General features: G+C 35.6%; 2 pseudogenes; one reads left to right on the top strand and one right to left on the bottom strand.

Moving 5' to 3' along the window:
- Positions 1–30,026: 30,026 nt before the first annotated feature.
- On the bottom strand, positions 30,027–202,224 carry LOC118892033 (annotated as a pseudogene).
- A 36,482-nt stretch (positions 202,225–238,706) lies between these two features.
- LOC118892034 lies at positions 238,707–245,349 on the top strand (annotated as a pseudogene).
- The last annotated feature ends 43,009 nt before the right edge of the window (positions 245,350–288,358 follow it).

Below are 288,358 nucleotides of genomic sequence, written 5' to 3' on the forward strand. Positions count from 1 at the left end.
CACTGTACTCTACTTGGCAAATCTGTTCCTCACTGGATTATGGTTTAGTCATTCTGAAACATCTCTAGATGTATACCAGGGTAGAACGAATAAGTAAATCAATTTTAAATAAATGATGGGAGCCAGGCTGTTCACTGCCAGAGAAAAAGGTTACAAATAAGCAATGGGGGAAGGCCTATAATAAAACATTTTGTGCTGGATTACAGTCAGAGAAAGGAGTTTAAACAAATATGATATGTACCACAATGTTCATTGCACCTCTATTTACAATAGCCAGGATATGGAAGCAACCTAAGTGTCCATCGACAGATGAATGGATAAAGAAGATGTGGCACATATATACAATGGAATATTACTCAGCCATAAAAAGAAACGAAATTGAGTTATTTGTAGTGAGGTGGATGGACCTAGAGTCTGTCATACAGAGTGAAATAAGTCAGAAAGAGGAAAACAAATACCATATGCTAATACATATATATGGAATCTAAAAAAAAAAAAAAAGGTTCTGAAGAACCCAGAGGCAGGAAAAGAATAAAGAAGCAGATGTAGAGAATGGACTTGAAGACACGGGGAGGGGGAAGGGTAAGCTGTGACAAAGTGAGAGAGTGGCATGGACATATATACACTACCAAATGTAAAATAGATAGCTAGTGGGAAGCAGCGCATAGCACAGGTAGATCAGCTCAGCGCTTTGTGAACACCTAGAGGGATGGGATAAGGAGGGTGGGAGGGAGAAGCAAGAGGGAGGAGATACGGGGATATATGTATATGTATGGCTGATTCACTTTGTTATAAAGCAGAAACTAATACACCATTGTAGAGCAATTATACTCCAATAAATATGTTAAAAAAATGATAAATAAACAGGCAAACACATATTTATATATATGCATGTGCATATATATAAACTCATACAGATGCTGAAATAAATACAGATATGTGTGTATATATGAGCTAATAAACATACTATATTTTTTCTAGCTTGGACAATAGAGAGGGCCTAGAAGTAGGAAACCCCAGTAGCAACAAGCATGTCTAGCACCGAGATCTTAGGTTTTTTTTTTACATCTTTATTGGAGTATAATTGCTTTACAATGTTGTACTAGCTTCTGCTATATAAAAAAGTGAATCAGCTATATGCATAAGTATATCCTCATATCCCTTCCCACTTGCATCTCCCTCCCACCCTCCGTATCCCACCCTTCTAGGTGGTCACAAAGCACCGAGCTGATCTCCCTATGCTATTCACCTGCTTCCCACTAGCTATCTATTTTATATTTGGTAGTGTATATATATCATTGCTACTTTCTCACTTCATCCCAGCTTCCCCTTCCCCTTCCCCATGTCCATAAGTCCATTTTCTACGTCTGTGTCTTTATACCTGTCCTGCCCCTAGGTTCATCACAACCATTTTTTTTTAGATTCCATATATATGTGTTAGCATATGATATTTATTTTTCTCTTTCTGACCTACTTCACTCTGTATGACATACTCTAGGTCCATCCACCTCACTACAAATAACTCAATTTCGTTTCTTTTTATGGCTGAGTAATATTCCATTGTATTTATGAGCCACATCTTCTTTATCCATTCATCTGTCGATGGACACTTAGGTTGCTTACATGTCCTGGCTATTGTAAATAGTGCTGCGATGAACATTGTGGTACATGACTCTTTTTGAATTATGGTTTTCTCAGGGTGTATGCTCAGTAGTGGGATTGCTGGGTCGTATGGTAATTCTACTTTTAGTTTTTAAGGGAACCTCCATACTGTTCTCCATAGTGGCTATATCAATTTACATTCCCACCAACAGTGCAAGAGGGTTCCCTTTTCTCCACACTCTCTCCAGCATTTGTTGTTTGTAGATTTCTGATGATGCCCATTCTAACTGGCATGAGGTGATACCTCATTGTAGTTTTGATTTGCATTTCTATAATAATTAGTGATGTTGAGCAGCTTTTCATGTGCTTCTTGAGCATCTGCATGTCTTCTTTGGAAAAATGTCTACTTAGGTCTGCCCATTTTTGGATTGGACTGTTTGTTTTTTTAATATTGAGCTACATGGGCTGTTTATATATTTTGGAGATTAATCCACTGTACATTGATTCATTTGCAAATATTTTCTCCCATTCTGAGGGTTGTCTTTTCGTCTTGTTTATGGTTTCCTTTGCTGTGCAAAAGCTTTTAAGTTTCATTAGGTCTCATTTGTTTATGTTTGTTTTTATTTCCATTTCTCTAGGAGGTGGGTCAAAAAGGACCTTGCTGTGATTGATGTCATACAGTGTTCTGCCTATGTTTTCCTCTAAGAGTTTTATAGTGTCTGGCCTTACATTTAGGTCTTTAATCTATTTTGAGTTTATTTTTGTGTATGGTGTTAGGGTGTTCTAATTTCATTCTTTTACATGTAGTTTTCCCAACACCACTTATTGAAGAGGCTGTCTATTCTCCATTGTATACTCCTGCCTCCTTTATCAAAGATAAGGTAACCATATGTGCGTGGGTTTATCTCTGGGCTTTCTATCCTGTTCCATTGATCTATATTTCTGTTTTTGTGCCAGTACCATACTGTATACATTACTGTAGCTTTGTAGTACAGTCTGAAGTCCGGAACCCTGATTCCTCCAGCTCTGTTTTTCTTTCTGAAGATTGTTTTGGCTATTGGGGGTCTTTTGTGTTTCCATACAAGTTGTGAAATTTTTTGTTCTAGTTCTGTGAAAAATGCCATTGGTAGTTTGATAGGGATTGCACTGAATCTGTAGATTGCTTTGGGTAGTATAGTTATTTTCACAATGTTAATTCTTCCAATCCAACAACATGGTGTATCTCTCCATCTATTTGTATCATCTTTAATTTCTTTCATCAGTGTCTTATAGTTTTCTGCATACAGTTCTTTTGTCTCTTTAGGTAGGTTTATTCCTAGGTATTTTATTCTTTTTGTTGCAGTGGTAAATGGGAGTGTTTCCTCAATTTCTCTTTCACATTTTTCAACATTAGTGTATAGGAATGCACGAGATTTCTGTGCATTAATTTTGTATCCTGCTACTCCACCAAATTCATTGATTGGCTCTAGTAGTTTTCTGGTACCATCTTTTAGGACTCTTCATGTATAGTATCATGTCATTTGCGAACAGCGACAGCTTTACTTCTTCTTTTCCAATTTGGATTCCTTTTTTATTTCTTTTTCTTCTCTGATTGCTGTGGCTAGGACTTCCAAAACTATATTGAAAAATAGTGGTGAGAGTGAGCAACCTGGTCTTGTTCCTGATCTTAGAGGAAATGGTTTCAGTATCTCACCATGAGAACAATGTTGGCTGTGGGTTTGTCATTTATGGCCTTTATTATGTTGAGTTAGGTTCCCTCTGTGCCTACTTTCTGGAGAGTTTTTATCATAAATGGGTGCTGAATATTGTCAAAAGCTTTTTCGGCATCTATTGAGATTATCACATGGTTTTTACCCTTCAATCTGTTAATATGGTGTATCACATTGATTGATTTGCCTATATTGAAGAATCCTTGCATTCCTAGGATAAACCCCATTGATCATATTGTATGATCCTTTTAATGTGCTGTTGGGTTCTGTTTGCTAGTATTTTGTTGAGGATTTTTGCATCTATGTTCATCAGAGATATTGGCCTGTAGTTTTCTTTCTTTGTGACATCTTTGTCTGGTTTTGGTATCAGGGTGATGGTGGCTTTGTAGAATGAGTTTGGAGTGTTCCTCCCTCTGCTGTATTTTGGAAGAGTTTGAGAAAGATAGGTGTTAGCTCTTCTCTAAATGATAGAATTCGCCTGTGAAGCCATCTGGTCCCAGGCTTTTGTTTGTTGGAAGATTTTTAATCACAGTTTCAATTTCAGTGCTTGTGATTGGTCGGTTTATATTTTCTATATCTTCCTGGTTCAGTCTCGGAAGGTTGTGCTTTTCTAATAAGAATTTGTTCATTTCTTCCAGGTTGTCCATTTTATTGGCGTATATAGTTGCTTGTAGTAATCTCTCATGATCCTTTGTATTTCTGCAGTGTCAGTTGTTACTTCTCCTTTGTTCATTTCTAATTCTGTTGATTTGAGTTTTCTCCTTTTTTCTTGATGAGTGTGGCTAATCGTTTATCAATTTTGTTTATCTTCTCAAAGAATCAGCTTTTAGTTTTATTGATCTTTGCTATTGTTTCCTTCATTTCTTTTTCATTTATTTCTGACCTGATCTTTATGATTTCTTTCCTTCTGCTAACTTTGGTTTTTTGGGGTTTTTTTTCTTTCTCTAATTGCTTTAGGTGTGGGGTTAGGTTGTTTTGTGAGATTTTTTTCTTGTCTCTTAAGGTAGGATTGTATTGTTATAAACTTCCCTCTTAGAACTGCTTTTGATGCATCCCATAGGTTTTGGGTCGTCATGTTTTCATTGTTATTTGTTTCTAGGTATTTTTTGATTTCCTCTTTGATTTCTTCAGTGATCTCTTGGTTATTTAGTAGTGTATTGTTTAGCCTCCATGGGTTTGTATTTTTTACAGTTTTCTTCCTGCAATTGATATCTAGTCTCATAGCGTTGTGGTCGGAAAAAATACTTGATATGATTTCAATTTTCTTAAATTTACCAAGGCTTGATTTGTGACCCAAGATATGGTCTATCCTGGAGAATGTTCCATGAGTACTTGAGAAGAAAGTGTACTCTGTTGTTTTTGGATGGAATGTCCTATAAATATCAATTAAGTCCACCCTGTTTAATGTATCATATAAAGCTTGTGTTTCCTTATTTATTTTCATTTTGGATGATCTGTCCATTGGTGAAAGTGGGGTGTTAAAGTCCCCTACTATTATTGTGTAATTGTTGATTTTCCTTTCTATGGCTGTTTGCATTTGCCTTATGTATTGAGGTGCTCCTATGTTGGGTGCATAAATATTTACAATTGTTTTTATCTTCTTGGATTGATCCCTTGATCATTATGCAGTGTCCTTCTTTGTATCTTGTAATAGTCTCTAGTTTAAAGTCTATTTTATCTGATATGAGAATTGCTACTCCAGCTTTCTTTTGATTTTCATTTGCATGTATTATCTTTTTCCATCCCCTCACTTTCAGTCTGTATGTGTCCCTAGGTCTGAAGTGGGTCTCTTGTAGACAGCATACATATGGGTCTTGTTTTTGTATACATTCAGCCAGTCTATGTCTTTTGGTTGGAGCATTTAATCCATTTATATTTAAGGTAATTATCATTATGTATGTTCCTATTACAGTTTTCTTAATTGTTTTGGGTTTGTTTTTCTCTGTCTTTTCCTTCTCTTTTGTTTCCTGCCTAGATAAGTTCCTTTAGCATTTGTTGTAAAGCTGGTTTGGTGGTGCTGAATTCTCTTAACTTTTGCTTATCTGTAAAGGTTTTAACTTCTCCATCGAGATCCTTGCTGGATAGAGTAATCTTGGTTGTAGGTTTTTCCCTTTCATCTTTAAATATGTGCTGTCACTCCCTTCTGGCTTGCAGAGTTTCTGCTGGAAGATCAGCTGTTAACCTTATGGGGATTCCCTTGCATGTTATTTGTTGCTTTTCCGTTGCTGCTGTTAATATTTTTCTTTGTATTTAATTTTTGACATTTTGATTAATATGTGTTTCGGCGTGTTTTTCTTTGGGTTTATCCTTTATGGTATTCTCTCTGCTTCCTGGACTTGACTGACTATTTCCTTTCCCATGTTAGGGAAGTTTTCAACTATAATCTCTTCAAATATTTTCTCAGACCCTTTCTTTTCCTCTTCTTCTTCTGCGACCCCTATAATTTGAATGTTGGTGCATTTAATGTTGTCTCAGAGGTCTCTGAGACTGTCCTCAATTATTTTCATTCTTTTTTCTTTATTCTGCTCTGTGGTAGTTATTTCCACCACTCTATCTTCCAGGTCACTTATCCATTCTTCTGCCTCAGTTATTCTGCTACTGATTCCTTCTAGAGTATTTTTAATTTCATTTATTGTGTTGTTCATCATTGTTTGTTTGCTCTTTAGTTCTTCTAGATCCTTGGTAAACGTTTCTTGTATTTTCTCCATTCTATTTCCAAGATTTTGGATCATCTTTACTATCATTACTCTGAATTCTTTTTCAGATAGTTTGCCTATTTCATCTTCATTTATGTGGTCTTGTAGGTTTTTACCTTGCTCCTTCGTCTGTAACATATATTTTTGTCGTTTCATTTTTCTTTTTTTTTTTGATGGGTGGTGCTGTATTCCTGTCTTACTGGTTGTTTGGCCTGAGATGTCCAGCCCTGGAGTTTGCAGGCAGTTGGACAGAGCCGGGTCTTGGTGCTGAGATGAGGAACTCCGGGAGACCTCACTCTGATTGATACTCCCCGGGGTCTGAGGTTCTCTGTTAGTCCAGCAATTTTGACTCGGAGCTGCCACCACCAGAGCTCAGGCCCAACCTCCAGCCTGGGTACCAAGACCCCACAAACCTGTTGCTGGTGGTTCTTCCCATCCCCTTAGGTGTCCATGGTTCCCCACCGGTGCCTGGTAAATGCCTTAGTTGTGAGGAGACGTGAATTCCACATTCTCCTAGTACAACATCTTGACTCCGCCCTCTCCAGATCTTAGTTTTAAAATACCATTCGCAATAAAAGGAACCAGGGCTTCCTGATAAACGGCTGATTCTAGGATGGAGGAAGATAAATATAAATCTGGAGCATATTATAGCACCAGATAGCAAGAGATCGTTCAAATAAACAGACATACAAATAAACAACTTAAAAAAGATAAAAAAGAAAAGAGTGAGACATATTCACAAGGAAGCAAGTGCTAACTGGACAGAACTCCCAATGGCCAAGGCTGGCACAATTCAAGGAACAATATAAAGAGCAATTGTGTTGGATTATAGCCTTCCAAATAAAATATATCCATAAGACCATACTGATATAAATAAATAATTACAGTAATAAATTATTGGGGAAGAAAAAATTCTTCTTTACCGAATTCTAATGAGGAAAATTGAAAATCACCAGTAGAACACCACAGTGACCATTGCTGCAGGCAAGATCTGTGGATGAATGCGAATGTGGGAGAAACTTTAAGGAAAAACAGGATATTTGTATACCCTGAACATTTATTCTTAAAAATATTCGTCTATTGTTGTGGATGCTTTAACTTTGCTCACAAATTCTTTGATACCTGTTCCACCAAGAGAACCCACATTCCTGAGTATGGGCTAAAATTAGTCAGTCACTTTTGATAAACAGAAAGGTAAAAACAGTAACTGCAGAGTGCACAAATCTGGGAGACACCACTCTACCCAAGTGTTCAAAGTCAGCATCACCTGTAAATCCAACTGACATCTTACCCCCTGATATGATGTGATGAGAAGGGCAGTTACTTCTATGGTAGTCTTGCTAAACAGCCATAGCCGTACTGCTCATGAGAAAACGTCAGACACACCCAGTCTGTGAAACATTCTATAAAATACTTGCCCAGTACTATTCAAAAGTGTCAAGGCTGTGACAAACAAGGAAACATGAAAAATTATAATGGATTGGAGAAGACTTAGGAGACGTGATGGCTAAATGCAAAGTGGTCTCCTGGATTGGATGCAGGAAAATAAAAAGAATATTAGTGTGAAAAAAACAGTGAAATCAAAATTTTCTTTATTTTCTAACTTGGTAGAATGTGTAAATGATAATTTGTTAGTTTTGATAATTGTTCCACGGTTATGTAAGATGCAGTATAAGCTGTGGGAAAGGCATATAGAACTCTCAACTATTTTTCAACTCTTTTGTAAATCTAAAAGTATTTCAAAATACCTATTTTTTAAAATGAAATCATTGTGTTCTTGCTCCTTTATAGCTCGCTTTATTCTTCATCACTATATTGTTACCATTTTCCATGCTATCAAATATTCTACAAAATGTATTTTTTGAAGCATAGAATTACCTATCATATGGAGTTAACATAGCCTATTAAACAATTCCTGTGTTAAAACATGCGTATTTCCATTCTTTGCTCTTATAAATAGTTTTATAGTGACTGTTTTGTTTTATAATTCAGTTACTATTGCATTTCTACAAAAAATATAGTATAATGCTGTTTTTTAATTTCCTGTTATTTTATGTTCTAAAGACCAAGACCAAGGAGGAAAACAAACAAAATATCAAATATGTACTTAATTTCAGCAAGCTAACAAAAGAACCCACAGTATTAGCAGAGAAAACTTGGATAAAGCAATTAGGTGCCACAATTAAATGAGAAGATTCTAAAAGCAGAGATTTCATAGTCATACAATAAATAAGCACATGTTCTGAGTTCCTCTGGGTAAGGACTTGTTGAAAAGAATAAACACTGAAGAGGGGCACAAGTACGTGAGTGAAAGAATTTCTGTTTCCATTCCATGTGCATGATACTTCAGTGAAACTAAGCCATAATTAAAAGGTAGATCGTAAAGAAACTGATAAATGCAAAGAAAATAATACACAGTAAGCTGAGAATGAACCCCCTGAAGATATCCATGTCTTAATCCCTGGAACCTGTGACTGTTACCTTATATTGCTTTTTTTAAAGGGGGGGGGCATGTTTGCAGATGTGATTAATTTAAGAATATTGAGATAGAGTTTTTCCTGGATTACCTGGGTGGGCTCTAACTGCCATCACATGTATACTTCTTATAAGAGGAGAGCAGAGGGAGATCTGACACACAGAGAGAAGACAAAGTGAAGATGGAGCAGAAAGAGATTTGAAATGCTAGCTTTGAAGACTGGACTGCTACAGCTACAAACTAACATATTCTGTAGGCACCAGAAGCTGGAAGAGGTAAGGAACAGATTCTTCCCTAGAGCTTCTGGAGCGAGCATGGCCCTGCTGACATCTTAATTTCATCACAGTGGTATAATTTCAGACTTTTGCCCAACAGAACTGTAAGAGAATAAATTTCTGTTGTTTTAAGCCAAGTTGTTGTCATTTGTTATAGCAGCTATAGGAAACTAATACAGTATCTTAAAGTAAAAAGGGTTGAAATATATTTTTAAATTATTAATTAGAATGAACACTAAAATCTGCTTTATCAAAAAAATCAATTTTCGGTTCTAAGCATAAGAATTTTTAAAGAACCAATTCGTTGAATAAATAAATCAATAAGTGAAAATGTTAAAAGTAAATGAAGGTAAATAATAAAGATATAATTAAGTAATCATGAATTACTAAAAAATCATTATAACCAATACATTGCTAAATCTGAGCTTCTTAATTGAAAAAGCCAAAAATCTACTAATATATAAAATATACATATATTATTACAGATATATAAACATATAGAAATATTACATCAATAGAGTATATATAGTCAATATATCATAAAAGAAACAAAATGTAAACAAAATAGAATGGCAGGTACAGAGGAATAGATAATAAAACTACAAAAGAGCAATCAAGCAATAAAGTGGCAAGGTAAATTCACTGAGACCATTAAGGAGAAAATTACTTGGATCACATTAAAATTTTCCAGAGACTAGAAAATTTTGTGTTTGTGTTTGTATTAATCAAAACATTTTTTTTGATGTGTGTGTGTAACTGTGTATGGGTGTTTGTATTCATCATTAATAGACATTAAAACCTGTCAGAAATGAGAAAAATAAAAATTCATGCCGATTATACCAGTAATTAGTGAGTCAAAAGCCTAAATGACAAAGGATTAATCTCCAAAATATACAAGCAGCTCATGCAGCTCAATATAAAAAAACAAACAACCCAATCCAAAAATGGGTGGAAGACCTGACTAGACATTTCTCCAAGAAGACACACAGATGGCCAAGGGCAAAAGAAAAGATGCTCGACATTACTAATCATTAGAGAAATGCAAATCAAAACCCCAGTGATGTATCACCTCACACCGGCCAGAATGGCCATCATCAAAAAATCTACAAACAATAAATGCTGGAGAGGGTGTGGAGAAAAGGGAACCCTCTTGCACTGTTGGTGGGAATGTAAATTGATACAGCCACTATGGAGAACAGTATGGAGGTTCCTTAAAAAACTAAAAATAGAACTATCATATGACCCAGTAATTCCACTACTGGGCATATACCCTAAGGAAACCATAATTCAAAAAGATACATGTACCACAATGTTCATTGCAGCACTATTTACAATAGCCAGGACATGGAAGCAACCTAAATGTCCATCGACAGATGAATGGATAAAGAAGATGTAGCACATATATACAGTGAAATATAACTCAGCCATAAAAAGGAATGAAATTGAGTCATTTGTAGTGAGGTGGATGGACCTAGAGTCTGTCATACAGTGTGAGATAAGGCAGAAAGAGAAAAACCAATACTGTATATTAACACATATATATGGAATCTAGAAAAATGGTACTGATGAACCTAGTGGCAGGGCAGGAATAGAGATGCATACGTAGAGAATGGACTTGAGGACACGGCGGGGAAAGGGAGGCTGGGAAGAAGTGAGAGAGTAGCACTGACATATATACACTACTATGTGTAAAACAGATAGCTAGTGGGAAGCAGCTGCATAGCACAGGGAGATCAGCTCGGTGCTTTGTGACCACCTAGAGGGGTAGGATGCGGAGGGTGGGAGGGAGGCTCTAGAGGGAGGGTATATATGTATACATATAGCTGATTCACTTTGTTGTACAGCAGAAACTAACACAACATTTTAAAGTAATTATAATCCAATAAAGATGTAAACAAAAACCCTAAATGTAATGTTGCTAAATAATATTTGGCAGTGTATTAAAATAATAGCAATACTGGACCAAGACATACTCATGAAGAGGACTCAATTATTCGGTATTAGTGTGATAAAATACCCTACGAGATATTATAATAGTCCTTAAGACTTTGACAAAAGTTTGCCAAAAATTAATATTGGTCACTCCTAACAGAATAAGTCACTTGAAAGTCACAGAAGTGAATTCTTTTATAGAGGATGGGTGTAAGAGTCCTTTGAAGGCACAAATAGGAGTGTTAAACAGACCGTTTTTCAGATTTATGGAAAGGAAAAGAAAATGTCAGAATTTGACAGAAACTCTGGAGAAAATGGCATGTTTTCTTTCTAAGTAAATCCAAACGCAAACAGTAGGTTTAGAAACAACCAGGATTGTTTAAACAATAGCAGAAGAAGTTAAATGAGGCTATTAATGGTACCCACCACACACACACACACACACTCACACAACCCCCCACTCAACTTAATCTGGTCAAAAGACAGAATTTCATAGTTAGTTTGACACGCAGAAGCAAACTGCACTTCGGAAAATAAATCATAGTCAGGTTGGAGATAATATTTTTCATTTGACTTTGAATCTTGAAAACCATTACCCTCTGCCATAATGTATCTGTGTTTTAAAAAATATACAAAGTAAATAAATGGATATTTATTCAATGATTGATGGCATTATTTCAATTCTTGTGTCGGTTTCAGTCGTACCTAGTTTTAGAGACTGAAACTAGGAAGTTAAACACTTCAAAAATAAGTGGTAAAGAGTTTTAACATTTGACACTTTATATATTTTATTTCAAAAGTGTCTTTTTCATTAACAGTACACTTGTATTGCCTGGTAGGAAAAAAGAGAACTAAGCAATTAGTTGCAAAATCAGTTTAGATGAAGATTTGGAAAAGCAGCTGGTTGAAATAAAATGTATGCAGAGTAAACACTGTGAAGAATATCCATATTTTTTTCCAGAGAAGGAAATGTCTCATCATGTCTGTTATATTTCATTGCACTACATTATGTGGTTTGAAATGACTCAACTTATATAAAAATAAGACATTTTAGAAAACAAACACAAAGCATAATATTCAAGAAACACATTTTCCTCAAATTGTTCTTACTTGAGAAATAAATGGATAAACACAGATTTTTATCATTCCAATGATCCAACCTGCATGATATATTTTGAAATATATCCACAAATATGAATTTAAAGGATAACATATAGTGAGGGTAATATTAAAAAAAATATTAGATATTGCTAATATATTCTGAGTATTTTTCTTTATAAAGTGACATACTTTAAAGAAATAAATTTTAACTCAACAGAAAAATTATATTTGTTAATTTTTATAATAATGATTAGAAACAATGTGGATAAATTTGTGACCAGCTTGAAAAAACAAGAGAATGAGCTTCAATATTCAGTATGTATGTATGTATGTATGTATTTTTGTTATTTTATTGAAGTATAGTTGATTTATAATATTATACTAATTTCAGGTGTACAGCATAGTGATTCAGTATTTTTACAGATTATACTCCATTAAAAGTTATTACGTGATAGTGACTATAATTCCCTGTGCTACAAAATACATCCTTGTTGCTTATCTCCTTTACACATAGTAGTTTGTATCTCTTAATCCCATACTCCTAATTTGCCCCTCCTCCCTTCCCTCTCCCCATTGGTAACCACTACTTTGTTTTCTATATCTGAGTCTGTTTTCATTTTGCATATATCAATATTCAATTGTGTTACTTTTTAGATTCTACATGTAAGTGATATCATACAGTATTTGTCTTTCTCTGATTTATTTCACTAAACATAATATTCTCTAGGTACATCCATGTTGCTACAAAGGGGAGAATTTCATTCTCTTTATTTTATAGCTGAGTAACATTCCATCATTTATATATATATATATATATATATATATATATATATATATATATATATACCCCACATATTTATCCATTTGTCTGTTGATGGTCACTTGGGTTGCTTTCATATCTTTGTTATCGTAAATAGTACTGCTATGAACATTAAGATGCCTGTATCTTTTTGAATTAGTGTTTTCATTTTTTTCCAGATATATACCCAAGAGTAGAATTGCTGAATCATATGGTAGTTATATTTTCAGTTTTTTAAGGAACTTCCATACTGACTCCACCAATTCACGTGCCTTTTAGTCATATGCGTATCTTCTATTTTTTCTAAATTTTTAATTGTATTTAAAATACATACTGGAAGATCTGAATAGATATTTTTCCAGAGAAGACTTTCAATATGTATTTTAAATACAATTTAAAAGGTAGAAAAAAAGCGTAAGTGCAAACAATGAGAGAGAGGGCATTATAATGTATATAATCAAAAAAGGGTCATTACCTGTATATATAAAGTAGTCCTAAATGTGAATAATGAAAAAAAAAGACAAGTGTTCAATTAAAAATGTGAAAATAATGTAAATAGGTAATTCACAGTAAAGGAACAGAAATAAGCAACATGCATAAGAGGAGGACTGATTATGCCACCTGTAATCAGAAAAATTAAAATTAAAACAAAAAAATGGGATTTTGGTTTTCTCAGATTGGTAATAAAACTAATGTTGGAAAATATTAAATATACATTATTTAGTGGGAAGGCAGAAGTAAACCCACATTACTAGAGGGAGAAAAATTATATATCAAAATTGTGTGGCAATTTAGAACACCTGGTAAAATTTTAAATGTGCCTGTTCTACAATCCAATCACTCTGCATCTAGGAATACACATAGGGAAACTCATAAAAGCCCTAATGTCCAAGTCCCTAATGCCAGAATATCAATGACATGACATAACTATTCTAACAGAGTGAAATTAATAAACAAAATGCAGCAATGCATACAAGGGAAGATATCAAATATGAATGAGAAAGCTTGCCATTTATCAATGAAGCTGAAACTCTAAGACTTATTTAGTAAAAAAACAAAAACAAAAACAGGGTGAAGAATAAAACAACTGATATAACAATTTTAAAGCACAAGGTAAACTATACATGTAATGTATGAATGCAAATGTAGAGTACTGGACTGAAGAGTTCACTGCAAGAACATGATGATGAGAGGGAAATGGAGGTGATGAGAGGGGAGTTCAAATGTATCTGTACTTCATTATTTCTTATATTGAAAACCAATGAAATAAATCCAAATAAATATTAGCAAGTATTAATTCCAGGATGTAAGAACATGCGTCTCATCTTCATTTCTGTGCTTTTCCACATTTTAAAATACTCCCCAAATAACAAATTTTATAAAATTCAAACAATGATACCCAAGAATAAAAAAAAAATTCCTACAAGAGTTGAGCATTGAAATTGTTTTAAAAACCCCTTATGATTTGGTATTAATAGAAAATGAGCCTAATTTAAATCATGTTAAGGTAAATAAAAACTTCAACTTAGAAAAGAATTTTCAAAATACCAGTAAAATAAGCACAATTTAAAATAATGTAAACTTAGCTAAATTGTTTCAAGAGTAATTAAAAACTTGCATAGACTTAAAATGACTAAAGAAGTTGAGAATATTATCTGAAAACACCATTCCCTCAAATGTACCCATTCAGGCCCACCTTAATAATCTCCCTTTCTTAAAGTCTACTGTGCCATGTAATATATCTTAATCATGAGAGTGACATACATCATAACCACAGTAATGGGGAACAAGGTGTGGACACCAGAGGGTGGAAAATCTTGGGAGCCACTTTAGAATTCTTCCTATCACACCTACTAAATTGTACAAGGAAGAGAGTAACCTAGTCACAGGTTTGGCTTAGTACTTGATGTTCTCCATACATTCCTGATACTATTAATTTAAAAATAAGAGGCAAATAATACATTCTTAAAACTCTCTCATTTCAACAGATCTAATTTTTAAAATAAAACAACAGAAATAGTTGCATAAATGTCAGTAATAAAGATCATTCTCATCATCTTTCATTGTCATTTTTTGTAGATTATTTGAGAAGCTCTGGTCAATGCAAATACATGAAAAAGATATAATGATTATCAATATTTGAAGAAAGGAGAAAATACAATTATATGCAATAAGGTAGCTATCTGGAAAAGTGAGAAAATGAGCTAAAAATATTAAAATCAAATAATTTAGAAGCATTGGTATTTACAACCTTCTTATGCAAAATCAATGTTATCTATATACAAACAATGATTAATTTATGAAAATAAGGAGAAAATACCTTATTCATTGATACAACAACACAAAAATGAAAATGAGTAGTTAGGAATAAGCTTTAAAAATGAAGTACCTATGAAAAGCACAAAATTCACCTAAATAATAAAAAGCTAAAGTAGATATAACATTTAATGATATACAACTATTATACCATTCCAAATTTACCTGTAAAACTATAAGATAGTTTTTTCCATAACACGTTTTGGAAAAACCCAAACAAACATTTTGGCCAAGCCAATAAATCAATTAAATTCAAATGCTAATAGTATTAGAGCATTGAGATATTCACAAAGTGAACTTACTGGGTTAATATGGATGCCAAACTCTACAAAACATTTTTTCAAGATGAATAACAAAGATGTACTTTCTCCTGTTTACTAAAATGAATGAGAATATCACTGCAAACAGTAATGTTGTTGGCCAAGGATCAGCATGAAAAACACAGAAAATAAAATTAAGCTAATAAATAAATCTACACTCTTTATCTTAATTTCACCCACACATTCACAAAAACAGTAATACAAACAATGGATTATATATTGAAAGGTAAAATGCAGTACAGTAAGAACATATGTGTGTATATCTGTGTGTGTGTAGTTAAGAACTTAGCTGTATTATATCCTTCAAATTTCAACTAATTGAAGAAGGTTCTAAGAGCTGCAAAATAAAACTAATAATGTACTTTGAGCCAGAAATAATTCTGCTTTTAGGATTTATTATAACAATATCAGATACCTGGAAAACAAACTATGTACAAGTCTTTTCTTAATAGTTGTATTTGAAACATTTCTAAAAATGCAAGCTATTAACATAGAAATTATTACTTACTTATTTTAAACCTGTAAGTTTAGAAATACTACAAACAATAAAAATCAAATTTAGAGGACTAAATCACTAGGAAAATATTAAAAATACATAAATTTTAAAAGCACGTTTTATAAAATAAATATGATTTTAGGTAAAATATATATGTAGCCATATATGTATAGAAAAAGTAATTTGGAGTAATTTTGAAATAAAACTTTTTTCAGATTCTTCTTTGTAATATTTTTGTAGTCTCTAAATTTTTTACAAGAACTTGTTAGTTTAAACATCAACCTAAATACACAATAAGTAGAATAATTTAAAAAAAGAGTGAAGAAATTCTATCATTAATCCAACTAGATTTCACAGTAATTACTACTCTTCACTCTTTAGGAAGTCAAGTACTTAACACAGCCTAGAAAGAAAGCTATGCAATTATCAAACAGTTATTTTTAAAAGCTAAGTAAAACCTTCATTTCCTTCAATTGCAGTCACAACCTCTGTACTTTTCCACTTCTTTTTGAGAAACCCAAGTAATAATTCTAATTATAGTCCTCTGTGTTTTGCTTTTATGTATTTCTTATGGATCTCTATTCTCCATTTGGTCTCTGGTCTTCTTTTTTTTTTGGCCAGGAAACTACATTATAACATCTTCCCAGTGCAAAATAGATATTTAAAATAATATTTCATCTTAATTTCCCTTTGTCCTTCATTTGGAATTTATTCGTACAACTTTAGTTTAAATTTCTCAGTCTCCATCACCCTATGCATTATTGTATCTTCAAAAAAGGTAAAATATGAACACAAGATATTAAAACACAGAGGATATGTTATTTAAAGAATATCAACAAAAAGTTTTAAATAATATTTCCTTCCTTTGATGAAACAAAAAATAAAATTCCAATTTTATATTTTTCCTAAATAACTCACATTGAACAAGATTCACTAGGTCATTATGCAATTGAAATAGTCGCTAGCATTTCTTAAATACCTAAGTTATAAATTGTATAATAAATAAGTAATGCACCAAAGAGAAGAAAATAAATAAAGGTAGAGGACCAAAAATATTTTTGAAGAAGGTTTATTTTGGAGAGCCAAAATTCTTTTTTCCTCAAAATGACAAAAATTCCTGAAACCAAAATTAAACCACTGATTTGAATTCCCAATCTGTCCTATTTAGTTTTTTCTATTTTATTTCATGCTGAAAAAGTACATTACACTTATGTTCTAGCTGTTAACATCACACTCAGAAATGTTTCCATGAAGTTATATTACATTTGTCTATCAGAATTTTTTAGCTCTTTAATATCCATAGGTCTATCCAACCTCTGATGAGTTTTCCAATTTCCTACCAATTATATGATTATTAGTTTCCAAAGAAAAGTTTAGAAGCATAATTTCCCAGTTATTTCATTTCAAGTAGTTTTGAGATCAAAAAGAAACAAAAACTAGTCACTAATATAAATCCTAATTCAGTGGCAACGGAGATTGGTCATGTTGCAGTGTATATTTCAGATACCAATGTAACCACATTCATATAATGCACATGACATACTGCAGCCTTCTGTGGAAACCAGGCAATTTAAGACACATTAGGTCTTCAAATTCACCCCAAAGACATTCTCATTCATATAAGCCCCTCCTAAACTATTTTGCACAGCTGGGAGGATCTTGCACCTTCAGTCTTTTGAGGGAATGAGGTTCCACAACCGACTTAAGATAGGGTCTGTGAAGAGTTAGAAGGGGAAGCTGGGACGAAGTGAGAGACTAGCATTGACATATACACACTACCAAATGTAAAATAGATAGCTAGTGGGAAGCAGCTGCATAGCACAGGGAGCTCAGCTTGGTGCTTTGTGTCTGTCCACCTAGAGGGGTGGGATAGGGAGGGTGGGAGGGAGGCGCAAGAGGGAGGGGATGTGCGGATATATGTATACATATAGCTGATTCACTTTGTTATACAGCAGAAACTAACACAACATTGTAGAGCAATTATACTCCAATAAAGATGTAAAAAAAAATTTAATTCTTCAAGCTAACAAATGGGTTCCAGCTCTAACTATACAACTAACGTGTTTATATTCTTGGACAAGTAATGTATTTTTTCCAATGTCTTGGTTTTCTCATCTGATATATGAGGGAGTTGGACTTAAGTTCTTTTCTACTATAAGACTCTGGTACAGAAAAATAATTCCTCTATTTTAGAAAGTGCAATAGGTGTCAGAGAAAAAGGAAATTTTGGAGATGGTATTAATAGTATAATTTATCTAATTCATTTCTTACATTGACAAAAGGAAGCAAGTCCTAAAGATGCTAAGTATTTAATTTTTAATAGATCACAAGTTCAGTTTGTGCCCAAATTTCTAAGATCCACATAAATGCTATATCCGTAGTTTGATGATATATATAATGTGAGCTTATACTTCTTATATGCCAAATACCTTTCTAAATATGGAGCAGAAGTAGGCAGGTCTGATGCCAGTGAAAGGAGAGAAGAGGGAAGGAATGATTGGGTAGGAAGAGCTTCAGACCCTGGTATTAGTCTTCCAGGGCTGCCATAACAAAATGTCACAGACTGGGGATTTAAATAACAGAAATTAATTTTATCATAGTTCTGGAGGTCGGAAGTCCAAGATCAACGTTTTGGCAGGTTTGGTTTTTCCTGAAGCCTTGCTTCTTGGCCACCTTCTCACTGCATCCTCATCAGACCTTTCCTCTGTGTGTACTCATCCTTGCTGTCTCTTCTTCTTATACAGACACTGGTCATATTGGATTAGGGCTTTACACTTATGACCTCATTTTTAAGGTCATAAGTCATTACCTCCTTAAAGGCTTTCTCGCTCTGAATATAGTCATATTGGAGGTTTGGCCTTCAACATAAATTTGAGAGGGTACACTATTGTATCCATAACAAACCCTAGTGCAGCCATGAGAAAGTATCAGCCAGGCTGACATGGAGCCCCTCAGGAAAATTGCAGGTTACAGGAGCCCCATGTTAGACAGCACTGGCCTGGATCTAATTCCCCTGCAGAGCTCACCCACTAGCCGACATTAGCCTGGAGCAAGTGTGGCTTCAATGGACCCAAACTGTGGCAGATTGAAGCTTGCAGTCAACTCTGCTATCCTGTTGCAGGTTCTCGGTGGTTCTGCCTCATCAGGTCATGGTCTTCCTCTGAGAGAAGTGGACACTATCACCATTATAAGCCACAGGGACAGAGTGATAATGAATGTTGAGATTCACAGGAATCTGTGCAAGTATTTAATTGATTGTGGTATCCCTATTAAGGGCTTTCTACAGCTATATAGGCAGGAAAAGAGTGAAGGTAAATCTAATTCAAGACACCATAGAGGGTATTCACAATCTCTTACCCAGTTCCTAGACCTAAGTCAGTTTTCAAACCTATATCCCCTTGATTGAGGACAACTTCCTCTGAGAAATGACCCTGCAATGTGACGTTGTAATCTTGGAGAAAGATTTTGAGTATACACTGTAAGAAAGACTCTATAGCCATTTTCTAGTTACTATGTGCTGAAGAAGGAAATATGCACAAACCTTCCGAGAGTTTTTGAATACTCGGTCTAAATTTCTGCTAATCTGTGGAAATCCAACAGAATGAGATGAAAACCCAAGCCCTTTCTATATATCAATATATACAAATCTTCCTCTATTTACGATGGGATTATGTCCCAATAAACCCATCGTAAGTTGAAAATATCGCAAGTCAAAGACATTTAATACACCTAACCTACCAAATATCACAGCTAAGCCTAGCCTACTTAAACATGCTCAGAACACTTCCATTAGCCCATGGTTGGACAAATTTATCTAACACAAAGCCTGTTTTATAATAGTGTTGAATATCTCATGTGCTTTATTGAATATTGTACTGAAAGTGAAAAATTGAATGGTCCTATGGGTACAGAATGGTTGAAAGTGTATTGGTTGTCTACCCCCATGATTTTGAGACTGACTGGGAGCTTTGGCTCACTGCCGCTGCCCAGTATCACCAGAGAGTATTGTACTGCATATCCCTAGCCTGAGAAAATTTGAAAATTCAAAATTTGAAGTATGGTTTCTACAGAATTCGTATCATTTTTGCATCATCAAAAAGTAAAAAAATATTGTTAAGGCCAAAAAAATCGTAAGGTGAACCATCCTAAGTCAGTACCTGGTACCAGAATGTATAGAAAGAATTGACTCACCATTCTAGCACTTGCCTCCAATTGTTAATCCCCACATATTTTCCTAACTAGGACACTAAGCACTATTACAGTGGGAAAAGGCAAGAGGAAGCTGGTGGAAATACTCAACAACTCACTCACTGGACAGAACCAAATAAAAGACAATAACATATGTTGGGGGAATTATGGGGACAAATATTACCATCAGTGTCTTGAAGTTGTGATTATAATCATTTGAGTTGTGATTATAACACATTCCCTTTACTCACATGTTTGACTGATGCAGAAAGAAGCCAGATTTATACCGGAGAAACTAGATTGATGCCATTATAGAATACTGATGCCAATGGCAGCTACTGGTCTGTATGTGGTATCCTACTTGAAATCAAGCCAGTTCCTATCGCATGGTAGGCAGCAATTAACCTAGGACTTTTTTCTAGCCTAATGAGTAAAGATAGCCAGGAACAGGGAGAGCAGTGCAGATTTGCACTCTGGTACACAATAGTCTAGAAAGACTTGACTGTCTTGGTTTCACATAGAATAACACCCAGCCCATCACATTAATGAAATTATGCCAACTGTATCTGAAATACAGAAAACAGCAAAAACCGCAGATGCATTAGTCAAATGCATGCAGGTCCAAGGGTGGGAGTTAAACTCCAAAAATGTTGAGAGGCCTGCCAATTCTTTTTTGGGATCCTTTAGTATGATGTGTGTTGAGCTCCCTCCTCTAAGTTGAGAAACAGTTTGCTGCTCCTTGCACAATGCTTGTGGGAAACCTGATTTTCTAAGCAACACATGTCACATCCAAGTGTGCTGCTCAATCCATTAGTGAATAACTCAAAATACTGCCAGTTTTGAATGGTGTCCAGATATAAGAAGTATTTTTAGTAGCACAAGGCTGACACTCACGCTTCTCTGTCATTTGAACCTTTATGACTCAAGAGATCCCATTATTTTTGAGGTATTTTTGTCTGATTGGTATGCTGCAAGGAGCCTCTGGTAAGAGGAACAGGAGAATTCTGATGATTATTCTCTACCTTAAAGGCAGTCTGGGTCCTGTTAGAGACTAAATATCTGATCTTGGGACACCAAGTGTCCATGTAATCCAAACTTCCTTTTGTTAAGCTGGTGTTGTCTGAGCCATTAAATCATAAATTTCTACATATAATAGCATACTCTTCTTAACTGGAATTGGTATGTATTAGTTCTGGCCCAAGCACATATTATTTGCCTTAAAGTTGTCTCAGATTCCCATGGTATATATTTTTCCTGCCTCACCAATTCTCTCTCGACTCACAACTTTCACATAATGGAGAGTAAAATATCACCAAATTAAAGAAGAGGAAAAAGTACAGATCTAGTTTACAGATGATTATGACATGCTGGCCATAGCTGGTAATAGTAATCATTGCACTAAAGCCTCCCTTGGAGACATCCCAAAAGACAATGGTGAAAAAAAACATCTTTCCAACTGGAATAACTTTGGCAACACGCATAATTTTCCATTTTGTGTAAATACTGAAATACCCTGAGTTATAAATTAATTCATAGGCAGTAGCTAATGCATTGGTCAAATGGTCAGAAATTTAGAAAGGATGAAACTGGAAGACTGATGACAAGGAAGCCTGATGGAGAGGTGTATCGATGAGTCTATCAGAAAGGGTACAGAATGTGAAGATTTCTGCATCATACATTAATGCCCTACATGGGACATTCATAGCAAAGAATGATAGAAGACAATGTATAAGAAGATATGTCTCCTGCATGTCAACTTCTATTCCTAGTCAACTTGATATTTACTCAGTGGGTCTATGTACAAAATTTCTGTGATGGAGCCTACGAATAGTTTTAATGTAGTGAACTTTCCTTCACCAAAGCAGATGTAGCTACTAAAACTACTGACTGTCCATTCTGCCAACAGCAAAGCCCAAAGCTAGACCCCAGATAGGACACCATGTCCTGGGTTACCAGTCAGCTTCTTGGTGAAGCTGGATCCCTGCCATCATGAAGAGGGCAACCACGAGTTTTATGAGGAAGTGATTGACAGAAGCCAGCTATACAAACCAATATATGTGAGACCACTAAGAGATGGATCCTGTGGGAGTCAAAATTTGTGTAACCTTCCAACCTAGCTGATAACAGTGGATAAGGGAACTCTGAAGGTTAGTAGAAGAAGGAAAGGTGTGAATATCAGCTCAGATATCATTATCAGATACAGAAATAAGATCTGAAGTACCTATATTTTATAGTGATTGTTTCTTTACTTGCTGTTTATATGATAAGTAATGGTGGATGCTAATATTTACTTACAGGTTCCAGGTTTGTAGGATTGAATCTGTATGACCTGTGGCAATATGACAGTGAAACTTTAAGTTTCTCATGCACTAGGGGTATGTTCCTGCTTACATCTCCTGCATCTTCTCCATAGTACTTTGTGACTATATCCCTTAAAGTATCCTAGATAAACTTGTTCAGGTATCTTACTTGCTCTGTTAAAGTGTACATCATTAACAGCAGAGATTTTCCTACTCAAATTGTTTTCATCTGCAACACTCATAGGTGTTTTGAACATAGTAAATGGTCAACAAATATTAATTGCATTGAAATATTATAGATGACAATATTGCAGATAAATATTTGCTCATGGAAAAATTCTGGCTCAAGGGGGAAGTTATCTTTTCTGAAAAGTGGTACTATATTCTTAAAATTTTTAAATTAATTTCTATCACTTAAAAAATGTCTGATCATATGTTTAGCATTTGATAGCATTTCGCAGTATCCTAATATCTTTATAAAGGTGATAATATGAATTAAAATATAAATCTCATTGCATGTATACAAGGTACATGTATCAAGTCAGTTTCACCTTCAATAAAGTTTTCAGTTTTGGTTACCTTGTCTCTAGATAAACTTAACAGAAATACAAAAAGCTCAGTGAAGGACAATGAAAAGGACTGTAATCATGAGTGATACTACAGGAGGGGACTCCAAATGAAGGGGATATTAAGAAGAGTAGGCTGAATTGCTCTGAGAAGGCAAAAGGGAAAAGGTGATAAAACAGAAGCATATTAAGTAAAGAATAGAATAAAATAGATACACAGAAATTCTTCTCTTTTACCCTTCCTTACAATTCAAGGACAGTGGAGAAAACCCAAGTGCCTAAAAGATGAACATAAAGGTCTTCTTCCTTGTAAATAATTGTCAAGAAATAGTTGCAATGTTTCTGTCTGCTCCATACCTAATTGGGAAAATAAATGAACATCTCTATGCCTCCATTTTCCAATATTTGTATGACAGAATGTTAGACAATAAAAGGACTAAAGAAATCCTAAGTTAGACTAGACTAAAGGAAATTGAGGCCCAGATAGTTTGTTACTCATATGCATCCACAAACCTAATTAGCTGGGGAGCTGTTTCCCGGGTTCTTTTTTTTTTTTAATTAATTAATTTATTTATTTATTTTTGGCTGTGTTGGGTCTTCGTTTCTGTGCGAGGGCTTACTCTAGTTGCAGCAAGCGAGGGCCACTCTTCATCGCGGTGCGCGGGCCTCTCACTATCGCGGCCTCTCTTGTTGCGGAGCATAGGTTCCAGATGCGCAGGCTCAGTAGTTGCGGCTCACGGACCCAGTTGCTCCGCGGCATGTGGGATCTTCCCAGACCAGGGCTCGAACCCGTGTCCCCTGCATTGGCAGGCAGATTCTCAACCACTGCACCACCAGGGAAGCCCTTCCTGGGTTCTTATATCAGAGGTCTTCAAGCACTCCATGGTTACTTCCAGAGTAGTCACTGTGTACCCTGTAGACATCTCACAGCTCATTTACTTGTATACATCAATACACAAAAATACACTATGTGCACTGTGCATTGTATATACAGTGTACATTGTATATTTGATGCACCAGAAATTTATTTTAATGCTTTTTACTATTTATCTCTTTATTTCAAGGTACTTAAGTGAATGTACTATCCAGTTGTCATCAATCCACATGCAAAAATGATTTATATCAACTCACATATGAATTGATAAGTATCCTGAATATTTATAATGTAGAGTATTGGTAGAAAATACGTTAATATCACAAAACCAAATATTATTTTTTTTCTGGAATGAGTTGAACAATTAATTGATGCCATGTAGAACTTAAAATTTTTCATATCTGTTATTTTTGACATTTTCCCTCATATTCTTAGTCCAATATTAAATTTAAATTGTTGCCATCATTAAGCATACATCAGCATCTTGATTTTCCTAAGTCAGTGGTTGGCATAAAAAACTTTCTATTATTTTGAAATGACAAACATCTTTACAGTAAAATCCAAATTGAAGAAATTAAAAGTTGGCCTAAATTCAAATATTATACACAGTTGGTCTCAGAGACAATATTAAGATTCAGTGCCAAAGCTCCTGTCAACGGATCCTCCAAAATGCTTCTTATAGTTTTTTTGCCTTTCAGACTTATCTACTCCCAGTCTACTCTAGGTACGTGTCATGACTCCCCCAAGTGCAGATCAAGTTTTTGCTACATATGTGGGTCTAGGCACTTTCCACATGCTTCTAGAATAGCATATACTTAGCCCTTCATAGCAGTTATAACACTGCATCAAAACTTCTTGTTACCTACTTCCTGTATACCCGCTATGTGAAATTACATTATTTCAGTGATGTCTATTTAAGTCTGTGTAACTAAAACCAAATGAAATGGCTTACACTAAGTAGTTGTCCAATAAACATTTACTACAAACTAGAAAGTTGAGAAATGAATGATGAATTACTGCTGCTTTTCAAAACTATTCTATTATAGTACTTTCAGGCCAACTGAAACTCGGGTTATGCCTCCATATCTTAAAGTCTGTATAGACTATACGGTAGGGTGGATTGTCTTACTGACTTCCACTATCCCTTTCTCCTTTATAGAAGAGCACTACACATTCCTGCTCATTGCCTTACAGTACCTCATGTAAGGCATGTGCTTCTCCACCCACTGATGTTGGGCTTCATCATATGACTTATTTTGGCCAATAGAATGTTAGCAGAAGTGACACTGTGCCAGTTCAATGTAGAAGCCATTAAGAGACATCAGCTACTGCTACCATCTGTCCTGCTCTTTTCCCTCTACCATGGAAATAAATAACTCTTATTTATTGCTCCTTTCAAATAGATTATAAAATGAAGATGATAAAGCAGAGCTGAATCCCACTCCTGGGCATATACCCGGAGAAAACCATAATTCAAAAAGATACATGCACCCCAATGTTCATTGCAGCACTATTTACAATAGCCAAGACATGGAAGCAACCTAAATGTCCATCAACAGAGGAATGGATAAAGAAGATATGGTACATATATACCATGGAATATTACTCAGCCATAAAAAAGAACAAAATAATGCCATTTACAGCAACATGGATGGACCTAGAGATTGTCATACTGAGTGAAGTAAGTCAGACACAGAAAGACAAATATCATATGATATCACTTATGTGTGGAATCTAAAAAAAATGGGTACAAATGAACTTATTTACAAAACAGAAGTAGAGTCACGGATGTAGAAAACAAACTTATGGTTACCAGGAGATAAGGAGGAGAGGGATAAATTGAGAGACTGGGACTGACACATACACACTAATATATATAAAATAGTTAACTAATAAGAATATGCTGTATAGCACTGGGAACTCTACTCAGTACTCTGTAATGGCCTATATGGGAAAAGAATCTTAAAAAAAAAAAGAGTGGCTATATGTATATGTATAACTGATTCACTTTGCTGTACACCTGAAACTAACACAACATTGTAAATCAACTACACCCCAATAAAAATTAAAAAAAAAAAAAAAGCAGAGCTGAGCAAAGCTTCCACAGCTAAAGCCAATAGCTGACAAGATATATTAAAATCAACAAATTACGATCTACAGATAAGTAAATGTCTATTATTTTAAGTCACTGATTTTTCATTACTACATCAAATCTAACTTAAACACAGATTTTGGTGCCTAGACATTTGGGTGTTACTGCAACAAAACTGCCAAAAGATCAACCAATTATATTAAAAAACAAGCCTAAGATTATTACTTTTTCAGTCATTGTTAAAAGTATCTAGATAGAATCAGACTGAGAAAACATTCTCAGATTATTCTTCAAGTGGGTCCAAGGAGGAATTTGGAAAAAAAGACCTCCAAAGACTCAAAGAAAAATTCAGGGAGATCAGTGCACTGGAAAGCAATACAAGAGAGGAGTTGAACTAGGACGCTACTCTCAGGATGAAAAGTGCCTGTTATGTTTGCACAGTAGGATTTCAGAATTGCTATAGGCCAGTGACTGATGTGTACTTCCATTTTTCCCATTTCCAAGTCAGGGGGTTTACTGAGGTTTATTGTCTCTGTTCCATCATTATATGTTCTTTGTGGTTACGTGTCCTCTATGGCCATGATGGACACTCACTGTTTTAGCACATAAGTCTCTGCGTCAAGAGATACTAAACACAGTAGAATATATCATGAAATTCTGGTATTGAGTCGATGCTGTAATGGATGAAAATGTTGAGAGCTCCTTGGAGAGAATGGCAGTCTATTTTGTGTATAAGAAGCAAAGTGAGTATTCGTGACCAAGAGTACAAACTATGTTTGTCATTATTATTTCTCATTATTTACTCTCACTTCCTTAATATTAGATAGCATGTGTGTATATATGTTTATAAATATATATGTGTGTGTGTGTGTGTGTGTGTGTGTGTATATATATGTATCCCTATCTATTGTCCTGTTACTTACTGCTCCTCCTGTGGGAGGAGTTACATCCTCAACTCATTACTCATTGGTCAAGTCATTTAAGGTAACAGAATGTGGGCCAAAGTGACCATATGCCCCATATGAACTGAAACTTTAAAATGCATCTGTTTTTCTACCAGTAATCTTGCTCTGCCACAAGAGAAGCATGTTCCAAGTAGAAACTGCCCTTTAACCTAGGTTCTAGAATGGGAAAATGGGAAAACATGTGAAGTAGAGTGGTCACAGGCTGACAGAGCTCAGTGGAGCTACAGCAGCCAAAGCTGACTGATAGTCACCCAAACACTATGTGAATGAAAAATAAATTCTGCTGTGGTAAGCTCAGCATAAGATTTGTGTGCTCTACTGTTCTTGCAGCAAAATTAACTGATACGCAAGACAATCAAATTCTTGGTTCAACTGATATGCTATCATCTGTGAACTCAAAGAATATTTACTTAGTAGCCCCAGTGTTGTAAGCACAAGTATAACTTTGTGGGTATAAAGATTTTTTTAAGATATTCTTTTGTATTGCTCATAGTAAAATGAATATTGCTGTAGTAGAGAAACATTTACAATAGAATGTGCTAAATGCTATAATTATATTTTGGTTTACATTTGTGTGGAGTCAGAAGATCACCTAAATTCACCTGAGACAGAAATACAGAATTTGGGGAAGGATGTGCAGAGCCAGTAATAACTAACCTGAATCTTGAAAGTAATCAAGGGTTCACTGAAAGGACAAATTGAGGAAATATATTACAGACATAAGGAAACATAAGAATGAGGAGAAAAAGAGATATACACGGTGTTTGTAAATCTGTCATAGAAGCCTGGGTTGTTGGTAGGTACTGTACCAAAAAGTCAGTCAGTGCCAAATTAAAATAGACCTTTCTCATTGCACTAATGAGCTTGTGATTCACCTAGTAGAATGAATGATAGCAGGATGAAAAATGGCTTATAGATCCAGGGAGAAAGAGAAAAGCAGATTGTAAAAGTGCATGCAAGAAACTGAACTAAGACACTGTCATGAGCAATTAGAGAGGCAAGTTTCCCGTTTGCTTTGGAGGAAAAAGACCAGCAGGAATTTAGTTTCACTCTGATGCCCACAGGTTAGAGTCAGCCAAAGAGCAAAGCTGACACAATGTCGTTGCATCCACCCTGTGAGGATAACCGGAGGCACAGCCTACTTCTCTTGCTCATGCTAAGACACAGAATTTAGAAATCTGCACAGCTGAGCCAAGGTCAAGGTTCAGGAAAAAAGAGTAATACTGCAGCCTCTCTTAGCCACACTGTGCCTAAGGGTAACACTGCCCCTCTGTCTACATCCTGTGATCAGGATAAAGAGGAAGTGGCAGATAACTGTCAGGGACCAGGGTGGGTAGAAGGAGGTTAGGAGAAAAAGAACGTTTCTTACTCTGGATATTGACATCATTTTTATTTTTACATTCTTTTATTCACATATCCAGTGACTTTTCTTCATAATCTTTTAAGTCTCCAAGGTTCATTCTAAACTTGTTTGACCCCAACAGACAAGTGAGGAAGATTCATTATGTCTTGTTTTGGAAGTATGGAATTAGCCAGAAGGCTTGTGCAATCTCAGTCATAAGGAAATAAAACACTGTATCTTAAGTTCTTTGCAAACAAGTTTGAGGAAAGGCGATAGGACATCTATAAGAACTGGGGGTAAATATTCTGCCAAAAGTTGTAGTGGTGGGGTGGAAAGTTTATCACATAAGGAGAAAGACCTTTTTAGCAGACAGACATATTCAAAAGTAATGTGTATGTGTGTATATATATATATCTTTTTTATTTTCTATTTCACAGAAAAGTCAAAAGGAAGATAGCATCATGAAACTGTAACAGTCAGAGAACAGTGAAGTAACTGTGTCATCTCAAGAAGAACTCAGAGCAACATTAAAAACAGTCTAGAAGACTTTCTGAGAACAGAAATTCTGTGAGGTCAGCCTTTAAAATGTAACAAGATTTTCCCAGACACTAGGGCTGCTTACAAGAAGCAGCACAAGGGCACGTCCTCATTTCTTCATTTCTTTTTTCTGCCACCATCACGAAGGAAATCTGTTACTGCCATTAATGATAAATACGGATCTGTCGACAGATCCACCTTTTTTTTTCAGTCTAACATTTATTTATTTACCTTTTTTTGCAACTATAAATTACAATCACTAGTATACCTGTAATTCTTTATAGTGTGTTCAACTAAAGAATAAGCAAACACAGCATAGGTCAGTGGATCTGTACACATATCCACGTTTATAATAATGGTAGTAATAACAATACTTACAATGTTAAATTTTTCACAGTAGTACTTTTATTACTGCTTCAACTTTCCAGTAAAAATAAAAGAAATAAATATCACATTCTTTGTTTCCAAAGGACAAATTAATCCTTGTTTCTGTCTGTGGAAATGAAAGAATTCTTTAACTTTTCTAACACTCAGTTCTTTACAGTGACTGGAAAGAGAACTTAGAGAGAAGGACTTAAAATCAGGAAGACAGAAGAGATAGAAGAGGGAAGACTTGAGAATTCTCCAAGCATAAGGTTATCTTAGGAGCAAAACCAACAAAAGAATTAGAACATAATAAAAAGAGCCAAGGAAGTAAGCAAAGCTTTGATGAAGAGACATCTAATTCCCTTTGTGAGAAGGAGGTCTGAGCTCCCCAAAGAGAGTAGTGATAAAGACAGGAGCAGATCGATAAAAGATTTGAGACCTGGGGAATGGCTAGCACTTTGATTTGGGGGATGATTTTAACTCAGAAAGTTTGTGAGATAAATGCAGTATTATCTGCATAAAGCATAGTGTGTGGAAGAAAACAGAGCCCTGTGACAAAGACTGGTATTGAAAGCCTGAAAATTTCTGAGGATAAAACTGCAGGATGTTCATAGATGATCACCAGGAACCTCAGAATAAGAACCAAAGGAAGTATTTAATTTGCACACATGTTACAGAGGAGCAGGGGGTAAACTCTGCATAGCTGACCCAGGTTTGCCTGTATGAACAGAATGTGGAATTCTTAAAAATCAGATTTCATTTTTAGAAATCAAATGAGATTAGGGAAATGACAGAAAATGGATGGAAGGATCTGATAAAAAGATAAACAAGTCTGTTGTAACTAGTTTTCTTTTTTCGAGTACGTGTCTCATTTTCTGCTTCACATCCAGGGCTCTATGACAGTGAATACTTTCTGAACTGAGTCTTTTTTTGGTTTTGTCTGTCAATTACTTTCTATAGCAGTTACGTGTTCTCTTAGCTTCCACAGTAATATTTACGATTCATGTGTCTGGAGGTTAAGGAAGCAAGTGCTGGTCCGCGTGCCATAAATTAATGCTGTCTGTATAAAATTCATTACTCTGCTTTCACATACTGGAAAGGAATAATAATAATAATAAAATTGCTGTCATTGTCTGTGTCCTTTGCCGGCTGAGGCTGATGTGTAACAGCAGGTGCTTTAGAAAGAAATGCTGTTGGCACTCGTAAAGGCTGGCCAGCCACAGCTCCATCACTTTTGCTTAAGGAAACAACATTGTTTCCTTTGATGTTGAACTGTCAGAAGGGATTTTTGCAGAATAGCTCAGACAAACAAAGTGGCCCGACATGAAAACGATTTCAGAACCAGGAGTGACTACAGAATGTGAGAACATCACTGGTCAACGATCACATGAGAAGGGTCTTTTTAATGATCTGTCCTTAAGTAAACTTGCTAATCATAAAAACCTCTGCCTTTAGTCAGTTCCACTTGTTAGAGATATGATTGGATATATTTAAACAGCTGCAAAGCTCTGCATATGTGTAAATCAAAGCACGTCTCTGGACATTACATTGAAATATCCAGGATTAAGTGCAGGGTTTTGTTTAACCAGATGGTCATTTAAAAATGTTACTGTCATTTACAAAGCCATTTCCAGAACATATAGTCATAACTGACATTTCTTTAGGTCCTTACGGATTTCAAAGTGCTTTTACTCAAGTTATTTTATTTGATCCTCAAACAGGCATAAGGAACAATATCACAATTCCAGTGCTCCCTAGGAACAAAGTGAGGCTCAGAGAGGCTGAGTTCTGCCCAAAGTCATATATTCAGTAAGGAGCAGCCCTGTCACAAGAATCCTGACCTCAGCCCAGCCCTAAGACAGTTTTCTATGCTTCAATATGTTATGTGCAAGTGTTCTGAGATATTTCCAAGAGAATCTACGATTATTTGTAGGGGGTGGGGAGAGAAGCTGATATCTGTTGCATCAACAGAACTACCTGTGTCTGCACCCATCCTTACCTCGTTCTTTATGTCTCAGAAGATCTTAAAGCAGCTGCATTCACTCACCATTTCATCCCTAGAACACGGAGAAATCTCCTGTACCCAGAAGTTGAACAAGCAGACTTCCGGTTTCCAGTTCTGCACATAAGAAGCTTGCATGTCACCACTCCGTCCTAACAAGTGAAAAGCTGAACAGACTGAAAAATCAACAACTCTTCTTGGATACTAAAAGAGGGGCAGACACAGAACAAACTGCTGCCCCCAAGACCAGAGAGGCCAACAGGCAAATGCAGGAAGTCATGGCTTCCTTGAGGAGAGACGCCTGAGCAGATGCCACGGGTGGAAGCCAGGGCAGGAGTAGGAAAACCTGACCTGTAATTGAGGAAGTGCTGGAGGCACTGGATGGGCAAGTCTGAGAGTTCAAAGCTTCAAGGAGACTCAGTCATAGGGGCGCCCAAAACGCTGTGAGATGTACCTCCAGGAGCTCGGCCAGGTTCCCAGTGTACATATCTGAGAAAAATTCCCTCATGGTTTCTAACAGGGGAAGGGTAAAGAAGACATTGTAAAATAAGTCAGAGTGCTGTGTTCTTCTTAACAAGGCTGCCTTCAGGGAAAACTAGTTAACCAAAGCCTAACCTGCTGGGGAGTTATCTGAGCCTAACTGACCTGGGGAGGGGAAACACCCAACTCCAGCCCATTCTAGCCATCCTATTCCAACTAAGGGGGGAGAAAAAAACTGGGAAACACTTGTGAAGTTCACAGTCCAGAGGCATATGATTACTAAAAGACTGAATTAATCATTGGCTATATAGAAGGCTTCACCTCCCCAGAAATCTCACCATCAGATTACTAAAGGCCTATTCAAAGCAGTTCCTTTTAACTCAGTACATCATGTCTGGCTATCAAGAAAAAATTACAAAGCATGCTAAAAGGCAAAAATCACAACTTGAAGACAGAAAGCATCAGAACCAGACATGGCAGCAGAGATGTGGGAATGATCAGACTAGGAATTTTAAACAACTATGATTAAATATGCTAAGGGCTGTATTTAAGTCAAATAGACAATATGCAAGAGCAGATGAACAGTGGAAGCAGACAGAAGGAAACCCTAAGAAAGAACCAAAACAAAATGCTAGAGATTAAAAAAAAACAACAACCCTGTAACAGAAATTTAAAATGTCTTTGATGGACTTACTAGTAGACTAGACATGGCTGAGGAAAAAAGCTCTGAGCTTGAGGCTATCTCAATACAAATCTCCCAAACTGAAAAGGAAAGGGAACAAAGACTGAAAAAGAAAAGAAGAGAATATCCAAGGACTAAGGGACAACTACAAAAGGTGTAACATACACATAATGGGAATAACAGAAAGAGAAGAGAGAGAGAAAGGGATAGAAGAAATATTTGAGATAATAATGGCTGAGAATTCCCCCCCAATTAAGGTCAGACACCAAAACCACAGATTCAGGAAGCTCAGCGAACAACAACAGGATGAATGCCAAAAAAACTACACCTAGGCATATCATTTTCAAACTAGAGACAATCAAAGATAAAGAAAAATCCTGACAGAAGCCCTAGGGGAAAAACATTGTACAGAGGAACAAAGATAAGGATTCCATGTGACTTCTCTTCAGAAACCATGCAAGCAAAAAGAGAGTGGGGTGAAATAGCTAACCTGTTGAGAGAAAAAACACAGCCTAAAAGTTGTACAATATATGTTTGCTAAAATAATTTAACCGAACAGGTCTATAAACAATAGGATTTATTTAAAACTAACGCCTCCCCCAAAATAGTGAAATTCTATATATCTCAGGGGACTACTGAATCATTGTTCATTCCTCAGGCCCCAGTCCCACCCCACCTTCCACCCCCCACAACATCCACCAATGACAGTAAAAATTCAAAGAAAACATGTTCAGAGTCAAATCACCAATTTGGGACAGGACTTTGTGTAGTCTGAAAAATTATTGACTCAGTAATCCTTGCTTCCTAAATGCTAAAAACATGTTATGAAAACATATGTAAAGAGAATACAGGGGCTATGGGAAGGAACAATGTCTTTAGCTTTCATTAGATTCACAAATGAGGTCTCTGACCTCAAAAAATGCTTGAGTGTCTTCTCTGTTCATAAATAAAGCAACTATAGAAGGAGCTTCAAGACAGCAGAAGAATAAGACGTGGAGATCACCTTCCTCCCCACAAATACATCAGAAATACATCTACATGTGGAACAACTCCTACAGAACACATACTGAACGCTGGCAGAAGACCTCAGACCTCCCAAAAGGCAAGAAACTCCCCACGTACCTGGGTAGGGCAAAAGAAAAAAGAAATAACAGAGAAAAAAGAATAGGGACGGGACCTGCACCAGTGGGAGGGAGCTGTGAAGGAGGAAAGTTTCCACACACTAGAAGCCCCTTCTCGGGTGGAGACTGCGGGCGGCAGAGGGGGGAAGCTGCAGAGCCACGGAGGAGAGCGCAGCCACAGGGGTGCGGAGTGCAAAGCGGAGAGATTACCGCACAGAGGAGCGGTGCCGACCAGCACTCACCAGCCCGAGAGGCTTGTCTGCTCACCCGCCGGGGCGGGCGGGGGCTGGGAGCTGAGGCTCGGGCTTCGGTCGGATAGCAGGGAGAGGACTGGGGTTTGCTGCGTGAACACAGCCTGAAGGGGGCTAGTGCGCCACAGCTAGCTGGGAGGGAGTCCGGGAAGAAGTCTCGAGCTGCCTAAGAGGCAAGAGACTTTTTCTTGCCTCTTTGTTTCCTGGTGCGGAAGGAGAGGGGATTCAGAGCGCCGCTTAAAGGAGCTCCAGAGATGGGCGTGAGCCGTGGCTATCAGCGCGGACCACAGAGACGGGCATGAGACACTAAGGCTGCTGCTGCCGCCACCAAGAAGCCTGTGTGCAAGCGCAGGTCGCTATCCACACCTCCCCTCCCAGGAGCCTGTGCAGCCCGCCACTGCCAGGGCACCGTGATCCAGGGACAACTTCCCCAGGAGAACGCACATCGCGCCTCAGGCTGCTTCAATGTCACGCCGGCCTCTGCCGCCACAGGCTCGCCCCACAGCCGTACCTCTCCCTCCCCCGGCCTGAGTGAGCCAAAGCCCCCAAATCAACTGCTCCTTTAACCCTGTCCTGTGTGAGCTTAGAACAGACGCCCTCAGGTGACCTACATGCAGAGGCGGGGCCAAATCCAAAGCTGAATCCCAGGAGCTGTGCGAACAAAGAAGAGAAAAGCAAATCTCTCCCAGCAGCCTCAAGAGCAGCGGATTAAATCTCCACAATCAACTTGATGTACCTGCATCTGTGGAATACCTGAATAGACAACGAATCATCCCAAATTGAGGAGGTGGACTTTGGGAGCAAAGATATATATATATTTTTCCCTTTTTCTCTTTTTGTGAGTGTGCATGTGTATGCTTCCGTGTGTGATTTTGTCTATATACCTTTGCTTTTACCATTTGTCCTACGGTTCTGTCTGTCCGTTTTTTGGGGTTTTTTAAAAGTATAGTTTTAGCATGTGTTGTCATTGGTGGATTTGTTTTTTGGTTTGGTTGCTCTCTTCTTTCTTTCTTTTATATTTTTATTTTTAAAATTTTTTTAATAATTATTTTTTATTTTATTTTACTTTATTTTATTTTATCTTTTTTCTTTCTTCCTTTTTTTTCTCCCTTTTATTCTGAGCCATGTGGATGACAGGCTCTTGGTGCTCCAGCCAGACGTCAGGGCTGCGCCTCTGAGGTGGGAGAGCCAAGTTCAGGACACTGGTCCACAAGAGACCTCCCAGCTCCATGTAATATCAAATGGTGAAAATTTCTCAGAGATCTCCATCTCAATGCCAAGACCCAGCTCCACTCAACAACCAGCAAGCTACAGTGCTGGACACCCTATGCCAAACAATTAGCAAGATGGGAACACAACCCCATTCATTAGCAGAGAAATTGCCTAAAATCATAATAAGGCCACAGACACCCAAAACACACGACCAGACGTGGACCTGCCCACCACAAAGACAAGATCCAGCCTCATCCACCAGAACACAGGCACTACTCACCTCCACCAGGAAGCCTATACAACCCACTGAACGAACCTTAGCCACTGAGGACAGACAGCAAAAACAAGAACTACAGACCTGGAGCCTGTGAAAAGGAGACCCCAAACACAGTAAGTTAAGCAAAATGAGAAGACAGAGAAACACACAGCAGTTGAAGGAGAAAGGCAAAAACCGACCAGACCTAACAAATGAAGAGGAAATAGGCAGTCTACCTGAAAAAAAATTCAGAATAATGATAGTAAAGATGATCCAAAATCTTGGAAATAGAATGGAGAAAATACAAGAAACATTTAACAAGGACCTAGAAGAACTAAAGAGCAAATGAACAGTGATGAACAACACAATAAATGAAATTAAAAATTCTCTAGAAGGGACCAATAGCAAAATAACATAGGCAGAAGAACGGATAACTGACCTGGAAGATAAAATAGTGGAAATAACTACTGCAGAGCAGAATAAAGAAAAAAAACCGAAAAGAATTGAGGACAGCCTCAGAGACCTCTGGGACAGCATTAAACGCACCAACATTCGAATTATAGGGGTCCCAGAAGAAGAGAAAAAGAAAGGGACTGAGAAAATATTTGAAGAGATTACAGTTGAAAACTTCCCAAATATGGGAAAGGAAATACTTAAGTCCAGGAAGCACAGAGAGTCCCATACAGGATAAATCCAAGGTGAAACATGCCAAGACACATATTAATCAAACTATCAAAAATTAAATACAAAGAAAATATATTAAAAGCAGCAAGGGAAAAACAAGAAATAACACACAAGGGAATCCCCATAAGGTTAACAGCTGATCTTTCAGCAGAAGCTCTGCAAGCCAGAAGGGAGTGGCAGGACATATTTAAAGTGATGAAGGAGAAAAACCTACAACCAAGATTACTCTACCCAGCAAGGATCTCATTTAGATTTGACAGAGAAATTAAAACCTTTACAGACAAGCAAAAGTTAAGAGAATTCAGCACCACCAAACCAGCTTTACAACAAATGCTAAAGGAACTTTAGGTAGGAAACACAAGAGAAGGAAAACATCTACAATAACAAACCCAAAACAATTAAGAAAATGGTAATAGGAACATACATATGGATAATTACCTTAAATGTAAATGGATTAAATACTCCAACCAAAAGACATAGACTGGCTAAATGGATACAAAAACAAGACCTGTATATATGCTGTCTACAAGAGACCCACTTCAGACCTAGGGACACATTCAGACTGAAAGTGAGGGGATGGAAAAAGATATTCCATGCAAATGGAAATCAAAAGAAAGCTGGAGTAGCAATTCTCATATCAGACAAAATAGACTTGAAAACAAAGATTACTACAACAGACAAAGAAGGATGCTACATAATGATCAAGGGATAATCCAAGAAGAAGATATAACAATTGTAAATATTTATGCACCCAACATAGGAGCACCTCAATACATAAGGCAAATACTAACAGCCATAAAAGGGGAAGTCAACAGTAACACAATCATAGTAGGGGACTTTAACACCCCACTTTCACCAATGGACAGATCATCCAAAACGAAAATAAATAAGGAAACACAAGCTTTAAATGATACATTACACAAGATGGACTTAATTGATATTTATAGGACATTCCATCCAGAAACCACAGAATACACTTTCTTCTCAAGTGCTCATGCAACATTCTCCAGGATAGATCATACCTTGGGTCACAAATCAAGCCTTGATAAATTTAAGAAAATTGAAATCGTATCAAGTATCTTTTCCGACCACAACGCTATGAGACTAGATATCAATTACAGGAAAAAATCTGTAAAAAATACAAACACATGGATGCTAAACAATACACTACTTAATAACCAAGAGATCACTGAAGAAATCAAAGAGGGACTCAAAAAATACCGAGAAACAAATGACAATGGAAACACAATGAACCAAAACCTATGGGATGCAGCAAAGCAGTTCTACGAGGGAAGTTTATAGCAATACAATCCTACCTTAAGAAACAAGAAACATCTCAAATAAACACCCTAACCTTACACCTAAAGCAATTAGAGAAAGAAGAACAAAAAAACCCCAAAGTTAGCAGAAGGAAAGAAATCATAAAGATCAGATCAGAAATAAATGAAAAAGAAATGAAGGAAACAATAGCAAAGATCAATAAAACTAAAAGCTGGTTCTTTCAGAAGATAAACAAAATTGATAAACCATTAGCCAGACTCATCAAGAAGAAAAGGGAAAAGACTCAAATCAACAGAATTAGAAATGAAAAAGGAGAAGTAACAACTGACACTGCAGAGATACAAAGGATCATGAGAGACTACTACAAGCAACTCTATGCCAATAAAATGGACACCCTGCAAGAAATGGACAAATTCGTAGAAATGCACAACATTCTGAGACTGAACCAGGAAGACATACAAAATATAAACAGACCAATCTCAAGCACTGAAATTGAAACTGTGATTAAAAATCTTCCAACAAACAAAAGGCCAGGACCAGATGGCTTCACAGGTGAAATCTATGAAACATTTAGAGAACAGCTTACACCTATCCTTCTCAAACTCTTCCAAAATATAGCAGAGGGAGGAGCACTCCCGAACTCATTCTACGAGGCCACCATCACCCTGATACCAAAACCAGACAAAGATGTCACAAAGAAAGAAAACTACAGGCTAATATCACTGATGAACATAGATGCAAAAATCCTCAACAAAATACTAGCAAACAATCCAACAGCACATTAAAAGGATCATACACCATGATCAAGTGGGGTTTACCCCAGGAATGCAAGGATTCTTCAATACACGCAAATCAATCAATGTGATACACCATATAAACAAATTGAAGGATAAAAACCATATGATTATCTCAATAGATGCAGAGAAAGCTTTCAACAAAATTCAACACCCATTTATGATTAAAACCCTCCAGAAAGGAGGTATAGAGGGAACTTTCTTCAACATAATAAAGGCCATATATGACAAACCCACAGTCAACATCATCCTCAGTGGTGAAAAACTGAAACCATTTCCACTAAGATCCGGAACAAGACAAGGTTGCCCACTCCCACCACTATTATTCAACATAGTTTTGGAAGTTTTAGCCACAGCAATCAGAGAAGAAAAAAAATAAAAGGAATCCAAATCGGAAAAGAAGAAGTAAAGCTGTCACTGTTTGCAGATGACATGACACTATACATAGAGAATCCTAAAGATGCTACCAGAAAACTAGTAGAGCCAATCAATGAATTCGGTAAAGTAGAAGGATACAAAATTAATGCACAGAAATCTCTTGCATTCCTATACACTAATGATGAAAAATCTGAAAGTCAAATTAAGAAAACACTCCCATTTACCACTGCAACAAAAAGAATAAGATATCTAGGAAAAAACCTACCTATGGAGACAAAAGACCTGTATGCAGAAAATTATAAGACACTGATGAAAGAAATTAAAGATGATACAAATAGATGGAGAGATACACCATGTTGTTGGATTGGAAGAATCAACATTGTGAAAATGACTAAACTACCCAAAGCAATCTACAGATTCAATTCAATCCCTATCAAACCACCACTGGCATTTTTCACAGAACTAGAACAAAAAATTTCACAATTTGTATGGAAACACAAAAGACCCCGAATAGCCAAAGCAATCTTGAGAAAGAAAAACAGAGTTGGAGGGATCAGGCTCCCTAATTTCAGACTATACTACAAAGCTACAGTCATCAAAACAGTATGGTACTGGCACAAAAACAGAAATATAGATCAATGGAACAGGATAGAAAGCCCAGAGAGAAACCCACGCACATATGGTCACCTTATCTTTGATAAATGAGGCAAGCATATACAGTGGAGAAAAGACAGCCTCTTCAATAAGTGGTGCTGGGAAAACTGGACAGCTACATGTAGAAGAAAGAAATTAGAATACTCCCTAACACCATACACAAAAAAAAACTCAAAATGGATTAAAGACGTAAATGTAAGGCCAGACACTATTAAACTCTTAGAGGAAAACATAGGCAGGACACTCTATGACATAAATCACAGCAAGATCCTTTTTGACCCACCCCCTAGAGAAATGGAAATAAAAACAAAAATAAACAAATGGGACCTAATGAAACTTCAAAGCTTTTGCACAGCAAAGGAAACCATAAACAAGACCAAAAGACAACCCTCAGAATGGAAGAAAATACTTGCAAATGAAGCAACTGACACAGGATTAACCTCCAATATTTGCAAGCAGCTCATGCAGCTCAATATCAAAAAAACAAACAACCCAATCCAAAAATGGGCAGAAGACCTAAAGAGACATTTCTCCAAAGAAGATATACAGATTGCCAACAAACACATGAAAGAATGTTCAACATCATTAATCATTAGAGAAATGAAAATCAAAACTAAAATGAGGTATCACCTCACACCAGTCAGAATGGCCATCATCAAAGAATGTACAAACAATAAATGCTGGAGAGGGTGTGGAGAAAAGGGAACCCTCTTGCACTGTTGGTGGGAATGTAAATTGATACAGCCACTATGGAGAAGAGTATGGAGGTTCCTTAAAAAACTAAAAATAGAACTACCATACGACCCAGCAATCCCACTACTGGGCATATACCCTGAGAAAACCATAATTCAGAAAGAGTCATGTACCAAAATGTTCATTGCAGCTTTATTTACAATAGCCAGGACATGTAAGCAACCCAAGTGTCCATCAACAGATTAATGGATAAAGAAGGTGTGGCAAATATATACAATGGAATATTACTCAGCCATAAAAAGAAACAAAATTGAGTTACTTGTAGTGCGGTGGATGGACCTAGAATCTGTCATACAAAGTGAAGTCAGAAAGAGAAAAACAAATACCGTTATGGTAACACATATATATGGAATCTAAAAAAAAAAAAAAAAAATAGTCATGAGGAACCTAGGGGCAAGACGGGAAGAAAGACACAGACCTACTAGAGAATGGACTTGAGGATACGGGGAGGGGGAAGGGTAAGCTGGGATAAAGTGAGAGAGTGGCATGGACATATATACACTACGAAACGTAAAATAGATAGCTAGTGGGAAGCAGCCGCATAGCACAGGGAGATCAGCTCGGTGCTTTGTGACCACATGGAGTGGGGGGATAGGGAGGGTGGGAGAGAGGGAGACACAAGAGGGAAGAAACATGGGAACATATGTATAAGTTATTAGCTTTGTTATAAAGTAGAAACTAACACACCATTGTAAAGCGATTATACTCCAATAAAGATGTTAAAAATAAATAAATAAATAAATAAATAAAGCAACTGTGGTTCCTAATATCATGCGGAAATAAAGTTTTAAATCTGGGTGAAACCTGTGTGTCCTCACTTGTATTCCAATTTTGTTTTTGTTACGCAAGTTGGGTAGTGATAAATAACTTTAGTGTTAAGTAACTTTAATGATAACTTTTTTCCCCTTAAAAAATCACAAACAAGTGACAATTTCCATGTCATTATTAGGTCTAGTCACCTAATAATATAGGAATCCTAATAACATCAGGCAAGAATGGATATTTTAAAAAAATATTTATTTATTTATTTGGCTGTGTCGGGTCTTAGTTGTGGCACATGGGATCTTCGTTTTGGCACGTGGGACCTTTTTTTTGTAGCGTGCAGGCTCTTTGTTGTGGCCTGTAGGCTTCTCTCTAGTTGTGGCCCACGAGCTCTAGAGCACGAGGGCTCAGTAGTTGTGGCACGCGGGCTTAGCTGCCCCAAGGCATGTGGGATCTTAGTTCCCCGACCAGGGATTGAACCCGCATCCCCTGAACTGGAAGGCAGATTCTTGACCACTGGACCACCAGGGAAGTCCCAAGAATGGATTATTTAAAATGTTTATATTTATGGTCTCAAACCCCCAAATCCTATGTTTCACACTTTAACCTAGATTAGGTCCCTCTATAGTCCCTTGGTGTTTATGAAGTGTGTGCACATGAGCATGTGAGCATGTGCGTATGCGCGCGCGCGTGTGTATGTGTGTGTGTGTGTGTGTAGGGATAAAGGACCATGCATAATGAATTTGTTAAAATTAGTATTCTCTTAATTATCATTAATGATTTGTCTTAAAATTTCTATTTCACATTACAAAAGACGAGTAGTTTAATACAGTGTGTGAAGCCATCAAATGTATCTTATGCAGTCCACGGTAATTATTTTTCCTGAAAGCCTAAGTTTTCATTAAATCTTATAACCACATAGGGAGTGCAGTTAAATAGAATATTTCTAAGTTTATATAGCACATTGATTCAACATTCCATCACTGCGGAAATATATAAATGTGAAAATGTGACCAAAATGTCAGTACATTCCCAATATAACGAATACATCTGAAAATATCTTATGATTTATAAATAATCACATGGGAGCATAAATGAAATGAATAAACTTCTTTTTTCATCTTTGAACTTGTTTTTGTAGTTCCCTCTTACTGAAATAATCTTTGGCATTCTCTTTCAAAAATTTCCAGTCAAATTCTAAGACCCATTTTAAATGTCATTTCCCCCAGAAAGCATTTTTCAACTGTGTTACACAAAATTCATCCTCCCCCTTAGTTCTTGTGAACACCAGCTAATAGTATGTCAAAACACACAGCAGCCACTAGAGTGATGTGTGTAAGAGGAAAATCTGCATCCTACTTATCTTTCCATATCTTTCACCTAACATATCTCCAGATACTCAGTCAATGCTAAATGAACATTTGTTGAATAAATATAAGGAAGAAAGTGAAAGAATTCTCCCTTTTTTAAGCATGAATTATGTATCATACACCATGCTAGGCATCAAGGATATACAGATGTTGCCCTCATAGCTGGCAGGCTGTTAGCAGGATTCTTATCATGCAGGAGCCCCTGGTTATAACTTTCTATGCCTTAAAAATCTCTGTCTTAAAAGTTTGGAGAAGAGTTGAAAAATATTGTTTATTGAGTTTCTTTTTTTAGGCCAAACACCATATATGTTACTTCCTTAATCCTGTAAGTAACTGTGATTACTACGTACTCTGCCTTCTCTTTTTTGTACCCTACTCTCTCCCTAATCATAAGCAATATGGCCCAATTGCACTATAATACTCTCCATCTTCATCTTCCCTTCCTACTCTTTCATTCAACAGCTACCATCATCAATAACCTTTCTGATCATGGGAGCTCTAATTGCCAAGTATAAACAATATTATTTCACTCTACTTCTTCAACATCTCTATTGCTCATCACCCCTGCTTACCTCTACACTATGTTCATTTTATAAGTCACAATATAACTATTTTTTGTATTATTTAGCTGACATTTTCTGACCACTTCTTACAACCTGGACACCTTGTTACAGGTTACATACATTGTACTAATTTAATCTAACAAAATTTTATTAAGGACATTTGCTTTTATTCTAAAAATTGTCCCTATATTGTATTGAGAGGAAACTGAGGCTCAGAAAAGTTAAGGAATTTTCCCAAACTCAAACAGCTGGTGACCAGAGTAATTGAGATTCCAACTTAAATCTGCTATCTGATCCCAACCCCTCTATGTATATCCTTAATGACTGGATTATATACACACAGACCACTCCTTCTCTTGTCTCTGATTAGAGTCATCCTCTTTTGTGAATTTGTTTGGTGTATCCTCGATTTTGCTATAATAATAATGCTTTATATACTTTCCCCACATTCTCGTCACACTGCCTCTCACACTTACGCTGAATGACTGCTAAAATTTGGGGACACCTCTCCAGCTCACCCTACTCTCCCTGATAACTCCCCATCACCTGAGGATTCAGCTGAAAGGGTGGACATGGCCTCCATCTAAATACACATGGCTCTGTCTTTTTACCAACAGATGGTTTGATAAAGGATGAACAGCTGACCTAGTCCTTGTAAATGAGTTATCGTCCAAGAATTTGTTTCTATAACATAGGTGACTAGGACATAACAGTGAGATACAGCCGAGAGCCATGCTGTGTCAAACAGACAGAGAGTAACCTCAATTCCTGAATTACCAGATCGTAAATCAGGTCATTTAATAGGGTTGGGTGATACATATTCCTTGGCCGCTAAGAGGTAAACCTATGAATTTCTTTTTAGGTTTCATCTGGTTTTTGTCCTCTGCAGGTAACAATCACTATGAGAGAAAGAATTTAGTTGTAAGCATTAAACACTTGGAAGTGAGACGACATAGAGCAGAGTGAGGTTTTCCCAGTCCTGGGGCATAAGTAATAAGCACCAATCAACTAATTAACCTGTCCCCTGAGATTTCTAGGACCACAGAACTTGTGTCACATGAAGTTGATGCTTTAGGGGAATCAAATGCAACTGTAGCTTAATTCATATGAAAAAGAGAAAAAATCTAGTCTAAGATTGGGCAGCTTAAAACAGAAATGAGAATGAGAAATGAATTCATACCCTAATGGAAAAAAAAATATTGTGGGGCTCAAAGTGATGTTTTGCCAGAAAGCAATCATTTCCCATTCTAAACTACTGGGTGTCTTATTGTTTGACCTATATTTATAAGGTCTACTGATTCCCAAGAAGGATCATCCTAGCAAATTAAACATGGACATATGAGAGGACTTTAGGAACTGTAGAAACACATCCACCTGGATTCTTCTAACGTGCATCCTGTGTGAAAGCTTCCTGTAGGTATATCCCTTGGAAAAGCCTAATTAGTGTTGCTATGTGACAGGGGACATGCGGCGATAAGCTAAAGTATATTATGGAAGAGAAGTCCCTGCAGCCCCACTCCCACAGACCACTGTAAGTCACCAGGGCCCTCAGGCTAGAAGAGGCATGGGGAAGGCCACATGTTCGCTAAGCAATGAAGCTTTTCATTTTGGTCATTCTAGAACAGTTACTTGCAAGGCAGCCAAGTTGGAGAGTGATTCATGGGCAGATCTGACCAGGAAAACAAAACAAAACAAAACTGGAATTGATACAGAGTTCATGGAATGTTCAAGAGGGAAATTTTAGGTAAAACAAAACAATGTAAACACACACACACACACAGACTTAAGTTTAGCAGACACAAGCATGTGCTTCATGTTATCCAAATGAAGCAAAGTACCTCATCTCTTTAGGTAACAAAAAAGGCTGAAAGCAATGATAATTCAGTGAGACTTCATAATTACACAGCCCCTCTCTAGCACTTCCTTCAGAGGAGTTTGGAAGCACAGAGACCAGGTCAGCCCTCCTTATAAACAACCCACCAGGCAGTCAGATTTGCTAAACAAGAACATTCTCCCTCGCAGGTTTCAGTTCTCTGATCTGATGCTCTGGCAAGTTGCTGCCCCAGAGAGCTCTTCCTGGCCCTACCAAATTTGACTTCTGTGACTGAGAAAGTCACCTTGTCCCTCTGTCATTCATATTCCCTAAGGATACAAGCATGATCTCCCACAAAGATATTTGTAAAGATTAAATGAGTTAACAGATACACAGTTTTTTGAAGAGTCCTGGGTACATTATAAGCACATGGAAACAAGTTAACTCCTATGGACTCTCTCTTATAAATGAGGAAACAAAGCACGGAGTAGTGAAATAACAGACACACAGTTATACCACTAGTAAATGCTCAGGTTAGAAATTAAATGCAGGCATATCTGATTCCAAAAATTATTTTCTTAATAACTTTTCATAACCATATAATCATATTGTGTTTCTCTGTCCAAAATTGTGTATCTGTAGCTTTGGGGGTGATTATTTTTTTCTCATTTAGCTCAAATTTTGCAGGATAATGAGAAGAAGCACCTGGTCTGTTCTTGAGGGCCAGAGAAGGCATAACAGCTAGAGATAATATCACTTTGCAACTGGGATGCAGCATGTGATGTGGCCACACATAATCTTCCATTGTGGACAGAATGAGTATAGTTGTAGTTGAAATGGTAACAGCTAGATCATATCAGGTGAAGGCCAATTTAAATTTTAGTCATGGGAAAAATACTTTCTAGACAAATAGTAGAATATAGTAAAAAATTTGGAAGTGTCTTCATCTTTTTCTTCCATTTCATTTCTCTATTTAAAAAAAAGGGAGGGTCTTCCCTGGTTGGCGCAGTGGTTGAGAATCTGCCTGCCAATGCAGGGGACACGGGTTCGAGCCCTGGTCTGGGAAGATCCCACATGCCGCGGAGCAACTAGGCCTGTGAGCCACAACTACTGAGCCTGTGCGTCTGGAGCCTGTGCTCTGCAACAAGAGAGGCTGCGACAGTGAGAGGCCTGCGCACCGCGATGAGGAGTGGCCCCCGCTTGCCACAACTAGAGAAAGCCCTCGCACAGAAACGAAGACCCAACACAGCCATAAATAAATAAATAAATAATAAATAAATAAAGAGAGAGCTTTGTTTAAAAAAAAAAAAGGGAGGACGTATAATCCAGTTATATCCATTTCTCACCATACAAATGAGAGAAACATGACACACAAAGACATAAAAATAAAAGTATTCAAAGAAATGAAGATTAGGGTCATTGTTCTGTTGTCCCAAAGAGTAAAATAATCATATTCAAAGTGTCTGAAGCTAACTCTATTCCTTGCTCTTGGAATCTATTGTATTCACTTTATCTTGTCCAATAAATTCTGTGTTTTATTTAATCTAACTCTCTGCCCACCACCCACTCCCCTAATGACCATCTTACGAAAATCCCAAGCTCACCTTGAAGTATCAAACGTATTAGCCTCCTTCTCACCTCCTCAGTCCACTTCTGTATCACACAGGCAACTTCAGCTCAACATGATCAAAGCTGAATCTGCTGCAGTTTGGCTAACAGTTCAAAGAGTAGGTCCTGGAGTCAGACTGCCTAGGAGGCCGCATACGGGCTGTACTATGGTGTGACTTCCAAACTGTGTGACTTCGGTGTTTCTTAGACTCTCTGTGCCTCAGTCTCGTAGCTCTAAAACACACTCCAGCAGTACCTATTTCAGCTCGTTTGTGTGGGGTTTAAACGAGATAATACATAGAACAGTGGCTGGTACATGGTAGGAGCAAAATAAATGTCAGCTATTAGTTATTATCTATCTCCCTCCTGCATCCTCTATTTATATTATAGATCTAGTAACTCAAAGTAGAAACCTAAAAATTATCTATTTGTATTTCCTCATTTTGATTCACTAATCTCTTCATGAATATCTGTTTTAATTGTTACAACTTTATGGTACATTTCATGTATGGAAGAATAAGCTCTCTCATCACTCTTCCTTTTCAAAATTTTATTAGCACCATTAAAGGTTTTCTAAATATCTTATATTAATATTTTTCCTTGGAAATTTTTGTTGAAAGTACATATAATTTATAGCTCAATTTAGGAAGAAATGACATGTTGAAACTATTAAAGATTCTATCAGGAACATGGCATCTGTCTCTCGTTCTTAGTAATTAGATAATTAGTAATTAGATAATATAAATAAGTAAATAAGTAGTCAAATATGTATAGCCTTCATTATATGGGTTTTGTACATTTTATGTAAATTTAATTTAAAATAAACTCATTAAAATTGTACATTTCTATGACTGACTTGTGCCCCTCCCCAAATTCATATGTTGAAGTTCTAACCCCCCAACGTGACTGCCTTTGGAGATAGAGCCTGTAAGGAGGAAATTAAATTTAAATGAATTAGTAAGGGAGGGGTCCTGATCCAACAGTACCATTGCCCTTGTAAGAAGAGACACCTGAGCGCTCAAGCGGTCTCCCCACCTCATTTTCTCTCATTCTCTCACTCCCCATTCGCCTCACACACAAAGAAGAATCATGTGAGCATTGAGTCAGAAGGCAGCTAGCTGCAAGCCAAGAGAAGAGGACTCAGAATGAAACCAACTTTGCCTGCCACTGATCTAGGACTTGCTAGCCTCCAGAGTTGTGAGAAATAAATTTTTACTGTTTAAGCCGATTAGTCTACGGTATTTTGTATGGCAGCCCTAGCGTCATACATATAGTCACTATCCTGCTCGTACATCATTCAGCAGCCCTTCATTTGTTCCCTGCCCCATTCTTTTTACTTCAGCAATCTGAACTTCTCAGTTCTCTGTCCTCACTTCCTTCCAGTGGTGTCTTTTAGGTCTAGAATGCACTTCTCCTTTGTTGGCATTTCATCCAAAAAGTCTCCTAGAGTTTATTATCTTACAAAATATATTTTACTCTTCCACATTATTTTACCATGGTATACTATAATGATATCTTTGTTTCCCTTTCAAATTGTGTTTCATGAGTTTCTTGAAAGGATGGTCTGTGCTTTATTCATCTTCACATTTTTTTTTTTTTTTTTTTTTTTTTTTAATATCAATGGCATGTTACTGAGTTTAGAAATTTTTTTTGTTTATTTATTTATTTATGGCTGTGTTGGGTCTTTCGTTTCTGTGCGAGGGCTTTCTCTAGTTGTGGCAAGCGGGGGCCACTCTTCATCGCGGTGCGCGGGCCTCTCACTATCGCGGCCTCTCCTGTTGTGGAGCACAGGCTCCAGACGCGCAGGCTCAGTAATTGTGGCTCACGGGCCCAGCCGCTCCGCGGCATGTGGGATCTTCCCAGACCAGGGCTCGAACCCGTGTCCCCTGCATTGGCAGGCAGATTCTCAACCACTGCGCCACCAGGGAAGCCCCTTCACATTATTTTTGTATAAAACAATTGCTTATATGGAAGTGGCTGCATTAATTAATTAATTAATACATTAAGGAATACATTTCCTCCACCAAAGGTAACATAGCTGATAAGTTTTAGAATATTTAAAGCAATGTCTGAATGATTTTGAAAAACAGTCCTATATATCAGCCTGTTTCTTAATACTTATCTATCTTCTCTTTACTGGAGTTTAAGGAAACAATTTTATTTTATTTTTAGTTTCAATAATATTTTGTTTAATGCAACATGTCCAACATATCATTTTGACATTGTAATCAATATGAAAAACAATTTATTTTTTTTTACTTAACAGAAATTTCTTTTCACACAGTTCTGAAGGCTGGAAAGTCCAAGATCAAGATTCTGGCAGGACTGGGTTTCTGGTAAGAGTTCTCTTCCTGGTTTGCTAATACCTGCCTTCTCAATATGTCCTCATATGGCAGAGAGAGGGAGAGAGGGAGAGAGAGGCAGGGTGGGGGGAAGAGAGATCTGGTGTCTTTTCCTTTTTTATAAGGATACCAGTTCTATTGGATCAGAGCTCCACCTCTATGACCTCATTTAATCTTTATCACCTCCTTAAATATTGTCACACAGCTGGGTTAGGGTTTTATCACATAAATTTTGGAGGACATAATTTGGTCAGAATGGCCATCATCAAAAAGTCTACAAACAATAAATGCTGGAGAGGGTGTGGAGAAAAGGGAATCCTCCTACACTGTTGGTGGGTATGTAAACTGGTACAACCACTATGGAGAAGAGTATGGAGGTTTCTTAAAAAACTAAAAATAGAACTACCATATGATCCAGAAATCCCATACTGGGCATATATCCAGAGAAAACTGTAATTCAAGAAGATACATAAACCTCGATATTCATTGCAGCACTATTTACAATAACCAAGACATGGAAGCAACCTAAATGTCCATCGACAGATGAATGGATAAAGAAGATGTGGTACATGTACACAATGGAATATTACTCAGCCATAAAAAGGAATGAAATAATGCCATTTGCAGCAACATGGATGGACCTAGAGATTATCATATTAAGTGAAGTATGTCAGACAGAGAAAGACAAACATCATATGATATCACTTAAATGTGGAATCTAAAAAGATGATACAAATGAACTTATTTACAAAACAGAAACTGACTCACTGACTTCAAAAACAAACATATGGTTACCAAAGGGGAAAGGTGAGGAGGAGGGATAAATTAGGAGTTTGGGATTAACATATACACATTACTATATAAAAAATAGATAATCAACAAGGACCTACTGCATAGCACATGGAACTCTACTCAATATTCTGTAATAACCTATATGGGAAAAGAATCTGAAAAAGAATGGATATATGTATATGTATAATATAACTGAATCACTTTGCTGCACACCTGAAACGAACACAACATTGTAAATCAACTATACCCCAATATAAAATAAATTAAAAAAATACTAATCATTAGAAACCTGGAGAAAAACAGCCAAAAAGCATATGAAAAGATGCTCAACATCACCAGTCATTAGAGAAATGCAAAACTGATACACAAATGCAAACAAGAATCAAATAAATGGAGAGTATTCCATGTTCATGTATAGTAAGATTAAATATTGTCAAGATATGAGTTCTTTCCAAATTGACCTATAGATTCAGTGCAATCCCAATAGAAATTCTAGCAAGTTAAATTATGGATATCAACAACCTGATTCTAAAGTTTATTTAAGAAATAAATAATATTACTTCTATATTATCTAATTCTTTAAGAAAATAATATCTATTTAATAATAATTTCCCTGATCCAAAAATCAGACAAATATATTACCAGAAAAGAAAATTCAACAGATCAATATCCTTCATTGCTAAGGAAACAATTTAGAAACACTTCTGGATATCCAGTGACATCAGTTACGTGAGAGAAAGAGTTAGAGTTAAGGTATTAATCCAAATGATCAGGAAACGATGCTATGATGATTTCTCTAGTGCTGACATTAAAAACAACAAAACAACTGTTTATAAGACTAACATACATATAAAAAGGTACATTCATCATAAGGTTCAGTTTCATGAAATATCATAAAGTGTGTTCCCCCATGTAATTAATATATAAAGCAAGAAATAGAAGCTCACTTGTTCTGCCTCCAATCCTGCTCTCTCCTTTTTCCCGAAGTTACCTACTATCCTGACCACTAACAACTTAGTGTGGTTCTGCTTTCTTTCAAACTTACTGTAAATGGAATAGTATACTATGTGTTTTCTTTGCCTGGCTTCTCTTCCGTTGCCCAGTATTGGTTTGGTAAGTCACTTAAGCTTCTTTTGTCAATTTATCGGTGATATACTGTCATCCAATGTATTATTCCATTTTATGAACCTGCTATTATTAATTTATTCACTTGCTTGATAACAGGCATTTGGGTTGTTTCCAGTTTGAGACCATAATGATTAGTGCTATTATCAACATTATTATATGTGTACCTGAATGTATGTGTGAATGAGTGTGCAACCTACATGCATTTATGTTGAGTATATAGCTGGAAGGGTATGTTTCCAAGTATACCTCAAGAAATACGTACAATCTGCTTTAATAAATAATGCCAAACAGTTTTAGAAAATAATTTTTCCAATTTATACTCTCACCAGCTATATCTGGCATTTCCAGTTGTCCCACATCCTCATCAATATTTGGTACTGTCTCTTTAATTTTGGCGTTCCTTTTAGCACTACTTTACTGCTGCTGCTTTCTAGGTATCAATTGGCACCAATCAAAAGAATTTAAATTGCCTTATATGAATAAGACCACAATGGAAAAAGAGAACTAATTCTTTTTCCTTGTATGCTTGAACGTCTGTTTGTCTCTCTGCTTGTTTTATATATCAAAGCAAGTAATCTTTCAAAATCTTCAAAAATTACAATGTAAAGGAAATAAAGGAAACATTATATGTTTGACACCACTTAGTACAGCTGTTGTTGTACTTTGAATACAAGAACTGATTTTGACAGAACAAATTTTTACTCTTAGTTCTGAGAGGAGTTATTTTTTCATGTGATGAATTATAGATTTAGAGTTTCTGACTTACTGCTCTTGAAATATTTTTGGCATTATATTTATATTCCCAGCTTTCCTCATTCTCTCTTGTGGAATAGCTGTAGTGCTTATTTAAAAAGCATGCACTCACACCAACACTTTAATTGGTTTACTTGAATATTAGAGGTCTGTTTTTATGGACAATTGAATTATTTTGAATTAGTAAACATTTACTGCATTTACAAGAGCTCTTCCGCTTACAGAAACAAAACCAACTAATAAATAAAAATTAAAAATCTAAGCTGTTTCTCTTTCATATGTATGTGTATTATATATATATATATGTCTGATGAAAATTTGATGACCTGAACAACAAAAATACAATAACACACATTAAATCTCTGTCACTGTTATATATATATATATATATAATGTGTGTGTATTTTAAGCTAATTGCAATGTTAAGTATAATATAATTTTAACGTGTATTTTGTAACATCACCAAGGAATTCTCCAATTCTCAGTGGACACTGACTCACCATGTCCTACAAATTTAACTCAATTCCGACACTATGTAACTGGAGACACCATCCGATCCCACAGGTTAAGTGAACTGGTTATAAATTGTAGACTCTCACAAGCCCTTGCTCAGGTTCTATTAATTTGCTACAGCAGTTCATAGAACTCAGAGAAACATTTCATTATGGTTTACCAGTTTATTATAAAGTATATTATAAAGGCTACATGTGAAGAGCCAGATGAGAAGGTATATAGAGCAAGGTTTGGAGGGTCCCAAGTGCATAAGCCTCTGTACCCCAGGAACTGGGGTGTACCACCTTTCCAGCATATGTGTGTGTTAATCAACCTGAAATCTCATAAACTCTTGTTATTCAAGAGTTTTTATAGAGCTTAATCTGTAGCCCCACCCCCCTTTCCCAGAAATCCATGCATGGGGCTAATATTTCCAACCCTCCAATCACTTGATCTTTCTGGTGACCAGCCCCAATTCTGAGCTATCTAGGGGCCCCATTTTAAGTCACCTTATTAGCATAAACTCAGAGGTGCTCAAAAAGGGGGTCCTTAGGAGTAAAAAAAGAACACTCCTATCACTCAGGAAATTCTGAGGGTTTTAGGAGCTTTGTGCTAGGCCCTGGGACAAAGGCCATATATATATTTTTTATACCACATAAAATATTTTTATTATTTTATTATATTGCACTCAGCACTCAATGTCAACAGCCAGCCACTTGTATTAATTTCAAAAAACTGAAAGAATTCTGAAGGGACTTCATATTTTCCTAGCAAAATAAGTTTTCTTTCCTAATTTATGTGTTAAATTCACATTTGGACCCCAATGCTCACTAGCTTTCTGGATTTGTCCAATGATTCTTTAATTTGCTTTGATATTCTGCAAATAGTATTCAACTTTCTATTCTTCTCCAATAGGAATCTTTCCCATATAGTTACCTTACATGTGACGTATCCAGTCCTCAATAATCTTTCTTAAAGTCAGCCTCTTTAAGCAATATCAGTGCCCTGGTCTGTCTAATTGGGGCACTTAACATTTTTTAACTGCAAAAAAGTTACAGCATATATGAAAAAAGTGTTTAAAAGCGTATTTGTTAATTTTAAACAGCAGTATAAGATTATAAATGCATGTACTTAACAACCAGGTGACAAACAATTTACGACATATCTTAGAAAGCACTGTGTTTTTCTTATGAGCACCACCTTTCCTCTCACCCATAGAAATAATCACGTCCCTATTTTTATTAATTATCCTATTTTTCTTTATAATTTTTGTCACCTGTGTATATTTACCACACATTGTGTATGTGTGTGTGTGTGTGTGTATGTGTCTGTGTTTGTACAGAAGCATACGAATGGGCAATGGAAGAATTGTTGGAAGCTGGAAAGATAAAAATCCATGTAACACATGTAATATGGTAAAATATTTGATGAAAATAATTTAAAAGACAGATGATATACACATGAATATCTAGCATTGGCAGGAGAGTCTGGAAAGCAGAATTTTAGTGGTATGGTATGCATTGCTTTCACTTGGCTACATCTGACAACATTTTACCAGAAAGGGATGAGCACAGAAAAGACCTGGCTGGTGTGAATGATGAAATGAAAGAGAATAAAGAAGGCCCAGTGATTCAAGGATGTGTACGTTGGGAATAAGTAACTACGAAAAGATACAAATCAGAAAGCCTTTGAACTATAAATGCCATTAGAACTAAGCTTTGAAATAAGGATCAAATCTAGTGCACGTTTTTTACAACCTTGTTCAAAACTCTGTGTGGAGTCACATGGTGTCTAATAAATCCTTTCATTTGAAAGAAAAAAATCCTCAAAGAAAAATGAACTTAGAGTGAGCACCCGCCCTTGTAAATGTATCTTGGTATATATCTTGGGGTGTGTGTGTATATATTTTTGTAAATATATGGTAATTTCTGATTATTTTTCCGATCTCATGAATATAAAGATAAATGTCATTTAAGTTTTGATTTGCATTCCCATGATTGAGGGTGATCATCCTTTCATATATTTATAAGGCATTTATTCTATATTTTTTTGAAATTTCGATTAATCTCTTTTGTACATTTTTGTGTGTTCTATTTCTGAATGATTTTGAGTAATTCCGTTTATATTCAGGTTAGTGTCCTTTGTCAGGTCATATGAGTTACAAACATCTATCATGTGTTGTTTATCATGCGCCAATAATTATGATGTCTAATTATTAATTTAGAACAAAAACTCTAAAATTTTATCTTGTTTCCCCCCTAAGGAATTATCAATTGTCCCAACACAGTTAATTGAAAAGACCATTACTTCCCCAGTGATGCACGACAACCAGTATCATATTGAAGTAGACAGTGTTTGCAAATTGGCTGTAGTAGTACCTCCCATTCCACATGGTTTTCTGTCATGTGACTTTGCCACTCCCCCATCAAGAGGAGAGTCTATTTTCTCTCCCCTTGAATCTTAGCTGATCCTGTGAGCTATTCTAACAACAAAATGAGGTGGGATGTCACACTGTTTAATTCTAAAACTGTACCTTAAGTGATCTGCAGATTCCATCTTCATTTGGGAATAGCCCTTCTTGGAACCCAGCCCCCCAGCTTACTGCAAGGAAACCCAAGTGTCTATGCTGACAGGCTCATATGAAGGCAAACCAGGCTCTCTACTGACTGCCTCAGCTGAGATATTAGCCAACAAGTTGGTACAGTACCAACTCCAGTCCATTTGAGTGAGAATATTTTGGACTTTCCAGATATCCCTGCACCCCCATCCATACCATGTGAACCAGAAGAATGAGATCAGCCTACAGATTGATGAGCAAATAAAGTCAATATTTGTTTAAAATGCTAAATATTGGAGTAGATTTTAATGCAGTAATAAATAACCAGAACAGACTCTAATCAAATTTAAATATTTGTCTCAGTTTCTCTCTGGCCTCTTGATTCTGTGCCATTGTTCAAATTTTCAATCCCTGTTTCAATACCATATTTTAACTTCTTTACCTTCACTAATCTTGATACATTTTTAGACATACTTACACTTCTTCTTCAGGAATGAATATTTTTGATATTTGCTCCTTGATATAAATCTAGTGAGATTATTAAGTTGCTTAAAACAAATGAAATTTTTATAGGGACTGCATGTTAATGCTATATCCACAGATAAATCTGAAGACTGACCTTTCTCCATTTAAGACTTTGTTCATATTTTAAAATAGAATTTTATAATTATTTCCATAAATGCCTTATCAATCTTTTTTACTTAGATTTACTCCTAGACACTATATTATCAATGCTATTTCAAGTGTGTTTTGTGTTTTTATTTTCTAACTGTTGTTGAAGAAGAGACATGCAATTGATTGTTTTTTGGGTTTTGTTTTTTTTTTTTGTATATGTATTCTGAATTTATACTTACTCTCTAAATAACCTAATATTTTATTTCTAGATTTTGGGGATTTTATACTAAAATTATGCCATTAAAATCATTTATTTTCTTTGTCTTAATGAAATGAATAGGACCATCTTCATTGAGATGGTGAGAAGTGGGAACAACGGGCACCCTCCTCTTGTTCTCCATCACGAGAGGAATGCTTTCATAGTTTCACCATAAACTACGATGATGTTTGCTGCAGGCATTTTTGCAGATACTTTTGATACCTTATACTTGACTTTGTTATTAACAAGTCCCATAATTTCCCTCTATAAATATTTCTGCCATGGTTTTGGATTTGAGATAAAACCACACACCATTTCAACTATATTAATAAATACTTAATAAAAATAAATGTGTTTTATAATCAATAAAACAAAATTAAATAAGAATGTCTTCCTTTCAAGATTGTGGATCCAAATATATGCATTTCTGAATTGAATCTAATTACTGAAATTGCAATAAAAATTTAGAAATGTAAATACACACATTGATAAGAGTAATGATAAAATAATATAGGGTGGAGTATCAACTCCAATCCAGAAAGTTTAGTGAATATTTTTTTTATACTAAAAAATATAAATTGGCTAGTGTTATATAATAAAGAGATAAGCCCAAGAATAGGAAGCCACATCCATAAATATGCAAGTGAAATGCATATTCATAGTTTCTCTGAGTTACAGAAAAGAAAGGTGGACTATATGACATTAATTACAGTAAGTAATTGAAGCACTATTTTAATCAATTATTACATTAATTATAGAGTTACTGTATTATTATTGAGGTGAACTAAGCCAGTCTGCCCTTACCTTATCCCTCTACAAATGGAAAGGTCTTGAAGGAGAAGTATCTGTCCCTACGTATTTTTTCCCAGGACAAAACTAGAAAACTTAGCTTCATAAAATTTAAATACCTTGATATGGGCTCAGGATCACTGTATATGAGAAAACTGCAAAAACTGTTATAACTTTAATCCTCCACAATAAAATGGTGGAGAAGGGGCACATGCACGCACACATGCACACATGCACAAATACACCCCCCCAAACCCAATAAAGGCAACACTTTTCCAAAGGGAAATATAGTAAATTGTTCACATGGGGAAAAGTCATAATTACTTGATATAGATTTCCAAAGTCTTCCAAGCCAGGAAACTTGTACTTTATCCACAAATCCATAGTGATTCCCAAGCTAGCTATGCACTAGAATCATTGGGATAACCATAAAATATGCCAATACCTGAATCTACCACTAGGGATTCTGAATCAAATGGTCCCAGAGAGTCCTGGGAATCAATCTTTTGAAATAGTTTTGCAGATGATTTCAAGGTACAGCCAAGATTGAGAATCACTGCATAGTAACTATTCAGAAGACTTTTCTTTTTTCTGAGAACTTTGTTTCATATTTGCTGGTACAGTTGTGCTGTCCAAAGACAAACCACAGATCATTTTATTCAGTTCACTGACCATGCTTCTGAAATTCAAGAAATAAATCTGAGGCTACTTAGATTTGGCAAATGCCTTCCTCTGTTTATTACCACACTGCAGTGGCCTTTCTCAGTGGTAATGAACAACACCATGCAGCTCTCAGCAAACTGAGCGTATAACGTTGTGTGAAATACAGTATTACTGCTGAGTTTAAGGGCCCTGAGATTTACCTAAAGGGCTGACTCAGAAGAGGTCCTGGAGGGGAGCCTGTTTTGAGCACCATGGAAAATTATAAAATTTAGGCATTATTGACTCCTCTCTCTTCATCCATCAACCTCCAAATGGTCATCATGAAGCTACATCACACCTTGCCCTAAATCTTATCGGTGGGGGATGGTGGATCTGAATGGATCAGAGACTTGTAAGCAGCTGGGGTCTGATTCTAAACCTGCAGTTAAGGTAAATTCTGACTCATATGCTCAACTCTTTTAATCAGAGCCTGATATTTTATAAACTCCATTCATTTGTATCTCTCTGCAGCCAGCCTTCTACTTCAGAGAATAATTTGTATGAGCCAAGTAACTTCAAAATGCACATCTTAAAGCTCATGTGCTACTATCTAAACTGATTCAACTAATTATTTATTCATTAGTATAAAGGACAATGTCAAAAACACTCACCAATAACAACAGCCAAAAAAGATAAATCCCAAAGAAAACTAAAAATTTAAAGAAAAAAAGGACATTTAAAAAATTACAATTATAATAAAAATTCCACATTTTGCTTACTGTCCTAGAGAAATATCTGCAGAGAGACACAGAGTCAGATAAAAGCTTTCATTTAACTTTGCTTATAAATGTAAATATATGAAAATAACCTAAATGACCATCAAATTTGAAAGGATTAGATAAATTATAATACAGCAAATTACAAAATACTGTGCAGCAATTAGAAAGAATGAGAAATATATATATGTAGTGGCATGAAAAATATTAAAATAGTTTAAACGTAGGAAAAAAATCCTAAGCAAAACATACAAAAGAAGCCTACTTATGCAAAACAAAAAATATACAGCCATCTCCACAAAGCTGAACTACATCTTTTTGTATGTTTTGATGCTATTTAGTAAAATAATAGTCAAGATATGCTTAACTGAATTACTATAAATAGGTTTCTGAAAATTAAATAGTATATTTACTATATACTTTAATCATTATAAATTAAATATCAAATTACAAATTTGAAACACTCGCTCTAGAAGCCATTGAATAGGTATTGGGCTACTGTGTTTTTTTTTTTTTTAATGTCAATTTAACATCTCCCTGTATGTATATTAACAGTTTTAACCATGATTGTTTTCATCTTTCACACATACATCCATAACGCTTGGCTCATGTTCAACCTCATCAGGTTGTTCCATTAAATTTCTGCATGTTTGCATCCGTCCCCTCACTTGTGTCACGAACACACTGAGAGTATGTCTATATTCCTCTTGGGGACTGGCCCAGTGAAGTGCACAATGTACAATAAATACTTATTGAAGGATTGTATGAAAGTGTTCAGTAAACAAATTTGTGTGTGTGTGTGTGTGAGAGAGAGACCTGCACTGCTTAAATTCTGTACAAAACATTCTGTAATCTTAAATTTAGAAGTTAATTATGGGCATCCTTATCAGTAAGATACATAGAAAAACTAATGTTATTTACATGTCTACCTCAATCTATTGATATATATTTCCAAGCACATTAACACACTAAAATTAATTAAAACTACTATGAGCCCACAGTTGATATATTATTTTATAGAAATAAATATATGTGAATAGATTTTTTTAAACGTCATCTTAGTCGGGTCTCTAGCTGTTATTATTTTCAAGTCAAATAAGCTTCATCTGCCTTTACAATGCCTTTATTTGTTTTAAACACTAAAATGGATCAACTTGGGCCTTAAAGAATCTCCTGGGGTTTTTACTATTTAATTTTATTTATATTTTTAATTCAGCTTTATTGAGATACAACTGACAAAACTGTAAGATATATAAGTGAATTTTCTTGTCTTCTTTTTAATTTTTCTCTAACAATATCATGCAGAGCTTTGTTATCTTTTTTTTTGAGTTTTCATCATATTTAATATGTCACATTTGAATTTGTGGTGTAAATCTTAACACTAAGGTGCAACATTATGCACTGTTTTCTCATCTTGTGAAACCAGGAGAAGCTGGAATGGGCTAACCACAATCCCTCTCCCTGCTCCATTCCCACAGAGAAGGTCCCTTAGCCAAACAAGCCTTTTTGTTGAGGAAACCAGGCCAGTCCCGCTTATACCCAAGTAGCATGTTTCCGGACCCTGTCAGCCAGTGGAATTATTCAAAAAAGTCAATCAACCCTTCCAGGGATACCAGGGGCCACCTCTTCCTCTTGTTACTACTACAACTGCCTCCCAGAGCCCCTGGTTGTTCACTCTGTCCCCAGGTGCAGCTCCCCTGGGTCCCACCATGTGCTGTGTCCTCCTCTCCCAGTCTGTGAGTGTATGTTACTGAAAGGCTGCTGGCAGTCTCATCTGTCTGGTAGCAAGTGTCATGTACCAGCCACCTCTATAACCATGTAACTCCAGGGTAAGAAGCCCTCCCTCACCAGTGGGGTGAATGGGAGGTCATTAAAATAGAATTTCCTTTTTAAAGGCAGGTATTAGCTAATAAATCTTGTCATTATCTATTCTCAGCATCAGACAAGTAAACTAGTTGTGGTGAGTACATTAAAATAATCTAATTAGTATCTGCAAATTAAGGATGTTACTTCTATAAAAGAAAAAAACCCTCAATATAAAGAAGCAGACTCCTAGAAATTAGCAACATGAAAATATCCAATAAAATACTGCGTAGTTGAACAGCAACTGCTGAGGATCTGAAAGACATCTAGAAAATGTCTGAGGACAGAGAACAAAAAACAAAATGGCAAAAAAGAGAGGAACTAGAGAGGGTCAAATCAAGCAGAATCAATATTCCCCATAAGTTTTCAAAAAAAGAAAATCGAGAAAATAAAGAAGTGAAAATATGAAGTGAATAAAAGATCTTTTCTTTACGAAGACAACAAAGTAGAAGTCCATTAGTAGAGAAATGTCTGAAAAACAAATGTGCTACATCTATTCTTTGAAACAGTACACATAAGTTAGAACTATAGCCAAGTATTTGAAGATTTGAAATTATTTCCTTCATGGTTATTAAGAGAGGATAAGATTCAAAATACTGTAAATAAAAAGATCCTAGCTTTGTAAAACTCTGAGAAAAATCTCTATGAATGCATATTAATATTGTATGCATTTGTATATGGTAATACGAGCGTGGAGAAAAATATGGTGATATACACACCAGGACACTAGGTTTGGTTAACAGAAGGGTGAAGAGGGAGAGTTGCAAACTCAATTGACTACCCATACCAGGCAGGAATAAAGGAGAAAACCAAATTGGTTGGAAGAAGATAAAAATAAAATATATGTGTATGTCACTTTTTCTTTATCCATTCATCCATAGGTGGACATTTAGGCTGCTTCCACATCTTGGGTATTGTGAATAAGGCTGCAATGAATATGAGAGTTCAAATATCTCTTCAAGATCTTATTTTAATTCTTTTGGATAAATACCCAGAAGTGAGATTGCTGGATCATATGGTAATTTTATTTTTAATTTTTTAAGGAAGCTCTATACTGCTGTCCATAGCAGCTGTACTGTTTTAAATTATGCTAAATGAAATAAGCCACAAACATGCTAAGTGAAATAAGGACAAATACTGCATGATTCCACTTATATGACGTATTCAGAGTAGTCAACTCATAGAAAGTAGAATCATGGTTGCCAGGGGCTGGGGAAGAGGGAAGTTGTTATTCAGTGGGTAACAAGTTTCAATTATGCATGATGAAAAAGTTCTAGAGATTTGCTGTATAACACTGTGCTTATAGTGAAAAACATTTTCCTGTCCACTTAAATTTTGTTTACAGACTAGATCTCATGTTATGTGTTTTCTACAGCAATAAAATAAACAAATAAAACGTGTTGACTCTTCACAGGCAAGAACTTAACCTTGCCTAAAGGTATTCACACACATGTTTTAAAATTCTGGGATGATCACACAAAACCTCCCAGGAAGGCAATTCAACCAGCATGGCCAGTTTGAGATCCCTTATGGATGTGCTTTTGAAAAGATTTCCCGTCATCAAGATTTCCCGTCATCAGAAATTTTGCTTTTAATAGCTACCATTAATAGGAAACATAAGGAAATCTGATAACCTTTGATCTGCAAATTGCCTGCCACCTGTTCTCAAAATGTGGCTTCTGTTCCATGATATGTTCTAAGTCCCTTTAGTATAGACCTCCTCATTTATCCAAGTTTTTAAGTTCTCACACTGATCTAAACAACTTTTTTTTTGTTTTCTGAAAATCAAAGTCCCTATCTAAGCATGGCTGTGGATAAGGAAGGCATATAGTTTTCCTTTCTTGTCCTTGTTTAATTTGGATATCAAAATTTGTTGACTTATAAAATGAATTGGAAACCATTCCCTCTCTCTCTATTTTCTGGAAGATTTTAATTATCTGTCCTTGAATTAATTTACTGACATATAGATACTTACGATATTCTCATAATCCTTTTTAATACCTGTAGTTGTATGACTTTTGTTGAGGCTCAGGGCAGGCTGCCCCAAAATATGCCTCAATGGCATACTGATTATTTCGAATGAACATTTCTTACAAAATGACCAATGCAAGAAACATGTTGATCCACTTCTCTGTCTCCCTGAAAGCAGGAAATAAATGTCTCCTGTGAAAGGTGCACTCCCTGCATCTGAAGGTAGAAAGACACCCTTTTCACCAGAGATATGAAATTCGGACAAGAAGCCTGTATAAACAAACTTTGTTACTTCCTTAATTTACCACCCCAAGCCCAAATTCTGTTTAGATTCTTTACTAATTAAGCATCTAAGCCTAAGATTTTTATGCCCTGTCAATTCCTCACAAGTGTATTGTTTCTTTGCCCAAAAAGTATAAAAGCTGCCTTCTTTGGCCACTTCTCAGGCCTTATTTCTATGAGACCTCCTTGCACACAAATCAAAAATTTTCCTTTTTTTCCTGTTAGTTTGTACTGTGTCAATTTTATTGTTAGTCCAGCCACAAGAGCTCATGAGCACAAGAGGGGGAAATTTCGCCCTCCCCTACAGCTGGTGAACCAGCCAGGAGACTGGCTGGACCCCACTTTCTGCCCCAAGGCTGCCCAGCTGAGAGATCCTGGGACATCTGACAAACATCAGTAGAAGGTAAGATTTCTTACCATATCAGCCTTCTGGATCTCTGCCTGCAAGGTCTGGTGGAAAGGAAAGTGGTTAAGAGTCCCTTTTCTCCCTCTCTCTCAATTTAAATTAGCAGGAGAAAATATTTGTGGAGCTAGTTTCTGGCCACATAACAACTCTGGTATTTGTTAGATGATCACTCTCGGTTTTTATTCAGGCTTTCCTCTCAAAGATGGTCACTGTCTTTCTTTGTCTCTGTCAGTTGTGCTATTTGTCATAAGGAGGAAGAACCATAGGGCAGAAGAACAGGCAAAGATCCTTCGTAAGCCTACTGTCAATCTGGCCTCACAGACTGGTGAGTCACCAGTTCTCATAGACCTGTGTCTATTTTGACAAACTTCTCTGTGGGTCCACTATGTAAAAACCAGATGAGGTTTTTCCTTCCACCTTGTTCGGTGCCCTAAGAGACTGGTTTTGTGTCCAGTGAGAATATTCGCTCTGCTCAGCACCATCTAGAAGGTGCATTTACTAGGGTGCATCTGGTGGCCAGCTGAATAGCATGGGGGTGAAGTCAAAAACAGCATACTCTTCATCTGGCCATGCCAGCTCCTGGAGGAATTTGTCATGAGGGATCCCAATCCATAAGGGGCCTTTGTCATCTCAGTGTTCACTGCCTTGTTAGTTCTGGAAAAGTCCAATTTCAATAGCACCTGCCCAGTGTCACAGATTAGCAGATTGATAACGGGAGGCACCTCATACTTCCGTGAGACTGGAAACACCATTTTCACTATATCATCCTTACCACCTGTGCAAGGAAGGCCTTTGCTCTCTTACACTCTCCTTGGGAGTGAATTTTTTGATCACGGGGGCTGCATCATCTGTGCCCTCTCCAGGGACACTGCTTGGGTCCATGGTAAGGATTTATTCTGGGCCTACAAAGTTACCTCACGGTCTTTCCGTTAAAAGGCTTATTGGCTTGAGTTGCTATTTGAAATTAATGTAAGATCCTACTCATCATTGGCCAGAGGGTGGGTCCTTTAAATTGGCTGCATTTAAAAGGAATATACCTGAGGGCTCTCATACATATATATATTTATATATATATTATATATATATATATATATATTCTCATATATACTTGAGCAGCTGTCATATTGGTACTTATGAGAGTATCAAATTAAAAGGGAAAAAATAAAGTATAACAGCTAGCCTTAGGGAATCCCTTATTAAGATTCCCTAAGATTAAGATACTGAAAGAACAGTAATTAGACTTAAAACAAAAATCCAACATAAATTCCCCTTCTTAAAAACTGCCCCATATCCTCAGCAATTCCCCAGGCCTTCCTGCAAAAAATCAGAAAATAAATCAGTTGGAAGCCAATATTCAAGGGCTAATAGAAACTGTTGTCTTTGTCTTACAAATCTCTGCAAAACCAGAAGTACAACTCTAGAAGCAAGTCAAAACCCAACTAACTTTACTAGTCCCAAGGCTTCACCTATTACTCTCAAAATGCTTGTAGATATCATAAAAGATCAGACTATTGGAGCAAAATTGTCCTGTACTTAAGAAAAAAATAATAATTATCCTAAGACTTATGATAATAGACAAATGTATTCCAAAACTCCCTGAAGAAAATTTACATTTTCTTTCTCTGTCCCTTCAAGTTATTAATCTTATCACATCTTTGAAATGTAAACAGAGCCCACATTGCTTTGGGACTAAGCCCAGATTAGCTCAATCAGTAGAACCTGAAATTAAAAGAAAAGAAGGGAAATCGGCCTTTTTAAACACAAACTGCTAAAAGGACTCGCTTGCCCAATCAGCCTCCTTAAAATTGCTTATAAAGACCGATTACAGATCTTAAAAGTCTTCTACACAAATAATAAAAGACTTTAGCCATCTGGGCTAGCGAACGTAATTTATTACAACTGTTATTTATAAACTAGTGAGTGTTGTACTGTACCTGATTCATAACTAAAGTTTTAAAATGAAAACTATGAGAGCTCTGTCTGTGTCTGTATGTATGTATAGATGTGATTTTTTTTCTATCTCTAAACGATATTGCCAAAATTAATTTGTAAAGGAGCACCTTTTAACTGACTTAAACAAACAAGCACCTTTTAAGTGTCTTAAGCAAACAAGCACTAAATAAAACTTATCAAAAATATAGTAAAAACTAGCCCAAATATTTTTCAAGTTGAGGTGATCGAGGAAAACTTCAGTAAATAAAGGCTAGTTTTAAGTTTGTTGGTTTAATTAATATACACATGTCTTTAGGGTTATCAGAATTAAGTATAATACTTTTAACTAGGTTTACTAAAAGTCAAATAAGCTCATATTATCTCTATTACACAACTTGTCAGCCAAAGAAAAAAATGATTAAGATAATGATTAATTACTTTAATGTCTCATCTAAACATTATGAGTAATCTAAGTATGATTGCTAAAAACAAATGAATGTAAAAACAAACGATTGTTAAAAACAAATGAATGCATGTAAATGAGATAAGAGTTTTTAGGTGAACTTTTTAACAATAATTATTTTATGACATCTTTACTTGAATAGTTTCCTGAATCTCTTTGTTAATTTACACCCTTGAGTTTCGCTAGGTTAAATTAAATGATGGGAATTCATCAAATGTCTAGATCATTACCAAGTAAGATAAAACACTGAAACATTAATTGCTGAACAACTTTAAGTTTACCGACTTTTGACCTCTTATTACACAGACTAAACTTGTTTCGGTCTATTAGTAAATATACATTGTGTTTTACTGAAAGATTGTACTATGAAGTAGCATATGTTCCTAGAAATTACAAAACGTATTTATAAGTTCACCAAGCTACAAAATGTTAATACAGCTCATAATTGCTTACTTCTTATTTTCACTAAAAAATAATATTTCAAAGGATTAAGAATTCCAGTTAATATATGCAGTTAAAGCTACCAGATATAATAATAGAAATAGAATGTGTTTCAGTGTAAGAAAATGTGTAAGGTATGGAGATGGTTTTGTTAAGGAAAAAGCAAGTGATTTTGTTCTAAAGCTGGTTATTTCTAAACAGAAAACAACGGACAAACTAAAATGGACACAGAGTTCTTAAGGTTTGTGAGAAAAGGAATCTTTAGCAAGGAATTTTATGTGTGGTCATGATTGGATAAGATTGGAATGAATTGAATTAAGTAAATAAGTTTTAATATCAAAAGTAAACTGGTGCAAAATTGGAATTTGGTTTTCTCTCTGTTAAAATGACAGTGCTTTTTTTTTTTTCCCCCCTCATTGGTCTGATCTTGATAATAAGAGATTATGAGGGTTTTTTTCTTTACCTTTAAGTAATCAGCCTAGAAAAACACAAAGACCTTATACCTTGTCAAAATAATAACTTACGTTCTATGTTGTCTTTATCAGGCCTTTGATTACTTAAGTGAACACAGTCCTCTTGATATTAAGGGAGCTTAGTTTTTCTCAGAACTATATAGTCTTCTGTGTTTCTGTTTTATAAATACATTCATTTATATTATTTTTTTAGATCTCACATGACTGAGATATCATATGGCATTTGTCTTTCTATCTGACTTACTTCACTTAGTATGATAATCTCCAGGTCCATTCATGTTGCTGCAAATGGCATTATTTCCTTGTTTTTATGGCTGAGTTTTATACACACACACACACACACGCACATATATACATACACACATACATGCCACATCTATATCCATTCATCTGTCGATGGATACTCAGGTTGCTTCCATGTCTTGGCTATTGTAAATACTGCAAATAGTGTTGCTGTGAACATTGGGGTGCATGTGTCTTTTCAAATTAGAGTTTTCTCTGGATATGTGCACAGAAGTAGGATTGCTGGGTCATTGGTAACTCTATTTTTAGTTTCTTAAGGTAATTCCATACTGTTCTCCATAGTGACTACCAATCTACATTTCCACCAACAGTGTAGGAGGGTTCCCTCTTCTCCACCCTCTGCAGCAGTTGTTATTTGTAGACTTTTTTATGATGGCCATTCTGAATGGTGTGAGGTGATCCCTTATTGTAGTTTTGATTTGCATTTCTCTAATAATTAGTGACTTGAGCATCTGTTCATGTGCCTGTTGTCTATTTAGGTCTTCTGCCCATTTTTTGATTGGGTTGTTTGTTCTTTTGATATTGTATGGCCTGTTTGTATATTTTGGAAATTAAGCCCTTATTGGTCACATCGTTTGCAAACATCTCCCATTCCATAGGTCGTCTCTTCATTTTCTTTATGGTTTCCTTTGCTGTGCAGAAGCTTATAAGTTTGATTAGGTCCCATTTGTTTATTTTTGCTTTTATTTCTTTTGCCTTGGGAGACTGACCTAAGAAAACATTGCTACAATTTATGTCAGAGAATGTTTTGCCTATGTTCTCTTCTAGGAGTTTTATGGTGTCATGTCTTGTATTTAAGTCTTTAGGCCATTTTTGAGTTTATTTTTGTGCATAGTGTGAGGGAATGTTCTAACTTCACTGATTTACATGCAGCTGTCCAGCTTTCCCAACACCACTTGCTGAAGAGACTGGCTTTCCTCCATTGTATGTTCTTGCCTCCTTTGTTGAAAATTAAATGACCGTAGGCATGTGGGTTTATTTCTTGGCTCTCTATTCTGTTCCATTTATCCTAGCCACAGCAGTCAGACAAGAAAAATAAATAAAAGGTATCCAAACTGAAAGGGACGACGTAAAACTGTCATTATATGCAGATGACAGGATACTATATACAGAAAACCCTAAAGAGTCCACACATAAACTACTAGAACTGATAAACAAATTCAGCAAGGTAGCAGGATACAAGATTAACAGAAATCTTTTGCATTTCTTTAGACTAACAATGAAATATCAGAATGAGAAAGTTGAAAAAAATCCCTTTAAAATTGCATCCAAAAAAAAACACTTAGGAATAAACCTGACCAAGGAGGGGAAAGACTTATATGCTGAGAATTATAAAACACTGATAAAGGAAACTGAAGATGATTCAAAGAAATGAATAGATATCCCATGCTCTTGGACTGGAAGAATTAATATTGTTAAAATCATGGGTCCCCAACCCCCAGGCCACGGACCAGAATCGGTCCGTGGCCTGTTAGGAACCGGGCCGCACAGCAGGAGGTGAGTGGCGGGCAGAGAGCAAAGCTTCATCTGTATTTACAGCCGCTCCCCATCGCTTGCATTACTGCCTGAGCTCGGATTAGCAGCGGCATTAGATTCTCATAGGAGCGCGAGCCCTACCGTGCGCTGCGCATGCGAGGGATCTAGGTTGCGTGCTCCTTATGAGAATCTAATGCCTGATGATGTGAGGTGGAGCTGAGGTGGTGATGACAGTGCTGGGGAGCGGCTGCAAATACAGATGATCATCAGCAGAGAGGTTTGACTGCACAGAGACCGTAATAAATCAATTGCTTGCAGACTCATATCAAAACCCTGTCAGTGAGTGGCAAGTGAAAACAAGCTCAGGGCTCCCACTGATTGTGCATTATGGTAAGTTGTATAATTATTTCATTATATACTACAATGTAATAATAATAGAAATAAAGTGCACAGTAAACATAATGCACTTGGATCATCCTGAAACCATCCCCTCCACCCTCCCACAACACCCCCCCATGGAAAAATTGTCTTCCACAAAACCAGGCCCTGGTACCAAAAAGGTTGGGGACCTCTAGTTAAAATGACCATACTACTCAAAGCAGTCTACAGATTTAATGTGATCCCTATCAAATGACCATGAGATTTTTCACAGAACTAGAACAAATAATCCTAAAATTTATATGGAACCATGAAAGACCTAGAATTGCTAAAGCAATCCTGAAGAAAAAGAACACAGCTGGAGGCAAAACCCCCTCAGACTTCTCTCTCTTTTTTTCTGTATGCTCTTATTTGGGGTTGTTTTGTTTTGCTTTTATTCCCTCGTTCCATTTTTTCACTCTACCGTTTGGAAGTTATTCTATGCTAATTCTTTTAAAAATACCCTATCTTCATTATAATGGATAGTTACTTAACAAAGTCCAAAGTTAATTAAGGTATTAATTCTTCATCAGAACATTAACTACCTTAGAATACTTTTCCTTATTAAACCACTTATAAGGCATCAAATAAATTCTGTGTTTTAGTTTCAACCTAATTTTCTGTTTCAAATTAACATTACAATTAATATTATATTAAATGTTTATTAATACTTATCTATAAATACTTCCAGTATTTTTGTTTCTCATTTTATCTTGCATTTCAGATTTTCTGTCTTGGATTTTTGTTTATATGCTTGTTTGTTCTTCTGAGTAATATACACTCTTTGTAATTTTATTTGGTGTAGGACCTTTTGTGGTAACATCTCTGTGCTTATATATACAGAAATGTTTTTATGTCAGCTTGTTTCTTTAAAGAGAGCAGGTTGAAAGTTTCCCTCGATACCTTAATAATGCCTTTCTACTATATTCTTGCAGCTGATAGGTTAGCAAGCAGTCTAATTTTCATTGGTTAGTAGGTGATCTATCCTTCCCTTTGGATTTTCTAAAGATCATGTCTTTCACTTTGGTGTTCTGTTGAATTACTAGTATGAGTGTAAGTTTTTTTCTTTTGTTTTTCTTGCTAATGATTTATAGGACTTGCTGAATTTGAGGTTGCTGCTTTTCAAATATTCCAGACAATTATCACCTACTCTTTGGATTTTCCTATGCCACATTTTCTTGATGATTTAATGCTTCCTAATAAGTATCTACTCTCCATCTCCATCCTTTTTCTTATCCTTCCACTTAAGAAAACTACCTATCTGCGTTAAATTTTGACCAAAAACACTTTTTTCTGTTATGTTTAACATATCCTTTTGTTAGCTAGGTTTGGATACATGTAGCATTAACATGCATTAAGTATCATCCTTGTGGATCTGTGCATATTGTATTTCATGTTTGTGTTTGTGTTTTGTGTGATTTAGTCTGAATTTGATTGACCAGCTGCACTCAAGCCTTGGTTAGGTTCAGGCCTCCTCCACCTGTTTTTATTCTGGAGTCTAGAAAGAAGTGACAATTATTTAGGATATGCTTTTCTTATGTGAAGCTGGATTCTGCACATATCTTTAAAACTTCTTTTGCATCACATCTGCTAACATTTATTAGCCAAGACAAGTCACGTAGACAAGGCGACATTAACGGGGCAAGGAAGGCAGGACACAGGGTTACTAAATGGAAACAATAATCCAATTCATAACACTCATCAGTCCTTCAACTGAATTTTTATTTTAATGTTTATATTTTTCACTGCTAGATACTGTATTTGGTTCTTTTTCATAACAACTTGATCATTCTTCATCGTTTCTTATTCCCTGCTAATATTTTCAAGCTTCTTTTTAATTTCTTCAAAGCTATTAAACAAATTAATGCTTTTATTTTGTATGTCATAATTTCCATATCTGAACTCTGTGTGAATGTTTTTCTGTTTTCTCTTGTTTCTGATCATTCTCAGTAATAATTTTTTTCTTTGTGCTGCTTTTTTCAAAAATGTTTTTTCTGTGAATGATTTCTTCTCCTTGGGAGTTTTAGCTCCATTTAAGGCTGGGATTGAATTTAATTTCCTCTAGAGAAAATATACATTTGATACTGACTCTTGTCAGGAGGATTTTCACAGAATTAGTGTGAATTTGGACTGTAAACCCACAGGAGGGCTCATTTATGATTCCAGTTCTCTGGGGAGAATTTTTCTCTCCATCCTGTCTTTGATCACCTCAAGGCAGACAAATCCTACCATCCCCTTTTGCACGGCAGGGATAATTTCTTGTTCACCTCTACACACGGGACGTAGTCCTTTGTGGCCCCAGCTTTATGCAAAGATAGCCTATTAAACCTTTCATCTCCTTCAGTCCTGAGCTTCATCTCCATCTTCAAACCCTGTGCTGTCATCAAATGGTAGTTCCTGGTCCAGGAACTGCTTTCAGTTTAGCTTTGTTCCCTCTAATTCACTACATTTATGATTTATGCCAAGCTAAGTGAAGTATTGTGTGTGTATGTGTGTGTGTTTATATATTTATATATGTATACTTTTACATATGTATGTAAAAATCTGGCAATTTAGTGGTTTCAGTTGAGAGTACTGTATATTATCCACAATAGAGGTATAGTCTCTCTTCCACAATCTAGCCTTGGCACCGATTTCTCAAATGTTAAACTTGCTTCTTCTCACAAAGATATACTAACTTTCTACCATTAGGAAGTGTGCACATGGGACTGGCTTCACTTAGGAAAGCTATGCCATTGCTTTTAACTTGAGAGTTCTGTATTTGCCCATTTTGTCTGGGAATCGATTCAGTTTTATAATTATCATGTTATGATATAATGATCCTAGCATTCTCACCCAGTCTCTAGGCTTCAATAAGAGTTCAGACTATTTTCTGCCTTTCTGTTGGCATATGAGTGCAGCCACCTCTCTGCATGGAGCACAGAAGAGCGGGAAGGCTGGACTCCATTCAATTCCTATCTGTGCTGCCTACCAGTCAAGCAGTACGCAATCACACATAGTGCTAAATATTGTGTTTTTATTAGCATAAAATTTATAAGTGTTGACCTTTGCCTAGTTTCCTGCCCCTCTCTCTCCCTCTCCCTCTCCTTCTCTCTCTCTCTCTTTCTCGTTCAGGCAAACTGTGAGGAAACTATAATTTAAAAAAAACTTTCTCCAACCCCTTTAAATAAGTGATAAACCAGACTGTGATGCATATCACAGGCAATCTGCTAAGATATTGCAAAGGCAAAAATAAAGTATAGCCTTTTATATAGCCAAGTAGGTACAACCCATTACATACATCTTCTCAAGGTAAATAGTGATTAGTTCTCAAGTAAGAGGACTTGAAAACACCACATTTCATCCATACCGCACACACAGTACATCTTAGATTCACCAGGTAATTGAAACCTAGGACAGGATGATTCAATGACTATATACATTTATACTTAGATTCCATGATGAACCACCTCCATCTGGTATATAAAAACTAAAATGTTTGGATGCAAGGAGGACCAGATTTCACTGTCTGTAACTATGTTTTAAACTAAATATAGCACACCAGTTCCTTTTAACCTGGAATCACTGCTGTTCCCAAAAGAATTCCTCTCAATTTTCATAGATCTTCCAGATTTTTATTTTAGTGAAATAATATTTTTTGTTTTTATTTGGATTATTCACTTAATTAAGAAATATAAAATTTACCATAGAAAACTTAGAAATTACCCATTTATACATAGAAATAAATGAAATTACACTATATAAGATGGTTTAAGTTATTTTTTTCCATCAGCACAGCCCTGTGTTAATTAGAAAAAAATGTACATCAGTTTTTAATTACCCATAAAATACTGCTTGAAAGTAACAAGATTAATCCATACAATTTCCCATGGCATGCACATGTACGTATGTATATATATAAACATGTATGCACATGTATGTATGTAAATATAAATTTTTGCCATTTTAAACAGTATCTGTGTGGCTGTACATTTTTGAGCTCTTTCAATTTTTTTGTTATAATCTAAACTCTAGCTCCTTGTCTACTTTCCCTTTCCCATCTCCTTTCTGTAAACAGTGTGAACAGTTCAATATGTCTCCTTCCAAATCCACCTTCATAGTTATAAAATTATATAAGTTTGGGGCTTATATAATTTTATTATTATATGATTTTTATTACTATATAATTTATCATTATATAATTTTATTATTATTCATTTGTGATTTACCTTGATATAATACTGTATATACATTTCACTGCAACTTACTCTTGTTATTTAAATCATCATGGAAGCCTCTCCCCGTCAGAAAATTCAGAAGAAACTCATTATTTTTAAAAAGGCACATTATTCCATGATACAATACAGCTCATTTTTTTCAGTCATCTCTCTATTGATGCACATTCACTTTGAATGGAGTTTTCTGATTCTCTAGATCATATTGCACTGCACAACTTGTACATATAGAGTTGTAAAGTTGTTCCAGTACTTCCAAAGGATTGAATCCTAGACCTAGGATGTTTTTTCACCAAAGTTGGGCAGGAAGGTGAAGTGAAGATGAGTTCACATATTTTTAATTTTAAAAGATACTAACAAACTGCTAAATCAAATGTAAAAATGGATATGGCCACTGTTCTAGTTAGATTGGTCTGCTATAACAAATTACCATAGACCGGGTGGCTTAAACAGCAAACATATACCTCTCAGTTCTGGAGGCTGGAAAGTCTAAGATCAAGGTGCTGGCAGACCTGGTGCCTGGGGAGAGCCTGCTTCCTGGTTTGCAGGAGGCTGTCTTCTTGTTGTAACCTCACAAGGTAGAGAGTAGACTGAGAAGTAAGTTCTCTTCTCATAAGGACACTAATCCCATCATGAGGGCTCCACTCTTATGACCTAATTAAGTTTCTAAGGGCCCACCTCCTAATACCATCAAACTGAGGATTAGGGTTTTCAACATATGAATTTTGGGTGACACAAACATTCAGTCCACAGCAGCCACCAGTGTTTATGAGAGAAAAAACATTGTTCAAGTTAAGATTTTAACTGTGTGTTGCCAAGCATTTTATTTCCCAGCCCTTTTACAAAATACTATTGTGTCCAGAGGACTACAGATGGGCCTTATCTGAAACGTTGAGAGACAGACTGCAGAGCCTGTTGTACAGAGTGGAATTTCAGGGATATTAAAGCCTTCAGGGACAACCCCTAGCCAACACATATACCTTTCAGAGGCAGGGAGAGAATCAAATGTCTTCTGCCTTAACACAGACCTCAATGGTACAGTCTATATACTTAAGGGCGGGTGGTAGAGGGAAGGAGCCACAGAGAGAAATAGAGAGAGAAAGATTAAAAGTGTATACACTTCCATTTGCAATTCCACTCAGTGGACAGATACCTGTGGGAGCTCTTGAGATAGAAAAAATGATTCCTTTCCTTCATGACTCCTTTCACTCTCATTTCACCAATCTGAACATAGTCATATTGTGTAAAGGTATCTTATTTTTTTTTTATAAAACTAGACTCCAAAATTCAAATACTTTATTTGATATTCAGTGGAGAAAATAATGATCTGTTCCTGCACTCAAGAAACAACAGGCTGGGGTTAGCAGATGCAAACCGCTATATATATAGAATGGATAAACAGCAAGGTCCTACTGTATAGCACAGGGAACTGTATTCAATATCCTGTGATAAACCATAACGGAAAATAATTTGAAAATAATGTATATATTGATAAATATATATAACTGAATCACTTTGCTGTACAGCAGAGGTTAACACAACATTGTAAATCAACTGCACTTCAATTTAAAAAAAGAAAAAAGTATTAACTTAAAAAAAAAGAAATAATAGGCTGGGCTGGACATTATGATGTTATAAGTATTTCTTAAATACGGTATCAAATTAAGGGGTTTTTAAAGCTAATTTGGACTCAAACTGATTATTAACTTTTGGAAAGACTTTAGATAGCTTAGGTGTTTTCACCTTGGGAAATATCTTGATTAAAAAGTTGGCCTTTCATCTAAATACAATCTCTAGAGAAAGTAAAGAAGGGTGTGTGTTATCTGCTGAACATCACAGAAGATTATAACAGAAAGCTTTACAAAACTTAAAATTAAAAAAATCAGGTACATAAACTCTGAAATATAACTCACATTTCTATTTGGTAAGGGTAAGATAGCAATAGGGTGATGTATTTTTTTAAATGTGGAAACTAAATTATGTACATTGGCATAAAGCAATAGAAGTAATAGGTCACTTATACTCTCTCTAAATTGGTGTATTCTTTCTACATGCTAACAAAAGGAAATTATTCTTGTTGATATTTATTTTTCTTCAGCTCTCCAAAATTGTTCTGTGGTCCATATGGTTCACATAAGGTCTTTTCCGTTAACTTTGATTCTTTCAAAAGTGTATCAAAATATAAATCTGCAGTCATTTTTAATACAAAATTTCCAATGTGCCACTTAATGAGTCTAGGATTTCACTGATTCCTTCATTTATTCCTAAATTGATTCATTCATTTAACTTACACATATTCATCCCTTACTATATGTTGGGGCTTCTTCTAGGAGCATGGGACACGTCAGTAAACACAATAGATTATTCCTGCCTTCTGGAGTACAATATAGATAGGTACTAAGTAAATAACTTACATGTTATGATAACTGATGTTAATGCTGTGGTAAAAATAAATTCATATTTCCAAGTAAGGTGACTTGGGAGGGTCAGCCTTGGTGGAAGATGGAAAAGGTACAGGGACCAATTTTAAATAGGGCTAATATAGACTTTTTTGGTGAGACTGATATTTGAGCAAAGACTTGAATGAAGTAAAAGATTTTGCTTGACAGATAACATGGAGGAAAACATTTCAGGGAGAAAGGTAACCGGTGCAAAGATGCCAAATTTGGAGTGCATGTTTGAGAAACAAGGATAATATTGGTTACAGTAATGTGGAAGAACTAATTGTATTACCAATAGTAAGTTATCCAGCTATATACGGCATCAGTACAGTGGCAAAGAGAGCTAAAATTTCAATTCAAAAACATGCACGCTATTTGAATTTTGGGCAAATATAATGAAAGAAAATTTAAAATAGTTAATTTCATGACTAATATCAAAGGATGTGACAGTCTTCAAATATTTGATGATTAGAATATAATATGGTATAGTTTTGAAAATAGGAGTTGAGTTTGAAAATGAATCACTCAAAAGATGTCTATTTTTAGAAGAAAATTCTTTGCAAAGAAAGATCCATATATCAAGACATCATACAGGGATCAATAATTACTCAGATTATCCAATGTCTTGGTCAATACAGAACGCTGTAACACACTTACCACAGACAGCGTGGCTTAAACAACCAACACTTATTTCGAACAGTTCTGGAGGCAGGAAATCCAAGATCAGGGTGCCGGTATGGTTGGGTTACCACTGTGGTGAGAACCCTCAACCGGGTTACAGAGAGCCCACTTCTTACATCCTCACATGGTGGAAAGACTGAGAGAGCTCCCTGGGGTCTCTTTTATAAAGACACTAACCCCACTTATGAGAGTTTCACCCTCATGACTAATCTTCTCCCAAAGGCCCCGCTTCCTAATACCATTACCTTTGAGGATCAGGATTTCAAGATAGGAGTTTTGGTGGGGTACAAAGATTCATTTCAGAACACCATAACTGTGTCCATAAATTGAAGTAATGTCTCTCACTGTGATATGATACCCAGAAAGTCCATCTTAAACGTTTCTTGGTTTCCAGCTGATACTGAAGATGATGTGTATAATTTAAACAGTTAAAAAAAACCCCAACTTCAGTATAGTCGCCATTATTTGAAGAAAAATGTGTTGTCAGGCCTATGATAGCATTGCTATCATGTGTGAAAGCTTTAATGGAACTGCAGAAATATTTAATGAGAAAGTGACAAGAACTTTACACATATTTAAAAGAATATATTTGGCTTAAGAGGATTTGAAATGTGAAATATTAAATGATTTCCAGACACTTTTGATTCTGCCAATTATTGGTATGATGCTACTCATGCATATGCAATGATAATAGATTGACAAATTTTCAAAAGTTCTTAATAAGAAAAAAAGTTTAATAAGGTGGAATTTATATATTCTGTCAAGAGACATTTTTCTAGCTAGAAGCAAAGAATTTCTGTAGAGAAGTGAAAAATTTAAGTTCCACTGATTAAGTTTACAAACACTTATGCCAGTGGTTAGCTAAGATCTATTTTGAATCTAAAGTGATATTTTGAATAGCTTTATTTGCATCAATTATATATAAAATGTATTTATTACTTTTATAATAATTTATTTATTCTTATTATATTAAGAAATTTTTAAAATCTTGAATAATATCTAAAACAAACACAAATAACTTGTTTTTACACTCTAGAATAATCATAAATGTTTGAAAGTTGAAAAATATTTTATAAAAGGAAGAAAAGTGGGAGCCACGAAGAAGCTACAAAAGGAGTTCTTAACAATCCAATAATTCCCATAGTGCATATTCCTAACATTTTTCAAAATAACAGCAAAATGTTAATAATGATTTCTAAAAATTGAAAACAATAAATCATATTTAAATTTATGCTTTTATAAACATGTTGCAGCAAAAAAGTCACAACCTTTATTTAGAGTAACTAATTAAATTAAGCAAGAATCATCTATTCACAAGAAAGACACAGATTTGAAATCAGTATATTTTCAGAGCTCCCAATTTTACATGAACAAGTCAAAGCTCTACATCTACGTCGATTATGACACTAAAAATGTTCTTTGGAATTTTTTCTAACATGTTCTTCCCTGTATTGCTCCTTGTATCTCAGAGGTACTAAATGCAGCTTTGTCTTGACCAAAGACCACACATAGCAATAAAAAAAAAAAAAGTCTCCTTTTATTCTTGGTTTTTTCAAATGAATTTTCACAGCAAGTGGTAAGGGAGTTATTGGCCTGGCCTTGGGGTCTATGCAATTGTTGTCCATACGTCTAACACCTTTGAAGATAAAAATATGGCACAGATGGAAGATAAAAATGCTTTATTAATTACATCTGCACTATAACATTTTATTCTTTGCCTGGAAAGTAATTACATTTTACATTTTAAAATGTTTTGCTCTGACCACCAACATATATGCTATTGACATCATTTGTATTAATTGCAATTATTTTTCATTAGACCATTATTTATAATGGTTTAATGGAAACTGGGTTCCTAATTTTGAAATATCCCTGCCTTTCATAAATAACCCATTTGAATCTATTATATTGGGAAAATATTTTTTAAATCTTAATTATAGATAGTGTTGATGAGTGTATGGGGGAAAAACTGCATTAGATGTACATTCTCATAAAGTATTGGTGATACAATACGTTTGGTGACACCTTAATTTTTTAAAAAGGAAAAAGCAATTCTGTCATCAAAAAAGGGGGGGGGAAGAAAGCCATTAAGCTTATATTCTCCCTTACGCCTTAACTTTTCATTTGTTTGTGGAGAAAGATAATTTATTACAGTGATGTGTAAGACTAAACTAAACTTGCAGTCCATCATTTATTCATTCCTTCAGTGACGATTTATGGATAAACTATGGCATTACAAAACCTTCACCAGAAAGTGTTAGGAAGGATAAGTTGCTCAGAGAATTGAATGTCTAGAGTAGTTTATCATTCATTGTTACTGGCCTGAAATTTGACTTAAAAATTGTATTTTTATTGTTTCTGTAGTTCAGTGGAAGGATTCTAGATTGTCCCCTGCAATCTCCTCTCCAAGTTTTCATTTCTTTTTGTATCCTCTCCCCTTGAGTGTGGGCAGGACCTGTGACTTGCTTCTTATTAACAGAACACAGCAGCGATAAGATGTTAGTCCCATGATTGTGTTACACTATATAAAATGGTATCTTGCTAGTACGCTTACTCTAAAACCTCTTCTTGCTGGACTGATGAAGTCAAGGGCCATGATGGGGAAGTTCAGATGGCAAAAAAATGCTAGTAGCCTCTAGCAATGGAAGGCTGCCATTAGGAGCTGAGTGGCTTTTAGGCAACAGCCAACGAGAAGCCAGGGCCTCAGTCCTATAGAAGCAAGGAACTGAATTCTGCCAAGAACCTGAGTAAGAAGGAAGCAGATTCGTCACTGTTTAAGTCTCCCCACCAGAGCCCTGACCTGGCAAAACCTTGATAGCAGCCTTACATAGGACCAAGGTAAGCCATGCCAAGACTCTTAGATTACAGAAACTGTGAGATAATTACTGTGTTATTTTATGCCACTGAGTTTGTGGTAATTTGTTACACAGCATGAGATAACTAATACATGTAGTTTCTTAGGTTTTTTTTTTTTCTATTCATGTTATTATTGAGCTAATTGATGTTAAATTTTAAAAATGAATCTGTAAAATATTTTACATAATATTTTGAGGACAGAACAATCTCTCCTCTATATGATATTCTATTCTTTCTGATACATTTTTTAGAGCTATGTGTTGACTTTAAAAAGATTATTGAAAATGTTAGTAGTAAATATATTTTCTTGAAATCTAAGAGAGCTGGCTGCACTGACAATTGGAATGAAGTTGATTTAAGTAAGATTTGAGAGATTCTCAAAAGCCTCTAAAATTATATTGATTAATAATTAAAATTTTCTTCAGTTTTATAATTAAGCTTGACATTTAGAAAGGTTTATCATAAGTGGTACCCTTGAGTACATATGAATTTAAATATATGTAACCATTTACATTATGTATGTTCTAGTTTCTTTTGCCTTCTTCTCTCCCCAATAATTTCCAAAATAAGAAATCTGGATTCCTAAATTATAATAAATGTCTTATCTTTATTTAATAATGCTTCATATCTTATTATCATCTAATTTTTAAAGCCAAAATGTTTTATGAATCTAATGCTTTGCTATTTTCATTAATACAAACTTCAATTTAGCAATATTTTATGAATGGATACTAGTATTTATCTGATATACACACGGCCAAATTTCTGAATTGATTAATCAATTTCCAGTAAATGTATACAAACTATTAAATATATAAATATTTAATAATCATATAACTGAGCATACATATAGTAAGATATATTTCCGTAACATTTCTATAGATTTCATAAAATACTTTTAAGTCAGCAAAATATTAAGGCCTTTGTGAGATAAATTTATTTATCGTAATTTTACTTCAACTATGTGGAGCCTCAGGTGAAGTAGGAGAAGGAAAAGAAAAAAAATCTAGTAAGCATCTGTTAGCGGCTAGGTACAGTGCCGTACACTATACACCCTGAATAAACAGAAAAGTGGAGAGAGTTGTCCAAGTCACATGAATAGTAAGTGGTTAATTAATTCTAAGCATCTCAAATGTGTGTTTTTGCCATCCCTTCCTTGAACAGTTCTGACCATCCTGCCTCATGCTATTCACCCCTCTGTGATCTACTGACCCATAGAACCCATCAATACTGTAATTAGCTGGCATGTATAAATTATCTATTACATGTACTAGGGAATGCTGAAAAAGTAGAAAGCCATGAGGCACTCTCATGTTCTTCTAGAAACATATGAGTAATCTGGAGAGAAGAAGACATGCTTAAATAAATTAATGAGGCTTTCAGCTTTTCTCCAAGTCTAGATTTACATTACAGCCTTCTGCCACACCATGGTACAAATCGTTTCTTTCACACTGTACAAAATGTGTTCCATCTTTCTGAACAATTCTGAACAGTATTATGGCTAAGGAGTAAAACTTTAAATATCATTCTAGATCAGCTTTCTCAAGAAGATTAAACCAGAAAGGCATTCAGAACATTTACTTAAAAAATAAATATGTAATCACCAACAAATTCCATTTAATTAATTTTTTTATATTAATAGATGCGGATTATGGGAGTGTGCATGGGGAAGGACTGAATTCTAGAATGTATAATTAAGGTTAGTAGCATGATTTTCAGTCAAGAATACAAAGGAAAGAGAGAGAAATCTGAATTTATTGGGGGGCTAGAAATGCAAAAATAAATTCAGTTAAAAATGTACTGAGTATTTAAATATATTGTTGTTTAGATAATATAAGAGGTATTATGGAACAGGCTAAGTAGCCACCCTAGAGATCTGGGAAAAGTTTAAGAAGTACTTGAGTACTCAGGCTTTAAAGATACATAAGATTTATTCTGGGAAATTAGGTGGGAAGCAGGTGTCTGATAGAGTGTCAATAAGAAAAGGGCACAGAGAAGGGAAAGTACTTCTTGTATATGGGGAACTCTGAGAAATTTCATTATCAGAGTACACATTTCTAGAGGGAATAAGTTATGATGTTGAAGAGACAGAGGGCTTAACCATGGAAAACATATATTTGGTTTGCTTAATTCTATAAAAATATACAGAATCATTGAGAGTATTTAAATAAAGGATTGACAGTCAAATTTGTCTTTCATAATTATTATTCTAAGTGTTGAATGTGAAGCATATTAAACACAGGCAAAACTAGATAATAAGAATATTAGCTACTATTCACATACATTATTTTACTTAATTATCATAAAATCTTTCCTTTTTCTGTTATTATTAACTCCGTTTTACAAATCAAAGAATGTAGGCCATCAAATTTTCCACAGTCATTAGCACAGGCAGGATTCACATCCAGGTATATTCTCTAAAGCCTCTGCTAGCCTCTCCCCATGAAGTCAGGAAACATGTAGGAAATTAATGTAATACCCTGGAGAAATGATAACAACCTGAATGTGGGCAAAAATACTATGGATGGAAACAGAGGGACACAACTGAGAAATACTGAGGCGTTAAAAGGCTAATAGGAATGAGAAGATTCTGGGATGATTCTAGTTAATGGGGGAAATCACTGGGAGATGCTAAGTAATGACATTAATGGAAATGAGAAACAAGGGGAGAGGAGGAGATGGAGTGGGAGTGCTGAGTCATGCTGTGGTCATTTTGAAGCTTATCATAACACCAAGGAGACATATGCAGGAGGCTGCAGAACATGAAAAGCATGCTCCATTATAAAAAACAAATAACAAACCAACAAGCCCCCAAAACATAAACCTTTCAGTGTATCTTTATCTTGTAATTTAATTTTCCCTGAACTTCCTGGCATCAAGCTGGGTCTGTGGAATCTAAAGGTAAAGTTATCTTTACTCCTCACTGTCACTTTAAGAACATTTTTCTGCTATTCCCTTGGGGCACCCAGAGTCCTGTTATCCCACCACAATCCATTCATAGAGACTTTAATATATGGCTCATGACTTCCCCACTACCCAACCTTCCCAGGTCTCCTTCATCCTAGATGATTTCACTTTCCATTCAAATTTAATTATTTAAAAATTGAATAAATTTAAAATTTATTTAAATGTTAATTACTGATAAGCTAAAATCGGTCAGGAATTGTTTTTCTAGAAGTTTGGAATAAAGCAGTCATGAAGATAGAAGGTTAGACTTTGTCCTAAGGGTAACTGGTGGCAATTAAAGGCCTTTGAAGAGAAGTTACTTGAACACTTGATCAGACCTGTGTTTAAATACAATCACTCCTCCTGAGTTGTAGAGGGTAGATGAGAGGAAGCTGTAGGAGGAAAGAAAGAGAGTTCTAGGAAAGGCTGAATGGATTGGTGATCTCTGGATATGGAGAAAATCACCCTGCTGGGAGGAATCATTGAGGAAAGGGGCCCTAGACTATTGTCTTCTTTTTGTTTTGGTATTAATAGAAAACCTACTCATTTTCTCAATTTAGAAAAATTCTCTATTTACTCCTTATCACACAAGATGGTACCAATAGATTGTACCATCTCCTACTTAACAGAGATACATCAAAAATAAACATGATGTAAGTTCTGTAGATTAGCAGCACAAAGAAACACTACTAGTAGCTGTCTAGTCAAGTAAGTTATCCTTGCTTGATAACCTGCACCACCCAAACTCATGCCCTCAGATGAACACTCAATGACTTTAATAAAACAAAGTGGAATTTCGGCAGGGGGAGGGGAGGGGATTTTTCTCTACCCTTCTAAGTTCTTCTGGCTGGTCTAAGAATTAAATTGACGTGAGACAGATTAACAGGAAAAAAAAATCAAACAAAAGTTTAATAACATGTGTACATGGGAGAGATCCATGTATACACGGCTGAAACACTCATCTTAAATACCATCTTCAACAAAAGAGGGTATCGGGGGTAGTGGTATGGAACTTCAAAGGGGAGAAAGGCAATTCACAGACAGATGGAAAAGCAAATGTTTGCTGGGCCTTGCAGAGACAATGGGACACGTAGTGGACTCTGAACTCTAGGCCCTGCCAATTTCCCCCACCACACCAGCCCATATTCTTTTTTTTTTTTTAAAGTTTATTTATTTATTTATGGCTGCGTAGGGTCTTCGTTTCTGTGCAAGGGCTTTCTCCAGTTGCGGCAAGTGGGGGCCACTCTTCATCGCGGTGCGCGGGCCTCTCATTATCGCGGCCTGTCTTGTTGCGGAGCACAAGCTCCAGACGCGCAGGCTCAGTAGTTGTGGCTCACGGGCCTAGTTGCTCCGCAGCATGTGGGATCCTCCCAGACCAGGGCTCGAACCCGTGTCCCCTGCATTGGCAGGCCGACTCTCAACCACTGCGCCACCAGGGAAGCCCTAACCCATATTCTTTACAGATATCTCTGGTGATAGTTCTAGTCCTGCAACAGGCCCTTTATCTGAATTCTTTTAGGTCGTTAAGAGGAAAGTAACAAGAAAAACTTCCTGAGTCTTCTATTTCTTAAAAATAATCAGACCAAATGAATCCTCACGCCAAAGAGACACACACATTTCGGGGTGGCAAATTTTGTTCCCCTACAGCATCGTGGAGAATTCCAGTGCAAGAGAGAAGATAAGAACAAAGGCCCGCAGTATGCAACGTGTAAGAAAACAGTAATAATATTTTTCTTTTTACAAAGCCAAGTAGTTCTAAAAGAGTTATAAACAGTGCCACATAGCAGTTGCAGCTTGCAAATTAAAGAACAGCTTCTAAAGTATGTACATACTTTACAAATGCCTACTGGTTATAAATCAGTGTCTTCAGAAACACCTATGTTCCTGGTGCGTGATCACAGTCAGAAGGATCCTGCTGTATCTGTGCTTATTTATCATCACACACATCCACACGCACAGAGCATTCTATGTGGTACAGAGAAATTGGGATTTTAAATCCTATGACTTGAATTCAAGAATTCTTTCTTCCATTTCCCAAGTTTGAGAATTCAGACAACTTATTGAACTAACTTAATTACTTGGAGAGGGCTAACTTTAACAACAAATAGAAACAAAAAAAATGTGTAACTCAAGCACAGTAGAGCTTTAATTATTACTTATGAGGAGTGAGTGAACATTTACAGGATTAAGCCTCCTCCATGCAGTCATTCAGATAGCCAGGCAGACCAAAGTGCTGCTGTCATTTTCTAAATATGGCTTCCTTGATTTCCTATTCTCTATGCCATCCAGAAGGAAAAAAAAAATCACAGAAAAAGCCTTGTGGGATACTTATGTAAATCAGGACTGTAAATGGCACACATCACCCTCTACAGCTGTATGTAAATTCCACTGATCCAATTTAGTCATGTGGACACAATGAACTTTATAGGAAACTAAGAAAATTAGAAAACCAAACAAAACAAACAATCAAACAAAACTTGAATTTTAGTTAACGGCTACTAGTCTCTGCCACACTACCCAGATTCGTTTTTCTCACATGCAAATTTGGGAAATTAAATCCCCATGGGAATGCTGTAAGCATTAAACTCAGTTAATCTACCTGAGTTTGGTATTTTGTAGGCGCCAAATTGTAGTTATTTTGTTGTTGGTGTGTTCTCAAATATATAAACGAAGAAGCACCATATCTTGAGGGCTGTCCCCAATTTTCTCTCCACTTCTATATCATAGAAGCTGCAAAAACAGGTTTGCAATTGCTACAAACATTTCTTCTGACAAAAATGACACAAATGCCTACAAAATTGTGGTTGTAATTATGCACAATCCTCAGATTGTTTTCTAAGCATATTCTTACTTTTCTTACAATAGAAGTGCTTTGGGGAAAGATACATGAATTGGGGCTTGGTTTAAGTAGTCTCTACACTAGAACATCTTACTTAGAATAACAAGGGAAGAGGAGTTTGTGGATAGAATAAACTCATTCTTCCAAATTTCAGGAGAAATAGGGGTTATGTGTCACATTAATTTTATCTTTATGAGGATCTTAAGTTTTCAGACTCATTCCTTTTGGTCCCAAAGAATCTCATCATCTTGTTGGCTACTTGGATATTTTACACTTACAAAGAAGCATCTCCACATGGATAACTGATAACTAGTCATATGTGATACAGCCCAAGCCAATGAAAATTAGGTTTACTATTCCATGAGTTTGGTAGACTTGACCAAAGTATATCCTCTAAATCATAACAGTTAGGGTTATTGCCTAATAATTACTCTAAAGTATAGTAGCACCAATGTAATCATTTACCTATGTATGAAAAATGATCATTAATAAAGATTTATAATAAAATATGGCAAAAACTTCTCTAAAGATTAAGAAGTATAGGATTCAGCAGCTAAAACAAAATTTCTCTGCAGAATTCATAGAACCTCTAAAAATAAACCTTAATTTTTGAACAAATAGAATTCTGTAATCATTAGGTAATAATACATTTTAGGAAGGAAAACACTAGGGCTATTTTGCTTCCCTTTATTTTATCATCAGATTTATGTTTTATGAGAAAGTAGTATTAAGATCTGAAGCGGACATAAAATTTGGTAAGCCAATTTTGACAGGATAATCCAAGTTTTTATACAGTGAGATATATTGAACACACATTTGAAATTGCTTTGGCTCGTAATTTGTTCAGACAGTTGTATCACTGAACACTTTCAGGTATCTAATATCCAAAATAAAATCAGAGACCATTGAGCAAATAGATTTAAGTCAGAATTTGGTGAAAACCAAGTGAATGCATCGTTTCATTAAAAAATCATAAGTTAGACAAAAATGTATTTTTATAATTTCCTTGGAAATGACACTTCATTTCAAACTGTTGAATGCACTCCCATACCTCAATTCAAACCTTACATACAAATAATAATCATTGTATTCATTAGTTTTGGTCAGCAAAATAGAAAGGAATCTAGATATTCCAGCCAAGCAACTTTTAATACATAGAGTTAGATGCAAATAAAACTGCTGGAAGGGTTGGAAGAATGAGGACAAGGAATGGCTTCTGCTAGATACCTAGGAGTCAGGGTGTAGCATTAAACCCAAGTTACTGCTGGTGATGATCACAGCTCCCTCTAAACTGAAGGAGAGTTTTAGGTAAAACACCCTGAAGCCCCAGAAGATTTTCCTGTCTGCTGAATCCCAACACTACCAAAGTGCAATATTATGGTTACTGCTTTCCTTGCACCTTTCCAAAAAAATTACTTTTGCATAATATGACTCAGAAACTAATACTACCCTGTAGTATTAGATAAGTATACAACCACACTTTTATTCTTTAAAAAATGTTTACTCCATCTGAGAATTTGCCCATAAATGCTAGGCTACACTGATATTTCCTCTTCCGAACAACAGCAAATTTTCCACACATAATATATTTAATAATCAGTTCCCTCCCAAATATTTATAATGCATTCTTTTTGAGATATAAAGTTATTTTTTTAAATTTTATAATTGGATATATTTCTGATCTGTTTTTTCAGGTCCATTATTAAATCTCTTTAAGAGGTGTTTCATCTCCATTTCTCCTGTTTTATTTTTCATGGAGAGACATTTTTAAATATTCATTTGAACTATAATAAATGTGTGCTAATTTTAGTAGCTTCTCAGTTGTTTCTCTTTATTTATATAGAGAAAATTGTGTATATTCTTTTACAATGGCCATATCTCAGTTTAACATCTTATTGTATTTTCTAGAACTTTACATAATTGCTATATTGAATATAAAATTAAAAATACTCAAGGAGCATAATTTACATTAGAAGTACAAATGTTTGGTTTAAAAACACTTAAAATATTTCATTTTACTTCTGTCTATACTAAGGAAAAATAAAATGTGTACTACAATTCAGTAGAAATTGTGTTTATTTTCTTTAATATTTTATAATTTATGGTTAAAAATACATTTTAATTTAAATTATCAAAAAAGTCTCTCAGATAAATTTTTTTTGAGAGACTCAACTCAATAACAAAAAACAAACAACCCAATCGAAAAATGGGCAGAAGACCTCAATAGACCTTTCCCCAAAGAAGATATACAGATGGCCAACAGGCACATGAAAAGATGCTCATGTTGGCTAATTATTAGAGAAATGCAAATCAAAACTACAGTGAAGTACCACCTCACACCAGTCAGAATGGCCATGATTAAAAAGTCTACAAGTAATAAGTGCTGGGCAGGGTGTGGAGAAAACAGTGAACCCTTCTACACTGTTGGTGGGAATGTAAATTGGTGCAGCCACTATGGAGAACAGTATGAAGGTTCCTTAAAAAACTGAAAATACAGTTGCCATATGACCCAGCAATCCCACTCCTGGGCATATACCCAGACAAAACTATAATTTGAGAAGACACATGACCCCAATGTTCATAGCAGCACTATTTACAATAGCCAAGACTCAGAGGCAACCTAAGTGTCTATCCACAGATGAATGGATAGAAAAGATGTGGTATATATATACAACAGAATATTACTCAGCCATAAAAAAGAATGAAATAATGCCATTTGCAGCAACATGGATGGACCTAGAGATTATCATACTAAGGGAAGTAAGTCAGAAAAAGAAGGACAAATACCATATGATATCACTTACATGTGGAATCGAAAATATGACACAAATGAACATATGCATGAAACAGAAACAGACTCACGGAGAGCAGACTTGTGGTTGTCTGGGGTGGGGGCTAGGGGAGGGAAGGATTGGGAGTTTGAGATTAGAAGATGCAAACTAGTATATACAGGATGATAGGATGGATAAACAACAAGGTCCTACTGTATAGCACAGGGAACTACATTCAATATCCTGTGATAAACCATAATGGAAAAGAATATGAAGAAGAATATAAATATGTATAACTAAGTCACTTTGCTGTATGGCAGAAATTAACACAACATTGTAAATCAAATATACTTCAATAAAACTTTTTAAAAAGTCTCTCAGTACAGAAAGTGATGTAATATAAAGAAGTCCATTTTAAAATGCAATATTAATTAATTATCAAGAGTTAAACAACTATTTTAGTCTTTATATGTTGGGATAATTCCCAAGAATACTATAGACATGCTGATTTAAAAAACAAACAAAAACATGGAGAAAAAATATACTGTTGTAGTCACCATCTCCATATTTCTATGTTTTAAATAATTAAATTGACTGTTCTGTAACATGATGTCTGGCTACTAAATGAATTCTTGAATATTGATGGGGGGTTTGGACATCTTTGGTTTTGATGCTATAATAACAGAAAAAGATACAGTAACATTAAAATTATACAACCTTGAAGAATAATACCTTTAATTCATTTGCATAAGACTTTGACAGTTAATGTAATTTATAATTTAAAGACAGACTTTCATCATTTCATTAAATATAAAAGTGACATAAATAAGTTAATGCTATTAAATGCAGTGCTCTCATTTATAATACATAAACCTCAAAGTGTATGTAATTTTATTAAATTATACATTTGTCATTTACTTAAATTATTATTTTATTGTTAGTTTAATTTTCCTTGAACTTTTGGTAAGTATGGGCTCCATATAGTCTTAGAAAGAATGGAAAACATGGCATTAAAAATGTCTACTCTGAATCCACTTAATAATTAATTTGTTTATTTAACTTTTAAGTTTTCTACCTTGAAATAATTATAGACTCATTGGAATTGGAAACATAGTCCAGAGCAATACTGTGTACTCTTCACCCAACTTCCCACAACCATAACACATTACTGTAGGTACAGTATCAAAACCAGTAACTTGACATTGACTAACTGAAATAATCTAGAGGTCTTACCTGAGGTTCACCAATTTTTACATGCACTCATGTGTGTGTGTGTATAGTTTTATGCAATTTTACCACATTTATCATTTATAGATTAATGCAACCACCTCCTCAATCAAGATAGAAAACTCTTCCATCATTACAAAGGAATTCCCTAGTGTTATCCTTTTAATATCTACTCTGACCATGACTTAAGTCCCTGGCAACCATTAATCTGTTCTTGATCTCTACAGTTTACTCATTTTGAGAATGTTACATAAATGGAATCCAGCAATATGTAAACTTTTGAGGTTTTAAAAAATTAACATTTATTTTTCATTTAGTATAATGCCCTAAGGTGATTCATCCAACCAAGTTTTTGAGTATAACAATAGTTTGTTCCTTCTATGGAGGACCCAGGATCTAATTAAAAAAAAAAAAAAAAAGCTGAAACCATGATGTAATTCAAATACCAGGTAGCTTTTGAATGGGAAAATATTTTATTTTTAAATTTTATTAGCTAGTTTATAAATTATGAAGTGTATACCTTTTTATTTAGATACAATGAATAACACTATCTTCAGTGCTTTAAAACCAAAATGTCTGGTTCATATCCAGACCTGTACACATGGCAGGGTTTATGTCAGTTTTGTCTTAAAGTGCTTACTTTGTTGGAAAACAAAATTGTTCTCATAAAAATGGCAGCTGCTTTTAAAAAGCTATGCCTCATGAGGTCTAAAGCAAACCCCTGAGGAACATCTAAATGCATATGACCAGGAGGAAAATCAGCCTGTATTTAATATTTATACTGAATGCCAGTTCACATTATCATTGACTCATATAAAAACTGATGCAGAAATTCTAAAACGTCTTGGCTTTGTTGATAGGTGCCATATATTTTATTCTTAAAAAAACAACAATGTTCTGAAAATAAACTACCATTAAAAAAAAAATCTGTCCATTAAATTCAATAACCCATAAAATGAGTCATTGTAGTTCATTGGCTATCTGCAGTGCTAGACTCTTCTGCCACAAGAGAAATTGCAGTTAGTGTCAGAAGGCTTCCTGCTTTGAAGTAGTCACCTGTTTACCAAGAAAACCTCTGGGTTTGCTGCATAAGATTTAAGAGGAGCTTAGTTTTACTCAGTGTGATAGGCAGCCTACAAGATGTCCCCCAATGATCCCCTTGTCCTAATGTTCACATCTTCCACATCCTACCAAGAATGTTGGTCTCTGACAGATAGCATAAAACAGAAGTGGTAGTATGTCACATGTCACTTTGGAGATTAGATAATAAAAGCCTGAAAGTTTTTGCTTGGTCTCTCTCTCTCTTTCTCTCTCTCTGTCATTGGTCACTCTTGGGGAAGCCAGCTGACATATCATGAGGACATTCAGGGAGTCTACGGAGAAGCTTATATGGCACAAAAGCTGAAGTCTCCAGCCGAGAGCTACTGAGAACTGAAGCCTGCCAACAACCACATGAGGGAGCTTGAAGAAGCTTCTCTAAGGCCTGGCTGACCACCAGAATGCAACTTCATGAGGGACCCTGAGCCAGAACCATCCAGCTAGCTGCCCCCAGGTTCATGATCCACAGGGATTATGATGTAATAAATGTTTATAGTTTTAAGTTGCAAAATTGGTGAATTATTTGTTATGGGGCAACAGATAACTGGTACATAGCTAATATGCAGTTAATACAGTTTTTTTGTATCACAAGTGGAATGCCCCAGAGCAAAACCATAATATGGGGGGGATGGCTTTGGAAACAGCAGTGGAGAGGCTGAAAAGGCTGCAAGGATTCTGAGGAAAGATGTAGTGGAAACTTTAGCTGTGAACACACCACTCATGGAATTTGGACTTTGATGAGGTTCTGGTGAAGGCTTAACAGAAAGTGAGAAAAATCTTGTCAGAAACTATAGGAAAGCAGAGCCATGTTAGCAAGTGGCCTAACATTCAGCAACCTGAATGTTGCTGAATTTCCATAGTAACATGGAAGGTAGAAAATGCACCTAAAGGACCAGGCAATCTAGCTAAGATTTCCAAGCACAGGACTGAAAAGTCTACCTTTGTTTCTTCTTGCTGCTTATAGTAAAATATAAGAGGGGAGTGATAAGCTAAATGAATGACTGTTAAACTAAAAGGAGCTGGGACTTACGGGAATTGAAGATTCTCAGGCTCTCCAAACGGCAAATCAGGCTAAAATTTAGAAATGTTTTCCAATCTAATATCATGTCCAGGACACTCACAGAAAAGCATGATTTAAAGATGAAGCTGAGAATTTGACTATAAAATCTTTTAAGACCTCAGAGATATCAAAAGTGCTGCCTCCAAGCACTGTTAAGTCAGACGGAAGGCTCTCTACAGGAGTTAAGGGTGCCCTAAAAGATTTTCTCAACAATTGAAAGTGAAATTGGTATAACATTACTTTAAATAGTCAATGAGAGAGCAGCAGGAAAACCTTTTGACTGGCCTCAATCTCTCCTGGTAACCTAAAATATCCATCTTTTTGTATAATTTCAGTAAAAAACGTAATAAAGCCCTACACACAGCTATGAATGCGAAATCTAGACTCCAACTAGCTCTTAGTGCATTTTCAATGAACACACTGGACTCTCACCAGGTTTATTTTAATAGCCACCAGGTTGGCTCCCTCCTTCTTTCCTCTCCTATCTCTCCGACCCCAATTCTATGCATAGCAGTTTTGCCCTTATGTTCTCTTAAAAAATTATTTAGGTCATGTTCTCCTCACTCAAAATCCTGTAATCCTCTCCATTTCACTCAGATTAAAAGCCAAATTTCCAAGAAGGGCCTAAAATCTCAGCATAATCTGGCCATGCTGCCTTCTGATATCATCTCCTATTATTATTTTCTACTCAAAGGAGAGTATGTCCAACTGGAAATTTAGTAGAAACATTAAAGAAAGATAAGAAAAATAGCCAGGATAATGAAACAAAATAATGAGAGAAGTAAAAGGATCAGGGAGAATATATTTGAAAGGGAGGACGGGTAAAGGAGATTCAAAAACACTTAGTATATGTACCTCCTATTGAGTAGTCCCACTTCTCATAAGCCTCAATCCATTCATAAACACATATATTGAACTTTCTTTATGATTCTAGTGATTATTTCTTAAATATAAATGAACAACCAAGGATATCTAGATACTTGAGAAAAGACTCTATCAGGAAGGAAAGATAACAAAATAATAAAAATAACAAAAGGAGCATAGGACAAACAGAGCTCAGAAGAAAACTTAAGAAAAAAATTATATTTTAAGATCATTAAGAGAAGATATCATGTTTAAAAATCAAGTACAACAGCCTATGTAAGATGCAAAATAAATATGCAATAAAAAGCTCTTACATATTCAAATAGGCTGTTTCAAATTAAAGCATTAAATGATTTTAAAAATCCATTCAAATGACAGAGATGAAAAATGAGAAAAAAAGATAGAAAATTAGAAATTATGACCAGGAGATGCAACATCTGAGGAGAAATGTGAGAAAGATAACTTAATACAAGTAAAAATGGATGATGAGGAATTATAAAAATAAAATGTGGAAGAAAATTTCCACAAATATGAAATAAGTTTCTAAATTCAAAGGGTCAACCTAGTATACAGCATAACTTTAAAAAATGACCTCCATCAAAGAATATCCTAATGAAAGATGAGAACATAAGTGATAGCTTAAAAAACCTTGAAAGTGTCAGAGAACACAAATTACATGCCAAGAAATAGAAACCTGAAGAGCATCGATTTGCCTAACAGGAACTCTAAATATATTTAAGGATGTGAAGCAATGCCTTGAGAATTCTGAAGGAAAAGTAAGTGCAACACTGAAAGAATCAAAATGTCAACTTACTTGAATCATTCTTAGGATACTATTGGATAATTAGCTTAAATAACACATGTAAACAAGAATAATCTAAGAACTCAGAAGACATGGGAGTCAGAAAGTGAAATCTAAACTAGCATAGAAAGAAAGAGAGTCCTAGGACAACAGCTGTGGAGCAGACTATGAGAACATTCCAGAGTGAAGAAGGAGGCAGAAATAATTCTCAGAAAAAATATAAACTTGTAATTTATTTCATTTGTTTGGAATTTTGGAAAACATATTGACAAGTATTTGAAACATTTAAGAAAGTATACTTACATATATACATGTCTATGTCTATATATATACAAACACATAATCCTAATTTTTGCAAACTAGGTAAATGATAAATCATGTAGCTTTTAATTATAGGGATTGAAGGGATATTGAGAGAGAGTTGGAAGACAGCTGAGGTTTGTGAGCAAAATTTTTAAACACAAGATAAGAAGTCAAAAGATGATGACTTTTAAAATTCCATGTAACAGCAGGGTATAAATAAATATCTAGCTATCTGTCTATCTATCTATCAAGACATATCAGAGTGTAACTAAAAACACTGAAAATAGTGTCCTCTAGAAATAATTCAAAAATTAAAACTGGTAAAAGAGAATTTTCAATTTATAGACTTTTTGGTATTTTTTGATAGTTTAGATGCTTACATGTTTTAACCTAGTAAAAAATTTAATTTGAAAAAAATAATAAACAATGTAGCAACACAGTCTCTTCAACAAATGGTGCTGCAACAACTGGATATCCACATGCAAAAAAATGAATCTAGACACAGACCTTACACCCTTCACAAAAATTAACTCAAAAAGGCTCATAGGCTGAAATGTAAAATGAAAAATTACAAAACCCTTAGAAGATAACGCAGAAGAAAACCTAGATGACCTTGGGTATGGCAATGACTTTTTAGATACAACATCAAAGGCAGCATCCATGAAAGAAAAAAATGATAGGTTGGACTTCACTAAAAACTTCTGATCTATAAAAGACAATGTCAGTAGGGCGGAGTCAAGATGGCATACTAGGAGGACGCGAAATTTGCATCTCCTCACAACTAGGGCACCTACCAGGCACCGGTGGGGGACCGCAGACACTGAAGGGGATGGGAGGAACCAACAGTGACCAGCTTCTGGGATCTTGGCTCCCAGGCCAGAGGTCAGGCCCGAGCTCCTGTGGTGGGAGCTCCCAGTCCAAACTGCTGGACTAACAGAGAACCTCAGATGCCAGGGAATCTCAATCGGAGTAAGGTCGCCCGGAGTTCCTCATCTCAGCACCAAGACCCGGCTCTATCCAACTGCCTGCAAACTCCAGGGCTGGACATCTCAGGCCAAACAACCAGTAAGACAGGAATACAGCACCACCCAAAAAAAAAAAAAAAAAAGAAACAACAAAAAAATACGTTACAGACAAAGCAGCAAGGTAAAAACCTACAAGACCAAATAAATGAAGACTAAATAGGCAACCTACCTGAAAAAGAATTCAGAGTAATGATAGTAAATATGATCTAGAATCTCGGAAACAGAATGGAGAAAATACAAGAAACATTTAACAAGGATCTAGAAGAACTAAAGAGCAAACAAACAGTGATGAACAACACAATTACTGAAATTAAAAATGCTGTAGAAGGAAGCAATAACAGAATAACTGAGGCAGAAGAACGGATAGATAAAATGGTGGAAATAACTGCCAGGGAGCAGAATAAAGAAAAATGAATGAAAAGATGCGGAGAGTCTCAGAGACCTCTGGACAACATTAAACACAGCAAAATTCGAATTACAGGGGTCCCAGAAGAAGAAAAGAAAAAGAAAGGGTTTGAGAAAATATTTGAAGAGATTATAGTCGAAAACTTCCCTAACCTGGGAGAGAAAATAGTCAATCAAGTCCAGGAAGCACAGAGAGTATCATACAGGATAAACCCAAAGAGAAACACAGTGAGACAAATAGTAATCAAACTATCAAAAATTAAATACAAAGAAAAAATATTAAAGCAGCAAGGGAAAAGCAACAAATAACATATAACGGAATCCCCACAAGGTTAACAGCTGATTTTTCAGCAGAAACTCTGCAAGCCAGAAGGGAATGGCAGGACATATTTAAAGTGATGAAAGGGAAAAACCCACAACCAAGATTACTCTACCCAGCAAGGATCTCATTCAGATTCGATGGAGAAATTAAAACCTTTACAGACAAGTGAAAGTTAAGAGAATTCAGCACCACCAAATCAGCTTAACAACAAATGCTAAAGGAACTTCTCTAGGCAGGAAACAAAAGAGAAGGAAAAGACCTACAAAAACAAACCCAAAACAATTAAGAAAATGGTCATAGGAACATACATATTGATAATTACCTTAAATGTAAATGGATTAAATGCTCCAACCAAAAGACATAGACTGGCTGAATGGATACAAAAACAAGACCCGTACATATGCTGTCTACAAGAGACCCATTTCAGACCTAGGGACACATACAGACTGAAAGTGAGGGGATGGAAAAAGGTATTCCATGAAAATGGAAATCAAAAGAAAGCTGGAGTAGCAATACTCATATCAGACAAAATAGACTTTAAAATAAAGATTATTACAAGAGACAAAGAAGGACACTACATAATGATCAAGGGATCAATCCAAGAAGAAGATAAAACAATTGTAAATATTTATGCACCCAACATAGGAGCACCTCAATACATAAGGCAAATACTAACAGCCATAAAAGGGGAAATCGACAGTAACACAATCATAGTAGGGGACTTTAACACCCCACTTTCACCAATGGACAGATCATCCAAAAGGAAAATAAATAAGAAAACAAAAGCTTTAAATGACACATTAAACAAGATGGACTTAATTGATATTTATAGGACATTCCATTCCATCCAAAAACAACAGAATACACTTTCTTCTCAAGTGCTCATGGAACATTCTCCAGGATAGACCATATCTTGGGTGCAAATCAAGCCTTGGTAAATTTAATAAAATTGAAATCGTATCAAGTATCTTTTCTGACCACAACGGTATGAGACTAGATATCGATTACAGAAAAAAAGAAGTAAAAAATACAAACACATGGAGGCTAAACAATATGCTACTAAATAACCAAGAGATCACTGAAGAAATCAAAGAGGAAATCAAAAAATACCTAGAAACAAATGATAATGAAAACACAACGACCCAAAACCTATGGGATTCAGCAAAAGCAGTTCTAAGAGGAAAGTTTAAAGCAATACAATCCTACCTCAAGAAACAAGAAAAATCTCAAATAAACAACCTAACCTTACACCTAAAGCAATTAGAGAAAGAAGAACAAAAAATACCCAAAGTTAGTAGAAGGAAAGAAATCATAAAGATCAGAGCAGACATAAATGAAATAGAAATGAAGAAAACAATAGCAAAGATCAATAAAACTAAAAGCTGGTTCTTGGAGAAGATAAACAAAATTGATAAACCATTAGCCAGACTCATCAAGAAGAAAAGGGAGAAGACTCAAATCATCAGAATTAGAAATGAAAAAGGAGAAGTAACAACTGACACTGCAGAAATACAAAGGATCATGAGAGATTACTACAAGCAACTATATACGCCAATAAAATGGACAACCTGGAAGAAATGGACAAATTTTTAGAAAAGCACAACCTTCCCAGACTGACCAGGAAGATATAGAAAATATAAACAGACCAATCACAAGCACTGAAATGGAAACTGTGATTAAAAATCTTCCTACAAACAAAAGCCCAGGACCAGATGGATTCACTGGCGAATTCTACCAAACACTTAGAGAAGAGCTAACACCTATCCTTCTCAAACTCTTCCAAAATATAGCAGAAGGAGGAACACTCCCAAACACATTCTACAAGGCCACCATCAGTGGTGGAGATTCTTTAAAAAACTAAGAATAGAATTACCATACGACCCAGCAATTCCACCACTGGGCATATACCCTGAGAAAACCTTAATTCAAAAAGAGTCATGTACCACAGTGTCCATTGCAGCTCTATTTACAATAGCCAGGATGTGGAAGCAACCTAAGTGTCCATCGACAGATGAATGGATAAAGAAGTTGTGGCACATATATACAATAGAATATTACTCAGCCATAAAAGGTAACAAAATTTAGTTATTTGTAGTGAGGTGGCTGGACCTAGAGTCTGTCATACAGAGTGAAGTAAGTCAGAAAGAGAAAATCAAATACCATATGCTAACACATATATATGGAATCTAAAAAAAAAAAAAAAAGGTTCTGATGAACCAGGGGCAGGACAGGAATAAAGACACAGATGTAGAAAATAGACTTAAGGACACAGGGAAGGGGAAGGGGAAGCTGGGACAAAGTGAGAGATTAGCAATGACATATATACACTACCAAATGTAAAATAGATAGCTGATGGGAAGCAGCTGCATAGCACAGGGAGATCAGCTCGGTGGTGCTTTGCGACCACCTAGAGGGGTGGCATTAGGAGGGTGGGAGGGACACTCAAGAGGGAGGGGATATGGGGATATAAGTATGCATATAGCTGATTCACTTTGTTATACAGCAGAAACTAACACAACACTGTAAAGCAATTATACTCCAATAAAGATGTTAAAAAAAAAAAAAGACAATGTCAAGAGAATTAGAAGACAAGCTGCAGACTGGAAAAAAATATTTGTAGAAGACACACCTGATAAAGGACTATTATCCAAAATACATAAAGAACACTTAAAAATCAATAAGAAAAAAACCTGATTAAAAAATCATCCAATGACTTTAAGAAACACCTCTAAAGAAGCCATACACATAGGAAATAAGGATATAAAAAAGATGGTCCATATCATATGTCATCAGAGAAATGCAAATTAAAACAACAAGATATCATTACACACCCATAACTACACTATACAATGAGATATGTCAACAGCAAATGCTGGCAAGGATGTGGAGCAACAGACACCCTCATTCATTGCTGGGGGCTATGTAAAATGGTAGACTGGCAGCTTCTTACAAAACCAAACATACTCTTACTATATAACCCATCAATCTTGCTCCTTGGTATTTACCCAAAGGAACTGATAACTCCACACACAAACATGCACATGAATATTTACAGCAACTTTATTCACAATTGCCAAAACTTGGAAGCAACCAAGATATCCCTTGGTAAGTGAGTGGAGAAATAAACTGTGGTACATCCAGACCATGGAATATTATTCAGCACTAAGAAGAAATGAGGAATCGAGTCATGAGAAGACATGGAGGAACCTAAAATGTATATTACTAAATGCAAAAAGCCAATCTGAAAAACTACATACTGTATGATTCCAACTATATGATATCTGGAAAAGGCAAAACAATAGAGACAATAATAAGTTCAGTGGTTATCAGCGGCTGGCAGGGAAGAATGAATAGGCAGAGCACAGATAATTATTAGGGCAGCAAAAATACTCTGTACGACACTATAATGACAGCTACATGTCATACATTTGCCCAAACCCACTGAAAGTACATCATCAAGTGAACCATAAGGTAAACTATTCAATTCGGGTGGTTATGACTTGTTTATATAGGTTCATCAGTTATGATAAATGCACCACTTTGGTGTGGGATACTGATAATGGGGTAAGCTATGCACGCGTTGGGGCAGGAAGCATACGGGAAATCTCTGTACTTTCCTCTATTTTTCTATAAACTTAAAACTGCGCTAAAAAAATGAAGTTTTTTAAAACTGATATTTTTAAAATAATACATCTTCTGAAAATAAAGCAGGATGAATCCCAATACACTGAATATTATACCCTTGCATATAAAAAATTATTGATACTTGTGTGAAGACAATAACAGAAGTTTCAACAAATTCATTTACTGCAGCATGTATTAGATAAAGTATGTATCTTCTTTCTTCTGCTATTTTATTGAACGTTCAATGGATATGCAGTTCTATAACTTTTTGAATAATTTATGAGCTAACTTGCATTTGGTATCTCATGGTGTTGGAATAAACTTAAAAAGTACTAAGCTACTATAATTCCATTATCTTAGGGTGATAATATATAATCACCTTAGTTCATCTACATTAGGAACGCCTTTTAATTTTAACATCAAGATGAGGTATAAATGACTCGGTGAGTACACATGACCAATAAAATATACAGAAAGGAAATTAGTTGTGTTATACACAGATCCTAACTTATGTTTCTTGAAAATAGTTAATACTTTTAGATGTTTCATATAAAATCAGTGATAAATTGTGCATTTGCTTAGTGTTTTAAGAAGCTTTAAGGAAAGGAAAATGGAAACAATTCTCAAATCATCCATAGTGTTTTAAGGTTGTTAAATAGAAAAAAAAGTGAACACTAAAATCTATTTTTACATATCTCTGTGAATCATTAAAAGACATTTACTGTGATTTAAAATATAGAAAAAACTATAAGAACCAGATTAAGCCACATACATTTTGGCTTCTTTATATTTAATAGCTCCTAAATGTAGGTATGCTAATCTTGTTCACTGTAAGATGAAAGTACCTGTAATTTCCTGGAAGGATAGACTTTAGTCCTGATAAGCACCTGATAAAGAGAAGATATCACTGTGGTGTCAACCACCTACTACTAAGTACGCAGGAATTTTCTGAGATTGTTACCAGTTACTTGTGCCCACTGGGCAGATAGGCGCATATCTACCATTTTCAGAAGTGCTGGAAGAGGCCAAAAGTTGCCTGAAAACTTTGTGAGAAAAGTTAAGCCAGTTTATTAAAGTGACTAATGAAATCACCACTCCAGGCGGATGGAATTACTGGAAGCTGGTGGACTGAAGGCATGGGTGTCCAATCCAGAATCCTCTGATGGGGAGAACTATGTTGTATTAATATTGCCAGCTTTGTACATCTATCTGTGTATAGAACTCTATTCGTTGTCTGCTTTGGTTTTGTCCTTATGTAAATCACATCATTCTCCACACATCATGAAGCTCAGTGGCTAAAATAGGATTGATGTAGTGTTCTCAATACCTAGGGGTAAAAGTAAGTGGATGTAGATGTAGGAACAGAGGGTTGCCAGGATTGCAGACATTATCACACTTGTTCCAGGATGCACGCTATCTAATTCTGCTAAGGCTGCCATAACAAAAATACCATAAACTGGGTGGCTTAACAACAGAAGTTCATTTCTCACAGTTCTGGAGGCTGGAGGTCCGGGATCAAGGTGCCAGCCTATTTGTTTCTTGGTGAGAGCTCTCTTCCCAGCTTGGAGATGGCTGCCTTCTCGCCGTGTGCTCATATAGCCTTTCCCCCGTGCATGTGCACAGAGACGGGGATCTCTGCCTCTTCCTCTTCTTATAAATCCACCAATACTATCAGATTAAGACCCAACTCTTAAGGCCTCATTTAACCTTAATCACCTTCTAAAAGCTTTATCTTCAAATATAGTCACATTGGGGGTCAGGGCTTCAACCTTTAAATTGGGGGAGGGTACATAATTCCATCCACAGCACAAGCCTTTGACCTTGGTAATGGTAAGAGGGCACAATCTGAACTGACAACGATATACTCCCATAGATGGGATGAACTAGATTATCAACCAATGAAAGACAAAGCCATTAGAACCATGGACCGAACTATCTGCAGAAGACACACATCGGGTGGTAACGTTGGGAATGGTGGAAGGTCTCTACGACCACTTTGAGTTCCCAGGAGATTGGCAGTCAGCAACCTTCCAGGAGAAGAAAAGATGTTAAGGTTTTAAATGTGGTATGGGCTGGGAGTGTAGCTAAAATCTGTTTTAAATCTTATTGTGCCAATTCCTCCTATAGAAGTGTTCAGAAATTTCAGGAACTATAAATAATGGAAAATATAAAGACTTTAGATGTGAGAGTGATAATGATCACAATAAAGTTAAGGGGAAAAAGCCACATTTTTTTTTCTCTTCCTTAAAATAATGCAGTAAGTAGGAATCTGCTTAAAATAAATGGTTGAAAATTTGTGTTCTTAATAACCCCCCCTTTGGGCATTATCAATTCTACACTCTCTGATTGTACAATCTAATAATATTTTTAATGATGTACATGGCTTAAAGTTCAGATGTACAAGAGACTGTTGAACAAAACAATAAAAATTATTTAATTGAGAAATAAAACATAATTAGAAAATGTATAAAAGGCTATTTTTTTGAAAGACAAATGAGGGTCATATAGTGGAGTAGATAGTTCTGAGTGCAAAAGTTTTAGCTAAATGTGCCTTCAAAATTTGGAAAAATTAAGTTTTCTTTTTTCATTTTCAGAAGACCTAAATATTTAAAGTTAACCTGTATGTTTTAGCAATTACTTACCATAGCTAAAATTTTTTTCGAAAGAAGATAACCTTTTTCTGAGATATACAGCAAAAAGGGCTTATGTTGTACACAGAGATAAAATAATTATAAAAACATGTAAGAAAAGTTGCACAAAAGAAACTACATAAGGAGAATTAGACAGACACATGAAAAAAAAATAAACAACTGTATACCTGTGGGAGGTAGTGTCTAAGATTACAACTAATGATGCTCACATCCTGGTATTCACAGCCTTGTATGATTCTCTCTCCTTAAATAGCTTTCTTCTGACCAACAGAATATCTCAGTGTTTAGGCGAATGTCTCTTCCATAATTAGTTTACAAGAGTCTGACTTCCGTCTTGAAGCATATACCTTCCCTTGCTGACTTTCATGAAACATGTTGCCATGTTAGAGAAGTCCACATGACAAACGATGCCTTCAGCGCAAGAACCTAAAAGGAGCTAAAACCTTCCAAAAACTATGTAAATGAGCTTGGTAGTTCCCTATTCTGCTGAGCTTTCAGATGAGACCCCAGCCATTGAGGACACCTTGAATGCAGCCTTTTGATAGACACTGAAGCAAAGGACCCAGTTAAGCTGTAGCTAGATTCCTGAGCTACAGAAACTGTGATATAAAGAATCTGTGTTATTTTAAGCCAGGAAGTTTGTGGTAATCTGTTACGTAGAAATAGTTAACTAGTAAAATACTTTTTTCAAACTAAAAATAGATCAAGGCAAAAATAATACAGAAAACACAAACAACGCAACGAAAAAGGTGTATTTCACAGACAGTATTTTTTTGTGTGTGTCAGCTTAACTAGGCTGCAGTCCCCAGTTATTCAATCAGACGCTAGTATAGGTATTGCTATGAAAGTATTCTGTTGATGTGATCAAAGTCCATAACCGGTTGACTTAAAATAAAGGAGATTATCGTATAACTGCATGCCCTAATTCAATCCTTTGACATGACAAGAGCAGAGTCGAGGCTTTCTTGAAGTAGAAATTCTGCCTGTGGATAGCAGCCCCAACCTGTGCCCGAGTTCCAGCCCACCCTTCCTGACAGCCTGTCCTACAGTTTTGGATTTGCCAAGCCAGCCCACATAACCCTGTAATCTATTCCTTGCAATGAATCTCTTAATATATTTCTCCTACTGGTTATGCTTCTCTGGTCAAAACCTGACTGATTCAGATTTTGATAATGGAAAGGATTCTCAAAGAACAGAACCTTAAGGATGAGTTTTTTGAATTAGTTCTGGGTTTTCTGGAATTGGTTCTCTAATCTAATTAGGCTTGTAGGCACTAATGATTCTATTCTGGTGGTAAAGGCAGCACTGGTGGGCCATGGCATGGTGTGACAATAGAGAGATGCAAAATGTCACTACTGGTTTTTCCTAACCAAACCCATAGAAGGCAAGGTTCTGGGTGACCACGTATTCGATACCTCAAAACATTTTAGTCTAACTAAAGAGTATAAAGGGATTGGCTGGTTGCTTCTAACTCCTCTGGAGAAAGTGGAGAAAGAACAGGATGAGCTTAGGGCTTCAAACTCCCAGCTCAAGCTCTGCATTAAAGACTGGAAAGCTCCTATACCTGACCCTAAAGGAACCTGCATTACTCCTGTGGCCACAGGGACAAGATATCTGAAAACCAAAACCAGAGACATCCTGATAATGGCTGATATAGGTAGTTACCAACCTTTCTTATCAATAGTAACAATGCTGATAAAAATCAATATAATAGAAACTATACCTCTTTTCCAGATGCAAAAGTGTGCCAAATCTCTAAAAACTAATAAAATAATTACATTGAAAGTCTATAGGACTCAAAGTAGTGCTCCGAAGGAACTTCATAACATCAAATACATATATTACTGAAAAATAGCCTCTAAAATCTTTAACACAGTATAAACAAATATAATAAAACAGCTCATTTAACAAAATATTATGTGTCCCACTAAGTTAGGATAGTCAATTAAATCCAAAGATCATACTGCCCAAAAAGATATAAAAATTGGACCCACATACATATGGTTAATTGATTTTCAACACAAGTATTAAGACACTTAAATAAATGAGTAAACTATTTACATGAATTGTGTTAGAATAACTAGATATCTGCATGAAAAGTAAAATGAACTCTGCCTCTTACCTCATACCATATACAAAAATTAAATAAAAATGAATAAGAGACCAAAATGTAAGAATTAAAATCATAAAACTTTTAGAAGAAACATAGGAGAAATATTTTCAACCTTGACGTACGAAAATATTTCTTAGCTACAACACAGAAAAACATAACCCATAAAAGAAAGTGATATATATTGGACTTTTAAATTAAAATATTTTACTCTTCAAATATATGGTTAATGTAACAGAACAGGAGAAAATGTCTGTGATACACCTGACTAACAAAGGACTTATATTGAGAATATATAAAGAATATTCAGAACTCAAAAACAAGAAAGTAAATGACTTAATTGAAAAACTGACAGGTTGATATAGTGTAGTTATGGACAAAATTTCACATGCAACCTGTAGGAATTTTTCATGAATATACAATAGTTACAATAGAAAATTCATCTGTAATCTCAAATATCTATATTGACTTAAATATAAATTCTAAATCCCTTCTTATAATAAAAATTGAGTGATTAATCTTCATGTAGCCACAGTTCAACTTGCTATATGAATATACAGGTAGGACTATCACTGTTCCTAGAAAAACCTACAAGTAATATTATTGATGACATCCAAACATGTTTTAAGAAATTCTCCTTTCTCAGTATGACAAAGATGGAATAAAGATGATGAGTTTACTACAAAAAAAAAAAAAAGAAGAAGAAAAACTGACAGAAGACATGAACAAACACTTCCCAAATAAGGTATTCAAGGGCCAATAATCACATGAAAAGATGTTCAGCATTTTTAGTTATCAGGAAAATGCAAGTTAAAACCAAAATGAGATACCATTGCGTATCTATTAGACTGGCTAAAAGTAAAAATACTGACAATACCAAGTGGTGGTGAGGATATACAGCAACAGTAACTCTCATATACAATCACTGTGAGAAACTTTCTTGGCAGTTACAGAAAAACATAACCATGTATTTACCCGACATACAGTCAATTCACCCAAAGTAAATGAAAACAGATGTCTACACAAAGAATTATACATGAATATTCATAGAAGGTTGATACAATATAGCTCCAAACTGTATATAAAGAACACTGTAAATCAACTATACTTCAGTAAAAAAAAAAAATTAATTAAAAATAAGAAATTATACTTCAGTAAAGATAATAAAAATAAATAAATAAGATGCAAAAGGAGTCACTCTTACTTGGTTTCCAGACCTGCACAGTCTGGCTATTAGGGAAAGAGCAACATATATTGGCAGTAGGTTCAAAACCTACGATAGCTACTGTAAATTATGACTCCAACATTCCTCTATTGTCTGTATACTACAACCACATCCTTAGTAGGCCATTACACTGTTCTTTCAGGAAACTTGAGTCCGTAGGTATGAGTCCAATGCTGGCTTTATTTCCATGTGAAATGTATTTCTTTTTTCAGAAGCAATACTGTGTTAGATAGTAATAGAGTAAGGCACTCCGTAAGTCCACAGAAGGTGATGCTGCCAGCAACACTTTGAAGAGGAAAATCAAATCCATTCCCTCAATACTTATCTAGTCCAGTGAAGATAAACTGTTGTCCCTCCATAATGGAAGGATTCCAATGTAATCAGCCTAAAACAGATGGAAGGCTGTTGCACCCAAGAGAATAAGGTAAGAGATTCAGCATTGGTTTCTGCTGTTGGAAGGGAGCCACTTATCAGTGTTGATGGCCAGATCTGTTGTAGGGATAATTCATATTCTTAAGTTTAACACAGCTTCTATCCCTACCCCATATCTACACAGTATATAGGCCCCTTGAACAAGCACAGGGTGGCTGGGGAAGAAGGCTGATAGACAACCACAGGCAAAGTCATATTGGCTACCTGACACTCCTTTTCAGTGGATGTCTTTTGATGAACATTGACACAGGATATAAATATTGTCACCATCTTGGCTCATTTTGAGACATCCATTCACATAATTCTTCTTGAGAGGTTTCTGTCACATATGTTCCAACCTTGTTCCATTTGTGCCCTTGACCATCAAGCAAAATTGTTGGCTGCTTTCCATAAATTAGTGTAGATCCAAACCTCTGGCCATATTTTATTCCAGGCAATGTGGATAAACAACTGTACTGCTTGATGTTTCGCCCACTAGGAACCTTTGCCATGACCACTTTATTATAGGTTCACGCCTGACTGGGGCTATAATAGTACTGGAGGGAGTAATTAATAAGTGAATGTAATTGGAGGTAATAACTGAAAGGAAAGGCTATCTCTATTTGCAGGCGACAGTATGACATACGAATAAATTAATAGAAAAAGTATGAAAAACAATAACACAGTATGAAATTAACATACAGAAATCAACACTCTACCTAAATAAAAATAAACAATTAAATATATAATAAAGGAAATGACCACATATATTGTAGCAACAAAAAGGTTAAATACTTGTGAATAATCTTAGTAAGAAATGTACAAAACTTTATGAGATTTAGTAGATCACACACAGATTTTTCTGCTCTTCCTCTCTCTGAGTACATATTAACATTGTACTTCTGACCTCCTTGAAGTCAAGCATGGCCATATATCTAAATGCAGGCCAATGATGGCAGGCAGATGTCACAACTGTCACTTCCCTCACAGGGAAGAGATTCTTAATTTCTAGTACATCTATTTTTATAATCTCTGAAAGAATTAGTTCCTCAGAGGGGGAAAAAAACCAAAATTAAGAGTGTAGCATTGAGAAAATCCTTTGAATTGAAAGTGTTACTATCATTTGATTATATGTTCACAGGACACAGTTTCTGGGCCAGTTTTGTCCAAGGGAACTTTCTACAATTATGGAATTGTTCTATTCTGCACTTCCTGATATGGTAGCCACTAGCCTTATGTAGCTAATCAAACAGTGGAGTATATGTTCTTTCCCACACTGACTCTGGCCTTAAGTTTGTGACCTGCTTTGTCCAAGGAAATAAACTAGCCATGGTCAGTGAAGCAGACCTGGGAGAACCATCAAGCTGATCCCAGAACAAACTGCCAGCACATGAAATTGTAAACTAAGTAAATGATTGTTGTTTTAAGCTTCTAAGTTCAAGGGTGATCTGTTATGTAGCAAAACTACCAACACAAATGTTTTATTAACTTTTGGACTCTTTAAAAATGGAGGACTTTAAAACACAGTGAATTAATAGAACTTCTCACTCCCTGAAGCTGACTACTTCCATTGCTATAAGAACTAAGATGAATCTCCTGATAGAACTTCAAGTCCTTCCAGATACTGAAACAATTTTAGGTTGATAATTAGCAAATTAAGAAAATGGAGTGAAGGGGAGAGGTAATCATGGCTCCTGATCTTCAATTTAAGAAATCTCGGTCACTGTACACATAAAGTCAGTTTGACAAGAAAATGAATATTTCATATATTAATTCCTTTGGATGTTAATGTATCTAGACATAAATTTACAAGAATATTTAATCTTCAATTATCCTGGGAATTTCAAAATGAAAAATGATTAATATTTAAAATGTTGGCATTGGTATATTATTATTAGAGCGACTATTCACTAGAGCATCATAATTTGTCAATCTCCCTACAAGTTACTGGTATGCTATTTTGGATATAATTAGGAAATGGAGGTTGAACAAGGAGTAAGTTTTCAGACTTCGTTATAGGGTGGCTTTGGAGCTATACAATTAATGTACTGTTCCAATATATTTCAGAGACTTCTGGGGACGAAATCTGTATTTCCCACCAGGGATCCCAAAACTAAATCAAAGGAACCATGGTTGATAACGGAAGAGAAGCCTCAGGATGCTGTGGGGCTGCCTCTTCCCCATGAATGCTGATCTGATAAGGAGTCCTGCTTCAGGGCCAGCATTGCCTATGACTAATCTACTTGGTTTGGCGGTTGAGTTAAAAAGCCTATCATCACATTTTCCTTCCCTACGATTTAACCTTTATCAGCAATGGATGTAATTTTTTGAACTTCGTCTCATTTATTTGCCACAGTCCCCATTTCTTCCAGAATTTGGGTAGTACATTAATCACGGTAAGTTAAGACCAAACACACACACACACACACACACACACACACACTCATGCTATATATTCAGTGCAAGTTGGCAACAAGTATCAGCTCTTCATTGGTAATTCAGAACTCATGATGAGTAAGGTTCCATCATCATGTAACTACATCATCTGGATAACAGTCTCTTCAATCACCACAGCAGTGCAAGAAACAGCTTGACAGCCAAGTACCAGCAGTGTCATGATTTGGCTTTAAAGTGACATCATTTGCATTCCCATTTCATCAGCCAGAAAGAGTCATGCAGTCCTACCTAATTTCAAAGTGGTGGGAAAAAATTCACAATCTCAAAGCCTTCCTTCATTAAAAGAACTTTACCCTCTGCATCCTGTAAATTTTGCTACATCTTCTAAATATTTAGCAGCCACTAACTGCAAGGGGCTTGGGGTGGGGGGCAGTCTGTGCAACGAGATGAAGTGTCTTCTACGCTCTTGACCACTGCTGGTGACACCCATCAGCCCAGGCTATAGTACTCACTGAGACCAGCCAGTGGCATTCAGTTCCACTGCAGCACACTGGTATCAATATCTGGGTGGTGGTGAGTAATAAGCAGTCTCCAGACTCCCTGAATCTGGAATGTAATTCAGCTAGAAACTTTCTCGGGGTGGTCAGCAGGTTCTTGCTTGTACCCTTTCAGTGACCTGGGAGATGGGAACCTGAGGACTCCACGAAGCCTGCCTTCATCTCACCTTGGGAACTTCATAACCTTGACAGTGGCAATGGGGCAATCTTGGTGGAGATGGTGAATTATCTTGATATTTGCCCTCTCTCTACTTGCTGTGCTCTGCCACTTTTGTGTCCTCTCTACTATGTCCCAGCAGTTCTAGGTGTGCCTTTGGATTCTAAGGCTCAGGAAACTATAAAAGAACAATGTGTATTTGTATCCTCGTTATTAATCATGCTGCTTGACATACTCTCTCATCAAAGTAAGCCCCTCTCTCTTTAAGAACTGCCTTTTACGATGGTTGTGGCCACCTCAGATGATCTCGAGAAATGTGGCATTTTTGTTTGCACCACTCAGATCTCTTGCATAAATTCTCGTACTGTTCTTTTTAGTTGTCTGCTGGGCTCACTAACTCCAAAACAGTAAGAGGAACTCCTATTGCTGATCCATATATGGAAACTCAATGTATCTTCCTAAGTATAACATTAATATAGAAATATTTTTTAAAACTGGAAATAATTTCATTAAGTTGTAAATCTATGTCATCTAGTTGTTTAAAACAGTAATTGTGTATCCCAGTGCATTGTCAGTATAAAAATAAGACACATTCATTTTTAGGAAGTAACAAAAACATACAAATTCTACCAATTATAGGGCCTTCCTAATGCATTTTAATATATAATATTTACATTTTATTTTTTTGTTTTTAATATACTCTCAAGTTTACATAGTTTATTTTTTAAATTAATTTCTTTATTGGAGTATAGTTGATTTACACTGTTGTGTTAGTTTCTGCTGTACAGCAAAGTAAGTTATACATATACATATATCTACTCTTTTTTTAGATTCTATTTCCATATAGGTCATTACAGAGTACTGACTAGAGTTCACTGTGCTATACAGTAGGCTCCTATTAGTTATCTATTTTATTCATGTTTAATTAACTAATTAATTTATTTATATATTTTAAAATTTTTGGCTGCGTTGGGTCTTCGTTGCTGCGCACGGGCTTTCTCTAGTTGCGGCGAGAGGGGGCTGCTCTTCATTGTGGTGCATGGGCTTCTCATTGCAGTGGCTTCTCTTGTTGAGGAGCACGGGCTCTAGATGCGTGGGCTTCAGTAGTTGTGGCACGCAGGCTCAGTAGTTGTGGCTCACGGGCTCTAGAGCGCAGGCTCAGTAGTTGTGGCGCACGGGCTTAATTGCTCCGCAGCATGTGGGATCTTCCTGGACCAGGTCTTGAACCCATGTCCCCTTCACTGGCAGGCAGATTCTTTTTTTTTTTTTTTTTTTAATTTTATAGCTACTTTATTTATTTATTTATTTATTTTTGGCTGTGTTGGGTCTTTGGTTCCTGCGAGGGCTTTCTCCAGTTGCGGCAAGCGGGGGCCACTCTTCATCGCGGTGCGGGGACCGCTCTTCATCGCGGTGCGCGGGCCTTTCACTATCGCGGCCCCTCCCGTTGCGGGGCACAGGCTCCAGACGCGCAGGCTCAGTAGTTGTGGCTCACGGGCCCAGCTACTCCGTGGCATGTGGGATCTTCCCAGACCAGGGCTCGAACCCGTGTCCCCTGCATTAGCAGGCAGATTCTCAACCACTGCGCCACCAGGGAAGCCCGGCAGGCAGATTCTTAACCACTGCGCCACCAGGGAAGTCCAAGTTATCTACTTCATATATAGTAGTGTGTATATGTCAATCTCCCAATTTGTCCCTCCCCCCACCCTTTCCCCCTTGGTAACTGTAAGTCTGTTTTCTACATCTGTGACTCAATATTTACATTTTTAAAGCAACAAAACCATTTGCATAACAAATCTTGAAATGTATTAAATCACTATGCATATCCATGATTTAACTGACATTAAGTTGATGAATATATTTCTAAGATAATAGAAGAAAGGTCTGAAGATCTTTTCTCATTTACTTATACAGGACTGGCACAATATTTTGAATACCAAAATAGTGTCACATGTTACTAAGAATACATTAGAAAGGTTAAAGTGACAATGGGTAAAGTAGGAGAGAGAAAAGAGGAGAAGGCTCACAGGGGCAGGGGGAGAGAAAGAGGGAGGAAGAAAAGAGGAGAAGAAACTAGAAAAAAAAGAGAGGAAGGAGGAAGTGAGGAAAACACATGGAAAGATAAAAAATTAGCTTTATTTTATCACTGCCCTGATCAAGGGATTGAATTCATTTCATATCATCATTTCACCAAAGAGGTTTAGGAAAGTAATTCTGTTTGCTCCAGTTGGTGTTTATTAAAGGGGAAAGAAAGTGATCACACTCTACTGTCAGCAAAAATTTAATTGTAGTAAAGCACTGAAGCTTATAAGCATTCATTTTCCTTGGCTAAGTTATCTTCAAACTTGTAAGAGAAATAATCTGTTTGTGGGAAGTCTTTGAATGTCTATAAAATAGGGACTATTTGATTTGTTACAGAGACAGTTCTCATCTTAAATATGATTGTATTTCTTTATGTTTTGATCAGTAAATCTTGAAACTAGTCCATGTTTCAAAGAACTATAAAGCTGGGGTTTTGGTGACTATAAATCAGATATGTAGAGTATGGTCCTCATTCCAGCATTGTCAGTTTGATTTAAAAATATCTGAAATGTGCTAGTCTGCCTTTTCCACCACATAAATAGAAGCTATAGAAAAATTTAATAGAGTCCCAACAGAAAAATAGGAAAAGACATGTCTCCCTGATTCTGACTCCTACTTCTGCTCCGTATCTGCACAGACACCCACACACAGACACACAAATACACACAGATATACACAGACTCAAGTACACTCATATGAAAGAATACCTTGCTTTCTGGCTTAATTAAAATCTGGACACAAACTCAGTGGTCTATTTAAGAAAGAAGAGTGACTCCTGATTTAGGTGGTTTTGTTGGGTAACAAACGAATTTTCTAGAAAATTGTATTAGTTTCCTAAGTTTGCCATAGCACAGACAGGGTATGGCTTAAAACAACAGAAATTTATTCTCTCATAGTTCTTGACACTATAAGTCCAAAATCAAGGTGTTGGCAGAGTTATGTTCCCCCTGGGACTTTGGGTAAAATCCTTTCTTCTCCTTAGCTCCAGGTGGTGATGGTCAAACCTTGCCATTCCTTAGCTTGCAGCTGCATCACTCCAATCTCCACCTCTGTCATCACATGGTATCCTCCCCTCATTTGTCTGTGTTCACACTGTCTTCCCTCTGTGCCTGTTTGTCTTCTCTTCTTAAAAGAACACCAGTCATATTGAATTAAGGGCTCACCCCACTTCAGTATGAACGCATCTGAAGTAATTACATCTGCAACAGTCCTATTTTCAAATTAGGTCATATTCCGGGGTTTTGTGGGTTAGGACTTTAACATACCTTTTTAGGGGATACAATTCAACCCACAACAGTAGATGAAGTTACTTCTTAAACAAACAAAACTATTCCATTTCTGTTATCATATTAGAAAGTCTTCTAAAACCTACTAGGAACTTTCAAGCCTTCTTTTTGGTATTTATTTAAACTACTAGTAAAAATAATATAGATTTAGCATGGAAATTTTTTAAAATACGTATGCTTATAATGAAGGAGGTTACAATCACCCATAGAGATTTATTAACTGCAATAATATTATTTTTGTATTTATATGAAAGCATACTTTCATTCTGCATATACAATTAATATGTTTTACGCTGCAAAATATCCAATAAACCAGCTGTACTTACGATATGTATCCACTAGCTGTAAGGTCATATAATTAAATAGTTTTCTATTAATGGGTATTCATTTTGTTTTCAAATATATCCCACTTTAAACACTTTTGTAGTAAACTGCACCTAAAATCTTTATCTACATTTAATATCATTTTCTTTTTTCTGTTCTCTCATGCATTTTCTTCTCCATCTCTGAAATCTAAGATTGTAAACTTCTTTCAGCTTCATGCTGTCATTTCTATTCAGCATTTTGTACCTGTTGTCCATCGCCTCTTCCTGGAACACACTTTGCTGAACATTTCATAATGCTACCTCTTTCTAATCCTTCAAGCCTCTGTTTAGATAACACTCTGCAGACAGGCCTTTCCTGATGCCTTGCAAAACTGCATCTTAGTTCCCTGTACTGTAATAAAATTCATAACACATTGTTTCTCATTTCATTTTTTGATTTTAATACTGTGAAAGGAGGGTCAGTGACGTTCTTATCTACCCAACATTCCCCAACACACATAATGTATTTGCTCAACAAATGTCCCCCAATAGTCCCTACCTTAGAAATTTCACCACCAAACTTCCAGCTTCCAGACCTGAATTCTTGAATCTTGAAAGCCTTCTCAGTTACCATCTTTTCCAAGAAATCCACATTATCACTATATCTTACCTGATCTACTACAGTACTTACTTAAATAACATCCACTCTCCACACCTGTCCTTTTGTAACGCACTCTCAATTTTGTCAGATGGCCTTTTAAAAAGATCATTCAAAACCCTGTAGTTCCATTGTTCACAATTTTCAATGGCTTTTACTACTTTCAAGATAAAGAGAAAATCCTTCACATTACTCCCAGGTTTTGCCTATGGCTCCTGACTTCCTGTCCAGCCTAATGTCACCATTTCCTGCCTTATTCTGCCCACCCCAAGCATACGGGCTTTCACTGAGATCCCCAAAACTGCCGTGTTGTCTTCTGCCATAAATTATTTACACAAGTTGTTTCCTTATCAGAAATGATTCTACCTGCTCTAACTCTGCATTTTAAAATTCTACCTCACTCTTTTTTTTTTAGGTAGATAAAAACTTTTATTGCGTAGATCAATCCATTCATTGATTAATCAAGGGCATGATGCCTTAACAAATCACTATGTATATTTAACAAATAGTAGGAAGAAAAAAACTTGCATGTATTAAAAGCCAGAGAAGTGCCAAACCTTCTTTTTGTTTTCATTTTGTGTTTTGTTTTTTTCCTTTCAGTTTTATTGAGATATAATTGACATACAGCACTGTATAAATTTAAGGTGTACAACATAAAGAGGTGACTCACATACATCATGAACTGATTATCACAATAAGTTTAGTGAGCATCCATCATCTTATATAGATACAAAATTAAAGAAATAGAAAAACATATTTTTCCTTGTGATGAACTCTCAGGTTTTACTCTCTTAACAGCTTTCATATATAACCTACAGCAGTGTTAATTATATTTGTCATGTTGTATATGACATCCCTAGTACTTAATGTATCTTATAACTGTAAGTTTGTACCTTTTGACTGCCTTCATCCAACTCCCCCTCTTCCCATCCCCCAACTCATTCTTTTTTATTTTTGGCCATGCTGCGCAGCTTGTGGGATCTTAGTTCCCTGACCGAGGATTGAAACCGGGCCCTCAGCAGCAGTGAGTGAGAGCGCGGAGTCCTAACCACTGGACTGCCAGGGAATACCCCCCGCCCCAAACTCATTCTTAAAATATCAATTATAAGGTCATGTGTTCAGAGAAACCCTTTCTGATTTTACTGACTTCATCATATGCCAGTATGTTCTTAAGGCATGAAAACATGTTGCAATTTTCCTTTACAGAACACCATTGATCAAATAAGCATATACATAAGCTAATATCAGATCTTCCTTTTAACATTCAGGTGTAAGGTCAGTTCTGGGAGATGAGAGATGTGATACTTACCTGGGGACACAGTAGATACATGAGTTTTTTCAGAACTTTGCTTGGAAAGAAACTCATCTCTGTCCCCAGTTGCCATACCTCTCATCTCCCAGAATGGGCCTTGCTTGCTTCCCCCTTATTGAGCCACTCTGGAACACACAGAGCTTCGCAGTGGACTAGTGTGCTGGAAGATGGTAGGGAAGGAGGAACACATCAGTGGACTTCTGGGAGTCTGACAACTTCTGATTTCAGCACTGTCAAATAAAGTCCACTGTAAGTCCTTCCAGCAAGGAATCTAGACAAAAGTATTATCAAGTTTTGGCTTATCTTAAAAAAGGTAGTAAAATATTATTTAAAAGAAAAAATCTTTTGAGGAGGTGCCTTTTTTATCACTGTTTTTGATTCACGATATATTAATTATCGTGGAAAAAATGCAAATGGCACGAAAGGTCAAACCAATAAAAATAATCCTTCCTCAGGTCCTTTCCCCCAAATACCTAGATTTTTTTCCCCAAAGGCAACCCTGATAATAATGTTTATTGTAGCTTTCCAGAGATGCAAGAGTTTCTATTATCAGGACAGATTTCTTACAAAAATCGGTGTGGTCTTGCCAGAACCTTGCATAAAGAGAGGCACCAGATGTTATTATTAATATGCATAAAAGAATCACACATCTTTATTGTCTTGTCATTCAGTTCAGCCAAACGTTTTCAGTATTGCCCACTCCCCTCATCCCTGTTTCTACTGCTACCATTTTACTAGACTTTTAAAGATTCTGCACTATAAAATAGTTCTCAGTTTCTCAACTTCCCCCATTTCCTGCTTAGAATTCACCATTATTGGTTCTGTTAATTCTGTTACCACTAAACCATCTGTTTTCTAGCTTCCAATGTTTTGTTGATGTCTAACATATTCCTCCATCCTCCCTGGCTGCCTAACTTTATGATTCACTTTCTTTTTAATCCTGCTTCCCTTAATCACTTTAGTGAAGTTTCAGAGAGAGTGAAATTACATGCACATATCCAACTCACAATTTTAACCTAGAATCTCTCATTGCTTTTAATCTCTTACAGCAGGAGGATTGGAAACTTTTCCTGTAAATGAACAGATAGTAAATAATTTAGGCTTTTTCTGCCAATTACACTCTGCCACAACTACTGCATTCTGCCTTTGGGCTACAAAGGCAGCCATAGACAATATATAAATGAATAAGCACATTTGTATTCCAACAAAACTTTATTTGTAAAAGCAGGTGGTGGGTAGGATTTGACCAGTGAGCCACAGATTATTGAACTCTGTCTTATAGCTTAAAGAACTAATCAATAATTATCTCTATAACTTTCACCACATATTTCTTCTTCAATAGATTCTGAAATTATATGAAGGCCAGAACTCTAATCAACCAGTCAGTCATTCTCTCCCTCTTTCGCTCTCTCTCTCTCTCACACACACACACACACACACACACACACACAGACACACACACACACACCTCCCACATCATTTTAGTATGTGGAACCAGCACAACCCATGACAGGTAATCAGCGTATATTATGTCCATCCCACTCTTCTTTTATGTTGAGGTTATTCCTTTGCTCAGGTTGAAAACAGACTCAATTTCATAATGAAGTCTTCAGAGGTGAGAAACTTCAGTCTGGGAAGGCGAGATGTGATGGACAGCTTCGTTCTAAATTAAGAGCCTCCTCCCTCTGCAGCTGGCTCTGGTTTTCTACCTCTCTGAGGTTGATGCATAAAGATGCAGCAAAAAGAAAGGAAGCAGAACGTTCTTACTTAACCAGATGTGTTGTAAGACAGCACTGCATGCTCTGGCCCTGATGGGGGTTAAACATGACCCTTTTTCTCCTGTGAGTGCTTTCAGAGTGTTCTTCAGAGGATTCCCCACTGCCTGTGCCCCTCTGACAACACCCAGGAGAAAGAGGCAATTGCCCTTGGCTCCCCCTAGCCTCTGCCACGTTGCTGGTGAACACACAGCTTCCGGCCAGTGAGGATGTATCTAGGATAGTGGTTTATGAGTCATGACATGACTTCTCAGCACTGCTTTCTAAGGGATGCATCCTTGCCTAAAGCTTCATTTTGGAATCTTTTTTTCTATTGGTCTTGGTATGTTAGTCGAAATTCCCAACTTAACTCCCCATGATATACACACACACACACAACTGATTTAGAGCCTACTTCTTCTCTTGTCCTAGTATTTTTGTACATTTTTGGGTTTGGAATCACATTTTTTTGGGGGGTATTGAAGAAATTTGATTTGGTCTGTACTCTAATCTCATATACCTCATGTAAATATTCTCCCTTCCCCTCATTCAGGCCTGCTCCATAGCCTAAAAATTTTGGTGGTAAAAAGGAAATGGTTCTGTTTGGCATATTTCTCCTCCCAGTCTGACTTCTGGCCTCAGGGTCAGATATAAAGGAGAGGGAATAAGAAGATCAAGAGTAACATGACTGTACTTGGTACTATTTGCAGGTCCCTTTTGTCTATGACCATCCACTGTCGTGACAGGTACCCAAATGCTAGACGTTTTACTGATTATTTTACTGAATTTGCGAGCCCTACCATCCCCACACGTCAATTCCTGGCAAGGGCTATGCACCCCTTGACTCCATTGGTTTTCTCCTAGGGTCTCCTTATCCCAGCAGGCATCTATCTTAATGCAGTGTGATTTATGTTGTCTTTTTGGCCCAAAGGAGAACACACGTATGTTAGCCATGTCAAACTCTACAAACGTAGGCTGCTCCGACTGCCAACCCTCTCTCCTGGTCCTACTATTTTAGGCTGTTTCAGACGACAATCCACATTCTGGTTTCTCTTATCAAGAAGCAAGCACGCATTTTATCATTGTAGGTCAACCCCAGAAAACTCCTGGAACACGTATCATGCTTTCCTAAGAACTATTTTGACTCCTGATGGCAACATTTGGTGAGCCTATGATATCTTCATCTCTGCAGTCTTCGGCCAGGGAGAGACCAGTTTTCCCAATATGTGTAAAAGATTTCCTTAACACCTTTCTCGGGCCATACAGTGAAAGAAGCACCTCTGGGAAGGGAGATTAAAAGGCACAGCCCATTCTACTTCCCTGGATTCTCCTCAAAGAGCATAGTGTGTCTGCTAAGAAATCTTCTGGAAGTATGTAATGAGACTGACTGGCAAAGACCCAAGTTTTCCCATTTCTGAAAAACAAAACAGTGAGTGAAACCTATGAATCCAATTCTCTTCTGTTTACATATGAACAACTACTAGGAAAGAGTGAATTCTTGGAATTCAAACTTTCCTCCTTCAAATGCAATTGATGTGGGGAGCTCATCTTCTAGGATTTAGTATTGTGGAGGATAACTGAAAGTTCATTAGAGGGTAATTCTGAGGCCAATTTGCCTCTTGCCTCTACATGTATGCATTTATTTAATTTTAATCTTTGATTTTTCAGAGATTTTTTTTTCAAATAAAAATTTCAGTTCTTCATCTAGATCTGGGTGTGTTTTCATAATTTTTTTCTGGAACAGAATGAATCCTTTACCAAAAAGATGAATATGGAAGTAACAAAGGAAAATAAGAAGAAGAATTTCAACATTACAAATAGATGAAAATGAAAGTTTGCCTGCTATTCTTTCCCAGCTAGCCTAACACTGCTCTCTATTACAGGCTTTCTCAACCTTGGCACTATTGACGCTGTGGACTGGACAATACCTTTTGTGGGGAACTGTCCTGTGCAGTACCAGCATGTTTTGCAGGATCCCCTGCCCCCTTCCCAAGAGTTGCCAGTAGTATTACTCCTGTCCCTCAAGATGTGACAATCAGAAATGTCTCCTGACATCAGCGAATATCCCCTCGAGGCAAAATTTGCTCCTCAGTTAACAATCACTGCTCTAGAAGGCAACAATTTTATGAGTTTTACTTTTTAAGATTATAAAGTGATTCCTCCCATAACCAGAACATATGCTTCTACCTCTATTTCAGATACACCAACCCCCACTTCCCATTACTCTCCTTCCTGTGCTTCATTATGTTATTATTTTTAGTAATAGTCCTACATTTTAAAACTTATGGAATAAACCTGTCTTTCTTGATTTGTTCTATGTATTAATATTATCCATGACTCCTACATTCTCTTCTCCTCTCCTCCATTTTAGCTCCAAAATTCTTTCTACAATATTACTCTTGCATTTGCTTATTTTAATAACATTTCAGTGTTTTTGGTACAGAGAATTATAAGGAACATATTTTAAATGGCTTAGAAATCACCATTCACACAACTGCTATTGATACAAAGAAATGAATATACATGGCTTTAGAAAATCAAACAGTACAGATAAGTATATAAAAGAATATAAAAACCTTCATCTCTGCAATAGCTCAGACTCTTGTCACAAGAGAACCTGGTTCCCCGGATGAGAAATTTAACACAGCAGAAGCAAACAGATAAAAAGAAGCAAACAGAGTAGAAAGTACAATTGAATTTCTGTTGCTTGAAAGAGAAGTCCCAACACAGAGGCCAAGTGAATTATCTTTTTCATACCCCAGAAGCCCTCAAGTCCTGTTATAGGATTGTTTGATTCACTTTCTGGCTGAGACACCCATGACTAACAATGAGGTACAGCAGCCTACTTGCAGCCGGTGTAGGCACAGAGCAGAGGGATCTATGAACAGGTTTAGAATCCTTCCTCTCCACTCACTCTTCACAGGGGTCACCCTATGGATGGAGCAGTGTGAACTTTCAGTGACCTTGTGGCAGGTCCGGGTGTGCCTGTAAGTGGAAGATCTCAGGTAGTATCCTCCAGGCTTTTCATGTTGGAATTGCTTTAGGGCCTGTCTATATTTAGAAAAGGCCTGAAAGTACAGATGTCTTTTACACTCCAAAGCCTCGTGTAACTGGTAATTATTTTCCTTAAAGAGAATAGGTATTTCCTGAAACACCTCAAACATTTTGAAGTTTCTATTGTGATTCTTTTTTATTTTTTAACATCTTTATTGGAGTATAATTGCTTTACAATGGTGTGTTAGTTTCTGCTGTATAACAAAGTGAATAAGCTATATGTATACATATATCCCCATATCTGCTCCCTCTTGAGTCTCCCTCCCACCCTCCTTATCCCACCCCTCTAGGTGGACACAAAGCACCGAGCTGATCTCCCTGTGCTATGCGGCTGCTTCCCACTAGCTGTCTGTTTGACATTTGGTAGTGTGTATATATGATTCTTTTATTTGAGTGTGGCACAGGATCCACAGAATCCCCACGATCCCACCAAACTCTGCAAGCAGTTTTGAATCCCCAGGTTCTCCATGGTAGAAAGACAGAGAGAACTGTACTGTACATTGGACCAGCTGGTGGCCATAATGTGTTCTGCTCATCACTCAAATCTGTAATACGTTTTGCTTTAACTGCCCATGCAACAAAGCATACATGGTGGCTCAAAAGAACACAAGAAGCAGTATTCAGCTATCTTCTGGATAGAGTAACATGGTCAATCAACCTGTCCTTCACTAAGGGAGAATAACTTGGCATGGTCTTTACACTAACATAGCACCCCATGCCCAAAACTTCACAGACGTAGTAGAATCTGACCTTTTTAAAGAACTGATCTTTTCATCTCCAGAACACACGTCGGTTAACTCTGTGTTTAGGGTACCTGCTACTTTTTGCTCTCCAAAAAATATAGATGTGATCTCTTTCATAAAGTGTGACATGCTATAAACTAGCTAGATGACTGAGATCCCTGATCACTAAACTGAGGTGCAGAGAAGGAGAGCTGACACTCCAGTGATGGGAGTTTGCCACTGACATTAGTCCTGCTGCTACCTTCTATAACCTCCATATTTTTCCAGTCTCACTGAGATCAGGAAGCCCATATAAACTGAAGTTCTCCTGACAGTCCCCAGCTAAGAGACCACTCAGTCAGCAAAGAGCATTTCAACATGCTGGTGCTTTCCACATAAATGTATGGGTCAAACATATATTGAAAAAAAGAAACTTCAGAGTACTTTAAAGAGATGCTCCTTAAGGGTGAAAATACAGTATACACATATTCAATTCCTAAATTTCCTTCTCATTTAGATTATTTTCTCAGTATTTTAGCAGAGTCTATCTGGTCCCTCGGCTGACTTTAAATAGGGTCAATGATTAGTCCAGGTTTTTATGAAGCAGCCAGACAAAACAGAAGTATAATATTCAGTTTTCAAATAAGCATGCCAAATGAAGATACTCTTATTTATGAAATTATATTACCAGATTCAAACCATTTTTAAATATTCCTCAGGATTTTTGTTGTTATTGGTTGGTTTGTTTTTCTCACACAGACTCCACATCCCTACATTTTTGTGAATATAGTCGTCCCTCAGTATCTGTTGGGATTGGGTCCAGGAACCCCCTCACATACTAAAATCAGCAGGTACTCAAGTCTCTTATGTATTTGCATATAACCTATGCACATCCTCCAGTACACTTTAAATCATCTCTAGGTTATTTAAAATGCCTAATACAATGTAAATGCTACATAAATAGTTGTAGATACAACGTAAATGTTATGTAAATAGTTGCCTGTGGAGTGCGGCAAATTCAAGTTTTGCTTTTTGGAACTTTCTGAATCCTTTTTTAAGAACTTTTGATCCACAGTTGTTTGAGTCCGTAGATGCAGAACCTGTGGATATGGAGGGCCAACTATATAGTGTGGTTGTCTCTGAGAACGTCTTCTCTTCTTAAGTTTCATTCTAGTCTGTATTTGACTTCAGGGGCATGCTAGAATTTTATTTTTGTTGTTGGTGGTATGGTGTCAATGAGAGATGGGACAGGAAGAGAATATCAGTTTCCTATTTTGAGCAACTACCTTTGCAAAAGACTAACCTCACGAAAAGGACAATGTAGTAAGTTGAGGATCACTAGCTCCCTTTGGGAGATACAGAGTTATTCTGATCGGGAAAAGATATTCCAGGAAGAATAAGAGCATTTTTTCAGAGCGTGGAAACAGAAAACTAAGAGGCTGTTGTGGAGACAATTAATTTGGCTGGGGAGCTTTGCACAAATAGGAGTAAAGAGCTACTGAACTGAACATAAAGATGTAGACTTAGTCTTAGAGGCTCTGAATCACATTTGTGTTTAGTTAGTAGGCAAAGATTTTGAACAGGACTGTGCCTAAAATAGAACTGTTACTTAGGGAAATTCATTTGACAAGAATATGTAGGATGGATTAGGAATGTAAGATAATGGAGACAGGAGCACCAATTAGGTAACTAAAACAATAGTCTTGGCAAGAGGTAATGAGGCTTCAACTAAAACAATTCCAGGAGTGGAGAAGGATGGAAGGTGAACACTGATTTCTGGTCTCTCCCCTGTGGATAGTTAGGTGCAATTGTTAGGCACATGACCTCAATGTTGGGAGTGTTACTTTATATCAATCCACTTAATATAGCATATTTACCAGAAGGCTTTAATTAAACTTAACACAGGAATAAGAAATTGAATATGTATCTAAGATGCCTGCCTAGGTCAAGATATGGCAGAAGAGAACGTGGGAGAGCACATGTGTCAAAGAAGCATGCAGACTACATGAAAAGGGACTTATCAAGAGCTTCTCAAATTTGTAGGGACATCAGAATCGCATGGGGAATTTTTAAAACTAAAACTGAAGATGGCTGAATCTCACCCTAGAAAGTCAGATTTAGCGATTCTGAAGTGTTTTCACGACATATTCATATTTGTAAGAGATCTTCATGCGATCCGGGTACACAGTCAACACTTCACTAATCTACAGATGAGGATCTGCTAATGAGGAGACTCCCAGCTGAGCACACACATCAATCAGGCCTTTACGGCAGCCTGCTTTTCAGGTGATGATCTATCTCTAAGGTTTGCTCTGTTCCTATATGATTCTTTTTTTTTTGCTTTGGTGTTGTGGCATGTGGGATCTAGTTCCCTGACCAGGGATCAAACCAGGGCCCACTGTATTGAGAGCATTGAGTCTTAGCCACTGGACCACCAGGGAAGTCCCTGTTCCTATATGATTCCATTCCATAGCGTTCACCCTGCTGCTCCTGATTATCACTATAGTTTGACAACCTGAACTTCCTGTTTCTGTGTACATCTTGATAACCCAGTCCTGAACCTACCTCTGCAGTGACAACATTAGCTTCATGGCAAAATGTCTACTTAACTCAAGAATCTTCCCTCTGTTATGAGGAGTCTCAGGTTTACTAACCTGATGCTGACTTCTTTAAAAATGTTCTGACACTGAAGACTACCTCACCTGTAGTTAATTCAGAAAAGAAGATTCAAAGCTCTTTAGCTTATTTATCAAGAATTTCAATAGCTACATCAAATTTTTGTCACAAAGATTTTTGCAAAAGGTCATTTATATACATATGTGTACTTGGTGTGAAAATATATATTCTCTCTCTTTCATGCACACACACACACACACACCCACACATACACACACACACAGAGAGCTCTTAAATTTTACTGGAATAATTAATTCACCTAGCATGGGTTGGCAATATCTTTCCAGAAAATAGTTTATACTTTTGGACTCACCATTAATCTCACCAGGTCAATTTACAGCAGAACTGTTTTACTGGAAGAAATGCCAAAAGGTAAAATTACCTTTTATCCTCTTTGTAACAAATTAGCTTAATTTTCTATCTGATTTTTCTTTCTTTCAGCTTGGTCTTGGAAAAACTATTATTTTAGCTAACATAGGAGTTGCCAACCAATGTCCAAGGACTGTTTCTACAAAGGAGATGTGTTTTCTTTGGCTAGAGAAATATTTTATAATATTTAAATTCGAAAGTTTTTAGATAACAGCATGCAATTTCCAATTAAACACAATTCTTAACATTTTATATTATCTTTGACCTAGATCTCCATGTATGCATGTTTCTTGCCTTATCTTTAATAGAATTTGAGCTTGAAACATCTGACCTAAAACCAGCTTTCTATTTGAGCATATACAAAATTCAGCTATAATTTACATACAGTAAAATGCAACAATTTTATGTGTCTAGTTTCTTTACTTTGACAGACAAATACACCCATGAAATTAACACCACAATCAAGATACATAATATTTCTATCACCTTGAGAGTTTCCTTGTGCCTCTTTGTTCTAAAATGTAATGTAAATGTTATCATAGAATATATTTTATCCTATTAGCTTCACTAGATCACCATCATTTTTGTCTTTTGAGATGCATCCATGTTGTGTCTCTATTGCTGAGTAATAATTGCATCATAGGGATATGCCACTTTTTTATTGATTCACAAGTTGATGGACACTTTGTTTCCAATTTTTAGTTATGATGAATAAAACTGCTATGAACATTTGTACTGTCTTTATGTTGATATCTGTATTTATTTATCTTGGATCCTACAGCCAATAGCCTTTGTTGTCCCCTTTATTTTTTTTATTTTTATTTTTTTTAAAATTAATTAATTAATTAATTTATTTATTTTTGGCTGTGTTGGGTCTTCGTTGCCGCGCTCGGGCTTTCTCTAGTTGCGGCGAGCGGGAGCCACTCTTCATCGCGGTGCGCGGGCCTCTCACTATCGCGGCCTCTCTTGTTGCGGAGCACAGGCTCCAGACGCGCAGGCTCAGTAATTGTGGCTCACGGGCCCAGTTGCTCCGCGGCATGTGGGATCTTCCCAGACCAGGGCTCGAACCCACGCCCCCTGCATTGGCAGGCGGAATCTCAACCACTGCGCCACCAGGGAAGCCCCTCCCCTTTATTTTTAAATGGCTCCATGCTCTATCTTATTTAATGAGTCCATTTCAGTAAACATCTACTGAGCATCTATTATGTACCATGCACTCTAGCAGACTCTAGGTATACAAAACATATAGTCAAAATATGCTTCTCATAAGGAAACAAATCCAGGATAATAATCCAACTTTTAAAAATTACCAAATGGTATGATATTTTCTAAAGAACATTTAACATATATTATTTGGGGGGGGAGCAAACTTTTCACACAGGAAATGTCAATGTAATATAACAAAAGAATACAAGAAATTCCAATTGATGTTAACACCATGAAGAACAAAGAGTAACACATTATCTTTGGGGAACTGCAATTAAATTGGTAGGTGAGGATGTAAAATCTAAGTGGAGAAAAGACAGGTATTAAATGTAGATATGTAGGCAGACCTTTTGAATCTTATTTAGATGTAGAAATTCTAGGAAAGATTTTGCACAGAGGAGTAAAAAAAAAAAAAAAAAAAATCAGAGTTTTGTTTCAGAAAGTTTGCACTGGCAGCAGGATAGCAGTGCGATTTGGAGGAAGTTGAAGGCAGGAGCCAAACTTCTGCAAGAATTGAAGCAGCTTTGGGAGGGTTTGTTAACTGAGTACAAGTAAGAAGGAGCAGAACTCCTAAATTTCTTATTGTATAACTCGTTAGATGGGATGTTTTTAAGGAAGGTTTAAAAATATCAGACAATTGGTATATAAAGATAAAATTACCATCTTCTTAAATTCTCATGGAGTTTGACATTCCGGTGGTATATCTGGGTGGTTATGTCCAGTAGGAATTTGGTTGTACAGATCTGAACCTCAGGAGAGGGCTCTAGGCAGATCTATGAAGGCAGATTTTATTTTTATTTTTAAAGTTTTTTTAAAGATTTTTTTTTTGATGTGGACCATTCTTACAAGTCTTTATTGAATTTGTTACAATATTGCTTCTGTTTTATGTTTTGGTTTTTTGGCCGCAAGGCATGTGGGATCTTAGTTCCCCGACCAGGGATTAAACCCGCACACCCTGCATTGGAAAGCGAAGTCTTGACCACTGGACCACCAGGGAAGTCCCAAAGACAGATTTTAGACTCAGGAGAGTATAAGCGTCTGCAACACCTGTGGATGTGAATGAATTAATTCACCCTTATGTATGTGGAAAAATAATAAAAATTATGAGAGAATCCTGGTGAATGCCAGCAGAAAGGAGGCAAGGAAGTTGCAGTGTACTGAATGTTTATGTCCCTCCAAAATCCATATTTTGAAATCCTAACCCCAATGCGATGGTATTAGGAGGTGGGGCCTTTGGGAGGTGATTAGGTTATTAGGATAGAGCCCTCCTGAATGAGATTTGTGCCCTTAAAAAAGTGACCCCAGAGAGCTCCCCCTTCCACCATATGATTTCAGAGAGAGAAGGTGGCATCTATGAACTAGGAAGCAGGCTCTCATCAGATACCAAATCTGCTGGTACTTTGATCTTGGACTTTCTAGCCTCCAGGACTGTGAGAGATAATTTCTGTTATTTATAGCCACCCAGTCTATAGTACAGCAGACCCAAAGAGACTAAGAGAGAAGTGGACTTCAGGAAAGAGGTTGAAAGGAGAAGCAGAGAGAAATACGGTGAGCCATGAGAGGTAGCACAGAAGACATCGTATTGTTTCAAGATGAGGAAGTGAACAGAATGGCCAAAGTTGAAGAGGTTAATGAATTTTTAAAATATCATGATTAGGAAATCATTGTTGAATCTGTAAAGAAGATATTTAGAAGAATAACATGGATTGAAGGCAAGAATATACAATACTGAGAAGTGAGTGTTAGGTAATAAAGTGGAAACATTAAACAAAGTTGTCATAATAAAACTATGTGGCGACTAGCTCAATAAACACAGGGTCCTCAGAAGGTCTTCAAAATTGGAGGTATTTAAATATGATTAAATTTTGATGGATAAATTGAATAAAAATGAGAGGAAATGATTAAAATAAGATAAAATGGGTTGTAATGTAGAGCAGTTGGTGAAATTACACTTGGATAGGATAAAGATCAGCTTGCTCTTTCTTAGACATGTGGTTCTCAAGGTGTTCCCCAAACCAGCAGCATGAGCATCTCCTTGGAAATTACTAGAAATGAAAATTTTCAAGTCTTACCCTAGACCTACTAAATTAGAAAGTCTGGGCTTGGAGCCCAACATTCTGTGTTTAAAAAAAACCCTTCATGTAGCTTTTTTGCACAATAAAGTTTGAGAACCACTGGATCAGACAAAAAGGAACGACAGAAGAGATTGCAATAGGTTTAGAAGGTGACAGGTATAATAAACTGAAAGAAATCATGCTTAGTAGCTTCAATTACATCTGTGAATTTGAAGATGAGGCCAAGGATAGAGAAATAAACATTTTGAGAGAAGTGATGAAATTCTTCAGTATCTACTCCCTGTAATGGAAGATGAATCTGGCTGCTGATGGGACATAAAAAAGGATTGCTAAGTGTCCCTGAGGGTCCTGCTGAGACTTCAGAACGGCATCCTTCTTCACAGTTATAGGATTTTTCTTCAGTAGTTTTCAGTGACTTTTGACAAGGCAAAAAAGTGGAGGCCTTATCTTAGGAAATGGGCCAAAGAAATGCAGACATTGATACTATTCTAATCATTGTGCCTTCTCCTCACAACCCTCTAAATTCTAGTATCTTAAAAAATATGACAATTCCTTTTGTAACCTTCTGTTTCATGACATGGACTAATTTATATGAGTAGTGAGATCACCTGGGATTTAGATTCTAGTGAGACAGACTAGTTGTAAAGCATGCGGTTTGCTTTAGTTAAATTGCTTGTAGCTGTATGAACTCATGGCAATACTGTTAATGGCTGTACTATCTCTCCACTCCAGAGCCATTAATGTGTCTCCACTGAAACTGCACGCAATAGAGTCTTATTTACTTCATTAAACACTATGCCTGGCTGGACTTCTTTGAGAGATATCTTTATTTCCTGCGTGAAAGGCTATTAAGTTAAAACTTCTGGAAGCCTTATACAGTGTTCTGAGGACTGTCTACTAAGAACTGGACAATACTTTCTTACCTGTAAAATTATTTGAATACTTCCTTATTTAACAGGTCACTGATGCAACTTGCCTCCAAAAATTAAATTCTTTCTAGAGATTTAACAGAAGGGTTTCAATAGTAAGGATTCTGCATTTTCTTTTGACATTTGCTTCACCTAAAGTTTTGGAGACTCTTTCATCCTACACTTTACTAGGCAGTAAAAGTTATAAAGTTGAATTTCACTTAAGCAAAGTTCCAAAATAGCTAAACCTCACTGCTCTGCATAACCAGACAGGAGGACCCATGAAAATGCGTATTTCCTCTGGTATTTTACTTCTCTTGTAATTATTGTTGTAGTTTGCATAGCTGGTCTTACAAACTTAGAAGAAAAAGGAATAATTGAAATACTCTAGTTGATGAATTGCGCATAGTCCAGCCATTTTACTCAATCAAAAAAAAATATTTAGTGGCAAGATGATGGCTGGTTAGTAGAATGTCACTTCATCTATCATAGGTGAATTAAGCAGCATGTAGTTAGAGCCCAAGTTGGATTTCTCTATTTTCCAAACTGACATTTAAGTGACATTTCCAGCATGAAAGGTAATGATTTTTTATAACAATCATATTATGATGATGATTGCTTCCACATTCAGTGTGCTTCAATTTACACATGGGCAATCAGAACGTGTCCATAGTAAGTTACAGTCTCTCCACATCTAACCTAGTTCCAGGGTCTAAATTATTCATAAGGCCCTTATCATCTGGTGAGAGAATATGACTTATTTTCAAAAATCTACATTTAGATTACTTAAAGAGAGTGGTCATTAAAGAGAGAGAAGAGAAATAACAAAGTTCTGTATAATATGTAAACAACAAACAGATGCTATAGAGTATGATTAAGTAAATAACTGATATTGAAGGCAGAGGGCAAAGATAATGGAAAGGCAAACTAACAAGTACTTTGCTAGTATAGAAGCTGAATCCAAACAGTCAGTGCTTCCAGATGCTTTTCTTCCCCATGAATCTTTTTAAAAAAATCCTTCCTTAATTTGTTATCTATTTAAGTTTCTTTTCTAGATCTTAGCTTGAATTTGGAAGTATAATGAAGGAAAAGGAAGCATAATGCTAGCAGTTTGAGATAATTCAGAGAAGTAATGCTACTAAAAAACTTACTATGGATTCTTATTGTCACAAATCATTCAGTTGTACAGGAAGACATAATATTGCACAAATACCGCAAAGACTATCAATGTTCCTTTGTATTTTCTTAATGTGCTTTTGTTGATGGTTGCTGAGACAAAAATAATCCGTTAAATCCATCTACTTTACAAGCATTATATGTGTTTGGTTTTGTACTTTTCATTTTAGGTAAAATCTTTTGTACCTTTGTATCTTACTTTAATAATTTAGTTTGCTTGGGAAAGAAAGTTAAAGTAGATTAAATTATATTCAATAAACTATTATGAAATGCTATTGAATTACAGGCTCTTTGCTAGGCACTAGGGTTTGGAAGTTAACAAAAAGACATGGTTTTCAAGTTGTTCACAGAAGAGTGGGGAGATAAACATATAAACAATGATGGCACCAAATCTAATTAATATGGATGGAGAGCAAGGTAGAGGGGGCTTTGGAGGGAGGTGCCGTCAATTACAGCTGAAACGTTCAAGAACGAGTTCACAGGAAAGTTGATAAGAATTATCCTTCTTCCTCAGGATAAGTAATATATTTTTTTAAAAAATTTTATGAATCATTTTATGACTTCGGAATTACAAACATTTTTACAAGTCCCTCCATCACTTTTCAAATATATATTCACATGTATATATATTATATTTATATAATATACATATACATACATGTCATATATATGTATGTACCTATGTTTATGTATGTATTTTGTTTCAGATGCTACGCAAAGAACTGAAAATTGTAACAAGTAAGATATATACAGTTTCTTCCTTCATGGATCTTTAATCTACTAGTGGTGTCCAGCTGGAGTTGAACACATTCCAAGGGGTATGCAACATATGCAAATATGGTGTGAGAAGAAATGTTAAAATTTTTATGTGTATATGTTTTAGTGGAAAGGAAAGAAATCAAGGACACATTTACAATAATATCCTCAGGTAAATCCTAATCCAGGTTATACTTCTCATGCACTCTGCCTTTATTATTCTGGTGGGAGGAGGAATCCACAAGGAAAAGTGAAGCACGGTACTCTCACTCAGTTGTGTACTTTTAATATATGTGCATCCAATTAAGCCAAATTTTGGACCATTTCTTCTAATATAAGCTAAAGTTTAGCTGCTAACCCAACACTAACAAAATTGAAGTGCTTACATAGATTCTAGTTAAGGGACTACGGTGTGATGAAAATACTTATTATGTAAACACAAGCGAAATAAAAGATGACAGAACCAACCCTTTTTCTATTGCACAAATAATCTTGTCATTAGCCCCAATGTTAATCTGTCCCTTCAAGGTAAAAGTGATGCTGCAACAACGAGTGGGTAAGAAACTGCTTCTTCAAAGCAACTTGCGCTAAGAAGAGATCATTGTCAATACACATACTTAGAAATCTTCCTGGTTTTAATTGCTTTTTGTTATTGTCGTAAGTTAGCTTCCTAGCGCATGCTGAGAAGCTGAGTTTGGGGTATAAGATCTCTATCAGGGAACAACACCTTTGAAAGGAAGTGGGTGAAGTAGAATTTGACAGAAACAGAAGTCAAATTATGATTCAGGACCCACAAAGCCTTGGCCAATGTTTTAGTCAGCTTGGGCTGCTAAAACAGAATACCATAGACTGGATGGCTTATAAGCAACAGAAATTTATTTCTCATAGTTTTGGAGTTCTAGAAGTCTGAGATCATATGTCAGCATGCTCAGATTCTCATGTGATTCCTCTTCTGCTGTTTCCTCACTGTGTACTCTCATGCTGTTTCCTCACTGTGTACTCACGAGAGAGCTCTCATGGGTCTCTTTCATAAGGGCATTAATCCAATTCATGATGGCTCCATCCTCATGACCTAATTACCTACCAAAGGCCCGACTTTCTGATATCATCATATTGGGGGTTATGATTTCAACACATGAATTTTGAGGAGACACAAACATTCAGTCCATAACAGCCAACCCCACAGGGGCTCTGGAGGACTATTTCCTAACAGAATTGTCTGATGCCTGGCTGAGATAATGGATCTTAACACTCCAGTGTCGCTCAGTTAGCAGATGCAGAATGCCCCAGGAAGGCATAAGCTTTGGTGAGGGAGCCTTCTGCAATTGAGGCAAGCCCTAAAGGGTCACAGTGGTGTTGAATTCGATTTTTTTAAAGATATAATACCTTTCTATTCAGTTTATAGAATCTATTGATTGATGGAAGTTAGAAATGTAGTGCCAACTAGAAGAGACGTCACCCTCATCAGTGGAAAAAAGTTGACTTTTTTGATTGATGTCTGAAATCTATGAATCTATGAAATGAATGTCTGTATGATTTAAAATCTATGGAACATGATAAAGACTATCTAAGGATAAAAAAATAAGTAGCCCATGCAGAGTGTTTAAAAATAGTAAGAAGAAAAATTTTCACATATCAAGTCTGTTTTATTCAATATAATATTTACAATTTTTCCCATCTATTGTCCTCACAGAACTACAAACACTATAAAGCTAGGAACTAAATTTGTAGTTACTAAAATTCGTAACTACAAATCTACATATAGTTTGTTGAAAGTATACTTTCAACAAATAAAGAATAGAAAAGAGACCAGTTCACAAAATATGAAAGGGTAGACACATGGTGGCTAATCCCTACTACTAAAAAATCACTAAGTGATAATAAAGGAGAAAAAAAAAGTATAAATATACAAGTACTAAGTTAAAAAACAATGAAATAACAGGGATATCAATATTTTTTAAGATGCAATGCATGTAGATGATTGGAAACCAGACTAGGAAACCAAAGAATGAAAACTGAGTGCTAAATGGGAGAAATCAAGATATGAACTTTTGTGCAAGAGAAATTCAGAGAAATTCAGGAATCTGAGGTACTTAGCATGTCCAATGTGAGGGATAACAATATTGAAATACTGAAAACAATGTGACTTCTGCTTTCAGAGAAGGCATGGAATAAATTTGGAAGTTGCTATTTCTGTCCTTTAAACAAGAAAAGCAGTAGAAACTAAAAATCAATTACTTTTCTTGTAATCATTATAGAACACAGGTCACCAAGCAAAATGCCACCCTGAAATCTGGGGAGTCAGGCAAATCCAGAGTGATACTGCAGTTGAAATCTGCTAATCTAAAGCAGTAGTTACTGGATCCATAAACAAGTAGGACCACTTAAAGGGTAATTTTGACTAATGCTGGAGGCTATGTGTGGACTAATAGGGAAGAGAAACTCCTGGGTTCTTTGTTGAACCTCCACAGTTTCATGGGCTCTCTCTAGGAAACCATGAGGTTCTATGGTGAAGATGCAAAAAAGATCTCCTCTTGTCTCTGGCATGGGTAGAAGAATATTCATTATGAAACATGTCCAGTGCCTTCTCCAAAACATAGGTGTACTCTCCAGGGAAAAAGGGTTTGCCAGAAGGCAATTCTGAAATCTTATCCCAGCTGAGAAAAGGGAACTCCTCCCCACAGGCAGGCCGCTGCTGCTGGCATTCTATCTAACCTAAGTGGGGAGAGAGCAATAACAGGGGACAGGACTTCAAAAAAACAGGTGGAAATGTTGTCACTCAGGACTAGTGTACTGTATAGGGGAAAAAGGTATTTCACCCAAGAAATACCTGTAAAGGTAACACAACCAAGAAACAGGGCCACTAAAAGACTGGGACTTAGAAGACTACAGAATGTTCCTCCTACCCCACATTTTATCACCAAACCAACAAGGCTTCAGTCTAATAACAGTGGATTACATCTGAAAAGGAGAAAGAAACAGACTCTTTTGAAAGAGTACATATGGAATCCGCCAAGTCAGAAGAGGAGATAAAAATGAGAACACTAGAAAAGATTAGAAGCTTGGTACCTTTAACTCCAACAATCATTAAAGCTCCAGCAATCATTAAACAGTGAATCCCCTGTCCAGATTCATAGACATCATCACATTAAAGGCCCATTTAATCTCATTTTCTATTGTCCCATATATTAAAAGCCATACAGGTTTCCACAAAATCTTACAACGCATGAAAAAAATGCAAGAAAAACAAAACAGTTTGAGGAGACAAAGTTATCATAAAAACCAGACAGCTAAGACACAGATTTTGGAATTATCAGACTGAAGGGTTAAAATAACTAAAATTAGTTTTAATCTAGGGAAACCACTAAGTTTTTTAAAGAAGCATAATTGGTGAGTTCAGAGAAGAGAAAAAAAAGTAGCTTATATAAAATGCTCCATTAAGGCCAGGGAAGATATAAAAAGAGGGAAAGAAAAAGAAACAGAACAAAGTCAACTAATAGAAAACAGTTTAGAATTTGGTAGATTATAATCCAACTGTATTGGATAATCACTTTATATGTAAATGTCCTAAATACACATAACAAGACAGATTATCAGTGTGGATTTTTTTAACAAAAGAAAAACCAAGAACAAATATATGCTGTCTATAAGTAACTCAAGACTCAGGTTAAATGTAAGAGAATACAGAAGTATATACATGTGAACATTAGAAAAGAAAGCTGAGGTAGCTATATTTATGTAAAATATGGCAGAATTCCTAATAAGGAAAACTATAAAAGATAAAGAGAACATTGTTACATAGTAATTATTGGTTCAAATTTCCAATAAAAATAAAAATTTGAATGTGTATGCACCTGAAAGAGTATCAAAATACATGAGATAAAAATGATGGAACTGATAATAGAAATAGAAAATTCTACTAAAGTAGTTGGAGACATCAACACTTCTCTATCAGTAATTTACAGATGAAACAGGTAGAAGATTAGGAGGGATACAGACAACATAAAATGTACTATTAATCAATTTAGTCGAATTGACATTTATAGAGTTCTCCATTTAACAGCAGGAAAATACACCTTCTTTTTAAGCTCACATGGATCACTCACCAAGATAGTCTGCATTCTGGGCTACAGAACATTCCCTAAACATTTATAAAAATATAAATAAACCATATTAAATATGTTCTCAAAGCACATGGAATTAAACTAAAAATTAACTAAAAATCAAAAACAAAAAGATAGCTGGAATTTTCCCCAAAATATTTGGAAAATAAACAGCATGATTCTAAATAATCAGATGGTCAAAGAAGAGGTCTCAAGAAAGATTTTAAATTCTTTGAATTAAATGAAAATGAAAACAAAACTTATCTGAATTTGGGAGATACAGTGAAAACAGTAATTAGAGGAAATTTATAGTATTAACCGAATGTCTGTCTTTGGTCTTTATTTTTGACCATTGTGATTTCCTAAATCATAAGAACAAAACTGATAAAAGCATCTTTTGTTATAATGTTGGGGTTTGTTCCCAATTCCCAAAATAGCTCAGGAGAGATAAAAGCGAAAGCAGCATCTTTTGTTATTCATAACATGCCCCTTTCAGCCACAGTTTATGTTAATGAGGTGAGTTTTGGAAAGCCCTCTGGACAGAGGCTGGTTGCCAGGAGAACCAACCACTTACCAGAGAGTTGGAACTTTCAGTCCCACTCTGGACCTCTGGGGAGGGAAGAGAGACTGGAGGTTGACTTCATTCACCAACGGCCAACGATTTTTTAATCAATCATGCCAAGGGACATAATGAAGCCTCCATAAAAAACCTGGAGTTCAGGGAGCTTCTGAGTTAGGGAACACATGGAGGTACTGGAAGGGTGGCATGCCTGAGAAGGGTATTGAAGCTTGGTACTACTTCTCTCATACCTTACCCTATGCATCTCTTCCATCTGGACATTGCTGAGTTATATCCTTTCATAACAAATTGATAATACAGTAAGTAAACTGTTTTTCCTAAATTCTGTGAGCCATTCTAACAAATTAACAAACCCGAAGAGTGGGCAGTGGGAACTCTGATTTATAACCAATCACCAGAGGCCTGAACTTGAGACTGGCATCTGAAGTTGGGGGCAGTCTTGCAGGTCTGGGCTCTTAACTTGTGAGATCTGGTGAGAACTCCAGGTAGGTAGTAGTGTCAGAATACAACTGAGTTGAATTGAATTGAATTGAATTGTAGGACACCCAGTTAGTGTTCAAAGACTCAGAGAAGTGGTTGGTGTGGAAAAACCCCCACATTTTCCGTGTCAGAAGTGTAATGTGTATAGTAGAAAGAGTCTTTCCTTTTAAGAACTAATGAAAATTTGAGCAACATTAATTAAATCAAGACTACGAAAACAACAGAGAAAACCAATAAAATTAAAATTTCTTCCTCTGAAAAGATTTTTAAAAAATGAATAAACCATTAGCCAGGCAAGCCAAGAAAAAAACCCACAAATTACCAATATCAGAAATGAGACAGGGTTCATCACTAATGATTTAATGGATATTAAAAGGATACTAAAGGAATAATACATTCAAGTCTATGCTCATACTTTGATAACTTACATGAAATTGACCACTTCTTTGAAAGACACAAACTACCCAACTCACACAAGAAAAAATAGGTAGTATAAATAGAAATTGAATCAATAATTAATAAACGTCCAAAACAGAAAGCACCAAACCCATATGGTTTTACTGGGTAATTCTACCAAATATTTCAGGGAGAAATGATACTAATTTCCCACAATTTCTTCCAAAAATTAGAAGCAACATTTCTTCCAAAATTAGAAGTAACATTTCTAATTCATTCTGTAAGGCCAGCATTACCCCAGTAACAAGACCAGATAGAGATACTACAAGAGAAGAAAGCATCAAACCAGTATTTTTCATAAACATAGATGGAAAATCCTTAACAAAGTATTAGTGACTCATCTGGCAATATATAAAAGAGATAATATATTATGACCAACTGAGATTCCTTCCAGGAAAGCAAGGCTAGTCAACAATTGTTCATTAAGCAATCTATGTAATTCATTATATTAACAGACTGAATAAGATAAAACACATGAGCATACCAATGGATGCAGAACAAGCACTCAATAAACACTTATTCATGATAAGTACTCTCAGCAAATAAATAACAGAGGGGAACTATATTAATCTAATAAATAAAATGTACAAAAAACCTACATCGAACCTCGTACTTAATGGTGAGAAAGTGAACAATTTCCTGCTAAAATTAGGAGTAGGGCCAGGGTGTCCTTTACTACCATTCTTTTTTAACATTATACTGGATGTCCTAGCAGATGCATTAAGACATGAAAAAAATTATATAGAGAGATATTGGAAAAGATATATTATAATAAAGATCTTTAGTCAAACATGACAGAATTGTCTATATAGAAAACCCCAAAGATTCTACAGAAATAATCTGGAGCTAATAAGCAATTATGCAAAGGTCACAGGATACAAGGTCAAAATACAATCATCCACTTAAAAGTCAATCACTCTCCTATATGTCAGCAAAAAACAATTGGAACTTGAAATTAAAAAAAAAAAAAACTATAATAATATCAAGAAAGCCAAGTACTTAGGTATAAATCTAACTAAATATTTACAGGATTTGTATGTGAAAAACTATACAACAGTAATGAAAAAAACCAAAGAAGACATAAATAGAAGGTGAAATATTCTATGTTCATATATTGGAGAAATCAATATTGTGAAGATGTTAATTCCTCCCAATTTGATCAATAGATTCAACACAATTCAGATCAATGTCTCAGCAAGCTGCTTTGTAGATACTGACAAACTGATTCTAAAATTTACATGGGAAAGCGCAGGACCTAGAATAACCATTACATAATGAAGTCACCTATTGACTGTTTTCCCATTCAGTGTTGCCAAGTGTGTAAAATGATTTGGAAGTATGAATCAAAATATAATGATATGATTTAAGAAAATGTTTCTGTATTCACTCAAGTAAAAGTGAAAGAGAGAGATAGAAGTAAAGAAGGAAGGAAGGAAAAATAAAGGAGGAAGAAGGAGGGAAGGAAGTGGGGAGAGAGAGAGAAGAAGGAAAAGAAAGAGAAAGAAGGAAGGGAGGGAGGGAAGGAAGAAAGGACAGGAGAAATGACAGGAGGAAGGCAAAGGGAAAAAAAAGAAAAAAAAAAAGATACGTTGATTAGAAAGACAGTTTGGGGCTGTTTTTAAAAGTTAATGCGAAAATTCACTTAACAGGTTTTTTTTTTCCTTAAAGAAGAAAGAGCTTCAGAGTATACACTGGGATGGACTTTGTCAACTTCAAATTCAGCTTTAGTAGATGAAGTCACAAAGCTTATTTCTGAAGTAAATGAGGTCTCTCTTATTACCAAAATATTAGTCATCTTTATTGCCATTTGTAATTAATTCCTTGTGGATGATTTTCTAACCTATGAGTACTTCAAAATTCTTTTATTTTTTAAATACGAATGCTTTCTTGCCAGTAAAGTTATAGGTTCATAAGCTTTTTGTTTTTAGTTAAGAATATATTGATCTTTTAAAAAGTTTAATTGTCCCAGGCTCTTGAGATGATACATGTGCATTTCAGAATGAATTATTCTCCCTTTCTAATACATTTTAAAACACAGAATAAAATGCTTTCTTATATAATCACTGTAAAAGTAAACTTATTACAAGATTATTAGAACAACAAAATCATTTTTCATGCAAATAAACCATGAGATGGATAACAAGCTGTCCACTATGTCCAGAGGACAATGAGAAGAGGATTATTTAATTTCATTTCTGTAAGTAAGATTATGAAGCCAGCTATCTCGTCAATGGACTATATTAAGGTGACTTTTCTGGATACAACAGTTTCATATGGTAAGGGAGACAAAACAGTAGAATGAAATCAACTTGAACAAGCTCCCTGACATTAGTGCTTCCATTTTTTAAACTGAGTTATAATTAACATACAATATTATATTAGTTTAAGGTGTACAACATAGTAATTTGACATTTTTATATATTATAAAATGATCACTGCAATAAGACCAGTTACCATCCATCACCATACAAACTGCTTACAATGTTACTGACTATATTCCCTATGTGTACACTGCATTCCCTTATTGATTTAGTTATACTTATGTATTTTATAACTGGAAGTTTGTACCTCTTAATCCTCTTCACCTATTTCATTCATCCCCCAATCCTTCACCTTTGTGGCAACCACCAGTTTGTTCTCTGTATCTATGAGTCTGTTTCTGTTTTGCTTGTTTTTCTTCTTTAGATTTCATATATAAATGAAATCATATAGTATTTGTTTTTCTCTGTCTAATTTCACTTAACATAATACCCTCCAGGTCTATCCATGTTGCTGCAACTGGCAAGATTTCATCTTTTTTACAGCTGAATAATATTCCATTTAATGTATAAACCACATCTTCTTTATCCATTCATCAGGCAGTGGACACTTAGGTTGCTTCCATATCTTGGCTATTGTAAACAGTGCTTTGATAAATATAGGGGTACTTATATCTTTTCAAATTAGTGTTTCTGTTTTCTTCAAATAAATACCCAGAAATGGAATTGCTGGATTGTATGACAGTTCTATTTTTAGCTTTTTGAGGAACTTCCATACTGTTTTCAAGTAGCTGTACCTACTTTTTGGGTGGGCCAAAAAGTGCCTTCAGTGTTTTAAGTAAAAATAAAAGACACATTTTTCATTTTCACCAAGAACTTTCTTGAACAACATATTCACCATTTTGTTCCACTACCTTCTGCCGTTTTTCAGGCAACTTCATAATTCCATCTTCCCAAAACTTTTAATCTTTTTGAGCAAGGAACTGTTCCAGGTGCCTTTTATAGTCTTCCAGGGAACTGAAATTTCTTCCATTAAGAAAATTTTGGAAAGACTGAAATAAATGGAAATCCAAAGGTGCAATATCTGGTGAATACAGCAGATGACTCAGAACTTCCCAGCCAAGCTGTAACAGTTTTTGCCTGGTCATCAAAGAAACATGCGGTCTTGTGTTATCCTGATAGAAGATTATGCGTTTTCTGTTGACCAATTCTGGACACTTTTCATCAAGTGCCACTTTCAGTTGGTCTAACTGGGAGCAGCACTTGTTGGAATTAATCATTTGGTTTTCCGAAAGGAGCTCATAATAGAGGACTCCCTTCTAATACCACCATTATGTACAACATCACCTTCTTTGGATGAAGACTGGCCTTTCGTGTGGTTGGTGGTGGTTCATTTCACTTGCCCCACAATCTCTTCCATTCCAGATTGTTGTACAGTATCTAAACTTTTCATTGCCAGTCACAATTTGTTTTAAAAATGGAACGTTTTCATTACATTTCAGTAGAGAATCGCATGCAGAAATATGGTCAAGAAGGGTTTTTTTCACTTATGTGGAACCCAAACATCAAAGAGGTGAACGTAAACAAGCTGGTGCAAATGCTTTCAGTGCTTGATTTGGATATTTTGAGTATGTCAGCTATCTCCTGCATAGTATAACGTTGATTGTTCTCAATTATTGTTTCAATTTGATCACTAGCAACTTCAACTGGTCTACCCAACCATGGAGCATTGTCCAGCAAGAAATCTCCACCACGAAACTTCGCAGACCACTTTTGACACGTTTGATCAGTCACAGCACCTTCTCCATACACTGTGCAAATCTTTTTGTGTGTTTCAGTTGTGTTTTTACCTTTCTTGAAATAATAAAGCATAAAATGCCAAAAATGTTGCTTTTATTCTTCCATCTTCAATATTAAAATGGCTACACAAAAATTCACCAATTTTGATGTCTTTTTTTAAATGTACACTGATGTGACAGCTGTCACACACAATCTAACAAAATTATTTCAAATGAAGTTAAAGACAACTAAGTGCTACTAGAGCCATCTTATGGAAAAAAACAGAACCTTCTGGCCCACCCAATACATTCCCACCAACAGTGCACAACGGTTCCCTTTTCTCCACATCTTTGCCAACACCTGTTGTTTCTTGTCTTTTCGATAATAGCCATTCTGACAGGTGTGAGGTGGTATCTTATTGTGGTTTTGATTTGCATTTTCCTGATGATTAATGATGTTGAACATCTTTTCATGTGTCAGTTGGCCATGTGTATGTCTTCTTTGGAAAAAATGTCTATTCAGGTGTTCTGCTCATTTTTAATTGGGTTGTCTGGTTTCTTTGATATTGAGTTATATGAGTTCTTTATATATTTTGAATGTCAACCAATTATTGGATACATAGCTTGCAATATCTTCTCCCATTCAGTAGGCTGCCTTTTTGTTTTGTTGGTGGTTTCTTCTGCTGTATAACAGCTTTTTGGTTTGATGTAGTCCCATTTGTTTATTTTTGCTTTATTGCCCTTGCCTGAGGAGACATATCCAATAAATTTTGCTAAGACAGATGTCAAAGAGGTTACTGCCTATGTTTTCTTTGAGGAGTTTTATGGTTTCAGGTTCTATATTTAAACCTTTAATCCATTTTGAGTTTAGTTTTGTATATGGTGTAAGAAAGTGCTCCAGATTCATTCTTTTTCTTGTACCTGTCCTGTTTTCTCAGCACCGTTTATTGAAGAAGTTGTCTTTTCCCCATTGTATATTCTTGCCATCCTCATCATAGGTTAATTGACCATATTTCTAGACACTCATATTCTGTTCCATTGATCTATGTGTCTGGTTTTTTGTGTCAGTACCATATATTTTGATTACTATAGCCTTGTAGCATAGTTTCAAGTCGGGAGCATGATATCTCCAGCTTTGTTCTTTTTTCCCAAGATTGCTTTGGTTATTCAGGGTCTTTTATGGTTCCATACAGATTTTACAATTATTTGTTCTAGTTCTGTGAAAAAAATGTCATTGGAATTTTGATAGGGACTGTATTAAATCGGTAGATTCCTTTGAGTACTATGGACATTTTCATGATATTGATTATCCCAATCCATAAGCACAGAATATCTTTCCATTATTTGTATCTTCTTCAATTCCTTGCACTAATGTCTTATAATTTTCAATATATAGGTCTTTCACCTCCTTGGATAAATTTACTTCTAGGTGTTTTATTACTTTTGATGCAATTGTAAATGGGATTGGTTTCTTAATTACTTTTGAATAGTTTGTTATTGGTGTATAGTAATGCAACAGATTTTTGTATATTAATCTTGTATCCTAAACTTTACTGAATTCATTTATTAGTTCTAACAGTTTTTTTGTGGAGTTTTTGGGATTTTTTTTTTTTTTTATAGTATCATGTCCTCTACAAACTGTGACAGTTCTACATCTTCCTTTTCCAATTTGGATAACTTTCATTTCTTTTTCTTGCCTAATAGCTGTGGCTAAGATTTCCAATACATGTAGAATAGATGTGGCAAGGGTGAGCATCCTTGTCTTGTTCCTTGCTCCTTTCAGCATCCTGGCCCCTTGTTCCTTTCTGCTTTTTACCATTAAGCATGAAGTTAGCTGTGGGTTTGTCATATACAGCTTTTATTATGTTGAGATATATTCCCTCTATACTCACATTATTCAGAATTTTTATCATAAATGGCTGTTAAATTTTGTCAAAAGCTTTTTATGCATCTACTGAAATGATAATGATTTTTATCCTTTTTTTATTAATGTGGTGTAACACATTGATTGATTTATAAATGTTAAACCATCCTTGCATCCCTGGAATAAATTTCACTTAATCATGGTATATGATCCTTTGGCTTGCTAATATTTTGGATTTGGCTTGCTAATATTTTGTTGAGAATTTCTGCATTTATGTTCATCAGTGATATTGGCCTGAAATTTTCTTTTTTTGTAGTCTTTGTCTGGTTTTAGTATCGGGGTAATGCTGGCCTTGTAAACTGAACTTGAAAGTGTCCCTTTTTTCTTAAAATTTTCAGAATAATTTGAGAAAGATAGGTATTAACTCTTCTTTAAATGTTTGGTAGAATTCACCTGTGAAGTCATCTGGACTGGACTTTTGTCTTGGGGGAGTTTTTTGATTACTGATTCAATTTTGTTACTAATAATTAGACTATTCAGATTTTCTACCCCAGTTTTCTTTTCTTTTCTATTTTCATGGAATATCTTTTTCCATCCTTTCACTTTCAGTCAATTTTGTCTTTATATCTAAGGAGAGTCTCTTATAGGCAGCCTATTGATGGGTTTTATTTTTTATTCATTCTTCTACCCTATGTCTCTTGATTGAGCCATTTGTACATTTACATTTAAAATAATTATTTCTAGGTGTGTATTTATTGAAATTTAGTTCATTGTTTTCTGGTTATTAGTTCTTCCTTTCTTAAATTAATAGTTTGTAGACTCATTTGCTCTCCAGATTGATGTATACCATCATATAGCTAATATTTAAACATGAAATTACTTCAACTGTAGAAGTTAGTCACAAATTGTTTTGAAGTTTATTAAAATGTTTTATGTTGCAAGAGTATGGAAAACTTCTAGAAAAATTCAAAAAATATGACACAGCACTGCCAACAAAAATAAAGTAATTAAAATTTGGAAGGCCCATGTTTTATTCCCCATGTATGTACTATCCCTGTCTAACACTCTGTCAGAAATTTTACTGTGTTAGAAAATTAGAGAGGAAAGTAAAATTTAGCTATTTTATAAGTATATCCATTAATTATATGCCTTGGTATCAAATAAGTATCTTCAGAACTCCTTATTAATGGACTTCTTTTAACAAGACAATAACAGTTGTTCCAAAATCACAGTTTCTTCCAAGTTATTTATCATTCTTAAAATGGATACTTCCTAATTAACCTAATTTTGCTTCAGATCACACGTGCTATAAATGAAGTGTCTGATGTTCGGCAATATCACTTTTACACCTGCATAAAATTAATATTTCATCATTTAAAAAATACAAAATGCCATTTCATTATAGAGTATTTTGAGAATACAAGAAAAAATAATCATTCATAGGCCTACAATCTAAAACAATTACCATTAACATTTTGACCTATTGTTTTTCAAATATTTTCCTAAACATAGTTGTTTTGTAATTCTTGTTTGCAATATAGACAATACTGCACAGGAATTAAGAGTGTGAGCTCAGAGTCAGCCAGAATAGGTTTGAAATCATGTTCAACTACTCATTTATTTTATTCCTTAGTTTCTTCACCTGTAAAATTGGTATCATAAGTGTAGGAATTTTTAACTCAGAAGGCAGTAGTAAAAATTAAATAGGATAACACATATAAGTAAAAGCTTTGGCATAGGAACTATTCTAAATTAGTGCATAACTCTGTATGTATAATACATTTGTGAATTTAATTCTGTAATCTTTTTATACATATATTGTAAACATAAGACTTTTTCATGTGTTACAGAAACTTCTCAATCATTTTCAATGTTATGATATTCTTTGAAGTTTATATACATCCATTAAAACATATTTAAATGTTTAGATTGTTTTAATATATATTAGTAAAAGCAACTGTGATAAATGATCCAAATAATAATAAACTTCTGTCAATCATGCATCTGAAATCAGCAAATTTTAAAATTTTCATAATTGTTTAGATATTTGTTAAAAATAAATAAAAATTTACAGCAAAAGTAAAGTTTATTTTGTTCTTTTTCTATGTTTCTCTCACTAGAGGCAATTGGTATAAATTTTATGTGTATATTTTATACATTTACATTTATATACACACTATACATATATGTACTTATAAGTATTATAGTATTATATTTCAAATTTATACAAATATTATCATACTTTGATTAACATTATTGATTTTTATTGGTTCATCTGTACAAGAGTTATATTTCTCCAATTAATAAGTCTCATTCATTTTTTTGTCTGTGTTAATCTCAATAACAGCCCCCAAATATTGCCCATGTCCTAATCCCTGGAACCACTGAATGTTACCTTACATGGCAGAAGACACTTTGCAGATGTGACTATCTGATACTGATCAGGAGATTATCCTCAATTATGCAGGCATAAGAATCCTTATAAGAGAGATGCAGAAGGAGTCAGAGTCAGAGGAAAAGGCCATGTGATGTTGGAAGCAGAGACTGGAGTGATGTGCTTTGAAGATGGAGGAAGGAGCCACAAGCCAAGTAATACAGGTAGCCACTAGAAGCTGAAAGGGCAAGGAAACAGAATCTCCAGAAAAAAACCAGCCCCTCAAGTTATTTTAGACTTCTGACCTCCAGAAATGTATATTGACATGTTTGTGTTGTATTAAGCCACTAAATTTGTGGTAATTTGTTACAATAGCATATTTTTGGAAACTAATACACTATCCCATAGTAATATTCATATTTTATTTGATTATCTTTTGTTTGACTTAGTTTTCATAGTTTTAGGTGTAACATTTAGTATCGATTCTTTTAGATCAAGCAAACAACAAAAGCCAAGTTTAAAAACACCAATTTGAGGTGAATGCAATCCTTTTGATGTACTATAATTATTGATATAATGTATTTATTTTTTCTTAGTTTGAGTGTTCTGTTTCTTTTCCATAGTTTTTGATTTGCATGCTTATCTCCCCACCCTGTCTTCTTCATTTCTATTAGGTTGATATGATTTTTCCATATGTTGTCTTCTGCTAGTTTGACAGCTACCAATTTAATTCTGTATCTTTGTAATTACCCATAATTTTTCAACATACAGAAACATATCAACTCACAAACTCTAAAGTTATTTGGAAATGTATCATCTTTCAAATGGAATAAACTTAGCCTATTTTAACTACCCACCACATCAGTCCTATCCAGTTATCACATACTGATTTTTTATGACCATTGTTTTCTGCATCTCACTCCTTCCTTTTGCATTTAATTTTATTCTTACTGAAAAGTGTTCTTTAATAGTTGATTCAGCATGAATATGTATGCTCTAAACTGTTTTCACTTTTGTATGTTTGAAAATGTAATTTTACCCTAAATCTTGACTGTTCTTTAGCTCGATGTAGAATTCTAGCTTGACAGTCATCTCAATATTATTGTTGCCAAAGTGATGACAACTCACTGTTAAATGTTATTCCTTGATATGTAATTGGTGTCTTTTGTATAGCTTTTTTTTTAGATTTTCTTTTATTTAGCATTCAGATTTTTCCTTAGAAAATGAATGTATTTATTTTTATTTATCTTAATGGGCTCTCACTGAATTTTAAGCCAGTTTTTCTTCAATTCTAGAAAAACCTGTTATTATATCTTCAAATATTGTAATTCTAATAAGTCATCTAATCTTGACTTCTAGAACTATTTTTGAATGCTTTAAGCATATTATTTATTCTTTTATCTCTTTAACTCTTTGTGTAGATTTCTGGGTAAATTAACCAACACTATCTTCCATACTTCTAATGCTTTCTTTAACTGAGTAATTTCTAGAATTCACCCCAAATACTGTGATACTATTTTTTAATATTCAATGACTATAATTTTCACTCCTAATATTTTTAATTGTTTATTTTTATAAATATCTGTTTTTGATTAGTATCTGCTATTTCCATATCACAAATTATCATTTTTGTGTATGCTATTTTTTCTATTATCACTTGGAGGAAACTAAACATACTTATTTTAAATTATTTTTAGAGTACTCTATAACTTACACTTATTTTGAGACAAATTGATGACAATTGGATCTTAGTGGGTAGTTTTCTTCAAGCTCTTTGAAGAGGTTTTTTTGTTGTAATATTCATCTTGAATGTGAGCATGCTCTCGCTTTCTCTTTCTCAATGTGTGTGTGTGTGTGTGTGTGTGTGTGTGTGTGTGTGTGTGTGTGTGTTTGTCTATCTGGTTATGCTTCCACTATGGCCAACTGCCACTTCACCCCCAGTCTTGTGCCTTCCTTCATGAGAATGAGGTTTTCTAGCCTCATATCATATAATTAATGCCATAGATCTTTTCACTGAAATAGTTAACACCTTGGCACAAATCCCATTTTGTGGCCACTTCCTCCTTCTTTCAAACTTATTACTGACAAAGTTTTATAGAAGTGGCAACTCCAGAGAGCTGCCACAGTTTGTCTCTACATTTTAAAGGAGTACAGCCCCAGATCCTAATATAAAATGATGGGCCTCACTGAGTCCTCAGTGATATGATGGGAAATTTGGTGATAGTCACCATACTGGAATCTCCAAGGCTCTTGCTGAAAATCATGAGCTTCATGGGATTACCCCCCACGTAACACTGTGAGAATAGTTTTCCACTTCTGAACTATAGAGAAATTTGTCATCTTTTGAGCATAGTCATGAATTTATTATACTTTAATATTTGCTCATTATTGCTATATGTTATCTGGGGCTCCAGAGAATTAAAGTATGTGCTAATCATACTGTCTCTATTACAATGCAATAGATATCTATATTTTTTTTTTTCCATTTTGGGTTATTTTTTAGGCCACATTTCAGAAATGGAATTATTATTTAATTATGAGACTATGTACTTTCTTAATTCTCTTGATATTACTGCCAAATTTCTATTCTAAATGTTTAACATTCAATTTTGTATTGCTGTTTCCAAAGGCACTTTTTATTTTAAACTAAAAATGCTGTAAAGGGCTGACAAATATTTTAATACCATTTTTATCTGACACAGTCATAAAACCTGCTCTAATTCCTGAGGGTTTAAAACATCCTAAGTGTAGTATATTTAAGTGTTTTATCCCATTCCCCATAACTGTTGTGCTTATGAAATGCAAGAAATAATTCATGTTTTCTTCTGTTACAATCAACACTGTAAACTGAATTATCTTTTAGTCAGAAAGTCTGCAATAGGAAGAATAATCCCCAAAGATCAGGGCTGAATGAGTCATAGGTGTGATAGACTGAACTTCTCTGAAGATCTTTGGAGAAACCCACTGATGAATGGAGAAATACAGAATTCTCACAGTGCTGCCAGTATAGGAACTGGGACACAGATACAATTAAATATACACTCTTAGTAAAATAGAAAATGAAGGGAAATTGTAAAAACTAATACATATTTTTCACACTATAAAAGTAACAGACCCAAAATATATGAAAAATTACTAGTTCATAGCAAAGTGAGAGAACCAAACACACAGTATCAGGAAACGGTTTGCTCTTGGCCAAGAGTCACTTCTCATCAGATTACTTATTTTGTTAAGAAATAAAAATAAAATGTGTTAGTCCATTAGTCACTTGATAAATATGACAACATTTAGCTGGCTTTTATTCACTATATTTACTAACTTCTTTTGGCAACACGCTAACATAGCAAAAGCCTTCCTGAAAGTTTTTCAAGATATTTAGTGATATATAGCATGGGTGAAATAGAATCAAATAAATTCTGCACTCTTTTAGCATGCATTCCAGGACAGTTGCTGAAAATTTGAATGACATAATGAGCCTGACTTGTAGAAGCATGAAAGTGTTACTGTGTCCTTAGTTCTAAGTAAAGATGTGTGCTAGGGACATGAGAGGAGGAGAGGAACAAAAGTCAAGAGTCTCTTAGTTGAGCTTGGATTGGTTGGTTCCACTGATTCAGGGAACTTGGAAGCTGAGATATAGATGGGAGTACTATTTAGCAGCAAGAACTTCCTTATAAGGGCATGCATGCATTTGGGTCTTAGGACACAAATATTCCTTGACTACTCCACCTAGAATTACAGAATCCAAACAACCAATTTCAGCAGCTTTATTTTTCCCCCCTCTATCATAGAAGATGGTGGTTTGGCAAAAACAATTATGATAATGTAATAGACAGAAAGGCACCAGCAGACAACAGATCTAGATATTAGTTCCTTTAATGTGATTAAAAGCAAAATAATTTTTGCAGTTATGAAAAGATAAAATAGAGTTGACCATTGAATAACACAGGGATTAGGGGTGCTAAACCTCACAGAGTGGAAAATCCACCTACTGCTATCTCTGCCTCAAAAACAAACGAGTTGATAAATGATTCACCCAAGGGTAGGAAGCTGAAACAGTCTGGACAGAATCAGGACTCAAACCATAATATTTTTTATTTTTATTTTTATACAGCAGGTTCTTATTAGTTATCTATTTTATACACATTAGTGTATATATGTCAATCCCAATCTCCCAATTCATCCCACCACCACCACCAACAACCCCCCGCTTACCCCCTTTCATGTCCATACGTTCGTTCTCTACATCTGCGTCTCTATTTCTGCCTTGCAAACCGGTTCATCTGCACCATTTTTCTAGATTCCACATACATGCGTTAATATACGATATTTGTTTTTCCCTTTCTGACTTACTTCACTCTGTATGACAGTCTCTAGGTCCATCCACGTCTCTACAAATGACCCAATTTCGTCCCTTTTTATGGCTGAGTAATATTCCATTGTATATATGTACCACATCTTCTTTATCTATTCGTCTGTCGATGGGCATTTAGGTTGCTTCCATGACCTGGCTATTGTAAACAGTGCTGCAATGAACATTGGCGTGCATGTGTCTTTTTGAATTATGGTCAAACCATAATTCTTTTGATTCCACATATTGTGATCTCTAATTGAGCACAAACTTTTCCTCACATTTAGTTAATTTAAACATCTGTAAAATGAAAATACAGGTACCATATTTATTGGGAAAAAAATCCATATATAATTGGACCCACGCACTTCAAACCTGTGTTTCTCAAGGGTCACCTGTACTTTCCAAAAGACAGAGCGGTACTACTATCTGGGGACTAGCTTCACTGTACTGAAATTCCAAGAAGGCACCCAACTGTAAATGATAATTTCATATCTTTCAAGGGATAAGCTTTGCCAGTCTCACCTTATGGCAGGGTTATTAAAACATTTTGATTTCTTTTAACACTACTGGAGACTCTCTCTGGCTACCTGCCTGCTTGTCTACCTTTTGCAAATAATTTCAGAACATTACCAAAGGATTACTATAAATCTGAGTGAATCATTTAACTATTTTTCAGGTACACAATTCATTTAAGAGGCTTTGGATTCTGGACAGCCTGAATTCTACTTCTTTTTTTATAAATTTATTTATTCCTGGCTGCATTGGGTCTTTGTTGCTGTGCATGGGCTTTCTCTAGTGCTGGCGAGCAGGGGCTACTCTTCGTTGCGGTGCGCAGGCTTCTCATTGCCGTGGCTTCTCTGGTTGTGGAGCATGGGCTCTAGGTACGTAGGCTTCAGTAGTTTTGGCACATGGTCTCAGTAGTGGTGGCTCGTGGGCTCTAGAGCACAGGCTCAGTAGTTGTGGCACATGGGCTTAGTTGCTCTGTGGCATGTGGGATCTTCCCGGACCAGGGCTCGAACCCGTGTCCCCTGCACTGGCAGGCAGATTCTTAACCACTGCACCACCAGGGAAGTCCCCTGAATTCTATTTCTGCAGGCGGTATTTCCATCAATGAAAAGCTGCTGGGTTTTTAAAATCAGGTAAGTCCAGTTTTATATCCAAGAGTATACAAAAAAGGTCATCAGTCTTGGCAGTTGAACTTTTGAGAAAGAAGAAAAAATTAAATATCACTAAGCAGAGATATGTTATATTTTCTCTGTGTTTGGATCTCCTGGATCTCTTTTTCCAATTCATGATTTTTTTAATGATAAGTTGAGATAGGTGGGTACCTTTACTTTTGGAGTTGGCCTTGCTCTTTGAGATTCTCTGCAGAAAGAAAGGCTGAAAGTGTCTGATCAGGCTCTCTTCTTATTTAATTTTTATGTTAAAGGTCCAAGAGTCTCCAGGCTTACACACATTCCAACCCAGTTGCTCTTTGTTGGTGAGCAGACAACAAAATTTTGAGAAAATTGCCTAGATATCAACAGAAGATACACTTTCTTGCTATTTATTCCATAATATATACGGAGTAAAAGGCTGGTTTAAGATTCAGATTCAAGACCTCCTTTTCTTACCTCCCTACCCCCAAATTTCAGGGCAATAAATGTTACTATAAGAACTTGAAAGAGTCCATGTATTTTGCAAGTGCCTACCTTACTCTTGTCTATACTTTCACTCAGAATATCTTCTGGGTTTTAATATTAATATAACCAAGGAACATATGTACATAAATAAACAGCACTGAAGTCTTTGGAACTAAAAAACTATAGTTTAGGATAAGAACCTTGCTTCTTTTATACTATCATTCAGTTTATTAAATAAACATTGACATTTATGCCAGAGAGCGTTCTCAATTTGTTTTCCTCTAAGAGTTTTATAGTATCCGGTCTTACATTTAGGTATTTAATCCTAAATACCTAAATACCTAAATTTTGAGTTTATTTTTGGTGTATGGTGTTAAAGAGTGTTCCTATTTCCTTTTTTTACATGTAGCTGTCCAGTTTTCCTAGCACCATTTATTGAAGAGACTGTCTTTCCTCCATTGTATAGTCTTGCCTCCTTTGTCATAGATTAATTGACCATAGGTGCATGGGTTTATTTCTTGGCTTTCTATCCTGTTCCATTGATCTATATTTCTGTTTTTGTGCCAGTACCATATTGTTTTGATGACTGAAGCTTTGTAGTGTAGTCTGAAGTCAGGGATCCTGAGTCCTCCAGCTCCGTTTTTCTTTCTCAAGATTGCTTTGGCTATTTGGGGTCTTTTGTGTCTCCACACAAATTTTAAGATTTTTCCATTCCAGTTCTGTGAAAAATTCCATTGGTGATTTGAGAGGAATTGCATTTAATCTGTAGATTGTCTTGGATACTACAGTTGTTTTGACAGTATTTATTCTTCCAATCCAAGAACATGATATATCTTTCCATCTGTGTCATCTTCGACTTCTTTCATCAGCGTTTTATATAGTTTTCAGAGTATAGGTCTTTTGTCTCCTTAGGTAGGTTTATTCCTAGATATTTTATTCTTTTTGATGTGATGGTAAATGGGTTGTTTAATTTCTCTTTCTAATCTTTCATTTTTTTTTTTTTAAAAGAAGCAGAGAAGAGTGAAGCTTTTTTTTTTTTTTTTTTTAAAGAAATTCACGTTCTTTTATTTATTTATTTATGACTGTGTTGAGTCTTCGTTTCTGTGCGAGGGCTTTCTCTAGTTGCGGCAAGTGGGGACCACTCTTCATCGCGGTGCGCAGGCCTCTCACCATCGCGGCCTCTCTTGTTGCGGAGCACAGGCTCCAGACGCGCAGGCTCAGTAATTGTGGCTCACGGGCCCAGTTGCTCCATGGCATGTGGGATCTTCCCAGACCAGGGCTCGAACCCGTGTCCCCTGCATTAGCAGGCAGATTCTCAACCACTGCGCCACCAGGGAAGCCCTAATCTTTCATTTTTAGTATACAGAAATGCAACAGACTTCCATGTATTAATTTTGTATCCTGCAACTTTACCAAATTCATTGATGAGCTCTAGTAGTTTTCTGGTAGCATCTTTAGGATTTTCTATGTATAGTATCATGTCATCTGCAAACAGTGACAGTTTTACTTTTTCTTTTCCAGTGTGGATTCCTTTTATTTCTTTTTCTTCTCTGATTGCCATGGCCAGGACTTCCAAAACTATGTTGAATAAAAGTGGTGAGAGTGGACATCCTTGTCTTGTTCCTGACAATGCTTTCACCTTTTCATTGTTGATTATGATGTTAGCTATAGGTTTGCCATATATGGCCTTTATTATGTTGAGGTAAGTTCCCTCTATGCCTACTTTCTGGAGAGTTTTTATCATAAATGGATATTGAATTTTCTCAAAAGCTTTTTCTGCACCTATTGAGATGATCATATGGTTTGTGTTCTTCAATTTGTTAATGTGGTGTATCACACTGATTGATTTGAGATACTGAAAAATCCTTGCATCTCTGGGATAAATACCACTTGATCATGGTGTATGATCCTTTTAATGTATTGTTGGATTTGGATTACAAGTATTTTGCTGAGGACCCATCTCCCAGAGTAATGGAAATAAAAAATAAATAAACAAATGGGACCTAATTAAACTCAAAAGCTTTTGCACAGCAAAGGAAACTGTAAACAAAACAAAAAGACAACTCACAGAATGGGAGAAAATATTTGCATACATTGAGACTGACAATGGATTAGTCTCTAAAATTTACAAACAGATGATGAGGCTCAGTATCATAAAACCAAACAACCCAATCAAAAAATGGGCAAAAGACCTACATAGACATTTCTCCAAATGGCAGATGGCTAAGAAGCATATGAAAAGATGTTCAACATCGTTAATTATTAGAGAAATGCAAGTCAAAAGTACAATGGGATATCACCTCACACCAGTCAGAATGGCCATCAACAAAAAAATCTACAAACAATAAATGCTGGAGAGGATGTGGAGAAAAAAGAACCCTCCTAGCCCATTGGTGGGAATGTAAATTGGTACTGCCACTATGGAGTATAGCATGGAGGTTCCTTAGGAAAGTAAAAACAGAGCTACCATGTGATCCAGCAATCCTACTCCTGGGCATATATCCAGTGAAAAACATGGTTTGAAAGGATACATGCACCCCAATATTCATTGCAGCACTGTTTACAATAGCCATGACATGGAAGCAACCTAAATGTCCACTGACAGACTGGATAAAGAAGATGTGGCACATATGTACAGTGGAATATTACTCAGCCATTAAAAAGAATTAAATAATGCCATTTGCAGCAACATGGATGGACCTGGAGATTATCATCCTAAGTGAAGTAATTCAGATAAAGACAAATATATGATATCGCTTATATGTAGAATCTAAAAAAAATTATACAAACGAACTTACTAACAAAACAGAAACAGACTCACAACTTAGAAAATGAACTTATGGTTACCAAGGGGGAATGGTGGGGTGGGGGGATGGACAGATTGAGAGTTTGGGATTGACACATACACACTGCTATATTTAAAAGATAACCAACAAGGACCTACTGTATAGCACAGGGAACTCTGCTCAATATTCTGTAATAACCTAAGTGGGAAAATAATTTGAAAAAGAATAGATACATGTATAACTGAATCACTTTGCTATACACCTGAAACTAACACAACATTGTTAATCAACTGTACTCCAATATAAAATAAAATTTTTTTTAAAAAACATTGACAGAGTTGTCTATTATGTACATGCCATTAGAGATATCTTACTTGTAAGGCTTAATCTGTGTCAAACAGTCTTCTATGAAAAAGTTAACGTTATAGCAAATCAAAAGACAGGTTTCAATATTATTCCCATTTTAAAGATGTTAAAAACGAGATATGGAGACATTAATTGACTCTCCCAAGGTAACAGAATTAATAAAATGGGGAGTTGGGATCTGAACTCAGGCAATCTGGTTCTAGAATACTTATTTTGACCACTGAACAATGGAAGATGAACATTACATAGTTTTGTTTCATGTTTTTCCCCCTTGAGAACATTACAATCTATTAATGACAAAGTTTAGGTATGAGATGATCTTTCTAATGACAGATGTCTTGTTTTATTACTATGCTTACTGCATCACTATTCATTACCTCTCTATCCATCCCAGAATCACAGGCTCTCTAGGATACTATCCCAGACAGATATGACCAATCCTAGTTTTTCAACAGAGGAGTTTGGGAAGTGAATCTTCTTACTAATCCCATATTTCTTCTTACTAATCTTACTAAAAGTAATCCCATGCTTACTATTTGCATTCTTTTTCAAGAACATACATTCCTCAGGCTGCAGATTCATCTCTCATTTGCTCTCAAGTGTTATAATATACAAACATTAAAATAAATATTACTAAACACTGTTATTTACTTTGGTTTTCTTTCAAGGATATTCCCACATTTCTTATTGGGTAACTACATATTTATTCAATTCTATCTCGTGAATCTTTTCTTAAGTTAATTTTAGAGTTCAGAATTGGACATTATTCTTTAGTCTAGTTGTACTCAGTCTAAGGTACAGGAGAAAGACTGCCTCTGGTTTTCCAAGTACCATGTAAATATTTATTGATCCCAATATTTGATTACTTTTCTAGCAAGGAAATTTGCCAAACTTGTAAACTTTCTAGCAAGTTTGCCAAACTTGTCTTTACTATGTAACTAAATATGTTTGCTTAATTTTGTGACTGGCAGAAATTATTTTCATTTCATTTTTATACAATTTGAGAGGCTGTTCTTCCAAAATTACACATTTATCTCTATGTCTACTGAAATGCATCCTTTAAGATTTTTAACAAGTTGAATTCTTTACCAATGGCATTTTAAAATGTCTTACTCCAAACAATGCTTTTCAAAAGTACTAGCTATAAATTTAGATGTAGTTAATTAAGATAGAATTAATATTTTAAATGTAAGAATACTCTATTTCAGTAAAACATAACTTTGTATTATAACTAATATAAGTCGGTACACTGCGGTATAAAGATTTTCTAATATTTTGGAAATCATAATGATGGAATTAGCTGTGTAGCTTTATAAATCTTGCCTAAACACTCTGAGTAAATTAAGATATTAGACTAGATAACCCCTTAAGATAATTTGATATGTTATCAATGCCAGTCTATCCACATAATGTCCATGTACATGTATAAAATATAATTTCCTAAACCATTATTTTATTTAAACTATTCTTAATAATGCCAGCTTGTACATAAACTATATAGTTTGAGGGAATTATCCATCATGTGGAGCTTTGTGAAGTAATTCAAACCATCATGGAGCCACTCAGAAATTTCACAGTATGATCTCACCACATTTAATGCCAGAAAATAAAAATGGACTAAACTAAAATAATGATATTAAGAATTGTCTCTGAATTTATCTTACATCAATATCTGCCATCTGACACTTGACATTTTTTATTATCCTTCTTCTGATTGTGATAAAATCTTTTAGACAAGATGCTCTCCCGAGTTGATTCATACACTCTTGTTTCCTATCCTTCTTGATACTGCATTTGAAAGGAAAACTTAAGAAGTTTTACTCACTTTCTCTTGTTTCAGCACCTCTATTGTACTGTGTCTTGGCACATTCTGTTCTCTCTGAGTAAAATACTTTTCCTCCCCTTAGATCTGTGTCTTCTCAGACTGAGAAGCAATATATTTACAGTGTTGTGATTACTATATGAGTTAGTATATTGGAACAGTACCTGATATATATGTGATATGTAACTGTTAGAGAAAAGGGGGAAAAGCTACATTAAAATAATGTGGCATACCCCTTTCTTAGACAGAGTTTGGTGAACATTATTAGAGATCTTGTCATCATATAATACTTGATGGATTTTTTTTTTTTTCTTTATAAATTTATTTATTTATTTATTTATTTATTTATTTATTTATTTTTGGCTGTGTTGGGTCTTCGTTTCTGTGCGAGGGCTTTCTCTAGTTGCGGCAAGCGGGGGCCACTCTTCATCACAGTGCGCCGGCCTCTCACTGTCGCAGCCTCTCTTGTTGCGGAGCACAGGCTCCAGACGTGCAGGCTCAGTAGTTGTGGCTCACGGGCCTAGTTGCTCCGCGGCATGTGGGATCTTCCCAGACCAGGGCTCAAACCTGTGTCCCCTGCATTGGCAGGCAGATTCTCAACCACTGCGCCACCAGGGAAGCCCCGATTTCTTTTTTATCTTCTCTGCTGGACAGTGAGCTACTCGAGAGCTGGGACTATGGCTCATTCATCTCCACATCATCAATGCTTAATACAATTGCACCAATGGAGTTTAGTGGTTTCAAGTAACAGATAAAACTCAGTTGAGAGATCTTAAATTTTATTCATCTGAATTGCTCACCAATAATGTTTGTGAAAAAACCACTTATGTTGAGAGAAGTATAATTACTGCTTCCAAAAGTTCTCCTCGAGCTTAATTCAATTCCATATCAAATTGTTTTTCTACTCAAAGTAAGATATACTGGGGTACTTGAGATATACTGACTCATATTTAACTTATATTTCTGAATGAATTACATCAGGGGTCAACAAACACTCTTTCTGTAAAAAACCCAGTAGTGAATATTAGAGGCTTTGTGGGCCATACGATCTCTGTCACAACTACTCAACTCTGCTGTTGCAGTGAGAAATGAGCCATAGACAATAAATAAATGAATGAGTACAACTGTTCAATCACACTTTATTTATAAAAATGGGCAGTGGGCCAGAATTAGCCCATGAACCATAGTCTGCTGAGCACCTGGATTAAATCAATAAATTGTTTATACTAAAAGCTGAGAATTCACTGCATGGTGTTAGGTTAATTGACTTACCTAGTTCTCATTAAGGTATATAAATGCTTTGTCCTCATTTGTTATAATATCTTGTAAAATAAAGAGTTTGGATTAAATCAGTTTCCTCAAAAGGCTATTTCAAAATACACTGATAAGTGCTACTTGAATAAAAATTATGTGATTAATGCATCTAGAATAAAGGTATTTAACTAGTTCTCTTTACTATGTGTTGCAATATTTATTAATATACTTCGACTTTATAACTGTCTAATTGGAGATATAGTAGTCAATGTCTGCCAAACCTATTTGACAAGAAAACAAATTTTCCAATAACCATTTCATTGGATTAGTATCCAAGGGAACATATCTTGGAGAACACTGGAAAATACAAACACTACTATCCCTTTAAGCTCTGACTTTCTACTTAATATGAAATTCAAACAATTTTTTTCAGAATATAGTACCTCAATTATTAGAAATAATGATGGTCACGGTTTCAACAGGGAAGATGGGACCTTTTAACATTTTTAGAATCTTTCCATAGGGAGCTTCTTACAATCAATAGGGGTAGTCTCATTTTCTTTCCTCAGAATCTGACCTGATTTCAACCATTTCTGGGGGAAAAAATGTCCTGGCTATTCATTATAATTTATTGTAATCTTTTCTCTTTGTTATCTCTTCTGGGAAAGACTGTAACTATCTTCAAATATTAATTTTTCTCTTCTTTCTTTAGTCTTTGAACTCCCACATTTTAGTTGAGTAAATGAGCCCTTAGGTGGAGATTATATTCACAGCCTCCATTGCAGCCAGCCTGCAACACGTGTTTAAATTCTGGAACTAGGATACTGGCTCCTCCCAGGTCACCTTCATTGAATGGAAACTGCTGGTCCTCCATTTCCTCTTCTCCCGTCCGCGGGCTGATAAGTGGACATGGTTGTGGTGAACCACCTCTGGTCATGTCGCGAGGCGACTGGCAGTAGGGGCCTGAACAACAAAGTACAAGAAGCCCTGATGCCTACCTGACCTGATGGAGCAAAGAGACCTATCACCTTGCCACTCCTAGCACGTCATGCTTAACACAAAAGAGAAGTAAATTTCTGTCTTATTTACACCACTGGCATTTTTTTGATGTAGTTAAACAAATAACCTTAATAATGTACTTTAAAAATGTCAGAATTTGGAATTATTTCTGTTTCTGCTTTATAGTCCACTGTGCTGACTCTGGTCTACTGGTCAGAACCACCAGTCAAACTGGTTTATAACCTTAACCTATACTTTTCCCTGTAGACTGGTAACACCCTGGTATTACAACTGGACCACCTCAGATGGAACCAACCTAGAGGAAAGTTTGGATTACCTACATGGAATCATAATTTCATAGATTAGGTTCTAGAGGTAGAAACAGAGACATCCTTCTTTTTCTGTGTTTAGTCAGATGGTGGCACATATATTTTATTATCAGCATGTACTTTGGCAGAAACCGCTTCTCCTTCATCAACTACTTTGGATCCTTTACTTACAAGACTGACAAAGGGGAGATATATTTGAACAAACATGTGTGAATATGTTTCTGTGTATGTGCATTTGACTGCACAGCATTTTCTGAATTACCTACTATTTTTAGTTATCCATGCTTCTGTAGTCGTCCATCAGTATGGATAATCAAATGTGTTCAGTTAACAAACATGAATGTCTGGAAGGCATTAATAAAGCTTGCAAAATGCATTACTAAGTATTATTTTTATGCTGAATGGAATTCACTAGAAATATTAGTGTACATGTTAAAGAAATATGGAGCAATTTGATCATGGCTCCCTGTAGTTACAACTTTTTATATGAACAATAACAAAATCTTAGGTGAAACATGATTATAAATTTTTATTGCAGCAAATAGTCTATCTGAAGGCTGTTACTTGAATTTATAAAATTCAAAAAGCTGTGTTTTATTATAATGAAGATTCATTCACATAATTACTTATCTGCATAAACTTTAGATTCAATATAGGAAACAGGCAATTCAAGTGCTACCACTAATAAGAAAAAAAGTTTTTAAAATTAAACCTTTGATTCTAGCTTGATTTTATCCCTTTGCATCCAATTTTATAAACTAATATATTAGGCACATTTTGGAAATTTTATGGCTTTATATTTTAAAAAATAACCTAAATGCCACATTAACAATTTTTAAAAACCAACTCAATTATAGATGCATAAGTTCATTTCCAGATATATATATTATGAGTTGGGAAATGTCATCACATCCTTCATCTTCACATTTTTTATGGCTTCCCGTGGTGAACACCTGTGGCTTGTTGGCAGTGAGTTTGCTTCTCAGGACTATTAAGCACTCTATATTTTTAGAGTGGATCAACTCAGAGTTATTTAACACAGGTGTTTCTATAATTATGATACATTGGCAAATCTATAGTGCTCAATAGCTTTCAGGTTCCCACTTCTACCAGGGTGATAAAATCCTCTGTCCCTTATGCAGTGCAGCTTCACTGACGTATTAATAGAAAGTTAAGCATAAGTTTACTTAATTGACTTTTAATAAACTAGGCAGATACTTCCTTTTAAACATTTGACATTTGGTAACACATAGAATAGTTTTTGCAAGTGGATTATTTTCACAAGGCAGGCCAAGTTACCTCAAATATCTTAAAGAAATATCAGATATTATATTTAAAGACTATACTGATCATATATTTACATTAATAGAATTTTTGGAGCCCATTTATTTTATGCACTATTGCATGTACTTTGCCTTGGAATACATTTATATATCTGGCATACCCACTTAATTTTTACATTCCAAAATATAAAAGAAATACTTTAATATTATATGTTGTGGAAAATATAATATGCACATGTGTGGGCTTAATTTTAAGGCAGAGCATATACAGAGAGCAGTTATCTTCAGACAAATAAAATTATCAATCCTAGCCGATCTTCTTCATCTGATTTTAGATATCTCAAAACTTTGCTTTAAAGCCATTAGTACTGCACCATGGTCTACACTGATTTTTAGATTCTTAGCAATAGAAACACTTGAATATGACACCACCAAAGGTAAGTATCTTTCTCAAAGAAACATGAATTTATAGGGAACTCATTTGGTTTGGCAGTACCCTAATGTCACCTTCACTTTCATATTCAGTACTTCCCTTCGTCCCATTTACTCTGAAGTGGAGGTGAGGGGCTTGTTCAAATTAATTACCAACACTAATAACAAGGGAGAGGAGGGCAGGACTGTGGCCTTAGCAACCTTGGTGTATGCATGAACTGACTCGTGGTGGAGCCGCCGCTGGAGCTTTGGACTCTGTTTCATTCAGGTTTGCATACCCTTGCCTAAATTAAGTCACAGGATAAATAGCAAGCACCTAATCAATATTGCCAAGTACATGTCTGGGTAAATGGTAACTGAAGAGAGAGTCCTCAGCCCTCCTGAGACTCTCAGACCCTTCTGTCTTTACAAACGCTTCCAGAACATCATGGTGATTCCTTCTGCTACTATCGCTGCTGACAACTCTATCTGCACTAACAGATGAGAACATCATTCAGAGAAAAAAACAGCAAAAAGTTACAGTATAGATATCGAACAACAGAAGCACAATAACTTCTTAAACACCTGACGGACAAATAACATAAAACAGAGGAGTTAACAACCATAAAAAGTAATACTCTAGTCCTCATATCCTCCTCTGGTCCTCCCCTCCCCCCAAACTTCAGCTGGATGAATACTTAGTGTTTTTATAGTTCTACTAATGTAATAGCAGGTTTTGATTTTCCTGCATTCATAGGCTAACATGAGTCTGCAAAGACAACACCATTTATTTTGACATATAATTTTACTTTATTTTTATTTTTTGATATGTCTTTCTACCATGATGTTGGATGACATTTAACTTTATAAATAAGGTTTAGCTTAAATTTTCCAGAAAAACTGTGTGAATGAACAAAAATAAAGAAATAAAAAGGCAGATTCTCTTCTCAGCTTTACTGAGGAACACGATAAGCACCAGAGACCAAACAGAAAAAGTGAGACTTCCTCTCCTTACTCACAGTAGTTGTTTCATTCTCTTGCTGGAAATGTCCTCATCTCTAGCATCTTTTATATGTCTTTGCCTATCAAAATGGACTTCAGTAAAGAAGTATCTATCAGCTTTTTATACTTTCCAGTGATTGAAGGCAGTAAATATCCCTCCCAAGGAACTACATGCTGACTCACCTTTAAAAAATGCAATAAGCTGTCTTCTATTGATGGGGCTTCGGTTGAGCAATGCTTGGGAAGGGCGGTTAGTAAAATGCTTTAAGGGAAGATTTTTCATGAGGAAGTGGAAAAACATTGCCCTGGAAAACAGTTTTCAGCATTGTGGCACTAGAGTTCTAATGTCTCTTTGTAAGAAACGTGAAGGCCAGGTATATTCACGTTTTCCTTTTTTATCATCCTCTGGCCATTGCACTCCATTGAATGTACCTTCTATTCATTTCAGACTATTACAACTTCCCAAGTGTCACTGCAAACTTGCAAATATTTTTTTTTTCTGTTTTCTCTGCTTATAACCCAGGTATCCTGGAGGATCCTGAGTAACTACTGTGCATCTTCAAAATTCAATTTAAATGTTTCTTTCCCTCACTTCATCCCTTCATTAGTTCCTATTTCCCATCAAACTCTTTGCTGATTAATTTTAGTCCTTCAGCACTGTATAAATAAATACCTGCAGTTTAATTCTCATCAATGTTCTTGTAACTCTTCATTTGCTTCCCAACACATTAAACTTAAAGCCAGGAGCCATATCTTCTTTGCCTTTGTTTCTCAAGGACCATGAAAACAGTATTACTAAAATCTTTTAAGATATGATAAATATTCTGCAATGTTCTTGTCTTTTGTATGTTTCTTTACAGTTTGTCAACTTTAGTAAAGTATCTTGGATTATTTTAGCTTTTTCCCTACCTCTCTCTTTTTTTAAGAAAAACTTTAATGCCTATTTGTTAATGTTTAGATGTAGAATAAGATTTTGTCTCACCTACCAGGAAATGTCTATAACTTCTTTCTTTATTCTACCTTCTATGGAAATTTTAATGTGTTCTACCAAAGATGTCTATTAAAATTGAAGTTTAAAATGGAAGCAGTTATTTGTATTATTTAGTAAAATATCCTAATTTGGGTAAATTTGTTTAAATGGCTTCAGTGAAAGCAGAGGTTTTCTGTTTTCTAAATAATCTCCATACTCTAACTTCCTTTGCTTTTAATGGTAATTTTTTCTTATCTCCTCATTTCCATTCTAGGACTTTCTTAGAATTAATTGTTGCCACCAAATTAACAATGACCAATTAGGAAATTCATAAAAGGGCATGAACTGGAGCCATGTATGCAAGTGTATTTAAGAATCTATGTGCTGTCAACAAATACATCTGGTCCTTAATCCCTGCTGTGACCATAAAAGCTGCCTATTCTGCAGAGAGAAATTTAAGTTCAGATGTGAGCTCTTCCACTTTAAAACAGAAAGAAAAACTTATTTAAGCATCACAGTTATACAACAGGAAAAATATATCTTTTCAGCACCATGTAGCAAATACTTATATACCCCCACTCATCCTGTGTCAAAATTTTGTTCCTCTTTCTTAAAGCGAAACATAAATATCTAGTACACCTAATCTTCTAAATTATAGCAGTAGTGCCAAATCTTTATCTATGAGTTCCTGTTCACCAAATATATTTTAAGTGCATGGGTTATCTTGTTCTCACAACAAACATGTAGTTCGAAATCCCTTTACAGATAGGGAAACTGAGGTTTAGAAAAGAAAAATAACTTGCTTGAGGTAACACATCTGGTTAGTGGTAGAGCTAACATTTAAACCTAGATAGCCAACCTCCAAAGTCCCCACTTTTAAATGAAATACCACACATCCCTTAACACTATATATGCAATTGCTGTTTGATCCTGGACCCACATTTTTACTAATCTTCATACTATATGTTAATATTTGGACATCAACATCAAATCAAATGCTTTCATATACAGCATTAATGATAAACTTGATGGTGACCTTAGCAGATTGTTCATATATAAGATTTGACTGTTAAAATTCCTAAATTGGTGTGTCCTTCCTGATTTAACTGTTGAAACAACTAATGCAGCTTTTGTTTTCCTCTCTTAAGATACTATTGAGTGATTTATTGCTAAGCACAGGTTTTTAGTGTGAAAAGTTTTCTGACATATTTGATGAATTGGGCCTAGGAAAAAACACCTCTCTTAAACAACCGTTTTCTGAATCAACCGAGTATGATATTAGAGAAGTGCTGTCTCCACTGGGACCACATATCTCTTTGATTTGAGTAGTCTTCCTGGCTACCCTGGTCAGGATGAATTATGGCGTGGAAAAGCTTCTATCAGGAGATATAAGCAGTCAGAGAGAGAAGGATAAACAGAAAGTCATTTTTAAGCCAAAATGATCCCCATTATTTTGGTTCATTGCTGGATTATGTATTCTCTTGCAATGAAAAAGGAAATTACTTACCCCCAAAATACACTGTTAATTATAATGTGGGGTCATTAAGAGGTAGAACACAATTTTAGATTTATATGTATAAGTGTGGAGAAGCTGCTGCCCACTTTCACATAGCAGTTAATAATACAGACACTATTAGAACTCAAAAATATCAACTCCAAATCTGCAGTTTTGGACTGTTTTCCCAATTGCCTCCATCCTTGAACTTTGTCAAACTGAAGTTCCCTACAATAATGTTTAAACTTGATAACTAGGTATTATAAACAGAACAACTGGTAAAATGTTTTTGTTTTAAATGAATTCAGTATTTTCCCTAAAATATCTTATTCTGAAATATTGAGGGTAAAATAAAAAGAAAAACAAAACAAACTAACAAGAAGTATATAAAATATTCGATTTGTTTGTGATTTTTAATTCTCATGTCCTAAAGCTTAACATTTAATCAACAGAATGATTCTATTAAAATATAAATCTGATCATGTCATTTTTCTTCAAAAGACTACAACAGTTTCCCATTACACTTAGAATAGACTAAGACTAAGATCTTTCTCAAGATGCAACGGAGAATTTTGGAAATTTTTCGAAGTGCTTTGTGTATCCCACTGACTGTGACACACTGTATTTGGTAAGGCAAGAGAGCAGGAGTTCTGAAATTCAAAGACAATACCACACAACAAAGAATTGCTCTTCATGTTTCAGTATTTTTTATTGTCTGGCTTAGACCCAAACACCACTTTAAATGTAAATTACTTTCCCATTCAGAGAAGACAAAAATTATGCAAATCAGGTGAAGTTAGGACTGTGTTTTCATCAAAACTTTGCCAAGCAAGCACTGTTCACTTTTTTGAGCAATCACAAAGCCGTAACCCAAAGTGTCTGTAGTGTTGAGTTGCCAATACAGACTACAGGCATAGCTGCAAGGGTCACAGTAATTCTACATATGAGGGCAAGCATCTAGCAGCTTTACTGTGTCATATAGTTGTGCCTTTGTATTGAAATGCATACTTTTATAGGTTACTTTATATTTATTTTTCCTTCATATTACTGTTAGGATAGTATATTACCTTTAAAAACATTATGCATACATTGGTTAAACAATCTATGGTTTTCATTTAAAGATGGCAAAAAATGTAGAGAAGGAAAAAAAAACTTTTTCCTCCACCCTCCTAGTTTCTCTGGCTGGGGCCCTGTGAATTAGACTCACAAAAGACAGATTAACAAGAGAAAAAACAAATGGAGTTTACTATCGAGTGTAGTGTGCATCCTTGCAGGAGAAACTCAGTGATGAGTAACTCAAAGGAATGGTTAGAAATTTAGCTTATCTAGAATGTTAACGATAAATGTGTAGAGAAGTGACAGACAAAAGAAAAGACTTTAGGCTTCCAATGTGGCAAACTGTGGGAAGGCAAACATATGGGGGAAATTAATGGAGTAATGTTCTTGCTGGTCCATTTCAATGCCAACTTTTCCTCTTCACTGTGGTCTTGAAACTTCCCAGGAGAGGGGATATATGGCAATCCTCATATCTCAAAGGTTTAGTCAGATAAGGGAAACTCTGGGAAGGCTTCTTTCCCATCTGTTGAACTTCAAATGCCTTCAGCTCAAAATAAGGGGCATATTTTGGGGTGTCATATTTCAATCCCTTATTTTATATACACACACACATTTGTCAAAAGCAGAGGTGCTCAATTCAATACATTCAGGAAGAACTGCCTCTCACACCTTCTCCACCTGGCTGACATTAAGACTTAAACTGCTATCATCTTTATTAGTTACTAAGTTCCAGCCATATTATTCTCCTTATATTTTTTGAACACTCTCCTAATCATGCTCCTACCTCAAGAACTTGTACTTGTTGTTCCCTCTACCTGGAATGCTGGAGCCTCAAACAGTCACGTAGCTATTCCCTCCTTTTCATCAAGGTTTTATTTAAAAGTGACTTCATCTGAGAGGAGTACTTTGTCAGTTCTAGTGAAAAATAGCAACTCTCTGTCACTACTTACTGTCCTCTCTGCTTCCTATATCCCCATAGCATTTATCACCGCTCTACAGCATGACATGTAATGGTATGAGCTTCTTGAATTAATTTTTTGTCTCTTTCTTTCTCTTTCTCATTAAATATAAATTTCTTAAAAACCTGTAGAGTTAATTTATCTACATTCATATATATATATGTATACACACACACACACACACACACACATATATTCAACTCTTCCCGTTTCTAAAGGCACAATGCAATGGAAGTGTGAAAGAGAACAGTGGCAAGGAGTGTTTGGAATTAACATTTCCCAAATGTTTTATGTTTAAGGGCAAAACAGATTTACACCTAGTGCAAAGGACAAAGATCTACTAGAAGTGGGACTCAAAATATCATCTGGGTGAACGCACAGTCAGCAAAGTATTTGAAGCACAAATTACAAGGACAGGGAAGCACCTTTGGTAAAGATGCTGATAGAGACCTTTTAATGGTTCTATAGAAAAACAAGGTGACATTGGTTTTATTGAAAGGAAAAATATTAGCCTCTAGTATTTTTAAAATGCAGACAAATTACAGGTTTAGAGTCAAGAGTCTACTGCATCTCTGCATACTGAATGACTGTTGAGAAATAAGTACTTTCTTGAAATGATATTGAAAAGCACAGTGTAAGCTTTTGTAAAGAATATGTGAGAGGCACGGCGGTTAGGAATCCACCTGACAATGCAGGGGACACGGGTTTGAGCCCTGGTCCGGGAAGATCCCACATGTCACGGAGCAACTACTGCCCATGCGCCACAACTACTGAGCCTGCGCTCTAGAGCCCACGAGCCACAACTACAGAAGCCTGTGCGCCTAGAGCCGGTGCTCCACAAGAGAAGCCAACACAACAAGAGAAGCCTGCGCACCGCCAACGAAGAGTAGCCCCTGCTCTCTGCAACTAGAGAAAGCCCACGTGCAGCAAATGAAGACCCAACACAACCAAAAATAAACTAAATAAATAAATAAATTCATTATTTTTTTTAAGTCTTAAAAAAAAAAAAAGAACATGTGAGAAAGATAAAACGGAGAAAGGTATAATTCTTGATCTAAAATGAAGAACCAGGGAAGTGAATATCAAAAATAGCCTATACACAAAAGTTAGAAATCAATGGATTATTTTTTGGGACTTCCCTAGTGGCACAGTGGTTAAGAATCTGCCTGCCAATGCAAGGGACACGGGTTCAAGCCCTGGTCCGGGAAGATCCCACATGCCACGGAGCAACTAAGTCAGTGCACCACAACTACTAAGCCTGCGCTCTAGAGCCCGCGAGCCACAACTACTGAGCCCCTGTGCCACAACTACTGAAGCCCATGCACCTAGACCTGTGCTCTGCAACAAGAGAAGCCACCGCAATAAGAAGCCCACACACCGCAACAAAGAGTAGCCCCGCTCACCGCAACTAGAGAAAGCCCGCGCGCAGCAACGAAGACCCAGCGCAGCCAAAAACAAATAAATAAATTTATAAAAGAAATCAATGGATTATTTTAACATGTGTAAGCCATACGTGTTAATGGAAATACTCTATGCTAGTTTTTTTTCTTTTTTCCTCAATTAATACAGGCTGAAGGAGAATTCGTATTTTATGTACAGAAAACTCAACAGTATACATTAAGCCCAGTTTGGTGGCCAGTTCCTTGCCTTTTGCCTTTTCCAGCTTGGCAACGCGAGCCACCAATTTCAGACCCAGGACGTTGCCTCCCCCAGTGACAGCGGACCTCATCATATCTGTCACTGTAACTGGTCCTGATAGCTTCCACCTGCTTAGCCAGAGATCCTTTGTCTTCTCAGTTAACTTGTGTGAAGGCGATGGTGGTATAGGTCTTGCTGTGGACGAGATGCCCCAGCCTGGCCTTGCCCTTGATAACGCAGTAGGAAACGCCCACTTTAAGATACAGGACAGGGAGGAAGATAACCAGCCCAACGGGATCCAAATCATGTGCAGTCACTACCAATTGAGCCTTCTTGTTCTCCACCAAGGTGGGGACAGTATTAACCCCTGCTCGAAGAACAGGTGGCCTCTTAGTGGGGACATTCCCTTTACTGGCAGCTTTTTTCTCAGGTGGAGCCAACAATCTCTTGCTTTCTGTCTGACCTGTACTTGTGGGCCAGCTTTAGCAGCTGTGTAGCTGTTTGGCTGTCCAAGGCTTGGTTAACTGGGTGAACTGGTTAACTGCAGGAGGCACTTTCAACGGTTAGAGAGGACAGCCCTTTGCCACTGCAGTTCAATGCAGCTTGGCCATTTCACAAATAGGTGAAGTGCCTTTTGGGTTGGATGTCCTGCCCAGTGACAAAATTCTTGGGCCTTTCCTCAAACAGGGGATTTACCACCTTCTTGGCCTCCTGCTTCTTCACGACAGCAGGGACGAGGGCTAGCTTCACAATAACTCTATCAAGTAAATGCCATTATTTTCCACTGTTAACAAAATGAAAATAGCATAAGATCACGTAACTGATATGTAGTGAGACCAGGATTTGGACACAATTTGACAGTCACCAGAGACGATCATTTTAATCGTGAAATATAAATAACCATGTGTAGTAAATTTTTTTAAAATCGATTCTTTTACAAACAGTCCATGAAAAGAAATGAGAATACTCAATGTTCTTTTTAAGACACTATGCCTGATATTCATAACACATACTCCTATCATGAAGGAATAATCTCTAGTTATTCATAGACATCTGGAAACTTTGGAAAACCCAAACCAGTGGTACAGTTTATAAAAAGAATGAAGGGAAAAAAAGGAGGGAAAGAGGGAGGAAGGGCAGAGCCAAATCATTTTATAGCTTTTAGTCTGGAAAACTCTTACTCATTCTTCTTGACCAAATTAAAATATCTCCTCCCTCAAAAGTTTTCCATCACCAGTGCATTTTTTGTTCCTGGTTCCCCTGTGCTACCACGATATTTTCTTCAAATTACTGCAGTAGCACAAAAATTCTTACCTAACATTAGTTATATAATAAACTGTGCTATTTAAATTTATAACACATCAGATATTATGAAATGTAGAATGAATTTTTATGTAGAAAGTGTCATCAATTTACGATTGACTTGAGTTTCTGTTTACTTGCTTGATGAGAGATTTCAGGATGTTACTCAACTAACAACATGGCAATATGATTGAAAAAATATTTATAGAATGGAAAATCAGTTTCCTGTCACAATGAGATAAATATGATAAAGATAAATCCAAGTATCAAAAGCATATATGTTGTTTTGTTTACATGCTGCAGTTATGTGTTCATAAAACAATTATATCACAGCAAAAGAGAAAGTAAAAATACTGTTTGTAAGCCAGCTGGTAACCAATCTATCTTCCTCATATTCCTTAGCCCTAAGTAAACCTAATGACATGGAAAACATTTTGTAAGTATCTTGTCATATTTACATAAAATGTTCAAACAAGATGTAATAGCTGCTATTACAGTGTGAAAAGACTGCTTGAGCAATAGAAATCTTAAATATGTTACTTTGCAAACAGCAATACTAACACAGCAGAGCTCAATAACAACTGATGCCCACTTATACAAGAAGTCATTCAACTGCTGGTAGCTGCTGATGAAATATGATATTGATATATCTCCAAAATATGTGCACTTCTTTCATGAGACATATTGTAAAGACCTCATCTATATCTTTTGTAGGAAAGATGTTAAATTTAATGGGTGTGCAATGAAAGCAGAAAAGCAGATGAAAATCCAGATGATTTTGTTTTCTTGATAAACAATTAAATGGGACCATTGCCAAATTTATACACCTATGACTGAGTACTCAGGTGATTTTTTAAAGCAGCAAGTGGAGCAAATGTAAAAGAAATTTAAAGCAAACAACTGAAAGTGACAGCCTTAATTCTGTTTGGAAACGTATTCAGACGGCCTCTTCTGCAAGCAGTGTATAAAGTTTTAACTTGTCTGATTGCTTAAATGAAACTGCACCTCACCATGGAAGATATCTCCAAATCCATAAGTTAAAGAGAAGATAAGACAACCTCAGACACTCACTATAAAGGAGGAAAGAAAAAAAAAACCTTGCTTCTCCCTGACCTTAGCTGAAAATGAGCATCTAATATTTCAAAAGTGCACTACAATGTCTACAACAGGAACCTGGCAGGTGACAGTGAGGAACTTGCTGTTCTTTGCTATAACATTAAGCTTTCAATACTTAACTGTTAAAATGTTTAAAAGGTAAGTTGTGATAATAACAAAAGTTTGTTAAAATTTCATATTTATTCTTAGAAACAGAATTTTTGTGATAGTGATGTTTGCCCTCACTCTCAGCTTTGGTCAAGACACAGAATTTGGGCAATAAATCCAAAAGAAATAAAGGAAATAGAAATAAAACCAAATGCAACCTTGTCAAAGAACACAGCCCCTTATTTTGACAGTTTAGAGGACTGAATTAGCTTTTTAAGAAAAGTTTTACATTTTCTTATGTAACCTGGAGGCTGAACAACTCTTTTTGATGTATCCAAAATGCAAATTTACTTTGATCACCCATTGCCCCTTTAAAATATACCTAGTGTGGTAACTGCCAGGGTTCCCCTGCCCACTCTTAGATAAAATTTGTTCTAGGGATACTTTAAATTGTTATTCACAGACACAATTCAGTAATTAGAATGTTTAGTCCAAGATATTCATCACCACGAGGAATTTTGATTTAATAGCATACTTTTATGACTTTATATTAACACCAGCCTTTTTCAGGCTGGATGTCTTCAAGATTAAAAATGGTATAGTTGGCTTTTCTATTTATTCATCTAAACTTCTCTCACAAACAATTCCTTCCCTGCCCTCTTTTCTAGATGCTGTTTTCAAGGTAAGGACAGTTCTTACTTTAACCATCATTCAGCTCTAATTTCCTGACATATTTTGCAAGGGTTTCTTTTCTGAGTTCTTCTGACATTCTCTGCAGACCACCTCTCTCCCCCCATGCCTTTCTCTTGACTTTGTTCTAGGTGGCCCTTTGCCACTCTTTCCTGAGCTCTGAATATGCGTCTTCAGCTTCTTGCTGCTTCATTCCCTCCGTGACTCCAGGTGGCGCTCTTGGACAGAAGTCAGGATGGCTTGCTCTACTACGCAGTTCATATCAGCTAGGAGAGAACCCTACAGGCATTCATCCATTGTTAGGATGTATCCAGGGAGTGTATGTAGGTCGACCCCAAAATAGCATCACTCTCCGAAGAGCTATTAAGTCCTTTTTCTTTTGCAGGAGTTCCAAGGTGAGAGTCAGATCCTAGTTCACCCTGCCTCCCAAATGAAGGCGTAACGTGTTAAGCTTTCTACAGATCCCTGTGAGAGCCTGCACCCCCCATGAATGTTTAAGCAGAGAGAGGGAGAAGGGGAGGGAAGGAATATCACATCCTACCTGGAGGAGGGGAGGTAAAGAATATCACATCACATTTTTATTCAAAAATATTTTCCTCCCAATATCTTCTCCCCCAAAACCCTCTCTCCTTTCTTCCTCTTCATCCCTTATATACTTGAGGTAAGAGGATTCAAAACACTAAGATCAACTTACTTTAATTATTTTAAATTTTCATTGTAAATTCTTCAAATGGTGATTCATCTTTGGAATGTCATATCTACTGCACATGAGACTCAAACTTAAGCTGTTCTACTTAAAGTCTTTATTATATAATAGTGAAATAACACTGGCTTCAGAAGGCATCTTAGATACTTAATTATAGCCAGATGCACTTATAAGAAGCATCTGAGCAAGAAAACACGAAGGGATTAAAGGAAGCATGAAAGAATCAGGCCACAGACCAAAAGAGACAATCAGTTTCTGACACTTAGGATCCTGGAATACATCTTCTGTTGAAAGAGAGGGATGTTGAAGATATAAAATAGATTCCTGCAGGATTTGTTCACTTATTTGTTCATTTGTTCATTCATTCATCAATTCATAAAAATAAACGTGAATATCTTGAATGTAACAGGCTAAATGCAGTGAGCTAGAATGCTGTGCAAGAATATAAAATATTAGTCATATTTTACAGAACTAGTTATAATACCTTTCTAATGAGAAGTTCATATAACATCTTCCAAATTTTCTTATAAAAAATTTAAAAAGTGACATTATACGATGTTCAATGTAGGAGCATAAAACATGTTTTCCTTCTTGCCCGCTACCTAATAGTATTGGCTTAATTTCCTTTTAGTATGTTATAATGGGGATTTGAGCTGTGCATTTTTATTCTATTAATTATGAGCCCCTCAGATTTTGAAATGAGAAGTCAACAGAAATACACCACTCTTGAAAATTAACGGAGCTTTTCCAGATTTAATCTGGTGATCTCAACCATGTTAAACTACTCATACGTTTAATTTAAAAAAAAGTCTTTCAGTGATGACAAATTATTTAATCATAAAGTCAATTAAATATACACAAACACGAAACTAGTAAGAAACTATTATACTATTTACACAACTACAAAACCAAAAAAATTACTAAAGTACATTAAATATTGAGGAATTAGATAATAAATTGATGTAATGTAGCAGATAATGTTTTGCTGAAACTAAATCACCTCTTAAGATACAAGAACAATTTTGCCACACCAACATGGGTTTTTTGAATTCCACATACTTATTCTAGTTTTAGGTATGTGATGATTCCATTCTGGAATCAATTTTAGTGTTATTATTCAAACTACTCTAAAATGACTACACCATGAGGTCCCATGACCTTGGCTTAGCAAGAATACTTTATTTAGTTTTTCCTCGGCCTCCATTCTTTTTCATTAACCTGAAACCATTAAAAAGTAAAATGATTCATTGACTTAACAAACATAAAATAAATCCACTTACTGAATTCATTCTGTAATGTTGCCATTATAGTTTTAATTAACTATGTAGCTCTAAGGTAACCATTGAAGTAATGCAGAATATACTACATTGTTTAAACTTAAAATTGAAGTAAATGCAGACACTTAAATTTTTCTCATGGTAACCACCAAGAAGAAGGAGGAGAGGGAGGAGGAGGAGTGGGAGAAGAAGAAAGAGAAATTTTCAGGACCTTCAGGAATATACGGCTTGCTGGGAGACACCGATTTCGCCCTTGTGTTCCTGTGTAATCTAAAGTACAAAGTTTAAAGTTAGTTTATAAAACAGTATTTAATTTTATATTAGCCTATATAATTAATATATTCCTTTTTAAGAGTTTTATTTATTATTTTTAAATATTTGGTATATATACAAAATATTTGTGGCATGCGTATACGTTTTGAAGCATAAAAGAGTACCTGAGAACCTACAATTTAAGAACTGCAACTTACTACAAGGAACCCTATCACTCTCCGTGTAACACTTTCCTTTTCAGGATTCCAAATCCCTGATAGCCCCCTTCCCAGTCAAGAGGTAATAACAACCTGAATTTTAAACTTATCATCCTTGGCCTTTTTATATTTTATCACGTTTACAGTTAAACAATATATTGTTTCATTTTACTTATTTTTCATTTTTTAAAATAATATAATCCATATAGTACTTTGTGGGTTTTTTCCCCCTTATTTACTTGTTGCTGGCTCACTTTCATTATTCTACCTTTTTCTCTTCATAGAGTTTAAAGTTAATTTATATTCATTTCTTGAAATGTCAACATTGAAGTCCATGAGAGTCTAAATCTGTTGTGGCTTTTTTGCCCCACAGATTCTTGTTCATGGTGATTGTGTGTGTGTGTGTGTGTGTGTGTGTGATATTTGACTGTGGAAACCTGGGGCCTAAGTTAATGATGCTTTCCCTCAGAGAGAACTTTCATTTCCTTCTGCTGACGTGGGACCATCCCATGGCCATGGTCTTATCTCCTGCTGGTACTGACACAATTAATCCCTCCACCCCACAGAGAACCCTACCATTCCCATAAGCTTAGTACTATTTTTGGCCACTGAGAGTCTTCTAGAGTGTGTTGCAAGCCCCCAAATCCATAAGATTTATGTTTTAGCAGAATTTAGTTCTTTCATAGTAATCTTCCAACAGTATCTAGTCAGGAAGATACTGTTCAAATATTTATGATACTTGTGTAGAGGAAGTACCATAACTGGTCTGTTCCAATTACACCTGCTTATTTTTTATCATATATATGTAATAATGGAATTCATTTTTTAAAAAAATCAAGACTTTCCATATAACCAAAGAACAGAGAATAAAGAATCATGGGATTTTAATGAATTGCTTGTTCACACTTAGCGATATTTATTCCAAAATGCATTACAAAAATGTGTATCAATCAAGTGTATATCAATTTAATATAATCAATATAAATATTCTTCATATTCTTGAGTTTATCTGTGGACAGCCTTTGTGTGTGTTTGTTAGAGGGGAGTTGGAAGCCAAAGAAGAGCTTCTTTTTCTAGTTTTGATGTTCTTTTGTCTAGTCATATAATTTGCATAGAAAGAGGTCATCAGCCTCTCGTTGGTATCACATGAGTTTGAATTAACAATATATAATTTATACATTAGCATATTAAAATATATTAGTTTACATTGGAAGATTCCAGTTACTTAAATTATGGAATTTTCTAGCCTCTCTTCTACTTCTTATATTCAAGGTATTTCAAAATGAAGTTATTAACAGTAGAACTGTTTTGACAGAGATGGGTACCTAAGCTAAGTTTGACCAATCTAATTTCTCAGCATAAGAATATATAATTAGGACAAGCTTCATATGGATTGGTCATGGAATGAAGAGACAAAGGTCACGAGAGTTATGGTGGCTAGCTTCTATGGACCATGAAGATAAGGGAACAGAAAAGACTGGTCTATAGAGAAGACAGACTAAAGCAGCAGAAGAGAAAGATAAGAAATGAAAGGTGGAAATAAAGATTCTCAGTGCTTCTTATTGCATGGTTCCAATGTCTTTTTTAGGACCTCCTATCCTTGTGCTCCATGAGATGCTACTATGCCCTTAAAATATATGTATTTTTTTACTGTTTTGCCTTTTCTTTCTTGAATTTATTCTGTTATTTACAACCAAAGACCCAAACTAATTTTAATATAAGCTTTGGTAAAAGCACAAAAAAGAAAATTTCTCTATTAGCAAGACTGTTATGCTTACCAGATCCACTATGTGACGCTGGTTAAGTTACTTCACCTGTCTTGTGTAAAATGCAAGCATGATATTCCGACCTTTTGTGAAAATTAAGTGAATTAGTACATAAACAATGCTTAAAACAGTGCCTTCACATGGTAAGAATTATGTGTGTTGACTCTTGCTTGTATTATCCCCATTTTGTAAGAATTTTAAATTTGTCGATTCCATGCCACTTGCCACATTTTAATGCAGCAGGAAGCAATATACTAATCCATTATGAAGCTGGTTAGCAGTGCTTCTTTAAGGGAGAGGAAAGAGATAAATGAGAAAAATTTAAATAATTACTCATAAGCTAGTGCTTTATCTGATAGATGAAAAAAATATTTTTAAAAAGTTTAAAAGTAAACCTTTTTAAAACACGTTTGCCACATTTTAGGTTGCCGTTTCTAATACGTACCACATTGTCATTCTGGAAATAAACCAAATAGTCTCAATAGTTACAATAATGAAAAGTAACAGTCCTTAAACATGTCACATTTTCTCTCCATGGTTTCACATTCAACACAACCTGCTGCTTTAATATAAAAAGACACTTGAAATGAAAATAGTTCACTATTAATGAAACATGTAGTCAAGGTCACAGTAATTTCTTGTCTGTGAAGTACTTGTCTGTGAAGCAGTGAAGTACTTCCTTTAGATTCTTAGCCTTCTCTTGAAGAACTGATGTGTTCAGCTTTAAATAAACTAAACTGGTCTCTCTCATGTCAGAACATAGGCCAGGTGGCCAGAAAGATAACATGACAACTTTAGGAAGGAATTTCCTACTGCTTCACACCTTATGAACTAATTCTTTCATTCCTCTTCAAATGCTGGCAAGCAAAGCAAGAATGTTCTTGTGAGAGGATGGAAGGAAGAAAAAGCACATTCCAATTCAGTAGGGCGAATTCATAAGTGAATATAACCATATATTTCTAAAACTAAACCTAAATGTTGCCTCTTTTTTTCCTGTCTTCAAAAGGCTAAATTATATATATAATTTAAATATGTAAATCTGTATCTGTCTATATATCTATATATACATATACAGCATTTTGAACAATGGATCTAGGGACCCTATCTCTAAGTTGTCAAGCAGAAAATGGAAAACTGTATGGTGTTTATCACAATTTGAGTAAAATTTAAAATTATTGTGAAAACTATCAAAGTATATAAAATAGATTCATGTGATATGTTAAGTTAACATTTTTTTTTTCCTGAAAAGTGGCTTGGGGTTTTATAAAATTGGCCTCAAAGGCTGTATGCAGTCTCCTGTCGGTAGACTGGTTGTCACACTCGTAACATTTCTGTAATGGAGGCTCAGGAAATATTCTTCCTCGGCCATATACACTGTCTGAAAATTAAGTGTTGTCTGTGGTCATAGGGGCTCGATTTGCACCCAGTCTGCTTGGACTATGAGACAGCTAGGAGGGTACCCCTCCGAAGATGGGCACCGTGTTGGTCTTCTATTGCTGTTGTAACAAATACCACAAAGAGTGACCTAAAACGAGACACATTTAGTGTCTTACAGCTCTGTAGATCAGAAGTCTGACACAGGTTTCCCCTGGCAACATCAAGGGCTTGACAGGACTGAGTTCTTTTCTACAAGGCCTAGGGGAGAATTTGTTCCCTTTTCTCGTCCAGCTTCTTGAGGTTCCCCTCACACCCTGGATCAACACCACCTTTTCCAAATTCAAAAAGGCAGATTGAATCCTTCTCACATTGCATCCTTCTAACTTCCCTTTCTGCATTTCTCTTCTACTTTTTAGTGGTAACATTAGGCCCATCCCGATAATCTAGAATAACCTCCTTATGGTAAGGTCCACTGCTCAGCAAATTTATTTCCACCTGCAACTTTAATTACCTTTTGCCATGTGACAGAATATATGCCCAGGTTCCTGGGATTAGGACGTGGGTACCCTAGGGGTGAGGAAATGCATTAGTCTGCCTCCTATAGGGGGAGTATGTACTTTCTCTGCTGTATTGCTCAATCAATGCCAATTTTCATAAAAAAGATCATAAATTTAATAACCTGATGCCTGCATTTGATAAAAATTTACAATTTTGGATATAAAATAGAACCATTATTTGACATTCACGTAAGAGAGCAGTTACTGTCAATAAAGAAGACAGAATAATCATTGGAAAAACTGTTTCATTTCAAAGTGAAATGAGGAACAAACTGTGGATGCAATTTACTCTATTTATTGAAAATCAAAATAATGAATGCCATATGGAGCATTCATTATTCCTTTGATGAACTCAGTTTGGCACTTCTATAAAACAACGGAGCAAACTGGGAATATGACCACATGATAAAACCAAACGGGTTAGTTAAAAGACACACAGATACAGTAACTTTAAGGGGAAATAAGAACACTAAATACAATGTCGAATAGAGCAAACGAAACAAATCAGTTACTAATTTTATATTAAAAATCAACATCATCTTCTTTAAAGACCTTGACAAAATAAATAAACTGAGCATAGCATGCATGAAACACAACCCTTCATTTTTAGAGTTTCCATTTTTGAGAAGAATTATTTCAACTTATGTATGATTCCCCTAGAAATAACCAAAAAAATGAACATTTGTAGTATCTTGCATAACTGCACTTCAGGTCCTCCTGACATATAGTAAAGCTAATTATAAGCATTTATTATGTGTAAGAAACAAAGATTTTACATACTTTAATTCATGCAGCCTTCAAAGAATTAACACACAAGAAGTCAGTATTATCCCCATTTCAGAGACTTAGAAACTGAAGTACAGAGAGATTAAATGACTTGTTTAGAAATATCTAGGCAGTAAGAGGTAGAGTTGACATTTCTAAACCATTCATCGTGGCTCCACAACCAGAACTATTAAGTGGTGTCCTCCTGCCTTCTGACTTGGGTTACATACAAATATTTCCTCTCTTAAACATAAGATGGCTAACACTTTGAATTGTTAAGTTTTGAGCAGTTATTTTATATATATTTATATATATGTAAAATATATATATATAGTGAGGGGATTCATTTTACATAGTATTAGATGATTTAAATCTTAGAAAGATTGTTATTATGATCTTCCCAGGGAGGATTAATTATATATTATATGATATTCATATAATGTATAATATATAACACATGTGTGTTAGTCATCCATTTACTATGTTTTCAACCTCAAAATACAGACTTCATGCCTTCCAAATGTATAGCACTCTGTAAAAAATTAAATGATAAACAGAAACCTCAATTAAATAGAGTCAGGAGACCAGAAAGGGGGGAGCTCTCACACCCTGAGACAATCACAGAGCCCAAGAAGAAAGACTCCTCTTCTTTCCTGGTGAGAACTCAGCCAATCAAAAGCCATGGACTCTTTGTTTACTCTAGCCCTCCAACTTCCTTTTCCTCTCTTTTTAAGAGTTCTCCTTCCATTGCCATGCAGGCACTTGCATATGGCTTGCTGATACTTGTGATTCTCTGCTGATACTGAATAAACTTATCTTTGCTGGAGAAACATCTGGCAGTCTCTTTGTTTCAGATCAACATTTTGGTGGTCCATACAGGGACCAGTGAACACCCACAAATGCTCCAGGGCTGGTGAGCAAATAGGTGTGATACCTACAATTGAGCCCACTGTTGCTCACTGCTTTTCTCACTGACCCCGGTGTTTGAATGCACATCTCTTTCTCCTGAATCCAAGCTCACATGCTCTTTGCATTTGAAGCTCTCCAGGCTTTTTTCAGGATCTATTTTAAGGTTTTGTCTTTCTGGTTAAGGCCTTCTTCTGTATATGGGTACTTGTTTGGTACTTCGGTGTGACTTTGACATCAGACTGTTTCAACCAAAGCTGGCTGAAAATACCTTTGGCCCATTCCTTTAAGAAAAGGGGCTGCTTCACCCCCAGCCTTCAGCCCATTCCTATGAAATAGGGGTCATTCTATGGAAATTGGCTGAAAAGTCTTTGGCATGGCTCTTCTTGGACTAAGCTATTTCCTTAGAATTGGCTGGGATTAGCTTGAAAGCTGATTGAATTGCACCATTTGAGCTGTAAATTATTAAGCTGTTGGAAAACTGTTCTTCTACTCTAGAGAAAAACCTCTCAGATATGGGATTCCAATTATCGAAGTATTTTGAGGGTGCCCTCAGCTACAAGGATTCTGGCTGATTTTATGTTTAAAAACGATGATCCTTCCTCATATGCCTTTCTAAATAAATGGGCCAACCTGACCAAAAACAATTCAGAATATCAATGGTCATTATGGGGAACTTTTGAAATCCCCAAACTTAATAACCGTAAAACCTAACTGGATTACAATAGCTTAAAAATTTCAGAACTTACTGGAATGTTTATTGTGATTGGTGTTTTTGAGGCTTCCAAACATTATCAGAAGCCTAAAATTGCTTCTCTGCCAAACAAGATTTTAAGATTAACTGAGGCAAACAAATGATTAAAGAAAGATAAAAAGGCCCCCAAAGCTCGAGGCTCTTCTTCCCTGGCTTCCTTGTCTTAGGCTCAGCCTCTGCCACCATCTTGTCTCTCTCCTTTGGCTCCTGGTGGCCAGAATCCAGCACTGGTACCATCTTCCTCCTTCCCTTCTATGCTGCCTATGCCTTCTCTATACGCTCAAACCCCCCTTTTCCTTTTCTCAAAAACTCTCTCTACTTTCTTTTCCTCTGAACTTGTAAGTACCTGTCCCTTTAAAATTAAGACTTCTGAGGATCCAGCAGCTTAACCCTTTAATTTCTCATATTCCCTGGACTAAAGCTGAACTAAGAGCCACAGTCAAAGATTTTCCCAAAGTAACCAAAGATCCTCACATATTTGCTGAGGAGTTTAATACAGTCATACAAACTTATCAACCTGGTTTCCCTGACTTATATAAGCCAGTTCATATGCTTGTAAGTGAAGGCCAGGCCCAGCATTGGATGAAAATCATTAATTGGGAAAATCCTGAAAGGTCTCTAAGAATAACAACTGGGAGACCAGCCCACTGATATATTATATGATCAGGCGTGGGCAATTGCTAGGTGACTTCACTGAACAATTCCTAGGGATCTTCCAAAGCCTGTTGATTGGAACAGAATTCAGGCTTGTACACAAAAATCTAATGAACCTGTTCATGACTACTGTAATCAACTTCAGATTTCTTTTAAAGAAAATTTTGGTCTTCCTTCAGATGTTGATTTTTACCCAGGTAGCTTTAAATCTGTATTCATTAATGGGGTGAACCAGGATCTTTGCCTTACAGTAAAAAGGACCAGGATGGAATGGGGAACTATGTCCACTCCAAGTTTAGTTAATCTGGCCAACCAGCTCTCTCACATTCTAGCTGTCACCTCAAAAAAAGACCACCAAAGTTCTTAATCTTCAAGTCCAGTAACTGAGGGCTTCCTAATGAAACCAAAACCCTGCTACTTTGTGCTATTAGTGCAAAGAGCAAGGACGTTGGAAAAGAGATTGTTTGCAAATGTACGCACTTTAGGTGCCTTCACCTCACTTAGCCAGCCTTTCCAACCTCCCAATTCTCAATGAAGGGACTCCAAGTAACCATAGGGGTCTTCCCAGTCCTTGCTCTTCATCAGCTTGGAGAAACATTTCTCCAGATTGTGAATGAATCTCTTCTACCCCCAAACTGACATTGAAGCCACATTCTAGAAGTTGAACCCCACTACTGTAAAATAGTCCCTGCCCTGAAGTAGTAAAATAGTTCAAATAGTAGGGACCTCTATCCAGTGTCTCCACAGGCTGAAATCAAGGCTTTGGCAGGGATGGCAATCCCATTTTAGACTTGAAGTCCTTCTCCGAACTCATAGGTTACCGGCCAAATTAATTCCCTTATAATTTAAAAGGATGGAGACCCTCAGCATTAAGAGGCCACTCATTGTTCTCTATCCCATGGCCTTCACAGCATGGCAGTTGGTGTCCTCAAAGCTAACACAGGAGCACCTTTCTGATGCTTCACTTCCCTTTAAATGATCTGCCTCACTAAATCAGGTCCACTCAAGAAAATCTCCCTATTGATCAAATCAGAGTGAACTGATTGGTGATCTAATCACAGGGATAGCATCCCATCATATGCACAGGTTCATTACGCTCAAGAGGAGGGAATTCCATAGGGCACATATATCAGGGGGCAGAACACCTGAAGTGTCTTAGAATTCTGTCTACCAGAGATCATTTTCCCAATATTAATACAAACATAATAAACTTCCCTTCTTCCAGGTGACCAGATTAGAAAGGGCTTTAACTCTTAAAAATTAGCAATTTAATGGATGTTGTTTTAACATACAGATACGTGCTTTTTATGTACTTTTTAAATGTAAAATGCTACATTCTGTCTATTTGAAGATAGTCTTTTAGCTATGCTGATGTTTTCCACACTTCAAATTCTCCATTCCTCTTCTTTGCCAAACTGTTGTTTGAAAACTTAAATATGAAAAATTACATACTTGCATTTATTTTAAAATTATTTGTGGTCAATATATTAATGTTGTACTTTTATATTATCTTAATATATTTTAATACACTTCGTTGAAAGACTGAGACTTCATTTTGCTTAAAAGCGAACTTATCTATGTTCATGAAAAACAGACATTAACAGCTTAAGTATGATATAAAACTTCTAAGAATTTAAGGGACTGAAAGCACCTAACTGAATCAAGCATGTTCATGGTTTATAGAAGGTAGCTAAACTACCTTGGGTGCCTCAAAATAGCTGAAAAATCTAATCACCCTTTGGGAGTCTCTGAAAGTGAGAAACTTAAGGTCAGGCTAGCGTGAATAATAATAAAAGGAAAATATTGTCATCTTTACACTTTTGTTTTCTAGCCCTCAAAAATATTTTTCCATGGTGAGTAAATTCTTTCTCCGACTTTTAATCTTATACTCACTTTCTAGATGCAAGTGGGAGATTCTATACTGCAAGAAGTATTTTCCAGCTTCATGGCAGGAACCAAAATAATATTAGCTGAAATGTGGAATTACCTCCTCCATTGCGACTGGGAGGCCAAGCAGGGGAAAGCCTTACGTATTACAGCACCTCCTGTGATAGTTTTTAGAACCTGGTGTGTCTCATAACGAATTTCACCTGGTGGCAATCTACTGCGATAACATATGGCCACAGCAGATGCTTAGTTACAGCTTGACCTGCAACTGAAAGTTCATTGTAAAGATAAGCAACGTTAGCACTCCTCTATATAGTAGGTAATTTGACTAAAAATATATCTACTTATTATTCATAGATGATAATCATGGACTTTTTGAATATGTATGACCACCTTGGGGGGGGATAGATGTATATGTATAGCTGATTCACTTTGTTATAAAGCAGAAACTAACACACCACTGTAAAGCAATTATACTCCAATAAAAATGTTAATAATAAAAAGAAATAAATAAAAAGAAATAGTGAAAAATAAAAAATAAAAAAATAAAAACAAAGCTTAAATGATTTATATTGTTCACATAAGGTAATTGAGCCCCATTAAACAAAATTCTCACATTTAATTATCTGTTTATAACCTAGTTCTCTAATATTCAGAATATCATTTCTCAAGAAACAATGTAATAAATAGTGTTTATATTCTCAAGCTAGCAGGTTCTCTTCAGTCAACTGATACCTTAAAACAATGCAAGTTAATGATGATATAGTTAAATACATAATTATTATTCTAGCATAGTTTATTGCTATAAAATAAAACAAACTACTAGTAAAAGTACTTAGTATAGTCAAGTTAATTAGATTATTACAAGAACTTTTGGTTACTCCCTTGGCTTCTAAATATAAATGATACTAAGTTTTATTAAATACTATTTCACTTCAAGTCATATACGTTGCATTCCTTATAACATATAGCCAGCACTGTTCACAATTCACATGCCTCAGCTTTGATTAGAATATGCTCCTATCTCGCCAGTAAAATACAAAGACGGTCTGATTTATTGCCCTTAGCATAGCCCTATTACATAATATGCATTCTTTCAGATTATCGAATTGTCGCAGGTTCTTGAGGTCATTAACCCTCTGAGCCATCTGAATTCCCTTATTATGGGCTATTTCCTGGATGTTTAAAATTTTGTGTATGTGATCTTTGCAGCTGTTTTTGTTGTTGCTGCTGTTGTTTTCACTTGTTTTCTACCTGTAGGAGGATTCTTCCATTTCAGTTACCTACTGTTGAGTAACCAGTCACGTTACTCATGAACTATTGGTTTAAGACAACAAATTATTATATCTCATGGTCTTGTGGTTTGACAACTCTCAAACAGATGGCTCTTGCCTGGCACTACTCATGTCATGTGGTTGTGACACTGATATATTGTTATTAATTAGAATACATAGTTTATTCCAAATTCCTTAGTTTTTACCTAATGCCTTTTTTTCTGTTCCAGGATCCCATCCAAGATACATTACATTTGATTGTGATTTTTTCCTGAGGCTCCTTTCATCTGTGACAATTTCTCAGATTGTCCTTATTTTTGCTGATCTGGACAGTTTTCAGGAGGACTGTTTGGGTACAATATTGGGATTTTGCTGATATTTTTCTCATGATTACAGTAGGGCTATGTGTTTGGAGAGGAAGACCACAAAGGTAAAGTGCCATTTTCATCACATCATAATAAGGGTACATATTATCAACATGAATTAACACAATTTATGTTGACCTTGATCACATGGCTGAGGTAGCGTTTGCCAAGTTTCTCCACTCTGAAATTCCTCTTTTTTCCTCACTTCCTGTATTGTACTCTTCAGAAGAAGGTTACTATGGCAGTCCACACTTAAGAAGTGGGGATTTATGCACAACTTCCTCGAAGGCAGAATATGTCTACACATAAATTATTTGAATTTTTACACATGAGATTTTTTTTATTCTCCCCATTTATTTACATATTTAAATCATTTACTCATATCAGTATGGACTCATAGATATTTTTATTCGGGGTCATTATGCAATTTTATTTTATGCTCAAAATGTTGGGAGTTCTTTCAGTTGCACCAACTATGCATCTTTGCCATATTCCCATAAATGTGTGTGGTGGTCGAGTCGATGTTTTTTATAACATATTCCATGATCATCTTTTATATTTTGTATATTATGGGCACCAATACTAAATCAGCCATTTCTCCAAGGAGCCTTGGCTCCTTTTATTGGAGAATGGTATTAGAAATCAAGATTTGAGTGCTGGCGATGCTTGCTGCTACTGGAGTCTTTGCTTCAAGTCTCTTTCAACTGAAAGAGAATGGAAATATATGCCTGTTTACTATTATGCATTTTCACTTATCTATATATATTTCTATATGTAACCATCTGCATCTATATTAAACTATGCACAAACTCATTCTGACGTTTCCATCTGGAATTCATTACCCCATGGCTCATTTTAGCCTCCTGCTCATGCTTATCTGTAAATTTCCATTCCAAGAGTGAAAACCTTAGCTCCCACCAAATGCCATTAATTTACACAATTTTTTCAGTCCTGTGTACATGAATAGAGTATCAATATTGTTAACCTGCACCCTCAATGGAAGAAATTTCATCAGTTAGTGTACAGTGCCTATGTCCAGTTTATTTGCCTTTGGACTAACAGACTCTAGTCCTTTCCAAAGTTACTTAGGTCAGCACTATTTTTGTCACCCCAGTCAATAAGGTTGTTGCATATATTTGTAATACAGTTAGATTTATTCTGCTTCTTTGCATATCTATTAATTTTTTGTTGTATGCTGGACATTATAAATGCTATAATGTTGAGAATAAATTTTGTCTTAAGTTTTTTTTGGGGGGGGTCAGGTAGTTAATTTAATAATGGGTCAGCTCTATCTTTAGGATATTTATTTTTAGTTTGGTTAGGGCAGGCCTATAAAATCTCTCATGAGAATCACCTTAATCCTGAGGCATGGCCTTACAGGGGTTTAACTGAATGCCTGTGGTGTTTAAATATATCTCCTGACTGCTTGTTTGGAATTCTTACATATCCTAGTATACTGTGCAGTTTCCACTGCTCCAAGGTAATTTTTCTGTCAGTCTACGGAGACTCACATTGTATCTTCACCATATATTTAGTACATGATCAAAAACTCAGAGACTCCTATATGAATTTGTGAACCTTCTTCTCTGTTCAACACCCTGTCACACAAATTTCAGCAAACCTTGCTGCCATGAAGTCTAATCTCTACCTTAATAACTTTGCAAGGGTTCCGCAATCAACCTCAGCGTTACTTCCCAGCACTGCAATTTGGAAAGTGCCTCCAGGCAAAGTGTAGGATCATCATAGTGACTTCCCTTTTCTTAGATATCATAGAATAATGCTGCTTATGTCCAACATCTGAAAAACAAATCTTTGTTTGTTTTTTTTTTCAGGAGAGCTAGTCTAGTAATCTGGTGGCAATTACTCCATTATAGCCAGAAGCAGAAATCCCATAGTGACAGTTTGAGACAACTTTTGTGATTTCTATTTGAGAAAACTGAGTTTTAGAAAATTTAAGTATCTTGCCCAAGGTTGTAAGTCATCATTGGAAGAGAGTTACACACGCCAGTGGGTCTACTGCCCAAGCTAGCCATTACAAGAATTTACTCCTGCTTCAACTAAATGTGCTTACATCAGCTTCTTAGAATCTTATGATAAAGCACTGTGGACAAAAGTTATGCCCTTTAAAACACTTTATTGTAACCCACTGAATTGGATATGAAGGACCAGTTAGATATGATACCATAGTGACATAACATATTGTTTGAGGTTAATATGCCTATAAAATTTTAGATATGTGTTTACAATGAAAATAAATATTGATAGTAAGTGTATACTTAATTCAATCACTCCTGATTTCAGTATTATATCTACATGCATAATGTTACAAGCACAATTAAATAAACAGAGGAAAGAGGAACAAAATATATACTACTATAGTCTCAAGTATATCAGATTAATCCTGTTAGAGTATGAATTGCATCCATTGCCATTATTTTAGAAATCATTAAATCTTTTAGATGGGGAAGGAAATGAAAAATGAAATAGGACATAGCAAGCATTCTGAGGTTGAACAATGATATATACCACCACATTAGATGCATATTAAAGTAGATTGCTAGACAGAGAAACTGACAACAATCAGACAGATAAATGGAATATGTGTAACAGGCATGTCAACTCCAGTTCTAGATGGAGAGACAAATGAAGTAGACCAAGCACCTGAATACAGATATTCACTTAAGTTTGGTCCTACAGATACAGACCTTGATCCTGCCATATGCATCACTGCCATCTACATTACATGTACATGTACTGAAATATTCTGTGAGAAGTTAAAATCTTTAAAGAAAGTCAATTCATTTAATTTATTTATTGTTTTATGTCTGCTCCATGAGGAAGAGGTATAAAGGAAATAGGATAGACTTCAGGCATGAAGGAAGCTGTACCTAAGTGGATAAGAGCAAAATTTCTTCCTCACTTTGAATCTGGGGACTACATCTTTTTGGCTGTGGAAACTTCAACCGACTCTTAATACCTCAGAGTCTCTCATTTAAAAATAGGTGTTTAAACAAAGCTACAATGAGGTATCACCTCACACCAGTCAAAATGGCCATCATCAAAAAATCTACAAACAATAAATGCTGGAGAGGGTGTGCAGAAAAGGGAACCCTCTTGCACTGTTGGTGGGAATGTAAATTGATACAGCCACTATGGAGAACAGTATGGAGGTTCCTTAAAAAACTAAAAGTAGAAATACCATACGACCCAGCAATCCCACTACTGGGCATATACCCTGAGAAAACCATAATTCAAAAAGAGTCATGTACCACAATGTTCATTGCAGCTCTATTTACAATAGCCAGGACATGGAAGCAACCTAAGTGTCCATCAACAGATGAATGGATAAAGAAGACGTGGCACATATATATAATGGAGTATTACTCAGCCATAAAAAGAAACAAAAATTGAGTTATTTGTAGTGAGGTGGATGGACCTAGAGTCTGTCATACAGAGTGAAGTAAGTCAGAAAGAGAAAAACAAATACCATATGCTAACACATATATATGGAATCTAAAAAAAATATATATGGTTCTGATGAACCTAGGGGCAGGACAGGAATAAAGACGCAGACGTAGAGAATGGACTTGAGGACAAGGGGAGGGGGAAGGGTAAGCTGAGATGAAGTGAGAGAGTAGCACTGACATATATACACTACCAAATGTAAAACAGATAGCTAGTGGGAAGCAGCTGCATAGCACAGGGAGATCAGCTCGGTGCTTTGTGACCTCCTAGAGGCGTGGGATAGGGAGAGTGGGAGGGAGACACAAGAAGAAGGGTATATGGGGATATACGTATACATATAGCTGATTCACTTTGTTATACAGCACAAACTAACACAACATTGTAAAGGAATTATACTCCAATAAAGATGTTAAAAAAATAAATAAAAATAGGTGTTTAATAGGTGTTATAAAACTTATTTTTACATAACACCTAAGATTATATAATATACCATGTAAAAAACACTTAGTATAGGAAACACAGTAACCACTTACTAAATGCATATCTTAGCATTTCTTATGAACATACATCATCTATGAACAAATTATTTTTTTCAAAGTTGATTCCAGTATATATCAGAATTGCCATGTTAAACCCCTATACTCCAGGGGATGACTACCCCCAACACTACAGACATTTCTGGACCTTATCTATATGAGGCAATATTTATTATTATACCTGTCTTAGTTTTAATGATGATATATGCAATCCACCTTCGGGATAGCTATATAGTGTTTAATATTACCATTTAGAGCATGCTGTTTGAAAATATTTGAAAAGCAACTTACTTATATGTAATTCTGATACTAGTTGCCCATCTTTTCAAGAAGGAAAATATTCCATCTTTCCTCAGATTGAATTAAAATGACAAGGACACTCAACCTCCAAAATGTTACTGATGGTGAAAATACCTTCTATTAACACCACATTCTCTAAACCTAGTGAGATTTGGAGAGGAGAATGAAGGAGGATATTCCCCATGTTTCCAAGTTCAAGAGGAGGGATAACATTTATCTCCTGGACGTGAATACAAGAATAGAACAAAATAAGAAACATACCTTTCATGAATGGATTTGTCAAGGCCCCCTGTGTTTAAAATTGTAATGACCTAAAATGATAGAGCAAGTGGAGTGTACAGCTGTGGGAGCTGAGAAACAACCATGTTGGTAAAGCAAATAGCAGTGTGATAGAAAAGAAGCAAGATGCCTGATGTGATCAAAATACCAGTGTCACAGTTTCAAAAAGAGAATCTCATTTCCAGCAAAATAGAAAGCATAAGTACAGACTAAATGCAGACATTAAATTTTTAAAAAGGCCAGCCTAGTCCAGTATACACATGCTATAAACACTCAATAAAATCACGTTCAGTTTGACTGACTTGGGCATGAAGAATAAATGTACAGTACTATATAAAATCAAAAGATTTAAAAAGATTAAAATTGAAATGACCCTCCTATAGAAAGAAAATATTCCTTTTGGGCTATTTTTTATTTCTCTTACCTAACATTTAGATGTTTACATGTTTCAAAATATTTTAATTCACACATACATACACACACACATACACACAAACTTTAAAAACTCTGATTACTTACAAAATTCCTGTGAAGTACAAAGAAAAACAAGGACTATTAATTTCTATTTTATATAATACAAAACTGAAATCCAAAGAGATAAAGGTTTGGCCAATTTTCATAAAACAGTAGTCAATAAAGCATGAGTGAAAACCAGCCCCCAAAATCTTGAGTTTTTGTTTTGTTTCGTTTTCCCATCACCACAGAATAGGGAGATGTTTATAAAGAATTCACTGCCAAGTATATGAAGACAGACCCTTTTATATCCCATTATTTCATGGTCACAATACTATGTGGCTGTCAGAAAAGATAAATTTCTCCAATGAGAGACCTTATGTAAGCTGTTAGAATTTCCACAGTAACTACCAAGTCAGGTCAGTAATATCCACTGGTGAATTTAGTACAGGAGATCAGTCTTCTCAGTGATCTTAGGAGGTTTTATGGAAAAAGATCCTGGGGGGAGGCAATAGCTTGCATAGCTTAGTGCCCTTAACTCCACACTTGGCTTTATCTTACCCTCATAACTCAACTATCCTGAACTAACACAGAGATTCCTACATCATGATCTTGACTTTGCAGTTCTCATGTTTTAGCCTACTCTTAGTTTTATATTTTGTAGTAATTTTCAAGAATCTTATAGAAAGGTTATAAAATGAAGAAAACAATATGAGTATGATCATTGTTTTTTTTTCTAATTTTTCTTTCCTTTGGTGTAAAGTATCTCTCATTATCTACTCTGTATCTTCTCAGGTTATGCAGTATACATGTGGAGGGCATGGTTACTGAAGAGAAACTTTCCAGGTGACAAAGCCAGTTATTTTCAGGATTTATAAACTTGTAGTATATTTAAAAGTATAATTTTAGTGAAAATTCATATAATGTAAATGAGCATATGTAAGTCCATTTAGATATCTATTCAAGCTCTTTTCATGAAGGTAATTGCTTTTTAGCAGAATGTTGGCTTTTTAACATTCTTCACATTCAATGTGGAGCAGAAAACAGAAGGAACCAAGAGAAGAACCTGGAACATTTTTCAAGTGGCCTAAATATAAAGTTCTGAGAATCTCTGATATTTTCTTGACTTTTACAATGACTTCACATAAAAAGTCAGTAAATACACATTCAAGTTGCTAATACCAATTCAGCATCTGTTTTTTCCACCCCAAAGTTGAATTATTTAGGGGATTGAATAAAGCATGCAATTTCCACACGCAAATGCAGGAGAAGGCAGGGGAGCGTTGAATACATGCACAACTGTAGTTGCAAAATCTCAAAACTTGCCTGCGCAAGTTGTAAGGATGGCACGTTTCCCTTCTCTGTGGATTTTGGCAGGCAGATAAAATAAAGGACCACTAAATAACTGTATGCACAAAGGAGATAGGCATTTCAGAGAAGAAAAGCATATTTAGAATGGAGAACAAGTTAGAAAACACAGATATACTGGAGCACAAAGCTGACTGGAGTCGGCTGTATTTCTATGGAAACTTTATTTCTTTAATTTGGATGAGTTCCCAAAAGTGGAAGCATTTTTTACAGTCCTTCTATGGCACAGAGTAAATAGATACAGTTTACCTAAGCACACTGAGCAGATGAAAAAAATCCACAGGCTTATAAAACCAAAGTGGTCTCTTCTTCAAATATTCAGCCTCTGGTGATGGCGAATGTGTTTGTTTTCTGAGAATTGCAGGTTAAATGAATCAGACAGTTAATGGAATCTAATTTCTCCAAAGGCAGATACTTCCAGAGAGAACCTCAACCAAGATGAAAAACTTCCACCTCCAGAATCCATTAAAATAGTTTAATCTAAATTATAATCCGTCAAACTTTGTAAAAGTAGTTTTGTATAAAATCAGAAAATATTAAGTCATTCACTAATTTAGGCTGTATCCTTGAGGAAAAATTTCTTTACCTGACTAATGTCGAGATTTGACACTGATTCCACAATGAGCTGGCGAATCAATATCATATTAACTACACCTATAAATAAGTGATCATTTATTTACAAAGAATACTGATAGCCTGTGTAATTAATCCTTACTATCCTAATGGTACAGCTATACTAATTATAGTATAACAGTGAATAAAGATGATAAGGTCTCATATAATGTCACAGCTATAACATTGGCATTAACAGCCTAGAGTTCTCTAGTCAATATATTGAAATCTTACTTCACCTTTCTGTCTAGTATAGGTTAAGAATTTAATGACCTCTTTAGGAGCTTTCCAATATTGTAATCTCTCTAAATAACTATTCTCAAAAAATATTGTTCATACAGATTATCAAGACTTCTCAGGTTGCTTAAGATTTGCCAGTGCCTTAGTAAGAGTAAAGACCTACTTCCTTCTTATTTAAATAAGACTATTTCAGAAGTAGAATATACTTTTAGAAGCTGTTTATTAAGAGGTAACAATATAAAATAACTAACTAACTGAAATGTCTAAATATTCAGTTTCACAACCAATATAGGAAAGCCTCATGCTGGCCTTGCCAGACTAGATCTGCTTTAAGTCCTCTGTTGCCCACATGCAATAGTAAAATCTGAAGTGGAGCTTAAGAGGTGAATGTATAACTGTGTTCAGAAATACCTTGCTATCTAAATTAGTTCCAGGATATTTTTTCAAGTATGCAATTTATGTGAGAAGATAACCCAATGATTTTCAGCATCCTAACCCTATTCTAAACTTGAAAATAAATATCTCTCATTTCTATTTTTCTATTACAAAGCTTTGGAGGGACAATTAAATATTAACTATTTGACTTCTCACATTTGACTTTGAAAATATTTGATCAAACAATTTAAAAAATGAGCTGAGGATTTAAAAAGAAAGATACACGTCTCTAGGTATGCTGGTTCATGGGAGCTTCCCAGGTGTAATCTGAAACTGGTCCCCTACGCAGTGGGCAGAGACACTGAAGAGAGAGGCAGAGCACTCCAGATTGGTGGCTGCTAATTTTAAAAAGCAAGGGAATTTACTTATAAGGCCTATATTAGGCAGCTGCAAAATGAACAGATTTCCACACCTGCCCACCAGGATCTTAAAAATTAAGATTAACTGGGTTCAGTCACATACACAGGAGGCCTTAACCAGGTTCAATCACATACCTAGGCCCAGACAGTATCAACATCACACTTCCATCTCAAAGCTGTCTCCTTGGAACAGCTTCTGGGATTGGGGAAGGCAAGTGGAACACACATTCCAGGGACAGGGGAAGGAGTGGGGAGCCTCCAATGGCCCAGTCCAGCTTGCAGGTCAGCTGGCAGTCACATCTTTTTGATGACCTCTTCTAAGGAGGTATAACTCTCACAGTCTGCAGGCAATGCCTATATCCCCTGAATACTATGCTAAGGTCAAACATAATAACTCTGGGAACTAAATTGAAATGAAAGACAAAATCTAAATACAACCCAAGGTATTGCCCCAATAATTTTAGTACAAAAATGCTTTACTGTACAGTGATATGAAAAGAAACAGGGGAAAAATCATATTTAGAAACTGTATCACTCTGTTCAGGTTGAGACAACAAAATGCCACAGACTAGGTAGTTTAAACAACAGGAGTTAACTTTCTCATAGTTCTAGAGGCAAGAAGTCCAAGATCAGCGTGCTAGCAGGGTCAGTTTCTGGTGAGAGTATTCTTCCCATCTTGGGGGTAGCTGCCATCTCACTGTGTTCTCACATGAATTCTTTTTTGGGCACTCAGGGAGAGTGAAAGAGAAAGACAGAGAAGAGCAAGGAACACTCTCATATTTCTTCTTTTAAGGACATTAATCTTATCAGATCAGGAACCCACCCTTGTGACCTCATTTAACCTCACTGCCTTAAAGGCCCCAATTCTAGATATAGCCAAACTGGTGGTTAGAGTTTCAGCTTATAAATTTGTGGGGCACACAAACATTCAGTCCATAACAAGAACTACATGATTTGTATTAGAGGGAGCATATGTACCTGCTGGGGAAAAGGTAAAAGTAGATGACTGTCTTCAATCATTGAACTTGTCTCTTTAAACAGCCTGCAATACCTAACTATTTATGCTGCATCTAGTCAAACTACCCTAATCTTAGCAAATAATATTCTTTATATAGCAAATTCTCATTTCAGGCTACACTGAAGATAAAGTAAGTGCAACTCACTTTATATAAATGTTTGGAAATTTCCAAATAACCTCCCATTTTAATCTAGTCTGACTTAGAGTCAGCTCATATCAATATATACTTTTATAAGATGTTTGGACCACTGATTTTTTCCCAAACATTGTGAAATGAATAACTGAGTCACTAAATTAACCCAAAATAATTTAAAATGTAAATGTAAAATTGTCTAAGAAGGAAAATGACTGAAAGTGTAAATTATTGGAAATTGCACCATGGTCTTTATTACTTTGCATAAATAAATTAAGGCGGCCATAACATTTTATATTAAACAGAATGCTCTCACCTATAGCCCTTAAAGACAGTGTATGAGAACCTTATTAAGACTGATCACTTCAGGTGCAGAGTCAAGATGGCGGTGTGGCAAGACACGGAGTTTGTGTCTCCCCACCACTAGGGTGCCTGCAGGATGCTGGTGGGGGACCTTGACACCCAAGGTGATGGGAGGAACCCCCAAACAAACTGGTAGGATGTGGGGGGACTAAGGGGGGAGGAGAAGTGGAGGTCAGACAGGACCAGCACCCCTGAGGGGTGGCTGAGAGGGGGGGAGTGTTTCCCATGCCTGGAGGGACCCTTGGGGGCTCAGATCAAGGGGGAGCAGGCCCAGTGTATCCCCCGCCCAATCAGCCGGAGAAGTCTGCACAGCTCTCAGGCCGGGTCCTACAGCCTCAGAGGCCCCCTCTGGGCCACGTGGGTCCTGGGGGCATGGGAGGGAAGCTGGGAAAGAGCAGGAGAGGCAGGCAGGAGGAGCCCTCCAGGACCGGAGCAGTGGGAGAGGAGTGGAGGGCTTGGCCCTGCCCACTCGAGCCTCAGAAGCCTGCTGAGCTCCCAGGCCGGGTCCCCTGCCCTCTAAAGCCCCCTCCAGGCCACATGGGCCCTGGGAACATAGGAGGGAGGCGGGAGGAGAGGCAGGCAGGAGGGGCCCTCCAGGACCAGAGGAGAGGGAGAGGAGCCGAGGACGTTTGCCCTGCCCACTCAAGCCCAGGAAGTTGCTGGGCTCCCAGGTGGGGCCCCCACCCTCTGAGACCAAAGGCGGGAAGCACATCTGGGCCCCTTCTGTTGAACTGAGCCTAAGGCCCTCCCCCCACACCCCCCCAGGGTCTTTTTCATCCCTGGGGGTCCTAAGGATAGGACCCGTCCACCACCCAAACCCCGCCCCTGCTTAGGCCCCGCCCTCCACAGCCAAGGCCTTTTCTACCTTTGTTTTTCCTTCTCCTCTCTTTTACTATTGTGGTTCTGTTTTACATTCTGGTTGTTGTTTCATCTATATTTTTATTTTTATATTCTTTATAACATATATGTTAGTTTCCTAGTCTAATTTTATTTTTTTAATTTGTTATTGTTCTCCCCCTGCTTTTTTTTTTTTTTTCCACTCCACGCAGCTTGCAGAATCTTTGTTCATGAGCCTGGGGTCAGTCCGAAGCGCCTGATTTGGGAGCTTCAAGTCCGAATCACTGGACTAACAGAGAACCTCAGACCCCAGGGAATATTCATCAGAGTGAGGTCTCCTGGAGGTCCTCATCTCGGCACCAAGACCCAGCTCTACCCAACAGCCTACAAACTCCAGTGTTGGAAGCCTCAGGCCAAACAACCAGTAAGATGGAAACACAATCCCACTCATCAAAAAAAAAAAATAACACGGCAAAAAAATATGTCACAGATGAAGGAGCAAGGTAAATAACTACAAAACCAAATAAATGAAGAGGAAATAGGCAATCTACCTGAAAAAGAATTCACAGAAATGACAGTAAAGATGATCCAGAATCTCGGAAATAGAATGGAGGCATGGATTGAGAAAATACAAGAAATGATTAATAAAGATCTAGAAGAACTAAAGAACAAACAAACAGAGATGAACAACACAATAACTGAAATGAAAAATCCACTATAAGGAATCAATAACAGAATAACTTAGGCAAAAGAATGAATAAGTGAGTTGGAAGACACAATGGTTGAAATAACTGCTGAGGAGCAGAATAAGGAGAAAAGAACAAAAAGAATTGAAGACAATCTCAGAGACCTCTGGGACAACACTAAACGAAACAACATTCAAATTACAGGGGTTCCAGAAGAAGAAGAGAAAATAGTTGAAGAGATTATAGAGGAAAACTTCCTTAACATGGGAAAGAAAACAGTCACCCAAGTCCAGGAAGCACAGAGAGTCCCATACAGAATACACCCGAGGAGAAACGCACCAAGACACATATTAATCAAACTAAAAAAAATTAAATTCAAAGAAAAAATGTTAAAAGCAGCAAGGGAAAAACAACAAATAACATATAAAGGAAACCCCATAAGGTTATCAGCTGACTTTTCAGCAGAGACTCTGCAGGCCAGAAGGGAGTGGCAACATATACTTACAGTGATGAAAGAGAAAAACCTACAACCAAGATTACTCTAGCCAGCAAGGATCTCATTCAGATTCCATGGATAAATCAAAAGCTTTTCAGACAAGCAAAAGCTAAGAGAATTCAGCACCACCAAACCAGCTTTACAACAAATGCTAAAGAAACTTCTTTAGGCAGGAAACACAAGAGAAGTAAAAGGACTCACAAAAACAAACCCAAAACAATTAAGGAAATGGTAATAGGAACATACATATCGATAATAACCTTGCATGTAAATGGATTAAATGCCCCAACCAAAAGACACAGACTGGCTGAATGGACACAAAAATAAGACCCATATATATGCTGTCTACAAGAGACCCACTTCAGACCTAGGGACACATACAGACTGAAAGTGAAGGGATGGAAAAAGATATTCCATGCATATGGAAATCAAAAGAAAGCTGTTGTAGCAATATTCATATCAGACAAAATAGACTTTAAAACAAAGACTGTTACAGGAGATAAGGAAGCACACTACATAATGACCAAGGGATCAATCCAAGAAGAAGATATAAACAATTATAAATGTTTATGCACCCACATAAGAGCACCTCAATACATAAAGCAAATGCTAACAACCATGAAAGGGGAAATCAGCAGTAACACAATAATAGTAGGGGACTTTAACACCTCACTTACACCAATGGACAGATCATCCAAACAGAAAATAAATAAGGACACACAAGCTTTAAATGACACAATAGACCAGATAGATTTAATCGATAATTATAGATCATTCCACCCAAAAGGGGCAGAATAAACTTTCTTTTCAAGTGCACACAGAACATTCTCCAGGACAGATCACATTTTGGGTCACAAATCAAGCCTCAGGAAATTTAAGAAAATTGAAATCGTATCAAGCATCTTTTCTGACCACATCACTATGAGACTGGAAATCAATTACAGGAAAAACACTGTGAAAAACACAAATATATGGAGGCTAAACAGTGTGCTACTAAGTAACCAAGAGATCACTGAAGAAATCAAAGAAGAAATAAAAACATACACAGAAACAAATGACAATGAAAACAAGATGACCCAAAACCTACGGGACGCCGCAAAAGCAGTTCTATGAGGGAAGTTTATAGCAATTCAATCTCACCTCAAGAAACAAGAAAAATCTCAAATAAACAATCTAACCCTACACCTAAAGCAATGAGAGAAAGAAGAACAAAGAAAACCCAAAGTCAGTAGAAGGAAAAAAAATCATAATGATTAGAGCAGACGTAAATGAAATAGAAATGAAGAAAACAATAGCAAAGATCAATAAAACTAAAAGCTGGTTCTTTGAGAAGATAAACAAAATTAATAAACCCTTAGCCAGACTCATCAAGATAAAAAGGGAGAGGATGCAAATCAGTAAAATTAGAAATGAAAAAGGAGAAGTCACAACTGACACCACAGAAATACAAACGATTATAAGAGACTACTACAAACAACTATATGCCGATAAAATGGACAACCACGAAGAAATGGACAAATTCTTGGAAAGGTAAAATTTTCCAGGACAGAACCAGGAAGAATTAGAAAACATAAACAGACCTATCACAAGTAAGGAAATTGAAACTGTAATTAAAAATCGTCCAACAAACAAAAAGTCCAGGACCAGATGGCTTCACAGGCGAATTCTATCAAACATTTAGAGAAGAGCTAACACCATCCTTCTCAAACTCTTCCAAAAAATTGAAGAGGGAGGAACACTCCCAAATTCATTCTGTGAAGCCACCATCACCCTGATACCAAAACCAGAAAAAGGTATCACAAAAAAAGAAAATTATAGAGCAATATCACTGATGAACATAGATGTAAAAATCCTGAACAAAATACTAGCAAACAGAATCCAACAACATATTAAAAGGATCATACACCATGATCAAGTGGGATTTATCCCAGGGATACAAGGATTCTTCAATATATGCAAATCAATCAATGTGATCCACCATATTAACAAATTAAGGAATAAAAACCATATGATCATCTCAGTAGATGCAGAAAAAGCTTTTGACAAAATTCAACACCGATTTATGATAAAAACTCTCCAGAAAGTGGGCACAGCGGGAACCCACCTCAACGTAATAAAGGCCATATATGACAAACCCACAGCAAACATTATACTCAATGGTGAAAAACTGAAAGCATTTCCACTAAGATCAGGAACAAGATACGGATGTCCACTCTCACTACTATTATTTAACATAGTTTTGGAAATCCTAGCCATGGCAATCAGAGAAAAACAAGAAATAAAAAGAATACAAATTGGAAAAGAAGAAGTAAAACTGTCACTGTTGGCAGATGACATGATACTATACATAGAAAATCCTAAAGATGCCAGCAGAAAACTACTAGAACTAATCAACAAATTTGGTAAGGTTGCAGGACACAAAATTAATGCACAGAAATCTCTGGCATTCCTATATACTAACAACGAAAAATCAGAAAGACAAATTACGGAAACACTCCCATTTACCACTGCAACAAAAAGAATAAAATACCTAGGAGTAAACCTACCTAAGGAGGCAAAAACTATAAAAGTATAAAACACTGAAAAGTATAAAACACTGATGAAACAAAGCAAAGATGACATAAACAGATGGAGAAATATACCATATTCTTGAATTGGAAGAATCAATATTTTGAAAATGACTACTACCCAAAGCAGTCTACAGATTCAATGCAATCCCTATCAAATTACCAATGGCATTCTTCACAGAATTAGAACAAAAAATTTTACAATTCATATGGAAACACAAAAGATCCCGAATAGTCAAAGCAATCTTGAGAAAGAAAAATAGAGCTGGAGGAATCAGGCTCCCCAACTTCAAACTACACTACAGAGCTACAGTAATCAAGACAGTATGGTACTGGCAGAAAAACGGAAATATAGACCAATGGTACAGGATAGAAAGCCCAGAGATAAATGCATGCACATATGGCCACTAATTTACAACAAAGGAGGCAAGAATATACAATGGAGAAAAGACAGCCTCTTCAATGAGTGGTGCTGGGAAAATTGGACAGCTACATGTAAAAGAATGAAATTAGAACACTTCCTAACAGCATACACAAAAATAAACTCAAAATGGATTAAAGACCTAAATGTAAGACCAGACACTATAAAACTCTTAGAGGAAAACATAGGAAAAACACTCCAACATAAACCACAGCAAGATCTTTCTTGACCCACTTCCTAGAGTAATGAAAATAAAAACAAAAATAAACAAATGGAACCTAATGAAACTTAAAAGCTTTTGCATAGCAAAGGAAACCATAAACAAGATGAAAAGACAACCCTCAGAATGGGAGAAAATATTCGCAAATGAAACAACGTACAAAGGATTAATGTCCAAAATATACAAGCAGCTCATGGAGCTCAATATCAAAAAAACAAACAATCCAATTTAAAAATTGGCAGAAGACCTAAATATACATTTCACCAAAGAAGACATACAGATGGCGAAGAGGCACATGAAAGGATGCTCAGCATCACTAATTATTAGAGAAATGCAAATCAAAACTACAATGAGGTATCACCTCACACCAGTCAGAATGGCCATCATCAAAAAATCTACAAACAATAAATGCTGGAGAGGGTGTGGAGAAAAAGAACCCTCTTGCACTGTTGGTGGGAATGTAAATTGATACAGCCACTATGGAGAACAGTATGGAGGTTCCTTAAAAAACTAAAAATAGAACTACCATATGACCCAGCAATCCCACTACTGGGCATATACTCTGAGAAAACCATAATTCAAAAAGAGCCATGTACCACAATGTTCACTGCAGCACTATTTACAATAGCCAGGACATGGAAGCAACCTAAATGTCCATCAACAGATGAATGGATAAAGAAGATGTGGCACATATATACAATGGAATATTATTCAGCCATAAAAAGAAACGAAATTGAGTTATTTCTGGTGAGGTGGATGGACCTAGTGTCTGTCATATAGAGTGAAGTAAGTCAGAAAGAGAAAAACAAATACCATATGCTAACACATATATACGGAATCTAAAAAAAAAAAAAAATGGTACTGATGAACCTAGTGGCAGGGCAGGAATAAAGACGTAGACATAGAGAATGGACTTGAGGACACGGGGAGGAGGGGGAAGCTGGGGTGAAGTGAGAGTAGCATCGACACATATACACTACCAAATGTAAAATAGATAGCTAGTGGGAAGCAGCAGCACAGCACAGGGAGTTCAGCTCGGTGCTTTGCAACAACCTAGAGGGGTGGGATAGGGAGGGTGGGAGGGAGGCTCAGGAGGGAGGGGATATGGGGATATATGTGTGCATGTGGCTGATTCACTCTGTTGTGTGACAGAGGCTAGTGCAGTATTGTGAAGCAGTTATACTCTAATAAAGATCTATTTTAAAAAAAAATCAGCTGATACACACACACACAAAAAAGAGTGATCACTTCAAGATAGTACACATAGATGCTCTCTACTGGTGATATAAAAATGGAGATCTCAAACTGGAATTCAATAACTTATTTTTTGAGATCTTCAAATTAACTGTAAACTCTTTAAAATAAACATATGATACATTATATACATAAACATGTAAGTATATAAGATATATGTCATATATATTGATGAGAGTATTAATAAATATGAGTGTACACTCTATAAATGGGATGAAAGAGGATGTTACAGTAAGATGTGCAGTGTTTGAATATAGGTACTTTCCTTCTCTATATATGAGGTAAAAAAGAGGATAACCATAGTAGCTACTTCATAAAACTACTGTGATAAATAATGGGATAATACATTTAAATTAATAAGAACAATGCTTAGCATATAGGCGGTCCTAGATCAATGTTATGTAACATGATCATCATTCCCACCACCACATCTGTCATCATCATCATCATCATCATCATCATCATCATCATCATCACCATCTTCACCACCAAGTACAACAGGTGATTTCCGTCTCTATATTTGCCTTTGGATACCAAGTGGTTCCACTGGACATATCACAGCCTGATAAGAAAAGAACAAAGGCAAACTTAATAGGCAAACAACCCTTTCCTGTCATGTGGAGGCCAAATGGTATCATGCTCCATTGCACTGATTTCACAGTGATTCAAAGAGAAGACTGTTAGGAGAATGTTGAGTCATCTCTTGGCACATGGTAGTACTGAAGAGTCATTCCCACTCTCCCGTTATCGGATTAGAAACAGTGAGAATAGAAATTTATTTCTAGTCTTTGGTCTATGTGTATTTCTATATTATTAACATTAAAACAGTAACATTTAACTCTGAAATCAATGAGAAATGTTTCACTATAAAGGGTGAACTATCTACCACATAAGTATAAGAAATATTTCAACAATAGAAGGAAGATCACTTGTCTGTCTCTCCTCATAACTCATAACAGGTTGATAAAAGCAATGGATTGTCAATGGACCTTAAATTCTCTAAGCCATAAATTTTTTCTGGCAAAGTGAATGTTTATCTTAGAAGGCTCATGAGGCTCTAACAGTTAGTGATTCAATACGTTACACAGAAATTATATCATCTTAATGTGAGCCATAAATATACATACTGCTTTTTGATCAATGTGGATATCAACATTGTTTAGTGGAATAAACATCAAAATAAAAATTAGAAAGAACAAAACTGTGCAAGCAGTAAGGGCAATCTCAAAGACATATCTGTCTACAGTTTAAGGAGCTTACTATCATGGACTTAGGTAAATTGTTAAGTGTTTTTTTCTAATTCCATAATAATAAAAGATGACACACCTGAGCTACTGTGATTCTGAATCCTATCTATGACCAGAAAAGCTACACATAAGCATGTGTAATGTATATCCATCTCCCTTAAGAGACTTCAGATACTAGGTTAATTAAAGTAAACATTATTCTATTCTTACTTTATAAATGCTTAATGTACTATTGAATCTTAATAAATATTTAATAATATTAGGAATCAACAGAGTGACAAAGTCATTTTCCCTTTATAGATACAGGGTTTTAACTGAAGTAAAGGAACTTTATCTATAAAGGCCAAATGTTCTATAACTAGAGTATTCAGAACCCATAATCTTTAAGAGACCTCCATAGCGGTATCTATATTAGCATTTAAATGGAGCAATATTTTTTGAAACCAGTACCTCTGTTGAAATAATATGGTAGATTAACACAAAACAATCTGTTGAGCTATGATGTGACATTTTTCAATAAAATACATAAACTGCTTCAAAAAATTGCCCAGAATAGATTTAATCCATTTGTTTTATTTAATTTTAGTTCCAACTAAACTTTCTATTTCTCACTCCAGGAAAATTCCTTCAAAGCTATTCTTGGTTAGAACTAATAAAACTGACATGTATATGTGCTTCTATGTAAGACTGCATATATATGTAGCTATAAAAAAATCTGTGCAGTCTTTAAAGTTTGTATTATGAGGAAGAAGAACTGAAGACAAAATTAGATTTGCTTTTGACAGTGAGTTTCAAGCTTTCTATGGAAAAATTAAGTGATTTTTTTTCTTTGTTTTTGTTTTGTATTTTTTTTTTTGAACGAATTTTATCCAAAACACCCCCTTCTTGTAAAATCTCTTCCCTAGCTCTTCTAGTTAGCTGGGATTACATAAAGCGAATCTGAGGTATAAGCCATGGTTTGGGTTGCTTTTTGCATACCATGTGTACTGTGAAGTAGAAAAAGTTCCTTTATGGACTGAGCAAGGAAAGGAGAAGGAACATGTGTGTGAAAAAGAAAATGTGTCATCTTCTTTGGTCCCGCACCCTTGTATTTTCCTAACAGACTCTCCTCCTTTTCCCAATGTATGTTTCGATTTCTTGAAACTTAAGGTTTTTGAATGACAAATTTTATAATACAAAAATTTCTAGAGACTAAATAAATACATAGGAAAATGGATAAGGCTAATTATTGAATTTATTTCTTTCAACTAAAACTGTAAACTCTCCTAAGTAGAAAGTATATAAATATCTTGAGATCTTTTTTTGAAGAAGTATAGTAATTTCAAGGACATACTATCCAAATTGTGGGTTAAGACAACTGATTTGTCTCATGCTATTACCAGAGTTTATAAATATTTGTTCACAGTGAGATTTATTCAGAATTGGTTGAGGCTGTCGGATGGACATTAGATGAAAAATTTAAGCTATGCTCAGATGGACTGAATATAAATAAAGAAGTAGGTTTAATTTTCAGATTATCTTTGATATCACTTAGCTATCTAAGTATCATTTAGAAGTTTTTCTTTTTTTTTAATTCAATGTTTTGGAAAATGCAAAAGTGTTTCCATTCAAAGCACTGTAGAGAATTTTAGCACAGGATTAAGATCTGCTGTGATTCTATGTTCAGAATATCAGAACAAAGCTTAATTTCAACATTGCATTCTCCAAGATATAACCTCCAATTAGGTATAAAAATGACTTCTTGTTGTCACTGCTGTTTTTAAAGCACTTAATCCTGATGCTTACTCCCTACTTCAAAGATTGGACACCTGCTCAATTCAGAAAAGCCTGTGCTAGACAACGCATATGACTGAATGACATCAAGTAATGACCCCTGGTCTGTTGTCTAGGGATAAATTATTGTTGGTTCAGTAGATAACACTCATTCATTTTTACACTTCAACACAGAAGAGCATGTATTTTATAGGGTAGCACAGTTACTTAAATGTCTTAGGAAATGTCTCTACACATAACCGTGTGATCAATACGAACAAACTTAAAAATAATGATTTCATCTCTTTTTGTTGTTGTTAATATTGTGCCTATATCTTTGCACATGTTAAAGCAGTTAAACAAGAAGTCATTAGACTGAGGTGGCACTAATGCCTTGGTGGCCTATATAAGCAAATCGAAACCTACGCCAGAGTCAATTCTGTAAATGCATTCATATCTCAGAAAAAAAAAATTTAAGAACCAATAATCACAAACAGCAAACTAGGCTTTCCCAAATAAGGCAATGACTTAAGCTACAGCCAATCAACGTTCTCGCTGTGCTTCCGCGTCTGCCCTGCCCTATGAAAGCATTTCCCCTAACTCCAGTCGGCAGAGTACTGCTAGTCACTTTTGATTTGGCCACTGCAGGATTAAAATCTATCTAATCAAGTAAACTCCTGAAAATTCTAATCTAGCTCAGTTTATCTTTTAACATAAAGAAAGATTATAAGAGAGGAAATGGTTTGGACCAAATTGTAGATATGCTTTTCACAGCCAATGCATTCAACACTGGGTGAAAAACACACATGTGGAGTAGAAAGAGCATATTTATCTGACCCAAAAGACTAAACTAACATTTTATCAGATATAATTCTAGATAATTTGAACTTTGGCTAATAGCCAAATTCAGGTAAGAAACCTGTCTAACCACTTCTGCTATTTTCTAGATAAGGGCAGATAAATTCCAAATTCTAAAATCCCCTTTGCCACTGTAGTCAGAGAAGATACTGATGATGTTACACAAAAAGCATCCTGTTTTTTTTCTTGTTACTGTCTAAGGCAGGATTAAGAACCTAAGTTTAGGTTTAAACCCCAGTTTAGATTCAATCATGAATTTATTACTCCAGCAATAAAGAGTTATATTAAAGATATTAATCTCATTTTGATGAAGAAAGCATAGTAGAGATGGAACAATATGTTGATTTCAGATGAAAAAAAGAGCAGGACTGTAGAGTCCTGGGTGAAGAAACATAAGCGATTCTGGTGTGGCAGATATAATTTTATTTTCCTCAAACCAATTCATTTTTCCACTCATCACACATGAAGAATGTATTACCAGTTACCTCTTGGTGCTAAGTGTGACTTTGTTCTGGCCACAGGAATATGACATTTTAAGCCTGGTTTTTGAAATGTCCTCTATTCTCTTGCATAATATATTGGCCTCAGTCCTCAGCGGTGAATTCAAAGAATTATGATATGACAAAGCCATACAGTGGAAGAAGTCTGGCTACTTGTATCATTATACAGATTCTGTGGATTTCAAGAATCAGATGAGCTGAAACTCTGCATGCCCTTAGTTCTTTCCCTTTCCAAGCAGGAGATTTCATTCCAGTTATTTTTTCCCCTGTTACATCCTTGTATATTTAGGGGGTGTGTGTGAATGCACATGCATGCAATAATTTGTCTATAATTATTCATAGGTCGCTTTTCAGGAAAGAACTATCTGGACTTGATGAGAAAAACTGTGGATAAACTGGAGATTCTGGATTTGATCTATGGAGACTGAATGATGAAATTCTGTGTTGTCACTCTTAGGGCAAAAGTGAGGGCATTCTATGTATAAAAAGAAAGATGAAATGTAACATTTGGAAAAAGGGATGGAGGAGATGCCTCAGAGAGTCACTTGACCTTCATTAAACTATGAAATTAGAAATTGTTTTAAGACACTGAGATTTTGGGTTTTTTTTTTTAGAGAAATTATGAATTGTCCCTCTTAACACACACAAAAATACTGATGACAGTATTTTAAAAATGGTGTTTAGAGCAAAATAACCCTTTTGAAAAGTATGACTGAAAAACATATAATTATTGTAAACTTTGAATATTTAGAGACTTAGAATTCTCTGTGCACAGTAATATGGATACTAATTAAAGGGTATGGTCAGCCAAGAACATGATAATGTGGACATGAATAGTGTGAATTAGGCACAAGAGGATCACTAATAGAAGAGAAATTCAAAACAAAAGAGAACAGAGTTAGTGCAGGGTTTTAAAATGTCATAGTTAGGAGGAAATTAAAAATTAGTATTTGAACCCCCATAGCCTATCATTTAGATTTTTGTGCATATGGGATTGATTTACTAATAAAATATTCATCTAGGTCCTACCACCATCTTAAATTTTTTTGTCTTAATTTATAGAAAATTTATATCCATTGTATTTCATTGTATGACTCCCATTGATTTCTCCCTTAACATTTTCGTCAACCTCCTCATTAAGAAGCATTCCTAATATTATTAATTGTTATTTGGTAGACCACATCTGACATGTGCAGTAGGGATAATATTGCCAAATTGGGCAAGCAAGTTGAAAACAACACTGTGCGTGGTCTAACCTAAGAAAGATTACTGTTCACTGCGCATTACACTCTAGGAAGTTTAAAGATTATTAAGGGAAATAATATGCCTTTGGTGTAGAATCATTATCATAATTCCATCTGTTATCATTATTTTAAAAAGTGTTATGGGAATAACACTTGATCAGGTACTCCTTAGAATTAAGTATATCCCAGATATAAATCATTTTCTTATAGGTACATTTCTCAATTACCTGCTTTGTATTGTTTCTTTCAGTGAAACACCAAAAATGCCTAAGCAATCTTAAAATGAATAGTTTGTTCCTATATAATATATTCATCAACACGAAGTAAAATACGGATGCAAATAAAATCTTATACTCCTTCTACTCTTTTTTTCTAGCAGCATCAGTGGTTCTGATAATGATCCGCTCTATTTTTCTTCATGGTGATAACAATCTTTGACATTGTCTCATCCACAAACTCACATTATTATCCAGGCTGCATGCTGTAAATATGTTATCAAGCCTTCCTTTGGAGCATCTGGAACACCCTGGTTTTATTGTCTAAGAAAATACACAAAAGCAGAACATACAAAGCTACACACAATATTGGAACTGAGGTCAGTATCACTGGGCTAATATGTCAGTGGAAAGTGGGAAGCTAATTCAGGGTTCTGTTCCTTCCATCTCTATAGACAAGCCATTCCCTAGAGTTGTGAATCTTTGCTTTCTTTCCACATGTTTGTGGTGGGAATAGAGTGGGGGTAGTTCACTGTAATTATCTTTAGAGGACAAGGAAAACAGAAAATTAAGCTAAATATTAAAGTAATTAAGGACAAAATCATTGCTTTCATTTCTGAGATCATTCTTTCTATGTAATTTGAACAGTTTATAGACAAAATTGCCTAACTGAAAATGCAGCTTTGGATATTTTGATTCCTCATTTGATTCACAGTGACCAAATTTTCATTGTTTGGAGCCAGGGAATTTGTGTCCACCACCATAATTTGTGAGGTGTAAAACTGAGGCATGCTTTTAATTTGCATTCTTATATTTGCTCAAGCAATGCAACATGCTCCAAAGATGTTATTATTCATTCCTTATCATTCTGCCTTTTATGCATGGGAGTCAAATGCTCAATGGAGGAAAAACTTCCATGAAGTCAAAGTCTTTACCAATTATTTCGTTATCATATTGGTTTTAATAATGGTTTTACTGGAAGACAATTCTGGACTTCTCAAGAAATAGAAGTTTTTAAAATTTTCAACTTGGAATATAATAGCATAATTTTATTGCAAGATTTGTTTTTTCAACTGGCCTAAGGGTTAGAGGAAAATGGATGAGTTTCTGACTGTTGGTGATTTAATGTACCATCTGTTTGAAGGAAAAATATTCACAGTATTTTAAAGCCTTCTTTGAAAATTCTATTTAATAGCTACTACACAAATATCTGTCGATCTAATTCACATAAAGTAACTTCTATGAGGGTAGGAACAGGGTTTTTGTGGCTCACTGGTAATTTCCAATACGGAAATTAATGGCACAAAATAGACTCTTGATAAATAAATGCTATTTAAATTTTAACCAGTTGGATGGACAAAATGAAAGAGCAATGGGCTCAGATTTTTGTAAACTCAGAACCATATAATACCTTTCACAAACTTGTCATATAAAACATACCTTCTTCGGCCATCAACTTCCTTACTTACAAATGAGGGATTCTACTGTTCAGTTTCTATGACAGCTTTTGCTCCAAAGAAGTTCGTTCTAGCTTCATCCCAAGATTCCCACTTTCAACAATGTGTGGCTGACAAAGATATGAGTCCGCAGGCCTCATTCACAGCCGCCACCTCCCACATTGTTAGAGACGGTCTTCCTCTCCTTCTCTTGCTCTGATCCGTCAGTGACCTTAGGTGTTTGGTATCAACATAGACTGTTTAACAGGTTCATTTCTCCGCCACAGAAGCCATAGAGGAAGTCGGACTGATGATTTTCTCTCTCCCTGGATCCTTAAGGGAGTTATTAAAATAGCACTTGTGTTGAAAAGGGAAACTTTTTTTCAAATTAGGCAGACTAAGCAAATAGAACAGAAGTGAAACAGGGTACTTTAGGGATATGAGCCAAAAACTTACATGTAGGCTTCCTGAAGATAAAGTGCATTTTCTGCCTCAAGATAAGAAGCATATTCTTCCAAATAACCTGGAGTTTACTGATCCATAGTTCAGGCCCAGGTTAAATTTTTTTTCCATGGAAAGCATTTACATAAACTACCCTTATAACAACCTAATGTCATGTTCCTTACGCCATTACACTTAAATGAAATATCTAGTTAGTAAGAGATAACTCATGCTAAGGTGGTTAATTTTACTACATTGTACATGATGCAAGCATGGAAATTATGTTAAAAAAAGAATAATATTTTATTCTCATTTGGTTGATAATTACACATAGGATGATACCCAAAAAAAGTAAGAGTGCACACTCTCTGAAATTAAATTCTTACAATATTTAAACATTTATTTTTTTCTTTATATGCATTACAACAGCTGATTTCTAAAATCTGACAAATAAAATGAAAATTTACCATGAATGAACCCCTGTCCTAGTCTCCCTTTGTTGATGCTTCTTTAATTTCTTTATGACTTGATATTTTCATCACAAAACATAATAGATTAATTTAGGAAAAACTGAATTATGGGGTCAAGACGATGTGCATTTCATCCAAGTTGAAAACTGAAAAACACATCTTTCTCTAATTCTCACTTCATAATCATTAAACTGATTAAATAAACAACAACAAGAAAACTTCTTTTTTTAAAACTCTTTATTTTAAAAATTCTAATATTAAATTTAGCTCTTTAAGACCTTTCAAAATTTCTTGGACCCTCCCAAATTTTATTTGGCTTATTAGGGATATTTTGGCTTTATCCCTTTAGACTTTTTTTTCCACTTCCTGTGTGCTTTTTTTTTTTTAATTTTTATTGGAGTATAGTTGATTTACAATGTTGTGTTAGTTTCAGATGTACAAGCAAAGTGAATAAGTTATACATATACATATATCCACTCTTTTTCAGATTCTTTTCCCATATAGGTCATTACAGAGTATTGAGTAGAGTTCTCTGTGCTATAAAGTAGGTTCGTATTAGTTATCCATTTTATATATAGTAGTGTGTACATGTCAACCCCAATCTCCCAATTTATCCCTCCCCCCCATTTTCCCCCTGGTAACCATAAGTTTGTTTTCTACATCTGTGACTCTATTTCTGTTTTGTAAATAAGTTCACTTGTATTCTTTTTTTTTTTAGATTCCACATATAAGTTGAATGAAATCTGTCTTTCCCTGTCTGACTTACTTCACTCAGTATGACATCTCTAGGTCCATCCATATTGCTGCAAATGGCATTATTTCCCTTTAGACTGTTAATAACAATGTCAGGTAAGGTTGCAGCTCTGCATTAGGAGACTAGAATCATAAGTTATAATCCCAACTCTACCAAATGATATTTGTCTTACTACTTGTTTTCATCTTTTCATTATAAAATTATGGGTTGCAACTACATCTCTAAGGCCTTCTTCGACCTCCAATTAACAAAAAGAAAGCAAATTACATTTTGTGGATTTATTATGCTTCAGATCCTTTGCTAGGACAGGGGAAACCTAGGACAAAGATGAAACAATCTTTTTTTCCCAAATGGCCTTTGGAATCAATTGGGATCAGTTGAGTGTGGAATCAGTTGAGTGTGGACTGCACATGGGAGTAGTCAACCATCTCCAGATAACAACTGATTTCAGAGAGCAACCTTGAAGAAGAGACACACCTCACAGGAGTCTTTTTATACTCGCCTATTCTTCAATTGCTCCTCTTTTTACTGCGATTACTCTTCCTCATCCATTATACTCTAGCAATCTCTTTCCCACCTTCCCCTCCACAATTACCTGAACACACTAAGCTTATTCCTGCCTCCAGGCCTTTTTATTTTCTCTTCCTTCTGACTGGCTTGCTCTTCTACTGGCTCCTTTTAAAAGGACGTATTTACTTTTTAATCAAAGTCTTATATATATACATATACACACACACACACACACACAGACACACACACACACACACACCTAATTTATAACTTGAAATGTATTAAAATGATTATAATAAAGAAAACAAAGACCTGCCTTCAGAGGCAATTCACTTCAACTTTATAAGTTCTGTCTGGTTTTATCTATGTGTAACATCAAAGAAATTTGAGTTAAGGAAATACTCCATTTTATGAAAATCAAAAGAGAATGTATGAGAGAAACAGACAGGATCCAGCAAGAGACTTGGCTCTTACAAGTGCCAAGTGTACGTCTAGTTACTCAGAAAACTATGTGGTCACCAATTCCAGACTGAGGACTCTTAGATAAGTAACATGGAGCCTAAGAACCTTTTCACCTGGGTGATTTTAATTAGCAATAAAACCACACAAAGCACCTATTTTTTTACCTAGAAAATTAACTGAATCATTCTTTAAGTAAGTTCTAGTAAATGAAGCTATAATAATTTACCTTTTATGAAAATAGAAAAACAAACTTACAAAGTTAATATCATACCCTAAAACTGACTCAATAATGTACTTCAATGATTGTTTTCTAAACACCAGGAAATAGATTCTCCCAGGGAACTTCAAATTATTAGTCTAATTATAAACTGTATCTACTAAATATAATTTATAGAAAAAAATCACAAAGATCTCTCTCTTTTTCTAAAGCAACAGTACTATGTTTTACATTATTCATTTTCCCATTTTTTGTTTTATTATTTATAGGTATTTCACAAATATATAGTGTATTTTATTAGTCCATCACTTTCCATAATAACAATTTTTGTCTAGCCAAGTAGACTAAATTCTTTGGGATTATGGAAAAGTTCAATTTTCTTTCCCCCCAGAGTTAACTTGCTTAGATTTTGTAACACAATAGGTGTTTTTATTTATAGAAGAAAAAGAGGTCATAAAGGAAAATACACTTGGTTATTTTGAGTAGTTTACTCAAACCAAGTTTTTCATAATCATTGAAATATATTAAAATGCTAACAATTTGTACCATTAATCATTCCATTCATAATAACAGTAAAAGCATTCATTTTCCCCTAGAGTAGAACTCTTCCTTCTTCAACAGATGTAAGTGAACATCTAACTGGAACTGTACTTGAAAAAGTCACACCATTCCGCTATCAGCAAATACACAATCTGATTAGTTCTGACACCAAGACCTTTCTAGTAATCTAAAACATGACGTCTCATGCAAGTTACTGTTTAACAATCACACAGAAGGTTAAGTAGCAAAAAGAAGATTAGTGTTTTTGGATACCAACAGTATATCATCAGCAATATTTCTGACAAATAAAAGTCATTAGTTTGCCAAAAATTTTAATGAAATCATGATTAATAAATGCATCTCAAAGGTCTACATCAAATGCAAGGCATTTGGGTGATAAATGTAAACATGCAGAATTTGCTTTGCCAAAAGCTGTGTGTTTCACTTACACAGCTCCACTGATTGATATGTCCATTATTCTAATATATAATTTATCACATCAAGGGGGACAATTCATTATGTGCATAGTATAACCAGGGAGTTCTAAACACCAAAACCTTTAGGAGACTTAACAGGTTGCCTAGGTACTCAACTTATTTTTTCATTATACAGTGGAGACTTGAAAAAAAATTAACAAAAATAGCATTTACCAAAACAAGACAAAACCTCAAATGTTATAGTTTTAATTTACTTGAGAGCATTTGACACATTCTTTCCCCAGGTAACATTTCTATTGCCCTCTCTGTTTTCATTCCTTATGAGATGTCTATCTGTTGTTAAACTTAAATCAATAAGAAATGGGATGGTGTCCCTATCCCTGTCAAATAAAAATTCTGTGGCTGTATTGCTTAAACTAGAAATAGCAGTATGTACCATTCTACTTCAAAGCTCATTGAATTAAATTATAGATTATGGCATTCCTCTCTCTATTTAAAACATGAGACGTGGAATAGTATAGCACATTGGGTTTCCAATCATTCATTCTTTGATGCAGTCATCTGCAAAACTCAAATCTACTGCCATATTTTGATGTAATCTAGAACTCAAAAAATGAATTTAACAGATCCTATGAATATCTTATTAGGAAAAATACATGCTTTTGTTGAAGATAAAAACTGTGGTGATAGATGGGATATTCCTCTGAGTTTCTGATGTGTACTTGATTTTTAGAAAGCTAAGAATTTGAATATAACCGTCAGATAAACACAGAAGGCAGTATTACAGAAATGCCTTTACATTTTTAGACATAAAGTGAGAACAGATGACTGAGCATACTGATTAATTGATAGTATCAAATTTTATGCCTCCACAGCTCACAATCACTTAACTGCACTTTCTTCATTCTCATCAGCAGAATCATAAAAAAAAGCCAACATTTAAAACTGTGTTTTTTTTTTAATTAGCGGAAATGCACTTAAGGATATCCAGGTCTGAATTACAACTTTAAAACTATATTTTAAAATTAAATTAATCTATTTCAACTTGATCTACAGAAATGATGTACCCATTTAAAGGATCAAATGTTTCACATTGTTTTCTTAAGGATATTATAAAAATTAAGTAATTGAAATGGAATATATTTATTTGATAACAGTGTCTATTTTAAGTAAGGAAAGCTGTCAGAAATTACACCAGGAGACATAACTTTGCAGGTTTATATCCACAAGATTATGTTTTTGATCTTCTGAGTGTCACTGTAATCAAAACACCATAATCAACAAACAGTCACAACATTAAAGACATTCTTTTTCTACTCCTAAAATAGTTTTATTGATATATCCTGATCCCCAAACTTCTTAATCGACTTTTATTCTGTCTTCAGTAAATTTAGTGGCTATTTTGGCATAGAGAGATATAGACTCAAAGCATTTTGGAGGCTTCTAAAACTGATTTACAAATCCTACCTTCAGTCCCCAATTTTGAATTTTAGTTTGGTAAAGTGATTGCCATTATAACTGCATTACTTTACACTCCAAATAGATCATTTAACTCACTATTTGGATAGGGATTATCAATGGGGTGAAAGAAAAGTCTAAATATTTCAAATATTTTAGTTTAGTATATTTTATTTGCATCTATAAATATTTATTTAGCATTTCAGTTCATAGAATTAGTATCTCTCCTGCTCTTTTGGCTCAACCACCTGTGCCTTCTTTCAGGCCTGTAGCACTAGAGCACCTGCTTCCGAGAGGAGCTATTTGATCCCTCACACAGGTATTTGTCGGCTGTGTCTCTAAATGATTATGTAAACCATTTCAAGGTGTGAGAGAAAAGGACTTGTCTCACCTACAGCTTTGTCCATAATGTTACGAACCGAAGTTTGTGTCGCCCCCAAAATTCATATGTTGAAAATCGAATCCCAATGTGATGGTATTTGGAGGTGGGGCCTTTAGAAGATAATTAGATCATGAGGGTGGAACCCTCATGAATGGGATTAGTGTCCTTATAAGAAGAGGCCAGAGAGCTAGCTTGCTTTCTGCCATGTGAAGACACAGCAATAAGATGGCTGTCGGCAACCAGGAAGAGTTCTCACCAGATATTGAATCAGCCTGTACCTTGATCTTGGAATTCCCAGCCCACAGTACTGTGAAAAATAAATTTCTGTTGTTGATAAGCCACCCACTTTATGGTATCTTATTATAGCAGCACAAGCTAAGTCAATAATATCTGCTGAATTTTAAACAAGATACAATTTGCTATCATTAAAATTTGTCTTTAAAAGTGTTCTATTCATTTATATTAATATTTATTTTAATTTTTAAAAATACATTTGCCTTTATTAATCAACAGATGCTTTCAATTTGAATCAATCACACTATTTAAGTGATCAAATATTTCTCAATGGATCAAAGATGTGTATGTCATCAAAGATGGTGAAGTAGAGTGGGAAAGTGCACAGAGGCATCAGATCCCTAGGTTAAAATTTCGTCTTGCTCTCCACTGAGCAGCCTTGAGTAATGACCTACTCTCTCTAAACTCCAGTGTCCCATAAAATCAGAGGTTAATTTTACAATCTCATCTCTAAGATAACTTATGAAATGGCTGATGATCCATTGAAGTAATGGATCTGTATCCAAAATTCATAGGATATTTGTCTTTACTTTCTAAAAGAACTATAATACAATTCTGAAAATAAATAGAACAGATTAAAGACTAGAAATAGTTCCTTCTCTATGCTTACTGTGCTAACAATAACCAGAAAGCAAAGAGGACACTTGATAAGAGAATCTTATTGATTTTTTTCCCCCAATTATGCTAGGCAGATTCTGTTTATCCACTCTCTTAAACGGATATGAATATGAATTCCCAGAGGTATTTTTAACAAGATTTCAGGGAAAGGTTTCCATCTCACTGCACTAACAGGATTTGCATGTAGTTGACAGCTGCAGCACATAAATTAAATAAAATTTTATTGATGTGCTAAAAACATGCCATTTACACAAAATATAGCAACGCCAACGTTTATTTTAGATGAAACAGAAAACAAGGAACATTTGCCCTGAACCAAATGTTAGTATTTGCTAGCAAAATACTCATTTGTTTATTTGATTTTGTTTTATTTTTGTATGTGTGCTTTGCAAAAGCAACAAGCAAATGAATTAAATGCGAAATTTTAGTCATTATGAAATAGTTGCTCCTATATGTCACTAAAATAGATTACTTGGATAAACAGTTTAGAAGTTAAAGCAGGGAACTAAACAGAAAATGACAAGACCTGAGTACTAGTTCTCAGTCTGTTATTAATTAACTGTATTTCTTATGTGAATTGAATGTTTTCTTTCTTCACTGTTGGGTTCCTTATTGCTAAAAATAAGGTTTTCAAAGTCCTCTGCTAACTATAAAGTTCTATAGTACCATCATAATTTAAAACTGAACAGAATCATACTGCCAAGGAAGAATCATTTACATCGGAAACAGCTTAACACAGGGAGCATCTTGTTCACAAAATGTTCATGTATTTGTTGCCATCTCCCATTTGCTTTTCAGCAATTTAGTCAAACATGATTCATGCACTTATCTAAAATGTTATGATCAGCACATTTTATAAAGCAAAACAAAACAACAGCAACACCCAGAAACATTCTTCGATGAACTGCTCATGAAAGCAAATCAGAAGTCCACATTTCAAATCCAGAAGACCCACGGTATCATGTACTTCACACATTGAATGAAGCACTTTCACAAAATCAGCTCAATAAGCTTTCAAATTGCTAAGGAAATTTCTTCAGTTAATCCAGGAAGAGCATATGGCTACAGGCCAACAGAAAATGCATTTCCAAAAAATAGGGGAAAAAAAGTCTTGATATTGGCCATTGTTATGCAATAAAACCAAAGGCCAGCTTTCAACACATCAAGAACTGAGGATGAGATGGTAAAAGTGGTAAGCTTTGCCATGAAGTAGCACACACATGAATCAGTGATAGAAGCAGAGGCTATGTTGTTGATAGCTCTTATGCTCTTAGGCTGCTTTGCAAAATACTACAGCTAATGCGGTTGGGAGAGAATGATACAGAGTCAACTGTTTTACCCAGAACGCCAAGGGCCAGATATAGGTAAAGATGAGTTGGAAAGAAATGTGGCTCATGTGAATTCCCAATTACACATGACACATATCTTTCCTGTTAAAGCAATGACATGGACAATTGTATATCTGCATATTTTACATTCAAATAAAGCCAGTTCTGTCATCTGCAATGGTGGTTTTCTAAACACAAGTGTACATCTTCTAACTTGAAGTTTAGAAAGATGATAAAATGACCACTATACTTACTTGAACATAGATCAGAAGGCATTTATAATATTTACTTGTAAATCATATATAATAAAGTAGATATATTATTGAAATTTTTGCATTATCTCATGAGTGGAAAGTCTTTGATTTTTGCTCAAAAATTAAGGACGGTTTGTTCAATGAACCAAGGAACAGAAAAGATTACAGTGTTGATTTTATCTGTATTGAAAGATTGTTTACGAGTTATCTTAAGGCTAAATTAGGGAAGGAAATGGAAATGCTAAAAAGTAAAACAATGGATTAGTTATAATGTAAAAGAATATACCCACTCTTCAAGAGTGACACCACCAAAAAGTTCATTAAAAAGATAAATATTCCTTTACAGTTTTCTACAAGGTGCCCTACTTGTCAGTCATTGACAAAAAAGGAATGTGAATATGTGATCATTGCTACCACACTGACATTCTGAGTCACATTAGAATTGGCACATAATCACAGCAAGTAAGTTTAAGAATAACTACCAAGTTTACCTATATGATTATCTGCCCATTACTTCCATATACTATATTTCATATAGGAAAGCTTCACACTTGCAAGATGAATCTTGTCTGGTGTAAAAAGCACAAGGAAAAGGTTTCAAAAGTGTAGCTACAACAGGGGCTATTGCAATATTTATGTTGAAGATGTAGGGAGGAATGCCTAACAGAGCTGAAATTCACCTTCTGTATGGTATTGATCTTCTTTGAGTATTACATCTTGTTGCTTTAGAACTACATAATTGGGAGCAACACTGATATTTTATGATAAAGGGATCTAGAAGCTATGTAAGAACAGTAACTTATTTGCAAGTATGTACTAATTGGTAAAATGTGTCGTAAATACATTATTTCATTTATTTATTACCACAATCATGCAAGGTAATAAGATAGGTTTTGGTCATTTCCATTTCACAGATTAGGAATCTCATGCTTTGTAGGATTATAATCCTCAAATCTAAAACATGTTAACTAGTACAGACAAGCATTTATACCTGTGGTTCTCTCCATTCCTCCACCACTCCCCACACCCATTAGCACATAAAAATTATCAACAATGCTCTGCATATATAAAATGCCATCAGAATCTCTGGAGGCAAGACCTAGGGACTACAGTTTACTTAAAGCTATAGAGGTGATTCTTACATTAATAACAGGGGCAAGAACAACTGCTTTATGTCAAGTATTCTGACTCAATTTATTTTTTTTTCTAGTCTCCCACAATGGCTTTGATAAACAACACCTGAATATAAAATGAGCCTAACTAGAACAAATAACCAACCTTTGACATAAGATAACATAATGGTTAACACCACAGATTTTAGGGTCAGGAAGTCTGGATATGAACTACAGAATGGGAGAAAATATTTGCAAACCATATACTAGATAAGGGGTTAATATCCAAAATATATAAAGAACTCGTACAATTCTGTAACAAGAAAACAAACAATCCATTTTAAAAATGGGCTGAGGAACTAAACAGATATTTTTCCAAGAATACATTCAAATGGCCAAGAGGTACATGAAAAGATGCCCAACATCACTAATCATAAGGGCACTGCAAATCAAAACCACAATGAGATATCACTTCACACTTGTCAGAATGGCTATCATGAAGAAGACAAGAGATAACAAGTGTTGACAAGGAATTAGAGAAAAGAGAACCCTCCTACACTGTTGGTGAGAATGTAAATTGGTTCAGCCACTATGGAAAACAATATGGAGGTTCCTCAAAAAATTAAAAAGGGAACTACCATATGACCCAGCAACCCCACTTTAGGTACATACCCCAAAGAAAAGAAATTAAGATATTGAAGAGATACATGTACTCCCATTTTTATTGTAGCATTATTCACAGCAGCCAAGATATGGAAACAATCTGTGTCCATCAGTGGGTGAATGGATAAAGATGATGTACTTTATATGTACATCAGAATATTACTGAGTTATGAGAAGGAAGGAAATACTGCTATTTGGGACAACATGGATGGATCTTATGGGCATTATGCTAAATGAATAAGCCAAACAGAGAAAGATAAATACTGAATGGTAAGACTTACACATGGAAACTAAAAAAAAAAGTCAAACAGAAAAAGAGATTATAAAAGTGGTTGTCAGGGACTGGGGGGTATAGGAAATAGGGAGAGGTTGGTTAAAAAGGTACAAACTTTTAACTATAAGATAAATAAGTTCTGAAGATCTAATACATAACATGCATTAGATGACTATAGTTGTTAACACTATTGTATAATGGAAATTTGCTGAAAGTAGAACTTAAATATTCTCACTGAATGTGTGTATATGTGTGAAGTTATGGATGTGTTAATAAACTAAATGGGAAGAATCCTTTCACAATGTATATGTATATCAAATCATCATCATGTGTACTTTAAAAATCTTACAACCCTACTTTTTCAGTTATACCTCAATAACACTGAAAAATTAATATTTATAAAACAAACAAATAAACAAAACACAAAACAAAAGATGAGGTTAATATTTTCAGGGCTCCTTATAAAACACTCAGGTTCTGATTTTTCTTTACACTTTATAATTCCATTAACCAGCAAGATTGCAACTCCTCATTATTACATACTAGACTTCTAAAAAATTGTCCAGATATTTTAAGTAGTCACCATTTATGATAAAATTAGTTTTAGAACCAAAGCAAAATTAGCCATGTTCAACCACAGAAACATTCTAAGGCTCCTGCAAAAGACTGCAGTAAAACTCCCTGAATTTAAAAATACATACAATTTAAATTAAAAATTAAGAAATGGGCTAATCTATCTATCAGATATGGTCAATGGGAGGATAAATGAATTAATAGATAATATTGAGCAACTCCAACAGGACTCTATACCACATTCAAATATGGATGTGTATGCGTGTGCATGTATGAAAGAATAACAAGAAAATAAGAGCACAGATGATAGGATTTAGTAGTCATCTAATAGGACTTCTAGAAACAAGAAAATGAGGATATAGAGCAGCAATATTTGAAAAGAATATTGCTTAGAAATTTCCAGAATTACAGAAAAGCACAAGTTTTCACATTTGAAAGAAACTCTAATTAGTGAGCAGAGTAAATATAAAGCAATTCTTGCCTACAGAAATCCTAATGAAACTTCATAATACTAAGAATAAAGAGCACAATGTCTACCAATGAATAATTTTACTTACTAACTTTTTCAAAAAAACAAGACCAGAAGATCATTAAGTGATAATTTCAAAGTACATAGCCACGCAGCCAAAAAACAGACAAAAAACAGCAAAGCATAAAGTATAAAGAAAAATGATAGTTAGCCCAGTATTTTATACCCAGAAGTCTACCTTTCATGAATAGAGGCAAAATGACACTTGAAGATATACAAAAACTGAAACCTTAGAATACATGATCTCTCATTTAAAGAACTAGGAACAAATGTACTTCAGCTAGAAGAAAAGTAAATCCAGAGAAAAAGCACATGAAACAATTTTTAAAATAACAAATATGAAGGAACATTAAATGAGCCATTTCTAAGAAACAGAAAAACTTAACAAAAAATATACTTCCAATTATGGTTTTCTTCTTTAGCTACATACAGAAGATGATAATGCTAACAGTGTATGCAGCAGGAAGTATAGGTTTTGGTGAGAAAGAAAAAGGTGTGCAGATGATTAAGAAATTTACAAAGGTAGAGATGCCCAGGTACAGATGTAGCATATGGTTCAGTAACGGCAATAAGAATAGTAAAGAGACAATGCATTTGGTGACTATTATAGTTAAATCTACAATGTGTAACAACAAAAAGACATACTAATAATAATACTAGTATTTATATAAGCTCTACTTAATTTTCTAAATAAACTATTACATTAAAACACCATTATTTTTCAATCCTTTTTCCCCCTTTATTTTCAATAGATTTTAGTGTCAGTATATTTCTGTCCTGTATTTCTAGTCCAATACACCTTGCAGTGACAAAATATAATTTCTGTCAAAAGAAGCTTTATATTGAAATGTGATGAGGAAATATGACCCTTCTATATGTCAAGGAAATATGATGATAAAACAAACACAATTTGTTATTTTAAGCATTTCTTTCCACATGGAAGACTTTCAGCTCTAGAAAGTATTTGTTTTACTCTTAGGGGGTTGTGCACCCTATGGAGAATAAATGCACAGAGAATGTAATCTTTTTTGGGCCTCCATTTTAATCACACACTTGCCTAATCTTCATTTTATTCCTTGGGGGCACTAGTCATCCTTCAAGAATGCCTTATTGTAATTAAAAAAATACACTGGGTTTGATATGTAGACTTTGCAGATATTTTTGTTGGGAGTGTTGTACTCAAGCATAATATAAGTGGAGTACATTATAATTATATTTATATTATGAACACTGCAAATGAAGAGAGGTCACAGAATTACAATCTACAGGTTTCGCAGATATCTCACATATCTGTTACTGCTTCATTAAAGCCATTACATGTATATGTATATATACATATACATATAAAACTCCCAAGGCTTTTGATCATTCATATAAAATATGATTGATTAGTCACTAAGGAAATGAATTTAGAAATATTTTCCTGAGGAAGGTAGAGCAGGGAAAGTTGTGCATTTTTCAACCATCAAAACATCTAGGGGCAAAAATATTCAAGGAAAGGCAGGCTAGAGTATACCAAAATAACTAATGTTACTCATGACATTGATTTTTTTCAAGTATATAAAAATATTTGACCTCTACACCCATCCTCAATACTTGTATGCATAGTTGGGTCAGATATCCATGCTTCCAAAGGTAAAACAGTTGGTGGGAACAGGTGGCAGAGTCACCAACACCCCACTTAATCCCTATAAAGCATCACAATGCCTGAGTCCAATGCTTCGCCTCCCTCACAGAGAGGCTTTATAAAAAAGGTAGTTTGCATGCATGTGTGTGTGTCTGTGTCTGTGTGTGTGTGTGTGTGTGTCTTGGAAGAAAGGAGGATAAGAGGAGGGAGGACAAGAGAGAGAGAGAGAGAGAGAGAGAAGTGAGCTTGAGAGCTTGAGAGAGAGAGAACAAGAGGAGGGGAGCATGGCGTTTGCTAGAATATTATAATAGAACTCACTTTCGGTCCTGTTTGAAGAATTTCTCCAAATACAGATATTTGTTTCCTAACTCCGTGAGCTCAAGTTCCCCAAATCACTGACCCTTGGGAAAATTCCTCTGGGGCTCAAGAAACCTCACAGAACTCATTTACCACACCATGTTTTTACTTAGTTCTGAGTATATATATTAGTTTCCTGTTGTCACTGTAACAAATTACCACAAACTTAGTGCCTTAAAACAGCACAAATTTATTCTCTTTGAGTTCCAGAGATCAGAATCAGTAACACTGGGCTAAAGTCATGGTGTCAGCAGGGCTGGCTTCCTCTAGAATCTAGGGGAAAACTCATTTCCTTGTCATTTTTAGTTGTTAGTAGCCTTCAGTAGTCTTTGACATATGGTCACTTTCTCTGAACATCACTCCAATTTCTGTTTCCATCACCACATTGCCTTCTCTTTGCCAGTGTCTCTGATCTTCTACCTCCCTCTTACAAGGGCTTCTGTGATTAACATCATACCCTCCTGGCTAACCCAGAATAATACCCCCATCTCAAGATCCTTAACCACATCTGCAAAGTCTCTTTTTGGCATATAGGTAACATATTAGTATGTGGTCTTTTGGGGAGGCCATTATTCAGCATACCATAGTATATAAAATCATTGGGTTAAGAAAGTAGGCTTTTCTATCTATATCTAATAGATCTATCACAAAACAAGAGCTTATTCTGAACTTAGAACGCAATGAAAAGGCACTAATATCAAGACATATGTTTTGTACTTATATAGTACTAATTCACAAAAATCTTTCATATCAATCATTGAATTTAACTCTCACAATATACCTGTACAAGATGTACTGTTTCACATTTTGCAAATGAATATGTAATAAAAGAAGTGAATGACTTGACCAAATAGGCCTATTTTTTTTTAAACATCTTTATTGGAGTATAACTGCTTTACAATGGTGTGTTAGTTTCTGCTGTATAACGAAGTGAACCAGCTATACATATACATATATCCCCATATCTCCTCCCTCTTTCATCTCCCTCCCACCCTCCCTATCCCACCCCTCTAGGTGGTCACAAAGAACCGAGCTGATCTCCCTGTGCTATGTGGCTGCTTCCCACTAGCTATCTGTTTTACGTTTGGTAGTGTATATATGTCCATGCCACTCTCTCACTTCGTCCCAGCTTACCCTTCCCCCTCCCCTCGTCCTCAAGTCCAGTCTCTACGTCTGCGTCTTTATTCCTGTCCGGCCCCTAGGTTCTTCAGAACCTTTTTTTTTTTTTTTTTTTTAAGATTCCATATATATGTGTCAGCATACAGTATTTGTTTTTCTCTTTCTGACTTACTTCACTCTGTATGACAGACTCTAGGTCCATCCACCTCACTACAAATAACTCAATTTCATTTCTTTTTATGGCTGAGTAATATTCCATTGTGTAACCAAATTGACTGGATTCAGCTTTAACATGTAAAGAGCTTAGAGTTGTCTGCCCTGCCCTTATGTTAAGAATAAAGTCTGGACAAACTGAAAATCGATGACTTTTCTTGGACCCATCAAAGAACTAAATTCTGAGAATAAACTGTTGCCCTGAAATCTGGAGAACAGGTACATCCAGAGTAATACAGCAACCTGGAGCTGCTTACCTGGGGAAAAAGCCACTAGAGCCATAAACCGGTAGGAACACTTAAATGGCAATTTTGTTGAACTGCTGGAAGATAAGTGTAGACTAGCATGCAGATGAGAAAGTGAAGGGAGCTAGAGTTTTACAAGGGCCCACAGCTTCATGGGCTTTCTCCCTCCAGGAACCTCAGCAAATTCTCACAGTGAAGACTGGAGAAAGACTCCTTCCTAGCTCTGGCAAGGAGAGGAGAGTATCATTGTGAAGTATTCCCAGGGCATTTTCCATGACAAAGGTTTATTCTTTAGCAGAAAAGACTCTGTCAGAGCCTTATGGTAGCTAGGAGAAAGGGAGTTTTATTCCACTCTATTATCCTCAAGCCCTTCTGTCTCACCTAACAGGAAAAGCAAAATAGTCAACAGCAGTGAGAGCTTCAAGTAAACAGAATGGGAATGTTTCAGTTAGGGAAAGGAAAAGGAACCAGGAATAAATGCCACGCCACTGTATAAACACTTGTGAGGGTCACAGGCCTAAGATACAGGTCCATGAAAAGACTGAGATTTATTCAGAAGATTATAGAAGTCTGTCATCCACCCATATTTTACCCACAGCAGTAAAATTTCAATGTAGTAACAGAAGATTACAGATACAATACATACTCTTTCTGAGTAGGAATACTCAGGGAAATCCAAAAGGGAAGAAAGGCAAAATCAAGGACACTAGAGAAACATGAAGCCCCAAGGAAATATAACTATAACTCACAATATATACTGTGCTGCTCCTCATCAAATTAAAATCCTGACCCTAAAGTCCTACTTCCCTCACTTTGTTTTACCTGATGCAACATGTCTGGCTTTCAGCAAAAAGTTACAAGGCAGACCAAAAGTCAAACACACACACACACGACACAACAGACAAACATGCATACTCACACACAAATACTCTGAAGACACCAGGCTATCACCAGAATGAGACTCAGACACAAATGTTGCAAGTATACAATATGCATCAAAAATGGGTAGTATAAGCAGAGGTACACATTCTAAGGAGCAATGAAAAGACATGCTAGACATAGAAAGCAGAGTAACAGAAATGAAGAATGCCTTTCATGGGATCGCTAGTAGATTCCATACACATCAGAAAAGGATCCATAAACCTGAAGATAGGTCAATAGATACTTTTCAAACTGAAAGGCAAAGAAAAAATAAAGAAATAAATAAGCAGAACGGTAAGTCCAAGAGCTGTGAGACTGTCAAAAGGTGTAACATATACGCAGTTGGGCTTTCAGATAAAGAAAGAGCAGAGAAAAAGAAGAAGAAATGACATAGAGAAGAAGGGGAGAGTGTCGGAGAAGAAGTACACAAAGGTAAAATAAATTCTTTATTTTTCATACTCTTAATTGATCTAAAAAGATAACTTTAAAGCAATAACAGTAATAATGTATTGAGTGAGTATATCACACAGATCAGTGACATGAATGATAGCAAAGTCACAAGGGACAGGAGGGAGCACTTGAGAATTCTCAGTTCCAATTACCTGCACTATACACAAAGCAATACAATGTATTTGATGGTGATCATGCAAGATATCAACTCAACTATATCAATAAGCACTTTATATGTGAACGTCCTAACTACACCATTGACAGAGATTTTCAGAAAAGATAAAAACTTAACCCAGGGCTTCCCTGGTGGCGCAGTGGTTGAGAATCTGCCTGCCAATGCAGGGGACACGGGTTCGAGCCCTGGTCTGGGAAGATCCCACATGCCGTGGAGCAACTGGGCCCATGAGTCACAATTACTGAGCCTGCGCGTCTGGAGCTTGTGCTCCGCAACAAGAGAGGCCGCGATAGTGAGAGGCCCGCACACCGCGATGAAGAGTGGCTCCCGCTCACCACAACTAGAGAAAGCCCTCGCACAGAAACGAAGACCCAACACAGCCAAAAATAAATATAAATAAATAAATAAAATTTAAAAAAAAAAAAAACTTAACCCAAATACACATTGTGTAAAGGAACCACACTTAAAATACAAAGAATCCACTAAGTTAAAAGTAAAAGAACAGAAAAAAAAGTATACCATGCTAACAACAACCAAAAGAAAGCTAGAGTAGCTGTATTAATTTCAGACAAAATCAACTTCAGAACAAGGATGAATATCAGGTTTAAAGAGGGCATTATATAATGACAAAGGGGTCAATTCTCCAAGAAGATATCATAATCCTAAATGTGTATGCATGTGACAAAAGAGCTTCAAAATACATCCAGCTAAAGTTAAAATTTAAAGGAGTTAATAGACAATTGCACTATTATACTTGGGGAATTCAATGCCCTTTTATTCAGTAATTGGTTAAGCATCAATTAAATCAATAAGGATATAAACTGAACAGCATTATCAACCAACCTCATCTAATTGACACTTATAGAATACAACATACAAACGATAGCATAATACATATACCTTCTTCTCAATCCCATGTGAAACATTCACAAAACTAAACAGTATTATTGGCCATAAAAGCCCTTAACAAATTAAAAAAAATAGAAATCATACAAATTAAGTGCTCAGACAATGGAACTGAACTAGAAATCAACATCTGAAAGACATCTGGAAATTCCCAAATATCTGCAGATTAAAGGACACACTTTTAAATAAACATATGTAATAAAAAGGAGGAAGTATAAGAGAACAGTAACTTAAACTCTGCACTAGAAATCTTGAGAAAGAAGAGCAAATTAAGTCTAAAATTTTTTAAAAACTGTAAATTTGTCCTCTACTATCAACTTATTTTTTTAACCTGGAAATGTCCTTGATTCTCTCATTTGAATTTTAAAGTATTTTTAGACCTTAAAAGATTCAATTAGTATACTGTTAACAAGAATAAAAAAGGAAATAATAAAGTTAGAGCAGAACTCAACAAAATTGAGAAAAAAAAGAGAAATTTAAGAAACCAAAAGCTTTTTTTTTTTTTATAAAGCATGAATAAAACTGATAAATCTCTAGCGAGGTTAACAAACAAAAAATAGATAAGATACAATTACAAATATCAGAAATGAAAAGTGGTTTATCACTACTAATATGTGGACATTAAAAGTTAACAAGGGAAAATAATAAATTCATGCATATAAAATTGAAAATTTAGATGTAATGGACCAATATCACATTTACCAAAATTCACACAAAGAGAAATAGGTAACATTAGTAACCTGTTACCTATAAAACAATTCTACCAATAACTGAAAAATCTTTCAAATAGAAAGCACCAAACTTAGATGATTTCACTAATTAATACTATGAAATATTTAAGGAAGAAACAATGTTCATTCTCCAAAATCTCTTCAAGAAAATAAAAGCAAGAGAATCAATCCTTACTCATGCTGTGATGCCAGCATAACACAAATAAAACCAGATTCAAATATTACGTGAAAGATTACAGACCAAACTCTTTCAGAAAATTCACACAAAATCCTCAACAAAGCCAACAAACTCTAAAAGGAATTATTCACCAAGACAAAGTGGGATTTATTCTAAGTATACAAGGCTGTTTCAACATTCAAACTTCATAAATTTAACCTACTATATCCACAAGTTAAAGGAAAAAAAAATCATATAATCATGTTCATGGATACAGAGAAGCTATTTGAAAAATCCAATACCCATTCATGACAAAATCTTCACAAATGTTTCAATTAAGGAATATTCTAAAAATTACCTGATCAGTACTCTTCAAAACTGTCCAGGTCATCAAAAACAAGGAAGTCTGAAACATAATGAATATACATAATGTAGTTTTCTGAAACAGGAAAAAGAACATTAAACAAAACTAAAGAAATCTGAATAAAGTATGTACTTTAGTTAATAATTATGATATGTCAATACTGGTTCCTTGATTGTCACAAACATACTATATTAATACAAAGTAATTTTTTAAATTTATTTATTTATTTATTTATGGCTGTATTGGGTCTTCATTGCTGTGCACGGGCTTTCTCTAGTTGCAGCGAGTGGGGCTATTCTTCTTTGTGGTGTGTGGGCTTCTGACTGTGGTGGCTTCTTCTTTGTTGTGGAGCACAGGCTCTAGGCGCGCGGGCTTCAGTAGTTGTGGCACGTGGGCTTAGTTGCTCTGAGGCATGTGGGATCTTCCCTGACCAGGGCTCGAACCCGTGTCCCCTGCATTAGCAGGCGGATTCTTAACCACTGCCCCACCAGGGAAGTCCCCAACTTATTATTTTAACCTGGAAATGTCCTTGATTCTCTCATTTCAATTTTAAAGTATTTTCAGACCTTAAAAGATTCAGTTAGCATACTGTTAATATACATAAACCTTTATTTCAAATAAATCTTTTTCAGCACAGTAAAAGAGTGTGTGCCCACGTGTGTGTAGGTGTTTTGGCAGTTTATATATTTCGCCAACAGATTCTTGAATTACTCATAGTTTTGAAATGTCTCAACTCCTAGGATAATGAAGAAGTGTTTTATATGACTGCTTCTTTGAAGGTAGAATCAAGTGGATTTCTTCCAAATGTTCCATGAGAAAAAAATAGTTTAACTGGGGGTTAATTATTACTTCAATCCCTTTGATTTGCTCCATTTAACCAAAAGCCATGGAATAAAATATCTTTCACACACTAAATTTTGGGGAGTGTGTACATGTGTGTGTGCATGCGCACACACGAAGGTATGTGCACCTTTGGGGCACTGGCATAACTTTTAATTTTTTCCCTTTGATACCATGTAAAGATGTATTAATATAATGAAACGAACAGAAATGCATACAAAGAGTACCGGTCAGTACTATTTTTTGAAAGGAACACACAGGCCAGGTTATTTGAAAGTTGTTGATATCACCGCCCTACCCAAGAGAGGAGACTGATATTGCGGCTTTTCTTGTTTTCCAACATTGCTTTCTAAGAAAGTAGAAAATGAAGATTGATGTTGTTATTGAAATCTAAATTGAACTTATCCTATGACTTAATCCTCTCCACATGAACCGGTAACAACTGTTGTCCTAGCCTGTTTTAAAATATTCTCAGTTGATTATATTAGAAAGAAGAAAATTTATCTTTGAGCATCTTAAATTAGAAACTCTCTCCCAAATCCTGAATGGTTTACCTTCCTCGTCATCTCTCACCCTCGTATCTATGCTTCCAGGCTGTATTTAAAACAAAAAAGAAAAGGAAAAAAGGAAGGAAGGAAGAAAAAAAGAAAGAGAGACAGGGAGAGAGAGAGGGAGGGAGGGAGGGAGAGAACAGAAAACTCTAACCTTTTTGTGACTCGGTGCCCAAAGCAATTCATCTACATAACTGCCCTCAGAATGTTTTCCAAAATGCCCATATCCATAAAAAGGTTAAGGAGGAAAAACAGCCGTATGAAATATGTTATAAATTCTAAAAATGATGGTTTTTTTTTTTAATTAATTAATTTTAGTTTTTGGCTGTGTTGGGTCTTCGTTTCTGTGCGAGGGCTTTCTCTAGTTGCGGCGAGCGGGGGCCACTCTTCATCGCGGTGCGCAGGCTTCTCACTGTCGCGGCCTCTCGTTGCGGAGCACAAGCTCCAGACGCGCAGGCTCAGTAATTGTGGCTCACGGGCCTAGTTGCTCCGCGGCATGTGGGATCTTCCCAGACCAGGGCTCGAACCCGTGTCCCCTGCATTGGCAGGCGGATTCTCAACCACTGCGCCACCAGGGAAGCCCGAGTGTTTTTAAAGTAAAGAATGGATTCTGAATATGATAATGTTCTTAGTTTAAGTACATTTTGGAAATACTGCTCTTCTTTTCAAGAATAATATTCAGAATACAAATTATCTATAGTCTTGTTAAAGTCCCATGGACATATATCATTATATTTTTCTACAATTTTTAACTTACAGATCTTGATTACTACACAGAGTAGACTTGCATTATTTCCTCATGTATATAAATAAAATTGCCTATACTTTATCTTATAAAATATTAAGCATATATAACAAAAATGTGGCTTATTGTAAAATGATAAAAAAAGCATGTTACCTAACATATTTGTTAGATAATAAATTTGTTGAATGTTACCTAACATGTAATAACTAACATGTTTCTTTTTCATAAAGCTTATGAAGAAATTACCTTTGAAGTACTTTAATTTTTTCTGTTCTTTTTTAAATGTGTCTGGGTTACTCTTGGTTCTTTGCTCTTCAATAGACAGATAGATAGACAGATGAAAGTTTGAAGTATATAACAACTTAATTTCTCCCTATTTTATTTTTCTTGATCTTATTCACCTGTGATAAGAATAACATACACAATAATTTATTAGATGCCCATTCTTCTTTTCAAACTTTAAAACTTTGTTAGAGCAAACTGCATATTTAGAGCAGAAATCAAAAGTTGAACAAAGAAAGAAAAATAAAAATTTGGTGTGACCAGTTTTACAAAACACAATGGATTAATTTCTACTTTCACACCATAAACTTTGTATCTGGGCAGAGGAATTCATTGTGTTGCAGGTTAAGCAACATTAAATTTTAAAACACCACCATGATTTTCATCCTATGAACATTTGAGAAACTTTTATATTTTAGCCCAGTTACATATTTAATGGGTTACACTCTGCTAGGTAGCAGCAGCATTACGAAACTTCTGAATAATTGAGGTCTATGGGAATGACATATAGGAACGTTATTAGGATTTTTCATTTTTTATTACAGTCAATTACTCTGATATGCTAATAACTTTTGAGATCATGCATTTATCTGCTTAAGAGAGCAGGCAGGAAAAAAATTATCTGTGTTCTAAGCCACAGAATATAGTAGCACAAAAATATTCACAACCAAAATTTCAATGATCTTGTTTACTCAGCAGATTGAGAAGTCTGGTGACAAGAGGTACAAATGGGTTAGCTATTATTCACCAAGCCTCTTAAATAACATTAATGGCTACAACATTTAAATTACCAGTGCTAGTAAATCTGTGTCTATCTTATAATTTATACCTGCTCAGGCAATATACAACTATGCTATTTCAAGGCATAGCGTAGGGTCCCACTCCCCAAGACTGCAGTTGCAGTTTGCAAAAACCATGCATCAGTATTGGGTAACGTGCGAAGGTATCAGCTAACCATGTATATGTTCAAAGTTTGTAGAAATAATTAGCTTTTATTCATCAGAGTTTATCCATCACGTTACATTATGATCTGGCTATCTTGAGATACAGTCCTCTTCCTATCATGAAATCGGTTGCAAGGGATTTAGATGTCTGAATTTCACATTGTTTTCTTACTTTCTTTCCATTGTTCTTGCCTCAACCCCCACTTGATTTAGGCTGGCCCATACACTCATATATCACATCTCTGTCAGCCCATGAAGAAAGTCACAGAAGTGACAGAGGTGTTAGCTAAAGCTACAGTTTGGTTTCTTCTCAGACCTTCTCCTCGGCTGCCTTCTGAGTGTGTCACCACATGGTCTTTCTATATGCAGGCCTCCCAAGTATCTCTTCCTCATCTTGTAAGAACACTAGTCATACTGGATTAGGCACCACTCTTAAGAGCCTCATTTTAACTTAATCACCTCTTTAAATAGCTTATCTCCAAGTCTGGTTATATTCTGAGGTACTGGATTTGGGACTTCAAAGTAAGATTTTTGGAGACACAACTCAGCTCCTAACAATGGGCCTGTGGTGGAAAGTTAAATTCAATCAGAAAATGCTACAGGGAACGCTGCTCAATATTCTATAATAACCTAAATGGGAAAAGAACTTAAAAAAGAATAGATACATGTATGTATATGTATAACTGAATCACTTTGCTGTACACCTGAAACTAACACATCATTGTTAATAAACTATGCTCCAATATAAAGTAAAAAATCAAAAAAAAGAAGGAAAGAAAAAGAAAATGCCAATACATAAAAAGTCTTGGGGAAAGAGAATGTACGGGATTGCGGTAATTCATCACGGTTAGAGAAGAGATTTAGAGGGAGCCAGAAATGGCAAGAGACACTGTAAGGCAAGCAGACCAGAGGACCAGATCATAAAATCCTCAAAGCCAGTTGGTTACCAAAATCCATGTTCTTCGCTTTCTCCTGAGCACGCAGCCTGACTTCATTTTTCAGGCTCCTTTTCAGCTAGACGTTACTGTGGAACTAATTTCCAGACAACAGAAAATGAGTCTCATTTCTAGGCTTTTAGAAAGCAGCAGTGCCTTATTATGTTATTCATGATGTTTTTTTTCTGATGGCTTGAACCAGATTATAAAGAGCCAGAAGACAGGAAAAACATGGGTGCCTGAATCAGTATACAGCAGGGATCTATCTAAAAGACTAGTAACATCCATGTGGCTGATTCATAAGCAGAAATTTAACACAGTCTGTCACCAAGCCACTGTATACTTTGGGGAATTTATTTGATTCTACAGCCTAATCTACCCAAACCTGTCTATATAATTGGATTTATATATTTCCTAAAAACACCTGAAGCATTAGAAAATTGAAAGAAGGGGAGTAATCTCATCAATTCTGATTTAGAAACTGTACTCTATACACAGTGAGAAGCACAGATTAATGGGACATACCTCTAGACAAATCTGGGTCTCAGTAATCATCATGAAATGATAATAGCCTGAACAAGTGCATGGGGATTTAAAACTGGCAGAAAGAATGACAAAATATTTTACTGTCAAATCTATTTTCTGGCAGTGATTATTTTGTTGTTGTTGGCTAAGATATATAATACTCTTTTTTTCTTTAATCCCTATTGGAGTATAATTGCTTTACAATGTCGTGTTAGTTTCTGCTGTACAACAAAGTGAATCAGCTGTATGTATACATATACGCCCATATGCCCTCCCTCTTGCATCTCCCTCCAACCCTCCCTATCCCACCCCTCTGGGTGGTCACAAAGCACCGAGCTGATCTCCCTGTGCTATGCAGCTGCTTCCCACTAGCCATCCATTTTACATTTGGTAGTGTATATATGTCAGTGCTACTCTCTCACTTCATCCCAGCTTCCCCTTCCCCCCCCCCGCCATGTCCTCAAGTCTGTTCTCTACGTCTGTCTCTTTATTCCAGCCCTGCCACTAGGTTCATAGTACTGTTTTTTTAGATTCCATATATGTGCGCTAGCATACAGTATTTGTTTTTCTCTTTCTGACTTAACATCAGTCTGTATGACAGACTCTAGGTCTATCCACCTCATTACAAATAACTCAATTTCGTCCTTTTTATGGCTAATATTCCATTGTATATATGTGTCACATCTTCTTTATCCATTCATCTGTCGATGGAAATTTAGGTTGCTTTCATATCCTAGCTATTGTAAATAGTGCTGCGATGAATACTGTGGTACATGTATCTTTTTGAAGTATGGTTTTCTCAGGGTACATGCCCAGTAGTGGAATTGCTGGGTCACATGGCAGTTCTACTTTTAGTTTTTTAAGGAACCTCCATACTGTTCTCCATAGTGGCTGTATCAATTTACATTCCCACCAGCAGTGCAAGAGGGTTCCCTTTTCTCCACACCCTCTCCAGCATTTACTGTTTCTAGATTTTTTGATGATGGCCATTCTGACTGGTGTGAGGTGATACCACATTGTGCTTTTGATTTGCATTTCTCTAATGATTAGTGATGTTGAGCATCTTTTCATGTGCTTGTTGGCCATCTGTATGTCTTCTTTGGAGAAATGTCTATTTAGCACTTCCATCCAATTTTGGATTGGGGTTTGTTTTTTGATATTGAGCTGCATGAGCTGTTTGTATATTTTGGAGATTAATCCTTTGTCAATTGCTTCATTTGCAAATATTTTCTCCCATTCTGAGGGTTGTCTTTCCATCTTGTTTATGGTTTCCTTTGCTATGCAAAAGCTTTTAAGTTTCATTAGGCCCCATTTGTTTATTTTTGTTTTTATTTCCATTTCTCTAGGAGGTGGGTCAAAAAAGGATCTTGCTATGATTTATATCATAGAGTGTTCTGCCTATGTTTTCCTCTAAGAGTTTTATACTGTCTGGCCTTACGTTTAGGTCTTTAATCCATTTTGAGCTTATTTTTGTGTATGGTGTTAGGAAGTGTTCTAATTTCATTCTTTTATATATAGCTGTCCAGTTTTCCCGGCACCACTTATTGAAGAGGCTGTCTTTTCTCCATTGTATATTCTTTGTTGAAGATAAGGTGACGATACGTGTGTGGGTTTATCTCTGGGCTTTCTATCCTGTTCCATTGATCTATATTTCTGTTTTTGTGCCAATACCATACTGTCTTGAATACTGTAGCTTTGTAGTATAGTCTGAAATCAGGGAGCCTGATTCCTCCAGCTCCGTTTTTCTTTCTCAAGATTGCTTTGGCTATTCTTTGGGGTCTTTTGTGTTTCCATACAAATTGTGAAATTTTTTGTTCTAGTTCTGTGAAAAATGTCATTGGTAATTTGATAGGGATTGCATCGAATCTGTAGATTGCTTTTGGGAGTATAGTCATTTTCACAATGTTGATTCTTCCAAGCCAAGAACATGGTATATCTCACCATCTGTTTGTATCGTCTCTGATTTCTTTCATCAGTGTCTTATAGTTTTCTGCATACAGGTCTTTTGTCTCCTTAGGTAGGTTTATTCCTAGGAATTTCATTCTTTTTGTTGCAGTGGTAAATGGGAGTGTTTCCTTAATTTCTCTTTCTGATTTTTCATTGCTAGTGTATAGGAATGCAAGAGATCTCTGTGCATTAATTTTGTATCCTGCTACTTTACCAAATTCATTGATTAGCTCTAGCAGTTTTCTGGTGGCATTTTTAGGATTCTCTATGTATAGTATCATGTTATCTGCAAACAGTGACAGTTTTACTTCTTCTTTTCCAATTTGGATTCCTTTTATTTCTTTTTCTTCTCTGATTGCCGTGGCTAAAACTTCCAAAACTATGTTGAATAACAGTGGTGAGAGTGGGAACCCTTGTCTTGTTCCTGATCTTAGAGGAAATGGTTTCAGTTTTTCACCATTGAGAATGATGTTGGCTGTGGGTTTGTCCTATATGGCTTTTACTATGTTTAGATAGGTTCCTTCTATGTCCACTTTCTGGAGGGTTTTTATAATAAATGGGTGTTGAATTTTGCCAAAAGCTTTTTCTGCATCTATTGAGATGATTATATGGTTTTTTTCCTTCAATTTGTTAACATGGTGTATCACATTGATTGATTTGCATATATTGAAGAATCCTTGCATTCCTGGGATAAACCCCACTTGATCATTGTGTATGATCCTTTTAATGTGCTGTTGGATTCTGTTTGCTAGTATTTTGTTGAGGATGTTTGCATCTATGTTCATCAGTGATACTGGCCTGTAATTTTCTTTTTTTTAAGACATCTTTGTCTGGTTTTGGGATCAGGGTGATGGTGGCCTCGGAGAATGAGTTTGGGAGTGTTCCTCCCTCTGGCAGTGATTGATATTTATACAGTAGGAGAAACAGTAGAAGTGGAGAAGGAAAAGAAAGATTCCAGAGTGATATCCAAGTGTCTACTTTGACAGCTGGTTGAATTAGACCTTGTGTGATGAGGAGTGAAGATGTACACATAATATGGTCAATTTAAAACAAATTTAAGTGTCCAGGCAACTTCTACGTGGAGATGTGAGTGAGCCTGATATACAAGTTTGTAACTCAAGAGAACAACATGAGTTGAAGATAAAGATCTGTGAAACAGAGAAATCTATTTGCATTTTTTCTTTCTACAGGTGAATACTATCAATCTGGATCCTTGACTGTTTCCTGGTCAAATCTCTCGCAGAATTCTCATGCAGAAGTTTGGCATGAATATTTGATGTATTAAACTAGCCAACATTTTTATTTTTTCTCTAAAATATTGGGAAGAGAAAATAAAATATATATCATAATAAAAATATTATAACAAATATAGTCATGTGTAATTTATGAAAAAAAATCTGTGAAATATTTTACCAAAAGTAAACAGTATCTTAATTATTTTGGGCTCTTTGCTCCTCCATGTATTGATACATGTGTGTCTGTGTGTGTGTGCTCTTCTGTGCATTGCTACATATGTGTGTCTCTGTGTGTGTGTGTGTATGTGTGTATGATTCAGATTGTCAAGAGAAAGTCTTTGCAGATTTTTGTTTGATTTTATTTACTATGGATTTTCTTCAATATGTATTGTACTGAACCTATTGGACTTCTTGAGAACTGACCTCTTAATATAAAGTGTTCTAATCGATAACATGGTATATATCTCAATTTAATTAGGTCTTATTTAATATATTTTAATAAAGCTTGTAACATTTCCATACTGGTCTTATACAGCTTTTGTTATGTATATTCATTTATTAATGCTGCTGTGGCAAATCGTCTATGTGATTTTTAATAACATTTATTGTTGGAGAGTGGATGTTATTTTTAATGTTAATTTTGTATCCAGAATCCATGTTAAACTCTGCACATCTAATAATTTATGTATAGTATTTTAGGGGTTTCTATAAAGAGAATCATATTATCTGAAAATAATAATACTTTTGAATAATTTTTCAATCTTTGTATCTCTTGCCTCATTTATCTCTGGGTAGCATTTCCAAAACAATATTAAATAAGATTGTGTATCTTTGCTTTGCTCTTGATCTTGAGTTACCATTCTTGTAATATTTCATGATTAAGTATAATATTTGCTCCATATTTTTTAGATATCTTATATTATGTATAGCAAAGACCACTAACTGTTGATGAAAATCTATCCTCTACTACTTTATGAGCAAAAAGTTTGACCAAATTTCCTAGTCAACCTTGCAGTTCCATAAGCTGTGTGACAAGTTCCAGCAAATGAAGCTGATTAAAATTGATGCATATAATTTCAAGATTGCCCATTAAAACTTCTCAGGTAAAATATTTATATTCTTTCACACTCTATGACCCACCCTAAAGACAGAAATTGTTATGACCAAAGAAGGATCCTTTTGAAGCATGACCACCTACCCCAGTTTGTCTGGGGTAATAATGACTTAAACCTGGCATTCTAGAAGAATGATTCGTAGTTCCCCCAGTCACCATCAAAGATATCCCATTTTGAATAACACATTATATGGTCATCCTATTTTAAAGGCACGTGATGAGAGATAAAGCAACTGCCCCCTAAGGTCACTAAGGAACAGCTGTTCAACAATGTGAATCCACCCTGAACTGTTAAGTGAGTGAAAAATAAACTTATACTATTTTTGAATGTATTAAACAATTTAATTATTCTGATAAGACTATCAGGCAATGGAAATACCCTTTTATAATTAAATTAAATTAAATTAAATTTTTATCACAGATGGATTGAAATTTCATGAAAATATATATTCTGTGCCTACTAGGTGAACATTATGAATTATTTTTCTGCTAACATGCTAGTGAATTACATTATTTAATTTTATAAGGTTAAATAAACCCTGAATTCCTGAAATGAATCCAATTTTATTTCCAGATTCATGATTCATACCACAAAGGTCTAACTTAAGATTTTTACATTCATAACCATGAATGAAATTAGCATAAAATTTTCCATTTGGTTATGTCTTCATCAGTCTTTGGGTCAAGGCTGTACTTATCATACAATAAGATAAAGGTCCTGAAATAGTTTGAGCAAGCTTGACACTAGGTGCTCCTTATAAAGTTGGTAGAATTCACTGGAAACAAAATCTGGGCCTGTTAATTTGTTGTAAGATATCAGAATATTGATTCAACTTAATAAATTATTACAAGATTAGTTTTTCTTTGGGGGCCATTTTTAGTAAATTATTAGGAAATAAATGCAAGTTTCCCTACTGATATCAATTTTAGTAAATATAACTTTATTTTATATTTACATTTGCAGAACACCATTTTGTTTCATTTTCTTTGGAAATCCCTTATTTTTTCTCTTAATCCTCACCAAATATTTTTCTATTTTGGTAACTGTCAATGAAGACACTGTTTTGGCAATTTTGATATTCTCTATTACATTTTTCTTTTCTATTTCAATAATCTGTTTTTGTTTATATGCTAACTTTCATATATCCTATTATATACATAAAAGATATACATTTTTCTTTAAGTAGCATTTAGCTGTATAACACAAGTTTTTATAAATAGCATTTTCCTTATCTTTCATTTTAATCTTTTTATCTGTGTTTTTCAATTTGCATTTTGTTTCACTGATATTTTTTTCAACTTTAAAAAAATTTTATTATTGAAGTACAGTTGACTTACAATCTTGTGTTAGTTTCTGGTGTATAGCAAAGTGATTCAGTTTTTTATATATATATCATATATATATACATGTACATATCTATTCTTTTTCAGATTCTTTTCCCTTACAGTTTATTACAAAATATTGAATATAATTCCCTGTGCTATACAGTAGGTCCTTGTTGGTTATCTATTTTATATATAATACTGTGTATATGTTAATCCCAAACTCCTAATTTATCCCCCCCACTTTCCCCTTTGGTAACCATAAGTTTGTTTTCTATGTCTGTGTGTCTATTTCTGTTTTGTATTCAAGAGTATTTGTATCATTTTTTTATAGATTCCACATATAAGTGATATCATGTGATATTTGTCTTTGGCTTACTTCACTTAGTATGATCATCTCTAGGTCTATCCATGTTGCTGCAAATGGCATTATTTCATTCTTTTTTATGGCTGAGTACTATTCCATTGTGTATATGTACCACATCTTCTTTATCCATTCCTCTGTCAATGGACATTTAGGTTGCTTCCATGTCCTCGCTATTGTAAATAGTGCTGTAATGAACACTGGGGTGCAAGTATTTTTTTGAATTATGGTTTTCTCCAGATATATGCCCAGGAGTGGGATTACTGGGTCATATGGTAGCTCTATTTTTAGTTTTTTAAGGAACCTCCAAACAGTTCTCCATAGTGGCTGAATCAATTTACATTCCCACCAACAGTGTAGGAGCGTTCCCTATTCTCCACACCCTCTGCGGCATACATTATTTGTAGACTTTCTGATGATGGCCATTCTGACTGGTGTGAGGTGATCCCTCATTGTAGTTTTGATTTGCACTTCTCTAATAATTAGTGATGTTGAGCATCTTTTCATGTGCCTTTTGGCAATCTGTATGTCTTCTTTGGAGAAATGTTTATTTAGGTCTTCTGCCCATGTTTTTGATTGGGTTGTTTACACCATAAGCTCATTTCTTTGAGCCTTGTTTGAGGACAAATTTGAGGCCAGTGTTTAAGGCAGTTTACTCTGGGGAGAAATTGCTCCTGCTTCTGACATTTTATATGGATGGCATACCACCTCCAACAAATTGTACACCTGAGATTGCCTGATATCCAGATAATGTGAATTTGGTATGCAAACCTGCTGTGATGTTGACCTGTGGTTATGAAATCTAAAGAAAAAAAAATATTCCCCTCCTGAGCGCCAAGGTTTATACAAGCAGTTCTCCTTGAAGTCATGAACTGTGTGTACTTTCAAAATGAGGTTGGGCAGTTACAGCTAACTGCTACAGTAAGGATTAAGTCTTCTTGGATCCCAGTTTAATGGGGCAAAGGGTCTCTTATGAGCTTCCACACATTTGAGTAGGCTGTGGGCTTTATCCACAGTGGACTGAAAGTTAATAAGGTTTATCAAATATTTTCAAGGCAAAAGAAAGTTTCAATGCTCTGCTGACCTCTCTAGATCCCCTTTTCAATTAGTTTTTAGCTTCTGAATATTCTATACCTCCTTTCCAACTGGTTGATTAAGTTAAACACATTTTAACCACCACTCTTCAGTTGTTTTTAGTATGAGGATGCATACTTTACCTAATCGCTACAAACAAAAGTCTACAGCTATTTTTAAGAGTAAAAAAATATATATATACACCCTGAGTGGAAGATGTTTGACCACAAAATTATCAGAGCATTTTATGATAGTAAATTTAGTCAAGATAATGAAAATCATAAATACATAGTTAATATATAAAATATTTTATTTACCAAAGATTGGAAAATTATTTTGGTCTGAAATATTGTTTACTTTTACCAAAAAAAAAAAAAAAAAAAGCATATACGTGCTTGGCAGGCACTGGCCAACAAACACCAACATCTTGAATTTGACTTTCCACTTTCCCTAATGCTATGGCTTGATGATTATACAGACTCTGTTTTGAGCCATATACAACAATTGTTTAAAAATGTTTTACACCAGATAAATGAAATTATCAGCCTCCAAACCTCAAATACTGAGGTTTTTTTCCCCCACTTCTCCTCAGCTAACTGTACCAATAATGGATGGGTGAAATTACTTTCTACTCAAAATAAGATAAATTCCACTCAAAATAATTAAAATTTAAGGCCAAAAACATCTCTCATAGTAAAATGTACAAAGGTAGAATTATTCCAGAGTTGGTTATTTTAATCTTTGCACTTGATTTCATGATCATGCCCTTAGTTTTTCTCAAGTGAGCTCTCCTCATGTTTCTAAGATGACTTTGCCATTTCCCGATGCTACATTCAAATATGACAATGTTTGCAGGAGGAAGAGATTCACTTTTTTGAGAATGAGGAAAATTTTCCTAGAATTTACCAGAGGACTTGCTCTCTGCATCACTGCCAGACTGATGCTGTTGTGCATATGCCTTATTACCATATTACCACAATGAGTTTAAACTAATTAGGATTTACACCTGAGCGTCAAATAAGGCTTTGCACTGAGGAGTGAAAACATTTTAAAAATCACATTAATGTTAATAAGTATGATGGAGAGAAGGGATTATTAGTAGTATCCAACTTTATAAGTTCCCTGTGAAGACTGTCTTCTGTAATCCTTTACAATACTAAAAACTGCGAAAGTTCAAAAACAGCTATGGTGGAAACCTATACCTAGAATCATCTATGCACCTATCATTGTCATCTGTCAACAGATTATTAGTTGCCAGAGGCAGGGGTGGGGGGGCGTGTCCATAACAGGTGAAGGGGGCTAAAAAAGATACAAGAATTTTAATCACATATATATGTGTGTATACACACACACACACAAAATTTTATGTAATCCTCAGGGCAATCATGTGAAATGTCCTTTGGAATTGCCCAAATTTTGCATAGTGGGAAATAAGTTTTAGAAAGACCAAGCAACATCCCCAGAAGCATATAACTAATAAATGGAAATCTGAGTCTGTTAGTCCTCAGAAACAGAGTCTCTATCTATGGGTACAGCTTCCCATATATGTTTAAGCATAAACATGTGAATACAGCAATGAACAGTAATATACAACATGTTTATTTTAATGTATTTCAATGTAACACTTATTCATTGCAACAAATATCAAATTTTTTCTAATGGCTGGAACCATCTAATTTGCATCTCTACATGTGAAAATACCAAATATCAGTGTATGATGTTTTTAATTAAAACAAGAATGAGGTTTATACTAGCTGTGCATAAATTCTGGAGGTTTTTTACTATATCATGATTCTAATGCTACATAGACTACAGGTGATGTGCTATCCTTCAGCTGATCTTTTGAAAGACAGTTTTACTAGAATAGAAAAATTATGAACGACTGACAGTATACTCATTTGTCCAGCCTCATTTTTTCCTTGTAGTAAAGATATTTGATAAAAGATCTAAGAAAGGAATGTCTGAAGGAGGGGAAAGGAGATGGAGTACTGATCCTAAGCAATTTACTTACACATGTGTTTCTGGAGGAGGGTCCTGTCTTCTCTTTGGCTTCATCAATGGTCAGAATTTCCCATTTCAGGTTATAAAAATAATTACGATCTTTCATCAAAAAAATGCCTGATTCATTTTATTTCATCTTGAAATAACTGAGAGGACTTCCTGGATTTTTTTTTTTTTCTTTTGCTGGTTAAACATTAGCCCACCTATTGGTAGCACACTAAAGAGGAGAGCATCTCTTAGTGTTCACCTGATAAAATTATTGATGTTACATATTAAGGGGGTGAAAACTAAAGACTTCATAAATTACCACAGAATAGAACAAAATAAACACAAGATGTTTTCTTCTGAGTCCCAACCCATGCTTTCCAACCATTAAATTTCTTCTACTTTAGTTTCATTTGGTTTCGATAGCATTCAAAGGGAAAACTCCCCTTGTTTTTCTTAGGTGTGATTTATAAGAAACATTAAGTTTAAAATTAGTTTTTTTGTTGGCATTTCTCTGACAGTCAAGTCCCCTTAGGAAATTACTACCCTCACTTGAACCTGCATGTTCTGTAGCAGATGAATTATGGCTCAAAGGACAACATTCATTAAGATGTTGAGAAGGATCGGGGAAATCAAGGAGGTGGGAAGAACAAAATTCTGATTTAATTTGTTCAGCCAATTTCTGAAAGGACTGAGTTCTCCCATCTACACCAGGAAATACATTTGGAAAAAATAAGTAAAGAGCATCATCCTTTAACAGCCACAGGCATACTTCATTTCCCTCAGGAGAAAGTGAGCAGGCCGCCCTAGAGAACTTAATTCAGGAGCTTTCACACTGTTTTCAATGGTAGATTTTAGAAGCTAGTTCAAGATAAAATAAAGTATGAATAAAGCTAAAGAATGACACAAATACAATCATCAAGAAGAACTGCCCCTGTATCATTTACACCTAAGAAACTAATTTTTACAGCAGCAGAGTTATTAGGCTTTGTTTTGTCTTGTTGAGAAACAGATAAGTTAACAGTGCTTTAAATGCTTTCAGATATTATTAATTAAAGGAGCATTTAACCATAATTACTCCTTTTTAAAGACTCCACAAAAAACTAATTCTAATGAAAATTTATACAAAATTTCATCATAGAATAATGAGTGAAATAAGATCAAAACCATATGGTTTAAATGACAGAAATTTATTTTCTCACAGTTCTTGAACGTTAGAAGTCAAAGATCAAGTTTCTGGACAATTTGGTTTCTGGTGAGAGCTCTGTTCCTGACTTACAGACAGGGATGGGGTAGGGTGAGGTTGGGGGGGAGAGCTCTCTGGTGTCTCTTCTCACTTGTCTACCTATGTTCATAGCAGCATTATTCACAATGGCCAAAAGGTGGAAACAACCCAAATGTCCATCAGTAGATGAATGGATAAATAAACTACAATCGAATATTATTCAGCCTTAAAAAGGAAAGAAATTCTGACACATGCTACAACATGGATGGACCGTGAAGACATTAATACTAAATGAAATAAGCCACAGAAGTACAAATACTGTATTATTCTACTTATATGAATTACCTAGAGTAGTCAAATTTATAGAAACAGAAAGTAGAATTGGGGGAGAGTAGAATGGGTTGCTGTTTGATGGGTACAGAGTTTCAATTTGGGAATATAAAAAATTCTGGAAAAATGGATGGTGGTGATAGTTGCACAACAAGGTGAATGTACTAACACCACTGAAATGTATACTTAAAAACAGTTAAAATGTAAATTTTATGTTATGTATATTTTACCGTATTCAAACATTTTTTGAAGTGTGCTTGCTAAAAGAATTGAAACAATACAGAAATATATGAAGTTTATCTCACTATTTATATGTAAATCTTTAATTCATCTGGCTTTATTTTGGTGTGAAAAATGAAGTCGATCCAGCCTTAAAAAAAAAAAAAAAAAAGATAAAAACTATATAGAGAGGTTTTACTACTGATCCAGTACATACATGCTTCGAGGTTCTTGTTTGCTTATTCTTATCCACGTAGTTGTTGTACGTGTGGGTGTGCACACACCTAGGTTTCTTGGGATCAGTGATATCTCACGATAGGTATGAAAAATTTGAGACTGACTGGTTTAGGGTTAGAATTTGTATAACATGGAGAAGAATAACCAGTTGCTACTTAACTGTAATCAGGTTTTCAATAGTTAAAGTAACTATTTTTATCTGAAGAAATGTCCAATCACTTTTTCTTCATACATACTGCAATCTAACTAGGAAAGAGTATCATAAAACTTTGAAGAATTGCTCTTCCTCTAATCACACTAAGATCTCTCCTTCAAAGGTCTAGTTGAGATATATTTAGTTTTGGTACCTCACTGCACACCCATATCTCACCTCACCCACAGCTTTTCCTTAAGAAGAAAACTTGACCAAAGAAAATAAATCTTGAACCATATGAAGGTAGGATTTGAGACAATACTTAGGAGAAAAATTAAATTATTTTCTTTGAGTCTCCTGTTTAATAAAGAAAGAGAGCGATAGAGAACCTCCTCATTCTGTCTAATTTGTGTCATCAGAGTTAATTTCAATTTTCTTTTCAGACATAATGGATACAGCGGGCAAAGTTTTCAAGACCCCTTTACTTTGCTTGAGTAGTGAGATAAGTTTGAGGGTGGGAATCCTACTCTCAAAAATATGAAGCCAGAATCCAAAGCCAGAATGACCTTCATTTTACTATCTCAAATGGCAGGCAGAAATGTAAGTTCAAGAACTGTTGACTTAAAAACACTCTAATCTTTGCCATCGACCCATATCTAAATTGTTTAGATTGTTCTGTTTCCCCGGTGATTTGCCTTTAGACCCATTATAAGAAAATTGTCTATGAAAAAAAAATAAATACAGTATTACCTCACTTATATGTAAAACATAAAAACACTGAACACACAGAAACAGAGTAGAACGGTGGTTGCTCAGGGCTGAGGGGTCGGGGAAATAGAGAGACACAGGTCAAAGGGTACAACCTTTCACTTATAAGATAAATAAGGTCCAGGGATCTAAGGTACAGCCTGATGACCATAGTTAGCAGTATGATATTGCCTACTTGAAAGCTGCTATGAGAGTAGAGCTGTAACGGCCTCACCAAGACAAAAACGATGACAAAATGGTACTCATGTGAGGTGAAGGATGTGTTAACTAACCTTATCATGGTAGATATTTTGCAATATACATGTATATCAAATCATCACACTGTATACCTTGCATAACATTATATGTCAATTATATCTGAAAAAAGCTGGGAAAAAAAAGAAAGAAAACTGTCTGGGTACTTGTCTTTGGGACCAGCAATAGTGGAGATTCTGTTTAGTTTGTAGAGAGAAGCTAGATCCCCAGGTGAATATGTCAGTGATGGAGGATTCTGAGATGTGAGGAAAGCAGCCTTCATAAAAGGCCCTGAATTAGGGGATGAAAGGAAAATTTATGGAGATAATTTAAACTTGAGAAGGGACACTGTGACTCAGCAGTTACAAGGGAGCCTTGACAAGGATAAAGGTAAAAGGTAAAGTGATAAAAGTTTAGAGTGTATATTTGATACCAAGGCATCAGAACGAACTTATTCTACACCAGCTTTCACCTGTGTATGTTTGATTTTTAGGACAGGGAAATAGGTTCTAAGCTGTTAAAATCGGCCAAACACTAGAAATTAATTTTTATTTTGAAATATCGAAAAAAATCTAAGAATTTTTGAAATCCTAAAGTTCAGGAGCAGCCTCTGCTGTATTTTTGGCCAGTGCCTTATCACCAAGATTCCATCGTTAGCCCTTTTCTCGTCTTCCTCCTCAGAACTGCTGGGGAAATCCTTTAAGATCTTCAGTGGTTTAAATCACTTCAACCACTACCTGTAGGCTGATGAAATGCAACTTTGTTGCCAAGTTTTCCCTTTCTGTACAATTTCCCTTTCCGCAACTCCAGTCTCCTCAAATTCAACACATCTAAAGCTAAACCAGTTTTCTTAAACGCTCACTGATCACTGCTTTCAGCCACTATACGATACCACCTGAGATGCACAACTATAAACGCAATCAGAAGTCATCTCCTAACTATATATTATGAAGGTAAATTTATTCTCTCTCCAGAAATTAATACTATTTCAAGCTTATAATAGGAGTCCATTAAATGGTGAAGTATTAAATGTGTGAAAGAGGAGAAATTGAGGAAGGTGGTCCCATACAATGCCTAAGCAGTGATGGGAATAAAGTGAAGTCACGATTAAGAGAAATAAGAGGCTCTTATTTCTCTTATTGAGAAAGAGGCTCTGAAGGAGTTCAGGGAGACAGAACACATGCACATACAAAAGAACAACCATGTGAAGACACCCTGAGAAGGCGCCATCTGTAAGCCCAGGAGAGAGACCTGGAACAGACCCTTCCTGTACAGCCCTCAGTGGAAACCAACCAACTTTGATCTTGGACTTTTAACCGCCAGAATGGTGAGAAAATAAATTTCTGTTGTTTAAGCCAGGGGTCCCCAACCCCCGGGCCATGGACCCGTAGTGGTCCACGGCCTGTTAGGAACCGGGCTGCACAGCAGGAGGTGAGGGGCCGGCAAGCGAGCGAAGCTTCATCTGCCGCTCCCCATGGCTCCCTATCCGTGGAAAAACTACCTCGCATTACCACCTGAACCATGCCCTCCCCTGCCCCACCCGTGGAAAACTGTCTCCCACGAAACCTGTCCCTGGTGCCAAAAACGGTTGGGGACCGCTGGTTTAAGCCATACAGTCTGTGGTATTTTGTTAGATTAGCCTGAGCAGACTAATGCAGGTTTTATCAGGTAATATTAGTATATGCAGATATTAGGAAGTGGCATTTAGTATGTCTAGGGGAGAAAATTACGTCTATAAAATTTTAAAAGTTGGATCTTCTCCTTGAAGAGTAGAATAGAGTTCAGTTTTAAGCCTGTAGGCATAATCTTAAAGAGGAAAAGCTATCTGAGGAGAGGTTTCTGTTTTCCATCAAGATTTAAATGCAATTATAATAAAACCATGTTTGTTTGCACTAGAGTTAGATGTTTAAACAAGTCAATACATTTTTGGAAACACAGGAAGGAAAGATGCTTTACTTTTATTTCCAGACTAATGTTAGTACTGACAAAGAGTGACAGAGCGATAGCCTCAGAGACCACTAAAACCATTTCATTCACAAAATGGGTGCTTTACGAGTAAGTTCTCTGCAGACTGCTCCTGTGTTGGGGTGCTGCTCAGGGCTCAGCAGATGCCACTGGAGTTTGCAAGCATCTGCTCATTCTCTCTCCTCTTGTCAGTACAGAACCCACTAAAGATAAAGGCTTTCATATAATAATGTTATCTGCCCACCAAGACCATGTTATATCTGGCAAGGACCAGGAAATTGGGTAGTTTTGATGAATGTGATTAAAATAGAGTCAACGTATGAAAACATTTTCACTGAATAATAAAGGCTGTATTCTACGAGAGAGTAGCAAATGTAAGCTCATGAACTGACTGATGTTTGAACTTAACTAAAGTAACTCGCAAGTTAAAACACAATTGCATTTACAAAATGAGTTCCGATTTTAAAAAATTCCGAACCTGAAAAAACTTAACTTTCTAGTATATGATTTTTCATATGAAAAGCAATCAGACTGAAAATATTAAGCATCTGCTTGGCTCATGAAAAGTAGTTAGTTGTTAGGGCTGGCAACAGTAGAAATAGTATTTCTGCCTCTTAGGGCTTCAAAAGTTTTAAAACTAGAGACATACCAAAAAGTAAGAGTAACATAAGAAAAGCATTTATAAATTACACCTGAGTGGTCTATCCAGTCAGGTGTAAAGATGGTGAGCTAAAAAGTCTCATGGAGAAGAAAACAGGTGAATTCTGAGGGGCCGGTTGGGACAGGGATGTAGGAAATAGTAGGCATCATCCATTGTGAAAGTATTGTTAAAAGAAGAATGCAGTCAGAATTCCAGGGGTGAGTTCAGACACACTGAAGAGACTAGTGGCTTTCAATCCTTTTTAAGACATCTACTGGAATATATTTTATTACATTTCACCTTGTTTTAATTTCAAATTTACAGATAAGTTGCTTCATGCTCTTCTCACACTCACCAGTTGTGGACAGTTTTCCTTTTTTACTTTAAAATTCTCTCTTTCTCCCTGTGTCTGAATGTATGTGGCTCTCTCCTGACATATCTCCATGATTCTTAGAGCACTTCTTTAATGTCTGGCACTACAGGATGGCCCAAGCATGCATCTCACTTTTTCTGGCTCAGCCCTATTATTGGCTACACTCCTTTTCCCCTTTATACGGACAACAGTTCTTAGAAAACAAAACTGGTCACCAGGTATATTCATACCTTCTACGCCTTACCAGTGAACAGAAGTCGAAAATACGCATATCTCTGTATCTATCTACTGAACTGAAGAGCTCTTATTGGTGTCTCTAATTTTATCCAACACATCAGTAAACCTTCTAGATATTTTTTTCTTTTTAATATTTTTAACTCCTTTCCAAAAAGGGAGAAATCTGGTCCTCATTACACATTTGCTCAAACTTAGCAAACAGAAGATAGTTTCAAAATTGGTAACTTATACCACTAAACAACAAATAAAAAGGAAACCTACTAACTAGACTTCAGTATCTGTTTACCTTTCTTTTTTATTTCTTTGAAATAAAATTTAATTAGATTGAAATGAGCAAAGCTCAAATGTATAATTTAATGAGTTTTGACAAATGCATATACTGCGAAGACAGAACATTTCCATCGCCTCAGAAAGTTAACATGTGGCTGTTTTTCATCAATATCTTCACCCTCCACAGGGGTAAACAATGTTATAATTTTTTTTTTTCCATCATGGATTGGTTTCGCCTGTTTTAGAATATACTACAAATGGAATCATACAGCATATAATTTTTTGAATTGGGTTCATTTGCCAACATTTTTTGTGAGAAGCATCTATTTTTGTATGTATTAGTAGTTTGTTTATTTTTACTGATGAGTAGTATTTTGTTATATGACTTTACCACAAAATATTCACACATTTTCCTATGAACAGACAGCAGGGCCACTTCTCGTTTCTGACTCTTGTATAAAGCATCTCTGGATATTCTTGCAACAGACTATTTGTAGACATGGAATTTCATTGACCTTGGGTAAATATCTACGGTAGAATTTCAGAGACAGATATATACCTTCATAATAAGCAACCAAACTTTCTTTGTTTAAAAGAAGGTGCATTATTTACATTCTCATCAGCATGTATGAGAGAACTAGTTGTTCTGAATCCTAACCAACATTTGGTGTTAAAAGGCTTTTAAATTTTAGCCATTCTTGTGAATATCTATAAATGTGACTTCAATTAAACTTTTCCTTATGAATAATGTTGAACTTTTTTCTCATGTTTATTGCACAGCTGTACATCTTTCTTTGTGAAGTATCCAAGTTTTTTACCCATTGTTTTAGATTGTCTTTTTATTGTTGAGTCTTGAGAGTACTTTACATATTTTTTATACAGGGCTTTTGTCAACTATAAATTTTGCTTGTGTATTTTATTAAGTTTCCTATTTGGATAAAGTCTGATTTTAATGAAGTCAAATTTATCATGTTTTCTCTTTCTTATTATTCCTTTCTATGTTCTAAGAAAGCTTTGTCTACCTCAGGGTGCATAAAGAATGCACTACTGTTTTTTCTAAACTTTTAGGGTTTTAACTGTTGCATTTCAGTTTTGCTCCATCTCAAATGAATGTTTTTATATGCTATTAGGTGGGATTAAGGTTTATTTATTCCCTATGTGTATCCAGTTGTTGCAGGATCATTTGCTTAAAAGAATTTACCTCCCCACTGAAATGCTTTGGCACCTTAGTCAAAAATTAAAATAATTTTGTATGGAAACACAAAAGACCCTGGATAGCAAAAGCAACCTTTAGAAAGAAAAACGGAGCTGGAAGAATCAGGCTCCCTAACTTTAGACTATACTACAAAGCTACAATAATCAAGACACTATGGTATTGGCACAAAAACAGAAATATAGAACAATGGAACAGGATAGAAAGCCCAGAGATAAACCCACGTACATATGGTCACCTTATCTTTGATAAAAGAGGCAAGAATATACAATGGAGAAAAGACAGCCTCTTCAATAAGTGGTGCTGGGAAAACTGGACAGCTACATATAAAAGAATGAAATTAGAACATTCCCTAACACCATACACAAATATAAAGCCAAAATGGATTAAAGACCTAAATGTAAGGCCAGACAGTATAAAACTCTTAGAGGAGAACATAGGCAGAACACTCTATGACATAAATCACAGCAAGATCCTTTTTGACCCACCTCCTAGAGAAATGGAAATAAGAACAAAAATAAACAAATGGGACCTAATGAAACTTAAAAGCTTTTGCACAGCAAAGGAAACAAGATAAAAAGACAACCCTCAGAATGGGAGAAAATATTTGCAAATGAAGCAACTGACAAAGGATTAATCTCCAAAATATACAAGCAGCTCATGCAGCTCAGTATCATAAAACAAACAACCCAATCCAAAAACGGGCAGAAGACCTAAATAGACATTTCTTCAAAGATGATATACAGATTGCCAACACACACATGAAAGGATGCTCAACATCACTAATCATTAGGGAAATGCAAATCAAAACTACAATGAGGTATCACCTCACACCAGTCAGAATGGCCATCATCAAAAAATCTACAAACAATAAATGCTGGCGAGGGTGTGGAGAAAAGGGAACCCTTTTGCACTGTTGGTGGGAATGTAAATTGATACAGCCACTATGGAGAACAGTATGGAGGTTCCTTAAAAAACTAAAAATAGAACTACCATATGACCCAGCAATCCCACTACTGGGCATATACCCTGAGAAAACCATAATTCAAAAAGACACATGTACCACAATGTTCACTGCAGCTCTATTTATAATAGCCAGGACATGGAAGCAACCTAAGTGTCCACCGACACATGAATGGATAAAGAAGATGTAGCACATATATACAATGGAATATTACTCAGCCATAAAAAGAAACAAAATTGAGTTATTTGTAGTGAGGTGGATGGACCTAGAGTCTGTCATACAGAGTGAAGTAAGTCAGAAAGAGAAAAACAAATACTGTATGCTAATACATATACATAGAATCTTAAAAAAAAAAAAAAGGTTCTGATGAACCTAGGGGCAGGACAGGAATAAAGATGCAGACGTAGAGAATGGACCTGAGGACACAGGGAGGGGGAAAGGTAAGCTGGGATGAAGTGAGAGAGTAGCACTGACATATATATACTACCAAATGTAAAATAGATAGCTAGTGGGAAGGAGCTGCATAGCACAGGGAGATCAGCTCAGTGCTTTGTGACCACCTAGAGGGGTCAGATAGGGAGGGTGGGAGGGAGACGCAAGAGGGAGGAGATATGGAGATATATGTATACGTATAGCTGATTCACTTTGTTATATAGCAGAAACTAACAAAACATTGTAAAGCAATCATACTCCAATAAAGATGTTAAAAAAATGAGAAAATGGGGAAAAAAAATTTTTTAATTAAATTAATTTATAAGTGTTTGTCTATTCCCAGATTCTTCATTCTCTATTTATTTTCTTCTGTTCTCATCCAATAACACACTATCTTCATTATGTAGTTATGTTATAATTTAAGTTTCTCAACTTTTGTACATCTGAATGTGTCTTCCTTAGGCTTTCATTTTCTAAGAATGCATCCTGGCCTTTCTCTGTTTCCCTGCCCCCCCCCCTTTTTAATGAGACTGTTCTTCACATCATTATTCCTCTACGTACAATATGTCCTTTTTCTGTAGTGATCTGAATATTTTCCCTTAGCCTCTGGTTTGCTGTACTTTAACTACATGGTTTTCTTTTTACTTATCCTTCTGGCAGTTCACTGATCTTCTTTGATCTATAAATTTATTCTTTTCACCAAATTCTAAGAATTATTGGTGTTAATTTTTCCATTGTGTTTCTAACCCTTTTTTTCAGTCCTCTCATTCTACATTTGAGAGATGCATATGTTAGACTGATATTATCACAAAGGTCATGGATGTAGGTTATTTTTCCCTCTCCCTCTCTCTCTCTCTTGTTTTCACCTTTTGCTTCTGTGTTTGATTTTAAGATTAGGTCATTTCTTTTGACCTTTTTTCAAGAACAAGGATTATTTATTCTTGCAGCTCCTAACTGGATTGTCATAATCTAGTGAATCATGTTGAGCTTTTCACTTCTACTATTTTCATTTTTAAAACAGGTTTTATAGTAAATGTTTTTGGTTGCTCTAAAAATAAAAAGCACTTCAACTAGGAAAGAAAAAATGTCCTTCCACTAGGGTCTGGGCTGTATTCTAGGTGTCTTCAGGGCCCCAGGTTCAGGCTGGAACACGGGTCTCTTCACCCGAGTGGGAGGAGGGGGCTAAATTTTGTCCACAGGCCTCAGGCCGGTCTTGCCTAGGCTGGGGGCCGAGGCTACAGAGCTTGCAATTGCCAACTGCTAACCCCTGCCTTTTAAGGGATCAGTGGATTGTTGTTGAAAAAGTATGTAGTCCATAATCCGGTCAGACTTCTAGGCGGAAACTTCTAGGCGGCACCTACTATTTCAACACCTCAAGTAGGAAGCAGAGGACTAAGGACAATGATAAATCCAAGGAGAGGACCCTGGAAGATAATGAGGAGGAGAGAAGGCTCAAGGAAAGGAAGGACCAGCTGTACTGGGAGCATTTACTCACCTTGTGTGTCATCGCTGTCCTCATGAGCTGGCTGGTCTCGCCCAGCACTAGCAGGGGTACCATTTCCTGGACCAACTTTGTCCACGAGATGCTGGCCAGGAGCCAAGTACAGAAGGTCCAGGTGGTGCCCCACAGTGATGTGGTGGAAGTCTATCTGCACCCCAGAGCCGTGGTGTTTGGGTGGCCTCGCCTGGCCTTGATGCACGGAATGCAGGTTTCAAATACTGATATATTTGAGAGAAGCTTCCAGCAGCTGAAGATGAGCTGAGTATCGAAGGCAAGGTCAGGATCCCAGTTTCCTATAGGCTGAGGGGCTTCTTGGAAATGCCCTCTCTGCCTTGGGGATGACAGCAGTGGGCTCAGCCACCCTGTGGTATGTTCTGCGTCTGGCTAGAAAGACTGGAAGTGAAGGAGGAATCAGTGCTTTCAATCGGATTAAAATGGCTCCTCGCGCGATTGCGGACGCCACAAAGATGGGAAAAGGAGTCAGCCCTTGCTGCCGGGCCGGCCATGGTGGGAAGGCACTGCGAGCCAAGGCGATGGCGCCGGCGGCACTGGTGCTGTTCCTGCGATGAGACGCCCAGAGTCTGTGGAAAGAGGCCTCCGCCCAAGGCCCCGCACCGTGCACACCGACGAAATTCACGCGGTGGGCAAGAAGCACTCCACCAGCACGTCCCGCTTCTCCAGCACCGAGGACGAGCAGAGGCCCAACTACCTTCTGGTGGAAGTGCATGAACTGGGCACTCCCGACCACGTCGTAGTCCAGACGTCCACCGAGCTCACACGTTGCACAACGCTCTGCCGGGGCCCAGCTCCGGGGTGCGGAGCGGCGCGGCCACGCCCGCATCTTTGAGGAGCCTGCGTGGAAGCCGTGCTGCGTGGGAAGCCGTGCGCATGTCCAGTTCGCCGCCGCCGCCGCCGAGAGCGTCATTGCCACGACTGCACCAAGAGCGAGCTCATCGCCAAGGAAGAGCAGAGGTGGCTGCGTTTCTGAGTCAGGCACTGCTTTTGCCTGCAGGTTGCTGCAGCACGTGGAGGCGGTGAGGAAGATCTCCATCACACCAGGGACAAACGCTGCACTAGGCTTTGCTCAGACGCTCCCCAAGAGACCAGCACCTCTTCACCATGAGCCGCTTTTGGAGCCGATGTGCATGGCCCTGGGCGGCCGTCCCCCTCGGGAGACCACCTCTTATAACAAGGTCACTTCTGGCGCAGGAGACCCGCAGCTACTACTGTAGAACTTGCAGGGGGTAGGGTGGGAGAACCAGCCATGGGGGTCCAGACTTGCTGGGGCTTCCTTGCCCCCCAGCAGGTCATTATTACCACCTAAAAGCCTCCAGGCCTCACTTCCTTCCAGAGAACAGAGGTGATAAATGTGAGGGGCACTTGGGCCTTTCTTCTCTTAGTCAGAGTCTAAGGGTGTCTTTCTGCAAGCCATCATCCTAATGTGTTCTGGGTCCCAGGAATTGGGGGGGAAATAGGTTCTTTGTACTTAGGAGTTGATCTTGTCGTTGGCCTTAAAGACAATTTTATGATCATGAATTTAGATATAAATGTAATGTGTTAAAATAAGAAAAGACACCCATATGCTAGTAGCCGTAGACAATTGGAAATACACACTTTGCATTCGTTCATGAGCAAAGAAAGTAGAGGTGAAGACTGAGAAATAAAACGTGAAGAACTCAGACGTTTAATGAGTAAGAGAAGAAAACAGAACTGGCTTCCAGGAAGTCAAGGAAAATGTGGGCTTGGAAACAACTATTAGTCTTGTGATTTGTGAATCCGTGATAGTTTTGATAGTTGAAAGTAAGGAATTTGGAAGATGGGGGAGTTAAGGAAAGAATAAAGAGCATGGAAATGTAGTGATTGTGAGATATTAATCCTTAGATAGTCATTTAAAAGGAGGGCTGTAGTTTAAACATAAAATGACAGCATCAGGGTTAAGTCGTTATCTCTGTGTTAGTTGATAATTTACCTGTTTGATGAAATTAAAAGTTACAAAGGAGAATCAGAAATGAAGCATACAGGGCTCAGTTTGGGCTGTAACTGAAAACTTAAGTAGAAAAATTACTTTTTGGAAGTAGTGCAAATGCTTTTTGGCCTGAGGCTAGAGGGTAGGAAAAAGGAGCTACGAAAGTAGAGAATGAGGACAGACATCACTTTAGATAACTTTGATTTCTCAATAAATTAATATCAGTGAATATGAAACTAAGAAAAGTGGAAAAGTTTTAGAACAGATATTGTGGAACTACAGCCAAAGATGAATGGAAGTATTTTCAAAATCTTTTAGGGCCTAATAGATCTTAGTATCATTCACATAGTAAGAGTTCAAAATGTTGATATAGTATATGATATTCATGAGATAAGCATTCTGTTTAAATAAGAACAAAACTAGACCAGCTACTGAATTATCCATAATAAAAAAGCTGTCCTAGAGGAAAACAGATTTCCATCCTTCTTCTTCCTCCTAATTCTACACTGATGATTTTTTAAACATGCTTACACATAAGTTTATCATCACTTATTATCCAAAGTGATTTTTAAAATCATTTCACTTGAGCATAGTTCCTGCAGAATATATTTTCCTTAATTCCCCTACAACTTTCTTTTTCTTTTCTTATTAGCTTTTTATTAAGATTCAAATATATATATCCAAATATATATATATGAGGTAAACAAAGTTTAAAGAAATCACCATTCCGATAAAGCATTCTTTTAAAGTCTAACATTCATGAATACAGAATACTGATATATTATGCATTCTAGTAATGATGGACAATATATATAAGTAAAAAACTCTGTACCAACAATCTAGGTTTATATAATTAAGATATTGTATAAATTCAATTCTGCAGAATTTCTTCAAATAAAGGTGTTATAAGCATTCACTTGTGACAGAGGTATCATCCTTTGTATCAGACCACACAAAGATATCCCAGAATGATATCAACTTAAGTGTACATAAATTTTTTGTAGTCCTTTGAATGTGTAAAGCTGAATCTATGCAAAATGCTCCTCTTCTGCTTAAGAGGATATGACTCTTACACAGATGGAGAGAACAAAGGTATGGACACCAAGGGGGAAAAGTGGCAGGGGTGGGGTGGTGGTGGTGGGATGAATTGGGAGATTGGGATTGACATGTATACACTAATATGTATATAATGGATAATTAATAAGAACCTGCTGTATAAAAAAATAAAATTCAAAGAGAATGTGACTATTTTTGTGTGGTAATAGGACACGTGGATGACCACGGCACAGCCACGAAGGGTTGTAATTTACCCTTCATTTCTTGAGAACAAAGTCCCAGGGATTAAATTTTGAAGGATGAAATTAGTGGAAATCTTTAGAAGAAACAAACAAAAAAAAAACAACTCAGCTAATGTTATAGTTAACATTGTTCACATTAGTTATTGGGATTGTTAACTGAGAACTTCAAATTAGTTCAATTGAACAACTAGACTTAGATTACATATTTATCCTGATATTATAAAGCAAAAAATATGAAAATTATATTTCTCCAGTTTTTAATATTTCATTACCTTTCCTATAGGAGTTCCTCAATTTTTCTGCCAAATTCTCTATCCCCCCCCAAAAAATTCTGCTATAACATATATTAGTGTTTTTCTTTTTCCTGAATTTCCTGTTATATTTTTTTTCTAATTTTTTAAAAAATGTATTTATTTTATGTATTTAGTTTTGGCTGTGTTGGGTCTTTGTTGCTGTGTGCGGGCTTTCTCTAGTTGCCACGAGCGGGGCTTGCAGTGCGCGGGCTTCTCATTGTCGTGGCTTCTCTTGTTGCAGAGCACGGGCTCTAGGCGCGCGGCTTCAGTAGTTGTGACACACGGGCTTCAGTAGTTGTGGCTCGCAGGCTCTAGAGCACAGGCTCGGTAGTTGTGGCACATGGGCTTAGTTTCTCTGTGGCATGTGGGATTTTCCCGGACCAGGGCTCGAACCCATGTCCCCTGCAATGGCAGGCGGATTCTTAACCATTGCACCACCAGGGAAGCCCTCCTTTTATATTTCTTTTCCTTTTTTTTCTTTTGCTTTCCTCCTACCTTCATTTTGTCTTTTCTTTCTTCCTTAGAGGACCATACTTTCCCCTTTAAATATATTTTCTTTATATTTTTTCCTCACCTCCAAACATTGTCTCTATTACCCATTTTAGCATATTGACTTTGTTACTGTAACTTCATATTAAATGCTTATCTCAAATGTTAGGTGCTCCGTGGCAATTTATATTTAACAGTGAGGCACTGAGAATCAGCTTAGAACTTCCTTCACTACACACCAGCCCCACTGCCACATCACTGATTGATTGGGTCAGGACCAAAAATAAAGAGAATTTTTGGTTGTATTTGCTTTCCAGAAAATAATAACTTCACCATTTGTTTCTATCATAATATAAGTTTGGTTGTTATCTTTCTAGATGTTGAACTAGAGAAATGAGTGCTGGGCATCAAACTACTTAGATCAAATCATCTTAGCTTCTTGCTTTTTCATGGAGTTAGGAATGTGGGCCCTACCTAATTCTTTCCAATGGATAAGCAACAAAGATAATAAAAAGGAGAACTTACATATTTTCTTTGGTTACTGGTCAAAAATAAATGTTTTGCAGGCTTTCTCTGCCTTATAAACCTTTAGGTGGTAGCAAGTCATTTAGTTCAGTATAAATTGGCACATGGAATAAAATTGCATTTTATTCCATGTGCCAAAATGGAAATGCAAAATCAGGGCTAGAAACTTAGAAATAACATGAATGAGTAACTATGTAAATAAAGGGAGATGAGATATCTCAGTATAACCCAAAGAGGTCTTTTTTTGTTTCCTCTTTGTAAGTTTGTACTTTGGGTGGTAGAATTAAGCTGCCTCACTCATTTCTTTTGACATGAATTCACTTATATTACACTGAAGGACTTTGAGACTCACAAATGGATTTTTCCAAAAAGACTCCTCCGATTTACATCATGCACTCAGAGTTCAGTTCAGGATCAATGCTTTCATTAGTGGAGAGGCTCTGTCACTTTCTGGAAGTAATAGTTCCTGGAATGGTAAAACATTTCACATTTGATATTGGTGGTAAACTAGAATTTATGGCCTATCCCAGTTGGCACTGAGAGCCCCATATTCCCTCTCCAGCCTGACTGTTGCCCTGACCCGAAAGAATATGTTTTCACTGTTTAGCCACGTTACATCTGAGATGGTTGCCAGAGTTTAGGAAGCACTTACGTAGCCTTCTTCAGCTTCACACGCAAAGAATGAGCGGGTAACATTTACTATGAATAAATCAATAAGACTGATGTACTAGAAACGCTGTTTGAAAAGGGCAGCAGCTTTCTAAAAGCTTTGGAAGCTAACTTTTAACTTTAGAGAGAGAGGTGAAAGTTGAAATTCAGTGGGATTATAACCATTATCCTTTTTTATGTGTATAAGAGAACTATAACTCACTGGGACTTACAGCAACAGTAAGAAATTTTCCAAGAGATGAAGAAGCATGATAATCACTCATTCGTGCTTCAAGACATTTTGTTCATTCTGTTTTTGAAAAAGCTATTTATTTTGTGCAGTGTCCATGTATTGGTCTGGAATTAGAATAAACCTTAATATATGACACTGTAATAGAGCTATGAGAGCAGAAACCATTCTTTATGTTTTGAAATGGGATTCTGTACAGAATAGACTTCCTTTAATAAAATCAGAGAATAAATAGTAGACATTTTTACCCAATAACATATTATTTCCTGATTAAATAATAATCACAAGGTGCGTTTTGGTAAGGATATTTATGAAGCAATAATTTGTGACAGTGATGATACTTTTTGGTTTACAGCCCTTAAAGAGGTACTGGAATTCTGACTTCAAAAAACATTTCGGGGAATGCAATGTTTGTAGCTATAAATAATAATAAGAAATTGCAGAATACAAAATAACACCTGTGGAACATTTTTGAAGTATTTTACAGGCAAATGATCTATTTCTAGAAGCAATGAAATAGTGGTACTGCAGGTGATAGAGCTAATCCATTTTTTAAAATCATGTTTAGAAGATAAGGAGTATAGAGATACTGGTTGCTAAGGCTTACCACAGCTCCCCAAAAATGTTTATTCTTCTACATCAAACTTTGCAAGCGTTCCCCAAAAACTAGGCAAACAGCATTTGATTTCAGGCTGCTTTATTCCTTAAGCAGATAAGAGGTATATTTGAAGCCTCTCTGTTTCTTTGGTAGATTGATTTTCACCATAAGATAATTCTAAGGGCTTGAAAATGTATGTTTTATTTTCTGGTTTATTCCATACAGAAAAGGTAATAGTAACAGAGTTAGTAGAGAAAACAGGGTTTAAAAGTTAAGATACTTGGGTTTTTGTCACTTTTTTAAATGATATTATAAAAATTGCTGATGTGCTATATCTAAAGCATTATTTTAGATTCTGAAGAGATGGAACAAGTGGGGAGGTTGTGGAGAGTGTGATACATGATGAAAGTATGTCCTCTGTCCTTCCTCTAAGCATCTTACAGTATAATGGAAAAATCAGACAAGTGCACACATCAGATGAGAGTAATTTAAATAGAGAACTACAGAGTATGGATTGAGAGGAGACAAAGCTAAGGTTTTATGTTGCCATTTTGAATGCACTCGTATGGCACAGGTATTTCTCCTGTGCATTAAGAATGCATAGAGTTAACTGGATATGATAAGATCAAATGAGTAAAGACTACTGTTTGTGTTGTATCAACAACTCTTTGTTTGGAGGAGAGGAAGGAGAGTAACTGGGGTAAAACGTTCATATTATACTTGTATCAGGGAAATTGTCATGACGTTTCCAATTAAGAATCTCTGTTCTAGCAGCAAAGTTCCTTTTTTCTGCTATATAATTTATCATTCCCGTCTTTCATCATTTAAAGAGCTGCTAATATTTTTCTTGAATTCTCCTAAACCATTTTTCTCTCTCAGCTGGCATACTTAGCAAACAGAAACCTGGTGATTAGCAGAACGACAAACATTTTCTAACACATGCTCTTTGGGGACCTTATGACCTTCAAGAACATATTCCAAGGATCTTAATATATTTATTCCAGCAAATAAGGACCTCCCTAGAGGACACATTTGCTACTTTAACTTGAAGATCTTCTCAATGTGGTTACACAGATATGAAAAATCTCTGTCATTCAAATTCTTATAGGAGAAGGGAGTTTTTACTAGTTGGAAACTCCCTAGCACATTTTTTTCCCCCGAAATGTAAAACTTTTTCATATAATGATTGTTGGTAACCCACGATCTTAGAAATGAAGCTATTGTGTTATAGCAGAACAATCTCTTTCTCTCCCTGCCCCTCTCTTCTCTGTCAATTTCTCTTTCTGTTTGTCTAAAACCCAAAATTACTGTAGCTGCTAACAAAGGTTAGTGAGAATCCAGATTCAAAACAGTGATCCCACTAAGAAGTCTTTAGAAAAAGATGAGAGATTGAAGAAAACAGTGACAGAGAGATTGGAGTAGCACCCACTTAAAATCCACAAAGCTTTGTGACTTGACTGGACAGCAGGGTCACTGAGAAGGATGAGTTTCTGGTTTGGTTAGTTAGGACAATTGTTGAGGGGGCTTCTGTTCATTATAGTACAGATTACCCAGAGTAGGATCATTTTGAGAGGACAGATACATTTATTATTAGAGAAAATGTGTGTGAGGTAATGGGACAATCCACAAGCCCTTGTTAAGCAGAGGGTTAAACATATTGGTTCTCAGGTTAGAGGACTAGACTTCAGGCTGTTTATTGACATTTGGATTTCCCTGAGTTTGGTAATAAGTGAAAGAAACAAATGGGTACGGTCCCATGAAATGGACAGGTAAGTAGTTGGAAAAGAAGATTCTTCATGGAGATTTGGGAAACAAAATATAAAGGGTGTATATAAGAGGAAGAGAGTGTAACATGAATTATCAGAATAATAGGAGAATCAGGAGCATTCTTTTCAAGAAATTCATCAGAAAGACTTTTCAAGAAGTAGGGAATATTTAGTGGAGGGAGATGCTACTGAGTAATTAAGGAAAATCAAGACTAAAGGATTCATTGACTTTGCAGTTAGGAAAATCCCAGAGATTTAGTGAGACAAGTTCCAACAGAGTCTTGATAAGATAAAGCCAGACTGTCACGAGTTGAGTAGTGATGGATAATGAGGAAATGACGACAGGAGGTAGATTTTTGCCTGTGATAAAAAGGGTGCATTAAACCAGTAATAGAGGAGGATAGAGGTTGAAGAAAAAAATGCTGTGTGTGGGCCAGTGATGGGTGATCTGGAATTCTTAAAGTCTTAAGAAGGGTAAACTGAAATAATAAGTTAGGTGTGTAAGTTTGCATTAAAAATGTATAGCATATACAACTGTGGCAAAATAAGACGTCATTTATCACTATTTACTTAACTGAGATTAAATATATATTTCTCATTCCTCTCCAAATCACAGAAGTCTATGAAAACCAAAGCCAGTTCTTTCATTGCTAATTTGAAATTCCTAACAACGCTAGTGGAGAAGAATTTCTGTTTAATCATAATAGTTAAATTCTGAGAACTGTATAAGCACGTATTTATTGATGTTCTCCAATTTTCTAGTATGAAGTGTCTGTGTGTGTATGTGTGTGTCCTTGATACATTTATAAACTGCTCTGTCTTTTGAATACAGGAAATTTTATCTGACGATCTCCTGCTTCAATGCACTAAGTGCTGATTTTGTACTTACACAGCCACAGCACACAAGCACATAAAGTACTCCCCACCCTTGCTGTCTGTCTAAAGTCAGGAAATGTGAGGCTTAACTATCATCTGAATCAGGCAAATATGCAGACATTCTTTTCCTTTTCATTTCGTATCTATGCTCTCATAGTAAATGCCTAATTACGATGATTTTCTAGGAGACAATCCTAATGTTTCTAATGAAATATAAAATTAGTTGAAAAAATACTTATTTAGTATTTATTTTTGGAAAACAAAATGGTGATATAGATACACTTAAATTTATATAAGAAGATTTTAATCCATCAAACATTTTTTTTTCTACTCCAGAAACAACTAAAACTATTCATGAATATATTTTATTCTGTTTATCTAGTATTGCTCTACTTTGTCAGGATATATTTTTTAAATGTTTCCTCAGTATCCATAGCCTCTTCCAAATTCTCTCAAGAACGATCTATTCACTTCAAATGTGTTGATTTGAAATTTCATCTGGAGTGCAGAAATGTTATCTACTCGCTCAAAAATTAAATAAGTATAGTAACTGCCAAGTCTCCATGCTCCACAGAACAATAAGAAGGATTCCAAGTAGTGTGCCCTTTGTGAAAGAATTGCTCTCACATGCTAAACAATGTTTTAAAAATCACTGGAAACTGTTGATTTCTTTCTCTAAGTACCAAGCCATTTTTTTGTTCCTTGCTTTCTTTATGTCACTATAATAGCAATGCTCATTCTCCTTGCTCTATATGGAGCTATCCAGACCAATAAAAGGAAATATTTAAAATTTAATAACACAACTATGGCTTTTACTGGTGAGTGTCAGAAGTCTGTCAAAACCAAAGCCGATTCTTTTATCCCTAACACTTGATCTCAATGTCTCTGATGTCGTTCATAATGTCAAGGAAGAAATTTGCACTCACTGTCCCAAGGCTGAGTTTATAGCACTGCTGGACCAAACACACAGGGAACAGAAGTGCATATTTGAAGTAAGGCATATCTGAATTCAAATGCACTTACCATGTAACTGGGCCATTTTCTTATCTTTTCCACTACCATGTTATTTTTTTTTTTTTTTTCTGAATTATTGCAACAGCTACTTCGTGGGTATCTGCCACCCCCTTTGTCTCTTTATAGCAATGTGCTCTGCATAGTAACCAGAATGACCCTTTAAAAGCACATAGATAAGTTTGTGTCAGTCCTTCACTCAAAAGCACACCTGAGGCTACAAGTTTCCCTATTCCTTCCATCTTTGACCTTGTCTGCTATTACTCTCTCCCTTGTTCACTCTATTAGATACATTGTCTTCCAGGACGGTCTTCAAATATCAGACAAGCTCCCACCTTAAAACTTTCCTACTGGTGATTTTTCTTCCTAGGATGATATTTTCCTCATCTCATTAAGCTTTTTCTCAAAAATCGCCTACCTTTTCTTTGAAATCAACCTAACTACACTATATAAGATTGCCACCTCTCCTCCTCACTTTATATTTTTCACAGTCTTAATCACCTTCTGACTATAAAAATCATTTTAATTCTGTTTATTGCATATCTCGTCACAATAGAATGTAAACAACACACATGTAGGCATATATGAATCTTCTGTTCACTTTTGCTCCCCAGTGCCTAATACAGGGCCTTGCACATAGTGAGCATTCAATAAATATATGATGAACGAATGACCATGAGTCTTCCTCACTACAAAAATTCAGACAATAATCCTTTTCTCAGAAAAAGCATTTTGAAAATTAGGTAAAATAGGCTATATTTAGCCCAGCACTAGGCACACAGAGGGTTGTGATGGTGGCCATTATTGTGCTACTGTTATTGATGCTATTGTCATCAATGGAAGATTCATAAGTAGTGTTTGAGAAAATAAGCTGGGCAAGCTGCTAACCAACTATACATACACAGGTACACATACACATAGAAACACTTCACACACTTACACAGTCTTTGAAAGATTTGCAGAAGCTTCACTTTACAGTGAAGTGACTCATTCTGCTATTTTGCCAGACCCTGGCAAACAGAAGATTGCCTTGTGATTAACAACCTATGAAGTGGTAACTCTCTGAAAAAGACATCAGGCAGAATGTCACATTAGGAAGCAGTACCATGAGCAGAACCAAACTCCAAAATTGTAACTGTAGTTGGAAATCAAAGAATAATCAAAAGAATTTCAAGACAAATCTCTCTCTCTCACACCCACACACAACTGACACCATCAGTAAGACATGTTTATACATTTTGGAAAAGCTAGTATCTTTCCTTTAAAAGCATCTTATGGAGTACCAGTGAATATTTTTTTTAGGATGCAGCTGGTACATCTCTATTCATCTATTGGTCTGTCAGTTATTAAATTCCTAAATGTTTTCTCTTTTGTGATTATAGTCATTGATGTATCACACTAGTTCACCAAAATATATGTATATTGTAAGAGAAAGTATAGTTAAGTTGTAGCAGAAATAATCATGTCTTTTTAGTTACTATTTAGACTCCTTAAGCACTTAATCATGTAATCCAAAGAAATTGATTTTACTTTCATTTTAGTGTAGAAGATCTATTAATGACATATTAAGTTTTCATTTGGTTAATTACTTGAATGAGGGTCATCCATATCTATCATCAGAAGCAGACAGATGAAGCTGTTATGTTACAAAAATAAGTGTATTCTCTATGAGTGTGAATCAGCTTGGAAGAACTAGGGTAGGTACTGGGATCTATCAAAATGGAATGAAATACAGATGCTACACAAAACATGCTAGGAGAGGAGCTCATTCTCATATACAGGAGAAAATTCATATATTTGAACCTTTAATGTTTTTATTTCTCAGTGTTTCACTAGTTTTGGGTTTTCTCTAACACTGAAAGGTAATTTTCTTTTGTTTCTCCCCTTATTGAATACGAATTTTTTCTACTGTATTCATTCCATTCCCAATCATTCTCCTTAACAATTTTTGTGACATTTAAAGCCTTTTAAGTTTGCTTTAACTCAACTAAAAAGAAAAATGTAGTCATTAACTGTAGTGTTAAGTCCAAATATTTTACACAGATTTCCTTTAACTATAATCTCTCCTTGTGTTCTATGTGAGATTTGAAGGGTCAATGAGAACTTATATTCACAAATAATTTTAAGCTGAAGTGAATTATGAAAATTTTGAACATTGGTGACTCCTAGACTAGTTTTTATAATGAGGCCATTTAAAAAATTGTGTTAGAAAATGTTTTAAAATTTAAAAAGTTAATGAGCTTTAATATAGATTTTATACATACACACACATGAAACAAACACAAACATACTGCACATTTTTCACTTTTGTGAAGTAATTTTGGAAATAATATGTAAAGATAGACAAAAAGATACTGACCTTTCAAGATTGTAAAATAGGAAGCCCTCAACCCCCATTTTTATCACAAACACACCAATTCAACAATAACACATAAACATATTCCATTTGTGAGAAATCCAGAACCTAGTTAAGAGGTCCCTGCACCCTGGGTGAGTGTAAAACCAGCCACATCAAAACCAATAGGGACGTTCAAACAAACAAACAAGAACAATAGGGACATTCCAGATACCCTCTTGCCATAATCCTTACTCCCACACAGTGCCTACAATCTGTGCAAACCCCACAGATCTAGCTCATCCTTGGGAGGGAAAGAGTTGTATCATGTGTCCAATGCCCCAACTTTTCCAGTGCCTACCATGAGGACTGACTTCTGTTTAACCTGTCTCAGAATCTTGAGAGGAAATGGCAATACTGTAGCCACCCAGGGGTGGTGAGAAGAGAGATGGTGGTTCAGACTGGCAGTCACCATGACCACTCCCTCCAGGCAAGTACAGAGCTAGCGGTCGAAAAACTCCAGCTCTCAGCTTATCCCAGGGGAGGGAAAGAGGTACAATGAGCACCCAATAATCCAACTTATCTGGGGACTGCCTGAGGAATTGGCTTCAGTCTCTCTTGTCTCAGAGTGGTGATGGGACCAGCATACTTTAGATGTCTGGGAGCCTCTAAGAGCAAAGAAAGTGGGTTGGACTAGCACAAAGGTTTGAGAATCTCTGACCAGACTACTTAGTGATGTTCTTCTCTAGTACAAGACTAATCCATGAAGACTAGGAGAGGTGGCTATTTTGTCTAATACACAGACACCAATATAGAGAGTTAAGAAAATGAAGAAACAGGAAAATATTTCTCAAACAATGGAATCTTCAGAAACTGGATCTAACAAAATGAAGATACATCATTTACTTAACAAAGGATTCAAAATAGTTGTCTTAAAGATGCTTACCAAGGTCACAATAACAATGCATGGACAAAGTGAGAATATCACCAAAAGAAAAAAAAAAGCAAAAACAATTTTTAAGTACCAAGTAGAAATCATGGATCTGAAGAATATAATAACTGAACTGAAAAAATTCATTAGAGGGGTTCAACAGAAGACTAGGTCAAGCAGAAGAAAGGATCAGCAAACTCAAAGCCAAATCATTGGAAATTATTCAGTCAGAAGAGCAAAAAAGAAAAAAGAATGAAAAAGAAGGAGGAAAGCCTAAGGAATATATAGAACACAACCAAACAGACCAATATATGAATTATAGGAGTCCCAAAAGAGAAGAAAAAGAGAAAGGACCAAAAAGTTATTCAGAGAAATAATGGCTAAAAACTTACCAAATCTGTGAAGGATATGAAAAGATCCTTTCTGTGAAGATCCAGAAAGCCTACAGTATTCTAATAAGATGAATCTAGAGAAGACAAATTATAATCAAATGTCAAAATACAAAAACAAACAAAGAATTTTGAAAGCAGCAAGAAAGAGCAACTTATCAAATACAAGCAACCTCCATAAAATCTGAAGCAGATTTCTCCCTGGAAATTTATAGGCCAGAAGGGAGTGGGATGATATATTCAAACTACTGAAAGAAAAATAAAAAGCCTACCAAGAATACTATACACAGCAAAAATGTCTTCAAAAATGAGAGTGAGATAGAGAGATTCTCAGACAAAAGTTGAGGAAGTTCATTACCACTAGACCTGCCTTACCAAGAAATGCTAAAGGGAGTTCTTCAAGTTGAAAATAAAGGATGCTAAACAGTAGCACAACAGATTGAGAAAGTCTAAAACTCATCGATAAAGGTAAATACATAGACAAATAAAGAATACTGTATTATTTTAATGGTGTTTGGTAAATCACTTCAAATTCTGGTATAAAAGTTAAAAGACAAAAATTTTAAAAATAACTATAACTAAAAATATATTAATGGATATAAAATCAATTTAGAAAAATTATGACATTAACATAAAGATATGGGGGAGAAGTAGAAATGTAAGATTTATATGTGACTGGTGTTAAGTTGTTGTCAGCTTAAAATAGACTATTGTAACTACAAGATATGTAAACCCCATGGTAACCACACACACACAAACCCTATAGATGTTACACAAAGAAAGAGAGGAAGGAATCTAAGCATATAAATACAGAAAATCAACAAAACACAAAGGAAGAAAGCAAGAGGAAAAAAGGGACAAAAAACTACAAGACAAACAAAACAATGAACAAAATAGCAATAGTAAATTCTTTCCTATCAATAATTACTTTAAATGTAAATTGATTAAACTCCCCAATCATAAGATACAGAGTGGCTGAATGGATAACAAAGAACACCAAACTATATGCTGCCTCCAAGAAACTCACTTTAAATTCAAAAGCATGCATAAGCTGAAGGTGAAGGGATGGAAAAAGGTATTCTATGCAAATGGCACCCCAAAGAGAGCAGGGATGGCTATACTTATATCAGACAAAAAAGATTTTAAGTCAAAAATGATCACAAGATAAAGACACAGACGTAGAGAATGGACTTGAGGACATGGGGAGGGGGAAGGGTAAGCTGGGATGAAGTGAGAGAGTGGCATGGACACATATTCACTACCAAATGTAAAATAGATAGCTAGTGGGAAGCAGCCACATAGCACAGGGAGACCAGCTCGGTGCTTTGTGACCACCTAGAGGGGTGGGATAAGGAGGGCAGGAAGGAGACGCAAGAGGGAGGGGATATGGGGATATATGTATACGTATAGCCGATTCACTTTGTTATAAAGCAGAAACTAACACACCATTGTAAAGTAATTATACTCCAATAAAAATGTTAAAAACAAACAAACAAAAACTGTCACGAGACAAAAAAGGACATTGTATAATGATCAAAGGATCAATTCAACAGGAAGATTTTATAAATATATAATTTTAAATATAAAAATACATAAAATTTATTAAAATATATTAAAAATAATTATAGGCACCCAACATCAAAGCATCTAAATATATGAAGAAAACATTGAAAGAACCAAATAGAAAAACAGATAACAGTACAATAATAGTATGAGACTTCAATAACCCATTTTCAATAAAGGACAAGTCAACCATAGAGGAAATGAGCAAACAAACAGTGGAACTGAAGAACATTACAGACCAAATAAATCTAACAGACATATACAGAACATTGCTCCCAACAGCAGCAGAATACACATTCTTCTCAAGAGCACATGGATCTTTCTTAAGGATAGATAAATTGGCAGGTCACAAAACAAGTCTTAACAAATTTAATAAGGTTGAAATCATATCAAGTATCATTTCTGACTACAGTCGAATGAAACAAATAGCAGAAGGAAAACTGAAAAAATCATGATATGTGGAATTAAACAACACACTTTTGAACCACTAATGGGTCAAAGAAGAAAGCAAAAAGGATTAAAGAAATATTTCTATACAAATGAAAATGGAAATACAACATATAAAAACTTATGGAATGTAGTAAAAACAGTAATAAGAGGGAAGTTTACAGCAGTGAACATTTAAAAAAGAAGAAAGATTTCAAATAAACAACTTAAGTTTACACCTCAAGAAACTAGACAAATAAGAACAAACAAAACCCAAAGTTAGCAGATGGAAGTGAATAATAAAGATTAGAGGAGAATTAAATGAAATTGAGAATAGAAAAAGAATAGAAAAAAATCAATTCTAAAACTAAGAGTGGATTTTTTTGAAAAAAATGTAAAAGTTGACAGAACTTTAGCTAGACTAACTACAAACAAAGAGAAAAGATCCAAATAAATAAAATCATAAATGAAAGATGAGACTTTACAACTAATAACACAAAAAATGATCCTAAGAGATTACTATGAATAATTATTTGCCAACAAACTGGATAACCTAGAAGAAATGAATAAATTCCCAGAAAAATATAACCCAGAAGACTGAATCATGAAGAAATAAAAAGTCTGAAGAGATATAAAAGTAGTATGCTTATCAAATCAATAATCAAAAAATTCTAAATAAAGAAAAGCTTAGGACCAGATGGTTTTACTGGTGAATTCTACCAAACATTGAAAGAAGAATTAATGTCAGTCCTTCTCAAATTTTCCAAAAAATTTAAGAGGGTACATTTTCAAACTCATTATATTAGGCCAGCATTACCCTGATACCAAAGCTGGACAAAGATGTCACAGGGAAAGAAAACCACAGGCCAATCCCTGATGAATATAGATGCAAAAATCCTCAACAAAATACTATCAAATCAAATTCAGCAAAACATTAAAAAGATCATACACCATGGTCAAGTGGGATTTATCTCTGAGATGCAAGAATGGTTCAACATATGCAAATCAATTAGCGTAATATACCATATTAAGAGAATGAAACGGAAAAAGTACGCAACTATCCCAATAGATGCAGAAAAAGCATTTAAGAATATTAACACCTTTTCATGATAAAAGCTCTCAACAAACTAGGTATGCAAGCAATGCACCTCAACATAACAAAGGCCCCTGATGTGAAACTTAAAGCTATCATACTCAACCATGAAAGACTGAAAAATTTTCCTCTAAGATCTGGAATAAGGCAAGGATGTCCACTCTTGCCACTTCTATTTAACATAGCATGGGAAGTCCTATTCAGAACAATTAGGCAGAAAATGAAATCAAAGGCATCCAAATTGGAAAGGAAGTAGGAAAATTATCTCTGTTATCAGGTAGCGCATGCACACACACACACACACACACACACACACACACACACACCTGCTAAACCTAATAAAATAACTCAATAAAATGGCAGGATACAAAATCAATATATAAATATCACCCGTGTTCCCATATGCCAACAATGCACATGCTGGAAAGAAAATAATCCCATTTACAATAGCAAAAAAACAAAGTATATAAAATAAGTAAGAATAAACAACTAAGGAGGTAAAATGATAATACACTGAAAACAGTAAACATCTGATTAAAGCAGTTAAAGAGGAAACAAATGGAAAGATATTCCTTATTCATAAATTGGAAGACTTATTATTATAGAAATGTCCGTTCTAACCTATCTATAGATTCAATGCAATCACTACCAAAATCTCAAGGAAATTTTTACAGAAACAGAAAAAAAAAAACCAATTCTAAAACTCATATAAAAACGCAAAAGATAACAAGTTCCCAAGGCACCTTAGCACCTCAGCGTTCATTGCAGCACTATTCACAATAGCCAAGATGTGGAAACAACCTAAATGTCCATTGACAGATGAATGAATAAAGAAAAATTGGTCTTTAAATATAATGGAATATTATTCAGCCTTAAGAAGGAGAAACTCCTACATTATACAACAGCATGGATGAACTTTGAAAACATAAGGTAAGTGAAATAAGCCAGGCACAGAAGGACAAATACTGCATGATTCCACTTTTATGAGGTACCTAAAATATTTAAAATCATAGAATCAGAGAGTAGAATAGTAGTTTTCAGGGGCTGGGACAGGGCAGGGAAAGGGGAGGAATGGGAAATTGCTAATCAATGTATGTAAAATTTCAATTATGCAAGAGCAATGTGTTCTAAAGATCTTCTGTGCCTATAGTTAACACTACTGTATTGTACACTTAAAAACTTATTAAGAGGGTAAATCTTATGTTAAGAGTTCTTACTACAATAAAACAAAAATTAAAAAAAAACTCTTTGCTGAAATATTTGTGTAAATTTGCTTCTCTGAAATTTTCCATAGAGGGATATAAAGTTATAAAACCCTCTTTACCAGTCACTGTTTTTTAGAGTTGATAAAGCACCTTTACTCAACTGGAATCTAAGAAAAAAGTTTCCACTTCCATTTTTCCTTTTGCAAAGTCACACTATTCAACAAGTTTCCTCAAGAGCACCTTTAATCATTTTACTGCCCCCTTCAAAGTTTTACAATAGCTTTTCATTGCCTATCAAAAATGCATAATTTTCTTATCCTGGAATTCAAAAACATCTGTAATGTCTTAAGATTTGTCATAACTGTAGCAGGATCATCTACCAAACTATTGGACACTCAAGTTGAGCCTGTAGAGAAGCGGAGGAAGCTGAGAGCAGACAGAAATAAAATCAGGAATACCATTTTAACTAAGCACTCATCTCTCCAAGCCAACTGTATTGTTCCTAACTCCAAGCAACATGGTGAACTAGGTCTTAATCTGTGTCAGTGGCAATAGCCAGTGGCCTCTGGTCTATGGAGTGGTGGGTAGGGCATGTTAACAGGTGTGATCCAACATGGTGAAAGCAGAAGTGCCTTTCAGAGCAAGGAGACAGCCAGTAAGTGGAGTTAGAAGTAGATTTTCCATTAGAGGTGAGAAGATTCTTCCTAGGACTTATTAAGGGGCAGGGTCGAAGCCAAGAAGGTCCCTATGTGACAGTAGGCACATGCAGTGTTACTTAGAAAGGGGGGTGGGGTACTGCAGTAGGGATGCCAAATTCTGTGGACTGAGAATACTCTGTGATTGTAATTAATAACTTCAGCTAAGGGAACATGGGGCTGCCCAGGATTCATGCAATTAATTCTGCAAACTGGTATCCTTAATCTCCCTTTACCTAAAAACCCTCTCTCACTACCGGGTATAACATTCCCCTGATTTGCTCAAATTGCATAGAATTAAGAATATTCATCAGTGGTTGATGAAGAAAGTAATAGTACCTACAGCAAATTTCTGCTTTTGTGCTCCTGTAACCAGGCTAAATTAGGGATCCTGGGAAGGGATTTTAGGTGTCAAGGTGAACAACATTTTTGAAAACCCAGGAGTCTTTCTTTTAGCAAAATGATTATTCAGGTGAGTAAATTCTGCTTTATCATATGCAGATTTTGAACCTACCTAGGTTTTGTTGGATCTATTGATGGGGATTATATATTATAAGTTATTGGAAGAACACAGTCACATGCTTCATTTCTTCTGATGTAAACAAATTAAGGCAAGTGAAAAAAATTTTTTTTAATTCCAGCCTTAGAATTCAATCAAGTTTTTCTTTTTTTTTTTTAAGTGGTAGAAATGAACCTATTTACAAAGCAGAAATTGAGTCACAGATGTAGAAAACAAACTTATGGTTACCAAGGGGGAAAGGGGAGGGGGGAGGGATAAATTGGGAGATTTGGATTGACATATACACACTACTATATATAAAATAGATAACTAATAAGAACCTACTCTATAGCACAGGGAACTCCATTCAATACTCTGTAATGACCTATATGGGAACAGAATCTAAAAAAGAGTGGATATATGTATATGTATAACTGACTCACTTTGCTGTACAGCAGAAACTAACACAACATTGTGAATCAACTATACTCCAATAATAAACAAATAAATAAATAAAAATAAAAAATAAAAAACACTGGATTTTGGCAGTCTTCACCCACCACAATTTACTATCTAATCCTGCCACCAACCCTGCCAAAAGAAGTCATTCTTGTCCTAAGAGTCCAGCAATGTCATGATGAAATAGAACTACTTGCCACTGCAAGCCCTCAAGGATCCTGTAAGTCTGCAGAAATCTACCCTAAGTAAAAATTTTAAAAAAGTCTTTACTAGAATCATCATGTTAAAAGTGCTACGTGTGATGGACTTCCCTGTGGCACAGTGGTTAAGAATCCGCCTGCCAATGCAGGGGACATGGGTTCGAGCCCTGGTCCGGGAAGATCCCACATGCCGCGGAGCAACTAAGCCTGGGTGCCACAACTACTGAGGCTGCACCCTAGAGCCCACGAGCCACAACTACTGAGCCCATGTGCCACAACTACTGAAGCCCGCTCGCCTAGAGCCCATACTCCACAACAAGAGAAGCCACCGCAATGAGAAGCCCACGCACCACAATGAAGAGTAGCCCCCGCTCACCGCAACTAGAGAAAAGCCCGCACACAGCAACAAAGACCCAACGCAGCCATAAATAAATTTTAAAAAAAAATTGAAAACTTAAAAAGTGCTATGTGTGAAACTGAAGGAATACCCAAAAGAAGTATATCATGATTTGTTTTACCTTTTTTGTTTTACTTTATTAAATTCTGCCGTGGTAAAGAGAAGAGAGGAGCAATAAGCACTTTTATGCATGGTTAAATAATGATTTATTTACTGACTCCATGGAAAATGAAGATATCTTGCAAAATGTAAAACAGGAAATAATTTCCATCTTGTAAGGATTTTAACTTTTGGGCTCAGAACCTAAATTCCTACAGACATTTACCAAGCAGGTAATAAAAATGGCAAGGGGAATCTCATTCCCAAATAATCACTATTTCTGTTTCATTAAATGAAAATATAAGCATATTACGTTACACAACTGTGCATGGTATAGGGGATTATATTTTAAATTGGAAATCTTAACAAAACACATTTGAAAATTAAAATACTAATTACTTTTATTTTAATTCTATAATTCTTCCATTAGCAACGGAAAACCTGATCTTATTTTTTTTTTCATTTACACTAACTTGTTAGTCAGATCTTGTATTTTGTGCTGTACAAATTTAGACTTGAATCTTTTATCTGGTTGTGGTAATGCATATTTTAACTAAAGTTTAAAACTGAAAAAATAAGATCTTCATATAATAGAGTTATTTAAGAATGTGGGATAAAGCCCTGCATAATATTTTTAAAGTTATTTTTAGAATCCTGGCAATTGGAAATCATCACATGTATTTGTCAAAGTCTTTTCTCAGTCTTCATAGTAAATACCATTTGTAATGTTTCATTTACCTAATCAATATTTATTGAGAAAGGAAAATTGATCAATGTTATTTCATTATTTCAAAAATGGTTCAGATTTCAACCCCATGCTTTAAAAAATGTAGTTCAGATGATTCTTCCATTCACCAAATCAATGCTGAGCACATATTTTGTAACAAACATTATTCTAGACAGTCACTGAAGGTATCATGTTAAGATGAAAAGTTCCTGCTCTCATAGAATTTAAATTCTAATGAAGAAACAAATTAGAAATGTGAATGGTTAAAGTAAGGCCTTTTTAAGAATATAACTATTAGGCTGATGAGTAAATGTCAAAAAAGAGCTGGTTACATGAATATTTAAGAGAACAGAATTCTAAGCTGAAGAGATACTATAGTTGCTTCTGGATACTGATGTTAGAATAGAAAAATCAAAATTGCATAATGAGTTTCTCAATTTATAGTAACACCAGGAGAAAATAAATCATGGGAGAGAAATATGGAAGGTGTTTATAAAGGGTGTCATTTCAAAGATAGAGTTCAGTCTACTCTTTGCTTGTGAATCAAAGTGAGATTCTTCCTTAAATAATATTATTATGGTATAAATTTAAGAAAATTCCCAAATGCTGCTTAATACCTCTGGTACTAGCAAACAGTAATTTCCTCTAGAGTCTGGAACAGATGGAACAATATACTTTTGCCATTTTTCTTAAGCAAATTGTGCTAAGGTCACAGCACACTCTCTAGAAGATGATTCACAGCTGTATTATCAGAAAAGCAAAGCTTAAAATTTTCTGATTAGGAATTCTCTTTACTTAGTTAATTCATGTCTCCATAGACAGAGTATATCTGTTTAGCCAAATGAGGCAAAATGAAATTCTAATTGGATTTCACTATTGATCCATAATATTGTTTCTCTGGAGAAAGTAATAAAATGTATCAGAATACCTGGCTATTAGCTGAAAGTCACTCAATGTTTACCACATGTGTTTGTCAGTGGACACTAAATGCCTAGTGAGCTACCCCTGTTTAATCTACTGAAGAGTCTTACTACCTTCAGATGACAAAGCTTCCCACCTCTAGATTAAGGTCAGGAGGTAATGTGGGTAATGTCTAGGTATTGTTCAGAGTTGCACTGGAATGTTGCCCACCTAGAAACTTCCCTGGAAAGTGGTATTCTGCTGAGGGTCAATATTCATCCCACTGATGTCCACTGAGACATGAAGACCCAGAGCTTCTAAACTGCGCTAATTGAGGAAAATGTAATGGCTCTAGGGATGACATCACTCCTCGAAAAGTAAAATGAGGGTTTTACACGCAGTGGGTAAATTTCCATGTGGAAAATTTTAGTTCCCATTCAGACAAGATATAAACCAAAGGCAAGGGAACCAATCAGAATCTTGAGGATGACCCTTAACCTAACCACAGTGATGTGGCTATTTTTTAAAAATGTATCATATGTAAAAATGTTTATATATATGCAAAGTTTACAGAATGTACATCATAAAAAATCGACTATCACCCATTCCTGTGAGTTATCAATCAAATACAATCTCCTCCCTATTTAAAGAATAAAATTATTTCACTCATGTGTGTAGTTGAGAGGCAGTGTGACAAATAGTTAAGATGTTGAATTTTGGAGTTGACAATTTGGGCTTAAATTTTTGTTCGTTCACTTATTGACTGTGACTTTGAGCAAGTTATCTAAGTTCTCTATAACTCAGTTTCCAAATCTTAAACTTAGAATTATAATTGTACTTACCTTTTAAGGCTGTTGGAAAGAATAAAAATATTTAAATATGTATTGTGCCTAAAAGATGCCTAGAATACAGTAAGCATTCAGTAGATATTAGTTATTATCATCATTATTTCTTAGAATTAATGAGGATGCCAACCAGGCGCTGGAGATGTAGGTGTCAGTTAGTCAATTAGCAATATGGGAGTGAAGATAGCAATTAGTATTCTCTGAGAAGTGTTGATAAAAGGCAGTAGGGCCTCTAGCGAGTAATTAAAGGGATGTCTAAGGTCAAAAGTCCTATAATGGGGAGGCATCTGAATGTGCTTAGGGGAAATCATCATTACAAAGGATAAGGAAGACAGAAAACTATTGAGCAACAAGCTGTAGAAAACTAAGTAAGATGGAGAGGTCAAAGTGAGGCAGCAGGAAAGAGTTACCCTTTGACACTCTAGGACAGGAATTTTGAATTGTTATAAATATATTTTTGGTAAGGAGGTGAGAATATGATGAACTCTCATTTGGTGGCCACATTTTTGTTTTTCAGAGAATGAATGACAGATACTTATGAAATGAAATAATAGACTCTTACGCTAAATTTTGAGTGGGAAAATAAGAGTTCAGAATTATATTGCACAGGAAAGAAAAAGAGATGACTATGGAACATTAAAATAGTGGCTGTATGCTGAGAACACAGATATGGTTGTATTGTAGTTCATTAGCTTCAAATAACAATAGTCTGAAAGTTGGATTATATCCTCCAACAGAATGCATTTTCCTTGTCTAGGAGTGAAGGAATCAGATTGAAATAGTGACTTGGGGCTTGAATTTTAACAGAAAAATAGGAAAGAAATGTAAGCATCTTAAGAAATTTGGCTGTCTTTATAAAAGGAGTTGAATAGAAAGAAATAAGCAACAGAACAAGAAGGCTGATGAATTTAAGAAAATTTGAAGAAATTGGTCATCCAGGTCTCTGTGATATTGAAATGTGGTTAATGTTAATGCCAAAATGGAAAGTCAGAATTGTGTGTCAGGAGAATGCTATCTTGAGGTATACAGTTTCTGAAGGATGTGTGTGTGTGTGTGTGCGTGTGTATGTAATGATAAAAGATTTTTATCTAAAGGATGCAAATGATGCAGAAGTTTAAAGAGAAAAATGTGAATGTCACCATTCATCCCACCCATCCCTCCAAAGAATCTCTCTCGAGACAACCACTGTTACAATTTTATAAATACTTCCTTAAATGGTACAGTACTGTATGTGTTCTCTTACAACTTTTTTCCTTAACAATTAATACTCACTGAGCTACTTCATATTTTTTAACTGCTGGAGTACCTCATGCGTACCATAATTTATTTAACTGCTTTTCTAATTACATTAATCTGTATTCAGTCAGTGAAACAGAAACACTCTGTAATCCAGATAGAGGGTTTTAATAGAATGACCTGGGGTAACAGCATGGGATGTCATGGGAAGCCAGAGAAACTAGGCTGGCAGACACTCAGAAGGAGACACTGAGGATCTCAGCCCGAAGCACTGATGTGGGAACCGCCACCGTGTTCAAGAGGCTCTGTGAGAGGTTCCACTAAATATCTAAGGTGGCAGCCGCCCAGCAGGTAGCTCTTGGGCACTGACCAAGGAACTGTTCTAAATCTCTCATTTCCCCAAGCATCTGGCTACAACCAACTCCTGAGAGTAAAGAATTTCTGCCTCTCCTCTGCCTCCCAAATATTTCCAGAGTAACACCACTTGGCAGACACTATCCTAAGGAAAGGAAAACCGGAAGCTTCTCCTTAGCAAAGCAGTGGTGACTTTTAAAGAGAGGTGGAGTACTGCTAAGTTGACAAGAGGGAATGTAACAAACTAACAATAGGAAATTAGGTTCTTTGTATTTTTTGATACCATTAAAAACAATAGGAAAATTTGTACCTTCACCGTAATAGGAACATAAGAGAAATTCTTTATGACATAATATTCTCCAGCCGGTGACCACTAGAAACACATGAGTAGTTCAACAGAGTTGGGTTTGTTGCTTCATTGGATAGCACACTGTAGAAAACCACAGGGCGTCTCTGTAAAAGCATGTTAGAAGAGGCACAATGTGTGTTTTGAATTTGTGCCAGGTGATTTAGGGGAGGATTTAAGAAAACACAGTTTTATTCTGGATTGAGTGCTGTCAGAATGCAGGGGCAATGATATGATTGAGTATATTAATAAGTTTATCCACAAGGCATAAGGAATAGAGGGGTTCTGTTGCTGGAACAGGTAAAGAAGTAGCATTATTTATGTTAACTAGGAGAAGAAGGAATTTGTACACGCTCCCAGTTTGGACAGTGTTCTTATGTATGAATTCCTTCATCGCTGTCCCGGGTGAGCTTGTTTGATGTTGGAGTTGCAGAAGTAGGGAGGGATGATTGTGGTCAGATAATTTTGTTGTCGTCATCATTCTCTTTTACATCTCTGAGGAAAGAGGCATCAAATTCAGACCTTATAGAGACCGTGGACTTTGGACTAGAGACGGTAAATGGATGGCACAGAAGTGTCATCTTCCTTAAGAAGGGGTTTGTTGAATTCTGTTTTGTGGGAAGGATGGCCATTTTGAGCCATTTTTATTTACATCATATTTTAGTTTTCAGTAAAAGTTTTATTTTCCTTCATATAGGTATTGACTCCAACCAACTCCGGAGAATAATGTGCTTCTCTTCTGCCTTCCAAAATTTTTATTAGGTTTATTCTCAATTATTCATGTTTTGTTGTTAATTGTGAATTTAATTTACTTTATTTCATCGTATTTCTAAGTTACGGTTGCTGGTAGGTAAGAAAGCTAACTACTTTATTGCAGTAAAATATATATAACATACAATTTACCATTTTGACCTTCTTCAAGTGTACGTTTTGTACATTCATATTAGTGTGCGACCATCACCACCATCCATTTTCATAACTTTTTCAACTTCTTTAAATGAAACTCTTTATCCATTAAACTACCTATTGTCCCTTCCCTCCCAGCCCTTGACAATCACCATTCTACTTTCTGTCTCTATGAACTTGATTATCCTAGGTACCTCACATAAATTGTATTGTACAATATTTGTCCTTCTGTGACTGGCTTCTTTCACATAGCATTATGTCTTCAAGGTTTATCCATATCATAGCATGTGTCAGAATTTCCTTCTTTTTTAAGGCTGAATAATATTCCATTTTATACACCACATTTTGTTCATCCATTCATCCATCAATGGATACTTGGGTTGCTTGCTTCTACATTTTGGCTATTGTAAATAATGCTGCTATGAACATGGGTGTACAGATATTTGTTCAATTATCTGATTTCAATTCTTCTGAGTACCAAGAAGTAGTATTGTTGGATTGTGTGGTAATATGGCAATTCTGTGTTTTATTTTTTTAGGAATCCTCATATCATTTTCCATTGTTTCCATTTTACATCCCCATCAGCAATGCACAAGAGTTCCAAATTCTCCACATCCTCTCCAACACTTGATATTTTCTGTGTGTGTGTGTATGTGTGTGTGTGTTTATATAACACCCAACCTAACAGATGCAAAAAACTATCTCTTTGTGTTTTTGATTCTTATTTTCCTAATTATCAGTGATTTTGAGAATCTTTCAAGGTGTCTATTGGTCATTTGTATATCTTCACTGGAGAAATGTCTATTCAGGTCCTTTGTCCATTTTGATTGGGTTGTTTTTTGTTTTTGTTGGGTTGTAGGAGTTCTTTATATAGTCTAGATATAAATCTCAACAGATATAAGATTTACAAATATTTTCTTTCACTCTGGGTTGCCTTTACTATGTTGATAGAATATCTTGATTTACAAAGTTTTTAATCTTGACATCTAGTTTTTGTTGTTGTTGCCTGTGCTTTTGGTGTCATATCTAAGAAATCATTATGAGAAAGCTACTTATTTTTTGTACTCGATGCTTACTCTGGTCCCCCTACTGAATTATCTTACGTATTTATAATTATTTGATTGATTCTCTTGGACTTCCTATGTAGATCATCATTATATATAATATCTTCCTTTACAACATTTATAACTTATTTCCTTTTCTTGCCTTTTGGCATTGGATAAAGTCCAATAATTTTCAAGATACATTGCTGGAAAGCTTATCTTAATGAATTTTGAAATTTACCTTGGATTGTGGCAGTATTTGGAGGAAGCTGAAGGATATGAACCAGATCCAAAATATTTACTGAATAATGCCAAAGTAATTTCAGAGAGAAAGCAGAAGTATGTTGAGAGAGAAGGGAGAAAGATTAGTTGGATAATTCATCAGACGATGAGAAGCATATTGATATGGAATAAGAATTCAAAGACACTACAATTTTGCAAATGAGGATAGAGAAATGCTTGCTTTTACTGGACCATCACATTTTATAAGAATGATAGATGATAAGATATTAGTCTCAAGTATCTTTACAATTTGTTGTACAATTTATTGGAACACCAGGACTGCCTGAAGTTTCCAGAAAGTATTTAGATAGATTGCAGAGAGATGGTAGAGATTGGCAATCATTTTATGCATTTTTGTGCTAGTGGTGGAAGGGGGAGGGTTAGTTCTCTGCCTTCTGAGTGGTAGTAGAAAATATATCTGGGCAGGGGACTTATTCTTCTAGATCCGTTATAGTGTTTTAACAGTTAAGTAATATTTGAATAAGTGCAGTGAACAAATATTCAATCGCTGATAATTATAGAGAATAAGACATAAAATAACATATTAATTGTCATTGTCACATGCCAAACTGTACTATTCCACAGTAATCCTACTTCCCTTCAGAGCTAGCATTACCAGGTTGTGGTATATTCTTCCATAGTTTTGAAAATGCATTTTAGTAATCTATACATACATAAAAATATATGCTAGCTTAACTTGCTTCTTTTTACATACATGGAATCATACTATGGATATTGTTTAGAAAGTTCTTTAATAAATAATGTATCACATTTATATCCATATTTCAAACTGTATCTCTAATTTATTTGTTCCACTATATAGTTACAACTTGTTTATTTATCCATTCTCTTCTTGACTGACATTTATATAGTTTCAAACTTTTATATTTTTGATAAATAGGAGGGTAATGATAATATTTGTTAATATATCTTTGGGCATATGAGTATGTTTAGAGGATAGATATATCTAGAATTGGAAATAATAGTTGAAAGGGTATTCAGATTTATAATGATACAAAACCTACTAAATTGTCTGACAAAATGTTTGTATAAGTGCATACTCTTTCTTGCCTTTTGAAATTCAACTCATCTTTTAAGGCAAAAGTTAATGCCATGTCCCCCTTAGGTGACCACTTAAGATCTCATTTACTTCAAATAAATTGTGAGATTACCTTGTAATATGATTGCACTTTAAGAAATTCATTATCTTTTACTTAGTGTTGCATGTTCACATTTGTATGCTTTTATTTCTCATGAGGAAGGTAACATAAATGGAAATAAACATGAACTTTGCAGTCATACAGCTTTACCTACATTCCAGACTCACTGCAGCTCAGCTTGCCGGATCTTAATTCCCCAACCAGGGATCAAAGGGATCGAACCTGGACCCATGGCAGTGAAAGTGCTGAGTCCTAACCACTGGTCCGCCAGGGAATTCCCTGAGTAAAATTCTTCCTTCCTTCCTTCCTTCCTTCCTTTCTTAAATTTGTGGCTGCATTGGGTCTTCCTTGTGGCATGCAGGATCTTTTGTTGTAGTGTGCGGGCTTCTCTCTAGTTGTGGCGTGTGGGTTTTCTCTCTCTAGTTGTGACGTGTGGGCTCCAGGGTGTGTGGGCTCTGTAGTTCTGGTGCATGGGCTCCAGAGCGTGTGGTCTCTGTAGTTTGAGGCACGCGGGCTCAGTAGTTGTGGCGCTTGGGCTTAGTTGCACTCAGCATGTGGGATCTTAGTTCCCAGACCAGGGATCAAACCCACGTCCCCTGCATTGGAAGGCAGATTCTTTACCACTGGACCACTGGGAAAGTCCCTAAATTTCTTAATCACACAGAATGTTAGCTTCTGACATTCTTTGTAAAAAAGAATTTGTAATGCAAACCTAGAATTCCATACCAAATTCACCATAAAAATAATTTTAAATTTTGTTTAGTTATACTTAAAATGGGTGGTTGAAATCACAAAGTTTGCTTGATTTAAATAGCATCAATATTTGTTTTCAATATTTTTAATCTGGAAAATAATTTAAGATTGATAAATTCAAGGGGGACTTGATAAAATAGCAGATCTATACTAAAATAGAAATTTTTAATAAGGCACCTATAGAATTCTGTACTTTAGGCAACAGATATATTAATGTGCTATATGAGATATATTCAAATATATGTTCACATGTATTTCCATTTTAGCTGCTGCTCTTCCGAATTGTGTCTACTGAAGAATAAGAAGTATGAAAACTGATAGAATTTTAGTTAAATAGTTATATTTGTTTTGAACATCTAATAGTTTATGTCTTTTGTCCCATTATATAAGAATTTTATGAAAAAGAAAAAATGGAGAAAAATAATTTAAATTTTGTATGGATACTATTTAAAAATTTTTGATAAATTCTATAAAATTCCTTTATTGAAGAACTTATATTCATTTTATATTTATGAATGAATCCATAAACACAAATCCTTGTGCTATGCTTTTTGTCTGGCATGAATACAGCAAATATTTATACCATATCAGTAAAAGAGAGTAACACAAAAGAATAAAAAAATAAAGAAGGTGGAGCTACCTAATTTGCATAGTCAATAATTAATAAATATAAACAAGGCATCCAGAAAACTTTAGTCAAGTTAAATTAGTTGTATCAATTTGTAATTGTGAGGTGGATATAATTTGTGTTGCCTCTGCCAGTGGCTAATAATAATGAGATACTTCCTGGTGAAGTAAAATCATATCATCTATAATATATTAAGCACACAATTATAAACAAATTTTATAAATATTCTGCTCACTTTTTTGGGTGCATAGATGTGGAATCACTGAGATATTTGCAGAAATATATACCTTCCAGTGGTTTGGTTATGGCTTATAATTTAAAGAGAATATTTCTCTTTAAACATGTTGTGTTAGATCATGGTATTTTAACGGCGGGAATAGTGCCTAATGGTCTTCTGGAGCAGAATCATTTCTTATGGAAATGAGTTATTTAAAAATGCTCCGAGGAGGAGAATTGGTAAGAGACTGGAGGAAAGCAGGATGGAGACTGGGGAAGAAACCATCAGGTGATGCTGCTGCTGATGAAGCAGGGATCAGGATCATAAAAATCACTGGTTTGTTCTCCATTGAGGTGAGGGAGCTGGACTTTCACAATTGCTTTCACAATCCTATGCCAGGCAATCTGGGGGGTGGGGGGGCTGAAATTCCAGGAATAGTTATCTTTGGGGGCATCTGACTCTATGGGCATCTATGGAACCATTAAGGGGATCCTGGATGATCTGGCCAAGGGCACTGACTGTAGCTACTAGAAAGAAATTTCAAATAATTGAAGTAGACATGATCACAAAAGGAATTTCGTTTCAACTGTTTAACAGTGGGGGCAGTGAGGTCCTTTTAATATCATATTTAATAATTACAAATTACTGGCATAAAAGATCATAAATTCATTGATAAATTAAATAAGCAATAAGACGATCCCAATATTGAGTAAGCAGAAGCCATGAGGGGAATGTCAGTAATGATTCTGCAAATGGAAATTCCTCTCAGGAGGCCTGAACAGTGCTGTGTCAGTGAGAGAAATCATGGCTTAACATAAACATATACTTATTCATATTAGTTGGCTGAGGAATTAATATGAATGGAGCAAATGCTGTATACAAGGCATTTTATAGTCTTTATCTCATTTCCCTTTCAGTATGACCTGTTTTGTAGGTGTCATTTTAAAATTTTGGATGGAGAAATTGAGGGTCTAGAAAATTAAATATTTTTTCTAAGTTTACACTGCTATTGACTGAACTTTGAATTCAGGTCTCTCAGTGCTAAATATGCACTCTCAATATTATTTAGCTATTTCCTAAAGTTCTACTTTTGATTATCTGATCTTTTGGATTACAATTGAAAAATAAATGAAGTTAAGGTATGCCTCAGAATAGAAACTTTCCTCTTAGGATTTTCATCATTTCCTTAAATAACGGGGACTAAGCTACTGCTAGGTTTTAGAATCTAAATAATAAATATGAATAAAGAATCAAAAATTAGAATTTTACTATTCAGCAAGACCTAGGTATGACAATGGTGTGATTTAATGAAATTGTATTCCTAAACATGATAAAGTAGATAAATCAATATTAGGTAAACCTCTCTATCTTCTATCTTCCACCTGGGGCTTAAGAGAAAATAAGGAAATAGAAATTATGTCCTGTCCTTCCCCATCTAGTTTAATGGTCTTTTATTTTATAAAAACTCAATTTTAAAAGCAACAGAATTAGTTGAGCCATGTAGATATGTATAGGCTAAGGAAATTTTATCAAAAGCTATGGTTTGTTGCAGTTAATCCATAAATTTCTTTAAGTGTCATGTACTGTGTATATATATGTGTGTGTATGTGTGTGTTTGTATAAATCCTGTAGAGTTAATTCACTGTCTTAGAGAAAGCATTCATCTACATTTAAGCTATGCATATTCAATGTATTGAAGGATTATTTAGTGCTGCCCTTCAGCAGTATTTTGAAGAAAGTTAAAAAGATTAGGAATGTATGCATCCATACCCTCTTTTCTCACCATACTAGTTTCTTTTTCTAGTTGTCAGAGGTTGATTTTTTTTATTGAAGTATAGTTGATGTAAAATATTACATAAGTTACAGGTATATAATATAATGATTCACAATTTTAAAAATTATACTCCATTTATAGTTATTATAAAATATTGGCTATATTCCTATATTCCCTGTGTTGTACAACACATCCTTGTAGCTTATTTTATACATAATAGTTTGTACCTCACCTATCCCTTTATTGCGCCCCCCCCGCAATGGTAACCACTAGTTTGTTCTCTATATCTGTGAGTTTGTTTCTTTTTTGTTATATTCGCTACTTTTTGTTGTATTTTTTAGATTCCACATATAAGTGATAACAGCCCGTTCACGTTTCTGCAAATGGCAAAATTTCATTCTTTTTTTGTGCCTGAGTAGCATGCCATTGTGTGTGTATGTATATATATATATATATATATATATATATATATATATATATATATATATATATGGCACATCTTCTTTATCCATTCATCTGCTGATGGACACTTAGGTTGCTTCCATATCTTGGCAATTGTAAATAATGCTACTATGAACATTAGGGTGCATGTGTCTTTTTGAATTAGTGTTTTTTATTTTTTCCAGATATATACCCAGGAGTGGAATTGCTGGATTGTACAGTAGTTCTATTTTAGTTTTTTGAGAAATCTTCATACTGTTTTCCATAGAGGTTGCACCAGTTTACATACTCACCAGCAGCAGAGGAGAGTTCCCTTTTCTCCACATCCTTCCCAACATTTGTTATTTGTGTTCTTTTTGATGATAGCCATTCTGACAGGTGTGAGGTGATATCTCGTGGTTTTGATTTTCATTTCCCTGATGATTAACAATGTTGCATATCTTTTCATGTGCCCGTTGGCCACTGGCAAGTACTCTTTGGAAAAATGTTTATTCAGGTCTTCTGTCCATTTTTCAACTGGGTTGTTTGTTTTTTTGGATGTTGAGTTGTATGAGCTGGTTATATATTTTGGATATTCACTAAATATTTTGAAGCTCTGTATCTGTGTTCCAGGCAATGGAAAGGAGAAACATAGGGTAGCAGGCAAAGGACTGCATTTTACAGAATACAAAATGGGCCTAACCTGCAAGGAACTCTGGGGAATACAGACTGACTGATCAGGACTTCCAGGGCAGGATTAAGAAGAGGGTTCTGTTTCTGAAACGCATCAGTTTTCTAGAGCTGCCTTAACAAAAACCAAAAACTGAGTGGTTACAAACAACAGAAATTTATTTTTTCACAGTTTTGGAGGCTAGAAGTCCAAAAGCAAGCTAGTAGCAAGGCCATTCTTCCTCTGAAACCCAGAGGGGAGAATCCTTCTTTGTTTCTTAGCTTCTGGTGGTGGCCATCAGTCATTGGTGTTCCTTGGTTTGTAGATGTATCATTTAAATCTCTGCCTTTATCTTCACAAGGAGTTTCCATGTGTGTCTCTGTCTTCACATGGCCATCTTCTTACACAGACACCAATCATATTCGATTAAGGGCCCATCATACTCCAGTATGACCTAATCTTAATTAGTAGCCTCAGCAACAACCCCATTTCCAAATAAGATCACATCCTGAAGTACTGGGCATTAGTAACATGTTTTTTGAGGGAGACACAATTCAACCTATTACATAATGGGAGTATGGAGAGAGGGCATAGTGGTGGTAAATCACAATCTTTCCTGTGGTCTTAATGAGACCTAAGGAGACATGCAATTATTTATTATGCTTCCTTTTTTTCTTTCTTTAAGTTAAAAGCAGGTTTCAAGTTTTGAAGGAGTAGAGAGAAGAGATATGGTTGGTAATAAGCCAGGCAAAATTATCAGCTCTTCTTTAAATATGATGTGATATTTAGCCCATAATCTAGTAATAAAATGATAAATGTATTATATTTATTGAAATTGGGATTCTGGAAACAACATTTCTCACATTCTATTTATTATGATATGCTCCATGTTAAAAACCAATATGTATTTATTAATTACAATTTATAAATTCTTAAGGGGTAATAGATTATTCAATTAAGAATGGTTCTGCTTTAGATTCATAGAGATAACTAGGACAGTCTGACACACAAAAAACAAATTGATTATCATCATAACTTCTTATGAAGCTAATAATTTAATTTATTTTCATTTGTCCAGTTTGGGAGATAATTGTCTTACCTTTGTTCTGCTGAGAAGGGTTTCTTTTTTCTTAAGAGGATATTTTAAAGTTTGATCTGAAAAGCTTAAAAAAAACAGTTGTGCCTTGTCAAATATTAAGAAGAAAAGATGAGAAGTGATTCATTTAAAGGCAGTAACACTAGTGACAATGAGCTGTGAAGGGTTTTATTTTTATAATAGAGCTAATTCAAGAAGTAACTATGGAAAAGTTGAAACCCCTTGAGCTTGTGAAGTGTACTGCTGTAATTATCTCAGCTTTCTTCTTTCACAGAAATGAAATCACTTCAAACAAAACTATTTTAAAAAGAGACAAAGCCCCCACATATAATATCCTTAAGCCGAGGAAAAGTCAGTTACTTTAATGAATACAAAGCAAAGTCTAATGACATGAATGACATTGAGTAGTGCAAGCATAATTTCCATTTTTTGCCTTCCTTTTAGGAAAATGACTTTATGCTTCATTTTTTAAACTAATAATCTAAAAATAAAACAAGTTTTTACAATGGTAACTGCCATTGTTAGTAAGCAGACTTTTCTTCCCACATAAGAAAGTTGTTTCTCCTTGTTCTATAGGGAAAACTTGCTTGTTTCATTAATATGATGTAATAAAATACAATACTTATTTCCAACATTTTGCTTGTAATCATTCAAAAGTTAACTTTTGAGAGTAATTGAAATAGTCTTTAAAGGACATTCTAATACAATTACCAACAATTCTTACAAAATAGTTATTTATTTTGCAACTTGCTTAAAGAATGGAAACCTCTGCTACAAGTAAAGCAAATAATATGGAGTTCAAAGAGAATGATTAATTGATGATTATATTTTTATTAGGTTTTATTGAGCTATAATGTACATACAGTAAAGTTCACTTTTTAATGTAGAGTTTTATGTTTTGAAATCATATGCAATTATGTAACTATCACCATAGTCAAGATATAGTAAAGGTCCATTACCCCCTAAAATTCCCTCACGCTACCATTTTGCAGTCATCCCCTCCTGCTTCATCTAGCCACGTGCCACCACTGATGAGTTTTTCTACTCATATACATTTACCTTTTCTAGAATGTCACATAAATGGTATTATGTAGAACGAAACTTTTTGAGTAAGTCTTCTCTCATTTGAGATTCAACCATGCTATTGCACATTGTCAGTGGTTCATTTATTTTCCTTGTCCAGTGGTATTCAATTGTAGGATTATACCACAATTTGTTCATCCATTTAGCAGATGAAGGACATTTGAATTGTATCCTATTTCTCATCATTAGGAATAAAGTTACTTATGAATATTCATATAAGGTTTTTGTGTGAACATAGTTTTCAATTATTTAGGAAGATACCTGTGTATGTTTAGCTTTATGAGAAATGCCAATCTGTTTTCCAAAAGGGCTGTACCACCAGGGAGGGTATGAAGGTCCAACTTGGTCCATATTCTGTGCCAGAATTTGTAATTGCTATTTTAATTTACTTTTTTTAGGTCATTCTACTAGACATAGAGGATATACCTTTTTTAACAGAAAAAGTAACAAGAACAAATTAATAGTTTAAATGGAGCTATTTAATTGAGCATAAAGAATAATATCTTGAATAGTGTCTTGTGTTCTTCTGAAAAATAAAGCTAGTCCCCTCTAGAATAAATTAATAGATATTCGTAATAGTCATAGTAAAGTAGCAATTCAAGATATTTTATAGTTATATGAACTGACAGTTTTGTTGTCAGGGTACCTCACAACATCTAGGTCAGTGGATCTCAATAGCTATCTAAACTTACCCCTTGTCATTTCAGAAACAGGACACCTACATAAACAATATATTTTTTTTTCCTTTTTCAAGTGGGAAAATTTACTGAGAATCCAATTTTTTCCTGAATTAAATCCCCAAAGGTAAGTTAAATGGAATTAAACTGAAAAGAATTTCATGTATTTTTTTTTAAGCACTGTAACATATGGATCAAGGAGTAAACAGCTTTACTCATATAGTAGGGTTTAAATTATAAACAAAATTATTACAGAATTCAAACTTCGATGTTGAGTTGAAAAACAAAAAAATCTCTCTAGAAATTAAGGTAAATAAAAATTATCTGATCTACAGGTGTGTTTCAAATATCAATTAATAAGCAACGGGCAGCATTTCTGAAGACCACTGTCGAAGTCTAATTTTTGGCCAAGTTTTATCATCTTAATCTCTTCAGTAATGAAGTCACTCCTATAGCATGATTTTTTCCATTTAGCGGATAATCCATGAATGTAGCACTCATAGAGGTAGCATCAGCTGTTAAAAGTTAGCAAGCTACTTTCTCAAGGTTATTCTAGGAATTCAGGAACCTGGTACTTTGCAAAAGCCACCCCCCCGCAATGTGATAATTCCATTTAACTAACATTTAGATTTTGATTACATGCCCCCAAAATTAGTTAATTAAATAAAAAACATAAATAGAGCACCATACTGGGGAAACACACTTCATAAAAGAGCTTCAGTTGGTCTCATAGTTGTTCTTCTTGGGATTCATTGCTATATGAGAGTTTTCACTAAAAACATGTGGAGTTTTTTAAGACAAATAATAATAACAATAGCAATAATAATAATAGAGCTTGATCAACTTTTAGGGATAACTCTACTTAATATTTTCTTTGATTAATTTCCACATCACTGATGAAAAAATTGTTCATTTTATATAAAAATATATTTAAATTTAAAAAATTAATTTATTTAACATACTTTTACAGAAGTATTGAAATATATTTGTTACTAAAGATAATTTTTCAATTTTAAGTTATTATATTCATACCCTGTCTGTGCAAAGGGATGCACAGAAATGAGTTTTATCACTGTACTTTTTCTTCCTTTTTATACTGCATGATCATAAGGATAAAACTATAATAGCCAAAAAAAAAAAAAACTATAATAGCCTCTATATACATATAAATCATCAGAAAAATGTTTTCTTAAACATTACTGAAAAGACTGTTCATGCAAAATATTCAATGGAAAATTGGTTAAATTTCCATATTTTTATCCTGTAAGTATCTTTTTCTTAATGAAGGAAATTGTGACCGTCATTTCAGGGCTTCAGAGAGGCTTGAGTTTACCACAGATATGGCATATTTTTTATGTTTTAAGACTAAATTTAATGTGCCAGAATATAACAAGGGCACAAAGACAAGAAATGCTGATAACTGTCAAACTCAACTAAGTTAATTAGGATAAACTGACATGCAGGAAACTAATTGTGTCAGATAAAATATCACACTTTAATTATGTGTTTAAGAGATGTGATAACTAGCTTCAACCCAGTCATTTATCATTGCAAAAGTTCTAGCTACTTTCATATGTGGAATTTGAATTTGTTTGCTATTTGATGACTTGAAAAGAGGTATAAAATTCAAAAAATCATCTTTTGATACATAAGACTACAGGTTTATTCTCCTGCTCACAAATTAGATAAGCTAACAAAACAGGAAAGACCTGTAAGCTCTCAGAGATAAACCCTCACCCCAATATTTACCTCAGAGAGGAAACAAATGGAGAATGGATTGCTGTTATTTAGGGCAAATTAGAAATAATTAACATCCAAAAATTAAACACCAGTTTGCCTTCAATAGGTATTCAATAAAACTGTGTTGAATATAATTTTTAATCTTTCCTTATTAAATCTAAACTGAAACATGTTTAGTTTAGCCACATATTGAATTCAAAGTTAATCATAAAGCAAGTATCCACTGAGAGATCTTCATCTAAAAATTAACTGTCAGAAATATAGTCCCACAGAAGAAAAACTTCTCAATAAACAAAAATGACTGAAATTACTTTGATTTATGTTTTCCTGATATGGCTAATACGGTATGTAGAAATGGTGAAGGTCTAAAAAGAGAAATTGACATTGCAATTAATATGTTTTAACCCTTTTATCTTGTAATTACAGAATTTGTGGTTAGAGAGGTTAAATTAATGAGCTGAGATTGTGTATTTATTGGGTTGTAGAAGAATGAACATAGTTTTGAGCTAGATCAGAGACGGAAGGCTGCTCTGCCACCTATTAGCTATATGGTATAGGATAAGTTACTTAGACCATATATCTTATCCTAAAATTCTTTTTTTTTTTTTTTTAGCGTAAGCTCAGCCATTATTATTAACGATGCCAGGACAACAGGGAGAGACCAAGACTATCCCAGGGAAACTGGGAATTAATGACCAGCTGGCTTATAACTTCTCAGCTTCATTTTCTTCATCTGGTACAGTCACCATCCATTGGTTTGCCTACCTAATACTGTTTTTAAAGAGGCTACTTCTAGAAGTTGTACCTACTTAAGAGCTTGTGCCTTCCATGGCGAATATTATAGGGTTTGGAAATGTCAAGATAAAAAATGGATTATTTACTTACAGGTCTATACGACAATCATGAAAGAGAAAATCCTTGGTGTCAGCTGGCCAGTCCAAAAGCTTATATAGATGGCTTTCAGTGAGGTTCACAGCTCGGTACCTTCTCTGCCAGTAGCTATAGATGCACAGAGAATCATGATCAGAATATCATGAACCTTAAAAAACTGAATAAGCTGAAATTTCTTTTTTTTTTTTTTTTTTACATCTTTATTGGAGCATAATTGCTTTACAATGGTGTGTTAGTTTCTGCTTTATAACAAAGTGAATCAGCTATACATATACATACATCCCCATGTCTCCACCCTGTTGCGTCTCCCTCCCACCCTCCCTATCCCACCCCTCCAAGTGGTCACAAAGCACCGAGCTGATCTCCCTGTGCTATGCGGTTGTTTCCCACTAGTTATCTATTTTACGTTGGTAGTGTATATATGGCCATGTCACTCTCTCACTTCATCCCAGCTTACCCTTCCCCCTCCCCGTGTTCTCAAGTCCATTCTCTATGTCTGCATAATAAGCTGAAATTTCTGATACCCTACAATAAGTATGCCATTTCAGAAACTGCCTCAGAGATAGCAGAGAACAGCTAGAGTAAGAAAGTCTGATCCTTCTGACTACTTACACATACCTCCTGCTAATGGCAGCTCAGTTGAACTGATTCTGGCCCTCATTGTGGACTTGGAGGAAGACATGTATGAAGGAATATGCATTTGTTCTTCCTGTTACTTTTCTCTGTTACTCATTTCAGATTCGAGACTTAAAGCTACACTGTTAACTTGCCATGCTGGGGGTGGGTGAATTACCATACAGGAATCTTAGCTTAGCTGGGTGAACACTAACCATGGGATACTGCCTGGCTGAGAAGATGCAGTGAAACATCCAGGTTAATCAGATTCTGCCAGCAACGAGTTTATAAAAATAGCCTTTGAAGACAATATCACTTGGTATGTCTACAGCAGCCTGTCTGCAAATGACTGACTATGCAAACTTCAAACCTCATTTGTACAAACAGCTAGCATATCCCTGGCAGAAGGATATAGCCTGGCATGTGACTGGTTGAGACAGCCTTTCTCCTCAGTAGGCATGTACAATCTTGGAGCCTGTCTCCAAATGCCAAACCATTCAATATGCCATTAATGTCAACCACCATGCACTGTGTTCATGCAACCACATTCACAGTCTCTTTTCTCTCTTGTTTAAACAGAAGGAGTGTTCCCATACTTATCAAGACAGGGATTTGTACCTGGGTTGAGTAAACTTTCAACTGTACCTTTTCAAGATCTTTACTTCTCTCTCACAGCACTAATTTATCTCTGCTAATTTGAAAATACACATGGGCATATATACAACCATAATCTGTTCTGATGTTTCTTGTTATTTTAAACAAAGATTGATATTTTTAACCCTAAATTTCCTTGCAGTCTCTGATGCCCTTCTTTGTACCAGTTCTCTAAAGGTTTGTTTGCAGATGTCGCTTTCCCACATTTATTTGCATGTATTCTTCAACACCCTTAATAATTTCTCACTTCAACGACTGAAACATTCTCCTTGTTTTCTCCTTGCTACTCTAAATTTCTTTTCCATTAACCAGTCAGAGTAATTTAAAACATTTAATCACACTCTTGTTCCCCTGCCATTGCTCCACTCAGTAGCTTCCCACTAAGCTTTCAATGGATCTCAAGGCTCTTTGTGATCAGAATCTGCCTTCTCCATCACTGTCTCCTTTCCTCATAATCCCTAGATACACTGATATGGTTTTTTCTCCCTAAGCAATCCAAACTTGTTCTAACTTAAGAATGCTGCACTCGCTGTTCCCTCTACTTAAGACTTCTCCACAGAACTCAGCATCGTCCTCTTTCACCATTCAGATCTCAAATAATGTTTCCTCTGAAACGACTTATTCGATCACTCTAAAGGACTACCCACCTCCAGTGTCTCTCTATCCTATTACCTGTTTTATTCATGCCATTTGTCACTTTCTGAAATTATGTTTATTTGTCCACTTTAATAATTTGCCTTCTTCTATGGGAAAAGCGCCAAAGGGAAAGAAGGGAGCTCCTCTTTATCGTTCACAATTGTCCCCCACATGCTTAGAACAGAGCCTGACATCTTATAATCAATATTTCTTTAAAGAATCCATGGTTATGTGTAAATGTCAGGATAAATATTACACGGTTACATTAAGATCACACATGAAGAAATCTGGCTGAGTTAGGTAGCTTTGGAGGATTTTTTTAGTTCAAAATAAAACACTGGGAAAGAAGTATCTTCTAATTAGTTAACAAATTATAAACGCTATGGGTTAATCAAGTGATTTCTCTCTAAAACCTACAATACATATTTCACATACTTTATAACATGAAATCTCCTAGGAAATCAAAACAAAACAACTCAAGAAAACAAAACTACTAATCCCTGCCAACTAATGCAACATTTCCATTCACTTTGATGACACAGTGCCAATTCTATTCACCTAAACCCAAATAAATTCTTATATGTCGTGAGATTAAATATATTTTTAGAAAAGTTCAAGTCCAAGATGAACAGTGGTGCAGATACACTTCCTTGGCTGCCGACTTTGGTAGATTATCTTTTTTATGAATTACCAAAAGTCATGAAATAAATGATAAATTAAAGATAATTAAACCTTATAAAATGAATATAGATCTTTGAAGACGTACTAAGTGTTTCTCTAAGGGTTTCACTTAAGGACATCTCATGTATCCATAAATGTTCCTTAGATGAAAGGAAGAAGAAATATTTAACTCTCAAGGTGATATGAGAATCAGTGTCAACCCTAACATTTTGGGAAAGTTAACTGAGATTGAATTCAGGAGGTTGACCACAGTGGAGAAGTTACAATGCCTGAAGTTAGCCATTTGGAATTCCACTAAAAACAAACAAAAACAAGCCTAATGGCTGTTAAAAAGCTAGTTTACAGGGAGAAGAAAATACATTATCAAGCAGCAACAGCTTTTAACAGAGGATAATTTATAATAAAAATGGTCAGTTTGTTATTTCAAGATTCCTGAGTGAGATGGATGAACTGTTAGTTATTAAATAAATTTCCATTTTTTAAGCACCTTAATAAAATTTCCATTTTATTAAGGGAAAATAATTTGAACTGTTGAATATGGAAATTTTAAAAGTATTAACTGAAATGAAAAACAAATGACTTAATATTCTGCTTTCTCTTGCCATCCAGTGTTGTAATACGAAGTGAAAACATAATAATAGTATAGGAAGTGATGGAAATGATTCAGTGAGCAATAGAGGAAGGGTAAATTTAATATTGGGCTATCCATCACATATGTTAACAAATCTGTACTGCAGATGTCAATTAATTGACAAGAAAATTGAGCATGTAACTGTTTCATGATAAGAATATTCTTCTTTTGGTATTTATTGTCTTGAAGTAAGAACACTGACATGTGAATTTACCAGGAAAGAATTACATCTGTGGTCCTCAGTCATATGGCTCATGGGTGTTAGCATTAGTTGTCTCCATGGAGAGGAAAGAGCTGATATCCTAGAATGCTGCTATTTACTTAGCAGTGTTTGGTGGCCAGGCATTCATGACAGATAATGTAAATGTGCGTATGTAAGAATTTAGTAAAAGATGATTTTAAAAATTCAAAATTTTATCTTGCTTACAGGAGGGGAAAGGAAGAGAGCTAACATTCCATGACTAGTCATCATATTCCTATTGCCTGGTAAGACACAGTAGGCCTGTTATCCCATTGATTTTTCTTCACAACCATGTACATATTTTATACCCATTTCATGGTTGATAAGGAGAAGTTCAAAAAAATATGTAAAAAAAATCAAATGTTCTTCAATTAAAAATAATATATGCAGTTGTCTGAAGCAACCCTGCTGGTTAATGCCCAAGCTATGGTTTCTATGCAGTTCTTCCCAAGTAGAAAGTACACAGTGCAGCTTCCACATAATCTGGTGGTCTCATTCTGGGATGGGGGGGAACAGGGGAAGGATCAAATGGTGAGCAGGCACATGACTAAGTCATTAGTCATTATTTGTCAATAATGACTAAGTCATTATTATCTAACGGGACCAGGTAGCAAGCAGTCTCAAACTTAAAAACCTCTTTTTCTTTAGCTCAAATCATTCAAATGAGCTAGCTCTATTACATAATGTTCTATTAGAATGTTCATAATGTTCAATAGAAAGTAAATTATACATGGAACTCTGCATTTCAAATGGCCTGTGTATGATTTGCCATGGCACCTATTGTAAGGCAAAGAGCATGGTCTCCCACATGAGGCACAATTTGTTTAAATCTTTTTCAAAAATCAACTCTTAAAAAAATATCACTCTGTCCAGAAGTTTGCAAGTGGTATCTCCTTTATATTCAGAACACTGGTAAGAATGAAGGAATACCGTTCTCTACCTCATTATAGATGTGGCACACAGCTCCTTAATCAGAGGCATCAGTTTTGTCCTCTACAAAGTAAGAACAATACTGGTCACAGAGTGTTAGAGGGATAAGGGAGTGAAACTGTAAAATGTGCCTAGCATGTAATATTTGCACAATAGATGTTATTTCCTTTCCATCTTCTCCAATTAATTCAGCTTATATAGGACACGGAACATATAAAATTGTGGTCTTTTCAGGGCACTACTAATCTCTTTGAGAGCAGAGTAATTATTCACCCCCTCCTTGAACCCCCTCTGATCTCTGAGATATAGACTAAGTAGAATAAACTGTTGGTCTAACAAAAGAGTAATTGGTTTGCATTGTAACAAAAGCAAGAACTTTTCTTCACCAAGTAATGCCATGAAGCTGCAATTAGTATGAGAAACATTGCATTAAACTCGATGGCAGAATAGCCAACATAAATCACAGGCAGATTACTTAAGGCTTTTAATACAGGCATTTACATCTCCCATCAACAAACTATGATGAAAATAGCTTATACATATAGAGAAATGCAAGTGCATCTATACAGAACCTATTAGTTTGATGGCCTGTTGATTTTTGCTGTTATACACATGGGGGCTTGATGCATAATTTACTCCATTATTACTAAACATGTGTTGACTTATTTCAGATACCATTATTATGTAAATTATATGCCAAGATACTGAAGAAGCATTTTAATATATTTGTGTTTCTCTTTGGATTCATTCTCTTTGGAGGATTTTCTAGTCACACTAAGTTTGATGACGGGAAGCTGCTTTTAAATACTCCTGTCCCCAATAGAAAACTATCAATACTACTGGTTTGGTTATATTGTGAACAAATTAAAGAAAAGCTTTTTTCTATCTGAGGTTATAATTCAAATTTAACTTGTGAGCCTATCCTTTGAAGATTTGGTTGATTTGATGTGATAATATACTGCCTAGCAGAAGAAGAATTGTAAATATCAATAGTGCTAGTACCTGGTACATACTCTTAATTGCTGGGTCTTGTCAATAGTCAAATATTTAACTTTTAAGGATTTCATTATTTTGTAAATATGTAACAACAAAATATGTTAAAGAAAACATTTTCTAAGATATTCATTTTCAATTCTGGATGCACATTACATACAAACACATGCACAGGGAATACGTTATGGTCCTCATTGGAACTGTGCATTCTAATCCCTTGTTTCTCCTATATGAGTATCTACTATATTGATACTTATTAATCTACTACTCCCACTCTTGCTTAATACATTCCATTGTCCTCATGCCCTTCTGCTTCCCAAGTTTTTCCAAGCCATTTTCAGAGGGATTGCACTATACATCATTTACTTTCTTGAAATTTGTGTTGTATTTCGCAGCTTTTCCTTTTTTTTAAATTTCAATTTACCTCTTCTGTATGCC

This window comes from Balaenoptera musculus, chromosome 3 (assembly GCF_009873245.2).
Source record: "Balaenoptera musculus isolate JJ_BM4_2016_0621 chromosome 3, mBalMus1.pri.v3, whole genome shotgun sequence".
NCBI classification, from domain to species: Eukaryota; Metazoa; Chordata; class Mammalia; order Artiodactyla; family Balaenopteridae; genus Balaenoptera; species Balaenoptera musculus.